The 221043-nt window shown below is 40.4% G+C and overlaps 28 protein-coding genes and 2 long non-coding RNA genes across 41 annotated transcripts; 18 read left to right on the top strand and 12 right to left on the bottom strand.

Annotated features, from left to right (window-relative positions):
• The first annotated feature begins 11244 nt into the window (after nucleotides 1–11244).
• On the top strand, nucleotides 11245–13123 carry mRpL38 (mitochondrial ribosomal protein L38). Its single transcript, XM_064699181.1, has 5 exons — nucleotides 11245–11547; nucleotides 11615–11770; nucleotides 11832–12189; nucleotides 12260–12558; nucleotides 12618–13123. Exons 1-5 carry the CDS (start codon nucleotides 11388–11390, stop codon nucleotides 12902–12904), a joined length of 1260 nt encoding a protein of 419 aa, XP_064555251.1. The 5' UTR covers nucleotides 11245–11387; the 3' UTR covers nucleotides 12905–13123.
• LOC135440135 (inositol polyphosphate-4-phosphatase type I A) lies at nucleotides 12945–22803 on the bottom strand. 2 transcript variants are annotated; one of them, XM_064699161.1, is made up of 9 exons: nucleotides 22329–22801; nucleotides 21727–21920; nucleotides 21269–21427; nucleotides 20916–21200; nucleotides 18900–19451; nucleotides 18290–18839; nucleotides 15748–17002; nucleotides 13679–14412; nucleotides 12945–13598 (listed from the first exon to the last, which is right to left on the bottom strand). In XM_064699161.1, the coding sequence occupies exons 2-9, from the start codon at nucleotides 21842–21844 to the stop codon at nucleotides 13466–13468; spliced, it is 3786 nt and encodes a 1261-aa protein (XP_064555231.1). In that variant the 5' UTR covers nucleotides 21845–21920; nucleotides 22329–22801; the 3' UTR covers nucleotides 12945–13465. The 2 variants fall into 2 exon arrangements, with proteins under 2 accessions (XP_064555231.1, XP_064555238.1); XM_064699168.1 differs by lacking the exons at nucleotides 20916–21200; nucleotides 21269–21427 and having other exon boundaries at nucleotides 22329–22803.
• Nucleotides 22804–23636: 833 nt separating this feature from the next.
• Nucleotides 23637–66880, top strand: Ptpmeg2 (Protein tyrosine phosphatase Meg2). 4 transcript variants are annotated; one of them, XM_064699898.1, is made up of 8 exons: nucleotides 23637–23791; nucleotides 45773–46210; nucleotides 46333–46563; nucleotides 62456–63474; nucleotides 63566–63726; nucleotides 64493–64722; nucleotides 64811–65018; nucleotides 65781–66880. In XM_064699898.1, exons 1-8 carry the CDS (start codon nucleotides 23750–23752, stop codon nucleotides 66005–66007), a joined length of 2556 nt encoding a protein of 851 aa, XP_064555968.1. In that variant the 5' UTR covers nucleotides 23637–23749; the 3' UTR covers nucleotides 66008–66880. The 4 variants fall into 4 exon arrangements, with proteins under 4 accessions (XP_064555968.1, XP_064555967.1, XP_064555969.1 ...); XM_064699897.1 differs by lacking the exon at nucleotides 23637–23791 and adding an exon at nucleotides 34257–34376; XM_064699899.1 differs by lacking the exon at nucleotides 23637–23791 and adding an exon at nucleotides 42876–42929.
• A 6265-nt stretch (nucleotides 66881–73145) lies between these two features.
• Hecw (Hecw ubiquitin protein ligase) lies at nucleotides 73146–89354 on the bottom strand. 2 transcript variants are annotated; one of them, XM_064699895.1, is made up of 5 exons: nucleotides 88648–89354; nucleotides 85757–88584; nucleotides 85285–85451; nucleotides 74427–74615; nucleotides 73146–74358 (listed from the first exon to the last, which is right to left on the bottom strand). In XM_064699895.1, the coding sequence occupies exons 1-5, from the start codon at nucleotides 89081–89083 to the stop codon at nucleotides 73284–73286; spliced, it is 4695 nt and encodes a 1564-aa protein (XP_064555965.1). In that variant the 5' UTR covers nucleotides 89084–89354; the 3' UTR covers nucleotides 73146–73283. The 2 variants fall into 2 exon arrangements, with proteins under 2 accessions (XP_064555965.1, XP_064555966.1); XM_064699896.1 differs by lacking the exons at nucleotides 85285–85451; nucleotides 85757–88584; nucleotides 88648–89354 and adding an exon at nucleotides 80663–80797.
• A 508-nt stretch (nucleotides 89355–89862) lies between these two features.
• Nucleotides 89863–91759, top strand: rpk (ripped pocket). Its single transcript, XM_064699893.1, has one exon. The coding sequence runs from the start codon at nucleotides 89951–89953 to the stop codon at nucleotides 91670–91672; it is 1722 nt and encodes a 573-aa protein (XP_064555963.1). The 5' UTR covers nucleotides 89863–89950; the 3' UTR covers nucleotides 91673–91759.
• Nucleotides 91760–92317: 558 nt separating this feature from the next.
• LOC135440619 (uncharacterized) lies at nucleotides 92318–99805 on the bottom strand. Its single transcript, XM_064699891.1, has 3 exons — nucleotides 99407–99805; nucleotides 93926–94230; nucleotides 92318–93868 (listed from the first exon to the last, which is right to left on the bottom strand). The coding sequence occupies exons 1-3, from the start codon at nucleotides 99484–99486 to the stop codon at nucleotides 93117–93119; spliced, it is 1137 nt and encodes a 378-aa protein (XP_064555961.1). The 5' UTR covers nucleotides 99487–99805; the 3' UTR covers nucleotides 92318–93116.
• A 3559-nt stretch (nucleotides 99806–103364) lies between these two features.
• Nucleotides 103365–104918, top strand: Rpt6 (26S proteasome regulatory subunit Rpt6). Its single transcript, XM_064699890.1, has 3 exons — nucleotides 103365–103515; nucleotides 103575–103719; nucleotides 103773–104918. The coding sequence occupies exons 1-3, from the start codon at nucleotides 103498–103500 to the stop codon at nucleotides 104825–104827; spliced, it is 1218 nt and encodes a 405-aa protein (XP_064555960.1). The 5' UTR covers nucleotides 103365–103497; the 3' UTR covers nucleotides 104828–104918.
• Nucleotides 104841–105718, bottom strand: anox (anorexia). The gene has a single exon (XM_064699892.1). It carries the CDS (start codon nucleotides 105715–105717, stop codon nucleotides 104935–104937), a length of 783 nt encoding a protein of 260 aa, XP_064555962.1. The 5' UTR covers nucleotide 105718; the 3' UTR covers nucleotides 104841–104934.
• A 28-nt stretch (nucleotides 105719–105746) lies between these two features.
• Nucleotides 105747–106375, bottom strand: SLIRP1 (SRA stem-loop interacting RNA binding protein 1). Its single transcript, XM_064699805.1, has 2 exons — nucleotides 106352–106375; nucleotides 105747–106181 (listed from the first exon to the last, which is right to left on the bottom strand). Exons 1-2 carry the CDS (start codon nucleotides 106373–106375, stop codon nucleotides 105855–105857), a joined length of 351 nt encoding a protein of 116 aa, XP_064555875.1. The 3' UTR covers nucleotides 105747–105854.
• Nucleotides 106376–107200: 825 nt separating this feature from the next.
• Nucleotides 107201–110326, bottom strand: Dd (CTD nuclear envelope phosphatase 1-like protein dullard). 2 transcript variants are annotated; one of them, XM_064699834.1, is made up of 4 exons: nucleotides 110104–110326; nucleotides 109280–109537; nucleotides 108510–108692; nucleotides 107201–108439 (listed from the first exon to the last, which is right to left on the bottom strand). In XM_064699834.1, exons 1-4 carry the CDS (start codon nucleotides 110200–110202, stop codon nucleotides 108248–108250), a joined length of 732 nt encoding a protein of 243 aa, XP_064555904.1. In that variant the 5' UTR covers nucleotides 110203–110326; the 3' UTR covers nucleotides 107201–108247. The 2 variants fall into 2 exon arrangements, with proteins under 2 accessions (XP_064555904.1, XP_064555905.1); XM_064699835.1 differs by having other exon boundaries at nucleotides 109280–109528.
• Nucleotides 110327–111677: 1351 nt separating this feature from the next.
• LOC135439937 (basic proline-rich protein) lies at nucleotides 111678–115762 on the top strand. The gene is made up of 5 exons (XM_064698820.1): nucleotides 111678–111753; nucleotides 112189–112749; nucleotides 112813–113248; nucleotides 113762–114885; nucleotides 114954–115762. Exons 2-5 carry the CDS (start codon nucleotides 112231–112233, stop codon nucleotides 115530–115532), a joined length of 2658 nt encoding a protein of 885 aa, XP_064554890.1. The 5' UTR covers nucleotides 111678–111753; nucleotides 112189–112230; the 3' UTR covers nucleotides 115533–115762.
• A 1438-nt stretch (nucleotides 115763–117200) lies between these two features.
• PIG-T (phosphatidylinositol glycan anchor biosynthesis class T) lies at nucleotides 117201–119498 on the bottom strand. The gene is made up of 2 exons (XM_064698832.1): nucleotides 119205–119498; nucleotides 117201–119143 (listed from the first exon to the last, which is right to left on the bottom strand). The coding sequence occupies exons 1-2, from the start codon at nucleotides 119401–119403 to the stop codon at nucleotides 117456–117458; spliced, it is 1887 nt and encodes a 628-aa protein (XP_064554902.1). The 5' UTR covers nucleotides 119404–119498; the 3' UTR covers nucleotides 117201–117455.
• Nucleotides 119499–120328: 830 nt separating this feature from the next.
• Nucleotides 120329–137974, top strand: LOC135440461 (uncharacterized). Of its 4 annotated transcripts, none has more exons than XR_010438303.1 (4): nucleotides 120329–120486; nucleotides 120631–122089; nucleotides 128834–128881; nucleotides 137625–137974. It is a non-coding gene; the product is annotated as an uncharacterized LOC135440461 (long non-coding RNA). The 4 variants fall into 4 exon arrangements; XR_010438302.1 differs by having other exon boundaries at nucleotides 120405–120486; nucleotides 121680–122089; XR_010438305.1 differs by having other exon boundaries at nucleotides 120417–120486; nucleotides 121759–122089.
• LOC135440693 (uncharacterized) lies at nucleotides 135632–136114 on the bottom strand. Its single transcript, XR_010438348.1, has 2 exons — nucleotides 135849–136114; nucleotides 135632–135730 (listed from the first exon to the last, which is right to left on the bottom strand). It is a non-coding gene; the product is annotated as an uncharacterized LOC135440693 (long non-coding RNA).
• A 56-nt stretch (nucleotides 137975–138030) lies between the features above and the next one.
• On the top strand, nucleotides 138031–144266 carry Trf2 (TATA box binding protein-related factor 2). The gene is made up of 4 exons (XM_064699643.1): nucleotides 138031–139471; nucleotides 139540–139792; nucleotides 140322–141613; nucleotides 141687–144266. Exons 1-3 carry the CDS (start codon nucleotides 138407–138409, stop codon nucleotides 141167–141169), a joined length of 2166 nt encoding a protein of 721 aa, XP_064555713.1. The 5' UTR covers nucleotides 138031–138406; the 3' UTR covers nucleotides 141170–141613; nucleotides 141687–144266.
• A 2476-nt stretch (nucleotides 144267–146742) lies between these two features.
• Nucleotides 146743–147538, top strand: LOC135440417 (uncharacterized). Its single transcript, XM_064699562.1, has 2 exons — nucleotides 146743–147306; nucleotides 147369–147538. Exon 1 carries the CDS (start codon nucleotides 146768–146770, stop codon nucleotides 147236–147238), a length of 471 nt encoding a protein of 156 aa, XP_064555632.1. The 5' UTR covers nucleotides 146743–146767; the 3' UTR covers nucleotides 147239–147306; nucleotides 147369–147538.
• A 1427-nt stretch (nucleotides 147539–148965) lies between these two features.
• garnet (adaptor-related protein complex 3, delta 1 subunit-like garnet) lies at nucleotides 148966–158159 on the bottom strand. The gene is made up of 13 exons (XM_064699561.1): nucleotides 157603–158159; nucleotides 156581–156676; nucleotides 155817–155945; nucleotides 155609–155749; nucleotides 155411–155540; nucleotides 155214–155353; nucleotides 153597–153670; nucleotides 152792–152940; nucleotides 151532–152208; nucleotides 150352–150979; nucleotides 150137–150289; nucleotides 149935–150067; nucleotides 148966–149869 (listed from the first exon to the last, which is right to left on the bottom strand). Exons 1-13 carry the CDS (start codon nucleotides 157696–157698, stop codon nucleotides 149200–149202), a joined length of 3216 nt encoding a protein of 1071 aa, XP_064555631.1. The 5' UTR covers nucleotides 157699–158159; the 3' UTR covers nucleotides 148966–149199.
• Nucleotides 158160–158790: 631 nt separating this feature from the next.
• Grip91 (gamma-tubulin complex component 3) lies at nucleotides 158791–165935 on the bottom strand. Its single transcript, XM_064699631.1, has 6 exons — nucleotides 165473–165935; nucleotides 165225–165412; nucleotides 164004–165168; nucleotides 163727–163919; nucleotides 163335–163656; nucleotides 158791–159970 (listed from the first exon to the last, which is right to left on the bottom strand). Exons 1-6 carry the CDS (start codon nucleotides 165582–165584, stop codon nucleotides 159212–159214), a joined length of 2739 nt encoding a protein of 912 aa, XP_064555701.1. The 5' UTR covers nucleotides 165585–165935; the 3' UTR covers nucleotides 158791–159211.
• Nucleotides 160124–161154, top strand: LOC135440456 (probable methylthioribulose-1-phosphate dehydratase). The gene is made up of 4 exons (XM_064699636.1): nucleotides 160124–160316; nucleotides 160375–160642; nucleotides 160693–160895; nucleotides 160955–161154. The coding sequence occupies exons 1-4, from the start codon at nucleotides 160189–160191 to the stop codon at nucleotides 161046–161048; spliced, it is 693 nt and encodes a 230-aa protein (XP_064555706.1). The 5' UTR covers nucleotides 160124–160188; the 3' UTR covers nucleotides 161049–161154.
• LOC135440460 (peroxisomal multifunctional enzyme type 2) lies at nucleotides 161461–162411 on the top strand. Of its 2 annotated transcripts, none has more exons than XM_064699640.1 (3): nucleotides 161461–161580; nucleotides 161672–161832; nucleotides 161982–162411. In XM_064699640.1, the coding sequence occupies exons 2-3, from the start codon at nucleotides 161700–161702 to the stop codon at nucleotides 162194–162196; spliced, it is 348 nt and encodes a 115-aa protein (XP_064555710.1). In that variant the 5' UTR covers nucleotides 161461–161580; nucleotides 161672–161699; the 3' UTR covers nucleotides 162197–162411. The 2 variants fall into 2 exon arrangements, with proteins under 2 accessions (XP_064555710.1, XP_064555712.1); XM_064699642.1 differs by lacking the exon at nucleotides 161461–161580 and adding an exon at nucleotides 161581–161597.
• Nucleotides 165936–166409: 474 nt separating the features above from the next.
• Aladin (aladin) lies at nucleotides 166410–168339 on the top strand. The gene is made up of 4 exons (XM_064699634.1): nucleotides 166410–166871; nucleotides 166940–167230; nucleotides 167287–167660; nucleotides 167920–168339. Exons 1-4 carry the CDS (start codon nucleotides 166468–166470, stop codon nucleotides 168261–168263), a joined length of 1413 nt encoding a protein of 470 aa, XP_064555704.1. The 5' UTR covers nucleotides 166410–166467; the 3' UTR covers nucleotides 168264–168339.
• c11.1 lies at nucleotides 168268–180008 on the bottom strand. Of its 2 annotated transcripts, XM_064699629.1 has the most exons (8): nucleotides 179327–180005; nucleotides 177667–177844; nucleotides 175166–177612; nucleotides 174427–175075; nucleotides 170440–170917; nucleotides 169279–170376; nucleotides 169118–169220; nucleotides 168268–169059 (listed from the first exon to the last, which is right to left on the bottom strand). In XM_064699629.1, exons 1-8 carry the CDS (start codon nucleotides 179415–179417, stop codon nucleotides 168917–168919), a joined length of 5187 nt encoding a protein of 1728 aa, XP_064555699.1. In that variant the 5' UTR covers nucleotides 179418–180005; the 3' UTR covers nucleotides 168268–168916. The 2 variants fall into 2 exon arrangements, with proteins under 2 accessions (XP_064555699.1, XP_064555700.1); XM_064699630.1 differs by lacking the exons at nucleotides 168268–169059; nucleotides 169118–169220; nucleotides 169279–170376; nucleotides 170440–170917 and adding an exon at nucleotides 173235–174363 and having other exon boundaries at nucleotides 179327–180008.
• On the top strand, nucleotides 171502–172324 carry LOC135440458 (uncharacterized). The gene is made up of 2 exons (XM_064699638.1): nucleotides 171502–171656; nucleotides 171733–172324. Exons 1-2 carry the CDS (start codon nucleotides 171615–171617, stop codon nucleotides 172102–172104), a joined length of 414 nt encoding a protein of 137 aa, XP_064555708.1. The 5' UTR covers nucleotides 171502–171614; the 3' UTR covers nucleotides 172105–172324.
• On the top strand, nucleotides 173046–174034 carry LOC135440459 (uncharacterized). The gene is made up of 2 exons (XM_064699639.1): nucleotides 173046–173173; nucleotides 173236–174034. The coding sequence occupies exons 1-2, from the start codon at nucleotides 173132–173134 to the stop codon at nucleotides 173581–173583; spliced, it is 390 nt and encodes a 129-aa protein (XP_064555709.1). The 5' UTR covers nucleotides 173046–173131; the 3' UTR covers nucleotides 173584–174034.
• A 226-nt stretch (nucleotides 180009–180234) lies between the features above and the next one.
• On the top strand, nucleotides 180235–181168 carry LOC135440457 (mitochondrial import inner membrane translocase subunit Tim29). The gene is made up of 2 exons (XM_064699637.1): nucleotides 180235–180384; nucleotides 180449–181168. The coding sequence occupies exon 2, from the start codon at nucleotides 180458–180460 to the stop codon at nucleotides 181031–181033; it is 576 nt and encodes a 191-aa protein (XP_064555707.1). The 5' UTR covers nucleotides 180235–180384; nucleotides 180449–180457; the 3' UTR covers nucleotides 181034–181168.
• LOC135440455 (alanyl-tRNA editing protein Aarsd1-B) lies at nucleotides 181099–182747 on the bottom strand. The gene is made up of 3 exons (XM_064699635.1): nucleotides 182586–182747; nucleotides 181754–182526; nucleotides 181099–181681 (listed from the first exon to the last, which is right to left on the bottom strand). The coding sequence occupies exons 1-3, from the start codon at nucleotides 182622–182624 to the stop codon at nucleotides 181198–181200; spliced, it is 1296 nt and encodes a 431-aa protein (XP_064555705.1). The 5' UTR covers nucleotides 182625–182747; the 3' UTR covers nucleotides 181099–181197.
• A 1225-nt stretch (nucleotides 182748–183972) lies between these two features.
• Nucleotides 183973–189115, top strand: LOC135440453 (sodium-dependent neutral amino acid transporter B(0)AT3). The gene is made up of 6 exons (XM_064699632.1): nucleotides 183973–184574; nucleotides 184636–184943; nucleotides 186323–187280; nucleotides 187334–187537; nucleotides 187612–188033; nucleotides 188707–189115. Exons 1-6 carry the CDS (start codon nucleotides 184485–184487, stop codon nucleotides 188906–188908), a joined length of 2184 nt encoding a protein of 727 aa, XP_064555702.1. The 5' UTR covers nucleotides 183973–184484; the 3' UTR covers nucleotides 188909–189115.
• A 6636-nt stretch (nucleotides 189116–195751) lies between these two features.
• Nucleotides 195752–210855, top strand: LOC135440648 (glutaredoxin domain-containing cysteine-rich protein CG12206). Its single transcript, XM_064699933.1, has 5 exons — nucleotides 195752–196051; nucleotides 197767–199706; nucleotides 210126–210359; nucleotides 210424–210489; nucleotides 210567–210855. The coding sequence occupies exons 2-5, from the start codon at nucleotides 198006–198008 to the stop codon at nucleotides 210738–210740; spliced, it is 2175 nt and encodes a 724-aa protein (XP_064556003.1). The 5' UTR covers nucleotides 195752–196051; nucleotides 197767–198005; the 3' UTR covers nucleotides 210741–210855.
• Nucleotides 210856–215494: 4639 nt separating this feature from the next.
• LOC135440557 (E3 ubiquitin-protein ligase MARCHF5) lies at nucleotides 215495–216598 on the top strand. Its single transcript, XM_064699804.1, has one exon. It carries the CDS (start codon nucleotides 215495–215497, stop codon nucleotides 216596–216598), a length of 1104 nt encoding a protein of 367 aa, XP_064555874.1.
• Nucleotides 216599–218350: 1752 nt separating this feature from the next.
• LOC135440647 (uncharacterized) lies at nucleotides 218351–219337 on the top strand. The gene has a single exon (XM_064699932.1). The coding sequence runs from the start codon at nucleotides 218544–218546 to the stop codon at nucleotides 219135–219137; it is 594 nt and encodes a 197-aa protein (XP_064556002.1). The 5' UTR covers nucleotides 218351–218543; the 3' UTR covers nucleotides 219138–219337.
• Nucleotides 219338–221043: the final 1706 nt, after the last annotated feature.

Below are 221043 nucleotides of genomic sequence, written 5' to 3'. Positions count from 1 at the left end.
AAATTGATCGGCTTCTAGCATCTTTTCGAAACGCTCCATATGTATGTACATACATATGTACATAGTTGTCCACAAAAATGATCGAATAAAACTAAAACGAAGATCCCGAAGATCTGCTCCTTCTTCCGTTAACTGTGCCTTTTCCCATCATTAACACGTAATACATTTGCCCATTAGTTAAAGCTATCACAACTGTGATTAAGACTTGACTGTGTAATCCCATACAACCACTTATGTATTCATCTCTATAAATACTTAATAATGGAAATTGCAATTGGCCCTGGGATCAGTAAGTACTTAATATCGCTGGACTACCTATTAATAAAGTGAACAGGGCTAATTCTCGTTGAACAAATTAATATCAACGATAACAAAGCTTATCTCAAATCTCCAGTAGCTCACTTGGACTCTAATTGCAACGCTATTGGCTCTATCTGTACATATGTACATACATATATACATGTACATAGATCGATTGTATATTTGTGCTCACATACATATCTAAAAATGCAAATGTATATCTTGCACTCAGATAGATTTCGCAAACGCTGCAGTTTTTGATTTGCCACTGCGCAAAAGCAAATGAAATAAAAAAATAGATGTGGGCTTTGAAGACAGATCTTTAAGACGAAGCTGGGTTGGAGCGAAAATGGTTTTAATCGAAAGAAACAAACAAGAAAGCAACAACAACAACGGCTTTAATAAAAGCTTATAATTACAGATAGACAGCAGCCATGCAGGCAGCTAACATACAGAGGCCAGCAAAAACGGTAATTATGCTGCTGCAAATTGGCCATTGGGTCGACGTGGCTTGCCGAAAAAAAAAATGGAAAAAAAACAGCAACATACACTAAGCCCGACCCGACCGCGACGCAGTTTTCACATTGTTGTTGTTATTGTTGCTTTTTTTCTTTGGATGATTGCCGTTATTATTTTATTACACACAACTGCAAATTATTTTGTGCGGTTTTTTTTTTACTCTGCCCAAATACATATGTATGGATGTATGTACATATGTATATGGAAACGATTTTTTATTGTCAAATTAGATTATGAGCTGTTTTTAATGTTTAATGGAGGCGCTGTCGCCGTGTCCCTGCTGGCGTCGACGTCGACGTCAGCGTCAACGTTGGCACTGTCATTGTTCGTGCCTTGCAAAATTTTATAATTAAAATATTGCACACAATGTTTACGAATGTTGTTTTCATTTTTTGTTAACATTTATTATAATTGGCTGGTTTTTTTGTTTTTTATTTATTGTAATTACTTCTACTTCAACAGTAGTATTTCAATTATTTTCCGCAATTAGCACAGGAAAGTAAAAACTCAGCGAACCAAGAGACAGATGGGAAGTGTTGAAAATGGTAGAGAGCAAGCCGACGTCGCAATGCCCTATTCTGTAAAGAATTTACACCCCTGGAGACAATAAAATACAAATGTAGGACAAAAGTTGTGTAACCCATTAAAATTGTATTAATATTTTATAAATTGTACATGTCGACTCTATATTTGCATTGTTTGTTTTTTATTTTTATATAAACATCTATTTATAATGAGCGTAGCAATATTTAAATATAAATAATGTGTAGTTGCTGTAAACTAGTTTTTTGTTTTTCTTGTTAAATTTGTATTTGTTTTAATCAGAATTATAAGTCATGTAAGCCTTAACAACATTTTGAACAACAAACTTTAGTCTCCGAACCCCACACTCCCATATAATTATCCACAATAATTAAAGAAAGAAAACTAATTAGCTAAGCTCGTATTTGTAGTTCTCCAAAATAGGTACAATATGTTTACAATGCCTTAGAATTTTATATAATAAGTATGTAAGAACACATTTCAATTAACGTACAGCATTTATATGGGGTCTCGGAAAAGTTCTTAAATTAAAGAATAATCAATATAGGGTATAGGTACAGCTCACATTTTAGGCAACAGATCTTAAGAATTTGTCTGGTTTAGCGACACAATCATGAGTTATCATTGGAACATTACGAGGTCGAGTGAAACCGAGGTTCAATAGCCGATAACCGATAACCTTCGGCGACGTTAGGCCAAAGTCTCTTACGAATACGGTTTTTTCCAGATCTTACAAGATCACGGCCATGCAAAGATGTTGATTATGATGGGCGGAGATGCTCCTAATCACTTAACTAGCCAATTGGTTGGGCACCAATACAATACAATTGAGTCCCCAACAGCAACCTAAGCGGAGGGGGACGCCTTGAACTACATACAATATATACATATACATATATGTACATGTGTATATATAGTACATAAAGTCGAAATTCGTTCAATTAATGGCATCTGCTTCGAAGATGTGTGTAGAGAAATGCATGGCATACAATTTTATTATATCAACGAAGCACTTGAATCAATTTGTGCCGCTTGTGAAGCCCCCAACCGGACTTCTAAGCAGACTTACAAATTTAGTTATATATATGTATATACATATATGTATATAGATGCATGTATCTGATTTGGTTCGTAGTTCCCCCGACGGGAATATCAATTGGCATTGTATGTTATGGAGATCTTGTGCTGTAACACTAGAAATCGCAAATTGTCTGGCCTAGCTGATGCCAGTATTTACGTTCAACGTTGGGGCTAACGTGTGGGTGTGACTGTGGTGTGTGTGTGTGTGTGTGTGTGTGTGTGTGTGTGTGTGTGTGTGTGTGTGTGGGAGGTGGGGGAATCATTATACACCTTTCAGCATGGGGCCTATAAATATAAGAACGTAAACAACCAATATAATAACAATAAACAATGACAAGCTATAGCAATAACTGAAACAACAACCACATTTGCCTGATAACCACGAAAAGTGTCAGCGGAACCCACATGGAATAGATCACGTTTCTGCATTTCTCATATAGTAGAGCCTGAAGTTTGGGCATATTAGTTTCGGGGCACGTTTGGGGCCGAACCGAACAGCTTTCAACCCAAAACTGAACTTTTCAAACCCTTAAACGGGTTTCTTGGATGACGAATCTAAACCTGAACCGAATCATATATTTAAAAAAAACGAACGCGCTTTTGAAAATAATATTACGAAACTCGTAATTTCAGTACTTAAAAGAACCCATCTTGAAATAGAAATGGTTCGGTTTGGTTTTGGGCTATTGCGTTGGTTGAAAGATCGGTTCATAGTACAACAGTTGGGATTCCGGGCTTAAGCCAAGTTTGGTTCAAGACCAGTTTAACGAGTCGCACCTCAGAGCAAGGCATTGCTTTGAACTTTGATGGTTCAAACGTGTTTCGGGCCTGCAGCCCTGGCTGCGATACTAAAAGCAAACTCGCAAATGGCTTTACCCACGTCGAAAACCTTATTTCACAAATGTGCTGAGCTGGTAATCGGTTAACGTATGTTGGTCGCAGGTCATTTGGTAGGCCATAATGCCGAAGCCAGTTACTTTGACATGCCCGTTAGCATGCATTTATGTAAATATGTATTTGTGTATCGTTCGGCTTGTTGTTTATGCATTATCATTGTTTATAGACGGTCGTTCATTCATTCAGCGAAATTGTTTTGATTTTGTCATTTAACAACTATTTTGTTATTGTCTACAACTACAACTACGACGGCAACTGCAATTGTTATTGCCACTGCAACTGCGATCGAATTGCACCCATTTCAGACGGTTCAAAGAACAACTTCCCAAACGCAACAAGATCACATACGATCATCATTCCGGCTAATTTAGATACGTGTGTTACTATTAGGTAGATGCCGCTGTTGACAAGAATAATTAACCTCCGGATAAATATAGCTGATAAAAGGCTGCATGCTATTCAAGTTACAAAGGTAATTTGAAAGTCAGAACTCCAATTTAATTAAATCACGGTATGCATTCATCAGTCAACAAATGAACAAATGTCAGACACTTCCCCCGACCTGTCAAATATTTGACATGCACATTCATATATGTACATAAAATGCATTGCACATTTGACAGCAACAAATTTCTCAATGCTCTCAACTTAAAGATGAAATAATTCATTTTAAGCTGTAGTAAACTGGCAAGAAGCAGCCAGAAATAGACGAAAGTGTATATATATTGGATATATATATTTTTAACTCATTTGCTGCTTCTTCGTTTTCTAAGCTTTTTTTTTGGTTCATGGCAATAAAATTGTCAAGGCTTAAATAGGGTATTTAATTGTGTGTGTGGACAAGGTGATAAACTCTTAAAACGCATCCTTTTCTACGGAAGAGTGGGCGCTGCTAGATTGGGACACTATCAAAATGTAAAGTACATAAATACCTAAGTTTTCTTCTGTCTCTGCCTTCTTTGCGAGATGTGATTATGAACGCTGAATCGATATTTATCGATGTTGGGCATACATTGTTATTTAATCATGTTGTGCTTATGGAATTTATATTTAAAATATGGTGCCTCTAGCTGTCATTATCTGCAAGATATGCCAAAAACAATTTACTGATAACTTGATCATGGTATACTATACAACAGTATACCATAATTTATATACGACATTTACTGCTAATAGCTTTTACAGTGAACAATATCGGCGGGGGTCGGAGATATACCCATTGAAAATGGGTGCATCGTAAAAAAATATGAATCCGTATTTTATACAACTACTTTGTTGGGCATAGTTACGTCTCATTGACTATTTGAGAATGCAATAGGAGACGGCAATCGTAAATACGTCTGTCTGAGTGCCAATTTCGCCGTAAAAACTGCGCAATTTGTGAGTACACATAGGCAAAGTTCATGAACATGACGCGGCCCGCAGCTCGGAACTGCTCAACCGATGGCCACAGACAATGTGAGCCGGCACGAGATTTGACAGTCCAGGGAACTGGGCGCTTTACAAGCTGATAAGCCCTAATCGTAAGGGAAAACAGCCCGTGCTGGCAATTGGTCAAAAGTCAAGACAATCCCAGTCCGAGTCGAGTTGAGTCGAGTCGAGTCGGATGCAGCCTCGTACAAATACGAGATGGCGTCTATATAGAGACCCCCAATTATTCATAATCACATTCACACACCAAAATCTACAAACATATGTACATATGTATATACATAAGCACAGATATAAACATAAACAGCTCGTGGCACAATCTTGTTTATGATTATAAACAATAAACACATTTATAGCTGGGCCATATAGACAATGCGATCAGGGAATGGTATGCGAATTCTCTGAGTGAGTGTTTCAAAGAATTCACGAACGCTTTTGGCCCAGCGGGAGGTTGGGTAGTTGGGTTGAGACCCTGTCAAGCGAAATGTGTAATTAAAAATGTTGCCGTATATGTTAGATAAGTAAGTGTCAAAATACGTACATTATAATAATAGAACAACTAGCTGAATAGGTAAAGAGTCGAAACTGAAATACACTAGGTGATAGCAAATTCACCGGATAAATTCTGAAAGAATTGCGCGACGAGATGTTTTCAACGAGTAACGAGTGCTCGAAAGTGACGAGTAAACGCTAGCTACGACTAGGATATTATCTGGTTACGTTAAATCCTGAAAGAATTACGCGACGAGAAGTTTTCAACGAGTAACGCGTGCTCGAAAGTGACGAGTAAACGCTAGCTACGACTAGGATATTATCTGGTTACGTTAAATCCTGAAAGAATTACGCAACGAGAAGTTTTCAACGAGTAACGAGTGCTCGAAAGTGACGAGTAAACGCTAGCTACGACTAGGATATTATCTAGTTGGGTTAAATCCTGAAAGAATTACGCGACGAGAAGTTTTCAACGAGTAACGAGTGCTCGAAAGTGACGAGTAAACGCTAGCTACGACTAGGATATTATCTAGTTGGGTTAAATCCTGAAAGAATTACGCGACGAGATGTTTTCAACGAGTAACGACTGCTCGAAAGTGAAGAGTACACGCTAGCTACGACTAGGATATTATCTGGTTACATTAAATCCTGAAAGAATTACGCGACGAGATGTTTTCGACGAGTAACGAATGCTCGAAAGTGACGAGTAAACGCTAGCTACGACTAGGATATTATCTAGTTTGGTTAAATCCTGAAAGAATTACGCGACGAGATGTTTTCAACGAGTAACGACTGCTCGAAAGTGAAGAGTACACGCTAGCTACGACTAGGATATTATCTGGTTACGTTAAATCCTGAAAGAATTACGCGACGAGATGTTTTCGACGAGTAACGAGTGCTCGAAAGTGACGAGTAAACGCTAGCTACGACTAGGATATTATCTGGTTACGTTAAATCCTGAAAGAATTATGCAACGAGAAGTTTTCAACGAGTAACGAGTGCTCGAAAGTGACGAGTAAACGCTAGCTACGACTAGTTTATTATCTAGTTGGGTTAAATCCTGAAAGAATTACGCGACGAGAAGTTTTCAACGAGTAACGAGTGCTCGAAAGTGACGAGTAAACGCTAGCTACGACTAGGATATTATCTAGTTGGGTTAAATCCTGAAAGAATTACGCGACGAGATGTTTTCAACGAGTAACGACTGCTCGAAAGTGAAGAGTACACGCTAGCTACGACTAGGATATTATCTGGTTACGTTAAATCCTGAAAGAATTACGCGACGAGATGTTTTCGACGAGTAACGAGTGTTCGAAAGTGACGAGTAAACGCTAGCTACGACTAGGATATTATCTAGTTGGGTTAAATCCTGAAAGAATTACGCGACGAGATGTTTTCAACGAGTAACGACTGCTCGAAAGTGAAGAGTAAACGCTAGCTACGACTAGGATATTATCTGGTTACGTTAAATCCTGAAAGAATTATGCAACGAGAAGTTTTCAACGAGTAACGAGTGCTCGAAAGTGACGAGTAAACGCTAGCTACGACTAGGATATTATCTAGTTGGGTTAAATCCTGAAAGAATTACGCGACGAGAAGTTTTCAACGAGTAACGAGTGCTCGAAAGTGACGAGTAAACGCTAGCTACGACTAGGATATTATCTAGTTGGGTTAAATCCTGAAAGAATTACGCGACGAGATGTTTTCAACGAGTAACGACTGCTCGAAAGTGAAGAGTACACGCTAGCTACGACTAGGATATTATCTGGTTACGTTAAATCCTGAAAGAATTACGCGACGAGATGTTTTCGACGAGTAACGAGTGCTCGAAAGTGACGAGTAAACGCTAGCTACGACTAGGATATTATCTGGTTACGTTAAATCCTGAAAGAATTATGCAACGAGAAGTTTTCAACGAGTAACGAGTGCTCGAAAGTGACGAGTAAACGCTAGCTACGACTAGTTTATTATCTAGTTGGGTTAAATCCTGAAAGAATTACGCGACGAGAAGTTTTCAACGAGTAACGAGTGCTCGAAAGTGACGAGTAAACGCTAGCTACGACTAGGATATTATCTAGTTGGGTTAAATCCTGAAAGAATTACGCGACGAGATGTTTTCAACGAGTAACGACTGCTCGAAAGTGAAGAGTACACGCTAGCTACGACTAGGATATTATCTGGTTACGTTAAATCCTGAAAGAATTACGCGACGAGATGTTTTCGACGAGTAACGAGTGCTCGAAAGTGACGAGTAAACGCTAGCTACGACTAGGATATTATCTGGTTACGTTAAATCCTGAAAGAATTATGCAACGAGAAGTTTTCAACGAGTAACGAGTGCTCGAAAGTGACGAGTAAACGCTAGCTACGACTAGTTTATTATCTAGTTGGGTTAAATCCTGAAAGAATTACGCGACGAGAAGTTTTCAACGAGTAACGACTGCTCGAAAGTGAAGAGTACACGCTAGCTACGACTAGGATATTATCTGGTTACGTTAAATCCTGAAAGAATTACGCGACGAGATGTTTTCGACGAGTAACGAGTGTTCGAAAGTGACGAGTAAACGCTAGCTACGACTAGGATATTATCTAGTTGGGTTAAATCCTGAAAGAATTACGCGACGAGAAGTTTTCAACGAGTAACGAGTGTTCGAAAGTGACGAGTAAACGCTAGCTACGACTTGGATATTATCTAGTTGGGTTAAATCCTGAAAGAATTATGCAACGAGAAGTTTTCAACGAGTAACGAGTGCTCGAAAGTGACGAGTAAACGCTAGCTACGACTAGTTTATTATCTAGTTGGGTTAAATCCTGAAAGAATTACGCGACGAGAAGTTTTCAACGAGTAACGAGTGCTCGAAAGTGACGAGTACGCGTTAGCTATTACTATGTTATTATCTTAAATGAATCACGAAACGAGAAGTTATCAACGAGTGCTCGAACTTTAATATTGTCTAGTAAATATTCTTAATTCATATAATAGTTACTTTAATACATTTACCGGACCGATATTCAAATATTCTGTTCAATTTGTTGGATATGAAACACGCAACGAACGGAACCCCAAGTAAGGGCTCGAACCGAAAATGTATGTCGGTCTTGCTGCCATGACACATATATATATATATTCGAAAATTCATAAATAACGATCAAAAACGAATTCTTAAAGTAATCTAGAGTTGAGTACACGTTAATTACTGCTATGCTGAGAAAGGATTGTATTTAGAGTACAAATAAATATAGAAAGAGTGCACGTTAGCTGGTATACTTAGCGAGTTCCGAATAAGAGCTAGCAGGTATACTTGACGAGTGACGAGTAGAAACTAGTTGTTATACATAAAGACTGACGAGTAGGAGGTTGATGGCTACTAGCCGAGCTCCGAATGAAAGCTAGTTGGTGTTCAGTTTACCAACAAAGGGACGAGTAGGACCTAGTTGGTAGCTTAGCTACTGGTGACAAGAAGGAGCTATTTGGTTATTAATCAAGTGACGTCTAGTTCCTCAAAAACTATAACTAAGATTGGGTATCCCACATGCATATATGTACATACATATATGCATATGCTTATATAATGCTAGTTGCTAATCTGTATGCATCCATATTGTAATAATTTAGACTATGAGGGGGCAACTGCTGAAAATGTAAATGCATTCGACTCAATTTAATGTAATCGCTGCCAATTGCCCAGCGGTGGCTGAAAGTGAAAGTGCTAAAATCGTGCGTCCGTCGGGTTGTTATTGATAAGGACGGTCAGGGAACTTTCGGGGTGATGGCACTGCCCGGGCAAATTAATTCATGTTATTTGAGCGATAATCGCCACTTGAAATAGCGCTCAATGGGGGTAGAATACTATACGACATAAAAATAACACTCAGATCTTTATCGGATGGTTCCATATAAATGTAAATGTGTATATCTGTGTATATATCTGTGTATATATGTATGTATGTATATCTAGACCACTTGACTAGTGCTATAGTACGATCTATATACGTATGTACATATATACAGGCTGATTGATTGCCCAAATGGGCATATGTTCAAGTGCCCGGACGTGTGCTTATCAATAATCAGCAACTTAATCGACGCTGTGAGGGCGGGAGGTGGGTGAACGGGAAGTTAAAATATGGCTAAAATGCACATATCGCGATTTTCTGGGTAGTATATATAATTTCCAGCGAATTCTTTTTTAAGAACTTGAATTTTGAGCCTGGCAATGAAAACCCAAATGGAATGTCAGCAAGTAAATGTGCTTCACAAGGGATACCTTAAATGATGCCCAGCCCAATCAATAGCTACCTTGCCTCACCCGGTTTATGAATGTTTCAACAACAACAACAACAACAACAGCAGCAGCAGCACATGCCGCAGGAAAGGGCAGACAACTGAAGCTAACCGGCTAGAACTGATTCCGGTTACGGTGCGTGCGCAGTGGAAATTTTTACAAAAACGACACAAATGCTGTGGGGGGTCGAGAAGCTGCCGACTCAGGCGATACGAGGAAAGAAAAGCGAATAACAACAACTACGAATAAGCATCCGCAAGGCAATTGACATTGACTTTGCGTTTTGTAATGGGACTGCAATAGAAACAAACCGAAATGTTGTAATATTATTTAACCGCCTTAACATAACCTCAAACAGCCGTGACAAGAGAGATAGAGAGAGATGCAGAGAGAGGAAGAGCGAGAGCGAGAGCGCGCGACCTGAGGTTGGGAGCGACCTTGTGCTGCGTGTGTGTGGGCGTTTTTGTCGGCGTGGGCAGCTCACAAATGTCAAACTCTCAAAATTAGGTGAAAGGACATTGGGTGGCGCCATGACGTATGTGGCAATGCCGTTTGTGTAATCGCTTCTATTAAGTGAACCAACCCATCCACATGAATGACACATTTATATGTGCCTACATTTGTATTGTTTTTTATTGAATTGCCATAAAGCATCCATATATATTTTAAGAAATTTGCTTTACACTCTTTTTACACTCATCTAGAGTGCGGCACTCCTGACGGACGGGCCTTTGTTCGGCCTGAGCAATGGATTGCCCTTGAGTTTGTCCTTTTCGAGCGCCGACGCAACAACGGCCGCTGCGGCGGCAGCGGCGGCAGCAGCGACAGCGGCAGCACCAACTGTTATACGGCGCGCGTGCAAACTGGTTTGCTGTGCCTGTGTTCGTATAACAACGCCCACTAATATACATATGTATATGAATGGAAAACATCGCGGTGTGCGTGTGTGTAGGAGGCTCGTCGCCGGCACTCATAAACAGTGTTGCGCAATTTTGCCCCGTTAGAAGCGGCTACAACGTTACCAGAGGAATCTCTGACCGTAAAAGTATTTATATACAATCGATTGACACAATTTATTTCTGTATGCCGGTTGACCCACCTATGTAATGCCGTAAATAGCTGTTTATTTTAAGAAGCGCCGACTCTACTTTTCAGATCATTTGATGGGGATGAAATTACGCTGATTGAATTACAAATGTACATAGTGAGTTACAGCTAAACCGGAAATGGCGAAAAATTCCAATTGGAAATATAATATGGGTAAATTCACGGTAATGCACGTTATTGTATATAGTCGTACGTCAGTAATATAAAGTAAACAACAAAGAATGCCAGTTTAATATAGGTGAGAGCCGTCGGTGGTGTGGCAATACGATATAACAAAATCAACAGTGATAGGTTACTTGACATAATGTACATTTTTCGTCTACTTCTATGAAAACCTAAAAGTCTACAAAAATATGGTTTGGTTTAGGTTTGGGCTCGGATTTCAACCCAACTTATGTTCGATTCATGATAAATCAAAAATTATAGTTTCGGGCTAAAACAGTCTCCATTCTAAACCATTTTGCAACCTGTGTATTTATATTTGATAGCGAAACTTTTTGATGATATCGTACAGCGATTTCTTCTTTATTTATAAACATTGCAATTCAAACAAAATTCAAATTAACGAACGCCATTGAAGTCTGACAGAGCTGCCAGATCACACGAAAATGTACAAAACAAAGCATAGACTGCTCAACACTGGTTGCGAGCAGCTATATATCTATCGCTTATCGGCCGCCAACAGCTGAGCAGTTGACGAAAACGCGAGGGGCCGCCTGCTTATAAAACACCATGTCTTTTAGTAATTTATTAATGAAAACCGGCGTAAATGGCGGTTTATGCGGCACACAAACCACAGCGCTGCTGCTACTCAATATGAGCACGCGTCAGGGGCACACGCTGCGCGGCAAGCCGCCCGGTGTGGCACGAACGCTGGAGCAACGGCTGCGAGGTATGTGCAATTGATGTAACCACAGCTCCCACCTACTAACTGACTGTTGGGGCAATTATGCGAATAGATGAAAACGTCAGCGATCCGGAGGTGGTGGCACGCATCAACATTGGGTTTCCGCAGCTGAAGCCATCGCGATCGGCACAGTTAAAAACGCGTCTGGAGCATCTAAAGGCACAGCGTGCCAGCAAGGAGTTGGAGCAGCTGGCGCGCAGCAACAAATGTAAGCAGCTCTTAGGTTTGCTTGATCAATTTTTGACATACTGACCTTGTGGCGTTTACAGTGCTGATCGATTTGGATAAGGTGCAGGAAGCCTATGTGCAGACAACGGGCCAACATGATCTGCGCCTACTGGCCGATCACTATGGCATCTTCGAGCATCTGTTTGGCAGCGCCTACTTTGTACCGCGCGTGCCGCTGAGCATACGCTATGAGCTCAATGCCAACACCTTTAGTCCCGTCTACAATGGCAATGTGCTTAAACCCGCAGAGGTGGTTAAATCGCCTTTGGTCATCTTCAACGGTCAGCTGGATCCCGTAACGGCCAAATCGGCGCAGGGTGACAGCTACTGGACCCTGCTGGCCACAAATCCCGATGCACACTACACCAATCCTGGGGCCGAGTGCCTGCACTGGTTTATGTACGTTTCCAAAAGCGCAGCTTTTCTTGTTCATCACTCTATTTAAATTATATGCACATATTTATAATAGTGGGAACATACCAAATGGCAAGGTCGGCGAGGGCGATGTTCTGGCCGACTATCTGCCGCCCTTTCCACCCAGGGGCGTGGGCTATCAGCGCATGGTCTTTGTGCTGTACAAGCAGCAATCTCGCCTAGATTTGAGCGCACACAAACTGGCTGCAACGGACTACAACAATCTGGAGAAGCGCACCTTTAGCACACTGGACTTTTATCGCCAGCACCAGGATGAGCTGACACCGGCGGGACTGGCCTTCTACCAGACCAACTGGGACGAGTCCCTCACACAGTTCTATCACAATGTTTTGCGTAAGTTGGTCAGGCAATAGCAATTGCATTTGATTTTAACCAGATGTGGTCTTTTGCAGAACTTAAGGAACCGGTGTATGAGTACGACTATCCGAAGCCATATTTAGCGGATCAGAAATTCTTCCCGCTCAGGCAGCCATTCAATCTGTACATGGACAAGCATCGTGATAGCAAGCAGTTAAACAAGGAATACCTCCAGCGCAAGCTGTCCCAAACGCATCCATTCGAGGGTCCAGAGCAGCCGCTACGCTTCCCCAATGCCCATCCCATACGCGATGTGCCATCCTGGCTAAAAACTGAGATACGCAAACGGCGACTGGGCACCGGACGCGTTCAGGATTACTAAACCCAACCAAGTCCACCAAATGCACAGCTGCTCGTTCACATTTGTTAGTCGCATAATTTTTGTTGTTTTTTATTTTATTTTGATTAACAAGTTCATTTCTTTTGCTGGAAGTACATGGAATTGAACGTTGCGCTCCCACAAGTAACATGCCGAGTGAATCGTGTTTATAAATTACATAATAGTTTAAATAAATACGTACATAAATAGAGGAAAGCTAAACCTATATATATATATTTATGTAATATATCTTCTCTATGGAATTGTTTAATGCGTTTAACAAACGCCCCGCTCCAAGGCGAAGGCTTCTCCTTCTACTCGTATTTCCCGCGCTCTATCTCCCTCTCTCTCTCTCTCTCTCTCTATTTGTGTTGCTCTAATTAAATTAGTTTGTTAGTTCTGTTTTTTTGCTTGCATTTTGCAAGAGCTGATTAATTTGTGTTAATTTGTTTGTTTGATTTTTTGGCACAGTTTATATATGTCATATATGTTTCTCATAAGTACTCGGGGTCACCTGCTTTGACTTAGCCTAAAAACAATTTGCAACCGGAAATTCTCTGGGGCCTAGGTCTGGGCTTTGCCATAGGCGCCCACAGGTGGCCTATACATGGCCGGCAGCATAATCACCTGAGGCAGATTGAAGGCATACTTGTGCTTGCCAATATTCTTGTAGACATTATCCATGCGTGTGCCCTCGCTGAAAGACGAAATACGATCGATTAGTTTAGAAAAGGCTGGACCGGAGCAGTTCAATTTGATTTGGATAGAGTATACAACCTGCGCATGGTGCTCAGTGCGAAGGGCACATGTTTAGCCGGCAGCTGGAATTCACGCACCAGGACACGGCATTGTTCCAGGGTGACGGCCATGCCGGTGCGATCCTTGGCACTCTTGCAGGACGTAAAGCGCAGTCCGCCCATCAGACGACAGGCATCCTCGGCTAAATGCAGTATCTTTACGTTTTTGGACACATTGGCGCGCAGCTGTTGCTCCATATAGCCGAGCAGCGATTGCAGCGACTCCCATTCCGATGAGCTGGCATCTGCCGCGCCCGTCGCATTCAGGCCCAGCTTGCGGTAGCGACTGAAGTACTGGCTCAGCCGCACATAATTGTCCAGATTGGAGCGATGCTGTTCCCGTGTCTGGCCCAGCGTCGCCTTCTCATTGATGCCAATATTGAAGAAGACGGGTGTGATTTTAAAGCTAATTGTTGTGGTGGGCAGCACGTGCTCCGGCACGGGCAGCAGCACCTCCAGTGCCTGGCGCGAGCCCGTTATGCGCGGCATGGGCGTCACCTCGCCCTGCGCCGCCGGCACCAGCGTAAAGCTGACCGCCGACAAATCTTCAATGGCTATGCACATGTCGCTCCACATATCCGTCTCGGAGCCGTACAGCGACAGCAGACCCTCAAAGTACGCCAGCGGGCCGAGCTCGCGCAGCAGCGACAAATAGGCGCTATCCAGCTCTCTGCCCCACAGCCGGAGCATCAGGGCGCTGACCAAAGCCGTCAACTGTGCGGGATCAGACCAATGTCCATGTCCATATCAATTAAATACTATTATTAGAGTTTTTATCAGTAAAGCTATAAAGCTATAAACTATCGACCTGACTGGCTCATCGATCTATCGATCCTGACTGAATGTGGCTACTGCGATTTATTTATCGATAACTCCCCCAAGCAGTCAAAAATCGATAAATATTGGCATTTATCGTTGATCTATAACCAATGCGAACTTGAATCAAAAACTAGGTTGATTATGTGCAAAAACAGGTTAACGGACCGCACCTCCAGGTAGGCAGTTTGTTCGAATCCTAAACTGAACTATTGACAATACTTTTATACCTTTGCAGAGGCTATTATAACTTTGTCGTGAAATGTGTAACGCATAGAAGCAGACATCTCCAAACCCATAAATTATATATATATTCTATGCGAAGTAGTCTCTCAGTTTTAAAGCTATCGTCATGAAACTTTGCAGAAGTCCCTCTTTTTGTTCCACGCAGTACATATGTCGAAACCAGTTGGATCGGACCACTATATCATATAGCTGCCATAGGAACGATCGGTCGAAAAGTAAGTTCTTATATGAACAACTTTTTTCTTTATCAAGATATCTTGACCTATCTCAGCATTTTTTAGTTTTACTATGCTCCTCATATATATGAAAAATCCTAACAACATCGGACCACTTTATCATATAGCTGCAATAGGAACGATCGGTCGAAAATAATGTTGTTGTATAGAAAACTTTTTTATTTTTCAAGATATTTTGACCAAACTTGGCATTTAGAGACTTCTCCATTCTCCCTACATGTATGCAAAATCTTATTTAAAGCGGACAACTATATCATATGGCCGCCATAGAAACGATCGGTCGAAAAGTAGGTTCTTATGAAAAACTTTTTTGTTAATCAATATATCTTGACCAAGCTCGGCATTTAGAGATTTCATTATGCTCCCGTCATTTATGCAACATCTTATTTACATCGGACCACTATATCATATAGCTGCCATAGGAACGATCGGTCGAAAATTAAGTTGTATGAAAAACTTATTGTTTTTCAATATATCTTAACCATACTCGGCATTAACTATTTTCCCTGTGCCTATTAGATACGGGCAAAGCACTATGAGCATTATGAAAAGGTTGGGTCTGCAAGGGTATTAAATCTTCGGCGTGCCGAAAATAGCCCTTCTCTCTCGTTTTGGTTTACATTTGTATTCCTAGTCGCTTGCTACAATGTACACAAACAAATGTTATTCCCATCTTGAAATAACACTTGATGATGTTTGTAGCCTTATCTTTTGGCAGGCCTATAGCTGTAGTTAAAGCATAGATTCTTACCGCCTGCGAGAAGCATACATCCCGTCGGTACATGATGCTCGCCTGGAGGCGATTGCAGCGCACATCCTGCTGCAGACGCTGCACGGAGTGCATGAGCCGGGCCGTTTTCAGCAGACGATCCATGGCATGGCGTAGCTTACGCATGCTGGGACGGAGTTCACCCACCCAGTCGGTGGTCAGCGAGAGATCCAGGCCGTCGGTGAATTTGTTGCCCTTCTTGGGTGCCGGTGCCGGCAATGTTGGTGCAGGTGCCAGATCTGGTTTCAGCTGCTGCGACGGCGGAGCCGTGGGCGCGGCTATCACATCGGGCGCCTGCTGGGGCGCCACCGTGAAGCCCTCGCGCTTTAACGGCACTTTGGGATGCCGCAACCGGATGGCAGGACTGTCGCAACGGCCACAAAAGAACTTCAGCTTGCTGACCAGACACATGACGCTTGCCTCAATATTTAGCTGGGTTAGGTCAAGTGGCTCCGGCTCCTCGGTGGGCCGATAGTAGTTCGCCGACGGCGAGGAGCTCATCAGCTTGGTGTCCAGGAAGCCAGCCGGCGGCTGGGATGCCTGCGCCAGTTCATCCAGATCGATTAGCTGCAAAGGCGGCAGCGCTGTCGCCGACTGTGTGGGCACGCCCTGCCAGCTGGGTGGCAGCGATTGATATGTGGCCTCGGCCTGCAGCTCACTGCATTGAGCCTCCTGGGGCACGGCCTGGTGCTGTTCGAGGGTGCGCAGATGCGCATTGTAGCACTTGACCACATGCTGCAGCGTGTCAATGGCATTGATGTCCAGCGAGCTGGAGGGCGACGAGTTGCTAGGATGCCAGCTGTTGGAGCGCATCAGCGGCTGCCCACGTGGCCACAGATCCGGTGGCGCCACCACGGGCGTAGCGAAATCCTCCAGTTCCGGTGATTTTAGCTCTAGTGCACTTAGCTGCTGGGTGATCTTGCGGAACGGCGACATGGGCTCCATGAGCACATTGTCCGGCTCCTCGATAATGCGATGACACTCAATGAAGGTCACCGCCTCCTCCACAATGCTCGGCTCCCAGATGTTGAGCAGCGTTCGTGTTTTGCCCACCATCTCGTTGCACAGCGGCATCATGTCTCGGGCACTGCGTCGGCTCGCCAACTGCAGCAGCTGGGACATCAGCTCGACAATCTCCTTGCGCAGCTGCTTTGTGGCCTGGACAGCATCGTTGGCCGCCTGCACTTTGCACGCATTGCTCTGCTCCAGCTTCCATGCCTTGCTCTCCTGCAGCAGCCTGTCAAAAGCAAAACAGAAGACGCTCTAATTGAAGGATTTCATATCGATTCACAAATTCAAGATCAACAAATTAGGGGCATTTTATTGCCCGGCATTACCAGAGGTTTAGTTTTCCACACAATATTTCACACTTTTCCATGTAGCACTCTTTTTAAAGATGTTTAAGGTTTCAACGATTTCTCACACATTTTCCACCCTTATGGGTGAAATATTTCGAATCCCTGTCTTACTCCCACTATAATTTCTGTTCTTTCAAGATAAGGGACCTTTTATTGCCCGGCAGAGCTTTAGTTTTTCACAAATTTTTGGGTTTTTAAAAAGTCTGATGAGGATTGAACAGGGAGGTTTTAGAAAGATCTATGCCACCTGATCTGGCATTTGAACCGGTTCGGGAGCGGATCTACCATTTATTTATATAAAAATAACAACCCTTTGAGGGAGAACGGGAAATTGTAAATTAAGAAGAGAATTATTTTACGAAATAATCTCTATATATAAAACTGTTTGTCCTGACTGACTGACTGACTGACTGACTGATTGGTGATCAACGCACAGCCCAAACCGTAAGAGCTATGAAGCTGAAATTTTCACTGTAGTTACCTTATGTGATGTAGTGTGGAAAAATCGCGAAAAACGTTTGTATGTAACTTTTTTGTTTACCATCCGATCGGCCTCAAACTTATTTTCAAAGATCTTTGTTCAAATTCATCTGAGGGGTGTTTCACACTTTTAGGAAAATCCATTCCTCCTTGATGGAAATGGAGGTCAAAGATTTGGCGGATGACGTTTCGCGCTCAAATTCATTTAAAAGATATATAAGAAAAATCATTTGAGACGTGTTTCACACTTTTCGCAGAATCCAAACTTTTCCAGGTGGAATGCGACTTAAAGAATTTTTGTGCGAAGTTTTAAGTTGTGTCCGTTTTGCTTCAAACTTATTTTCAAAGCTCTACATAAGAATGTAATAAATACGTGTTTTAGCGATTTGGGAATTTCCACTCGCAACAGTGGTAAATTGGCGGAAAACGTTTGTATGAAAGTTGTTTGTTAACCGTCCGATCAGTTTCAAAATCATTTCAATTTGTTTGAGAACATTGATTTTATAACATACGTGCCACGGGCAAGGCCAGGTTATACCCGCTAGTTGAAAATATACGAGGAGCCAATATTTGAATCTGAACCTGGGTACGAACCGAACCCAAAAGCATGGAAGCTGGTTCGAACTGTGATCCGAGCCATTTTGTTAGCAGATTCTAGCGTTTGAAAAGCGCAAGCGGATACTCACTTGATGAGGCCGCCGCACTTGCGACCCTTTGCATCGTGGCGCGTAAAGGCGCCGACAGTGACAATGTCCAGGACGCCCCGGCGCTGCAGTGCATCATTTTGGGCCCACATACGCTGAACGTGCAGATTGACGGGCAGAAACTCGAGGGCCTCGTCCGTTTTGGCCGCGGAGCGTTTGTAGTGAACGCCGTCGCGCATCAGCTGCTGGATGTTCTGCTTGGCCTGCGAGTAGTCCTTGAGCAGGCGCAGATGCTCCTCAAGCAGATTCATTTGACGCCAGCGCCACTCGCCGCTCAGCTCGCCCATGCCGGAGATCTCCTGCAGCAGCTCCTTTTCGCGCTGTATCCAAATGGAGAGCAGCTGCTGCGGCACCGCGCAGCACAGTCGCGACTCCAGCAGCGTCTCCAGCACACTGATGTCCGCGCCCAGCGACGAGTGCAGACGATACGAGTGCTGGTAGGGATTGACGCAAACGCGCCCCACTCCACACTGCTGTGGCACAAACAGGCGCACGCCCAGCTTCGGTGGCAGCGATTGAGTGCGACGATGTCCTAAAGAAGGGCAAAAGCATAGCGTTAGCTATGATATAAATATATAAGATATAATCGCACCCTTTTGCCTCGTGGTTTTGCTGCTGCTGCTGTTGTTATCCGTGGCCTGCTGAAAGAACTGTGTGCTGGAGCGCGGCGGCGTTGGCTGCGTCAGGCCATTCGTTGTCCTTTCCGGACCGCTAGTCGGGTTCAATTCGTTGGCAGCCTCTGGCGCCCAGGAGGCAAGCGTAATGAAGCCGCATTCACCGCGCGGCGAGCTCAACGGCAAGCGCAGCCGTGTCGCATCCTGTATAACGCCCAGCGCCACCTCGGCATGGCCCAGGGGCAGCGATGTCAGCGAGACGCGCTCCCGCACATCGTGCACACTGAACCGCAGACGTGTGGATGCCTTAAAGCCGGCGCTGCGCAGGAAGCGCATGGTGCACAAAAAATGCGGTGCGCGTTCGCGCTCCAGCAGCTCGGTGCGCGCATGCTGCCGCCAGAGGCAATCCTCGCCAGGCTGCAGCACCGAGCAGATGACACGCGGATTCGGCGGACGTCCGAAGCTGTCCAACGGCAGATTATCACAAGAGATCGCCGTCTCGCAGATGGGCAGCTCAGAGAGCTCCAGATCTGCAACACGAACAGTAACAGAATGGTATGTGTGGAAATTAAAGGGATTTAGTTGTGGGATCTACGACAAATGGAAATTCTATGGTCTACGTAAAATAAGAACAACAAATCAATTGATTACATTTTTATAAACAAAATAAAGTTTATTCTTCGAATAAAATTCATTTCTCTCTCTCTCTCGCTCGCTCTTTCTCTGCCGCAACGAATCTGTCTCTGACTCTACATATCCAAGTACACGTGTATATATATACATATATATATGGATATACTTTATATATACATACTACTTGCTGATAGAGTTTAGAAAAATTTAATTGCAAATTTGTTTTTTTTAAAGCTGAGATGAAAAAATAAAAGAAGAAATTAGCTCAATCGGGCAATTTGACTGTCTAATATCTTGCTTACAATCTATAAATTCATAATAGAGCCATACAAATATGCTCTAATGACACGTGCTTCAAATAACTGTTGAACATTATCAACACTGATTTAATCCAATTAATCAAGCTTAAGGCTTAAAGCTCACCTATCTTCCACCTGTTATCCTAACCTCGCTTTACTATTTATAAGCTCAGTTCTACATTTTTTTTATTTCAATTATTTATAATTTTAGTTCTGTTCACTATTAGCAGGCCTGAATTTTATACTATTCCTCTGTCACTTTAATCGAATGTTAAATATACTCTTTAAACAATATACATAATAAAAAAAAAGTGAGTCCAGCTTTAAATGATTGGGTTCCTATTGAGATCTCATTTAAATTCGTTTCACTTAAATTCGCATCAGCTAAAATAAGAAAAAGCTTTAAGCTTTTTTACGGTTTGGCATGAATGCAATTTTTTGACTTGTACACTATTTCGTTATAACTTTAATCTGAAAGCTTAGGGCTTAACATATTTCCCCTGTGCACTCCTTAACTTCAGTTTGTTTACATTTTTTAAACACATTAATCAAATACTAATTAAAGTGTGATTTGAAACTAATAATAAAGCTTAAAGCCTCACTAGTGGACTATTATTCCTCTTTCCCTTTAAACAGTTATACTACTTTCAGCAAGTGTCATTATAGCATATTTTCTGCAATCTTTGGTTTCGTTCGGTTAATGGCCGCAGATTGTGAATACATAACAGCCTACTAGGAACTAAATATATATATGTATAGCTATTGATGCAAATGTGGGGAAGATGGGGAATAGTATTGGTTAACTACACAAACAGTTTTAGATTTGTGTGTGTGTGTGTGTGTGTTGATTAAGTCGTGTGCAACTGTGCATAGAGTATTGGAAATGAGGTATAAAAATTGGAGAAATTGGATTACAAACTAAATAGTTGAAACATTGACCATGGCTAATTTCTTTGGATTATTCGTGGTTAGTTGACGGGCAGCCAAAAAAGAAACAAAAATATTTCAAACAAACAAACAATTTCCAACATGGCAGTCCAGCTTAGAACTGTATTAGATCACCTTCAAAGGGCGCCTCTGCCGTTGCGCTGGGTGCCGACGCCGGCCAGGAGTCGGGAAACATGGAACTTGGCAACGGCAGACCCTGATCAATGCGATTGCCCATGACTGTGCCGGTGACGGCGGCTGCCGTCCGCTTGGCCGCTGTGGCCGCCGCAATCTGCTCCTCCAAATGTTTGATTTGCAAGTCGATCTGTTGATGGGAACACGCCTCGATGCTGCGCACCCAGTCAAGACGATCCGCTGCACTGTGCGTGACGATGCGTTGCGAGGGGCTGTCCTTAAAGTCTATAATACAAATGTTGTCTGTGATTAGTTGGCCAACTTAAGGGACGTATATGCATGCTGCGCCTTACCTAGATCAAACACGTAGCCCTCCAGCTCGGGCTGTTCATGGTGTATGCGTGGGCGACAGTCCTGCAACACCAGTACACCAGCGACCGAGGATTTTGGGTTCTTGTCCTTCAGATAGAACAGCAAATTGCCACGCAGTTTGCACCAGCATTCCAGTTTAACTGTATTCGGAAGCGCAGGAGCGCAAGAGAGAAATGGCAAAAGTGCATAAGCAAAGAGGTGGAGTGAGTGGAGTGAAGAGCGTGGAATAGCGACTGATCTATGGTGGGAAGTTCCAGTGTGAGTGTAAGTGTGGGAGTGTGTGTATGTGTGTGTGGGTGATAAGCATAAAACAAAAGTAATAAATGGACAAGGAACCCGCAAGTGTAGCCAAAAATAAACATGTAGTATGTGCGTGTGTGTGTGTGTGTGTGTGAGTGTGTGTGTGGGTAATTGTTGATTAAGACGCGCTTGCACTCACCATCGGTGCGCCAGAAAATGCCCTCCTGGCGCTCAGTTATAATCAGCAGACCCTCCTTGTCGAATCTGGTTGATGAATTGGTCGCCAAGCTAGCCAGCTCCGATCTATTAAAGCGCATGCTTAATGCCTAACTGGAAGCGTTCACAATGGGCAACTGGCGACGTTAATTCTGTTGGGCTTGTGTGCGGCGACAGCTGTTGGCAATTGTAATTGAGAAATTATGCGTTTGTTTATATCAAATTGCGGCTATTAAACGTATTTTATGACAATAAGTGTTTATGTTCTCTGGAAAAACTCAAGGCTGACAGCGCAACACACAATTCGCACACACACACGCAATTTGATTTAATTATAAAAATGGCTTGCCTCCAGCCGTGTCCAAAAGCGGGCACCTAATGGGCGGGCGGACACACCTTATAATAACTGTAGTTGCACGTTTAATAATTCAATAAATAATACAACGTCAAAGTGGCAGCGAAAACGGCTAAGACGAAAACGTAGAAGAATAAAGGAAGGGCCAGGGCGAGGGCCAATTCGAGGGCGCGGGCATTGCATGGACTGGCAGGTGCCGCACGTTTATGTTATGTGGAAGATGTACATACCTTCTCTCCGCTCTTCACTTGGCAGCGTTGCTTCTCTGTCGCTCTCTCTATATCTCGCTCCCTCTCTCTCTCTGTCTAGCACACACACTCAAAGTAGCACAGCTGACGTTGACAACAGCATCCCTGGCTAAGCGCCGCTTCAGGACCAACACAAAATTTTCGTATATATAGCACGTTGACCTGAACTTGAACAGCAGCCGTTCACAACAACAACTTTTGGCAATTGCACTGTTTTTGTTGACTGCCCAGCTGGCGACGCTTCGATAGCGTTATCAACTGGCGTATGCATTGACAGCCGCACTCCTGTTATCGTTTTCCTGTCGTAATTGCTTCCGTTTTGAATTTGTACAATATATTCACATAATTGCTTTAGTATTGAAAATTTACAATTTTTGGCTTGGCATTCTTAAATCTTGTATTGATTGTTCTTTGAATTTATTCAGTGCATTGAATAAATTCAATGTTTATGTTATTGCCTCTGTTAAGCCAATGTTATGGCCAGATGTTTGCTTACAGGGCTGGCGATACTAATATTTATTGTAGTTCACGATTAAATAGATCGATAGCAAAACTGTTTCTGTTTTTCGTATTAAAATAATGTGATATGCATTGCTATCTGATATTATCCGTAAATATAAACTGGAATTTTTATATAGCAATAAATATATATTTATTTTTTATTACATTCATGTCGGCTACAAGCAAACAATTTGCGAATTCGCTGCGCAATAATTATTCTCAAGATCAGTTCATATATCAAACTAATTTAAAAATTAACTTAAGTTAAGATATATTATTTCTGAATAAGATCATATTAATAAATTTTTTTTCAAATTTATATGTTAACTTCACAGTGACATTTTAATCTTAACATTATGTTAATTAACGGTTTTATGATTAGAATATTACAAATTGTGCAAGTAATTAATTAAAAATGACAATTTGTAAGCGTGGGACATTTTTGTTGTGTGAAAATATATATGTCATATCATATATGTATCGGTTTCAGCAAAATCGGTAATATATATCAGCGCATAGTGTAATTATTGTATCATTATGTAAAAATGAGGGCTGTAAGAATTGTTTTTTTTTTATATACATATAAATCAGCTTCGAAGGTTGCTATTACTTTATGTCACTCAGTTATTTGTTTTCGGTCTACATATATTTTATAGTTTTTTTACATATTTTTTTATAGAAAATTAGAGGTAAGTCTTCTAAATTTTTCTTAATGTAAACTCTTACAAGATCAGATTGATCGTACTGTTAGATTAATCGATATTACTTGCATCACAGTGGATCAATTTCTGGCTCGCAGCCAACTTAACGCGACTGACGTATGCGTTCGCAGCCAACTTAGCGCGCAAAACAGCTGTTCGTGTGGTGAATACGAATAGCCGATACTGTTTCACATTCGTAAAATGGCGTCGGAGGTAGCGGTTGAACAACAAGACCAAGAATTTGTAAGTGTACAAAAAGAGAATTGTTGAACCAATTGGATAGATACATATATGCTAGTAACAAAATGACACACGCCCTAAAACAGTGCAAAATGATGTGTGTAAATGCAGCAGAGCAACAATAAACGACACGAATTGCGTGCGTGTTCTCAACGGTGCGTGTGTGTGTGTGGGTGTGCGTGCACTCGTGTGTGTGTGAGTGTATCGAGCGTGTATTGCAATGTGTTTCATCAAAATCTGTTGCGGTGTTCGGCTATTGCAAAAAACTGTGTACATTCTTAAATGTGTATGTGTGAAGTATGCTAGCACGTGCTATTTACAAATAAAAATCATAACAGCAGGGCCCACGATGCTAAGCAATACATTCCTTTACAGTCGCCCACTGTGCTATCGGTGTTATCAGACAATAACAACACAACAAAAAAAAAACAAAAACAACTGGCGTGGGGAAGTGGAAGCTAAAGTATGCGTTTGCGTGTGTGTGTGTGTGTTTTTGTGGTTGTATTGCTTTGCTTTGCGTGGTGTAGCAAGTGGTTGCAACAACAAACGCCACACGTTCATGCCGTTGCTCTTGCTCTCTCACTCTGTCACGCCGTGGTAAATCGTTGCTGTTATTATCGCTGTTAATTTCTCGCTCGCGCTGCATTTAGTAGGGAAAGTGATTTCCGTTGGCTGCACTTTTGGTTGTTGTTGCTGCTCTTGCATTTTACACTGCCTGTTAGGTGATGAGCGCTCGCAAAACCAGTTTACAGTTAGTGCAAATCTATAAAGATCTCTGGTCCTCTTGCCTATCTTCCCCTCTTTTGCTCCCTGCACCCCCTCTCTTGCATGCTCAAAATAGACTTCCTCCAGCTGACGCAGAGTTCATTGTTTGCTTAATCGCAGCAGCGACGAGCTGAGGCGCCAGTTATTGTAACTGGAATGGGCAGTGTTGCCGACCTTGCACGAAGCTGCTTGAAATTCCAACGCGCACACGATATTCACACCATAGCCACACACACATGCGCACACGCACACACACACGCAGCCGTACCTGGTCCAGGGCAGACAAACTTTTGTGTATTATTGATGCGCATTTTGTTTATATATTGTTTACTTATTTTCCGAAGGCGCCAATGCGTCCATTTATGTTCGGTTCCATTGAAGTGCCTTCAATTTGATTCCGTTTCGCTGGAATTTTGTTGCTTTTTTAATCTGCCCAATTTCAAAGTAAAATCTACGCAATTTCCCACTTATTTGCGAGTTTGTTTAGAGCGCATTTCATTCATTCATTTATTCCCCAGCGAATTTGTTTATACTCTACCACATGCAGTGCATATGCATGCATACATATATTAAGTTTATCTTCAAATTATATGTTCATTTTCTTCAATGTTGATCTTTTGAAATACGCTTAGCATTTGCACTCGACAGGTTGGATTTATTCTAATATATAGCCCCAATCGAACAATCAGTTGAATCAATCGTTATTTTTCGTTTTGTATTTGCAAATTTATCTAGATCACCATAGTCTAGACACAATAGTATTTTTTTTCTGGTTTATAAAATTTAAATGATAGCATAACATTATAAACAATGGTATTAAATCATTGACATTTTGTCTTAGTTCATTGGCATTTTTTTTTACTCCTTTTTTCACCTATATTCCGAAAAGTCTGAAATACGTTTTAACTACATTTTCCTAGCGATTTTTGAATATAAGTTTGAACTTGATCGGATGATAAGCAAACATGTTACATAAAACGGTTTTCCTCTGATCTCTAGCTTTTTGTTTTTATTTTTAAGAAAATCTGTTTATAATAGTTAAAATGGTTGTATATATATGTATGTGTGTTTAAGAAGCTAAGTTACACATGAATGTAACGCTGATTTAGAGCTAGATGTAATGGAAAAGAGTATCTTTTGAGTCGAGCACTCTTGATTCCTTACTTGTATACCCTTCCATCTCCAGCTATCTTCCAAAATTTACGCACGTCTTTTTTCGGTAGACAAAGTCCGTTGGATCGGTCTAGTAATTAAGTTTTTGAATCAAAAAATGTATATTTTTTATAGTTTTTTTTACCAATGTATGTTACCAATTTAGAATACTCTTTTGTCACTCAGGTCGGAATTTATCAGGGCTACAAGCCCAAAAAATTGTACAGCGACTATTTAGAGTGATGTTTTTTAAAATGCAAGTATCCAGGGCTTAATTCAAGCTTTGGATTCTCTTGAATTCTCAAAAGAGTATTGACAGAATTCGTGCATTTTTCTTTTTTAAATTGGGAATTCCGAACATGAACCGGTTCGGTTCCCGATCCCTTGGAAACCATTTTCTTTTTAAACGAAATTCCTCAGATACTGAAACAAATAACATAATGGGGCTACAAATAATATTTTGCTAAAATATTTCAATATATAGCCGAACGTATTACATCAAGGGGATTGAATAAGATTTCAATAACAATATGGATATGTACTATATGCATATGGATATGCACGCTTGTGTATGTATTTTGTTATTGCACAATTTGTGTATATTTTGTGTGCATAATTGATTTCACTTGAACTGCAATTGCATAGCGTATTGTTGTGTTGCATGTTCGTTAAGGCTCGCTGAATAAATCAAATTGCTCATAAAAAGAGGCAGACGCCAGCCCCTAGTTGAGTGTGTGTGTGTGCGTGTGCCTGTGTGTGTGTGTTGTTATGAAATATTTGTGTCCCATTGCATTTACTGGTTGTTTATCCTTGTGCCCGGACTCTGAACCCCAATGCTGCCACACAATGGGGCAGCTAGAAAAAGTACAATAACCTTTTTGGCACCCAGGGTGAGGGTGTGCGCAGCTAAGGGTCGTGCCGTGGGTGGCTAGGGGGTGGTGGGTAGGGGTGTAATGCACTTTTTATACCCCGCACCCAGAGAAAATAGATATGAGGGATAACAGACTAAACAAGGCAAGGCATATATATTCTTGATCAGGCCGACAAGGTGAACTCCCCTTCCTTTCATGAACTCCCTTCCTTTCATTAATATCGATAACTATCGATTTAAGTTAAAAGTCCTAAAAGCATATCTTAGCGATTCTGGGAACTAGAATATACACAGACTAAAAATATATCACCTTTTGTTGGACTTCGGTACGGGATATAGGATCGACTGCTGATAGCTGGTTACAGGGTATCTATTCGTCTCTTTGAGTAAACTATTTTTTTCAGCCTGATGCTGCGACCACTTTTCATTTCGCTTGCCTTTTGCTGCGGCTTCTGACTGATTGACTGACTGACTGACTGACTGACTGACTGACTGACTGTTTTCCTCATTTGCGTTGATTAAGCCCTCGAGCTGCTTTCAGATAACAACAATAACTTTCATAAAATACATATTTCCATATACTTATATATATATATACATACATATATCTGTACATACATACGGCATGTAAAAACATGAACAGCCTGACTGCCACATACTCTGTTCACAGCGTAACAATAGATAAAAGGCAAAGAGTTTAAAACTGTGAATATACAAATTATAGTTTATAGACTCTACAGACTTGCGGGTATTGACAGTAATGCAAATGTTATTACACCAAGGCTACAATTCAGTCTGAACCTAGTCGGTTCGAGTCGACAATTCCAATTGATGTCTTACTATGAACCGAACCAGTTGCCCAAGAAACAAACGATCCAAACTAGAGTCAAACTAGATTTTTCTTGAGAACTGATTTGGTACAAAACTTTTGAACTAAAATTTTGGAAAACAAGTGAAGTTTTGAACCAAAAACTTGCTACATAGTTGTGTAAAACCAGGTTCGCGAAAAGAAGGGAGCTGGTTCGACTTATGAACCGAGCCAACGTTTATCAACGTTTGTTGATATGCAGCCCTGGTGTTGACTTTACTGAAACTGAAACTGCGGAACAAGTTTCGAGGCGGGCATTGTGCAAAATCCATATACTCTGTTTCACTAAATGAACAGAGTATAAAACAAAATGCGATGTGCAGCAAACACACACATATGTGTGTGTGTGTGTAGTTGAAAATAGGTCAGCACGCTGCGGCCGTCGCTATCACTAGCAAACACACACACACACACAAAAGTCGCAGCTCCAACAATTCAACATGCACACACACACACACACACACACTGTGAAGGCAGCAAAATAGAGCAGCAACCACCCGACCAAAGCCCAGGCCCCTCTCTGCTCATTCCCCTGTTGCTGGGCCTAAAACCCCAAGCCAAAAAACGGAGCCCCATTCCGGGTCTGTCTGGGGGCTAAGACGCTGCGCTCAGCACTCAGCACTCCGCGCCCATCGCCCAGGGCCTAAATGCTTAGTCACTCCACCTAGGCGAAGTATTCAAAAATAAACAAGCCAAATTGAACCAAAATTCAAACAGCGTCAACTACAACGAATACCGCAATACTCTAAAGTCCACATCAAATTGGTTATATAGTTGGTAAACAGGATAAATGACAAATATTTAGGCATCTAGTGTTTCAGGGAGGGGAATTACATAATCATGATTTAATTAAAAACAAAATACAAATTATCCCTTAACTATAATTAAGTATTGCGCATACAATTGAGCATTTCCCACAACCCCAAAGTCAAATAAGTAATATTCTGTATCGTACGCAACTTGAAGAGGAAATTCGTTTAATAGTTTAAGTAAATAGAATTTCAGTCTTATTCGATTCTTATGCAAACAAGATATTATTCGTTTGCTTAAAGAATTTTTCAGGAAACCTATAAAAGGAAAAAATGTACTGAAAGCTTTGTCAACAAAAGTGCATCAATGAAAAATAATCCTGCTCAATAAACCCAATAATTGAGTATAAACTAGAATAAAGTTGAGTTTTTTCATGTCAGAGCTGCAAACCCAACAAAAAAAGTCACTGGTTCGGTGCATGGTTTGAACCAACTCTCTGCCTCTGGGCAGATTCCAGATTCTAGTTTTTGGTTCAAACTTTTGTTTTTCGCGTTTTTTTTTTTAAATTTAAATGAAAAATTTTAATGTTTCTGAAATTTTCCAATATTTTTATATAAACTTAAAAAAAGGGTTTGATTCGGTTGATTTAAAAAAAACCAGTTCGGTTCATAGCAAAAGATAAATTGAAATTCCGAGTTCGAAATATTTCGGCTCAAAATTATAAGAAAATCCAAACTATATAAATTATAAATTATTAGAAAATTCATATATTGCCAATTTGTCAAAACAGTTGACATAACAAATGGACTTTATTTTTGGTGGCAGCGTATCTGTAAATGGAACGCACAAAAAATGGCACAAAACGAACCCTTTTAATATAAAATGTTTTTTCTTCTTCTATCGTCGAACCACACAATGCAAGCCTTCTATAAAGCTGTATAATTATAGAACATTGAGTGCCCGTATATATATATATAAAAATATATCTATATATATATATATATATATATATATATGTATATATATTTATTCATTTGTGGCTATTGCGTTGTAGTTTCCCATCGGAGTCGAAATATTTTCGGTATTTGTGCACATTTTCCTTTTGTGTGTAATATGCTTGGGGTTAAGTTAAATAAACTTTATATATTTCGCATTCAGGAAACTTTCATATATTCCAATTTCAAGTCTAGGACGAGCTAGAAATAGTAGGGCAAGGCACTGAGAAACAGTTTGCTGGGAAAGTATGTATGTGTCTTAAGACTAAGCGTATTTTCTGTTTGATCTAATATATATTCTATATTAAATTTGGGGTAAAGCTAATGCCCTGAATACTTTTTATGTAGCGCAGAAATTGTAATTTTTCCAATGTCTTTTAAGCTGGGCTATTTAGGGTCGTGGTTTTATAAAGTGTATACATAATAATATTTATTATATGGCGAAACTTAATATATGACTCGTTGTTTCGTTTAAGCTTATATAAATTATAACTAGCGCGCATTATACCCGGCCATGCCCGTGGCAAGATATTACATTTTCACCCAGTTTCCGCCCGTGAAAATTCAATTCCGCCCGTACTATCTAGAACTCTACTCCTCAGAAATGGGAGAAACATGTATTCATTAATTTTTTATGTAGGTCAAACAAAGCGGAAAAAACTTTAAACTTCTTTGATCCGCAATTTTCAACCAAGGAAGCTTGGGTTCTGCAAAAAGTGGGAAACACGCCTCAAATGAATTTTCATAGAGATTCCTAGAAATCTTTGAACCTCATTTTCACGAAGAAGGATAGATTTTCCGAAAAACGTGAGCCACCACTCAAATGAATTTGAATAAAGATTTTTGAAAGTGAGGCCGATTGGATGGTAAACATAAAACTACAAAATGTTTTTCACGCCTTTTCCACATTTGCGGGTGGAAATCCCAAAAGCCCCTCGTAGCGTGCACCTCCATCCTCCATAACTACAGTGAGAATTTCAGCTTCCTAGCTTTGTGCGTTGATCACCAATCAGTCAATCAATCAGTCAGTCAGTTAGGACAAACAGTTTTATATATAGAGTTTAAAATAGGTAGGATCGTGTTTTGTTTACTGGAGGTTATGGTAGTTAGCTTCGCAGATTTCTTTTATGCCTAATGCTAAATTTTGGGTAAAGCTTCTTCTACATTTGCAGATGAATTGCGAGCTTTAACCAAAATTTGATTTACCGATGTTTTTTTCTAAACTCATTGTCGCTAGAAACCGTTATCAAATACGCTGCACACAACTGGGTCAATGCACAATCCTGTGTGAGTTTGGTGCAACGACTTGGCGGCTGTTCCATTCCACTCTATTCCATTTTATTTATGCATAATTGAGATAGAGCAAACAAATTTCTAGAAATTATTATTTTGTTGTTTTCGTATTATTCTTTTCCAGCGCTGTTGTTGTTGCTGTTTGCGTATTTATTCCAATCGCAGGTTGTTGAACTCCATATGTGACCGACCGGCCGAGTGGCTCGAGGCCCTCAGACTTCGAGACCCTCGTGGGCTGTTGCTGCTGCTGCTGCGGCTGCTGCTGCTGCGGCTGCGGCTGCTGCTTCCGCAACGCTTTCTTCTTCTAGACGGGCGCTTTATCGCCGTTGCTTTTGCCGCTCTAGCTGTCGTTGCTTTGTATACCCTAGGAGTAGAGTATTTTGGTATTGTCACAAAATGTGTTACGCATTCAAGTTGACATCTGCAATCTGTAAAGTCGAACTAGCCATGCTCTGTCTATGCATATATTTACCTGACTTTTGCTGACTGTCTCAATGTGCATAAATTCTTCATATTGATTCAGGCATTATGTCGAAGTCCCTCGAATCTAATAACTATTTCATATAGCTTTATCGTCATTTTAATCTACAAGACTTCCAGCTTGATTATGCTTTTAACATTATTAAATAATATACTTTTTACCTTTTGCATTTTAAGCTGACCAAACTTTTGCAATTTCTTCAAGCCTTTTAGACTTTAAGTTCTTAAGTCTACTATTTAAATGCATACTGAACATTTGTTGGCCGATTACATATAACTAAGCACTTCGACTTTACAACCTTTGACCCACTTTAACCCCATCTGGAAGGGGCATTTCAAATATGAATAGGCCGTGAACCCACATCATATATGGCAACTTCGGTACAAATTTCAGCTTTCTAGCTTTAATGGCTTGGACTGTAGATTGATCAGCAATCAGTAAGTCAATCAGTCAAGCACTCTTTCAGTCAGCCAATCATTCATTCAATTAAAAAGTCAGCAAATGGATAAGACAAGTAATTGTTTGCCTAAGTATATAGGGTATTTGAACTTCGACACTCGCAAGCTCACTTTTTCTTCTTCTACTTTTTCCTCGATTCGCTCGCTCAATGAGCGCAGTTAAAAGTTCAGCTCATCTGCGTTCTTCTGGCACGCTGTTATTGTTGTTGTTATTTCTAACAGCGGCTTTAACAGCGGCAGCAGCAGCAGCAGCGGTGCCTTTGTCTGACGTTTTATTTCCGCTGCCGCGGCTGCTGCTGATGCTGCTGTCATCTGCCATCTCTTGCCCATTGCGGCGTGCTCAAGTCTTCGTTGCAATATTTTTCAATTGCATTTTGTTTGTGATTACTTTGGGGTCAGTCACTGGGCGACAACAACGTGTGCTGTCCACATCTCATCTTCAGACATATGTACAGCGCTTTCCAAATTGCCGTAGGGCTGGCTTTCAAAAATTGTTGCAAAAATGTTGTTAAAACCAAGTTGAAAGAACTCTAATAGAGCGTTGATAATATCGCCGGACAGGCCTTGCTAGTGGCCATTGTTGTAGTTGTTGTTGTCGCTGAGATTTTTATTCTGTCTTTTTGATTGGTTTGACCGATTTACATTGTGAAAAGAAATGAGTTTTTTTTATTATTATTATTTTTTTCTTTCATTTTCTATCCATCTAACTTCACATAGTACATTCATGCATGCATGTAGAGAAGAGCTTTTATTTTTGTCTTTCGCCCTACATTTGTTACGTTTTTTTGCCATTTCTGATAATTAAAAAGCAGCATTTGCCTTTGCTGCTGCGGCTGCTCTTATTACTATTATTGCCGCTCTGCTTTGCTTTAAAAGCTGGCATCTTGCCCAACGCTTACAAATAACCGTTATTTCCATGCACATACAATGCCATTACCAGAGCTTTTTGTGTGTTCGAATTTAATTAAAACTTCAACTGTTATATGCCAAAGGGGGGTAGTCTTGCGTTCTCGGCAATTTAGCCTTTTCTATGCTGATCCCCTCTCTTTAGTTGCAATTCTCTTAAAACTCATCGTATTTGCATAACAACAAATACCTGCAGGAGGTGAATTCGCAAAAACCCACCAATATACGCGCACAATCGAGAGCTTTGTAATGAGACAAAATCCGCTGAGTACTTCAAACACTTGCATAATACTCTTTGACCAGATCTAGCGCAGCAGCGCGAAGAGCTGGATGCTTTTGGATGCTTTGCTGTTGGTCACGTTTAAGCGCAACGGCATCTTGGTCATAAGATGTCACATCATCGTGTAGTCTCTCCAGTTGCGTAAGCAGAGCGAGCTGTTGAGAAGAGGCTCCACTAATCCCATTCGGATCACTTTCTAAGTGGGTTGTTACGGGGTGGATGCTGCTTGCTACCGTACCCCCGCCCCCGCGCTCTCTGCTGCTGGTGTTGTTTAAACTTGTTTGGGCTTAAGTTCCAGGGCTGCAGCAAAACTATTATTTATCTCAAGAGAGAAAAAAAACATAAATTTGTGGTTTCTTTTTGACGCGGATTTCTGGCTTTACACATATGTAAATATTAATTTCTTAAATATATATATTTTTTAACGCTGGCTTCGTCAACAATAAAAGAAAAAAAAACATTAAAAAGAAAGTTTTTAACTTGATATATGCATGCAGCGGCAGCAGCAGCAGCAGAAGCAGCAGCGGCGGCAGCGACATCGACGCGTGATGCCGCAGCTTTTGTCTAGTGTCAATGTCACGCCCCTCGTCTGCTTAAAGCAGGCGTTTTGTTTAAATAATCGATGTGGCTATAAGAAAGCATAACAATAATAGCAATAATCATGCACAAATGGTAGAAAACAAATCCGAACCAGACCAGACACAGACAACAGCAACAGCAGCAGCTGCCAACGGCGGGTGAAATTTTTCTCCGTTTAGACGGCGAAATTTCTTAACACTTTCATAAGAAGTCATAAAATAAAGCGTCAGACGAATGAGATAGAGGGAAATAAAGAGAGAGAGAGAGAGAGAGAGAGAGAGAGACAGAAAAACAGACATATACATATGTACTGTGTACCTACCGTAAATTAAAGTTAAGCACAAAAGCTGCTCAGCGAGGCGTGTGCTTGACTTTTGACTCGTCAAATGCGCACTTAATTTCGCGCAAATGAGCTTCATTTCGATTCATTTTAAGTTTGTCCACTCTCTGCGCATTTCCTTTGGCAAACGTATGTGCAAGAGAGCAAAAATAATTTAGAATTTCTACAAATAGCAGATGTTAGCTCACAGACATTGTTTATCCTTAGCTTAACATTTGCAAACTTAGCTCTTCCTCGCTCTCTCTCTCTCTCTCTCTTACTCGGACTCTCGCTAGCTGACATTGAACTGTGTCAGTGGCAGCAGCAGCAGGCATAACAAAAGCATGTAATGGGGCGGGCTGCTGCGTCGGCGCACTCACTGGGGCTGGAAGCTCTGCTACTGCTGCTGCGCCGTGCGCTCTGTTTGCGCTGCGCTGCGCTGCTGGCTCTGCCTGCCTGCCCGTTTGTTGTTTGCTGGCGGACAACTTTGCTGCTGCCTGCTGCTGGCCCCATCAGTCGTCGTCGTCGTCGCAGCCGCGTCGCGTTGTTCATCTTGTCTCTTGGTTGTTGCTGAACGCGCGCGAGCGTGTTTTTTCTTTTTTTTTTTTTTGCTATATACTGAAAAACTGAAAATCGTAAATATAAATTAGAATTTATTGTGCATCTACTGTTGATCAATAATGTGCTTATGTTTTATGGCATTGTTATTCGGTTTGGTTTTGTTTTATGTGAAAAGTGCGGTATAAATGAGATCGTGTTTAACAAAATGCATCAGCCGCCGCAAAGCAAGGATACACCAGGAGCAGACTACGATTATGCTTATGCCAAAGAGAGCAGCTGCCATCGGCGCCTGTTCATGTGCATTGCCAAGGTGCTTACCCTTTCTCTCTTGCACTCTTAATTCTAATTCAAATGTTGACTAACAATGGTGTGCATTGTAATTACCAATATGCTAACTCTCTCCACTACTCTCTTAAATTCTGTTTAATCGAAATTTGTGTTGGAATATGCTTAAAACATATTCAACATTCCACTCTTATACCTAAAAGCTCCAATTAAATTTGTGTTCATTACAATTTGCAAGCTGCTTACTCTCTCTTCCAATCTCTTATCTATGTTCAATTTCTGATTAGCATATTCTACTCTTAATAGTTTTGACTAAAGTGCTTACTCTTACTTTCCCTCCTTTGATGATTGCATTTTTGACTAGCTTCATGAGTATAATGCTATCTCCCACTCTAACACTTTAAAAGCTCGTATTTAATATTAATTAATAATCAAAGTCTTATCTCAGTTAACTCTGCTTGGGCATTGCCCATTTTCGGCGATGCCCAGGTTGATTGGCTATTAAACGACTGCGGCTTTTGTGCGTGTCCGCTGTGTCGTCCCTTGTCCTCAGTGCCTATCCCTATCGGTTTAGCAACCCTGCGGTGCTTGTCAGTCTCTTTGACTTTGACTTTAGCTTGTCGTGTGCTTTGCTCGCACCCATCACTTGCAGATGCACTCGCCAGGCGTGTTTTTTGTTGTCGTTGTTTTTGTTGCGCTATTTATAGACGCGCTTCATCAGTTTTTGTTGGCGTTGCCTTTGCGTTTAGCTTTGAGTTTACTCTTTACCTTTCTTTAACTCACCTCAACTGAGCTGTCAGATGCAGAGACCCGACGCCCGACGCCTGACTTTCAGTTTGATTTCCAGTTGGCTCCGCTACCTTTATCTATTCTTCTTTAGAATAATGCTTCAACAGCGTGTGTGTGTGTGTGTATATATTTATATATATGTATATACATATGTATCTGTTAATAGCGCAGTGGCGCCCTGAGAGCTAATAGCTCTAAGCTTGAGAAAGCTGTGTTATATGCTAGGTAGCAAGTTTATTTGTGTTAATACACTGTTCACAAAGTGAAATGAGTATGTTGGTTTAGTATTTTTTTGCTTTTTCCGATTAAATATCATACTTGTACACTATTTAAACGTCGTATTTACATTATCAATAACATTATGCTAAACCCTTGTTAGCGATCTGTTCGATTAAGTATAATACTTATTACACTATTTCAATAGTTTTTCAACGGTTGGTTTACATTATTGTCAATAATATATTATGTTAAGCACATTTTAGCGACCTGTCTGATTAAGAATCATACATTTTACACTACATTATTGTTAATAACAGATTATGTTAACCCTATGCTAGCGATCTTTCCGATTAAGTATAATACTTATTAAACTATTTCCAATTCAACGGTCTGTGAACATTATTGTCGATATGTGTCATACTTTGTACACTACATTGTATAACATTATTGCCAATAACAGATTATGTTAACCCTATGCTAGCGATCTGTCCGATTAAGTATAATACTTATTACACTATTTCAAATTCAACTGTTTATTTCTATTATTGTCAATAACATGTTATGTTAAGCCCATGTTAGCGGTTTGCAGCATATGCAAATTAATGACATAGGCACACACACATGCCGGAACAGTTTTCCAACTCTGTTAATTGCCCTGCACTTCTTAGGCGTAGGCTATGTTAATAAATCTCAGCTTACTTGCACAGTCGGCATATACCGGCTGTTATTTGTATCTAAACAGTAGATAAGTATTAATTTAAGTTCATCGCCTAGATAAATATTTGACAATACGATTTTTTTCGACTGCTGACTAAATACACGTTTAGCTAAGCAAGCTAATAGCTCATTTTTAGCTGTTAGGTTTTTATATTCTTTATTAATTAACTAGTTTTCTATATACACTTACATACTGCGGCATCTGGTCAATATATTTAACCAAATCAACGAGCTGGCGGCTCAGAAACAATATGTAAACAAAAGATGTCGCGATTGAGCGTTGCCACATTTTCCGCGTCGATAAATCTATCGACTGTGGGTAAATGCCAAAGGATCCGATTGCGCGATTCACAAGCAATAAGTTTCGTGTGCCAAACATGCATCCTGGACTTGGAGTACGGCCATCATGAGCGCTTGACTTCCTAACAGAATTTTAGTGGTTCGCTTCAATTGCGATTGCTTGAGCTCGCAGTAAAGTCCTGACCTAAGTCAAACCCTTTTGAGCGCCTCCATTGTTCAAGCTGGGGAAAGCTTAACCATGCCAAAAACTATCTATCCAAGATCTTTCCCTATTGAATTTGTGTTCCTTATCGTGAAAACAAATTTACATAATTGAAACCAGAAAGTTTTGTTTACTACGCGGCTGCCGCAAATTAAATACTCTTGCGATAGGGTAAAAATAATAATTGGAAAGAATCGAGTTTGGTTTAAATCCATTTCGTAATAATCTAGTTTTTTGAAGAGCCTTATAGAGATGGCACATAAAGTGCTTGGATTATTGAAGAGGTCTTTAGTATAAGCTTGAAATATCTTTTAAAGTTGATATAACCTGGTATATACAATATCTAAGCTAAAACATATGTTAGTTATTTTCCATAAAGAGTATGAACTTCGTTGGGTGAATAATATTTAAAAAAGGAAGCAGAACTTGAACTGTTGAAACTCTTGATAATTGACGATTTTTTGAATAGGATCCAAATCAATTTCCGAAAAAAAGGCGAACTTAAACCCGAACCAAATCATATTTTTTGTTAAAATGTGATTTGGCTAAAATAAAAAGAAAAATCTTTGATTTTAAATCATTTTTTCTTTAAAGCCAACATCTCGAGTTAAAAGTGTGCGCTCAAAAAAGCTTTTAGCCTTTTATTTTTGTTGTTTCGGGCAGCGTGTTAAGGAAATATGGCGTTGCCAGACCTATTTAGTTATGAAGTGAAGTTGGCTGCGCTGCTGTCAATCAAAAGACTGACGCTGAATGTGATGTATTCAATTGACTCTTACGACAAGCTGTTTAATTCGCTGTCAGTTGTTTTTCGTTGGCGAGAGTGTATCCCATATTCGTAGATGGCGCGCCGTGAGAGCAGCATGATTTGCACGCAAATTGAATTTATCTCAAATTGCTGTTCATATGCAAATGAGACCGAGACTAAAGGGGCGGAGCGAGCGGGGCTGGTTAACAATTGGCCACGCTAAAGCCCAGTCCCAATGCCCTGGCGAGCTCCAGTTAGTGAATTTCCCCCTTCTTCTGTGCTCATCCAGTTGGGTTTTCAATCTCCACGCGACTGCGCACAAAGCGGAAGCATATTAAATGTGCTTTAAAGAGCATATTTTTATGCGAAAGTGTTGCCCCAGCCCCAAACCTCGACCCCCCTGCCTTCAATGCTGCCCTTGGCTACGCATAATGCGACCGGCGTCCATTTCCGGTTGCTGCTGCCGCTTCTGCTGCAGAATCCAACAGTGGAAAACTGTGGCAAATCGCCGGCAATTCTGGCATACATACACTTCTGGCCATACAAAACAGCGGATGTTTCGGTGTGGGCTTTGAATGCGGCAATCTGCCATTAATATCCTGCATCCTGCATCCTGCATGCTACTCCCTGGCTCGGGGCACAGGCAAGACAAATTGCTCTGAAATCCCGTTGGTGAATTGGCTTGAAAATTGACATAGAGATTGAGAGATTGACGGAGCTGCAAATTGGAGATTGAAATGTTTTGGATGCAGAAACTCAAAAGCGATTCGTACTCGATGTGGAAGAGACTAGTCTGCGAAAAGTCATAAGACTAACATTAAAAATCAACAACCGGCCGGTCAGTCAGTCAGTCAAATTTGATGTATTTAGACACGCTCTGGGTAGATGAAGCTCATGATCAGGCGAGCTCAACTCTGACCCAGCTGACTGCTGATCCATTCAATTGGAACCCTTCTATTATTAACCAAACCGACGACACATGAACGGCGGAGGCTGATGTTGATTCAATCAACGAACATTTGCTTAGTCGCCCATATTCATTCACGATCAAGTACCATGTTCTCCCCTTGATATACCCTGTAAATGGTTAAAAGGGGTATACTGTACTTCTTTTGCAAATGTGTGAACCCAAGTATGTGCGACTGTCTATCGATCGAGAGACCTAAGACCTTAAATTCGGAGCGTAGGTTCTTCTCTTGCTCGCGCAGACTAGGTTTATTGCAAATAATCGATAAGTTACTTTTCAACAAAACCGATAATCATCGATATCGATCAGATTGTTGGGCATTTACGAGCATAACCTAAAAATATCTCTTGGAAATTATACGTAAAGAAAGCTTTGGTACTTTGGCATTTGTGTTTAAGAGGAAGTTCAAATGTGGCTACAGGGTATCCACCTAGTCGTGCACTCCCGGCCAAAACGCTTCTACTTGTTGCAATCACGTTTAGCGGTTTGTTTCCGATCACAGTCACTGATTAGTCACTATTTTCAAAATGAAACGTGTGCTCATTGCTGATCGATGCCGATGCCGATGCGATCGCTGATTAAACACGATCTTTTACATTGATCAACATACATACATATATACATGTATATATATATATGTATGTATGTATGTATGTATGTATGCTTGTGTTTGTGTGTATGCAACCGCTAATTTTGATACCCTCGTCCTATTAAATGTAAACGTAACTGTGCCTGTGCTCGGGGCGCTCGAATCAAAGAACATTATAGACTGGAAACTGTCATGCAACAGTGTCTTCGACTTTAATTTCCAGTTACTCTTTCTTTGTATACCCTGCACCAAACAGCAATCCCTAAAGTGAGGGCATATATATTCTTGATGATAACGTAGAAAACGTAGGAAATACGAGCTAAATTACGACTGTAATTTGAACTGTCGATTAGTATGCACGGATATATTTGATTTTAATTTACGATAACATCTAATATCCGATTTGTATTCCAAAATCGATAAATATTTTTTTCCTGATTATCTTTGCATGATTATATAGACAACATATTTGGAATGTATGCTCTCGTGTACATGCAGAAAAAAATGTTTTTCCCCTCAAATTGTATTTCACCAAAATCTATGAATATTCATTTCCTGAGAGTTCTTTTGAACAGACGAAGAACGTAAATCATAAAAGATAGAGCATGTAGATACTTTACTATGTGGATAGATCCTTCATAAGGTTGATTTGCAACGCCTGATGCTATTCGAAATAGTAATCATTTCTTTTGTTCTGAAAACTTCATACGAAACGAACAAGAAACACCGAAGTTATTTGAAATTTTCCATGAATCAGAGAGAAGATTGAGAGAAGCAAAAAGCGCAAAGTGCAGCTAACATGTTTTGCAATATATACAGAGTACCTGCTAGTCGGCGTCGCTTTCAACTTGTTAATCGTGTATGCTGCCAAGCGGCTTACAGTTTTAAAATGTTTCTCCTTGTTCTTCTTGCTGCTTCTCTCTGCTGCTGCTGCTGTTGATGTTGTTGTTGTTGTTGTTGTTACTTTGCATGCGCAGTTATGAGCGCCAGTGGAAAAGTTGTAAAAACGTTTCACTTGTTGCTCTATTAACTCGCCTCACAGAGCTCTAATGGCCAATAATTTGAGGCACGTTCCGCCTGCTACTCGCCGCAACCGGAAATGCTGTTCTCCTCAAACACACACACGCACACGGGCACACACACACACTTGCTCTTATATTTGAGCAACAATATTTGCTGAACTATTCTAACAAATTTGTTTACTATACGTGCACATATTGTTTAACAATTTGGCCTTTCTGTTTATGTACGTATTGCAACATGGCCAGCAACAATTGCGGGCCAAGAGCTGTTTGCTTGTGCGGCGGCGACTTTTCACTTTTCAGCTTTGTTTGTGTACTGAAGAAGAATAGCAACAATTATAGTCATATTTGTTTAAAAGTAACAAGTCACAAAAAGTTTTTCATAATAAAGTAATTGTAGCTCTTATATGTACACTCCGATATCGGAAAATCCATTTCAAAAGTGGGTAGCTTAAATTGGGTTAGGTTAGGGTATGTTAAGTTTTACAACAATAAAACTAGACTGAGTATCTATATACATTCCAGACATTATAATCTTGGAAACAGACAATCGACTGATATCGATTAATAATCGTTATCTAAATAAGCTTGTTTAATTGCCAAAGTCTTAGCTGGGCTACATGTTCTATATGCTATATGGGACCGGAAATGTCTGCTGCACAACTTTAGGCAAACCCTCTAAAGTGCTTGCGCTACAACGTTGCTAGGCTAAAAGATACCCTGTACCAAATATTCTTGCATATATATTTAAAAAACTTAATTTTATGAGTTTTATTGTTTTTTGTTGAATACTCTTATTTTAGAGTGTATGTTAGCAACCATGATACGTGGGCGTTGTTGCAGCAGTGGGCGTAACCAACTGGAGTTAGTCACATGCTGTTGCCTCGCACAATCTCTAGCAAAAGGTACCCTAAAGTGAAAGTTGCCCCAAAAGTAAAATGTTGACTAAAATTCGACAGTCATTTATTTCACACACACGCACACTCACGCACACGCACACGCGCCCGTATGTATGTGACGTCATTCGATCAGCTGGAATTAGATATTGAAATCGATCTTCATTTCGAAACGTAGATGTTGCCGACCTTAGCCAATGGCAGGCCGCTTCTCGAATCATTTGTGGGAATTCCTATTTATTTGGTTTTTTTTTTGTTTTTTTATTTTTGTTTTATCACAGTTTTATCAGTTGCGGCTTTCGGGCATTCGAACCTAAGTATATGCATCATCGCTTTATCTGCCACACCCACCGCGCTGAGGCTGTGTTGATATTTCGTGGAAACAATGGGCACAGAAAAAAAGGTGACGCACTCGCCAGCCTGTCAGAATTATCGCCTCTTTGAAAGCGGAATTTCTTTACACTGAAAAAAAAAATAAGAAAACATTTTGTTATGCTTGATAGCGCATACACAATTCGACTATATAATATATTCGCAACTCGCTGCAATCTTAGCTATTCCCAAATGTGTTCATTTTGTTTTGTTGCTCGCTCTTTTCTCGAAAAGTTACGTAATGTTTCTTATAAGTCAGCGATTTTATTTAACTGGTGTTTATCATAATACGTGGAAAAACATTTCATCAGCCGGATAGATTGTTTTCTTGTTTTCTCAAGACGTCATGTTCGTGTCTGTGCCATGTTCTCAACGAAACTCGGCGACGTAAGATGCTCACGTACTGTAATTGGACAAAAAAAATCTTTTTTTTCGACTTGACCCCTCACTATGTTAAATGCATTCTCCAATAACTCCGATGTCTATAGTCTGATCTATATGAAATTTGTAGGGTTTAACTATGGCAGCCAAATATGTGCATGCTTCAAATTGGGTGAGTTATCCATGAATTGAGGGAAAGGAAAATAGATATATATATATATGCACATATATAAATGGATAGATATATATTTAAAATCTCAACAGATCGGAGATGACTAGACCAAGTCAGCTCGTCGTCCAGTTCCAGTTTATATATAATTTTGACCACCCTTTCTTTGTTTACATAGAAGTTTCGAGAGTGTGCTCATTAAATATGCCACGAGTGTATATATTTAACTTAATTTCTCACAGTGTATCGCTGCAGCTGTAATCGTTGCTGATGACGGCACATGTGCTCTAACCTCCTGTGCGCGTTGACTGCGATGCCCACGGCGACGGCGACTGCGACTGCAGCAGCAGCAGCAACAGTGACATATGGACAGTCGAAATGCGAAACGGGATGACTCAAATTGTTGGCATGCTAGGGCAGCGACGCCTGCGGCGACGGCAACGTCGAATGTCGCTAACGCTCTTGACCAATCCAAGCGACGCATGCGTTGTTAGCTTTGCTTCTTGGAATTGTACCTGTCCAGCGATTCAAACCCTCAGCCTTTTAACTGTTTGTCTGTCCGTCTGTCTGTTCGTTCCTCTGCTTTTTCGTTTCGTTCTTTTAGGCTGCCCCCCCGCAACACGACACACACCCCTCTCCAGGCCAATGCAATGCAGTTCAATAAAGTTCGTTAACATGGCTCGGCTGGGCAGCAGCAGCAGCAGCAGCAGCAACGTCAGCGGCAGCGGCAGCAGCTAGTCATCAAAGCAGCGGCGTGTCGACGTCAGCAGCGGCAAAGCGCTTGCTATCAGCAGTTGCCTTTGTGTTGTTGTTTCCCTTGTTGCTTTTGTTCTTGTGATTGCTGCTGCTGCTGTTGTTGTTGTTGTTGTTGGTGTTGTTGCTGTTATTGCTTTTGTGGCTCTGCTGTGCGCTTTGTTGTTTAATTTGCTGCTAGATCGCTGCGAAGCGCGCGCGCTGCCTTTTTTCCGTTTCAGTAATGACAGAAACTTTGAAAGCGTCGTGTCGCGAATTTCAGTGTCGCCACAGAAACAAACGGAAAGCCCCAACTGCATACTATACCGATACACTTATCAATATATAGATATATATATATATATATATATAGTATATAAACGTGTGCCCCTTTTTTGTTTTTGTGTCTGCCTCTGTGTGTGTTCCAAAGCAAAGCAACATGGTGCATCTCTATCAGCGTCGACGCAACCGTGAACAGGTGGGTGGCGTCAGCGATTAGGTCACAAAACACTCACACTCGCACTCGCCCCCCTCCCTCCTCCCTTACACCCTCACACCGTCGCTGTAATTCCCGAAGAAGCGAGTTGGCTTGGCCGCCGCCAACGTGTAGTGCATGTCAAGTATCTAATTAGCTATCGCATAAAACGCATAAGAATGAAAACCAACTAAGGACCGAGAACGAGTGCCGCCCGAAATAGAATTAGGAAGTGGAAGTGGAAGTGGAAGTGACGACACACAAGTGGCTCAACGGGGATTGAGGCCAATGAGACAATGAGCTGCATAATACTCGTGCGGAAGACATTATTACATTACGCCGCTTCAGATTCAGCTCTAGTCCACTTGAGCCCCACTTTGATTCTGAGAAATGTTCGCGCATGCAACGGAATAAGAGGCCAATCAACAAATACCCCAAGTGGAATCGGATTTGCATTTAAGCCGTATTCTGCTCAACATATGCCCCTTTCAATTCCAGAAAACTATGGGGTTTTTACGCATATGAGATTTTCAGAAAATCTAATTAGACAGCTGTTCACTACCTTTTTTTTTCTCTGCTGCTGTTGAGCTTTTTTTTATTTTTATATATATTTGTATAGGTATACCTGTGCTCGACTATACTATAAGCTTATCGGTTTGAGTGGTTGTGAAGGGGTTGAGTGAGTGGGGAGGGCAATTCCTGCGATTGATAAGCCCCACAATTGAGCGTGTGTTAAGATTAAGGAAATCAATAAAAGGGGGGGAGGCGGAAAGGCATACGAGTATATGCATGAACATATGAGAAATTCTGACAATATCTGTTATCTTTTACTCGGAAACAGTATATTTCAGATTAATCTACATATTTTGTGTATCTGCGCTACGAAATTGTATCATTTATGAGGAACTGTAAAATGTTTCGGAGTAAATCATATTTGATAACAAATACAACTCTGCTCTCTCATGTGGTCTGAAAGAACTGTTGATAATGAATTTTCATATTAATTATGTATGTATTGCTATCCAGCTTTTACTACAAATAATAATCTATACGATTCGAAAAGTGTTCAAGATAATACGCAAGAACTGGAGCTTTTAAGAAATGTTCAAGGGGAGTTGTATACTTAATAATCTCTTGCAAATAGTTGGAAAAACATACTAAAGGGTGTCTTATGCTGAGCGATAAATACGTAAAGATACATATACCAGAGTAGTTGGCGGACAAAATACCATAAAAATATAAATTTGTATGCACTATATAAGAATATATAAGAAAAGTATGCGTACATTGTTGCTATCGCCAATGTATCTTCCAGGCGATAAGCATTGCTCAGGCATAAAGCTTACCCATCACCCTCAATGCATTCCGAAAGCGAGGCACTTCTTCACACCTGTCTGCATAGCCTGTGTAGAGTATCTTTTGATTGAAAACTTAATGGCAAATGTTCATTGTAAATGGGCTTAAGACTTATTGTAATTAGTTCGATTTGCCACGCAGCTGTTGTGAGCTGGGATCGGCTCTTTTGACCTCTTCGCTCAGTTGAATAGTACCAAGGTTAATGCAACTGGGCTCCATATGCTTATCGTTGCGTCTATTGGAATTGATCAATCTATTAATGACTCGCATGGCAATTATTTTCATTACTAATTGCACACAATGGCGTAATTTCTCAGCCAGTATAATATAATCGTGTGCTCAGCCAATGCTGTTTATTGGGAAAGTAATGTCCCATTAAAAAGACAATACAGATTGTGAGTTTCATGAATTGGACGGGTCTATTAATCATGGCTCAAATGGTTAATACAGCTGTATTGTATATGTAAATGACAATTAAAGGCATTAAATGCGCAAAACGTGAAAAAAATACCCCTAAATTAGCTAATTATAAGAATTCAGAAACGGAGATAATCAAATCAAATTAACAAAAATTAAAAATATTTGTTGAATAAGTTTTCTTAGCTTTCCCCCAAGTTCTCTAAATAGTTTCCAAAAAATATAAATAAATGTGTCAATTAACTAATTGAAAATATTTTGGTTAAGATCTAATGAGCTGCTGCCAAGTGTGGCAGGGCATATGTATACATGATATGTATATATATATATATACTACTTAATAAGTATATATAGTATATATTAGTATATAGATGATATGCTATGAAAACCTTAACATAAAATTAAGGCAGCTTTTCAATGCCATTGATTCGCCGAGAAGTTAATGGAACACACCAAAAATTATCTATGCGATCGAAGTGCTTACGCAGAGAAACCATAAAAGTGGTCGACCAAAAAATATTCTGTACCATTATCCAAAATTATTTAACGGAAAACAATGAACTACATTCAATAGAAACCTATAAATACAAGATCGAATCAAAGTTTAGACATAGACTCTTAACAATATAGGAAACTATTATAAATCTTTAAAAATCTTGAAATACTTATTTATGGCAGAAAATCAAATTAAACTTTAGAATAGTTTTCATAGTAATTCTCATCGTATAAATCGTCATGACTGAAAACTTATAGTCAAAGTTTTGGATAGGATATTATTATAAAAGTGGAATAAGAGAACAGCTCTTTTTTACCTTTAATCCATTTGTATGCATCCAAGCTGCAATTAGATCCGGTTCAAACCTTAAACTTTCATTTATATTTTTTTTTTCATATATAATCTCCCCTTTTGGGCTTGCAGACCGGGTAAACACATTGTTCGTTAAGAACTCCTTTCATATATCAAGTATTTGTCTTTAGTGTATCTTTGATTTGCAATTTGATGTTATTTAGCGAGTGTTTAATCATGGATGAATGCCTAATTGCCAATGTTGTCATTTTATGCTAATTCACAGGCTGTCAAACAATTTATTGATCTCTGCAACAATTTAGGCGCCAACTGCAGCACAGCAGCAGCAACAGCCGCCGCCTCCTCGAATGCCAGCACATCCAATTTCCACGTTCACATCAATACACAACAGCAACAACAGCAACAGCAACAACAACAAACAACAACGACAGCAACAGTCGCTCCAGACACACAAATTTCATCAGCAACAACAACAACAACAACAGCAATATCATCGTCATCGTCATCGTCATTGCCCATTAGGCGTCACATCTCGCACACGACAGCCGTCAAGTTCTTGTACGCCCGTAAGTTTGATATACCACGCGCCGTGTCCCTATATGAACAGCATGAGCAGATACGCCAAAGGGAATACCTATATAACATTGATGCAGGTGTGGAGCCATTGCGCTCCGAGCTGCAAACGGGCAAATTTACAATACTGGTGCGTACCACAAGAACAAACCCAGGCAACAAGCCAAGACCTGGCCAGGCCAGGCCACACCAGGCCAGGCCAGCAACTAACTGAATCTGTGACTGTATCTGTATCTGTATCTTTTGTTTTAGCCGGCGCGCACTTCCAGCGGAGCGGCGATTGCGCTCTTTACGGCCAATCGGCACAGTCCGCTGAGTGCCTCGCATACGACCACATTACAGGGTATCGTCTATCAGCTGGACTGTGCGCTGCAAGACACGGAGACGCAGCGTGCGGGACTTGTTTTTATCTACGATATGAGTGGATCCAAATATTCGAATTTTGATTATGATCTATCGCAAAAGATTCTCACGTTGCTCAAGGTGAGTTCTTCTTACATATTCCATTGCATACTTTTCGGCTGCAATTGAAACTCACGTTAGCAGCAAATATGCCTGAGCTTGGCACACTTTGCCTTTGTCTTATGTGGGTCAGGAGGGCAGGGGCCAGGCTAGGGGTGTGTGTGCGTGTCACACAAATTTAAATACATATACATACATACACATACATGCAAATGTCGTCCCCAAAGGCACATCTATTGTGCATTTAATTTAACGTTGGCATTTTGTGTCTTCAAGCTGAAAATTTGGTTTCATTTCGTTGGTTTTGTAGAATACCCTGGCGGTTGGGCATTACAACTTTGGCGTAAAGTTTGTTTGAGGTGTAGCCACACTAGTTTTACCCTGATCTCATTAAAAAAATAGCTAAAAAGGGTATTGTGTTATTGTACCAAAGTGTGGGACAGACAGAAGGAATAAAGTATATATGTATATTTTTGAGGACAACGAGCTAAATCGAATCTTCAGTTTCTAAGTTCGTGTGTTTATCTCGTAAGCTACAATAGTTCGAATCTTTAGGTGGAAAATATATTTTCTCGCGTTTTTCTCTTTTTATTTTTATTTTTCACATTTTTCTTATATTGTTTTATGTCGATTTGGAGACATGGTTAGTTGGGCACAACTGGAAAATTATAAAAGCTATAAATACACACATTTAAACTATCTTGAATGAATCGGTCAAAAATGTAGTTGTTATAAAAATAGAAATAAATAAAAGCCCAAGTCATATGCACTGCTTTGAAAAGTTATTCCCACAAAAACCCAATTAATTCGGCAACATTGCTTGAGGCCTGCACATGAATTGTGGTTGTTGCATTTGAATCTTCCTAGTGCCATTTTTTTGTGGTAACCCCAGCCCCAGGATAGCATCAAGGTGCTCCTAGTTGCTGCTTCACTGGAAGAGCCAACAAAAGAGCGACTCGGAAATCCTTTTTTAAGCAGCGCTTCAACGGAAGTAGTTGAGCTTAATAATCAGCGTCGCAACAATGCCAGCGCATACAAACATAAACGTACACGCACACACAAAAACACACACAGACATTAGATGAGACGCCCACGCATACACACACACACACAGAGGCAGCGTCGTGGCGGTCAAATCGGTGCCTTTTATACGCCTACGCCAAAAGCTGGGACCCGCGAATAAGACGTCATTTTCTTTTTCAACGCGAATGGCAGGGGGGAGGCTTGGGGTAGCTACTGTGGGTGCCTCAGCAACAACAAAAAGAACAACAACAACAACAGGTAGCTGCTAATGCAGCACGTTTTCCATTTCATTCAGTTTTATTTGCTATTTGCATTCAAGATGGGGCAACTTATATGACAAAGCCAGCAAATGCACACACGCACGCTATGCATGTGCATGCAGTGTGCATGTGTAGGTGTGCACGCGCAGTGCGTTTCAGTGGCACTTCAACATTAAAGAATGCGCGGGATTATGCAGACAATGGACATACACACATGGACAAAAATATATATGCATTAGTGTGCATGTGTATAGCAACGCATAATACAAATGTGGGTGCAAATACATATGTGTTTGTATATACACTAAAGGTGTTACGAACGCCGGCCGGTAGTAGCCGCTGTCTTGGCAGAGATCAAGTCAAAAGATACACAGATATGTACATATAATTACAAAGAAAATAGTTACATGTGCTCATAAATATATGCATACAACTTTTAAATCAAAACGCAAATATAAAAAAAAACGCTCAACAATAAAATAATTTGCGTGGGCACAAAGCAGCGACGGCGGCAGCAGTAGCAGTAGCAGCAGCAGCGCCGGCAGCGCAGCAGCATAATAGCTGAGAGGCTAAACAAATTGAGAGCAGCACGCGCTCTGCTCTCTCATGAGTGCGTGCCTGTGCCTGTGTGCGTGTGTGACAGAGTGGGAGAGAGTGGAAACAAATTGGAATTAAGCAAGGTAAAGCACTGCGAATGAAATGTTTATAGTTGCCGTACTTTTCATTTGTCGCTGCTGCACAGTTTAACAAAAGTGCAAATGATCTGTAAAAAGTTCGAAAATTATAGCCAATAAAGTACATTTATTTACGTACTCTTAAAATGATTTGCCTGTATAATGTACATGATTAGCTTATATATTATTATGTATGACAGAAAAAGTTTTCAACCACTATAAAAAATATGTAATGAGTGTGGCTGAAGTTTACAAATGAATAAATATATTTTTCAATTTAATTAAGCAAAATTAGAAAATTACTGTTTGAATGTGAAACAATATAAAACAATAAATTGCTAGCCACTGTGCAGTGAAGTAGTTTACAGCTTAAGCTCACTCTCACTCAGTCGCACACATACACGCAAGCACACGAGCACATACAACAGGGTTTCACAGGCGTATGCGTAACACTTGCTATCTCACATTACGCATACGCAGCGTATTGTTCCTAAGCATGTGGTCAATGCTAAGTAAAAGCTCTTGTACATACAATAAAATATGGCCATATATTTATATACACATGTATTGATAGGTACGGAAAGATTACATGCATATTGGAAAGCGATCGTAAAGCTTAATGCGTGGCACATTGCAACAGCTGCTACACAGTAAACATACAAACGCACGCACGCACGCATTCAAAGTCACACTGACACATTTTCACTCTCGTTTTTAGCGCGCTCGCTTGCTCTCAGCTGTCGGACAGCTCAGTTTTGCTTGCTCGCACTCGCACTCCCACCTAGCGCTCTCAGTTCTGTCTCTCGAGCAGCTCTCGTAGCGAACGCGCGCCGACGCTTCTGGCTATCTTTTGCTTGATTAACTAATTCAGTTGACGAGTTCTAGTCGAACGTAATAGATTGATTATAAGCAACAGCAAAGCCAAAGAAAGCTACAAAATAAAAGCGTGCGTCGTGCGTTATGCGTTGTGCGTTATGCGTTGTGCGTCTTGTGCTGTGCGTTTTGTCGTGCCGGCTCGTTAACCGTTTCCGTTACGCCCTGCCATTCTCATTCCTCCCACCATTCGCCGTTAACGTCTGTTGGAAGCAGCGCGCGTAGTTCGGAAGCAAAAGTTTTTGTTGTGTTTTGTGTTAAACTTCAATTTCTTAAACACAAACAACATTTTATATATGTATGTATGTAGGTAGCTGCACTGCTCAACTCAACTCAACTTAATTATCTGCTATATAGAATTGATATTGTTATTTTTAGGCTCTCTCTCATACACACACACACACACACACACACACACACACACATACATACATATACATACACATATTCACAGATTGCGAGAGCTGTGTGCGTTCATTCATTGCTCGGTTGGCTTAAATAAGTATATTGCGTCGATATTTTTTGTGTTATTTTTACAACGTGCGCTTTCTGCTTGTTGTGGCTGTTGTTGTTTTTGTTGTAGTTACTGTCTGACATTGACGCAAACGTTAAAATATACATACATGCTTGTTATTTGTACATATTTATATGTGAGTTGAGTTGCTTGTGAACTTAAATGCAAATTCAAAGTCAACACCAGTATTTACCTCAAATTGTTGTACTACTTCTTTTATACACACATATATATGTACATCGAGATGTCTGTTTATGCGCGTATTTCATTCAGTTTAATTGAACCTCAACATTTATTTTGTTGTTTTTTGTTGGCGCTTCCGCATTGAAAGTCAAGACGCCAACCATGTGGGCGTTAGGGTTTGCGTCAAGGCTAAGTAACTGAGCATAATTTACATAAATCAGTGACACACTTGTGCCAAACATGTGGCAACACTGGCATTTGATAGTCTTACGATCATATGTTGTAGTTGTGGCAACCATCAATGCATAGTCGTTGGGGCTGTGAATGCATATATGTGTGTGTGTTTGCAACCCTGGCAATAGCCACCCACAAGCAACCAACCCAGCGGACAGCTGCAAAAATGCAACCGTGCACAATGCAAAAACCAAAAATCAACCCCAGGTGGCAGCAACGCTCTTGCGCTACGCGTGCCAAAAGCAACCCTAACACTAAGCGGTTTATTTTTGACTAGGGTGGCGAGTGCAAACATCAAAGCAGGCCAGTGGGTTGCCGTGCTTTGCGCTCTCTCGCACACACACACACGCACACAGACACACATTCACTCTTTCTCTCTTTCTCTCTCTCTCTCTCCCTCTCTCTTTCACTGCCACTTTCCTTTGCTGTTTCTGTTGTTGTTGTTGGCGGTGGTGGGAGATCGCGCCTGCGTCAAGAACGCAGCGTTGACGCTAGCGTCGTGTGTTTGCCGTTACAACGCTTAACGCTGCCGCCTTCATAGTCGCCAGTCGCCGCAGTAGCAGCGGCAGCAACAACGGCGACAGAGGCACAACCAGACAAATAGACGTTGTTCAGCTCTCCACGGCGACGCGCACCAAACAAAGTTAATCGTTAGACAGCTCATACATTAAATAAAGTATATGTAGCAAAAACAAGAATAAATACTTTTAAAACGCAGTTAATAATCGTTTAGTGAAATCAACAAAGATATATATACATACATATATATATTTAAATAGAAAACAATTTTTTTTAAATATTTTTTTATGACACAGCAAAAAGTGACAACTGTCTAAAACGCCAAGCCAAAGAAAATCGTAAGCAAAAACGAACGAAACGCTTTTGTGTGCGTGCTTGCATGTGTGCGTGTGTGTGTGTATCTACATATGTATGTTAAATGCTGTTAGACGGCGACTGCAAGTGCCACAATTTGTTGTTTGAATATATCCCACAAATCCCATAAGAGCTGCAACATTTGATCAGCGAGAAAAGTATCTACAAGTGCAAAAAGACGCTTACTTCTCCCGCCGCCGACGCCAACCGCCCCCCCCCCCCCGCTCTCTCTCTCCCCGCACGCTGCGTTAACTGTCTAACTGTAATTGTAGCTAAACAGCGTGTCCATTGTGGGTTGTTTTGTTTTGATTTTTTTGCACGTTGTGTTATTTTTTTTTGTTGTTGCAAATTTTGGATGCATCATTTGTGCAAATTGTGTAATCGACAACAACAAACAACATTGAGAAGCGCATTATATAAAAACACAAACAACAAACAAACAGCAGCGAACAGAAATCTCAAAAACTAACAAATAAAATTGCCAATTGAAATTGTAAAAAAAAAAGTCATTGAAAAAAAACTAAAGTTCTCATCGTGTGGTGCAGCCAGCCGCTCGCTGCCCCAAGCTCCCGTGTGCTGTGCATTTAGCATTTAATTGTGTAAATATATTCCAAAAGACAGAAACAACAACAAAGCGCTTAAATATATTTGTATATAAATTATAATACATGCATGCATGCGCATTATTATAACTAAATATATATATTGGTGTAATTGAACAGACAAAACAACGGCCATTCAGGTATCAAAGTAAAACACACAATAAATAATTGACAAGTAATATTGAGATATACTACATATTTTGGCAATTATAAAATTTCAATTTGAGCTTTAAAGCCAAGTTTCTTTGCAGCAGCATAGATTCTTTTTTGTTTTGTTAAACGTCCTATCTTACGCCTAGCCTTACTTCTATTTTGTTATTGACTTGTATTCTTAACTGTTTTTATTGTCAACGTATTTCACTCACATGTATTGTATGTGTCTAAGCTATATACTAATCCTAAACATTCCGACTTGAATATGTATTAATATGTTAAACGATATACTTTTGGTCAACTTATTATAATATAATACTTTCCTTATCAAATTTGGCTGACTTTGTATTTGTAATGTATATGATTTTGCTTAGGACCATTCGCATTAATCCAGTATTTCGTATTTTTATAGCTTCATTAATGCACTATATAGGGATCGTGGGCTGGCAAAATTAACGCCTACTGATTAATCGATTCATACCGATTTACAAATCAAGCTAACGAATTTATCTTAGTCGAAAGAGTCTTGTAAGAGTTATGGCAAAGAATAGCTTGGCGAAGATTAACTATTTTTGTATGTACGATCATAAAGAAAGATAGAAAGAATGGCTGTTTTCGGCACGCCAAATATCAAATATCCCTGTAGAAAGCTTTACTTCAGGCCGATTTTTCTAATCGCAGCCTTATGATCGGGATCGCAAAGTCCGATTGGATCGGGCGTGCAGATATGTTGTTGATATGAGTTGGGTAAAAATACCTCAAGCACGACTAAAGTCGCTTTAAGCCATACTTTTTATGTACTTTGACTGATTCTTCATTTATGTAGCTATAAGATATTGTTTTACTACTATGGTTTTATTAATAGCTGATAAGATTTTACTCAGGCATGGTAATAATGGTAAACACAAAGTTTGATCATTATATTTTGTATGATATAGTGGTCCATTCCATTTTCCGAAATATTTACAACCTGCAACAGTTGAGAGAATATTTTGCAATGAAACAGACAGACAGACACGGCAATTTCGAGTCAGCTTTTGATATTGATCACGAATATATATGCTTTTTATGAGGTCGCAGATGTCTTCTATGTGGCATAATTATAGTAGCACCTGCAAGGTTATTGAAATTTCAAAAACTTATTTATAAAAAAAATATTTTGGCTTTGATTTGTTTGCTGTTTGCTGGAGTAAAGCAAAATGCGGTTCAAAACTAGTTGCAAATAGGCTTTTAGTTGGTTCAAAATAGGGGTTCAACTGCCTCTTAATAGTATTCAAACCTGTTTAAAATTTAAACTATTGCAAAGTTGGTTTTAAACTACCTGCAAATTGGATTTAAATTGGTTCAAAATTGTATATACATTTATTGGCCATTGAAATAGGACTTGAACTAGTTCAAAATAGGATTTCAACCTGTTCAAAATTGGAACTAGTTTAACGAAAAAACTAAGCTGGCTGGGGTTTAAACTGGTTCAAACTTGCGTTTAGCTTTGTGGGCCATTCAAATAGGATTTGAACTGGTTAAAAATGGGCTTTCAACTGGTTCAAAATGGTATTTAGATTTATTGGCCATTCAAATAGGGTTTGCACTGCTTCAACTGCCTCCAAATAGGTTTTCCACCTATTCAAACCTAAACTAGTTCATAGTAGGCTTTAAACTGGCTCCAAATGGGGTTTCAACTGGTTCAAAATTGTGTATGGCCTGATTGGCCATTCAAATATTTTCCTCTAAATAGGGTTTCAAACTGTTTAAAATTGAAACTAGTTCCAAGTTCCAAGATGATTTAAAGCTGTCTCAAAATGGGGTTCAAACTGGTTCAAAATGGTAAATAGTTTTATTGGTCATTCAAATTAGGGTTGAACTAGTTCAAAATGGTATTTCAGCTGCCTCTAAATAGGGTTCCCACCTATTCAAAACATAAACTAGTTCATAGTAGGCTTTAAACTGGCTCCAAATGGGTTTTAAACTGGTTCGAAATGATATATAGATCTATTGGCCATTCAAATAGGGTAAACCCGATTCAAAATGGGGTTTCAACTTTAAACTGGTTCACAATTCCGTCTAGCTCTATTGGCGATTTGATGAATAAGGAATATAAGTAATTTTTATTGAATGCCTATATTTAAATAAACGATTGCATATCAAGCAATTTGCTACAAAGGCAAAGTCCACAAAGTAAGTCCAATAAATTGTAATAGAAATGAGTAAATGTGATGTGAGGTGATGCGCGAACTTGGTTTTTATTTGATGGCATTAGCCATCAATGCGAGAACAAAAGCATCTGCCAGTTGCAGAAGAATGACAAAACCAAATGCCAACAACAGCAACAACAACAACAACAACAATAATAAGAACCTAGAAGAAGCAGACGCCGAAAAAGTCAATGAAATCACAGCTGTTTGAACATTGGCGCGCACATTTTAACGCTTTTGATTTATGTCCACACGTTGAGTTCTGCCTTTCGTTTCGCTTGCCAACTCATTCACTTTACGTGGTATCTCAGCTGAACACACACACACACACATGCACACACACATACATACAAGCACGCACATGAGCTTAAGTAAATGGGCATAGCAACAATAGAATAAAGTCATGGCATAGTCCAGAGTGCTAAACTAGCAAATACCCTCTACATAAATTCAACAACATAATATAATCTCTCTTTTTATGTCTATTAACTATCAAATACCCTGTATATCTATATATACATATATATATATATATATATATATATATATATATATATATATATGTATAGTTTGTCTTTAGGCTCTTATCGTCTGCAAAAATTATAAGTACGTAAAATCTTGTGTACGATAAACTAACAAATATTTACACGTGAAATAAGCATGACTTTTTCACTAGCTTGGCATGCCAAATATCTTCAGGTCACGAAGCTATCCCTTCACTTTTCAGAAATGAAATAATTAATATTTTATCAAATAAGTTTGCTGCTCGATTTAAATTAAATTTACAAAAGGAAAGCTTTAGACATTATTTTTCAGTTATCCCACCAAAAGTTCCCAGCGCTAAAAAAAAAAAGTAAATTGTATAAATAAACAATTGTGTTGAGTGAATTATTAAGAAAACTAATTATTTATGTGTGTGCAATATGAGAATAAGTGGGAATTTCTATAGCTAGCTTTTCGCTATTCTTTTTGTTTTTATTATATGTATTTTGTATATCTTATTGACAATTGGCGTCAATTTATCGATATCCGGCGCGTTGATTAGACAGTACTACCCGCTCTCCCGCTCTCTCTCTCTCTCTTTCGCTTGGCTATCTACTTATCCGTACTATCTGTCATATCGCATCTACTTATCCATCTAGCTGTCTGGTCATCTGACTATTTGGCTGGTTTGGTGCGTGTAGCGTTTGCCTTTTGGAGCCAAACGCCGACGACAACAAATTCGCTTCATGCCCAAAGCCGGCGACAAGCTTAAAACGCATTACCAATTTTGGCCATGGCTAATTTCACATACAACATCCACACATACATACATATTTATTTTTATTTTTATTTTTTTATTATTATTTTTTGTACAGCACGCCCATATGCCTTGCGCCGCCATTTGGCCAGCTCATTGTTTGGTCTTTTGTTTTTGGCCACACACATATTGACAATATGCAAAGCTGGCAGCGCTAACTTAGCAAACAGGGGGGAGAACGAACCACAAACAAACAAAAAAAAAGATAGAAACAAAAAACATCCGAAAAAACCATCTGGCGTATGCTTAATTCCCAGCAAAAGACAAGTCAAGTTGGCAATTACTCTAGCGCCGCCATAACCCGGCTACAGCTTAACATCTATGGAATGCAATGGGGCGCAGAGTTTTCCCTTTGAATACCCTGTGTACATTTAAAATGGATAGCGGGTATATCGATGTATGTAAGAGGCAGCAGAAAGCTTTCGTAGAAACCATAAAGCATATTCAGGTCGAATTGAAATAGCCGAGCTCGCCAAATCATCAATAACTCAAACCTTTTCTTCAAAATCGATTATTATCGATTTTTAGATTAGCTTTTTGAAGCATACTTCAGAGTTTATATCAGCTATCAATACCAAATTTCGTATGAAAGCTCTCGAAGAGCACGCATAGAGCCAGATAAAGTTCGCTTTTGGATGATAATTGCACAAAAGTATAGAAGCCCGATGTTGTATGTATGAAGAGCATGGAAGAGCTTCTAACTAACGAGCTTGGTTAAGATATCTTTAAAAACTATCAGTTTTTTGTGCAAGAACTTAATCTATGACGAATTGTTATTATGACAGCTATATGTTATAGTCGTTAGATCCAGCTAAATCCGATAAACAAACAGAAGTAAAAGAATATATATAGTATATATCGAAGACGTCTTCTCCCATGGGTTGACTATGTGCGTAACAAAATTCGAACACCCTTAGGGTATAGAAATAACCCCTCTCTATGGCAACAATCAACGCTTCGATTGTAACCAAAAACTACTCGCAATTCGATGGAAATAAAATTGTGGCGTTGCCAGAGTTCTTGCTGCAAGGAGTTAAGTTGGCTGCGCAACAGAAACTCAATTTGCTCACGTGGAATTGACGATTATATAAAAGGAGGATTGCATAAAGGCAATATATAAAGAGAAATATTCCTTGCACAGATTCATTTTCATTTCGACGAACCCCAAGGCCTGGTAGTTTTCTGCAAAAACTAATAATTACTTTGATGCACATTTCTCAATTTCAATTTTATTCCATAGAAAGGTATCGAATTCTGATTGCGCAGAAACTTGACATTGAGTTGCATTTATTGAAAAAAATAAAATAAATGAAATGAAATGAACTGAAATGAAATGAAATTATCCATAAGTCAACTCCCCCATCATTCTGTGGAAAAAAAAAAATACGATTTCAAGAAATTGGAATTGTGCGCAAATGAGAATCAGCTTGCCCTGCCACCTAGTTAGGTAATGTTTGCAATGAAAACGTGCTGTCATTATATAAATGATTATTTGATTTGATATTTGATCTGATTGTTTGTCCACTGCGTGCGGGCAAATTATTATAAGTACATTTCCTATAGCCATACAAGCGTGCAAGGCATATTGATAAGAGTCGCAATCCCCCCCTGGACAGTATTTAAATTCTGTCACGAAAGAGAGAACATACATACATATGTACATACATCAACAGGCCAGTCGCTATAGACTTTAATCTCCGGTATGCTGGCAACTGCATCTGCAAAACCTTTTTAATTGTTCTCAAGTAATGCTCTGGGCCATATGCTTTGCAAGGGTATTTAGTCGTCGGCCTGGGCCAATTTGTTTTGGAATTGCCTTAAAGCTGAGCTGAGCTTGTTGCGGCCTGCTTTAATGCAAAGCTACTTAGAGTTAGAGTTGGGCTAAGTCTAGAATAGAGCTGCGGCTGCGGCTGCTTCTTCTTCTGGTTGCTATTGCTGTTGCGCTCGGAGCACAACAATTTGTGGCAACAATAATTATAAACCGAATCGCATGCCGGAGCACGTAATCAGCGTGTTTCGCTGTGAAGTGAATGAGTGCTAACCATGGCCACTTCATCTCGTGTGGCTCTTCTTCCATGCTGCAATCCGCCTTCACCTGCTCCTGCCTGCTGCCCGCTGCCCGCCTCCCGCTACCCGCTACCCTGCTGCCCTGCTGCCCGCCTCGCATGCGCTCCACTCGACGCTTGAAGGCGTCGTGTGGGCGTGCGCTCAAGGGCAGGCTGCGGCTTCACTTGATTTTCCTTTGGACTCAATTGCAGCCGGCTAAATGTTTGTCTGTGTGTGTGTGTGTGTGTGTGTGAGCGCGCGCGCGATTATTATTTTCAGCTTTATTTGAGGCTGCTGCGTGGGTTGGTCTCAATTGCTTGAATGATGATTATGTCAATATTGTTGCTGCTGTTTATTAGGGACAGGTGCGTCATAATGCTGCTTATTACGACAATGCGCATATTTTGTCTCTTGTATCTTATTACGTGCCTCATTTGCCAGCATTTGCGCCCACACACACACACACTCTGGCACACACTCAAAGCGAAAATATTCCAATTTGTGGGAATCATTTGTGGGCCAGTGGCTCGGCTCGGGGGCCTGGTGTGCTGTGCTGTGTGTCGTGTGCTCCCCAAAACAGGCCAATAACTATATTTAATTATTATTATTGCATATTCGTTCGAATTCATATGAAACTGATAGGAAAAAAACCAAGGGAAACGCAGTTAGACCAGCTACTACGCAGAGTTAGCCACTCGGTCAGGCATTTAGGCCCAGTTCGCAGCAGAGGCTGGTGCATGGATATATCAATCCATATATAGTGTGGGCTTAGCTTAATCTAAAGATAGCAAACCATATCATCCACAGCTAATAATAGCAATATAAATGATTCAAATATTTGCCAAATATTTAATATATGAGGACAGGATAAGAAGTCTCTGACTTACAGCTAACAAAATTATGGCATTATTGAGAAAATATTTAGTTATCTTAAAGTGTTGTTAGTTAGTCCATTTACTCTTCTCTTTCTTACGTTATAGGGGTGTGCCTTAGTTACCAGGAGAATCAGGACGTCTTCCTAGTCAACTGGAGGGCTAGTGAACAGGCTGAGATGAAGAATGACTTTGATGTCGATAGTTCCTTTCTTGCTATTTAAGCTCAGGTTCTTCTCTCTCTCTTTTTCCTGTCTCTTGTCGTCATTTGTTGTTGGTAAAGTATGATTCTGGTGGAAAATGGGCGAAAAGTCCTGTCTAAACCTTTTCTTAAGCGCTCAACTAAAAGTCGAACAAAAGATATACCGACTTTCCCGAGTGACAAATGAGTATTCAAGTTTTTACAGGTCTACAATAAAGAAAATACGCGTTTTCCAATCAACCAACAACTCGAATGCCCTTGATGTACAGTTTGTCAACGGAATAAATGTATATGTAGTTAGTATACACAGCTCGATGGGTCACCTTTAAGATATGAAAAAAGCAAAAGGGAAACAAACACGAAACGCAAACTTGGGCAATATTTATAAATGCATAGAAGTAATTAAATCTGGGGCTTATGGTAGAGCACACGCAAGAACAGTAAGAATAATAACAAGGACAACAGCAAACCACACAAATAGAAAAGGAAAATATATTTCCTTTTGTTGTTTCCCTTGATTCAATCCTAGTCCAACAAATTCAGGCATTGCGCGTGTATATTTGATGTGTATTTGTGTTATGCAAATTGGCTTCGATTTTCCGTGGCCCGCCGTGTGGGTCAAGCGGCTGCAACAGTTGTGACATTGAGAGCACTGGGAAACACACACACACACTGGGAAACACACAGAGACCCGTTCCAGTCGAGCGCTTTCCAAGCTGAACTGCTGGAAGGGAACCGTGGAAGCGAAGAAGGAAGCTTCTGGCAGCTGGTTAAATGTGTTGCCTACTTTGCTGCGCCAAAGGCCAAGCTTGAAAACGCCTCGACAGCCGCAACAACTGGGCCACAACTGTGCCACAATTGTGCCACAACTGTTGGCCCACCGTTGAGAGCGACAACAACAAGAACAAGAACAAGAACAAGACTTTCAAATAAATAGAGGCCATAAACATGAATGCCTTCGCTCAGCGCTCGTAAACCGCTAACTGTCTCTGGGAAGTGAAATTCCCAGAAGATTGTAAATGCTTTACTGGAATACGTACATATTTGCGTGGAAACGAAAAACTGGCGCCAATTAGCGTTGCCAACTACAACACCGAATTGCATTTCCATTTCTATTATTTCTCAATAATTTTGCCAGTTGGCAACATTACCAATAATTCGTTAGTAAAAAACTGAAATTGAGATTCTCTCAAATGAACATTAATTAAAATGGAAATATGAACTTGGTTGAAAACAAAAAAATGCGAATCCTTAATGAAGCCGCAACTGGACGCCGAAACGCGTTGGAGTTTCATTTTCATAATGGCTGTTTTATTATTAGAATGCGCAAAATGCGTGGCCTGATTAACTGGCTAAAAAAGAATAGAAACGGAAAATATCTGATGTTCCACGAAAAATGCAGTTTAATTGTGGTTTAATTTTATACTCTTGTCGTGTGCGTCGTGGGCGTCGTTGTGGCAATTGCTTTTTATAAAGGCTCGCTGTAGATACACTTGTTGTAGGCGTTGCTCTTGTGATTGTGGCTGTTGCTATTGCAGCTGACCTTAATCTCCGTGCTTACCTATGTAGGTAACCACAAGCAAATATGTACATACATATGTATGTATGCATGCACATTGAGAAGCGCCGAGAGGGGCTGAGATTGGCCAATAAACTAGGTATAAATGGCGTTGACACGGATACAAACACAAACGAGAAGTGTGCCGGCGCAAGCTGGAAATGGCCGGGCCAAGTGGGCGCCGCATTTTTGGGTGGTTGTCGTCGTCGTGGTCGCGGTCGTTTTTTTTTTTATTTTCTTTTCGCCACTGAGAAATGCCAGCAATAAAACTTTTTCACATCTGCAACTGGGTGAAGGTTGTGTCGCAGCAGCAATAATTTAATTTGATTCGCCTAGATTGTTGTTGTTGTTGTTGTTGTTGTTGTTAATATTACACTTAATTTAACACGCAGACACACACACAGCAGCAGCAAAGTCGCGCGACTGCGGCATGCACCCACGCACAATGTTGCATGAGTCAAGTCACATTTCATTTTCCGCCTGCTTTCACATTGCACTTACAAGTTTTTCCAATTGATCTATTCCGGAGACTATTTTTAAAGTAAAGAAAAGGGTGTAGCTGCCATGTCGAGATTATCGACTATCGCGCAATATCGATAAATAGCGATTACAGAAAGAAGGTCGAAATATAACTTAGCTTAATACAAACAGATTGAGAATATTTAGAATGAAAGCATGAAACCCGAAAAAGATTCTTGGAATTTGAATGAACAATGTTTAACATTTAATACTTGGTTAGGAGTTTTCTGTACGACTTAGTGTGCTTTTTTCTTATATTTTTAAATACTCGAAAGGTAAAATCTTTGTAGGCCATGGATTTTGAATTGCTGCGCAGAAAGTTAAAATCAATATTTATTCCTTGACAAGCTCCATTGCTGTTCACACGTGTTTTGTGTTCATTTGTATAAGAAATACTTAAATAATAAAAATTCAATTTCTTTTAACACTGTGTTTCCGTTCGTGCCGTTAAGTGATTTGTGCGAAGGCGTAAAGTTTATCCAAGTAACTCGAATAAAAGACCAAAGAAACTTGAAACCAATCTAGTAATAATTATTATAAGAAAATCAAACGGTTCACTCGCTTATCTGATCGTAAGAAACTAAGTTCAAGCATTTTATTTGACACAAAGTTGCCGCGTTGATGCTTTGTGAGTCCTGGTGAACAAATCTGTTTTTATAAAAGAAATCATTTTTTGAATAACAATCAACAGTTACTTTCTATTGGCCAATTCGAGGAATTTTATAAAGAAATGTTTAAAATCATAAAAGCATAAAACTTTTAATCTAATTAACTATTTAACTTCATCTAAAGTAATTTAATTCCACTTGCAACAGTGGAAAATTGGTGGAAATCTTTTTTATGCATGTTTTCTTTCTATATAAAACCTTTAATCTAATTAACTATTTAACTTCATCTAAAGTAATTTAATTCCACTTGCAACAGTGGAAAATTGGTGGAAATCTTTTTTATGCATGTTTTCTTTCTCCATTCATCTCTATAAGAATCCATTTGATAGGCGAATTAGATTTTTCGGAAAATCCACCCTCCTTTCGGTGGTGAAAGGTTGTTTGCCCAAAGTTTCAAGTTTTATGCGATCAGCCTACAATTTATTTGCGAAGCTCTACACAAAAATTGATTGAAATATTGATTGAATACATGTTTCATTAATTTGGAACACTCTTAACGCTCAGGTCTGGCAATTCGTGGGAAACTTGAGCAAGCAACTATTCTGTTTTTTCATCCGATTGACTTCATTAAATATTTAACAAAATGTGAGTCTGAATGTGATGAATGTGAATGTGACCGATTGTGCGAAATTGGCTGCTCGCTGGGTGGAAATGCCTGTTTCAAGGTTATATGGGAAGCATTTTAATATGCCCACCAACGGCAAATGGAGCAAAACTTTTGGGCCCAGCAAAGCCGGCTAATACCTGCCAGTCAAATATAGATATACATATATAGATACATATGTAGATACATATATATTTAGATACAGATACATACATACACATATATGTGTACATACTCTGGCATATGCAATATTTATGCGGGCCTATGTGGGACGCTGTCGACTAGCTGACCTTAGCGTGTGTCGCAAGTGTCGCAGCTACAAATACCTCATTATAACCACACGCACACACACACACACACCGAGCCACCCACACACACACGCACACACACACACGCGCGCGCGCGCGTACTAATGTCAATTATAATATGTTTATATATATTAATAAGCTGTAATTTGTTGGCTAATTAAGATTCAATAATCGTTTCGTCTAAACAGAGAAAATATTTTTAGTAATTAATTTTTCGTTTTGGTTTCTCTCCACTTTGTTTCTGGCTGGGATTAGGGCGGTTATCCGGCACGGCTAAAGAAGGTGCTGATTGTGACGGCGCCGCTGTGGTTCAAGGCGCCCTTCAAGATACTCCGCCTGTTTGTGCGCGAGAAGCTGCGCGAGCGGGTGTTCACCGTATCGGTGCCGCAGCTGAGCCTGCACGTGCCGCGCAAGGCGCTGCCAGTGCATCTTGGCGGCACGCTGGAAATAGATCACGCCACATGGTTGCTACATTGCCGCAAATCGATGACGAATCGTGAAGACGAACTGCTTGCCAATATTGTGGGTGTGGGTGTGGGTGTGGGTGTCGGTGTAGCCTTGGGTGCACCTCTCGCACCCTCAACAACAGCAACTGGAACGGCATCAGCTGTGACTGCAACCACGACAGTGTCGCCGCTGAGCAACGGCAGCGCTGCAACAGCGGCAACAATTATCAGCGCCGTGCACCAGTTGGCCGAGAACAACACAACGGTGGTGACAGTCAGCGGCGAGCAGAGAACGCAGCTCGGTGCCGCCAGCGACGAGTCGGAGCCCAACGAGAACATCACAATAAACGGACTGAGTCCGAGTCACAGGACAGCCGCCTCAGCCGCCGCAGCCGCTGGCAACACGGGCAACGCGCTGCTCAAGCTCAACACGACCGGCATACAGCAGCAGCAGCTGCAGCAACAGAGCAACGGTGCTGCTGCCGTCGCTGACATTGCCCCAGTGTCAACAGCACCAACGGCGGCCGCGACTGCGGCAGCTGCTGCTGGCAGCGCTGTCAACGGCAGCGCCGCTGGTTTGGCCAGCAACGGTAGCGGCAACGGAAGCGCCGGCGGTGGCGGTGGCGGTGGCGAATTCTGGTCGGAAAATCCGCCGAGCAGCGCCTCATCTGGTTTCAGTGACGACGACAGTCTGGCCGGCCAGGAGGGTGATCCCAAAACGATTGAGCAAATCGTTCAAATGGTGCGCGAGCGCTGCCGCCATGGTCTAATCAAAGAGTATGCGGATATACGGAATCGGGCGCCCGAGGGCACCTTCCTGCATGCGCGGTAAGTCACCCAATCGAATCCAATCGAATCCAATCCAATCGAATCCAATCCAATCTAATCTAATCCAATCCAATATCATTTGCATTTGCAGCATGCGCAACAATTTGACCAAAAATCGTTACACAGACGTCCTCTGCTATGATCACAGTCGTGTGGTGCTCGCCCGCGAGGATGACGACGAGCTCTCCGACTATATAAATGCGAATTTCGTCGATGGCTATAAACAGAAGAACGCCTATATTTCAACTCAAGGTGAGAGGTCACCAAACGAATCGATGTGCTTCCTATGGCTTCTCAGTCGGACACAACACACACACACACACAAACACACACGCACCTAGATAGAGAGAGGGTCAACTATTACTATGCTTAATACTCTAGAACTAAGAGGGCATATTGGCTATGTTTATGGTTATAAACGTAGGCAGCAGGCAGAGACCGGCATCTCTAATCCCATAAAGTGTATAACTATTCTGCGGCTTGTTAACTTTAAATTTGATTATATAGCTTCTACTATAACTTACAAGAGAACGAGCTAATCACATTTTTCTTTCGATACCTTCTATTTTAATAATATCGATAAATATCGATTTTGAGAAGAGGTTAGATTCTCGTGTAGTCTACACAGATTAAGAGTATTTCACGTTTGGAGCACATCCCATATTTTACCCTAAAACTGAATGCTAGACTGTTGTGCTTTGGCATATACAACACACATTTATATGCCGTATTTAAGCCCTGAAAATCTTATAACGCTTGAACTATAAACATCGAACTTATTTCAGTACGTATTTCCCATAATGTGAGTTTGTGATTTAGTATGTGCATAGGAGAGAGTTAGAATTTTTGTAATCGCAGCTTGGTTCTGTGGTGAGGGTATCTCCTTGTCGGGCACTCCCGACTAGTGTACTCTCACTTGGTGCCCTTCGACTAAGACCACATTTGAACACTAGCCCGACAGAGAGAGAGAGAGAGAGAGAGAGAGGTAACTAATTTGTGGCCTTACTTTGCCTTGCAGGTCCATTACCAAAGACATCCCAGGACTTTTGGCGCATGATCTGGGAACAACATTGCTTAGTTGTAGTTATGACAACGCGCGTCATGGAGCGCGGACGTGTTAAGTGCGGCCAATACTGGGAGCCGACTGAAGAAAGTTCCTTGGAGTTTGGGAATTACCATGTGCGAACAATTAGCGTCGAGTGCAATGAGGATTACACCGTTGCATCCCTTGAATTGAGAAACCTAAAGGTCAGTCGGCGTTTCCCTCTCTCGCGTCGCGTCTCTATTCTATCGTCTCATCCATCAATCGAACTCTCTCTCTCTCTCTCTCATACAGACTGACGAAATTCGCAATGTGTCACATTGGCAGTTCACCAGCTGGCCGGATTACGGCGTGCCCAGCTCTGCAATGGCCATGCTCAACTTTTTGCAGAAGGTTCGCGACAAGCAGGCAGAGCTGGTTCGCGCCCTCGGCGATACCTGGGCTGGTCATCCACGCGGCCCGCCCATTGTGGTGCACTGCAGCGCTGGCATTGGACGCACGGGTTAGTATTATACTTATTATATAAGAACCATGATATCTATATGCATTAACTGGCTGACTAGCTGATGGACGATCAATCTGTAAGCTGTAACGTTCACCGTAGGAGCCCTATGCGACTAAGGGGGAAAATCCGCTGGCAACTGTGGAAAATTTGTGGAAAACTGCTGTATGACACTTTTTCGTTAAGCATCCGATCGGATTTTAAGACTCACAGTTAAAGACCTTTTAGAAACTGAATTTCAAATGTATTTCATGCTTTTTGCAATATCCACCATTCGTGTGGAAAATGGGCGATGTAAATGCACGCTAAAGCGGAAGAATCCGCACGCAACTGTGGAAAATTAGTGGAAAACGGTGGCATGGAACTTTTTCTTTTACCATCCCATCGGCTTTTAAAGATCCCGTTTAAAGATCTTTTAGAAAGTGCAATTGCAAAGGTATTTCACACTTTTTGCCATATTCACCCTTCCCTGTGGAATATGGGTAGCAAAGGTTGTGTGGGCGAAAGATAAATTCTTGGCGCCAAGCTCATAGATCTACAATATAATTTATTGATGTATTGATTGCAACTAGCACTCCGATCGACTTCAAACTCACTTCGAAATATGTTTGTGAAGGGTTGAACGCGTAGATTGAAATTTTACTTGGGTGGAAAATGGGTGAAAAGGGCAATGTTAGTAAATCATTTATATATCGTAATATCAACATTATCGATTACTTACTCCCATGTTTTGCTTTGTTCCTTGTTTCTTTTTTTAACCAGGCACCTTCATCACGCTGGACATCTGCATATCGCGTCTGGAGGATGTCGGCACCGCGGACATACGCGGCACCGTTGAGAAGATACGGTCGCAGCGCGCCTACTCTATACAAATGCCGGATCAATATGTTTTCTGCCATTTGGCGCTCATCGAGTATGCGATCTCGCGCGGCATGCTCCAAACGGTCGACTTGGCGGGCTTCGATGAGCGGGAACAGGACTCCGAGTAGGCATTGACACACAATTAAATCGCGGCCACGCAGCAGCCACAAGGAATACATATTGTATACAGATTACTTATATTATGGTCACTTTTTTTTATAACTATTATTATTATTATTATTATTATTATTTTTATTTTTATATAATATTATTATTATGAATTGAAATTGTAATTTTGTATTAGCTGCTTCATTCAGACCTATAGGCAAACGATTTATGTTTATTTAAATAATAATAATTATGCCTTTTTTGTAAACATACCATTTATATATATATAAAATATATATATATATATATAAATTATGTATATGAAAGAGAAAGAGGATAGAGCAAGCGAGAGCGAATGATACAAGTTCGATGTAAGCGAATGGTAATTGTAAAGTTGACTATTTTTTTTTTTTTGTGTATGTTTCTGATTATTATTATATTATTCTAATTTAATATTTATGTGAAAATTAATGTATAGCTGCAAACTGTGCAAAGTAGTTGCTTGACTAATTCCCTAGGTGTATGTGCATGTGTATGTGCACACATGCACCCGGCGGATAAATGCCCAAGCAGAAAAATTGTACATGCGTGTGTGCTTGTGTGTAAGTGCGTGTGTGTGTGTGCGCGTGTGTGTGTGATTCCAATTGGAAGAACCCTTTCTACTTATATATACGGTTAGCATAATTGCGAACGGGATGTGCATATATGATACAAATATCCGCACACACGAACATCCACACACACACATACAGACGCATGCACACACACATACGAACATACCTACATAGTATGTATATGTATATGTATTTGTATTTATACCAATTTTTATGTAATGTACGTAATTAATATTTAAAATGCATTATTTTCTACGCGAATCATTTCATGATTAGAAATGGTGCCTTTTTTTTGAGAAACGCAAACATAATGTATACCCCGCCCCCTTTCCACATCAAAATCCCCACACCGCCCCCGCCCCCGCCCCCTCCCCATCATCATCACCTTTAGCTTCCCCTAATTAACAAGAATTGTAATTGTAATGTACATTTATTTAAATTAAATTAAAGTTGAAAACAAAAACTTAAACAAAATACAAAAACTAGATAAAAATAAAAGATCAGCATTATGCGAAATTGCAAAACAATACCTAAACGAAACGAGGAAAAAATCAAATAAATAATAACAACATGCTAAAAACACAAATGTTTATTTAACAGACCGACAAAAGTTAACTACAAGAAAGAAACAAAAAACAAGAAAAACACAAAGTTCATATGACGCTTAGAGAGAAACGTGGCACAGTACAACGAAACGAAACGCAAGGCCAGGCCTCCCAAGCGTATAACAGTATAACAAATAGAATTGTACCGTACCCCAAACCGAAACTGAAACAGAAACAGAAACCGAAACCGAAACAGAACAGTAAATGGAACAGCTCAGCACAGAGCAGCCCTCACCTCCATAAAGAAAACCAACCAAAAAGAGAAAACAAGTTGATACCGTCCGGCGCAACGGAGGTAACACGGGAGGAGATCCAGAGTCAATAAATAATTAAAGTATTAAAGTATTTAATTATTTAATTATTTATTAGGAAAAACAGAAGCAGGCAACATCATAGCAAATGGTTCGCACCGAAGCGATCGAGATGAGTTTTCATGTGCAATTCCATTAATTTTTTGCTGATTTTTACACTTTTTTTATACATATATAATATATATATACACACACATTTGAGTAATAGAAAAAAAATAAATAATGTTTATGCAAATCGCTGCAAAATTCCTACAATCAACTACAAGCAAAAAACAAACAAAAACAGATATATATATATATATATATATATATGTCTATATAGCTTGCATACATATATATATTAATGATATAGGCATACATTTTTAAGCATTGTTTAACTGTTGTTGCATACATAACGATAAATAGCCCGAAGCAAAGTGCAAACTAGTTTGAAACCCCCAGCAGCTGCATTTTCCACTCCCCCGCAACCGAATGTGGGCCGCCATACTGTAAGAAGTTGACCCCACCAGGCCCTATCTAGAAGAAGAAAAGTCCTCCTCAGTCGCTCGTTGAAAGAGAGAAACAACATGTAAAATGTACGAAAATACCGAAGATGACAAAAGAATCGAAAATTATAGAAATAGAAAGAAGAAGAAAAAAACACAAAAAACCGTCTTACTAGCTGTTGAATGTTATAACATATAATGTTTGTATTTTTTTTGTATTTTTTTTTTTTTTGTATTTATTTTTAGTTTTCTTTTGCTCTATTTATTAGCATTTTTCAATGTAGAACAAAATTAATTGTAAATGTAGTGGAATTTTAATAAAAAAACAAAAAAAAAACATTTTACTAAGTAAATGATATAACATACATATATGTATGTTAAAAGAAGAGTCGCTCTGCATATGGAAATATACATATATATACATACATATACATATATACAGATGACATGCCTTCTTCTTTTTATGATTTTCATGTGCTAGGCAAAAAAAAAAAAAAAAGTAAAAGTAAAAGAAAAAACATAAAAACTACAACTAAAATCAACATATTTTGTATTACCTTTTTAAATACTATAAAAAAAAGAAACAATGAAGAAAAACGCATATGAAAAATATTAAATAAAACAGGATTATTTGCTTGTTGTGTGAGGCAAGAAACGCTAAAAAAAAATATTTAAAAAACATTAACTGGCAGCTTTCTATACAACTAAAGGTGTATTTAAAACAAATAATAAAAGTAATTATAATAATAAAAAGCATAAACATTTTGGCCAAGGCAACTTTGTGCATATATAAAGTATATAAAAGTATTATAAATATAAGTATGTATGAAATAGCTATATGCATATGGCGATTGCCTTTCTATCCTGACTTTACAGTGGGCGTGGCTCTCGAGTATGCATATACACAGCCACATACAAAGGCACACAAACACACACACACACACACACACAATATTTTTGGTGCGAATTTAGTAGAAGGACAAATTTAAGAGCAAAACAATACATAAATACTTTGTTGGCCACAAGCTCACACACACAGAATCACGCACACACACATATACACACACATGCACACATACACACACATATACATTTGTATATCATTAGAATTGTAAAAGCTGTGATCAACTTACTGAAAAGAGGAAAAGGTAACATAAAACATACTCCCGCTTACATATATACACACCCACACACACACACATACATACACACACACACACACACACACACACTAGTCTCACCCAGATTAAAAATAATAAAAATCATACACATATAACCAATTTAACGGATACCATACTGAATGACACTCAAAATAGCTTAACGAACATCACGAGAAGAAAACAACTTTCAATTCTTTCAAAGGCCTTTTCGGAATGGGATAACAAATGGAAATGTATTGCAACTCTATTCCAAAATTCAAAATAATGCTCTATTTTTGTAATGCTTGAAATGGCTATAAAGTCGAAGGAACCCCCAAAATGCCACAACATGCACACATACATACATATGTATATGTTATATGTATATGTACATAACCGTCAATGTCAATACTTATATATACATATATATGTTTTTTTTTGTAGTCTCATATTTGTGGCTGAAGAAGAGAATTTATAAATGCATCTGTGGATGGATATATATATATATATATATATATATTACATGCATGTAACTTATAAATGACAAATTGATTTAGCAAAATTTCTTCGTGTGTAATATGTACAATTAGTTAGAGTTACACACATACACATAAACAGACTCACACACACACACAAGCGCAAACTGTGAGGCATCTTTCCATTGAAAGCATTAGCACTCACACTCACACACACACACACATAACAGAGAACAGAGATCGATATCCAGCCCACCCAAATATGCGCACCTTAACCTAACCTAAAAAAGAAGAAGAAAAAAGTAAAAATGAAAGTAAACTACACAACCAAGAACATGATGTGTTATATGTCTATGATTAGGATTTATAATTAACACAATACTCTCTTCTGCTACTTATCCTAAACTTACCCAAATACATTTACATTTAAATAATACTAATTTCAACTAGCACTTCCATGGCCCAGCTCAAAACTCTGTACATACATACATACATACATACATAGGAGGACCTAAGTCCGAGTCGATATACTTAAATGCTAATCCGAAACAAGGAAATCTATGCCTAAAGAACGATCGCATAATAAATAATATTTAAGTGCATATGTTATCATTTCATTACAAACCAAATAAAACAACAAAATATAAAAATAAAACAAAAAAATGAAAACCAAAACCAAAACCAAAAGAAACTAAATTGGTATATTTAAAGCGAATTTCATTTGCTGAACGAAAAAAACAAACAAAAAAATAAATGAAAAAGAATGTGTAACAAAATATATAGAAAACAAAAGAAAATACATGTTGTTTAATTAAAAACAGTCTAAATTCGGAAAGGTATATCATCCCAAAATCGGATTAATGCACCAAATATTGATTAAAAGAACTTTGACAAAAGCTCGTTTTAGTGAAATCCGATGCTGGAAAGATATTCCTTCATTGATTCAAATTAAATCTTTCGATTTCAGAACCCAACCAAAAAATTGTGATGTAGCCCGTTGCCGTTTTCCCAACTTTATCCTGTTTGGTCAAAATTTGGAATTTATTAATCTTGATCGATAGTTCTGATTCCAGAAAGGTCAATATTTTTTTCAGCATCCCTTTTACATAAAGTTCAGCAGCTGCTGCTGCGTAAAAGCCGACATAACAGCGCCCCTTTTACAGACAGTGCAGCTGCAGCTGTTAATTAACAGCCCTCTCCACGGAATCTTGCAAGTCAGCAGCGTCCGAACATTTTTTGCCCCTGCGCGTATGCAATGAAAATTTGCATTAGCAGATTTCCTGTCTACGTACTTGCCATTTTGATTATATATTTTATTTATTTATTTCTTTTAAAATTAATTTCATGTTTAGTATTCTTATTTATTTGTTGCGTTATTGCGACTTAATTGAATTAAATAATTGATTTGGAAACTTGAAATGGATTTATCCTGGGTATATTAACTCCGATATTGGATTTTACTTCCGCACAATACATTTTTCCTGAGGAATTATGTCGCTTTCGTTAGGCGAATTTATGACGTTTGTAGAACGGCGGAGATGTGTCGTGCGAAATGATTTCGTTACCGCGTTAGAGATCTACAGAATTGATTTGAATTCTGCAAAAATTGTGATGTCGCCACATTGGAAAATTTGGTCAACATTAAAAATTTGCATTTGTGAATGCCAGTCGATAGTCTTCGTTGATTATGAAAATGACCTTATATACCCGAGATATTCCAATTAAAATAATGCTTTAAGCCTTTAAATGTGTATAGCTCGGCTAAATAAACTCGGATTATGGAAAGATATACTTTCTGGACTTTTAAAGCTCCATAGAGTAGATTGGCTTTATTTGGAATTATTCAGAGCCAACCAAATTTTCAAAGGAAATCAAAATAATCAGAGTTCTCAATTAAGGGATCAAAAATTCAAAGACAGCATTTGGCTTTTCAAGTAAAAGGCTCACATTTATTAATTCGTTAATTATAGTTAATTTATTCAATAAATACACGCACATAATAATACAATAAAACGTTCTCATTTATCAATATACTCGTAGATAGTTCAAAAAAGCGTTTTTCTATCTTCCTCTAACTCACTTTCCATCGTTTCCTCTGTCTCTCTTTTTCCACTTTGTTAATCTTGCGCTTAACTAATGCCAAAATACATGTAAACAAATCACCATTTATTAGTTGTTTTTTTTTGTTTTGTTTTTTTGTCAATTTTATTTGTTATCTTTTCAATGCTAATATTAAAAATTTGTATCCATTTTCATTGAATGTTTGCTAATAAATTTCGTTATTTTTGATTTGTAGTTAATATTAATTTGTATGCGCCGAAAAAACCAATAAAGCCAAAGCAACGCATTGGACCAATTTGTATTAGGGGTTAACCAGATCATATGATATACATATATATATATATATATATATATATATATATATATACATATATATATATACTTCTATGCATTCGGTATTTGTGGTATATGGCCAATATGTGTGCCCAGAATATGGACACACATATGCAAATGCATGCACATATATATGTATGTATATATATATAGTCGTACAATCGGTTTTTCTATAATTTTTGTAAATTTAAAAACAGTTCACTTAATTGTTACGAATTCAGTATAAGTTTTAGTTCGAAATATTATAACTAACATACGTATTTTTAATCTTTCAATTCCTAAATGGAACGCATAGCTAATAACGCACACATCTAAAGAGATTTTTTTAAGACTAAGAAATTACAAGCTATTTAAGTATTGGCGTAGAATTTATCATAGGTTTTTTATCACCTTGAATTAAAGTTTTCTGTTTTTAATCAGTTTTGTTCATAGTTTTTTTTTTGATTATTTTTTTTTTGGTTTTTGTTTTTTGGAATGCTAAGAAAAACGATTCAAAGTTTCGCTATGCTTTAACGACGAGCTTTAAGTTGTAAGTTTAAGTTGCAAAGTTCCTTTAGGCAGCTTTAAGTAAACAAGTTCAACGGAACGAACTTTAGTTCAATAGTTCCAAGTCCAAGAGTTGTGGTTCCTAAGCACTAGAGACTGCAGTTTGTCATTGGTTCAGAGGTGTATGTATGTGTATGTGTATGTGTTTATGTTGTGTGTGTGTGTGTGTGTGTGTGTGTGTAGGTGTATATCTTACGACTAATGACTGCAATGTGCGGCGCATTTGGGCGCTGGCAAAAAGTTGTTGAGGTAACGGTAACAGTAACGGTAACGGCAAAATCAAAGCGGCAATTCAAAGTTCAAATTTGCAAGCAACGCGATTTGCCAGCATATAATATATAAGAATAATAATTAATATACATATATATATACACGTATGTATATATGTATATGTGTTATATACTATGATTTGCTGTGGGGTAAAAAACAGTCTGTTGAGCTAATCGATTTGCTGGCAACAACAATATGCCAGCCCGAAGCCACTAATACATACAATAAATACGATGAAAAAAAGCAATATTAATAATAATAATAATAATAATAAGCAATGCGCTGGCATGAGAAAAAAAAAAAAGAAAAAAGAGAAGGAAGAAGCAAACACCATCAAATATCACGCATCAGCTGCAAAATGCAAATCCAAAGCCGAATTCGAATCCGAATCCGCAGCCATATCCACATCCACATGGCAATTAGTGTCTGGTGGCATTTTGTTGTATTTGGCTGTATTTACTCGATGCCAAAGGTGTTCGTTTCCTCGACGGCCAGCAGCAGCTTCTCGTAGAGCAGCTCGGGCGTGGGATAGGGCGGCAGATCCAAGCGATTGAAGCAGGTGTGCGCGCGGGGCAGCGCATTCGGCTTGCCCCATTTCTCGATGCAGAAGCGTCGCGGACCGGTGGAGCCGCGCAGCGCCGAGAAGCCCTCGTATGGTATGCTGGATGTGCCCGTGACGAACTGCAGCAGGCGCAGGCGCTGCTCATTGCTAAAGCGCTCGATCACCTGCCAGAACCAGATGATCACCTGATGGTTGTCGTGGTAGCCCGAACGGTATTCGGTGTTTAGGCGCCAATCGTTGGTATCGATCTCGGCGGTGCCGGCTATAACCAGCTCCAGTTCGCGTGCATCAAAGACTGAGACCAGACGCGAGTCAACCACTTCGTAGAAGCCGCGCACCAGCGACTCCGTTTGCTCCTGCACGCCGCGCTCCAATCGCCATTTGATCATGCGCTCCAGATACTCCTTCTTGTTCTTCTCATTCACAATGAGATTCTTGCCGCCCGGCTTCAGTTCGCGCTCGACAACGCGCCCCAGCAGCTCCTCGGTGACACAGAAGGTAAGTCCCAGATCGATGCCAGTGCCTATATCGTTGTCGCGTATCCACTGCAGCGACTGATGGAACTCGTTGTCCAGCGACTCGAGATCGCTTAGGGCGACCGGCAGACGCAAAAGCGCCTTGTAGAAGGGACGCGTGAAGAACGCATCCAGCAGATATTGATGGACCAGAGCAAGGCCCAGCACACGCCCGCTAAACCGGAACCAGTCGTGGCAGTTGTCCACAAATGCCGACAACGGCGACACCTGCACGGTGTACGTGTCGTTGGCGGAGTACTCGAACAAACCGTAGTAGGGATTGAACAGTTCGCGGGACAGCAGGAAGAAGAATTCGCGCGAGGGCCCGCCATAGTCCAGGCCCTCCTCAGTGTCCCACAGCACGGCCAGACGGCCACGCTGCAGATCCTTCTTGTTGGCGGACATAATCCGACGGAATGCGTCCTCCAGCAGATGGCTGCGTCGGATGTGCAATCTGCAAGCCAACAAAGCGACAGCACTTAATAAGAGTTTCTCCAAGCCAACCATTTGGCATCTACTTACTTCAGCTTGTGTGGTCCTTGGCCGTAACCTTTGGACTCCAGCTTGCGGTAAAAGCTGCGCAGCTTGGCTTCAAAGTCGCGGCGGAATGGCGGCGGCGCCCGTTGCGGCATCCGTGAGCTGAGTACCGGCGAGCCCTGTGGACTGCGCTCTTCAATTGGAACATAGCTCATGATCTCCTGCTCGAAGAGGCTGCGAGAGAGCGAGAGAGAGAGAGAGAGAGCGTTAGTTAGCGAGAGAGATAGAGAGAGTAGGAGAAAGGTCACGTTGAGCGCTGGCATTGAATGCACATGTCATGCAACATGGAGCTTAACTTATCATTTCTGACCCTGCTCGAGCCGGGGTCAGAGCCAGGCGTTAACTAATGGACAAATTTTTCACTGGCCGTTGCTCAATGACCGCAATTGATTAGCTTTCCGTTTTCCCACTAACTAAGCTGACAACTTACTAATGAGACCTATTAACAGCTACATCATCTGTTAAAAGTGCGAATCGGGTGCAGCCGACTGCCCAATACCCTGTCTCAGTCCAGTAACAACTTATATTTATTGAGCTTAATCTCTTTTGATTTATCGATGATCGATTCCAATAATTAGATGATGATTAGGCGACCATTCCTAATATTTTATCGAACAGCTTAAGAATTGATCATTTTAGATTTATTTCCGTTTTCTACTTTAGATCGTTTTTGTATATATATATTATATCGATATTTTTTAGTCATCGTCATCAGTTAATGGAATATTCACCAACAATAAAGGCAATAATATTAATAGAATTAATGTTTCAAGTATAATTTCAGTTTTTCAAATATTTATATTAAATGGTTATCGATTGTTTTTCAGCTCCAAGACAGATTAGTAACAATAAATCCTTTTTATCTAATAAAATATCGAACTGTACTCAACCAAAGTCGCAGCTCAAATACGTTGATAACGTTGACAATACGAAATATATTGCTTACATATAAAACTGAAATGTGGCTAAAAGTCAGTTATTTTCAAAAGGCAAAGTACTGTACGGCAAAAGGGTTGCCACCTTTTCAATTTTCGTTTTGAATACAAGCAGGGTTGCCACTTAACAAACATACGATTTATTCGAGTAGGGCTAAGGGCAGGGAAAGTAAGAGGCGAGTGTATTATTAAGCATTAATTTGTTTTAATTTAATTAATATATATTAGGAGCAAATCTTTGAAATACGTTATTAAATTATAAAGGAAAAAGCCTAAAATTTTTTAACAAATATATAAAATATATATTTATATATATGTATATATATATAATATAATATAATATCATACAAATATAATATATGTAGATATATATTGATATATCGGGATGAACATGAGCACTCGCTGTGGCCAATGCTAGCCTTTTCGTAGGGTAAATTTCATTCGATCGTTCGATTGTGTAGTGCAAGCAAAAATAAATTGCGACCAGCATTAAGCTGGGCCTTGATTTTCCATTTGAAAAACAGCAAAACAAATGATCGAAAAACAAACAAAAAATAGGGAAATGAAAAAAAAAAAAAAACGCAGCCGGAAGAGTTTTATGTGACCGCAGCGGACCTTGATAAGAGAACTGGGCGCGGGACTTTTCCCAATGGGTTTCGCTGTTCGGCCAGAAATCATGGGCTCCAATAATATCTGGCACTACGAGTATATTCTAATTGCCGATTCATAATTTGAGTTGCGTTTTTTTTTTTTTTTCGTCTGTGTTATTTCGCGCTTACTTTTTGACCTTCAACTTGAATTTGAAAATTGGTCAATTAATAATACAAATTATGGCGATCGGTCAAGAGGAGGGCGGGGCAAGTGGGCAAGGGGGCAAGAGCGGAGGTGCGAGTCGTTGGGGCAGCTGCTGGTGCGGAGGGGGCGTGTCCGTGCAACTAGTGACAACAGTTTGGGTGCAATTAACGCCTCTTTTGCGCGGCACGGAAATGACTAATTTCCAAATCCGAAAACAAAATTCGTACAGTATAGAAACGAACTAAAATAATGTTAATTCGAAATGGTAACTGATCGGCAATATAATTTGAGCCGTGTCAAATTACTTTCAAAATTGACTGAAGTTAACAACTTATTAACGGAGAAAAAAAAAAAAAAACAGCACAGGAAATTGCAATTAACTTAAATTAAAAGCGGCAAAAACGCGAGCACGCGCCCTCTCGCGACTTAAAACGCGACCGCGTTTTTTGCCATAACCAATGCGGGCTCTCGTCGCCCACAGTGGGGGCGTGTGGTGCGTGTGGTGCTGCTGCTCTTGGTGGTGGTGGTGGTGGTGGTGTCATCTTCAGTGTTTCTCTTCAAGTGCACTGCGAACTGATGACAAACGTGGGTCAGCAACAATTTTGGGTGTGGTCAATTTTAATTGAATTAGCTTTACGATCTTCCGTTCTTGGAACATGCACAAATATGGAATTTGAAATGAAACGAACGAAAAAACATGGCACGCAATACAAGTGAGGACATGCATAAACCTATTTCCAACTGGCAAAACTTTTAAAAACAATGGTGACTAAACACATAAAAGCTCTTTATAGATATATGTATGTACGAGATATACCCAAGAACATATATCAGCTGATTAATTCTTTAATTTTGACTAATTATTTTATTTCCATTTAATTTGCAATAGAATTTAAAAGTCCAAATTAGTTGTGGTACTTATTATTTTGACCATGACTGTGGGTACACACACACACACACACACACACATATCATATATACACTTTTATCAGAAAGGGCTATTGAACCACTTTGCAAGAACTAACTCATGTATGCACGGCTTATCGGAAAGTAACAAGCCGGATGCATAAATATGAATGTAATAAAAAGAAGCAAATAGAAAACTTCACAATGAGATTTACAAGTGAGTAGAATGCAATCATGAGTACCCATATCTTATATTTATCAACTAAATAAAGCTAGTTGAGTCTCTTTGCTATGCTATATTTCTGCCGAAAGATAAACGATAAAAGCTTAGTATTTAAATTTCAATTTAAATTCTTAAACTCAATTACATAATCTATGCATGTATCTATAACTATTTAATATCTGTTTCAAAAAATCCACAACTGTGAGCGGAAAATGGGTGAAAAACTGAGAACTAAGGAAAAAGAGCTGCTGAATATTGGCTGTGATTTTGTAGTTAATGCCTATTAGATCATATATATATATATTATAAGACAAACACACAGCTATTATTCTTCAGCGATTCTATGTTTCTATCAATATTGTGAGCAACAACATGCTGTGGCCTCAACTCATGCAAAATAGTAGCTGGCTCTAATTGCAGCTCTAGTAACAAGACGTCACCGGAAAACTGCAAATGCATACAAACACCTACATACATATATACACGATATATGTTATTCAAAGATATTCCCAGGCTCAACTTCAAAAAACAAAAAACAACACAAAACGAAATTCCAGAAATATGCATAGTAGATGTACGTACGTACGTACGTACGTATGTGCAGTATGCAAAATATGTTCGTACATCATGAAAATATGAGACGCCTTATGCTGGTCTCTTCAATGCTGAGCATTTCCGCATCAGCAATTGCAACAGCAGCAACAATGACAATGACAACAACAACAGCAGGAACAACAGCAGGAACAACAACTGGGAAGAACTTACTTGGCCCACATGGTATTATAGGTATAGCTGAACTTGGAAAAGAGTCCCATTTGATTGGCGCAACCCTTGGCTGGTTGCAGGGCCCCGCTGGATTCTCAATTGGCGTACTTGAAGAATTTAATTAAATTTTCAATTTAACGAAAACACAAAGTTTTTAGCAGCCACAATTCAAATGTGGACGATCCGAAAACCAAAAAAAAAAACAACCAACTGATATTTGTGGCTTCAGGTCTGCGCAGGTTCTCGAGCTGCGTAGGCGCTGCAGTGAAACCCGTGCAGTTAGAGCGGGCGAGAGAGAGAGCCAGAGAGAGAGAGCGAGAGAGCGAGAGGGCATGAGAGCAGGGCCCGATAGCATTGATAAGGCATATGGCTAGATAAAACCATTGTGGGGGTATTACGAATTTAATAACAAACCGATGTCGCAAGTATGCCAACATCGAGTGTGGGAAGGGGCAGTCGCTATTGCTCTGCTGACGGGGGGAGGGGAGTGGGAGGGGTATGGGTACGGGTATGGGTAATCCGGTGGCAGTTGCAACAGTTGTTCGATTGTCACCAATTTACAATGTGGACAGCCCCAATTCGACGAGTGCCTCGATAAGCGCTCAACATGTTTCATATTGTTTCTGAACTCAATTGATTTCGATTGTTGTGTAATACGAGCGAAAAACACTTCAGCTGGCCTCTCGCCGGATCCTTGAGCCTGTCGTTAGTACTGCTGGGTCATCGGAGCCAAGATCATAAAACGAGAAAAACAACGAGCTCTGCTGCGATACACAACTGAACAATGTTTTTATACCCTGTGCTCCTTGGCAAATGGCCATAAAAATGGGTATATAAGAGTTCAGACTTAAGGCTTGACACATATATCTTCTGTTTTTCGATATCTGCCCCATCTCCATAATATCGAAATTTATCGAGTTTTTAACAAGGTTTCTTTTTAGCATAGCTCGGAGAATATAAGAGCTATGGAACCCGAATTTGGTAATTAGGTTCTCGTATAGAATACACTGATCAAAAGTATGTATACTTTCCCCTGTTCTACCCAATTGTGCTCATATTGGGGTACAATATTGAAAATCGAATGAAAGATACGATCTGCAGAGAACGAAGCTATGCCAAAATGAATCTTTTATGGTGTGGGTTAGAAGAGGGAACAAAAGGAAGCTAGAGTATTTATAGGGTATATTCAAGTCAGCCACTCGCGACAAGCATTAGATTTACAAAAGATGATAACGACGATAATGCCGGCGATTTGTTTGCGTAGCATTCCAGATTCAACCAGAAACCCTGGGACACTTGATAGATAGTTCAGGTTAGCGTCTTCTCTGGGTGGCGGTGGCGGTGGCAATGCTGCAACAGAATCGTGAGAACTGCATCATGTGGTAAGGAACTGCGAAAGCCGAGCTTCCTCTGCACTCTGCAGCGCTATGAATGGCGCAATGTTTGGGGCATGTGCAAATTGCTTTGTACGCTTTATTTGTGGCCATTCAATGGCAAATGATTCACGTGGCGTTGATTATTCGCCGTTGTATATAGTAAACAAATGGAATGCAAGCGTGTAATATGAGAACTCAGGATGTTGACGTACTTGTCCGTACCGCTTGAATATTATAGACGGATAGACGGATACACGGATAGATGGAGTGGGTTAATCTTTTCGGTTAAACAACTTTGCAAGAATTCTTCAGATATTAATCTATTCAAATGCTTTACAGAACGCTTTCAAATTCCTTCAGCACTTCCGCAAGTTTTGAGCCAAATATTAAAAAATTCCATCTCTTTCAAATTGTTTCGAAATGGTCGCAAGTCCGAAGACAAAAATTGACAAAGCTTTGTTCCGAATATCACTTTCAAATTCCTTAAAAAACTTTTGCTAGCTTTCAGCCAAACTTTAAACAGACTTTAAAGCTTGGCTTAAAAAGGGAAGGGGTAAGATGAGTAATGAATTCTAATACGACGTTTACAAATATTCGGTCAAGGTTAAAGCTAAAAATCTTAAAAATGAAAGCCAATCTTTTGAAAGCCTCCTATTCTTAACAGATTGCCTGCATTTCGGACAGCTATCAGATTTTAAAAGAGTAAGAGATATATGGAATTAACTAAGACAGAGAAGCATTCACGTCCTTTGTCTCCGGGAATAACTTATATTATTAAAGATTATTTTAAATTATTTAAAGATCATACTTGAGATAAACATAAAAATTGTATTAAACATTGAACTGATTTATGCAATTAATTTATGTGTACTATACTTTGTTGACTTCATAAAAACTTACGATAAATTGAAAGCATAATTTGAAAGATGTTTAAAAAAAGTAGACATATTTGTAAGAAACATTTTGGACTGTTTATGCCAAGTGTTGTGAAGCACTTTTAGAAAATGCATTAATTATGAATCTCTACTCCACACTTGTATGTATGTATTTCACAAATGCAAGTAATTCCCACAAATTTAGTCATGATCCAAGCGCACTCCGATTATATTTGTTGACACATAACCGGCTGCTGACCAAGCGAGCGTAGCTAAGATGGGGCTAAGGGTTGCGGGCAGCAGAAAGAACTTGGGATTTGGGATTTGGGCTAGGTTAGTTACTTACACGGCCCACACGATGTAGGCGGCCTTGGATAGAAAGCCCATGTTGTAGCACGCCCAGAGCCTTGACCAATGGATGGTTGAACATGCCGTTGAATGCTTGAAATTCTTTCAGAACTGTTCGCGGCACAGATTAAATGTAACAGAAAAAAAAAAACTAAAAACAAGCTAACAGTTTTAATTTAATATTAAGTAGTTCGGTTTTTTCTTGTTTTCGTATATTTATTTATTTATGATTTATTTTTTTTTTTCGTTTGTTGTTATTTTGACACTGCGGCGACTTGCACGCGCTGACAGTTAAAATGCTTCTGTTTTTGTTTTTGGTGTCAGTTTTTTCAGTTTAAAGAGGCGCGCGAAATCGAACGAGAACAAAAACAACAACTACAACTACAATAACGGAGTCAGAGTCGGAATCAGTGTCGGAGTTGGAGTTGGAGTCGGAATCGGAGTCGGAGTTAGTTTTTATTAGAGGCCGAGGCGCGAACCCGGCGCATTTATAATGTCGAATAGCAAACGCAGAATGGACGCGTTTTGTCTAGCGCCCAGCCGATAAATATGGAATTGGAAATGGAATTAAGCGAGCGCACAAAATAAACAACAACTACAACAACAACAACAACAACAACAAAAACAAAGCAAAGAAAATTATTTAATTGTAGTTCTTTTTTTGTTTGTGTGTGCCGAAGTGCAGCCGAAGCGCAGACGAACCATTGCCGAACTTTAAGTTCTGCTGCGCCGACGGCAGCTGCTACGGCTACTGCTTCAAGAACCAATAGACGCTGACGACGCCGACGCTGACGACGCCGACGCTGACCGCGACGGCGGTGTCAGCTGTGCAGCTGCTGCGCAGCTCCGGCTTAAGGGGGGCTGCGGCTGACTCATGGGTGGTGCACTTTTTGATTACGATTGCGCCGATTGCCGGAGGGCCGAAGCATGTGTGCAACGATGACGACTGTGGCGTTGGTCATGGTTAAAGCTGTGGCTCATCACCCGATCGCCGGCTGCTATTTTTGTATTTGGGGGAGGAGGGGTCTCTCCGACTGGGTCTGGGTCTAGGAGTGGGGGCTTGTAGTTTGACCTAAAGGCGCGTCATGCATTTAGCACGCCCGACTGTGCCAGCCCAAGCCCAAGCCCAGGCGCAGGCCCAAGCCCAATGAACTGTAAACCATGCGAGACGACAGCAACCAACGGGCAAGATTCTCCTTCAATGGGTCAAATAACAAACACAAATAGACCCTCAACAATAACTGAAAAGCTGAAAGCTTGTCAACGCTTCAGTTGTGACAAATACGCTGCCCCAATGATCATCAACATCATCATCATCAGCATCGGCATCATCATCATCGACATCATCATCAGCAGCAGTAGTAGCAGCAGCACCGTTGCCAATAATGACGATGACGTAGTTGCCACACCCCCCAACCCCGAGTCGGAACGCTGCAGCTGGAGCCGGCGCTGAAACCCTGCCTAGCCAATAAATTATGGTTTATTGGCAACGCTCATTTGCTGCCGGCCGCAGCCCCAAAAAAAAAAATTAACTGAAATTGAGTTAAACAGCGTCTCGTCGCGTCTCTTCTTCAAGGGATTAGCACGAAAAAAAAGTGGAGTGCCAAGCGCAAGGCTAACTAGTATTTTTAAATTCTCTCTGAAAGGGGCGCGGCTAAAACTAAATCTTACACATAATTTATGAAAAACAGCAATATGATGATAAGCTGTTCGCACAGGGTGACTCATGTGTCAGATCTGTACAATTACTGAGTGGGAGTGAGAGGGAGAGAGGTATTGTGATTGAGGCCAGATGTTAAAGCTTTAGTGTACATTCAAGTGTTGTAAATTTACCGATATAATTTGACATTAATTTGTAGAAAAGTCTTCTTCTTTTTTGAAGAGCACGTCCTTTAGCTAATAGACAATTTTAACTTGGGCTTTGCGAGGACGTATTGTTACTAATTAAAGTATAAATGGCGACACATATTCTTGTCTCCCTTTCCCCAAAACACTTTTCTCTTCTTCGTGTTTTGAGTTGGAAAATAATAATAAGTAGAGCGATTTAAAAGTTATACGCAATATCTAAGAAAACTTGCGTACTATTTTTTGCCATAAAAAAGTTTGCGATATATCACAGATGTATGTATGATTTTTTAAAATATACATTATATTTAAAGTAAGCAAGTATTTGGGGTTTACGCAAATAATATAGATAGTATTTTCGGGTTAGTATATTGGGTAGATTTATACATTTATCATACGAAATAAGTAAGTAGGTAAAAGGGAAAAACTTTAATGCAGAGAACTATCTTTCAAGCACTCTCTCTATCTCTTTCTCTCTCAGTCTCCCTCCCTCTCTCTCTCATCCCATCGTTTACTTTCTCTTCTTCTTTCAGTCTCTCTTTCTTTCCAACTCTCACTATCTCTTACTTTTACTCGTTATAGTTTATAGCTATATTTTTGTGAACTTGTATTTACATATGTTCGTGTGTATTTTTGTGTATTAAGTCAATTCATTATACAGGGTATCTCCTAGTTGAGCACTCTTTAAAACTGCATATATATATATTCTCCATCAGTATCAACGCCCACTCTATTTATTTATTTTGTTCTTTAAGGTATCTAAACTAAACTTGGCATTTACGATTTCTACTATACTCCACATATAAGAACCAGACCTTATCAGTAACGAACAAATATATACAAAATATCTCTAAAAAAACAATGGAAAGAAATTAGGGGCTTCACAAATTTCCTGATATCTGTAAAACCGCAAGCTATATATGACTTTCTGTTGTTTATTTTATAGTAAATCTTCAGACAAACTCAAATTTCCTAAATTGTAAAGCGATAACAGACTGAAAGAAGTAAAAAGTATGCAACATTTAAATGGAACACCCTGTTAAGGGGCCTTCCCCACTTTGATCAAGACTCAAACAATTTAGTTGGAGAAAAATATTGTTAGATTCGACCCACATTTGGCAAGATGAGCCGAATATATAGAGAATAGTTGAACGTGGGATGCAATATCATCTTATCAACATGCCCATGTTTGTGTGCACTTCCACCAGGTAGGTGGAGTGTCCACTCCCACGGCAATGCCAGCTTGGATTTGTTCGCCCGCTTTTTGGGCAATGAAGTGCAATGAAGCGCGATAATTTGTCTAATTGAATGCAATTAAATCGAACAATTTCAATTAGTTGGGGCTGAGCTGTTTGGAGCTGTCTTAGATAATGCCAGCTAATCTGTGGCTTAATCTGTTAACAACTTGTCAGATTAAGGTCAGAAAATGCATGTGAATATCTCATGTTTCCTCAATAGTTGTGGTTGAGTCAACATTTTGAAGAAACATTCGCAATTAGACAATAAATATCAGCCAGCTAAGTAGCTAATGGCTCAGGAGTTGGTGCTGTAGGAGGTTTGGGCAATTTGTAGCTTTACAAATATTTTGTTAACCTCGCAAAAAGTTATTGCTGTTGTTGTAGTTGTTGTTGTTGTTGTTATTAAAAGTGTTTTGGAAAATAAGTGAACAACCTTCGCAGCGATTTTCAAATGCAATTAACACACACGCAGTCGACAGAAACGTCGCCGAGCGCACTGAAGCAGGACGACCACCGACCACCACCACAAACACCACCAAAAGAACCACCGACCACCGACCACGACCATCGGCCAGCAACGACCACCGATCGATCCATCGATCCACCGCTGACGAAGACGCAGCAATGCAATGCAATTTGTGCCAAAGCCTTTGCCAAGTGCATCTGATGACTATGACTGTGACTGTGACTGTGACTGTGACTGTGACTTCGACTGGCAGTGGTCGGCACCAGGGCTACAGACGCAACAAGACAAATTGCTCTAGTCGGGTGTGCCCAACTCGTAGATACCCTGAACGCCGAGACGAATTACCTTTGAAGACATTCCAGCTCCCACCCATACATGAATGAATTCTCAGTTTACGCTAAAGCTCATTCTTCCCTTAATCATTCTCCGCACACTATACACTATACGTTCATGATAATCTCGGGGCTTATTGTCCGATCGGAATGGGCATAAAAATGGCATTCAGATTTTAATGGGAACGGGGGGCCTAGAAAAGGAATATGTGTATACTATACAAGTACATACATACGATATTTGGTGTAAATAGCTGTCAATGTTTTTAAGTTTTCTCAAAATCGGTAATATTGGTAATGTGTGAAGATATCGACAATAAAAAATAAGTTTCAAGTCTGTAGCCTTCGTAGTTTCCGAGATAGACGCCTGCACACAGACGAACGGAAGGATGGATAGACTAAGCACCTTGTCCGGTTTAAGAATATAAACATTATGGGATCAAAAATGCTACCCATAATGTTCGGACTATAAGCACCGACGCTCTTCAGGAATACATCCCCGTAAACAGCGCAGCAAGCGGCAAAGGACTTGCTTGGCCAAAAACCTATTTCTTCTTTTGGCCAGAACACTAGATTTCGAATATACATATAAAGGGTATCCAGACGATTATCCCCACAATTTCATCTCGATCTGATGGAGCTCAAGTAACCCTCAACACCAATACGGTTTTGGCTCTTTGCCAACTTCAAGCCTGGTCATCATCCGATCCTTGCCGAATATATTATGTTAAGCACTTACCTAAGCACTATAGTCAATTGTAGATCATGGCCCAGACGCTCCAAGGCGGGCACGCCCTCAACTCTCAGAATGTTAATCTTTTCGCGCAGCGATCGGGACACTGTGTGCTGGCCCTGCCGTTCACGTAGAATCTCCAATATGTTGGGTTGTCGCAGAAATGCAATAACCTGCCATGAAAACCAGGAAAATAAATGGGTTACAATTAAGTCTGACAAGTAAAAGATTAACAGAGAATCGAAATTCGTTAGTTCTAAGTAAAGACAAGGTTATTTTTTGCTTGGGAGAGAATATTAATCCATTGAGATGGGGGAACAGCCGAAACCCGAGCCAAGGCTTATGAAATTTTGGATGCATAATTCCACACAATTCCACATACTTGTTGACTTAGGGTAGATATATGTATGTATATGTATATGTAAACATGTGTGTATCTGTAGGGATAATCAGTTTTGACTATGTTTCGCGTACTCACCTTTTCATTGTAAGCTATCGGCACATCCTCTGGGCCAGATGCAGTGGCCCCGCTGGTGCTGGGTCCGCCGACGGCGCCGCTGAGGCTCAGCGCGCAGGCAATGGCCGCCGCCGTAGTGCAGTTATGTGTGGATGCAGCGGCGGCGGCGGCGTTGGCGGCTGCTTGATTGAGACTGCCCCGGCATGGTCGGGGTGGTGGCAGCGGCGGGACGCCTGAGACCGTTGCGCCGGAACTGGAGCTGCTGGAGTTGATGTGGCCGCTGGTGGCCGAAAGGCAATTGCCATCAACCAGATCCGGATGCGGCTGGTGCAAATATTGGTGGTGGTGGTGCTGCTGGCGATGACGAACAACGCGTGGACATTCGACCGGCAGGCGAGGATCCATGAAGGACGTCTTGCGATGCTGGTGGTCGATGAAGAACTGCTTGCCCGACTGATCCACTTTGGTCTCCCAACAGGAGGGCAGCTCGCGGCTCAGCTGGGCAAATGTGTTGACAAGCGCCACCAGATCCTTGTTGTACTGATAGCGCTGGAAGCACTGCGGATCGCGACGAATCCGCATAACCATATGCTTAAGTGCCGCGTTGCGATTGTAAATGGCCAGCGCCGCCTCATTGGTGTGGAGCAGAGAGTAAAAGTCGGGACGGCAAAGCATCAGCACCGCCGGATGTATGGCCAGATTTGGCGAGGCGGGCGGCACAGCTGCCCCAGCCCCAGCTCCAGCGCCAGCCCCAGACCCAGACCCAACAGCGCCAGCGGCAACAGTAGTGGATGACGCCGTTGTGGTTGTCTGACCACCGCCACGAGGAAGACCATACAGCTGATTGTGACCATGGGTATGGCCATGGGTATGGCCAGTGGACGGGTCGGCAGCGTGCAGCGACAGGCGATTCTCGTTGGTGATGGTGCGCCGTATGGACTGATAGCGTCTGTCCAGCTGCTGGCGATGATGCTGCTCGCGACCGCCGGGACCCGTGCTGGGACCGGGACGCTGCCACGAAGTGGTCCGGGTTGTGTGATCAATATAGAATATACGCCCATGACTGTCCATGCGTGCCTCCCATGCGGGCGGCAAAGGCGGCTCCGTGCCATTGAAACTTCCGGCACCGCTACCGCTTTCCATGATGCCAGCGCCCGCGTCAGAGCTTGCGGCAGCTGCAGCCGCTGCTGCCGCTGCCGCCGCTGCTGCTGCTGCACTGCGTTCCGGAATGGAGGGCAGACGAGTGCTGCTTATGTGCAACATATCATTGTTGTCATCCGCATCCGCATCCGCATCTGCATCCGCTGACTGCGCACCGGCGCCGGCTGGCGAGCCAGGCGGCGTCTGCAGTTGGTTGTAATCCAATTGACTAGAGTTCGGCTCGACTGTGCCGGCAGTGCTGGAGTTGGCAGTGACGGCCTGCAGACGCGCATGCCGGCGCGCATGATGTGTGGGCGTGGGCGGACAGATGAGTCCGCCAGCAGCTGCAGCTCCTCCGCCGCCGCCCACTCGTTTCAACAGTCGCTGCTGTGGTCGCTGTGCATGAAAAGTGGGCGCACCGATTGGCGGCGGCGCCATGGGCAGCGGTAAAATTGTCTCCAGGCCACCGACGCCGCGTCCACGCGTGGGCGAGTGTTGCTCGGGACTGAGGCTGAGATCCAGCGGAGAGACGCTGCGCGTGGAACAGCCCGAGGGCGGACTGCGCTGACGCTTGGGCGACAGCAGCAGCCGTGGCGAATTGCTGCTGCTGGCCAGATGATAAGGCTCATCCGTGGCCGTTCCAGTGCCGGCGGCCTTGCCATTGGACAGGGCACGTGTCAAGGGTCGATGCTGTCGCAAATAGGGAAAGTGATGGCCCCCAAGGCCATTGGAGGCGGCAACAGCAGCACTGCAGCTGGCGCCAGAGCTGGTGCTGGCCATGCTGTTGTGCTGCTCCTGGAGGGGAAACGTGGGAAACTCATACGATAAATGGGCGGGCACCTTCTGGGTGCTGATCGTATTGATGTAGCTGTCGGGTCCAATCTTTTTCTGGATGAGCGGCTTAAAGCGCATGGGCGGTGGACTGGCCTCCGGCTGGCCGAGCAGGCGCAGCGGCGAGCTGTTATTACTGCTGGCACCGCTGTAGCTTGGCCCATCCTCCGGGTACATGCGCTCATCCGTATCGAGTATATCAAATTTGAAGACATCACCCTGCAGCTTTAGCTCGCGTCCTCCAATGGCGCGTGGCGGCCACGACCGCTCTAGCGGACGATGCTGTGGAGGCTGTCGCAAATGCTTTTGTCGACTCTGCGCACCGCCGCTTAAATAGGCACTGGCCTGCAGAGCCGCTGCAGCGCCCAGCAGACTCTCGACGGCAGCCGCCTCTTCGTCCACATCGTCATCCTCCTCCTGTTGGTGCTGCTCCTCATCCTGTTGCTCCTGGAGTTCGGAAACGCTCAGCGTGTCTACCATTTCAGCGGGTACCGTTTCAAAGCATTCGCGCGCCACCCACAAATTAAAGCTATCGCCATTGGATGCCGTCGTCGTCGTCGTGACTGCAGCACTTGGTTTGCTTTTCTTCTTGGAGCCACCGTTTTGTGGCGACAGCGACCAGGACTTGCGACGGGCACCGCCACCAACACTACAGCTGCCATCGCTGCCAATGCTGCCGTTGCACGAGCTACTGGGCGATAGAGTCGCTGCCGATGCCGATGCCAATGCCGCGCTGCCGGGCATCTCGCAGGACTTGGTCGTAAGCAGTGCCTGATGCTGATTTCGTGGTCGTGACGAATCGCTGGCAGAAGCTGAGGCTGGCGCGGCTCCCAGCTGGCTATTTTCGTTGTTTGTCTCATATTGCAAGTCTCTTGGAGCTGATAGAAGATTGCTCAAATTAGTGGATCCAATAAAATGAGAAAAGCGAGTGAGTCACTTACTGTGGTTGCGCATCACAATATCGTTGTTGTCATCCAGTTCTGGCTGCTGCACCTGCCCAATATCCGGCTGCTGCTCTGTGTGACCGCTATTGCTCTCATCTTGCTCGGCATCTGCATCGCTAACATTCACTCTGACGTCACTAGCCAATGTCAACGCACTTTGGAATGCCGTTTCGAGCTCATCGCTTTCATTGCCATTGCGCGCCTCGAAGTAAGCATCCTTGGCATCATCATCATCCCCATCGTCATCATCATCAACATCCTCACCATCGTCATCGTCATCGTTGTCACCATCATCATCATCATCGTCATCATCATTATCCGCTTCCTCGTCATTCTTATGCGTTGTTGTCACTTGGCTGTCTTGCTCAGCATCCGCTGCGCTCTCAACAACAGTTACGATGCCCGCTGCGGTAACGTGCGCTGGAGGTTCCATGCTGCTGCTCCAGCGTTACCCCACCCCAACTGCTGCTGCTGCTGCTCTACTTTTTTATAGATTTCTTGTTTCGCATAATATTGGCTGCTACTGTCACTGGCTGCGCTTCTGCCTGCTGATGGTGCTGGCGCTGGTGCTGCTGCTGCGTCGTTCTGTTCTTGCTATCGATAATTTTGAATGTTACCAAACAGCTGTTTATTGGACCTTCATCTTTAACCACCACTGTACGCAGTGTACAACAACATTGCCCTATTTGTAACAACACTGTAATAGACAAATGAAAACAAAACGTAAACAAAAGTATGACCAGCAGCAAACAAGTGTGCCCAGCATGTTTTGGTATTTTAGCTGCATGTGCCAACGCTATAATATACTAAATAATTCCGAAGGGATTTTTTGAATTTTTGCCGCTGGCACATAAGGAAACCGAATGCAGCACGAAATATATTGAATGGAAACCGCTACTAATATCTTATGTTGATTTAACGAGATCGTAAAATGGATATGAACAGCTCTGAGCGTTAGTTAAAAAAGGATGTTGAAGAGGTCTTCTTAGTTATATATTAAGGCAATACTGAAGTTAAGAAATAAATTCCCAATCAGCGCGCCAAGCTTTTACTTGATTCAAAATAATTAAATATTATAATATATTCAATTATGAAACAATAAATCAATGTATAAGCTATTAATACACTACATATTCATATTTCTAGGTCATGTTCGTGACACGATCAGCATATGTACTTGTTACAAAGCCAAAATTACGGTAAAAAAAAAAAACAAACATTTGATCATCGTTTAGTGCTAAATTGCGTGAATTTGCCTACCTGTACAAAAGCTAATGATTCCTGTAGTCTTGTTTAAACCATGTTTGTGCGCGCCAAGAGGTACGAAATGGATGGCAGTATGTCTGTGCCCGATTCAGACATGGAGAGCAACAACGACGGCATCGATCTGACATCGAAAAAAACGCGCCAGCCGGCGGTCGGAAAAACCCTATGCAAATGCTTCGTAAATACGTACCATGAATACTGCCAGAACTCCTCCATACACGGGGTGCAGTATCTGGGCGAGGAGAAGCGGCCGATTAAGGAGCGCGTCTTTTGGCTTTCTGTGTTTGTGGTGTCCATTTACTGCTGCGCCACGCTGATCAACAGCGCCTACACCAAGTGGAATGAGACTCCGGTGATTGTTAGCTTTGCGGAAAGATCAACGCCCGTATGGAATATACCCTTTCCGGCGGTCACCATATGCTCGGAAACAAAGCGTGTGGTAAAAGCGAAAAGCAACAATTCCTTTGCGAATCTCTACAACCAGTTCTCGCATGATATGCGAGCGACGCGCATTTTCAAGCCACAAAATATTACCTCCATTGAAATGGAGGAGTTCCGCACGCTGCTCCATGTCTGCAATACGCACATCATCGATCGTGATATGCCCCTAATACCTGGAGAGGATCTAGACTATTTTGCGGTGCTGGAGCGCATGCTGCCGCCCTTCGAACGGTATTTCTTCTATTGCCGCTGGCTAAGTCGGTTCAACGAGTGCGACAAATACTTTCGCATAACGCTGACAGAGGAGGGCATCTGTTATACGTTCAATGGAATGCGGCCGACCGATATTTATCGTGAGGACACGTATCAGTATAATCACAGCGAAGTGGAAAATGTCACACAATCGACCTGGAGCCTGGAGACGGGCTATGATCCGGCCAGCGATGTTGAAACATATCCAGCTCGGGTGCTCAGCGCCGGTGCCCGTTCGGGTATATTTATGACGCTGCAAAGTTTCAAGCAAGAAGTCGACTACGCCTGCCGTGGACCTGTGCAGGGTTTCAAGGTGCTGCTCCATGCACCGGACGATGTGCCGCAGGTGTCCAAGCAGTTTGTGCGCATACCCATGGGCAGGGAGGTGCTTATTGCCGTTAAACCCAGTATGATAACCACATCCGTCGGCATCGCTGAATATCATCCACAGCGGCGACAGTGCTTCCTTAGCCACGAGCGATCGTTGCGCTTCTTCAAGGTATACTCCGAGTCCAATTGCCAGCTGGAGTGCCTGGCCAACTTTACGCTGACCAAATGTGGCTGTGTCAAGTTCTCGATGCCACGCAGCCTCGATATGCCGGTCTGCGGAGAGGATAAAATCTATTGCTATAATCTGGCCGAGCGCGAACTGCTTGTGCGCGAATTTCATCGCGTTCGCAGCCTTAATGTTGTCGGCGAGGCGCCGAGGGGCGTGGAAACTGCATGCAATTGCATGCCCGCTTGCACATCGCTGGTATACAACACGGAAATCTCACAGGCCAACTTTGATTTGGAGGAAATGCTGGCCGCCGAAGGCGACACGGAGTTTATGCGCGACTATCCCGGCTCTCAGATGTCCAGGCTCTCAATTTACTTTAAGCAGAGCCAGTTTATCACCTCAAAACGATCCGAGATGTATGGCGTGACTGATTTTTTGGCCAACTGCGGCGGTATCTTTGGTCTTTTTATGGGCTTCTCAATACTTAGCATGGTGGAGTTGTTGTACCATTTTACTTTGCGTTTCGGAGTCAATCTGAAACATTTGTTCAAGATGGATTTATAGATCTCGGTAGGCAAGGTCAAATTTTGTGCTGTTCATCCGCAACTCGCATGTTGCGCATGCAAAACAGATCAAAATTCCTATAATAAGTATATGAATTGTTTTTTTTTTTTAATGTTATTTGTTAAAACATTTTTTATATACAACATATTTTTAGAATTATTTTTGTGAAATTTCAATCCAATACGCAAAAAACCTGTATAAAGCAAAACGAAATTTTTAAAATATTTACAAAACGTGTCTTTGAATGGATTGCCACTGAGTCCAAAACAAGCAAGGCGCAATGACTCCCCATAAAAGATATAATATGAGCTAAAAGCATTAGAAGAAGAAAAGAGCCTAAATCCGATTTGGTTTTTTAAACCTGATATGTTTATGCAGTGTCATGTCTGGCAACATTTTTTTTTTGCAGCCCATGTACCGTTTTAATTTGGCAATCAGTTGTGTTAATCTTGCCACCTGGAAAAAGTTTCAAGAGTTGCCACACTTTAACAGAAATTTGTCAGTCAGCCCTGGTTATATTTCAAATTCATGCCATATTAAATAATCAATTTAGTTTGATTTGAAATGCTGCATTAAATCAGTTTTGATTCGTGTAATATATTCAGAAACTAATGAATATCCTTTATTAGAATAAAGACAGGCTGCTAACGGTCACAAAAAATTTTTAAATAAATCGATTTTATTTCGCGATAATCAGTAAATAGCATTAATCGCTAAAGAGCAATTCTTTTATGCACAATTTCGTCAAATTTCTTTGAAGCGATTTTCCTTTTGTTTATGTTTAAATATGGTTTATAGCACCGCATCAAATTTATAGAGGAGTAAGTATGTATGTTTGCCCGATTTTCCTTTGTTTTGTTTTGTTTTGTTTGTGTTTCTTTTTTTAACGCCGTGGGTACAGATTAAGTAGCTCAACATTTGCATGAGTATCCGTATAAATTTATATGAATATTGATATACTATTTACATTTTTGCATACTTCTAATAGAAATCATAAACGAAACTCAAATCAATTTTAATTTGCGTCTTTAGTAACTTAACCGCTGCTCCAAAACACAATTATGATAATAAAAAAAAATAGAGAATAAGACTATAATTTAAAATAAAAATACAATGTATACAAGCACAACAAACTGAACAGAACTTAAAGTGGATGTCATAAAGCGAACATTACAAACCTATATAAAATGGTATATATGCAGATCATCAATATATAGTAGGAGTTACAATACATACATTTTCTGTGTATAAAGCCGCAAATTATAAACTCTCTGCATCGCGTTTTCATATGGCATGCAAAAACCTATTGCCAGAATCAAAAGTTCTGATACCCAATTTGTTTTATAAGCATCTGTGCAGCTGTAATTTCTACACGCGTATGCATATATATGTTATGTATATATATTTAAGATATTAGTTGGTAATATGCTGCCGTTACAATAGTTTACTTAAAGTCATCCGTTTCGAGTATCTCAAAGTCGCTCTCATCGGATGAGTCAAGGGAGGTCACTTGGCGTCGCTGATATTTGGCCAGCGCCGCCGCATTATCGGTGCTGTCCACCTGGTTGGCGCCCCATTTAACCAGATTGGTCATGAGACTGGGCAGGAGTGCCTGCGCTTGCGTTTTAACAGCCAGCGCCATTAGAGAGCTGTTGCTGGCAGCGGGATCGCTGGGCGCTTCAGTAAGCTGTCGCAGCGTGTTGGGGCCGCCAGCATCGACGCTGGTGTGGTCGGGAAATTGCAGGCCCTTGGATAGGCTTTCCTCTGATGATGATGAGGTGGTGGACAACGAGGAGTCGCGCTTAAAGTGCCCTCTACGAAAGTCCATTGTCTTGTCCGCAGTTGACTGTTCGCCCTCGGCTGGCCGGCTCTGCTCGTATTGTTGTTGTGGAGCAGCGTTTGATTCCGCACTTTGCTTGGGCTGCGACAGAGGTACCAACTCATCGTCCTCGTCTGTTGAATGCTCATCGATTTCGGGTATGGAATCGGGTATAAGCAGCTCGGAGGGTATATCGTCGCTGCACTCATCATCATCCCCATCGCCAACGCCATCGGCGTCGGTGGGTGAGCTGATGGTGGCCACATCGCTGGCGCGTTCCAACACAAATAGATTCGATTCGTTTACATCCGGCATAAACTCATCATCTAGCTCGGCTTCGGCATTGTTATAGTTGATCTTCTCCGACCATTTAAAATCTGCAATGCACAACATTTTAGTTACAAAAGCAATAAAATAAATTGTAATCCCTTTACCTTTGTGTTCGATTTGCAGCAGCTTGAAATTGTATTTGGTGGATACGAGTGCAGAGAGTACCAATAGGGTCAGCACCAGAGTGGAGCCCGATATCAGATGGCCCAACACGGCAAGAGTGGCCAGGCTGCCGCTGCTTACCAAACAGAACATGCTGGGTGAATTGCGACGCCAATCCTCGATGCGATGCAACCAAGACTCGAGCTTTTCGCGCAGCTGCGGTGTGAGAACAACACGAAAACTGCACCGTGTCCAATACAGCCAGTAACTGAATAGGCCCAGGAACAGCACACCCAAAGGACGTACACTGTAAAAAAAAAATACAAAATATGGAGAGGATCGTTGCGAAATCAGGAAGCAATTAGCGCACAGTGCAACAAACTCAAGCTAAATGAACTGTTGCTGGCGACGGGCCCAGCATTAATGCGACTTGCTAACTTGCCTTAAGTCATCTCATCAATTACCAAAAGTCCGCATAGCTAACTCTAAACCATATACATTTTAGTTAGCTGGTCGAAAAACATGTTCTAACAGGAAGCACTCACAGCTGCTGATGCCTATAGCATCATCATCTTTTCGTATAATCTTTCACAGACTATCAAACCGGGTTTTGCATTTGGTTTCGTTTACGTGTAGCGAACTCAGCTGATCCATGTTTGTTTCTGTGCTTCTTCTTCATCTTCTTCTTGTTGTTCTGTGTAGTTCCCTTAGCTGGAAATATGACTGACTGATCTACGTGTTATGCAAAGACCCTCTCTCTCTCTCTCCCTCTCTCTCACACTCGCTCTCCGCGGAAACAATCAACAAAAACTGGCTTGAATTATTATAAGTCAATCGGAATTCAAGTTTTTGCTTAATTAATATTTGTATTTAACTTGTTGAAGATTTAAACGGATTTATTAATAAGACTTTGCAACAAATGTTGCCTTTTTCCTGCATTAAGGCTGCAAACTTACTTTTTTGAAGAATATAATTTTGTCTGAAATTTGCAACCCATAGAGTTGTGATGCATTTGCATTCCCATAAAGTATATATATTCATGATTACAATCAATCCATGTCCCTCCGTCCCTCCGTCCGTCTCTCTAATCTGATCTTTCAGTCTTAAAGCTATTGGTATACAACTTTGCATAGATTCTTTTTTTCTGTAAGCCGGAGCTAACCGGTTCGGGCCACAATATCATATAGATGGCGTAGGAACGATCGATCAAAATTTAATTTCTTGTATGAAAAACTTATCGGTTATCTTCTTATGTTTCAGCCAAATCTTTCAAAGATCGCATTACTACTATATTGTATAACTTTTCGGGAAGAATTGCGCGACAAATGAGTTTTTGTTTGGCCAAATTGTCTGTTTTCCCAGATATTTTTACCAAACTCCGCAATAACGAGCTTCACTATTCCCCTCACATATCTACAAAGCGGTAAGCTATTTCATAAACGTTGAGTTCAACAAAATCGTTTAAGATTTGAAAGGTCACATACCTAAAGTCACCCTGAAAAACGGCCACAAAACCGGAAACTGTTTGTCCTGACTGATTAGTTGCACGAAGATACCCGCTAGTGCCAAATATACTTTGATATTGTTAATTAAAGTTAAAATTAAGTTTATTTTAAAATATCGATAGCTCCCGCTCTTTTAGTGGAATTAATTGTCAATCGATAAATATATATATATGTCGATATAGATCACATGAATTATATGAATAAGATTCACAAAATTTGCTAATAGCATTGTAAAATGGCATAAAAAATGCAAGTTGAACTCACTTTTGAACAACGTTTTTTTCCAAAATTAAAGAACCTCTAATCTTACCTAAATACGGAAACGTGCGGTTATTGGGCATACCCTGTAGCAAGTTAGCACGCAAGGGGTATTTATTGTATAAACATGTACACAAATATGTTTATAACAATAGCATCTTAAATTGAAAGACAGATAAATAAATGAGCTACGTAAGCAGAATACGTGGCAATAAATCTCTAAATCGTCCAATTATACCTATGTACGTCAAATTATACCATATGTACGCGTTTACATATACATACATATATACATATATATATATACATATAGATTAGATTGTTAAATGTGGGACAAACAGCGAAAGTAGTCATTTTCTCAATGTGCGTTCTATCTAAAATGGCAATAACAAAAGGCGTAGTCGCACGACTTAGTCACTTCCATATTTCAAAGCTTACATATTCTAGAGGCTATTTACGATAATAGGTATATGCTTTTTTATATGTATGTGTGCAGCACACGTTACTTGATATACCCTAGCAGAGGGTATTCAAATGTTGTCATAGGAGTCCGATTCGGTCTTTCTGTCTCTGTCAAGTCGAACAACAAAACCATTTGGCTCCTATAGGAACAATCGATCGGCAAAGAAGAGTTAGCACAAGAACCCTTCTAAAGCAAATGTCTGCAAGGGTATTTAATCGTTGGCGTGCCAGAAATAGCCGCATTTCTTTATCAAAAACAAAACTGTCTATCATTATCTCATTGTTTGCCTTGCACAGCTATTTTTTGTTTACTTCCCGCTCGATTCTGCTTACAAAGTTGTTGCCAGAGGGCAAGTGGCAATCGGACGAAACAGCTGACATTGCCAAATCGAATACTCTTCCCATTGGGCAGCACCCTTGTGTGCTGAAAGATGTCCCATGCTATTCTAGTCCCCTTGTAAACTCGATTTATTGATTTCTAAATATATATAAAATAAATCCTTTTATCTGCGCCTGCAATAAGAGGACTTACATTCCAAATTCCAGGCGTAGGAATTGGTATAGATTCTACATTTCGGTAGATCTATACTATGTATCTATATATAGTATATATATGGCTATATAGACGTGCACTGTGCATTTGTGGGTATCTCTGGGCAGCCAGTGAAAGCCACCTTTGTATATGAACTTTGCTAATCAATTTTGATTGCATTGAACTAATGCACTTTTACTTGAAACGTCCCGCCGGATCGGATCAGTTTATTAATGGGCTGATTTTTGATCGATCGGAAGTAAAGCTTTCGTGTCAACAAGTTTTTATATTGTTCAAGGTATTATTATTTGCCTAGCTCAACAAATTTGTGTAAATTGTTGTGTTCATTTTTGAGCAGAGTTATAAGCATTGAAATACTATATATTTAAGCTCCCGGTAAGAGAAATGCTTGACCTCTTATATACGAACAAATTTTCTTATATGTATATTATGTTTGAGAGTTAATGTGCTTTTTGTCAACGGGGGGAATACTATACCATATAGCCCCCATTGAAATATTCCACCAAAAAAGGTATTTGTTATTTAAAGGAACATGTGACTAAGTCGAATAGATCTGTTTTCGCCTAATTTTATTCAGACATGCTAGCCCTAACACCACGCATCAGCACTACCTATAAATATATATAATTAGTAAGAGATTATTCTTATTATTATTATGATTAATTTAGTCATTCGACACTTTTTATAGGCAAAAATAGACATATAACAAGTGAGAATTTGGTGTCTGGTACAACCTGAAAAATCAACCAGTCGGCAGAGTCAAAAATATTTTTAGAACCATCCTCAAAGGAGCTCATCGGTCGTCTTCGTTCCAATTTTGGTCACACTAGCTCTAAAACTGTGACAGATATAGCTTCTTTTTTTTCTTCCGATTTTGTCATGGACGGACAAAGCCGATCGCTGTGTGTAAAGCAAATATCACTTGGCGTTTATTTATAGCTGCTATCGATTATTCTCTGCGGGCAAAGCTATCGAGATTGTGATTGACATCTGTGTCGGATAACGGTATTTGTTTTCGAATTAGTTGCTGTTGTTATTGTTATTGGCATTTGTTGGCGTCCGTTGCCTGTCAAACAACCTTTAGCTACAAAAAAAAAACTGCAACTGTTGCTGTTTTTTCACTGATAATCGGATGATAAACAATGTAATACAACAAATTAATACAACAAGTGCAATTCTCGCACTCATTCTACTCGTTAGACACAATTTTATACATACATGTACAAACGTGTGCATGACTAGGTCCATACATATGTATGTACGAATGTACTATATATATAACATATATATACATATATATGTATATACGTGTGAATATGTATTAACTGGCAAGCTCTGCCTGAGGCTGCGTGCGGAATCATTTCTGCTGCATTTTTCTTTGGTTAATTGCGCCACACAAAGACACAGACGCACACACAGTAAGGCATGTGTGTGTGTAATATATAGATATGCACACGTACGTATGTACATGTGTACATACATAAAAAGCCAGCGCAAAAACAACGTAGCTGACCGTCAACCACATACTAATACAGTTGCATTTACGCGCCATGGTGAAGAAAGGCAGGGCAAGCGGTAGGGTGGGGGTTGTGGGGCCAGCCGGGCCAGCAGCCAGCCAAACCGAAGGTGTAAGCACGTACATATATGTACATATGCAGGCGTATATACATATACATACATATATCTATGCCCAAAATAAAACATTACAACTTTCAAATACAAAGAAGTTATTTAAGAAATGTCGACGTTTAGATACCCTAACAGATATATGTATAAATTCATGATGTTTTTCAATCAATCATATATATATGTACATATATATTATATACTAGAAAAATATTGATTATTTTTTATCAAATATTTTCAATTTTAATTTCGTTGAATAATAAGATTTAGATATGTATAAGAGCTTAATAATTGATTGCCTGTTCCAATTCTCAGCTAACGGTCGATTGTTCTATACTAGATACACACATATGTGCCTTTAATTTGTATTTGTTCGACCACGCCCATATCTAGTTAAAAATGTCGTGACAAAATGAAAATACTCTGTGTAAGGGTATAAGCACTGGCCACGCGACATTTAGCCAGTCTCTCTCTCTCCCTCCCTCTCTATTTCCCTCGTTCTCTCTTTCTCGCTCTTCCTGTCATGCTTTCGCTTTAAAATGCTGCGTCGTTGTCGCCGGCTATAGAATTTATTTTAGTTTCGCTTCCTTTTGGAATGAGAATGCGCGAGGCATGTGAATGCAAATGCTTTTGGTTTGTGACCTAAATTGAAAGGCGTGAGTGCACTTAAAAGTTTAAATAATTAACTGAATGCGTGCGGTAGCTTGCAATATGTACATACTAGCAATTATTTATTGGCTTAACCCGGGCGACGTGCTTTGCTCAAAATTATAACTGTCAGGTTTGCACTCATTTCTTCCCAAAACCGATGAAAAGGGCCTTCATTAGTTGCCGATTCAAAAAATTTAAAATAGCTAAAAGGATCTCAATTAGCTCTAAACAGGGTTGCAAGTACCCGTTATTGGGATAAATCAGTTTCAATACCAATTTTTTCCGGGCTATGACATCTGAAATCAGCTTAATTTAGCTAGAAAATAGCTGAACTGGCAACACTGTATGAGTTTAGCCCTTGGTGTACGCTCTAGCAAGCATTCACTGTATAACGTAAGGTGGCTACAGGTGTACGCGTTAGTACTTACCAGGACATTAACATCACCATGCCGAGCGCTATGGCAGCGCCTTGCAGCGTTACCCGCGATGGTCGTGGAATTTGAAACATATTTTTGTAACGTTTTTATATATATATATATATATTATATATAAATATTGTTAATATCGCAGCCTGCTGCAATTTGTGTTTTTTATTTATTTTTTTTGTTTATACTGATGCAGCTGATAGTGATACGGTTTTATTTTTATTTTAAACTGAATTGCCGTTAGGTTAGGTTAGTTTCAATCGATTTTTATCGATCAGCTGTTCGCGCATGGGTGCCGTTACAAACTGCGCACCTGCACTTTACCACTGAATGCGCAACGAGAATATGTCAATATGGCAACGGGGCACTGAGCCAACTTGTTTTTCCGGCCGCTGCCGCTGCTGCTGCGTAGAAATGAAATATTGCTGCATGAAAACAAACAACAAAAATATGGCAATTTACCAAAAATAAATGCAAACGAAATGTCCAAAAAGGAAAAACAATTTTGTTGTTGTTCACATTATTATTATAATTATTATAATACTCTGACAGAGCGTTTTATAAATTTTTCATAAAATGTGTCTGTACATTTCTACTTCAAGAGTATTTAATCTTCGGCAGTCCGAAAATAATTAATTGCGCCTTCTTGTTGTTATTGTTGTTGTACGTTGGATTTGGGACAAAAAGCGATGTTTATAATATAGGGCACTGGCAGATGCTTTCAATGTTCGTCAGCGACTCAGCGCCATGGACAGAAACGCTACAGTTGGTGTCAACCGACTGCGCAATACTCTGTTAGCAATGTCGTGCCAGCTAATGCAAATTTGTTTTATTTTTGACATAAACTTTCAAGGAGATTAACAAATATAAAGAAAACGAACGGTGCAGTTAGTGACTAAGACTAAAACTCTCAAACTATTACAAAATACAGGAATTTGCCTTTTGCTGGCACGATAATTTTTTTTTAATCTAAAGTGGGAAATTCACAATATACTCTTGTTCTCTTTGAAAACAGGGTATAAAAACAAGAACAAAGAAACTAAAACTGCGTTGCGGCTGCCAGTCAATACGTATGTATGTATGTATGTACATACATACGTTCCTTGCAGAAATCCTCAAAATAATTGCACTTAAAAATTTCGCACTGTTCACTTTACAGTTAGCGCGTTTGAGCGCAGCTCTCTTTGAGTGGGACTGCGTTGGCGGTTTGGCATTGAGAATGAGCGCACGCGTTGGCAATCAACAACAAATAGTGTGAGAATTGTGAGTGAAGTTGTGATAACAAAAACAAAATCTACTAACAGAAAAGCGTAAAAAGAAGGCGAAAACAAAAACGGCAAAGTTGTTTGGCCTTCGATGTCTTCAATTGCGTCGCAGAATATATGTACATATATACATACATATCAATGTATGTATATATATTTGTACATATATACATATATATATATATATAAATGTATATGTATATTTGTGCGTACATATATGTATGTGGTGTGCCATTCTTTTACTCTAAATTGTTCTTGTACGTACAATAATTATATATATATACATAATTAAGCAACGCAAATAAAGCAAACGGCCAGTCAAGTGACTTGACACTCGTGTGTGTCCCTCTCTTTTCGCTAGTCCCTTCACCCAAAGGAAAAGATTGCAAAATAAACTAAAAAGAATAGAAAATTACACGCTGAAACACGCCTCCCGTTGGAAGAAACTAAAACGCAGTTACTGTAACACAGCTTAATACTCCCAACCCACACAAAGGGCAGCTGCTCTGGATAACAACACCCACACACATACTTAGATACATAAGCATGCACAAGGCTATATATTTTACGCGCACATGTGATATTTGTATTTTAAAGAATTGTGATTTCTTAACTCAGAAATATACATGTATGTTTGTATGGCTGTAGTTATTGAATTATTTAATTTTGTAATTCGCACACACACAAATTCAAAGTCGCCTGGAGCAGCCAGCGCGCAACAGTACAAACAAAACAGCGAATGATGTTAGACGCGTCATGAGCGGGGGCGGTTGAGAATGAGTCTTAGAGGGGGCTATTATTTCGTCCTTCTGCAAGACAGTTTATTGTTTGGCACCCACGAGAAAAAAAAACAATTTACTTTTGATTTATTAATTGGGCTTGCGCGTCACTGTTTCCTGCCTGCTTGCTCCGTTTTTAACGGCACTGTAAACAAAAACAAAAAAATTGGTAATAACAACGAATCAGCTACGAAACGCGCAACACGATATCAAATGCTATGTTACGCCAATGTAAACCTGCGGTTCCACCGACTATTAATCGACATTTCGATAATAACTAAAACTACCATTGATATCGATTTCCTATAATCTCCCTGGACGACGACGTCAAATTAGCGGCGGTGACTTAGCGTCGATTTTTGGTACTTGGTATCGGAGACGGAATCACTCACTTTTAAATGCATTTATTTATGTTTTCCAGCACAAAGCCAATTAAATTTTAATGCAGAATTGCAAAAAATGAAATTGTTTACTGTCTACATTAATTTGTTTTTGAATTTCAGCTTATAATATGGGTAAACCAAAGGGTTAAAATATTAGGTTTTGACCACTCTTTAAGTATCTTAACTTTGGAATAATGGCCCCGAAAACCTCATAATCTCACTCTTGAAAAAATTTTAAAAATAGTTTAGCACGTTTTTAAGATATTTGTACAACAGCGCAGCAACCTCTTTGCTAGCCCAATTCAAAATGACCGTACAAAATTAGCCTTGCACTTGAACCCTAATGTCTTTTCTCAGGCATAATGACCATCAGTGCACGCTATACCAATTTGAAGATACATGTTTAAGTAAGTCATGCGCGTTAATTCTAAGCAAACCGATCAACCAGTTTCTAAGAAAAATAATTAAATGTAAGCACACCTCATGTTGTTCATTCAAAAGGCCTATCGAACTACAAGCCGGGAACTGAACTACTGCTTGAAATCAGTGTTGAACAGTTTTATACAGAATTGAGCGGGAACAAATTATTTCAAATTATTTGTGTATTTGAAAGAAATTAAGACCAAAATAATTGGGACTTTACAATAAAACATTATCTTTGCTAGTATATAATGCTGTTAAAAAAGGCAACAGTGCATTTAAGTATTTATAGACAGTATTATAACAAAATGGTGGCAATTTTTTAACAACATGTATCTGCCAATTATTTTAAAGTCTTCAAATCTTTCATTAATACAAATAATTTGAATTAATTGGTTCCCGCTCAGTTCTGTATGAAATTGTTCAACACTGATTCCAAGCAGTGGTTCAGTTGCAGCTGGAGCTAGTAGTTCGACAAGCCTTTTGAATGAACAACATAATTTATAATTAATTGTTTTTCTAAAAAATTGGCTGGTCAATTTGTTTGACTTAGTGCGCTTCCTAAAACATATATCTTCAAATTGGTATAGCGTCCACTGAGGGTCATTATCCCTGAGAAAAGATATTAGGGTTCAAGTGAAAGGCTAACTTTTAACGGTCATTTTGTATGGGACTAGCAACGAGGTTGCTTCACTGTTGTACAAATATCTTGAAAGGGTACTGAACGATTTTTATAAATTTTTAAAGTTTGGTTTGGTGAAACTATTTGATTTAATCGTGATTCTGGGGTTTTCGGGCCATTATCCTTAAATTAAGATATTTAAAGAATGGTGGAAACCAAATTTTTCAACCCCTTGGTTTATCCATATTATAAGCTGAAATTCAAAATCGATAGAATGTAGACAGTAAATAATTTAATTTTTTGCAATTCTGCACTTAAATGTATTTGGTTTTGTACTTAAAAATATAAATAAATGCATTTAAAAGTGAATGATTCCGTCTCCGATACCAAGTACCAAAAATCGACGCTAAGACACCGCCGCTAACTTGACGTTATATCGACCAATCGATATAATATTAACATCCCTGCATCCTCGCAAAATATATCAAATAGTAGACTTGCCGAGTCATAATCAAAGAAGTTAACTTAGGAGGCGTTCGACTGAGATCTAACACGATTTGTAAAATTATTATCCAAGCAGCAGTCGTTTATTAAGAAGAAAATCGATTGAAAAAGGAAGAGCAATATGACACTCACAAATCGGGTAATTGAGCATAACCAAGTTCGCTAAAAACAAGCAATAAAAAAAAAAGTAAATTTCAGGTGGATACGGAGGCAGCCTACCAAAAAGGCGAGGGCTTCCGCTCATATTACATACAAAAAATTGAGGAACTGCAGCTAATTGTTGCCGAGAAGAGTCAAAATCTTCGCCGCTTGCAGGCACAGCGTAACGAACTCAATGCCAAAGGTAAGAAACGTCACAAAGGAAAATCCCACATAATGTTTTATTTATTACAATAGTGCGTATGCTACGCGAGGAGCTGCAGCTGTTGCAGGAACAAGGTAGCTATGTCGGTGAGGTAGTAAAGCCGATGGACAAGAAGAAGGTGCTTGTTAAGGTGCATCCAGAGGGCAAATTTGTTGTTGACTTAGACAAGAACATTGATATTAACGATGTGACACCCAATTGCCGTGTTGCGCTGCGCAACGAAAGCTATACACTGCACAAGATATTGCCAAACAAAGTGGATCCTCTAGTTTCGCTGATGATGGTCGAGAAGGTTCCAGATTCCACATACGAAATGGTGGGAGGCTTAGATAAACAAATCAAGGAAATCAAAGAAGTTATCGAGCTGCCCGTTAAGCATCCAGAATTGTTTGACGCCTTGGGCATTGCGCAGCCAAAAGGTGTACTGCTCTATGGCCCACCCGGTACTGGTAAAACACTGCTGGCTCGTGCTGTGGCCCATCATACCGAATGTACATTCATACGTGTCTCTGGATCAGAGCTGGTCCAGAAATTCATTGGCGAGGGTTCACGCATGGTGCGCGAACTGTTTGTGATGGCGCGTGAGCATGCGCCATCAATTATATTCATGGATGAGATCGACTCGATTGGCTCGTCGCGTATTGAATCCGGCTCTGGCGGCGACTCTGAGGTGCAGCGCACCATGCTGGAGCTGCTCAATCAGCTGGATGGCTTTGAGGCCACCAAGAACATCAAAGTCATCATGGCCACGAATCGTATTGATATACTCGATCCTGCATTGCTTCGTCCAGGTCGCATTGATCGCAAGATTGAATTCCCGCCACCGAATGAGGAGGCACGTTTGGACATTCTGAAAATTCACTCGCGCAAAATGAATCTAACGCGCGGCATTAATCTGCGCAAGATTGCCGAACTGATGCCGGGTGCATCTGGTGCCGAGGTCAAAGGCGTATGCACCGAGGCTGGCATGTATGCCCTGCGCGAGCGTCGTGTGCATGTTACCCAGGAGGATTTCGAAATGGCAGTAGCCAAGGTTATGCAGAAGGACTCTGAGAAGAACATGTCCATTAAGAAGCTTTGGAAGTAAAAACCTCGTAAAGTTACACTGAACCACTTTGATTATAATTTAATTTCACACAATATAATTTTAAATATAGTAAAACAGAATGTTTTTACAATTTTTGCATATTTTTTTTAATTATCTGCAGTGGTCTTGCGCAACTGCAGCTCCGCTTGCAGCATGGCACAAATCTGCTCATCATCGGCCACATCAATGCACGTCTGACCATCGGCGTCGCGCAGATCCAGATCCGCATTCAACGATAACAAATAGCGCAATGCCTCCACATGGCCACAGCTGGCGGCATAATGCAATGGTGTCTGTTGCTCAGCATCGCGCTGGTCCACATTGGCGCCGCACTTGACCAGATACTCAATGATCCCAATGGCATTGCGGTCGGTTGCCCAGTGTAACAATGCCATTCCCTGATCATCCAATTGCACCAGATCAGCGGGAGTCAGTTGCTCACGCAAACGCTGCAAATTGTTCTCCTTGACGTGATCGAATAACGTTTTCTGGTGCTCCGGCCTGTTGGTCTCCTCAATGGGCACTGATTCAATCGAGTGCACCACCCAACCGCTCAGCTTGCCGCTGCCGCCGCTCGACATGTCGTCCAGCCAATTGGGGTCCAGTTTGTGCACCTTCTCAACGTACGCACGCTGGGCATCTGCGCAGCTCATGTCGCCCAGCTCGTGCCACGCATTCCATTTGCTGCGCGCTTTCATCTGCAGAACCGAGGGGCGTGGCGTGCCACAGACTCCCTCCGATGCCTGTTTGTATAGTGCGTACAACTCGAGCAAATCTCTGGCATGATAGACGTTCGCTTTGCGCATCACGTGCGCCGTTGCCATTGAAAACAGCTTTTCGATCTCCTGCTGCTCCTCATCATCGCCGATTTCCAAGTCACTATCAAACATACTTAACTAAATGCAACTGCAAGAACTAATTAACTAATCTAAAAACTGTTTTACTCTCGTTTTCAGTGAATATATGTATGTGTGTGTATATGTCTCTGTGTGGATGTGTGTATTTGGTTTGACAATTTGTATTGCATTTATGACTTATGTATGTTCAAATAATTGCCCTCCAATATGTGCTTCTGTTCGTTTTCAATCTTTTCGAGTGCTTGCAAACTGTTGAAGCTCACAAAGCCGTAGCCCTTGGAGCAGCCTGTTTTCTTGTCAAATATGACGTTGGCGTTAACTACGCGCCCGAATTCTTTGAAATAGCCTCGCAACTCTTGATGACCCACCGTCCAAGGAAGATTGCCCACAAAAATGCGGTGAACTGATTTTCCAACTTTTGCCACTGCGGTTGCCATGTGTACGAACAATTTTTCGATGCTCTCTCTGTTTCGTCTCGCTCTTTCTCTCTTTCTCGTCTGTAAATGTCAAACGTTTCTGCTAAAATAGTTAAAAATTTTAATTCAAAATTCCGTCTCACCTGCTTGGCACAAACGTTGCGTAAATTTATGTTTGTATGTATGTATGTGTGCAAGTGTGTAAAATATTAGCGAACGCACTTGTCGGTGTTGTTCACTGTAAAATTAACCTCAAAATTGACATAGAAAAACATTCCCACTTTAAAGTTGCATTTGGCGATTAATTATCGATTTAATCTCGATTATTTTCCGCTCCACATTTATAGCCAAAAACAAAAACAATAGTAAAGTTCAAAGATTAAAGGGATTTTTGAAGCAACATAAAAATAATATCATTTACAATGATTTATTAATATGTGCATTTGACGGCAAATAAGCTATATATATTGAATTAGGTATATAAGGTCCTATCAAACCCAAAAATCGAGCAATATTCTACGCGCGATTTAAAAGTAAAACAATTTATGATTTGTATTTCTGCTTTGTCATTTTGTTTTATGTTCCCTTTTCTTTTTATTTTATATGCGTTTTTATATTTTTTTTTGTTTAACAAATTTGTTTAAAGATACAAACTACTTATAGTTAACAACATCGCATACATATTTAATAAATAAACAATCATTTCTCGCACACTTACAATACAATGCGATATAAAACAAATTTCAATTGGCGCAAGCTAGGGATGTTGTTTTGCCGATCAATAAATATCTATGGAAGCGATTTGTTTATTTCTTTTTTAATATTAGTCAGCCAATTAGTATTGTACTGCGAACAGTTTACTTTGATGTTCAAGATAAAATTTGCTACGATTTGTCAGTTAACTTGCATCAATATTATCATTAATTATATCATAATTACATGTTGCAATGTATACTATGTGATTTGGCGAACCCTTTTCTCCTATCATTTTTTATTTAAATAGTATCGGTGTTTTAAAGAATCTATTGAACCAAGGCGTGTATTTTTGCGGCTCAACGGCTCAACCGTTGCATTTTTCTGTCATGCCCTAAAAATACATGTTTCTTGATTTGTTTATACTTTAATAGTTATCATTGTCTTATTTAAATTTAAATACAAATGTAGTACGCCTTCAATGCCTTGGCCTGCATGCAGGCATATCTTAAGAGTTAACATAATCCTTCTCTTTAATAACATATATATATATATACCTAACTCATTTAAATTTAATTTCGTTTCGTTTCATTATTGTTTTTCTTTTTTGACAAGTTAGCAAATCAAAAACTATAGAGGTTTAATGTTATTCGCCTGATTTGTACAAAACCTATACAAAAGTTGTTTATTTATTATATGTATATATATATATATATGTAAGTATGTATGTTTATATGTATATAATATGCATTTCGCTCTGATTTCCAGGTCAATTGCATTCAAACTAATTGTAAAAGTATACAGTAAGTTTTGTAAATATAGAAAACAATTTTTTATATATAATAAGTTTTATAATATAATTACAACAAACTATGTCTAACATAAATATATGTAATTTTTATATATTATACATATAAAGTGTTTGTGTTGTGGTTGCTTAGCTTAGATTGATATATGCGTATGCATATATATATATATATATATAAATATACATATATATATACACATATATCCAGATTGATATTTTATTTGCTTGCTTTTCTAGTTTAGTTGTAACTTTTCTTTTAACATACTGTGTGTTAGAGACTGGCCTCTTTTGTAACGTACAAATAACGCAAAAATTTGTTTAATTTTCTAGCACACGTACACGTATGAAAACAATTAAACAATAATAATGATCAAAAAAAAAAAAGGAAAGGTTATTTTAAATTAAAAACTTTGCCATAATTCTGAAGTGAAGTAGAAATATTCCTCTATTACAATCATGTCTCGTCTATTATTTAGTATAATCGTACTGAAAAAAATTCGTTATGTGTCACAGCACCACCATTCATGTTGTTTTTGTTGTTGTTGTTATTATTTAAGTTGTTGTAAAACGTTAATTGTAGTTGTTATTTTTAACTTTCGAACGCATTTGTTTAGTGCATAAGCTACGCTTGGTGGCGGCACACCCGCTACCAAAGGCGATGCAGGTGAAGATTTCGTGATAATACCGAACGCACATCGTTAGTGAATCGCAACGCGTCCAGCATGGGAAGCAGGGATAACAGCGCCGTATCCATTGGATCGGAGAACCAACTCTTAATGGGTATTGCATTGTTTGGAAAACAACGGTATGCCCCTGGTGAATTGTCAATTATAAATATCTGCAAGAGTCGAATGTGGCAATCATATTAGACGATATCTCTTTACCAAATAGACAATTTGATAGCTAACCCTATTCAAATCACTGCATATGGCTGACAAATCTTTGGTATAGGAGCCATAGTCGGGCGTGCAGTGTTGTCTGTAGTAGCGACGCCGCAGTATATTGCGGCCATTGTCCAGTTTGTCGGCCACAGCAGCCCCGTAGATTTCCATGCTGGCCGTAAAAACAACCAGATCATACCACTGCGATACCTATAATTATATAAATGTACATATAACAGTTACCGAACGGGTTTTACTAGTTTATCATCTCATCTGTAATTTTTTTCTAAATAACCTAGAATTTTGAAGTGTTTTCTTGTCAGGCAACTCTTTCAATATCCCAACATCGTAGACAAGGAAATATTACTATATCATCATATTGTTTTACACCTATAACATTGCAATTTGTAAAATGATGTTCAAAATAATATACCGCATTGAAAATGATTTCTCATAAATCAAATTTGATTGTTATATAAGTTTATAGCATTCTATAGTTATGTTAAAGAACTAGCTTGTATATTGCGACGATATGTGGTTAAGACTGTGGTTCGTGTGTATGTTTATTTCTGGCGCAACGTTTAAGAATGACGCACAAAGAGGACTTAAGAAACCTGACTATCGGGTAAACAACATATGCAGATATGTCATCATGTATGTTGACTGATGTACGGTGATGATGGTGGTCATATGTATGGAGCAACGTTTAAGAATGACGCATAGAAACACATCTGAGCTTTCACACTGATGTCGACTGTTGTTATTGTTGTTGTTGTTGTAACCGGCAAAAGACTCACCACTTCCAAAAAGTAATCAACATGCGGCCGCTTGTGTACAAAGAACCTCACTGGATGCCTGTCGATAGTCACTTTAACGGTGAAATCGTGCGGCGTGCCCGGCTTTACCGTATTCCTGGGCATAGCATTGTGATGTGAGTGTATCAGCGTCTCGTCCAGATCCAGCACCAATGTTTTTCGCTGCACCAGGCTGAGGCGATGGCGGGATACCGGTGACAGCGGGAATTGTTCATATTTAACCGGCTGATACTGGATAAACTAAGAGAGTTAATTTATACATTCAAATGTTGTATATTCACAATTCTTTTTGCACAGCTGATAAAAAGGAATACAATGTGATTAGTTATAAGGACAAGTAACAATACGAAAAGTGTGAATATGGGAGCTTTCGAAATTCGAGTACTAAAGGCATGTGAATCCCCTACTGCAGTGTCATGCTGTCAAAGCACAATTTATAAATAAAGAGAGATGCGGCAAAAGAGAAAGAGAGCAGTAATCGAGATAAGACGCTGAAACTGCATTTAATGCTAATGCATCGCTGAGCGATAGAGCAAATGTCAGTGTGATAAAGGCAAATAGTCAAGAACGGATGAGCAGCAGGGGTCTAGGGGCAGGGGGTGTGATAGAAAGGGGTATAGCATTGGTATTGCTTATCGCAGCCTTGACCAGTGGGTGGCGTTTGTTATTTAATCGGTGCTTCTGTGTGAAAACACAAGACCACAAAAACGTTAAGCTCTAATTTGGGTAATGTTTGGTGCGTGTGTGCTATAAACAGATCATTTTGTTATAATTATATTATTATCTATATTTGATGAAGTACTTACAGATCGCACTTGTCGATTGAACATGAAACAAATGCATGTCCAAACCTTCGATAGCAGCAGAAGCAGCGCATGGAATTTCATTTGCACCAACGAAATCATTGGTAAGAAGTTGTCTTCTTACCGCAATTACAAATAGGGTTTTGTTCAGTTGCAGTCGCGTCGTCGTTGTCGTTGTCAACGTACTGCTCCACTATTGTTGTAGGTTAGCTCAACGTTAGTTAGCATAAATTAAAAAAAAAAAAAAACCAAAAAAATAAAGCAAAAGCTTCCTACAGTCACGCAAAACCAAAAACAACGCGCCGGCTGTCGAGCTACCAAGTTGTTATTGCTCTTGTGCTTTTGATAACGCGCTCAAATTGTTTGTTTGTATTTGTGTTTCGTGTTGTACTTTGCTGTATCGTTATCGGTATCGATATCACAATTATTGCTTTTTTGGATACCTTTCATACACACATACACATATACACAAAACAGGCGAGAGGCGCGCAGGGAATAAAATCGATATTTAACACAAGCGTTCTGCCGGGGCCTGCAAAAGGATATGATCTATCCTGCTTTTGTTTATGTTTGTACGCATGTACATGCACATGTGTGCATAGGTGTGCACGCCTTTGATTGGGTTTATTTTACTATTTACACCTTTGATTGCCCTAAATGTTTCATCACTTCTCTCATTTTCACTGTTGTATTGTTACCGCTGGGCCTTTTGCTATTGCTGTCACAAATTCTGTTATTTTTCGTCGATTTTGATTGTCGCCGTTTCTGGCGGTGCTGCAATGTTTAGAATTGCGTTTGCGCTTATTTATTTATCCAGTCTCTCTGCCAAGGGAAAATCAAAAGATTGCAAGAAAAAACCTTTACTTTCGATCTTTATATTTATAAAATAGTGTCGCGCGGCAAAAAAATATTGCACTTTGATATTGAGTAATCTGGTTCTTGCTTTTTGTTTAATGAATCGCACACTCTGACATGCTTACACACAGACACACACTTCTTTAATCAATTTGGCCAAAAGCCAGTCCAAAAAATAAATTGTGAAAAATAAAAGAGATTGTCGCCGTGAGCGTGGTATTGTTATCGTTGGTATATCGATATGCGCTATATTGTCTTACATTTTTTATGCCGGTTAGCATTTGTATCGGCGAATAATTTGCTATGCTAAACTAAGAGCAAATATTTCCAGCTATATATAAATATATTTTGCACAAGAATTTAGAGAAAATATTAAACTATGTAAATAGTATTATTTTTTTTCAACATAATATACATTCAATTACCTTATATTATAGCGGCCGTAGGTTTAGAGAACGCCATGTTGACTTACGACCAAGCATCATGCAAGACAATGAAAAATATCTATTATTTAATTGTTTCGCAATGTAATATTGGTATTCTATGAATAAACATTTTTGGCATTTGTATAAATATGAACTAGCTTAATGCCATTATGTGCCTGGTTTTAGAACCGTGAAGGGTAGTAGGACTTTTAACCACGCGGCATCATGCACGGTCTGAGCGTGTAAGCAAAATTAAATGCATCGATAACTGTTAATCGCCCGACCGCTGTAATCGTTTAAAGCGTCGTTGACGTTCTTTACAATTCGCAAAAGTGGAAAGAAAAAGAAAAATTATGTAGACTTTTTGGCAAAAGTATATCATTGTAAAAGTTTTGCAAAACTAAGTTTTAGGCCAAATAGTTCGAAGACGTTCCTATTGCGCGTGGCACGCAAAACGATTAAGTAGTTTACAATTTCCATTAAATATATATATATGAATATATATATATATATATAAATATATGTATATATATATGCATATATATGTGTATATTTATATATATGTATATATATGTGCATGTGTGTGTATGTGTTTTAATGCGGCGACTGCGAATGTGAAAAAAGCCGCACTCTGCAAACCCGAGGCGTAGACTTTTTTGTTGTTGTTGTTGTTGTTGTTGCTTAAGACAAGTCCGCATACTCCACATCAGCGCTTGTGTGTGCGAGCGGGGAGTGGTAGCGGGGGCATTAAATTGAATTTTCTTTCACGAACCGTTTTATAATAACCGCTAAAATTGTGGAAAAACAGGAGAAAACTCCCAAGCGGAAGAAGAAGGCTGCAGCCAGTAAAATGTCTGCAGTTTATTCGCCGCAACCGCCGCCGCAGCAGCAGCAGCCACCGACGCAGCATCCGCCGGGCACCGTGCAGTTGCCGCCGCCGCAGGCGCCGCCACAGCAACAGCAGCAACAAACACAACAGCAGCAGCAGCAACAACAACAACAACAGCCGCCTGGCAGTGGACAAGGGCCGCCAGGTGGCGTTGGAGTTGGACCAATGGGACCCATGGGTCCGATGCAGCAGCGCGTTGGCCCCGGGCCAGTTGGTAATCCCGTCGGCGGTGTCGGCGTCATGATGGGCACACCACCCAATCCGAATGCACAACGTGGCGGCGTTCCCACGCAGCAGGTGAACTCGGCACAAATACAAAAAATGCTGGACGAGAATTGCGGACTCATCCAAGCTATACAGGACTTTCAAAACATGGGCAAATCACAGGAGTGCATGAGCTACCACGTGGCGTTGCATCGTAATCTGGTCTACTTGGCACAACTTGCCGATCCCCAAATGAATATTGCCCAAATTCTGCCAGTAAGTGCAACACGTATAATTATAATTTAAGTTTATACGTAAAATTTTTCTTTGGTTTCACAGCCGCCGCAGCTATTGCAAACGCAGGCAATGCAGCAGGGCAACCAACCACCGGCGCCACATGGCATGACAGGCGTGGGTGTGCCGCCGCCTGGACAGCAACAGCAGGTTCAGGGTCAACAGGGCGCACCGGGGCCGCCCCCGCCGGGCAGTGTCATTCAGTCACAGATGATGCAACATGCCGGAGATGGTGGCGTTGGACCCGTACAAATGCCTCCCTATCCTGGCCAGCAGCAACAGCCTTCACATCCGGGCATGCCGCCCAACGCTCAACAGCAATCTCAGCAACAACAACAGCAGCAGCAGCAGCAACAACAAGCCGGCCAAGTGCAGCAGGCGCCGCAAGTTAGCCAGGCTGGTCCCCAGCCGCAGGCCGCCTATCGCAACGTACAGGCCGGCGCTGGCCAAGGGCCTCAGGTTGTGTCCAATGCAGCACCCAGTAAGTGTAAAGTAGCGTGCAAGCAAAAAAAAAAAAATATATATATATGTATATATCAGGGTACGCCTGGCGTACCGCTTTCTGTTTTCCATGCAAGATTGTGAATTCTTGAATGACATAACTTTTGCTCCAGTTAGCCTTCATTGCATTTTTCTAAACTTATAGTTACTATAAATGTTTTCCTATTTCATATATTAAGTAATGCTTTAAATAATTAAGTATGCCATTTGGCTCAGTGCAATGCTGGAATGAAACAGTAAACCAATTAAATATAGAGTCCAGGATATAATTGTTAAAGACGCATAGAAACAACAGGCATGAATTTAAATATTTTATTGAAGTTTAGCTTGTTAACTTGCAAGTCAGTCGAAATGGAAACTTCCACTGAATATTTTTGACTCTGTCACGCTAAATATTAACGAACCTAGGCAAAGACTGGAAAACGGAAAACTCGTGAAATGACAGCAACTCTCAACCATTTAGACAACTTTTTAATATGCTCCTCTTTTGCAGATCAGCAGCAGCAGCAGCGGCCAAACAACGGACCGCTGCCGCCCGGGCAGAGTCAGGCGCCGCCACCGCAACAGCAGCAACAACAGCAGCAGCCGCCCAACCAGCAACAGCAGCCGCAACAGGGTCCGGGGCTGGTGCCTCCACCGCAGGCACAGTACCGGGTCAGCTATCAACAACAACAACAGCAGCAGCAACAGCACGGACACTATCCGGGCTATCCGCCGCAGTCGCAGCCACAGTACCAGCCTCAGAATGCGTATCCGTATGGACCGCCCGGTCAAAGCTATGGGCCACCACCGCCGCCACCAAATGCTCAGGCTGCCTACCATCATGCTGGCATGCCGCCCACATCGACTGCAGCGGGTGCACAAGGAGTGGTGCATGCCTATCAGCCCAATCCAAATGCTGGCGGCGTGTCTGCCGGAGGTCAGCAGCAGCAAGCGCCGCCGCCGGGTGCATATCCACCACCACCACCCAGCCAGCAGGTGACACCAGGGCAGCAACCCCCACCGCCACCAACGCAAATGTACGGGCCACCGCCAACAGCTGGCGGACAGTCGGGACCGCCGCCGCCTGGTCCTCCACAGAATGTGCTGCCCAATCAATATGGGCCGCCACCACCGCAAAATGCTGGTGCTGTGGCACCCGGACCGCCACCAATGGGCTATGCAGGCTATCCGCCGAATCAGTACGGACAGGGGGGCACGCCCGGTGGACCGCCCGGCAACTATGGACCGCCGCCCACTAGCCAATCACAGTCCCCGTACCAGGCGTACCAGCAGGCAACCGGCGCGCCACCCGGCAGTTATCCGGGTCAACCTGTGCCCGGTCCACCAAATGCCCAGCAGCAGGTCAGCGTTGCGGGCACAAATGCTGGACCGCCGCCACCGCCGGCTAGCTACAGCACAGCACCCAGCCAGACACCGCCGCCGCCACAGCAACAGCAGTCGGCGTCCAATCAGCAACAGCAGCAAGCAGGCAATCCGAATGGACCCAATACGCCGCAATCGACGCCACCACCACCCACATCTGTGGCAGGTGTGCCACCAAATCAGCAGGCGCCAGGCGCGAGCGGTGCCCAGCAGCAACCGCAATATGCTCCACAACAGCAGCAGCAACAACAGGTACGTAAACCAAAAAAGGAAACGATGAAACGCAGCTAATTTTTCTATCTGCCTTTTACTTTTTAAAGCCACTGCAGCAACAACAACAACAGCAACAAGGACAGCCTGGCCAGCAGCTAAATGCCGCTGTGTCTGGTGTATCGCCACTGCCCACACAGCAGCAACCGACCTATTCGACGCCACCCACTAGTGTGGCTGGCTATGGAACACCACAGCAACAACAGCAACAACAACAACAACAGCAGCAGCAGCAACAACAACAACAGCAGCCACAAGGCGGTCCACCGCCGCAACAGGGCGGTCCACCGCCCGGCGGACCACCAAACTCAAATGCGCCACCACAACCGAATGGGGCAACACCACCAATGGCACCCAATCAATATCAGCCAGCGCCTGGCTCACAGCCATACGGAGCACCACCACCACCGCCGCAGGGCTATGGACCGCCGCCGCCAGGGAGCGCATATCCAGGACACGGTTACCATCAGCCGCCGCAGGCAGGTGGCTATGCGCAGTATCCGCCGTCACAGGGCTATCAGGGCTACAGGCCAGCCCCGGGCGGTGCACAGATGCCACCACCGGGCGCACCACAAGGACCGCCGCCGGCAGGCGCATATGGCTACTATGGTAGTCAGCCGCCACAGTGAGCATTCGATGTCAACGATTTGCGCAGGCTGGATAAAAAGGATGACAAGAGCAGAACACGCGCCACGTAATGTTCCTTCTTGCTCTATCGCTACCTCTTTCCCTATCTCTCTTTCTCTCTCACTGTCATGCGCTATCCATCAGTTATTTCCCTATTAACAGTACTTGTCTCCTGCTTTTGCGATAGATGCGCAGGAATTCGAAAGCATAAAACAAAATACTTCTTAACATATAGCATTACTTTGTATTTGTAGCGACTGTAATTGAGCCAAGCGTCGAGACGCGTCCATTAGGCATATAACTCTACCATACGCGTACATACATACATTTAATTTATACGATTTTCAACTACCTACATTTATACAATTTAATTAATGTTCTCGATTTTAATGTGTGTGCTGTTTGCCCTTCTTTTTTTTTAATTAATATCTATTTTTTTTGTGTGTGTGTACTAACGTTTTTGTCCTTATCCAATTGTAAAATGTAGCGCACAACATGCACTAAGTAGTTTTTTTTTAATACAATTTTACAATATAAACCATTTATATTCGACAAATGGCAGAAGCAGAAGTATGAAAATAACCAAGATTTAAGTAGTATTTAATGATCAAATATTCCATTAACGACACAACACAACAAAACACAACACTCAAGCAACTTTTTAACACAGACAACACGCAGCTAAGCTTTTTGTGTGTGTGAGTGAGTGCGGCTGCTGTTGCCGCTGCTGTCTTGCTCAAACGCATAGTGAGTGGCGCGCGCACTTTATTCTAGCTGTAATTGTAAGCCGAAAGGGTTTACCGATGATCGATATACGATATATGTATGTATCGTCATCGATAGCATTTACATAATATTGAAACTGTATTTAAGAAACGGCAAATGTTTTTGCTAACAAAACAACACAACAGATACAATTATTATTTAAAAATACTTACGTATAAATGAAGAACAAAACAAAAGCAAAATGCATTCAATAAAAGCAACAAGCTGTCTAATTTTGCATTTTCTGTATGTTTGGGTATGTTTCACGTTTCCTAAATATGATTATTAATGATGTTTTTTATACGCTGATTTTTTTCCATTACATTGGGAATATAGTGCATTGCGAAACGATATCTATAAAAGCAGGTGTTTCTTGGAATCACTTAATTTTTTTGTACAAAATCTTTTCAAACTTTTCATAGAGCGCAGTTTTGTGCAATGTGTCTGTTCGTCTTTCAAATTTGTGTATTATATCGAGTATATTCACGTCAGAATAAGTGTTAAAAAATGAAATATAAACTCGTCTGTTGGAGGTACAATATTTGAGCCACGCCCACCAAGCGGTGGACAAACCGAGAAAATAGATGTCTTCTACAGTTATGCAGTTAAATGCAACATTCTTATGTTTGTTTTTTATATACTATTCCAATATGGTTAGTTCTGGGATAAATACTCCTTGGGTAATGTCATAATCATAGCATCAAAGAGGAGACTAGTTTGTCACCAAGTAGGAAAGACAGTCAACTTGATCAAGAATTGCTAAGTAATATTTACAATGAGTTGGAATATGGCTTTTTTATAAAAATCATTGTATACCGAATTATTTTACCATCTAAAGTAGCATGAAGAGAGCACTATTTTCACAGTTTGAATATCTTATTAAATGATTGAGAACAAATATATAATAAATGGACATGAACATGGAGCGTTTTATTCGTGTAACGGATAATCAGGACATGCCAAAGTTCTTTAAATAGCATATGTATCAAAATGACTGGCGTACTTTGGAATATGTTTGAAACAGCTGCCTAAATAGGTGCTGCTTACGAGTATCTCTTGTCCACTTTCCCTATCTCCCCTGCTTCTATCAATCGTGTGTATCTCTCTCTCCCTCTCCCTCCCTCTATCTCTCTCTCGCTCTCAAACGCTTGCCGGGTTTATCACATGGGCACCTGCTTATCACAAGATTGATTACTTTCCGCCTGATCTGGCTGCTGCTTGACCTCCTCCTCCCCCGCTGGTGTCCGTTTCAGCGGCTGATCGCCAACAGCATCTGGCGAACGCTTGCCAGCACGATTAGTCAGCTTATGGAAGAGCTTACGCAGCAGATTGCGCGGTATGGTCGTTTGGCGCTCCACAATGATCAACTTGGTGGCGACACTGTGTATGGGCCCAAAGGCCAGCGCCACCACGGTGCACGCCAAACAGATGACATTGTACGGCATGCTGAAGTCGGGCGTGGGCAGCGACACAATCAGTGCCTCGGTGCGTAATGTCAGTATATATGAGGCACGCGAGGCATTGAATGAGTCCTTGAAGAGATGCCCCTCCAGCGGCAGGGCCGTATAGTTGCGTCCAATGGGCAGCTGGCTACTAATGACGGCAGCGCCAATATAATGACCATGATTGGCATCCGGCGGATATTCAAGCCATTTAAGCAGCAGATAGTCCACTTCAATGGTAATCAGGGCGCTGCTCTGTGCAGGCAGCACAAAACCAATTTCCAGGTGTGTGGGCAACTCGCGCTGCTTGCCAGGCGCATAATGCAACAGTTTGAACTTCAACCTCTTATCCCTGTACTCGTGAAGATGCTGCGGCTTGCTGCGTAGACGCAACGTGTGCAGATAGGCATGCACATACCAGGGCACCAGCTCCATGAGCACAACAGGAAGGGGCTCGTAATGGGTGTTGGTCACCTCAGTGGCAATGCGTCCGCGCTTCTGGCCATTGCCCATTAGATAGCGATGCGCATAGAGCGGTGGCGGCAACGTTTGCTCCCTGTTGCTGTTTCCCTTAGCTCCCACCCAGGCAATGTTGAAGAGTCGCGCACCAGGACCTGCAAACTGTTGTTGCATATCATAGACGCCATATAGAACGGAATAGCCACCGACTGTGCTCGTCAGCTCGTGTTGTGGTGGTGGCACCAATTGAAAGCGTTCACCCTGCTCGTTGCGCTGCACATAAATATTGCTACTGGTGGCCAGCTCGCAGTAACCGTTTAGGCCCATACCGAACAGACGGCGCAGAGAGAAGTCAGTGCTGCTCTGCTCCAGCAGTTTTAAATCGTAGACCAGATTAGCCGTTTGTGTCAGCTCCACAATGCAATTGTTTGGGTCGTTGCTGTCGCACAATGTACGCACTTTAACGCCCAGGGAATGGTATTTAGTATTATGGACATAGCCCGAGTTGAGCAAAGTAGCCAGGCCCGAGGCACTACCGCAGGGCAGCAACTTTTTCCATGGTGTCAAGTTCTCAGTACAGACAATTTCTCGCGGCAGCGTCGCGTAGCGCACGAACTGCTGGCTCTGATTGCCCAGATGCATAAACTGTGGACGGAATAAATGCTTTGGTGCTATGCTATTGGCATTATCGACGAAATTGAGCGAGGCACAGAGTACGCCGGAGAAGACATTGGCCAATCGCATCCATTGTTTGTCGACATCCTCGCTAGTCAGATTTGGTGAACTAAACCAGGCCCAAAGCTCGGCGCCACCGGTTGCCTCAACAATGGGATAGCCCCAAGTCTCGTATCGCCATAGTCCCTGGGTCAGGCCTATGTGCAGCTCTTTCACATCGTACGTTTGCAGTATTTCGGCAATGACGCGCGGCGTCAGCTGTGTGTGATAAACTAATAGGCGGCAATTGTTGAATGGCTGTTCATGGGCGTGGCAATTAGCTTAGTTACTTACGATTGTTGCGAGTGCCATAGTGCCAACGTGTGGTGAATTGAAAGTATGTGTTTACATGGTCGCCGGCAAGTGGCCGCACCACCAGTTCCTCATGAAATTGCTCATCGGTATGGTATTGGGATTGGTGGATCTGAGCCAGAGCCGGTGGCGCGAGCGGCGTGAACAGCAGCAGCAAAAAGAATGCCAATGCAGTGGTCATTTAGATGCAGCAGCAGTAAATGCTCATTAATACTACTATGTAATTATTATGATACAAATTAAAAAGGGAAGTTGATATGTTATCGATATATCAACAATTCTTGCCTTGGTATTTAATTGTGATTTCATATTAGTTATCGGATGATTAATTCTTATTAATACAGTATATTATAAATATCAGCATCTCTTCTAATACACCACATCGATAATTAAATGGAATTTAGGACTTGACTGATATCGATATTTATTGACAATAAATTTTTACGAAACGTTGAATTTCGTTTATTTGAAATATTAACGTTAAAAAAATTATTTTGCCAAAAGTCTCATTTACAGCTTATGAAAACCGTAAATCTTTTTGAATTTCTTATGATTTGTAAATGAATGTCACAATTTTAGGCAGAATATCGATATTTTGATAGATTTTAGCAGCTGCACGGTTGGATTGGATAATGTGGGCACACTGTCGATATTAACCTATTATGATATGTGTGTGTCGGAGAAGCATTTGTAAACATACCAAAGGAGTAATAAAAACACATTAAGAGCTGTTCAAAGTTATGCTTGTTTATTAATATGTTACACTAAATGATTTTGATCCCACTCTTGCATGCAGCTAAGAATCTTATTATTTAAGTTGCGGGTATTTATTTTAGTTTGGAGCACGTGGTGTGTCTTAGCTGTGAAATATATGTATTATACATGTATAATTTTGACAACAGTAAGTGCATAAAATGTTTTCCAACTCGTTTAAATTTCCAGGTATAGTCCGACCAAGTTTAAAGATGTGTAATTAAACTTCGGAACCAGCTATTTTAAAATTTTATTTCGGTTCTTGCTGAGAATATTAAAATTATGTAATATTAGCAGAGTTCGGACATGATTATTTGTAATTGAAATTCAGCTCGATTATTGCGCGTATATGCTTTGGTCACACCGAACTGTAGCAGTGTGACCGCTCATAACATTTATCGTGTGCTACGTTCGGGCACACTGTTCACCCAGTGCTGTCAGTTGTTAGAGAGCCGAGCGACTGTGAAGACGTACGTGTGTGCTCATACAGTGCTCTCAGAATTTATTTTTGGTAATTTTTTTGCTTCTGGTTTAAATTAATAAGTATTTTAAACAAAATCACGATAATAAAATAAATTAACGCCGCAATAATTATTAATTAATAAACAATTTGTTTAACGTACAATGTTAAAGAAACAATTTATGCAAATTTCAGGCAGTTTTTTCCCCTACTGGCAGAGCAGCAAGCAAAAATAAAAGAAACAATAAAAAAAAAAAAAAAACAAAATGCAATTACACATTGCCGCGCGCACACTGCAGCAGCCACACAAACAACAATAAAATGATTGTTTTGTTGTTAAATGCAACATTAAATGTATGAAACGTAATGAATTAAAAACAAAAACCTATTTTGAAGCGACACATTTATTTGTGTACATTGTACATACATAGGCATTTACATATACGTATATATAAATATATATATTTTAATGTACATATATGGGAGCAATTTATAAACATTTGAATATTAACGTCGAAAATTCACTTTTTTCGCCTTAATAATTGACACGAATATGAACAAATATTTATATCTACCAAAGAGAAAAAGCGTTAGCGCTTTTGTTCAATTGAAAAAGAAATTGAAATTCGCGGAAGACGACACGACGACGGTGAAGAAAGATTTTTACTCGCGTCGCGGTATACTTCAACTGTTTTTGAACTTTTATTGCGTTGCTGCTGAGCAAGAGCGCCAACTACAAAAATCGCTGCGCAGCGGCCAACAAAAACAAGTCGCTGCCACCGAAAGTAAAATACAATGGAACAAAAATGTGTGTACGAGTGTAGTGTTGAGAGAGAGAGAGAGAGAACGAGAGAAGGCAAGCGAGTGGGACTTGAGCATGCGCGATATGTGCTCAAATGTTGCCCTTGTCTACCTCTGCGAATGTATGCGTCTCTGTATTTGTGTATGTGTGTGTACGTCTGTGTCGCGTTATTTTCGCCTTCGCCGTGCTACGCGCTGCTTAGTGTGCGCGTATTCCGTTTATCCGCGCCGCCGTAAACTCACACACTGATTTTGCCACTAGCCGTTGTTGTGTTCTCAGCGAGTCGCCGCTGTAGCTGATGCTTTGTGGCTGTCGTCCGTTGCTTGCCCCCAGTTTGCTTGCTGTTTTGCCAGAAGCCAAAGTATTTTAACTAGCACACTACTGTTAATTAACTACTGAGGCAGTCATTTCAATGCATATTCTATTAATTATATCAATTTAGCGAGCGCAAAAAGTTCTAGCAAAACAACAGTATATAGACACACACATTGCTTATATACATACAAAATATTTACGTACAGAGTTAGTCACCGTTTTTTGTAACAACAAATACATCAAAACATAAAGCGAATGTATGTAAGAATCGATGTCTACAAACAGACATAAACAAAAAGAAAAGTGTACAAATACAAAAGCAAGCTGAAGTAACGGAAAGTTCGTAAACGACATTCTTTGCTCGCTAATGTGGTCGGCATTGTCGGCCCAGAAATCACAGCGGAGCAAGCGAGAAGGCAAAACAACGGCAACAAAGCTGCTCGCTGAGCAGCCGTAGCCGCGAGCTTTTAAGAGCAGCGCTCAATCCAGAGAGTAGCAAGCACATTTCAAACGACGCCACCTACTCAAAGAAAAAAGGTGATTTTTTTTTGTTCAATTTGTATTATTTCCTTTTCTTTTTGATTTTCGTTTTAGTTTTCGCATAGTTTTAACTCCTCTGTAGGCTAACAAATTTGTAAATTAGCTCGTAAGTTTAGCAATTGAAAAGTCAGCAGCACCAACAACAGCATCCACAAAGTGCTTTGACAAAGAAAATAACCATAAGAAAAATAGTACATTTAAAATTACAATACGATAAACAACAATTTGTAGCTAAAAAATACACATTTCTACGTAACGAAAAACCATCAACACTCAAATGATACAAAAACTACCAGTAACAAAAAATATATATAAAGAATGAAAAACTTAAGTTAAATAAACGTAATTTTCATTGCCTTTAACAACCGAAAAAAAAAAAACAATTACACTTTTTCTTCGCTCTCTCTCTCTCTCTCTATATATACATATATATATATATATATATATATATATATATATATATATATATATATTTATATATGTGTGTATATATATACATCCTCGCTAGCAGCTAGTCGCCGTCGCTGGCTCTTTATTTCATAACTAGTTTGTAGCTGACAATCATCACGTGTAGATCTATATGTAAATAGATTTCGGCCAATTATGTATGTCTGGTCGCAGCATTGTGTTTTAGCTGCAAATATAAATGCAATAAATGTGGCTCAGTCCACAAATAACATTCAGGCCAAAGTAAAATGCACAAAATCGAAATGCGCCATTACGCGTCCCATTTTGAAATGTGAGAGTTTCATTTTACGCTCATTTGTCGCTTTGTAGCGCGTGCACAGCACTCTCGTTCATTCGCAAAATATAAACGAGCGCTCTCACTGCCAGCGTTGCCACACGTGCGCCGCCCTGTTTGTCTTTGCTCTGAACACACATTCAAAAACGCATGTGCATGTGTGTGAATTTGTCATTTCCTGTCAGTCTGTCCCTAAACAGGCGACAAATTTATTACCCTTGGGACATTCAAACGGCAAATTTACAGCAGTGAGTTTTATTTAACTACACAAGTGATTGCGTTTGCTGTGGTGAGAATGAGAGAGTGATGGTCAGATTCTTCTTGGATCTGCATGTGTGTGGTTTTAATTTCATTGGGTCGGAAGAGGGACATGTTCTTTTCCTTTAGGTTCTGTCAAGGGCATTCAACCTACATTTGTGTGGAGCGTTTGCATAAATTTCATCCTTGCGTTCGCTAGATGACGTCAGATCGACAGTTCGCCTGCCTGCCCGCCCGCCTATCTGCCTGCTGTCCGCCCAAGAGCACATTGGATATTTTTAAAAGAGCCCCAGCTACAGTGTGTTCAGCATTTGTATCTGCCTACGTATGCGTGTGTCTTGCTGTTGCCATCGCCGCATTCGCATTCCTCAAATAATTTCGTATTTTATAATGGGGGGAAAAATAGCCAAACGCTATATACAGCAAAGCACATCGCATTGTCGCGCGCTCGCGCACATACATGCACACAAACACACGCGCATACCCACAGAGGCAATGGCAAACAGACGCTCGTACGACAATGCTCTGCTCTTGCTCTGCCACCACCCGTCACCTTGTTGACCCAGCTTATTTTTCGCTGGGCCCTCTGCCGCGTTTTCGAGCTAAACGCTCGGGCCCGCGCTGGCGGCAGACTGAACGTTTTCATACATTCGAAATTTCAACGAACTTCGGTTTGTGGCCGTCAACCACCGCTGCCGCTGTCGTCGTCGGCGTTCATTGTGAATTCGCCGCAACTCTCTTTTGTAGCTTTGTAGCGCGCGGAGTGTAGCGACACCATCAAACACCACAGAGGCTAACAAGTTTTCGCCGCAATTTACTCATTTCACTGTTTCCTCTCCTATGAATTATTCGTTGCTTTTCTTTTTGCTCATTACAAAAGAAGTCAGCTGAATCTTTTGTTCCTGTTCTGTTTTGAATTTGTTTATGTTCATTAAATTCAATTATAATTAAAAACGTATATTTTACCAACTCATACTTTTTACTCGACGTGAAAATTACAACTTTATCGTACATACATACATATACATGTATTTGTATATACATATACATGTATTTGTATATACATATACATGTATTTGTATATACATATATGTACATATGTTTGTATATATATATATATATATATATATATATATATATATATATATATATATATATATAAATATATATATATATATAAACATATATGTATGTATGTACATCCACGCTCAATTTTACTCACATCTACATCTGTGTATGAGTTTGCGTTTGCTTCCGTTATCCATACATGCACACGTATGTGTGAACATACATACGTACATGCTGATGCATGTGTGTCAATTTTCATAGTGATGTAATAGTTTTTTAGGTGCGGCTGCGACTTCTTTTTCAGTTTATTTTTTGCTATTCTTTGTTATATTATTCATACTTTGCCAAACGAGGTCAATATACATATGTACGTATGTATGTATGTATGTATGTATGTACGTACATAGAAGTAGAATACAAAATTGAATCGTACGATACACATACAAGCTAAACAAATCCCAATGCCGACTATGGACCGTTGCTTTTCTAGACTGCACATCTCTTTCCAACATTAACCACTTGTCATCGTTGCAGCAATAGATCATCCTTTTGGTTGCCCCTTCTTTTGTGCCATGCTTTTTTTGAATGTATGTATGTATGTATGTATGTACATACATATATATCACGGTACACGTGTATGTGTAACTTCCGCTTGACAAATTTGCATAAATAAAATATTGTGATGCCCGCATTAATGTGCGTGCGTGTAAATGTGCTTTTGATAGTCACACTTATCGCTACTTTTTAGTATGTCATAGCAATATTCATGCACAAACATCTGTATGTATGTACATGTAATCGTTAGTTCCGTTTTTTTCTTGCTTGATCATCCAAAACATGTCTCTGCATGTATGTATGTACATATAAGGGTGTGTATGTGTTTTCTAAATTTGTCCCATTAAAATATATTTTAAAATTGACCTCCATGAAATAAATGGCATATGTAGTTCATGTCATGCAAATATTGCATCCGACGGTGCTTCGTGGTGTCTTCGAGTGTGCTGCATTTGTACATAATATGTACATTCATTCAAATGTATGTACATATGTATTTTCACTGATTTAAAACGTTAAAATAGAGCATGTAAAGCGACGTCACAGTTACACTCACACAAACACATACACTGACAATCATGGGCATGAAGCGCGCGTGAGTGCGGAAACATCGATCGATGGCGTCGTCGTCGTCGTTGTGCTTGTGAGAGGCGTTCAGCTATGTACCTGTCATCGAGAGTAAGAACGCAAATACAACGTAACAGAGAAGATAGCGGTGCTCATGACTGTTCCTCTACCCGCATATTCAATTGATTTTTAAGTTTATTAGCCAGCGTCGTCATTACATGTGTTTACAAAATGGAATTTGCCCTCCTTTTTGGTAAATGATCGCAAGAGGAACTGATTGTGTCAGTGAGTGTGCGAGTGAGAGGGTGAAAAGAGCTGTGCGCGCCTTATCGCTTGCAAATGGCTCGTAATTGATTTTGTATATATACATATGTATACACATTTGTACGTACACACGGTTTGTTTTCCTAAGCTTGTTTGTATGTAGGTTGTGAAAATATCCAATTTCTGACTTATGCTTATGAAATTTTAATATATTGTATGCATGCGTGTGTGCGTGTGACCGTCGTAAGGGGCTGCTCGGTAATCATTGCCGCATTTGTCATCTTCATCGTTACCCTCCCTTCCATAAACGTTATAATCGCCTGATACAACTGATCGATCATCAGATTGCAATGCTTATCGATTAGTTGGGTTGGCGTTAAATATCTGCAAACTGTTAATCTGGTACAACCTTCTTGTCTTGTCGCTTGTCTCATTATTTTGACACAGTTCTCAAGCAGAATTGGGCACCTAAATTGTATGTACGACTAAAGATACGAGTCTGGTGGGTTCGGGCGGCTTTGTGACGACCAGCAACGCAATTAAAATTAGCCAGTGCAGTCCAGTTTATATACATATGGTATATGTAAATGGCTCTACATAAATTAACATATATGTATGTATATGTATACATACATATGTATGTAAGTACATAAGCCTGATTTACACACGCTTGATTATTTGGTTACTGACCATCAAAAACGAACGGTTAATGTGCGAAAGGCAAAGTGAGAAAGAGAGAGAGATAAAGAAAGGCAGAAATAACGAGAGAGGACAGATTTAGGCAAGCAGGGACAAGTCAAAAACGAATGTCAATGTTAAAAATGTTCGCAGTCAACATCAGTAGTCTGCTCCGTTGGACGCATGCGTCTACAGCTTACTGTGGAGTGGGCAACTACGTAATCTTTACCCATGTATATTGCGAATTTGTGCTCATGTGTGTGTGTGAATAGAAGATGGCATACGAAAAGAAATTTACTACTCAACAAGCGGAATATACAAATTCATTGATTTCGACTTTTACTTTCTGTTAAGCTCGTCTTCGTTTTGTGCTGCTTCTGCCCCCATTGTTGCGCTTTCTTTGTTGGGCTTAGTTGTCTGTCGTTTATGTCTATGTAAGTGTGTGTGTATGTTTGAATATGTGTATTCGAATGTTTGCTGTTAACGCGCTCTCTATTGTCCAAGGGTCCAGCTTCATTTTAGCAGAATATGTGTTTGCACACATTACAGTATTTTTCTCAATGTTATTGTTTACTGCTTCTATCACGGAAGTGTGTCATGCCCATTGAGTCAATGAATGGTATGTAAATGCAGTGGTTCTATGTACATATGTATGTAAATACAAATCGAGGCAAAGGCGATCGAAATTGGCACGCCCATGGCTGTGCGCGCACAGTGTGTACACACTGCTGACTTGCAAGCACATGTGATATTCTTATTGGAATTATTCAAATAAACGTATGTATGCTTACCCAAACGATTGCATGCAAATGTGTGTGTATTTGTGTATTAACAAACATATTTATGTTAGTTTAATTGATTTTCGTTTCGATCACGTTGTAAAGTAATACAAATATATTTTTCGGCTCTCGAGGCGTTAATACCCTTCTACTTATATTAATATAAGCAATCATGCATACAAAAGTATGTTGGTACATAAATACTTGCATACATATGTATGTATGTATGTAGCTGTTGATGTGGTGTTAATAAAATTGTGTTTTACCATCTAACGGTAACTGCGGCCAAGGTCAGTCTGATGAGCAGCGTTTAACATTTTTTTTGTCTGTCTTTCTCTGTTCTGTGCTGTCTGCACTCGCCGTAAATGTGCGTGTGTGTGTGTTATTGGCCTGCCAGACATCGTCTCCATTGGCAAGCTTTTGAGCACATTTCCACTTGAACTCTGCTGCTGTGCCTGTATATTGATTTCATTATCCTGCCAAAAATACAAATTTCAGCAAAGCCATGTTGTCTGGCGGCCTCGGTTAACAGTTAATCATAACAAACCGACAGCTGTGCGAGCTGTTGTTGTTGCTTTTTGGGAACCCAAAAATGTCAACGACTTGGAGTTTGTTGTCGTTCCCTATCCCATTGCCTACAGCTTCTCTTTTTGTGTGGTTCATTGACATCTTTGAACTGAATTAAGGGGATGTCGACATTTGGGGTTGCGTTTGGTCTTTGCCTTTTGCCTTTGCTTAGGGATAACAATTATTTTTTCCTTCTTCTTTTTTATGGGATCCATTTAAGTATGGCGCATGTCAGCAAACATTTTTCAACTCTGCCACACACACATACATCCACACACATGCATATACATATGCATTTACATTAGTTTAGTGGAAAGTGTACAATCCTTGCATTGTCGTTGTTGTTGCAACAATATCAACAGCAACTTATTTGTTGAACATATGCAAATGAAAACAGAAACATTCCTTAATACATCCGGTCTATGTAGGTTCCCTTATTGTTTATGTTAACCCGATAACTGTTTTTTCGATAAGACCCTGCGCTCCCAACCCCCTAAAAGCAAACTCTTTAGCTTTTACAAACTCTGCGCTCTCACTTTGAGCCATCGCGTCGCCCATTCTGCTTCTCTCATCATATTTCTAACATGGCATTTTTTATCGGTGTATATGGTTGTATGTACACATGTGTGTTTATCTGCTTATGTATGTATGTATGTGTATAAACAGTGGATCGTGTTCGCTCAAGTCGTCAAAAAGCTGAAATCCAAAAGAGCATCACAAATATTTAAATTCTGTTTGTATGTATACATATATGTATGTATGTATACATATATGTATGTATGTATACATATATGTATGTATGTATACATATATGTATGTATGTATACATATATGTATGTATGTATACATATATGTATGTATGTATACATATATGTTTGTATGTATACATATATGTATGTATGTATACATATATGCGTGTATGTATACATATATGTATGTATGTATACATATATGCGTGTATGTATACATATGTGTATGTATGTATAAATATATATATATACATACATATACATAGATTTTTATTCTTATGTATTGTCATTTCACTTGCAAACAAATATTCTTAACAAGTAAATGTTTTCATCAAAAGCTTATTATCCAAGTTATAGAACATATAGAAAATCTTCGGGTATTCAAAGTTGCTGCATTGTCTGAATTGATTAATTCGACGTACCTAACCTGTGTCAACACTACACATACACATTACAGATAAAAACTATTTGATATCGTTATCTAATTTTGTTATTTCTTTTGCGTGTTTTTCAGGCTCCTTGGTCAAGATTTCAAACAAAACTAATTAAGGACTATTAAGAGGTGAGTGACTGCAATCGCATATCGATAACTAGTTTCGATAACGAAACAGTCGTCGAGTCGTGGGCGAGTACAGAGAGATCGTTCGTGGGTGTCTTGCGTCTCCGATTCGGACACTGAGTAACCAAATATGTAACTGTCGATGACGCACTGAAGCGATTGTATTATCCAAATAGCCGGCAACAAGACGCCGGTCTCACTCTCTTAGACTCTCGCTCATCTATGCACCAGGCATACACGTATGCACATACATATAAATATGTATATGCACTTTGTTTAAATTAAACCGGTTCTGTCTGTAAATCCGCTAAAAAAAACGTTTGTTTCTCTCTTATTTTTGTTGCTTCTGTTAGCAAGTGCAGCTTTTGTCGTGCTGCAGATGCAGATGCTGTCATATTGTTGTTTAAAAAATTTTTTATTTTATCATCAACCCTGTTTGGTTATTTACTATGCTAAAATCAGCTGTTTTTATTTTAGAGCATTTGAAATATCAATAATTTTTGCTGATTAGAACGTTTGGGCTCGACAGGTGTTTCTAATTTTTGTAAAGCCTTATTTCTCCATTAAAAAAATGGTTTAGACTTATCCAAAATAAGAGTTTCAGACAGAATGCATCTAATGCATTACAAATACTATGTCAATATTCTCGATAGGACTTTTAACATTTTACAAACTAAACCTGAATAAAATTTACATAAAGGCTGCACACATACATGTGTACATATATCGATATATGTTATTTTACATATGTATGTACATTTACATAAGCGCATGGCAACTGTTAGCTGACAGCCATTGCTGCAGTGCTTTTGGACAGCTGCAGCTGATTGCTCTGGGGGCGAGGAGCGCTGTCGACTGTCCACTTCACCCGCAAATACAGTTGACGTCACACACATGCACATGCGCACGCACCCACTAACACACATACATATCTGTACACATTTTGAGCTAGGCTGAGCGCTGGGTTCTGCAATTATATAAATCATACCATATTTATATATATATATATATATATATATATATATATATAAATTTGATTATGTCAATTTTGAGACCTAGCTCTGAATTGGAAATGGCGACAAACTCTTGGCGCTTTTGAGTGTCTGGCGTTACAGCACGATGCGTCAACTGCATTTAATCAATAAAACATATATGTACGTACTTTTGCATATATATGTATGTGTGTGTGTATGTATGTATAATATATTGCCCCCTTTTTGCTGATTTTCTGATGGTTGTTGCTGCTGTTATGAATACGGTCAGCTGGTTAGTCAAATACAAACATATATACACATACAAATTGGGTCATGCTTCTGGACTTAACAGCTGCTGTTCGGCGTTAACATACTACTGTAAACGCCCTACATTCAGGCCACTGTTACGCTGCGTCTTATGTAAACTCATACATTTATGTATATACATAAATACATACATACATATTTATTGCAAGCTCTACGCAGTCACCTGTTGTGTGAGTATTTTGTATATTGTTGTTGCCAAGCGCCCGCTACTCCATGAACAGGTTTGTTTACACATGACTGCCAAACAGAGTTCACGTACACACACACAACCTAACAACGAGCATAAGTACGCACCTCACCCTGAGCTTTTTGTTTCAATTCCTATGCATTCTTATTGCAGTTATACAAGCGTTTATACAATTGTTTGATATATTAGTGGTGGGGGGAAATGAGTATTTATGACGCACTTAAATCGTAACTGTTGTAGATTTTGCAACTGATGATGAAATGGTATGATTCATTCCGTTAGAGAACAGGCAGTGGCCTAAAAGATTGAAGCGTGGAAACCTGTACGCCGTCTTGGCGACTTACATTTGTCAACAGCAAAAACAAACTTATTTAGCGATTTTTGCCATTTGCCGTGCAAAGAACAACGTGCGGCGGCTCACGCGTCATTCTCTTTGGCTGACGCTGCGCTTGGCGATCGCGCTTAATCATGTAGTTAACTTCTTGCATATACATACACACATACATATGTTGTATATGTATATATATATATATATGTATATGAATGTGTACGATATAATTTCCGGCCAACGATAATTGTGATGTCATTATATAGTAATCGCAAGCTTTCCCACAATTTAAACACTAATCTAATGAGCGCATACATATTAACATATGTATGTATATATTTACATACATGATATATGTATGTGTGCATTGAAATTGAGTCTCGCTTTCGAGCAGCATATTTGAGCTTTAAAACAGCACTGATAAAAAGCAACAAGAGCGTCAATATAACAGTAACAGCATAGATACTATGTGCTCTTTGCGTGCGTGAGCGTGGGCAGCAAAGGCAAAATCTGAAGAGCGTGAATATTATTAGTGTGCTTTGAACGAATCGGCTGGTAGGACGAAAAACGTGCGGTGGCTGGGACGATCTACATATACATACATACACATACTAAAGTACGTTCTGGATGTACTTTTTTTTCGTCCTTTCAAAGACAATTTTTAAATTCATTCTGTCAAGTTTGGTATCATTATAAATCAAAAATTAAAAAAAAAAACAGAAAGTTGGCACGCCGAAGACTTAATACCTTTGTAGACATTTCCCTTTTGCTGCTATGTGAGAATAGTGCAGCTCGAAAATTCTAAAATATCTTTGAAAACAGAATATTTTGTCATAGGAGATTCCACTATTCCATCGATCTTTCCTATAGCAGCTTTATTATATAGTAGTCCGATGCTGATAAGATTTTTCATACATGTAGGGGCATAGTAAAACTTATAAATGCCAAGTTTTGGAAGATATCTTTTTAAACAAACAAGTATTCCATACAAGTACTTAATTTTCAACCGATCTTTCCTATGGCAGCTATAAGACATAGTAGTCCGTTGTTGATAGCAGTTTGAATATACATACATATATGAGAAGCATACTGAAATCAATAAATGCCAAGTTTCGAGACTAAATTATAATACCCTAAAAATGATCAAATTTAACTTTTAGGTCATTGATAGCAACCAACTGAACACAGTTTTTGGTTGCCTGATTCATGGGCTATTAAAAGCGAGTAAAGAAAACAAAGGACAATGAGAAAAAACCGTGGTAGAGAGAGGGAGAAAAGAAAAGAGAACGAAATATTAAACTGCGCACTCGGCGGGGCGAGATCATCATCGTCCACAGCAGCAACAAAGAGAGTAACAACAGCACGTTTTTTCATTTGAAGTGGAGAGGGGCTCTTGCTGCCCATGTCTCGAAAAGGTTGCTATTGTAGTTTTAGTTTTGTTATACCCCGTACCCATTGAAAATGGGTATGAACGCGTCAAGTGAATATAGGAATTAAATTTGGTATAACGCTTTTTAGGTATCGTGTGCAGATCAATTTTATTTCAAATCATTGTTGACAATGATCGATAAATATCGATACATATAAATATATTCACTACTTGTGGAATGTCAGTATTCGATACCCAGCGTAAGAATCCTTTTTATATAACTCCTATGGTTTCCAAATTTGAGAAGTACGCATTTACGTCAGCTTTAAGCTGCGTACAGGGCATCGCCTAGTCGGAGACTATAAGCGAACTCTTGTTTATATTGTCGTTTTTGTTGTTGATAACACTTAAGTTTCTAGAAATATGGAACGGAAGCCTACATGCACATGCATATGTACACAAACACATGCATACTCCTATATATATGTACGTTCTATAATAAAAGTAAAACAACGCTTTTACTATGTGCTTAAAAACAAAAACTATAAATACAATAATTGGTTTTGCGTGCGGACGTTCTTTGCAAAAAACAGTTGTGGTGCGTACTCACTACCGCAAACTACTACGGTGCATGCGCCATCAAACATTCGAGTATGTCGGCAGGCGTTACTCATTTACTCATTTGGCAGTGTTTGCTGCATTTGCTGCTATCTATGGCTTGTTCTTTTATGACAATGTTCGCCAAAGCTTTTTGCTATTGGCCTGATTTCATTATGCCCAACATATCTTATATTAACATACTTCACATTCTGTGTTTCCATTAGCAAGAGTCCATTGTCGGTTGCTTAAATATAAAGCTGATCAGATTGTCGACTAATCGATTCTTTCCGGCATATGTATGCTCGTCATTCATTTTAGTATTCAAAACTCTGATATAAGTTCAATTTTTAATTGTATTTCAAAATAATCGCTGAAAATGATAGCTTGTATTTTTGTATGTATGCATTTGACAGTCTGTTATTGTTACTGTTAGTTGTATTACACATTCTATGTAAGGTAAATGTTAAATAGAAGACGATCGTTTATCAAAATTGAAATTACGGGTGAGGTGTCTGTTTATAGAATTTTTAATTTGTCATCCTCACAAAGATGCTCCATTAAATTCATTAAAAATTCGTAAGTCCCATCATGCCAATATTCAAATTTCAAGAGTATTTTCTCAACTAGGAGGTAGGAGGTAGGATTGGCCTAATTATTGCTAAGTATAGGCAGTGGTAATATAATAGAGTAGGAAAAAGAACTAGTTCAGTGTGCGATGGGAATCAGTCATGCCTACAAACAGGGTCGGGTCTGCGGTTATTTGCCCGAGAATACGTCAGCAACATTATCCGCATCAAGTTGATCCGATCAGATTTAAAAAATCTATTATACATAATGAAATAAATAAAGACATGTGGAGCGATTTATAAAAAAATGCATTCATTTATTTATTTTAAGGCTCATTTTTAAATACCTACGTTAAAATCCATTTAAACGTAATTCACCGATTGCAGAAAATCAATTTTGCCGAGTGGAAAATGGGGAGGCTTTAGGTATAGCATGAAGTGGGTGACCCGGGCAAAGCCGGGTGAAACCCGCTAGTAATGTACATATGTATGTGCACCAACATACATACATACATATATATGTTGTTTACGTATCGTCAATCTGTATTAAATGGAAGTCTAAAGTCTCTTGGGCTCCCACCCCGAGCTTTATGCAGAAATCGATTGATTTTGTGCTATTTGCTATTTGGCAACAACAAGCGACAATTTCTGAGTTTACTTCTGTATGAGTGTGTGCTTCGCCACATGTGCATGCATGTGTGTATGTGTGCATGTGTATATGCATATGTATGTCTTTTTGTTGCCATTGCTAGAAAACAGTTGTCATTTGGCCTTGAACCTGAATTTCGAAGTTCAGCAACGTTTTTTTTTCTTTTTACGTACGCGATTTGTTTTGCCTTTTGAAGTATGTGCACACACACATGTATACACAAATTTATAAGTGTACATACATATGTACATATGTCAGTGCATAATTGTTGTGTTGGGTTGTGGTGCGTTGACTGGCATTTTTCATTTGGCGCATTTATTATTAATATTGCCAATGTATGTAAGTATGTATGTATGTGTGTATGTATGTGTGTATGTGTGTATGTATGTATGTGTGTATGTATGTGTGTATGTATTGTTGCTTATGCACTCTTTGGGTTAACCGTATAGCTTTGTTGCTAAAGTTTTAGATCGTTGCAATGAAATTAAAGGTTAAAAGGTTGTGGGTAGCAAATGTTCTGAGCACAGGTGTATGTTTATATGTATGTATATATATACATACAAATATTTACGTATGTATATTATGTTTTTTTGTTCTGAGATTTTAATCATAATGGAAACATAAACGCGGAAGTAATCAGTAAGAGAACTTATTATTTTGTGTGTATATTTGAGGTATTCAAATATGAATGTATAATCACATAAACATACCTTAATCCTAATCTCTGGGATAGCAATGAAATGAGAGCGTCCGAAGATGGCGTTCAGATCTCGCTCTCTCACTGACAAGCGTTCCATTTAGAAGAATTTACATATGTACAATTTAGGTGAGGTGTGCCATTGTCGATCGCACGGACTTTACCGTATTTACTTGTTCGCGTTCTAGGTTAATGAACTGGCGCACGTTATATGTACATACATATGTGTGCACATACATACATATGTATGTACAGAAGTATCTAGGGGTCGTTCCCGTACGCTTTCGTTTTTACGCCTTTTGTGTATTTTAAATTTTATTTAACTTTTGCTGTTTTAAGCGTCCAATTAATTTAAAAAAAAACAAAGGGTATCTGCGGCACGCTGAAATTAATATACCCTTGCAACTAAATACTTTATTTTCATCAGATTTTTCCCTTAGTTTATAGACTTGTTTCATACAAACAGACAGAATGGGAAAATGTAAACTTTCTGGGATCGGAGAAGCCTCCTCCTTGTTTTGCGTTGCATATTTTGTGACAAAATTATAATCCCTTATACAAGGGTATCAAAGCAACAAAGCCACAATTAGCTTCCTTTTTGACATTTAAAATATAATTTAATTTTCCGATTTTTGTTTTATAAAAAAGAAAAAACGTAATTGGTGAGCATTGTACAAATATATTGCAATACAAAAAGGTCGTTCCTATATATCTTTCTAACATTATTCGTATATTCAAATACCATTTACAGGGTATCAAAGCTAAATGGAAAATTGCCAAAATGGCTGTCGTGTACATACATACCTGCCACTAATGCTGCAGTGTTGTGAAATAATTGAAATTTCGATTTCGATAGAATGCAGCTTACCTATGAATTTGAATACATACATTCATACGCATTCATCTGTATGTTAGTGTAGGCAAACTGCGCAGATGCCTTCTTCGTCTGTGCATACATACATACATACATATGTACTTCAAATTGTTTTGCTGGGCAAATAAATCTTTTCACATTTCTGCTGTTTTGTATTGAAATTCAAGCAATGAGCACACACATTTGTCATTTGATTTGCATTTTATTGTGCATTTGTTTCTTTTAAGTTTTATTGCTTCCTATTTTCGTTTCGCGTGTCTGCCTCCACGATAGCGTATACCCTGTAGTTAATTAAAAAGGGTTTATCAATTTAAGAAAAAGAATATACTTATTATCCCAATCTATTGGCGCTTGAGTCGAATAACATTGAATTATATATGTATATATATATGTATATACCTTTATGTATTAATGTACATCCACTGGTTGATTTCTTTACACATTTTTGCACATCTCTGAATGAAATTTACTTTGTGTATTCTCCATAAGAATGTATGAACACTTATATTTTGTGTTCGGTGTAGGGTATCAGCAAACTGAACATTCTCGACAAGTAGATTTTTGCTTATTTTATCTGCTGCTGCCGTCGAAAATAGTCGGACAAAAGCGGCTACAGCAACAGAATGCGACGCAGGCGCGCACGCACGCACGCACAGCGCATCATACATGTACATATTTCTATTATGGCTTCCTATGCCAATTGAGTAACTATGTAATAAAAAAATAAAATATGCTATTCAATTAAATGGATCTTTCAATTTCAATATAAATAAGAACTCTTGCAAATTAAAGTCAGACTCAGCTGATGTGCCCATATACATATGTATATAATATATTGGGTCACATATGTATACACACCACGCACGCACGCATGCATATACAACATAACAGCAGAGCAGATATGTATGTATGTATGTGGTTGCTGGTGGTTGTTACTTTCACTCGTTACTCTTCTATAGCAAGTGCGTGGCCCTTAGCGTACTCACTGCTGCACAGCTGATTGTGAGTCATGGTTGTGGGAGGAGAGAGACATGATTCAATAATAATAACAATTTAATAGCACTCGCGTGTGAAGCAAGCGTTTGTCTTATTTTTTGAATTATGCACATTCAGACATACTGCTACTTGTTGTCACATTTTTTAATGCAACCAACAAGAACAGAGCGAACTAGCGCAAATTTACAATTAAAGCTGCCGCTGTTCCCGCAACTCAACGGACATTTGCATTTTACAATTTGCGCTAATTTACAATAACAATTTTTGATTTGCACTTGCTGCCGTTGCTCGCCTGGCCGACCACCCGCCCGGCCGCTCTAAAAATAGCACAGCAGCAGTTGCAGCTTCACGTTCACTGTCGTTGTTACTCATTTGCCGTATTCTGTCGCCGTGCGCTTGCATGTGTATGCGTAGGTGTGCTTGTGTGCGTTAGCAAGTGCATTTGATTTTGGATGCTAAATGACAAACTGCAGCGCGGCGGCAGTAGTCGCAGTTTCGTAGCTGCAGTTGCGTCAACGTTGTGCTCAATTGACATCGCGCCAGATTTTGATGCCGTGTGTGCCACTTTTCGCATGTCGCCCTTGACCCAAAAGTTGCACCGGCAAACAACAAATCGACGCCTCGCCTAACAGTTGCCATACACACACACATACATGAATTTTACATCGGCCCGACCAGGCCACCCCAGGCAGCGTAACTGGGTTAAGGTTGAATTTGCTGTCGCCGCTGTTGCTGCTTTGCGATCCTATGAGCTGTTAACAAACAGACGACTGTTAGCAACAGCTGTTAGGCCTGCTCAGCTGTTGAGAGTTGTTCCGTTTTGTTGTGGGTGGGCGTATATCGGATATATGCACGTATATACATACATACATTTAGGCACTTCGAATATATATATGTATATATGTATACGAATATATTATACGCATATCGATAGCCATATGCGATGTGTGTCATCGATTTCATTGATGTTTAGTTTTATATGCACCATCTGCAGGCCGAGCCGCGTCGACGTCAGCGTGAGCTACCTGTTGTTGTGTTTGCAGTATTTGGCAAGGTGAGGGTTGACATCTTTCGTACTCTGTCTGAGCTAGGCAAGTGTTGAATAAAAAGATTCAAAATGGGCTGATTTTCGTGCCATAAATTGATATTCATATACGATTGTTTGCTTTCTCGTTGCAGACTGTTAACAAGGAACAACAAAACCCCAAGCTAAATTCATAAAAAAAAGGAGAAAGAACGGAAGACTAGCAATAATAATAATTATAATAATAACAACAGCCACAAATCAAAACCTAATTTAAATCTTAAAAGCAAAGTATTTGTTTTTTTGTCATCATTCAAACAGCGAACACAACAAAAATCACTTTAGCCTTATATACAACAACAAAACACTAGTATATTACCATAAGAAATTGCAAGCACGATAAAAGGAAGAAACCTGGCTACGCTCTAAGTAGGCTAAAACAAGCTAATAACACAAGCAGCGACAGCGACAGCTACAAAGTTACAAAGATCCGGCAACAGAACAAGAAAAAGAACTATCGCCTACTCTCTCTCTCTCTCTCTGACAGCAAGGAGAAGGCAACAGGAAGCAGAAAATCAACAATCTTGCAGTACGGCAACTCTGGCAACAGCTGCAGCGAAACAACAACTACTAAAAAAAAAGCAAGCGGCAACAAGCGCGACATTTGTTAGTCTTGAGCGCCGTCAACGCTGCCGCCGCAGCCGCAGCCGCTGCCAGACGAAAGCAGCAGCAGCAGCAGCGCAGCAGTGGGCAGCGATGAACACCCAGCCGGAATAGCAGCAGTCACGTTAGCAAGTGTTTTAGAACCCGCTATAACCGTACCTCTGCTGCGATACACGGCAAGAGAGAGGGACAGAGAGATAATAGTGCAAAGTAAACTGTAATAAAATCATTTTCAAAACCTAAGCAAGTGCAGGAGGTGGGGGGTAGCGGCCTAATGCAAAACAATATGGTAAGCATACCAGCGGCCAATATGAACGGCGGCCTCAAGGCAGCTAACGGCAGCGGCACCGTCGTTGGCGTTGGCGTCGGCGTTGCCGGCACAGTGTTGACAAATGCGCAGCGTGTCTATTTGACGCCCGCCTCCAGTTACCATCTAGCCGCACGCCAAACATCTGTGAGCGGCGCTACAGCCGCAGGCGTTGGCGTTGTGTCCACCGCCAAAGCGGGCAATAACAACAACAGCATCGGCATTGTCAGCAATACAAATGCGGCAGCATCCACCAGCACAGCTGGCACCGTGCGCTACTTTTCGCAATTTAGCAAACTGCAGCCGGTGCAGCAGCTGAACACCAGTGTTGGGCAACGGAAGCTGCTCAATGGCGATACCATGGTGCTGGTTAATGGCAGCAAGCCGCTGATCTTTGCCACCCCAACCAACAACAACAAGTTGATAGCAGCGGCAGCAGCAGCAGCAGCAACAACAACACCAACAACAGCAACAACAGCAGCAGCAGCAGCAGCAGCAGCAACAACAACCGCAGCAGCAACAACCACCGCAGCAGCAACAACCGCAACAACAACAACAGTTCCTAATGGCAACAGGGTGTTAATCAACAAGCAGCAACTACAACAAAAACAAGAACAACAACAACAACAAGAACAGCAGCAACAACTACAGCAACAACTACAGCAACAGCCAGCGACTGTGATCGATGAGCTGCAGCACGAGGAGCTGCAGATCGGCAACGAAATTGGGGACATAATTGAGATCAAGCAGGAGGTGGAGGAGGCACTGGCCCTGCTATCGTCAGCCCCAAACTCAATCAAATCCGCCGACCAGGATGCTGAGCCCGAGCTGGACATTGTGATTAACAATGTGGTCTGCTCATTCAGCGTTCGCTGTCATCTCAAGCTGCGCGAGATCGCGCTCAATGGCTCCAATGTGGAGTATAGGCGAGAGAACGGCATGGTAACGATGAAGTTGCGTCGTCCCTATACGACCGCCTCGATTTGGTCATCGGGCAGGATCACGTGCACGGGCGCCACCTCCGAGTTACAGGTAAGCCCCAACCAAATAGCATTTCTCTTCTGACACTCACACTGTGGACGTTGATCGATTGATTGCAGGCCAAGATCGCCGCCCGTCGCTACGCGCGCTGCCTGAGCAAGCTGGGTTTTCCGACGCACTTCCAGAACTTTCGCATCGTCAATGTGCTGGGCACCTGTAGCATGCCCTGGGCAATTAAAATAGTCAATTTCTCGGAGCGCCATCGCGACAATGCCAGCTATGAGCCCGAACTGCATCCGGGTGTTACGTACAAGATGCGCGAGCCAAAGGCCACGCTCAAGATCTTCTCCACGGGCAGCATAACGGTAACAGGTGAGCGACCAAGCGAGGATTGCATCTGTTTGGAATGCTTCAAAAAAGTTATATGTATCTGAAATGCCCTTTGCGTTTGCTCTCATGCTCATCTGAGAGAGCATTTCACATTGCCTGCTTTGCTTTGTTATCACATTCGTAACCGTTTGTATATTGGCAGAGGGAAAGAGAGAGAGATGCATATACATCTATTCTCATCTCGATCTTGTGTATTATGCTTCGATTGCCGAATAAATCTGTATTTGAATCCCTTTTCTATGCTGAACGCAGTTGATTTGTCGCAGGGGATCTAAGATAATCATTGGAATAATCTGTCGAAAAACATGTTTGATTATTTGTTGTTTTTTTTTTTTTTTTGAAACTCAACTAGGTTTTTAGCTTCGCATTTGATGCTTCTTTTCGTAAACGTTTTGTTTTGCCTGAAACTGAAAACCTAAAATATACACTCTTCCAAGCGATTGCTCGCATATAGAGTTTCGTTTTTTGATAGCAATCGCAATATAAATTATTTGTTGTGTCCTGTCCACAGCCGCCAGCGTCAATGACGTGGAATCCGCCATACAGCACATTTATCCCTTGGTGCATGAGTTCCGTAAGCAGCGTTCCGCAGAGGAGCTGCAGCATCTGCGACAAAAGCAGCGCGCCCAGGCCGGGGAAGATCTCAACGAGCTGGACGATCAACTGGCGCTGGAGGGGAAGAGCGCTGTCAAGGATGATATGTTCTTAAACACCACCTCCGCACATACAAATGCCAGCCGGCCGCAAGGAGCTGGCGCCAACAGCCTGCCCTCTGCATCCCTCTACACAGCGAACCGCATTGAGCAGTATAAAAGCTACCAGGAAATGCAGGAGCAGACGCAATTGGAGCGCCGTCACGTCAGCTATGTTAGCGACGCCGCCAAAGGCAGCAGCAACAGCAGCACCGGCGACAATATTTGTGCCAATGCCCGACGCCGCGCCACCGAATGCTGGGCGACAAAGCTGCAAAACAAACGGCCGCGCTACAATGATCCTGTCTCCACGGCGACAGTCACTGCCGGCACCATCGCACGCACTGCCACCACCGCCGTCGCCGTCGCCGGCGCCAATTACAATGCCAACTTTAGCGCCATCGGCGTCGCTGCTACTGCGACTGCGACTACGATTGCGACTGCAGCTAATGCGGTCAACAAGCTGCGCAACAACAAACCGCTCATTCCCGATGTGGGGCTCAAGCAGAGCAGCTCCAGAGCGCGCAATGCAGCTGCTGTTTCTGCCACAATAGGAAGCGCAGCTTACGATGGCGTCTACACAAAACGTGAGACATTCTCCCCAACGGATTTCCAAGTGGACGATCTGATCGAGGAGGATGGGGATGACTTGGACATGCACTTTTAAGAGCACCCAGCCAGCAGTGCAGCATCGATGATCCAAGCGGAGCAAGCTAATTGAATTTGTTGAAACAGAAGTTGCCTATGCCAAATTTATCAAGAGTTTTACAAATGAAAGACACAAAGAAAAATGCAACATGCTCAACACACATACACAAACAGACATATAAGCATGCTATGCATTTTTCTTATGTGCTCTTTTAATGCATTTAACATAAGCTTAACATAATGGAAACAGAACACAGCAAGCAAACACACACATACACATACAAATACATACCCACACCCACAGCCACACATACATGCATACATGCATACATGCGCATTACAAGCGGAAAGGGCAACTGCAGCAGCATCAACATCAACATCAACAGAGGACGGCGAATTCAAAATCCAAATCAAATATTTTCTAAAATAACAACAAAACAAGAGCCAAATATTTATATTTAAGGTGAGTTTCAACTAGTGGCCTTGTCCATTATTAGTATAATCATTTCGTTAACCATCTTTTATTCCTTTTGCAGATTATGTTTAGACAGAGCAATGTACGTATGTAGTTTAAAGTACAGCAAACTACGGACACCGCGATTCAATTGATCAGCTTTTACGAAATGGTATAAATTTGATTTACCATAGGCATATTCACATATAGACTAAATGCAACAAATATCAGCAATTATGTGCGCTACACATACACATACGTATAAATAAATATATCATTTTCATATACGTATTAAAACCCTCAATAACTGCAGTTACAACAACCTGCAACAGCGACCCGAACTCAAAGGAACAAGTGGAAACTGAAACTTAATAAACTATTGCACACAAACACACACACAGACACACATATATATAAATCGACCATCATAATCGATTTCTTTGATACCAATTTGTATCGTTAATGCATATGTAACTGCGTATGTGAGGAACCACCGCCTAATAAATACTGTTACTACATTAAAACAAAAACTAAAACAAAAACACTATGGAATACATTTAGTTCTATGTTTCATTTACATTTAGTTCAATTCAAATTAAACAGAACTCTTAGAATTTGCTGCACAACCGCTGTTACATTTACCATATTAAGCAAATGTAATGCGGCTCTGACGTCACAATTCAACAGCCGCCATTGCGCATAGCGAATCCCAACAAAAATAAACTTTTAATTAGCACATTTTATTAGTATTTTTTTAAACCTGTTTATTTTTGACATTTGGATTTTTAATTTAATGATAACAGCAATTAATTTAAATATATAGAAGGTTCGAGTTCTAGACCAACAGCAGTCGGTGGAACTTTAATGTAGTGCATTATTATTACTGTAGGGGATTAATCTTAAATTTTTTGTTTTTAAACTATTTTAAGTGCTTTAAAAATTCAGATCTAAGAAATTATATTTACATACTACACTTATATCTGGTCACTTGTAAACCAATAACAAAAATACGCAAAATATGCTAAAACAAATTACATTTAATTCATTAAATTTATACTTTATACATTGCATATGGAAAGGGCAGAAATACATATTATAATTTGCCAATTATCCGCATTCAGTAAGATATTAAAATCTTACGTGTCAACATTTTTTTTTTTTCATAATTTTTAAGATTTAAAACTTGTTCCTGTGTTGTTAAATGAAGAAAAACAAAGTGAAAACAAAAAATGTAGTTCATAAATTATATGTATGTATTTAACATGCGTATTCACGCATTCACACACTTCATACACTCATACATACTTGCATTCAAAATTAGTAACGACAGCAAAATCATAAGCAATAAATATTGTTCTCTAAACTTTTACAAAAGAAACAAACTTACGTGTAAAGTAAACAGCAAGATAGCATTAAACAAGGAGAGAAGATGGGCATAAGCGTCTTATATGTAATTACATACATACATGCATATGCATATGCATATTGTATGCACTATGTAAAGTTGATAATCAACAACAAGAAAGGCATTAATATGAAAAGAAAGTGGATTGGAATACCATCGCTAATTCTTTGCCGCATTAAATACTCACGCACACAAGCATGCGCTAGAGAGAGAAATGAGAGTAAGAGCGAATGAGTGGGAGTAGAAGTAGAAAATGAGGGCAGCTGCACATGCATGGGCTCGTGCATAAGTACGTGCAAACATGCATATGAATTGGTTGGTGTGTATTTTCTCTTTGGCTCATTAGCGTCCCACAGATCACGGAACCCCTCTCAAACTTAATCAAATAGCAAATTGTACAATCATTAAACAAAAAGTAAATCGTAACACATCGCTTCCATGCCATACAATTTTTGTTAACATTTGTGGCAGAACATACACAAATTAAAGCAAGCCCAAATTGTTCAATAAACATAATTTGTACATACGTAATTATTTGATAATATGTACATTTAAAAAAAAAAACAAAAAACACACTGACATGCAAATGTGAATATTTATTGTAATATTATTAACAATACACAGCAACACAATGTACATGCGTTACGTATTATTTATTGTGCGCAGCAAACGTTGCAGAAGCATCACTAACATAATGACACCACTGTGAGCACATACATGTATGTGTGTGTGCATTATATATACAAAGTGATGTAGCTGTTTCTTTTATTATTCTCTTTTCGTACACTCGTGCTTAGTGCATTGCCTAGATTGAAAAAAAAAAAACAGTTATTTCAAGTACATATGGGTATTCTAAATTTCTGAATTATGAAATTTAGTTTGAATTTTGTTTCCTTTCACTATGCCACCACCACTGACGTCCTTGAAAATCAGAAATTCGTTCATATCGTTAAATTATGCATAATCAAAAACCAATCATTAGCAGAAACAAATAATAAAATAATTACACATATACTACATACATATGTATATCAACTTGGCGATATTATCTAGAGTTTTACTACATGTTCATTTAAATGTATTGATTTTGTTAGTGTAAAATTTCATGTACATACATCAATGAATGCCTAAATTAATACAAATACTTATACACACACATATATACATACATATATATTTTGAAAAAAAAAACAAAAACAAAAAACAAAAAGAAATTGCCTTTAGGGAACAAATAAAAGTGTGAAACCAAGAAGCAAACCAAAATGTATTTTTGTGTGAATGCTAACCAGAGAAGAGGAAGAGAAGCATATAAAAATCTAAGCTTAAGCCATTGCTTACTAAAATTTGAATACTAAACGTAAGCCAAAACACGCAATCTAAGTAAATGTAAAAAACTATATAAATAACAATTAACATTTACGTAGTCTGTAACTGTTAATAATAGAATGACAAACACAGCAAGAAAAACTACGAAAGAGGAAAATAATTGAAAATAGATAAGTTGAGATTTTTCTTAAAGTGAAGTTCACTTCTAACTGCCTTCAAAAAATTAATAAAAATTTAAATAAAAAAAAAAAAGAGAAGAAATACAAAATGACACAAGCTTCAATTTTAAAATGCCAGCAAAAAAAAATGAAATTTTAACAAAAGAATATAAACAATTATAGTCACATATTATTCTCAATAAATTGGCAATTGATTTGGAAAATAGTTGAGATATTATTTATTTAACAACAAAAACAACAAAAACAACAAAAAGCAACAAGCAAACGCCTAAATAAGTGTATTTGGTTTCATAAACTTTAAATGCAAAAAACCTAAATATTTATATAGTATACACATATATTTTTTATTATTACGTATTTAAAACAAGTAATTTTTAAAGCGTAAAATGAAAGTTTACACACACACACACACTCTCTCTCTCACACACACAGCACACACACAAGTGAAAAATCAAATAGCATAATTATGTTTTTGTTTTGCCGTAAAGACTGCATTATACCAACAATTAATTATATATACATATATATATATATGTGTGTATATATATATATATAAATATATATATATATATTCATACATTAAAAAAGTATGGAAAACAGAGCTACAAAATTTGTAAAAAAAAAAAAAATAAAAATAAAAATAAAATTAGGCGTTACTTTAAAAATTAAAAACTAAAAATAAAACCTAAAAAAAAAACTTATTTATTAGCACTTAAGCTGTACAATTATAGAAATGCAAATACCAAGAGGAAAGTTAAGTGTTTTAATTAAAGCTAAATGCAAAACAAAACAAAAACTAAAGAAAAATAAGAAAAAAAATACTAAAAAAAAAAAAGAAGTTTAACAAAGTCAACTTAAAAGGCCTGCAATAATTACGAAAAGCAAGATGAATATACCTTACTAAAATGCGCTACCGAAGTGAGCCATTGGAAAACTAAGAAATAACAAATAAAATATATAAAAGAAATACGAGAATACAATAAGTTAAAAACCATAAATCGATTATGATTGCAGTTGGATATGAAAGATGAGGATGAGGATGAGGATGATGATTAGAGTAGAATGAAAAGTTATTTATTCAAGAATTAAGTGTAATTTCTGGTATACAAAACCCTCCTCCCAAAAATAAAAGTAATATTGAAGAAAACGAAACAAACAAACAACAATTAGACTAAGCGAATGAGTTGCTAGCGATAAAAACAAAATAAACTATTAATTATACATGCATATACGTATATGATAAGTATGTATATGTGTATACATTTATTATACACCAATTTGTTTAGTTAGTCTACCGCCACTTGCATTATTATATTCAAAGGATATATGTATGTACAAACATATATCTGAAGAGAGAAAGGTTCAATTGTGCTGCAACCACATAAATATTTAAATCAAAACAGCAACACTTAATTATTTGATTAACGCATATACAAGACATATACACACATACATATACACACATACATATAAACTAACAACAACATGAAATAGAATGAAGAGGGGCAAACTCATTTAAACATCTAGTGTAAAGTTAGCATCTAGTTTCAAGAATGACTTTAACAGCAAACAAATACAAAGTGAACATTTTGAAGAGAACACACAAATATAAACAAGAAGACAAAATATTTAAGTACAGTAATCGTACCGTTAAAATACAGTACAGCTGCCTTGGTTGCAGTCAACTCAAAATAAATACAACAAAACAACCAAATGAATCAAATTGTTTCAATTCAAAACATTTTACACTATAGACTTACAATTCGTTTTTGGCCTGCCCTATTTCGGAAACTCAAAACAATTCTGACATTTATGTCGGTTCGAAAAGAAGAAAGCATAGTCTACAAAAGCGGGCAGAGCATGACAGCTTTATTTTTATTCAGTTCACAGAGGAATATATGTATGTATGTATGTCGCCGGCAATAGTAGAGCTTCGTTTGTGTAGAGCTTCTCACGTGTCACGTGTAGACTTTTATCTCTCTCTTTGCTGGTTGTAGGCGGACGCTTTGCCTTCCTTGTAAAAGCTGCACAGTAGGACTTGCATTTTACAGCACTAGTTTTCAAATGTGAAATCGTCAGTGCTGTGAAGCGCACGTCTAGCAAACCGTTGGAGGAACTCATTGTTGAACAGAAGCTCATGAATCTAGTACACATATTATTTTACTTCCGAACGAATCCAAATTTTAAAGAGTAATTCTGACGACCGGTGCGAAAAGGCAACAATTGAGAAGGAAAACAAATAAAATAAAAAGTATGTCGGACACAATTGCAAAGGTCATTTACGGTACTCTTCTGCTGGCGTTAATTATTCATACGCCGAAGGTATCCATACTGATTACGTTGGACGCGAATCGGTCTCATCAGTTCCATGCTGCCATCAAGGGCTTCCGGAAGAGCATTCTGCTTGCGGCACTGTTCACCATGCTGGCAGTGCTGCCCATTCAAGAATTCAATGGCATTATCAAGCCTGGCAAGAAGTTGTTTGTGCTCCTCGTGATGCCCTGGGTATCCACCTGTTGCCTGATGTTCGTGACCAACTCGTTACTATTGTTAAAGATCACGGAACGGACCCTGGTCTTGAGCTCTTGGCACTGCTTCGCCAAGGCCCTGATGGTCTACTGCATTCTGTTCGGATTCGCCACCGAGCAGATAATGCACTGGTATTCCATTTATCATCTCCATGATTGCAATCACTCCATCGAGGAGAAATATCCACCCGTCTAAGCTGGAAGGATGTGAATGGAGTTGCAACGTTCTCAGCTGCATCCTCAGACTCTTCTATGCAAAATTGAGTAGGCATGCATATATATATATATATATACGATTACTACGATCCTTATTAAAATCACCACAGCTATAGCTACACAAACATTTGATTTAAGCTAGGGCAATAATTCAATTGATCCAAGCATGACCAAACCGATAAAAATATTGTTTGTGGTTCGTTTCACGGCTCCTGCAATTGGTTCGCTTCAAAGATGAATTATTAATATATAATAAAGAACATTATTTTATCAACATGAAGTCTTCCAGAGTCTTACACTTTCTCATTTCTTGCATTTCTCTTCAGCTGTCCCTTTGCAGAGCCTGGATACTCATCGGCCTCCTGCTAGCTTTGGCCTGGCCGATCTTCTCTAAACAGGAGTGCTTGGCTAGTGGACAACTTAAAAGTACCGTTGAAAAGTTCTTAATTTTGATTTGTTAGCCGATATCAAAAGAAATACGGGATATGCCGTTCCATTGAATCCCTGCGCCCCGCCTTATCAATAACAATCTTTTTAAATATATATTTTTTAAGACAGTTGTCGGAGTCTGACGTTTGTGAAACTTGATCTTTCTAATTTCGGATCGGGGTTTACAAAAACATTTTAAATTTTGCATTTATATATACTCATTCTCTTCAAGTTTTCAGCATTGGGATATTAAAAACTCTCGGCAAAACTCTTTCATAAGCAATAAAACATCCTGTTGAAAATTACAAACAAATATTTTCTTTTTGATTGTTATATTTATTGTGTGTGTGTGTGTGTGTGTGTGTGTTGTGAATATATATAATCAATTTTCCATTTGCTTGCTGCAACCGAAAATTTTGTTTTTCTGCCAACTGCACCACGCAAAAAAAAAACAAAACACAAGAGCTGTCTTCGGGGCACCGAAGATTCTATACCCTTGCAGACATACTCGTTGGACCCAAATCGAAATGAAGTTGTAAACGGTTTGCAATTTGGAAACCATCAATCGGATTCGGATCAAGTCATATTTGCAATTGTTGGATTTTTGGCAAGGTATTTCCAAAAGGAAAATATGTGTTAAGCCGAAAAAATGTTCAGCAACTTATTGATAAAGTAATTCAATCTGGCAAGTAAATAAGTTAGAGCTGCTTGCTGTAGCCAAGAAGATCTGCAAGAAGATTATTTTTAAAGAAATCGCCTTTAAACTGAGAACCGGCTTGCCTAGAAAACGGACAGATATCATATTGTTTCAGCTCGATAGAGATGTCTCCAAGATAATAATACCTTTGCAAGGGTATATATGTATCATATATTGTTAGCAGATTTTTATAGATATTGAGTTCTTGAGTTAAACAACTTCTTGAATAATTGGACGCAACATTTGCACATTGGTTATATCTAGGTATTACATGTTCTCCAATATTTTGCGTGTTTTTAATACTATATATACATTATGCACTCTATGTATTCAACGTTTATATATTTATATATGGTATGAACCTATATACATTCTACAGCATGTATATTTCACTTAATCCTGTTCAACTAGCATTATTTAAAATATTATAATTGTATTTTGATCAAATTGTATATATGGGAATCGACTGCCTGGTCCTGGCTACAAATTCATTTAAAAAATAGAAAATCATCTCTTCTTATATTTTCTTGTTTTTGTTCATAATTTTCTTCATGCTTGTTTCGAACCGCAACGGCAAATGCGGTTAATAAAATTACATTAGTTTTTTTTTTTTTTTCTTGTTGCTCCATAAGTATTAACTAGTACTTGTTTTAGATTTGTTCAATTTGTTTTTATATCGCAGCGATAATTTAGACGTAGGATTAGGAGTAGGCATTATTCAAACTTAATGGCAAAGTTCTTAACTATGCATATTGCATGGAAATTGTGAATGGATCCATTGATGAAGATGCGTGTTCTATTCCATTATTTAGTACCTAGAAAATCTCTTTGCTGGGCGTCGAAATGCCCATAGGCTGTTCGTAATCCGAGGCGGCCGACTCCTGCGTCCGTTTCTCCTTGTGCTGTGACTTGTCTTTCTTATGCTTCTTCTTATGCCCCTTGGTGACGGCCGGCTCGGCTTGCGGCTCTGCCGGCTGTGTGCCGGCCAGGTCAAACCCCACATCGATAATGTTCGTGGAGCTTGTTGATGTTGTGATTGTAGGTGCGTCATCATTTGGCTTTTTGCTTGATTTGTGCGCCCTCTTTTCACTCTTTTCACTCCTCTCGCTCTTCTCGCGCTTCTTCTTTTTCTGCTGACCATGGACAGCTTCGGGTAGGACAGTGTTGTTGTTGTTGTTATTGTTATTGTTGTTGGTGGTGGTGGTGCTGCTGCTGCCGCCGCCGCCGCCGCCGTTGTCTGTTGCTGTCCGGCAGGGACTGCTCCCCGTATCGATCAAATCGGGCTCTGGATGAACCTTGCGCGTTTTATGCTCGCGTGTCTTGTCCTTTGATTTCTTAACCTTTTTACCAGCCACTTCACCTGTGCCTGTGCCCGTGCCCGTGCCCGCGCCGGTTGAACTGGACGTGGCTTGGGTTGGCGCCTTGAGATTTTCTTTGCCAGCTGACGCAGCCTTAGATGACTTCGTTGGCGCTTCAAAATCAGCCCTGATTGTTATTGTAAAAGAGTTAAGGTTAATATTGCAACTATTAAGCTCAGAAAAAAAACATACATGTCTAGTTCAATGTCAAGTGCACGGTGTGGATCGTTTGGATCGTATTTGCCGTCCTTATCCTCGCTGTCGGACAGCGTAACGCCCTCGGGCATGTCCAGCGTTGTGTTCACAATATGTAGAGGCTTCGAATCTGAGGGGTCAACTAATCATATTAATTTCTGTTCTGGCTTTTGGACTCTGCTGTTTCGCTGGAACTTACCCGCATCCGATTCGGAGCTGCTGTTGTAGGCTAGTTTGTTTTTTGATTTTTTGCTCTTCTTGCTCTTTTTATGCTTTTTCTTGCCATCTTTGCTACTGTGCGCCGCAGCCGCCGCCTGCTGCTCCTTCAGATACTTATCCGAACGTTTCGTAACTGCAATAATTGATTAGTCAATCAGCCAGGCATCGAGAGTGTATTATAAAGGGTTTACTTACTGCCCACACGCAGCGCGGCCACGCCCTCAATGTCCAGTGGGAGCTCAGTTACGGGTATGTCATCAATATTGTCATACTGATCCGCATTGGAGTTATTGCTGCTGTTGCCGATGGCAGCAGACGAAGAGTTTGGCGCTGACTTCAGATAGTGCGGATTATTTGACTGTTCGATGAGACGCGCCATGCGCTGACGCTCCAGCTGTTCCGGTGTCAGCTCGAGGCTCTTGCGTCGCTTCACGTCTGAATGGCCGACACCGGTGCCATCGTGAGCTGAACTGACAAATAACTCATCCTTATCGTGCTCCGAAGAGGAGCTACTGGCGTCCTCCGGAGGCGGCGCATTGATCCACTCATCCAAATCAAGCCCATCCGGCAGCGGCACCTTGCGCTGTGCCTTGGGCGCCACGGGTATCAGGTCGCCGGCAAAGAGCAATGCCATCTCCTGGACAATCTCAATTGCCATGCTCGGTATTGATCCCGTTGTCGCCTCCTCATCATCCCCCACAGCCGCAGTTAGTTGCTTGCGCAGCATTTCGATAAGCATGCAGGCGGAGTTGGCACGCTCCTGCACCTCAATGTCGTTGGAGCCATTGAAGTGCTGCAGCTTTTCCAGCACATGATCGCACAGCTGTAAGTCCAGACAAAGGTGAAATGCATTTTGTTAATATTGACCAATTAGAGTATGCGGTTAATATATTTTTTAAATCAACTTTGAACTTGAAGAACCTAAGCTCTATACAAAATTCATCATCTAAACAACTTTTACAAACCTATTTAATTTATAACTATATTATTATTGATGTCTTTGGGATTTGCTGGCGAAAACATGAAGCATGAAAAGGGCAATAAAATTATCAAATGAAAATGTTATGATCATTGTAGATCTTCAATTAAATTTAAACAAATTACTATGAATAAAAAATATTGAGTTTAAGTTTTAAGAAATCTAAAAAAATTAAAATTAAAATTAAATCAGATACTGATGAATCTATCCCTGCGGCTCGAATATCGGTAAAGTTATCTGCCGAGATTGGCTTAGGAAAAAAGCGTAGTTTGAAAAAAGTCGGCTAATATCAAATTATTAAGTTATTAACACTTTCGATCTACTAGAACTGTAAAAATTCGTTCAGAAATAGAGTTTTTGGGTTGGAGTGAGTCTATTGAGGGTCGGATTACTTACGCGCACAATGCCGGGCATATCCTGTAGTTCGAGACAGGAAGTGGCCAGGCGTGCAAAGAGCTTGATCACATTCTGCACGTAGACGCCCTGGATGTGGCCAGGTAGTTGTCGGGGTCGCAGTAATATGTTGAGGGTCTTCTCGGCATCCGCCAGTTCAGCTGAAAATTCACCTACAATCCAGGCGGCCGCATAGAGCACCTCGTACATGGAGTTGCTTTGCGTCGATATGGCGAACGTGTCCAGCAGATTGGTCATCTCGATGACAGCGAATTGACGCACCACGGGCACACGTATGGCCACGTCCAGCAGCTGTTCGGCAATCAGGCGGCCGTGCTTGGAGCCGGCCTCCAGTTGGATTAGCTCGACGAGCACGGTCATGTACCACTCGAAATTGGTGACATACAGGTAGGAACTTTGGGCACATATCTCGATCACTTTGTAGAGCAGCTCATCGCGATACGCTGAGCCTTCGGCGCGCTCCATGTGGCCGAGCAAGCGTTTCACAATCTCCATGAGATTCTTTTTGGATACCATGCCATATAGCAGATCCAAGGCGCGTAATCGTATCGACTCGTCCTTGTCGTCCAGGCACGCCAATATCAAATCCTTGTGCGTCTGCACACTCTTCGGATGTGTTTTCAGTATCTTTGACATGGCCAGCAGGCCCAAGTATTTGACTTTAAATAAACAAAAGGCAGCAAATGTGAGATAGAAGTAACCTTTCCTGACAAAACTCAGCTATTACGAACTTCACTATTCAAAATATTATCAACATCGAACCACAATATCATATAAATGCCATAATTTACGATCGATCGTTTAAAAACTAAGTTCTTATATAAAAATGTTTATTGCTCTAAAAGATTTCTTTGCAAAACTTGCTTCGAGTTCTAGAAGGGCATTTAATATTTAATATTTTTTTGAGAATATATTTGGAGCAATATAACTTAATACATCGATAAGATAATAAGTTTAAGATTAAGAATCTACAAACTAATTAGTTTCCGGAAAAAAGGTTTGAAATTTAAATAAATATTAAATATAGTATAAAACTGATGTGTTCTTGTTTAATTGGTGTTCAAAACTAGCGGAAAATAGGTTGAACTAAATAATGAACCACGGCTAAAACTGATGAGATAGTAGAATAGTATATTAAAAATGAAACAACTGTTTTTTTTTTAGGAATTGACAGACCTGCTTTCTAGATGCCGATTTATGCTCAAATGGTTTTAAATTGATTTGATATGCAATTGTACTTACGATTCTGGTCGGAGTCCACGATTAGGATGCGCAGCTTCTGTACGCACAGCTGTATGGAGGCACTGTGGTTGGGCATGCCGCTGCTGATGCTGATGAGCACCGCGATGACCGTGTTGATGCACTCGTAGAGGAGGCTCATTGCCGATGTGCTGTTTGGGTTGGACGGTTGGACACGGGTTGGCGGGTTAGGGCGGCGGTATATCAAAGAGTTCAGTTCGATTAAAGCGGCCCAAAAGAAGCGTAAAACAAAAAACAACAACAACAACGGCAACAGCAACGGCAACGGCAACAGCAACAATAGCAACAGCAAAAAAAAAAAATTAAAAGAATAATAATATATACAAATTCTACTTGAATAATAAAAATTTATATAGATCTATGTATAAATGTATATATACAACAGCTAACAATTAAAGAGTAGCATAAATATGCAAATAATAAGAAAACAAAACAACAAAAAAACTGTAAAGATTTCAATTTTGGTGCTCGAAGAGAAGCATTCAACGTAAGAGAGTAAGCGCAAGAGAGCTGAAGGGAGGAGAGCGCAAATGTAACTGAACATATATAAGAGACTTAATAAGCGTTTTATTTGGCTTATGTTTTGTTTCGTTTTCGTTTTTGTTTTTTTTTTTGTTTTTTTTTTTTTATATATAATGTTTATCTGTACATCAGCTTTCGATCATCGAACAGCTGAGAGCGCAGTTTTGCAGTTTTTTGTTTTCGTCTTTTGGCAGAATTTCCACAGTTTTTGGGTAATTTTTGTTTTTGTTTATTGTTTTTTTTTTTTTAAATGATAAAAACTTGCCTATGAATTAGATTTGTGAGTGGCTCTATTAATTTCTTTCCTAGCCGGGGTTCTAAGGGAGTTAAAGCGCCAAACTGCAAATATGCAAAGAGAAAAAGAAACAAGCAACAAATTATACCATACACAATACATACAACCGTTTTTAAAATTATTTCTTTCCTTTTTGAAGACATACATAACACTTATTTAAACAAAGAGTCAAATAATATAGAAATAGAAAATAACAGATGAACGCAATTTTGAATTAAAATTTAATTGAACTTTACGCTGTTACTGTAGCGTACATACATATGTACATACATACATCTATGTACATACATAAATATATATATACTACATACATAGATATATACATGTACGGCATGTAGCTAGACTAGAGTTGGCTTCTTCGACTTTCAGGGACATCTCTTAGCTCGGAATTTTCGAATTCGAACGGGCAAAGTAAAACGAATAACAAATACATACGTACGTATATGTTTGTATACAAATTTAAAAAAAATAGCGTAAAATAACCATATTTATGTACTCGTATGCATACGGTGAGGGCTTGTGAGTGCGTGTTCCTTCTGTGTTTTAGTCATACATATACATATATGTGTTTCCGCTTAAAAAAAATGAAGAAAGGTCTGGCCAACAGATACATCTGATTTATATATGAGCCAAAGAGGAGTATAACATTTAATTTAACTTTTTAAATACCACTTTCAACATATTCAACGCCAAAAATTAAACTTTAAAGCTTAATTGTTTTTTTTTTTATATTTATTTAACTATCTCTAAAATGGTTGGGATAATGTTCTTTTTACATGATTTCAAACACTTTTAATTGGTTATGTTAACAGTTGAGTAGCATTTCGAAAACAACCTTCTTTTAGCAGGATAGCAGCAGGATAAACACATACATATGTATATGTGAGTGCACATGAACAAAATATCAAATGTTCGATAACAACATTTACAGTTGATATAGAATTTTGAAGTGTATTTCTTGCATTTAAATACAACAAATTGTCCAAATTAATGGGCTCAAATCGTGTACAAATTGTATTGTGAGTGTGAATATATGTGAATATATGTAAACGGTGAAAAATCTAACGAAAATTAACGTAAAGAACAACTTTCAGTTGCACAAATAAGAAAAAACAAGAATTACAACTCAATCGTTCAAGAGAAATGCTTAAAGAAATTAAAACAAAAGCGCGTGCTGTTTATTTTATTTTTTTTTTTTTTAAATAAAAAATAAATAATTTTCTTAATATGGCTGCTTGCTTCAATAAATAAAAGCGCGCCGATAAAAACCTGGAAATAATTTCAATTAGGGGCTGAGTCAATTTGCGTCCCAGCGCCGGTTCAATAGTTGTGAGGCTCGCGAACTGTTTTTTGTTTTTTTGTATAATTTTTTTTTTTTTTTAATATTCGTTTTTGGTTGGGCAGGTAAGGGAAGTGGAGGAGTAGGAGTTGTGTTAATTAACTTGATAGACAAATATTCAGTTCGTATTCATATTATTGTACAGCAAAAAAAGGTTTTTATTTTTTGAACACAATAAATTTATAAAGGAAAAAAAAAGAAAACCAAAAAGGAAACTCATTAAGTAACACGGCACTGCAAAGACTCACCAGTTTTATTATTTTAATTAGCATCCAATTATTTGTCGACGTGGTCATCAGTTTGAAAAACACAGGCGCCAAAGGTAGATAGTTTTTTGGATTCTTGCGCGCCAGCTCACAAATGACATTAACAGCAGCCGATTGTACACCTAAGAATTCAATTATTATTAACTAATATTCGACCTATGTATTTGTCAACGGCACACCTGGATCCGGATCCTCGAGCTTCTCTTTCAGTTTGGGAAATGCAGGTCGCAATGCTTCAGGATAGCGCAAGAATACCTTGTACATCATCAGCACAGCCTTCATGCGCAGGTATGGTTTTGTCGAGCTCATCTGTGCGAGGTAACGAGGAAATACAGTAAAATCGGTCAGCTTGAACATACAAATATAGCGGCACGCACCAGTGTCATAATATCATTGGCCAGATCCCGCGATAAATCTGGCGATATAAAACAACTAAGACCGCTCAGCGCCACGCCGGCATCGTATTGATTCTGTGAGTTGAGGTCCTTGCGTATCATATTCGTGGTTAGCATGAGTAGCTGCAATTCGATCGAATTCAATTTGATTAGATCGATTTAATACGTTTTCGAATTAACGGGTGCTTACCTCGCTGTCCGGATGAAAGCATTGACTGGCGGCCAGGTAACCGATTCGCTTGCATGTAAAGCGCGAGGAACTCATCACCTCAATTATATTGAAGCCTGCCCACGAGATGTCATATCCGAGCATTTGTATCTATTAATAAAAGCAAATCAATACAATACCTAAATCACAAAACCTCCCAACACATTGATTTTCAGTCAATTATATTAATTTCCTGCCAAGCTTAGGAAAAAGAAGCCTATTTATCATTCAAAACTGCTATCGTTTGCTGATCATAATTAGCATTGACTTTGCCATTTGAATTTAGATAATATTCCTAAAGAACTCAATAAAGTCACCAACCATATGGTAGCTACCTTCGAGAGAAGGGAAGCTGTCCTGTGGTATTCCTCGATGTTCGTCAAGCCTTTGATCACATCTGGCGCAAGGGCAAAAAGAGCTAATTCTGAATTGTCCAGAGAGAGGGACTGGATTTGATGTATCAGCTTTTTTCATTGGCTGGAATTGCTGTGCGAACATTTTCAAAAAGTGAAATCTTATATGTAGAAATAATTAAACGTATACCAAGAAACTAATACGGTTACATTTAAGTGATTTATGGATACAACCACATTAGGTGGTTATCTTAACTTCTATTTCGAACTTTAGCTCCCAATGAATCCCATTAAGGGGGTTTTTCTATGTTTACGCTCAAAAGCTCTCTTCAATCTCTCACAGTTGTTGCCGTTGGCTGGAGCTGCCTCCGCGTGGATCGAGGGTGGACTTACATAGGTCAGCTTGGCCACTGCATTGCACTTGACGCTGATATTGTCCTGACGCAGCTCCTGTTTGATTTCCTCAATGCACTGCGATATGTATTTGGCCTGTGGAGTATATAAGAAAAAAAGGTCAATTACAAAAACCAAATAGCTCTTAAATTGGCATGTGCAGGTCTTTGTGTATATATGTGTGTGTGTGCATGGAGATTGCAAAAAAAATTCAAAGCATGTCCAATCACGCTGAGGCCACTCTGCATGACCCATGTGATAGACGAGTCGAAGCAAAAGTTATAAATTAACATCATATATAAAAAAAAAAATACCAGAGTCAAATGATTCAGTTGGGTCATCACAGTTCGTGTCTGTGGTCAAGTACGGGGAGGGGGCTGTCTGTTGCTATCAGTTGACATTCATACAGTTTCAGTTGGTATGCAGATTGCGCATAACGCAGCGTTTGTTGCTAGATCAACAGAAAAGTTCAAATTGGTGGGGCTGTGGAGATTCTGAATAATGAGCTTGATAATCAGCAAAAGGAGGCGGGTCTGGGCAGCTTATATATGTATACAAGCCAATCCCCACGACAGCCAGATATTCAATTTTTTGTATATATTTTATAAAATGTTAGCGTCACCAGCTGCAGATCTCCTGTGAGGTCATGAGAGCAAATGCTTTTGATTTGATAAGGAAACGCAAGCTTAAAGGTAATAAGAAAGTTCGGCTTTGCACAGCCAGCGCGTTTTCATTCGCTGTTGCGGGTCTGTGGGTGTGCGTGTGCTTGTGCTTGTATCTGTGTGTGAGGTGGCACATCAGGGAAATGAGCTGAAAGACATTAATAGAGAGACAAAGAGAGCGAGACGCTACAAACTGCCGCTAATTGAGTCAAGCTTTTGAGCCTTGCGGGGCTAGCAGATGCTGACAGCACACACACACACGCCCACGCCAATGCAAATGAAGTTTGACAGCTAATTAACAAGTTCTTTTGGCCGACAGGAACAACAACAACAAAATATATTTGGCGATGTAGCACTTGCCTCATTATCCTTGTTATTTCGTATGCCGCGCACAAGGTCTGTCAAGTTTTTATCAAACATGCGCTCGAAATTTCCCTTCACTTTTTTTAACGCCATTTCGTCGACGTCGACGTCGCAGTTGATGCGTGCGCTGCTTTTGTTGCTCTCGTTGTTTTTGTTGTTCCTATTGTTTTCGCCTCCAGAGCAGCAATATGGTTGCTTGAAATTTTAATATAACAACTCGACAGCCACAGCAGCAACAACAAAAAGAAAATAATTTAAATATGTATTGGTAATGCCAGCGCCGGCAGCGTCAGATTTTCTCTTTTCGTTTGTTCTTTTGCTTTGCACTTGCAAAAATCACTGCCAACGCGAATAGCACTCCAAACTGCGAATCCAAACTGTTGACGCCTTTCGCTTTGATAAGCTGCTGAACTTGTATGCGCTTAACCGATTTCAGCTTTTAATTGTTGCCGATAAGCGATGTGGCTTAGCTTGGATTCCAGTGTTATTTTTTGCAATTGATTTTTTTTGTCGCTCTTTTACAAGTTTGTTGTGCTATTTGTTTATCGCCCGACAAAAAAATATTGCAGCCGATATTGCATAAACCATCGATAAGAATATTCCGATTTCTACATTATATCGATAGACTATTTCAACTTAATAACGTGCAAAACATCGGGCATATTTGGACTGGTTAGACAAAACTTTTCTTCCCACCAAGCTAAAAGCACATTTCAAAATTTTTACCAGTTGAAAAAGGAAGGCATATTTCATTTAAAATAGATAACCATTTATTTAGAACTTGTGGAGTTGCTTTTAATATATTAACATGTAAAATCGTTTCTATCATTATTCGAATTATAAATGAAAACATTTTATTTGACATTTCACTAAAATTGCTTTAAAACGATTTTAAAATTTTACATAGTTAATTAACAAATTGTTATAGCATTAACAATTTATATGATATATATAACAGACAAATGCAAGTCTTTAATATGATTGATTAATTGATTTGATGAAGGAGTTCGTTTGATGTGTAGAATAAACGTGCTGAAATGGCCGCAGAATGTTATAATTTAATACAAGAGAATTTCGAATTTTCTAATACTTTGGCACGGCTAACAACGCAATGTGCTGTGTTCGAGTGTATTTTCTTTCATTTGATAACAACGCTTTCTGCTACAATCATTTCTTTTTGTGGCGAAAAAAAAAAACGTTTCGTTTTAACTGTGCATGTTCTTTGCTTCTTACTTCTGGTTCGGAGAGGTGTGAGTAGAATAGAATACTTTCCTGGGGATATTTTGGCAATTATGATACATTTAAAAACGCTTGTCTTGTAACAACAATATGCAGGTAGCTCGCGTGCGGTAATGGCCTTTTAAGCTAAATACTTTTGTTTATCTTTCCTAATGATGACGAAATAAAAGCACGATGCAATTTACATGACATCGCAACAATTTGCAGCCCTGTATTTTAAAAGTGGGCGTCGAGCCAAATCAACTCGATCAGAACTGTTGTCTTTTACTCGGCTATTGTTGTTGTCGTCGTTGTTGTCATTGTTGTTGGCACTGGGATAAAGCGCTTCCTGATTGTGAGTATCACAATCTTCCGCCTGAGTTAACCGTTAGTCCCAGGACAGTAATTGAGTGTGACCATGGTTTGCAAACTGTGATGGTGTTTGCGGATGCATGCTGTAGCGACCTCCCATGTGGCTTTTGGAGGTGCCAAACACATTGCTCAAACGCCAATGCTCGAAGGTTAACGGTTTGCTGAGATTTGTATCCCGCTTTTTATAATATTCATTGAAGTCCAGACGGGTGCCAAACAGTTGAAGATTGGGATCGTCGCTGGAGTTAAGCGCCAGCAGAAAGCCACCTACTGCTTTCCCATAGGACACGGCAAATCCTTCAAGCGTCCGACAGGAGGTTATAAGCTTCTGCTCGAATATCTTGCGCTCCTGATCGCGTTCCATTTTTTGTACAGTGGTCAGACCATAACGTCCGGCCTGTTCGGAATCGGCGATTGTTTTAGCCATTTGCTGACGTGCTTCCAATTCAGCGAAGCAGTCTTGATAAAAGTTGGCCTGCCAATTTTCCAGCGAAATGATATTCTCATAAACCACCTCAAGATGGCTTTCCATGTTCGTTGACGTGTTCACAAAGCATCCAATGCTGATCGCGTGCAAAAACTTGGAGTGCGCGTCGAGAATGTCATCCAAAGCCTTGGCCTGCTGCATGCGTTTCTGCAGTTCCACCCAGTTGCACTCGATCACTTCGAAGAGTACATAGTACTGCATTTGATGAACAAAGTGCATGATTTCCGACGTGAACAGATGCAATCGGTAGGTGGCTTTGGCAATCTCACTGCCCATCGAACGCAATGCCTGAAAATATATAAATATACCCATTAACCATTAACCATACATAGAAAAACAGTAAAACACGGATTTAAACTATACGGCGGCTATCGATATATTTATATATATCGATAATATTAACAGCGTGCAGAGTGAGTGTGAAACTAACAATCGCACTTATCATTGTTTACATACGTGACTGCGTGACCGAGCATTTGCTGTCTTATCAGTCGCACAACTCCATAATGGCATTGTCAATTTTTAAGGATTTACCTGGGGAGCATCCGCGCAACTTGATACCGTCGCTATGTAGGCAATTCTATCACCTGGGCTGGGTAACCGGGACTGGTGGCGGCATGAGCATTAAATACAAGCAAGTGCATCACGAATGTTGTCCCCATGAAAATAACCCTGAATGACTTTTGAAACAGCAATGAAATCTATATCGCGCCTTCGGGGGTACAAAAGGAGCGTATGCAACCGGAAGACCTGTTTGTGCAAGACATAGATGGCAAGGATTTGCAATTACCACCAGAGATCAAGGGCCTGAGCAAGAGTCAGTGCACCCCGCTCTTTATGCTGGCATACAGACATCGTAATGCCGGCGCAGTCATTCACACGCATTCCCAGCATGCCGTAATGGCAACATTGCTTTGGCCGGGAAAAACGTTTCGTTGCACACATCTGGAAATGATAAAGGTACGAGTCCTATGCAGAAGGCAGTAATATGCTAATTTGATCTATCGTAGGGCGTCTATGATGAATCTGATAAGCGCTATCTGCGGTACGACGAGCAGTTGGTTGTGCCCATCATTGAGAACACGCCCTTCGAACGGGACCTGGCCGACAGCATGTATGCGGCCATGATGGAATATCCCGGATGTTCAGCTGTTCTCGTACGTCGCCACGGCGTCTATGTTTGGGGTCAAACATGGGAAAAGGCTAAGACTATGTAAGTAACTACCTATATGTAATTATTAAGGAAATGTGCGATTGTCTGAATGCTTACAGGTCGGAGTGCTATGACTACCTGTTCTCCATAGCCGTCCAGATGAAGCAGGCCGGACTGGACCCAGAAAAGTTTGAGAACGCATTGCAGGCATAAGCATTAAGCTAAATTTAATATTGACATGTACATAATATATATAATGTGTACCTAATGAAGTACATGCTGATAAAAATAAATGTGTTTATACATTTGTACCAACAAATTGCTGATGTATTTAAACATATACATCCGTACGTAGTCATATTTTCTATATTGAAAAGAAATGGTAGGGCTAGCAGGGCGTAATCCATAATCTAAAACTAATCGTTATACCCATTGAGAATTTATGATCTTCAAATCGTTGGCGCACTTTGTACAGCACACAGTGCGAGTACGAGCGCCAACAGCTGCTCATGTTAGTTAACAGACCGGTAACGAGCGAGAGAGAGAGAGAGAGAGTGCAAACTCCAACAGACTATCGATTTTTTTTTATTGGTCAGTATTTGTTTTGTGTGTGTGCGTGTGTGTCAAAAAATGAACGAGAGCTCAGCAGTCGAGTGTCAGAGCAAAGCGGAATTAGAGAAAAAAAGCACATAAATATCAACGATTGCCGCTGCTTGCTCATTATTTGACGTTTCGCATTTTAGGTGTAAGCATTTGACGCGGGTTAATCATATATTGCACAATTTTTAATGAAACACTAATTTGTTTCTTTTTTTTTTGGTTTCATTAAATCGCAGTTCCAACAATTCAACAGAAACAATTAAAATGTCGCTGCAATCGGACGCCGTTTTCCAGAAAATTATCGAAGGCTTGAAGGATAATGCCGCCAAGGCCAAGGCCATTAACGGCGTGTTCCTCTATAAAATCACCAAGGATGGCAAAGTAGCCAAGGAATGGAGTAAGTAAATGTGCGAACTTCTAATTACACACGCGACGCAAACGATAATTAACCGTGTAAAGTTCAAAGTGCAGTTAACAGTCGCGTACTTCGGCACCAGCTGCTGTTTAGATAATAACGCCGACCTAATTGATTAAATTAATTAACAGCCCTCGACTGCAAGAGCGCCAAGGCGTATGAGGGACCCGCCCAGGGCGTCAAGGTGGACACCACATTAACGGTTGCCGATGAGGACATGGTCGACATCGCCTTGGGCAAGCTGAATCCCCAGGCTGCCTTCATGAAGGGCAAATTGAAGATTGCCGGCAACATCATGCTGACGCAGAAGCTGGCACCTCTGCTCAAGACGGACGCCAAGTTGTAAACAGACATTTTGGTGATTTCACAATCTAACGCACACCGACGTACATACATATATCCCACATATGTATGCCCAGTTTGTATCGCATTTTTTGTTGTTTTACTTTGCATCATCGTAATTGCGATATTTTCGCCGTGTTTGCACAATGTGTATGTGTGATTTTTTTTGTATGTTAATACTATGTGTAATTAGAAAATAATACATAAGCCTAGAAGGAATTTATGCTCGATTTATTATTGCATTCAATCTAATTATATACCAAGAACAAAGTACCTGGCGAGTACGTGTACTTTAAACCTGCGCCCTGATACCCTGATACCCAGATATCGATAGCCTAGCCCCTTATCATGGTTCGGCAATAGCAAATGTGCAACGGGAAGTCGACTATTGTTAAGCGTTTGTTTCAGTACCATGGATTAGATTACGTGCCAAGGTATGCGCTAATCTTATCCATTAAAGAAAAACAGAATTCTCCATTTCCTATAGAGGGGCCAGTTGGAATTTGGCAACTGGGATATCTTGCCCGTCTGACACTATCAAAACTTTGCGTCCAATACAATGAATAGTTTCTTACTTTGTATAGCCTGTACCCGTTGAAAATGGATAAACATTTTAGAAGTAGACGTCCTTCCCATAAAGTATATAACGCTCATTTAAACGAAGATGGTCATAACTCAAAACGCACAATTTCGCAATAAAATAAATAAAACGCGTTTAATGATTCCAGTGAGTAGCAGCTTGAAGCAAAAATAACAAATAATTAAATAATGCATCATTACATCAAAAGTCGCGTTTTTGTTTATGACAGTCTTTAAGTAAATGAGCGATATAATCTGTCCCCATAAACTATGAACTAGAGACTTTGGAGCGTAGCTCCTTCATTTACAGTAAATGACCAAGTTTGATTTAAAAAATAGTCGATGACTCGCCTGTTTCCATAAAATCTATTAGAATCGATTTTTATATCGGGCTTGTTGGGTGTCCGGAGCTCGCAAGAGCAAGAAATATCGAATTTGGTTAGTAGGTTCGCGTGGAATATTTTTGGTCTCTTCATTCACCCCCGGCTGTTGGTTTCTATAACCAGCTATTCGGTATGCAGCGCATACATATAAGTAGAGATTTTAAATATTTATTAACTCACCTTGGCGTTGCCCATTTGTACCTTCCAAATTTTTGTGGACAATACGAATTCCATGTGCTTGATGCGCCAGAGTGGCTTGAATAGCGCCTTGTATGTGGGCATTGCGGGTTCCAGCATGGTGGCCAACGGTCCACGGACCGTGTATTGCAATGAGATGACATCCCAGCCGCAGTCACCGGCATATGGCGTCTTAACCACCACATCCAAATGATTAAGTATATCTGGATCATCATACTGGGCATTGGTGCAGCGCAGGGCGGCATCAAGCATTGCGGATAGATCGTGTGAGTAAATGTCGGTGCCAATTTTCTCCAGCTCATCCCTGCGGAAGCCACAAAACAAGCAAACAAACTGAAAAGCAGGTCATATTTTGAATTTGTTCTTGAACGCACTTCATGTTCTCGATGAAAATGCTGACAAAGTCGCCTTGGCCAAGCAATAGATAGCGACGCATCCCTTGCAGATGATCCAACAGCTTGTGTGGTCCAACCATAATGTCCAGCACATGCTTAGAAGTTTGCGAATAGCAAGTCTCAATGGCCGCATGCCAGGTTGTGTCTGGCACGTACGAAAAGATGTGGGAAACTGAAAAAAGTGAATGGTTAGAGAAAAATTGTTCCAATGCTGCCATATAATGAATAATGAATATTTTTATCGATGTCGGCTTACCATGATTGTCAATAACGTACTTAAGCTCCTTACGGCCCTTTACAGCTTCCTCCATTTTGCATATTTCACGCAAGAAGTTAATGCTTTTGCCGGTTTTAAGTATCTTGTCGGCCAGTTCAAGTGTGATAAATTTGGGTAGCATGCTGTGCCGCAACCGAAACTTATCGTGCCAGAGTCGATCAGCGCCGACCTCGTCAAGCGATTCAACAAAGAATTCCCCGTGGCTATCCTCGATGCCACCCTCGAGCATCCATTTTGAGATCATGCGTACCAATGGTCCACAGCTCACGGTCAACAGGTCATTGGCCAGTTTATTGATCATGGGATCACCATTGTTTAGAAATTTATATAGCACGGAGGCCAGGTCACCGCCCTTCTTTAGCTGGCAGGCATCTGCGATTTTTGTTAGCCATTGCATGCGCCGCAGTGGCTCCATGTACCAGCAAAGCAGCTTCATTAGCGTCAGCTGCTCGCGTTGTCTGTCCAACCAGCTCTGATCGCGATCGACGAAGTCTCGCATCTGCGTCTGACGAAATGCGTTGAGCTGATCCTGCAAGAGTGCCACCTGCCCATGAAATTCGCTCATCTCCAGTTTCAGCTTCGCCATGAATGCCTGGCCCATACTGCCCATGGCATTGTAGCCGGTCATTGTATTCGAAAATTTGGACACCCGATCATGATAATAACCTAGCTCGGACAGCCGCAATAGCATACCACACTGCACTGGTGAGATGGTCTTCATGGTAAGCGGATCAAGCTTGAAGCGCCCCGTAATAACATCCTTCTTAAGATACTTTCCCTGTACGCCCATAAAGGAATATATTGCGTTCTGCACAACATCATGATCGGTATTGACGTTATTTTGCTTTGTTGTATCCAGGATGTAGTTGGGCAAAGGTAGGTTGCCTAGACCCACGCTCGTCTGTGTCGGATCGTAGCTGCAGGGCTTTACTGACATCCCATTTTTATTGCCATTTAAGCCTATTCCATTAGATTGGAGGATGCTGCTGCACGAGCTCCTGTTCGTGTTGTCCACTTTAATTGACGATCTGGAACGTCGACTAGGTTGCTGCCCAATTTCGTTCAAGGGGACGTACTGTGCATCAGTTTCCAGGCTAAACAATATAAGATTCGATAGAAGGTCCCGCATACGCTGATCTTCAATCTGCAACAGCATGAGTAAGAGTATTTGGTGCGTCATCCAATTACAGTCACACTCACCTCACAGGAGGCAACAACGTAATGCTCGTGGAAGACCGATCCAGGCTTATCTTCCTCACCCCACATCGGGTTCGACTCCAATATAGTCATAATCTTGTCTAAGCAATCATCCTCGGTCAGTGGCGGTGGACTATCAAATATATCGGGGCACTTGTTAATATACTGCACGGCAAGCGGCACCATTCGATCTGGAAAGTAAAAAATAACATATAAGAAAACACAGCAAGTGCAAGAACTGCGTATTTTACCTAATAATTCCTGCGAGTCCTTGGGGTGTACGCCCTCCCTGAGTTTCGATATAAGGCTTTTAAATTCATACCCAATATTTTTGCTACCTGTGTTGTTATTCGAGTTAGACATTTTGTTGTTGTTGTTTTGCTAAAGTACTTCGTTTGCCAATTTATAGTATATATAAAATCGTTCGCCAAATTTATGGGAGGCGCGCGCGTTTGTGTTTGTGCCAAAATTGGCGGCGAGGTGAAAAACAACAACTGCTGGACGAATGAGCGGATAACACAGCTGCACAGACTTCACTTGTGCTTTCCTATCGAATGTCTCAATTCACATGCTAAAAATGGCAACTCAAAAACAAAACTAAAACGGTAAAGCGCCTAACTGGATACTATTTGTTAATAATAATAAAGGCAAAGAGCTCGTTTGAATTTGTTTGCTGCCAAACAATTAAGAAAAAACGAGGGATGCTAGCAGGTTCTGAACTGAACTGTATGCAGTGGTTCCCAAAATGTTGATTCAATTCTATTGTAAAATCATTCGAATCTTTGCTTTACAGAAAGTTAGGTGGCTGTCAATTTTGGTTCATAATCAGAAAAACCGACGGGAGTCGAACGCATGCTAAAGGAGCCTACTTGGATTTAAACTTTAACTTGAATAATACAAGTTACAGTGACTGCTACTCATAAATATTTAAAAAGAAGTATTAGTATTTAAACGATATTTAATATGCGGTCGTGATTTACGTACGATTAATCGAAACACGCCATCGCTTAAGAATGAAATTTAAAATGTTTGCTCTGCTTTTACAAACTATCATCGGCATAATATTCTTGCCACTACTGTATTTATTATATAGAAGATTCATTTTAATTTCATTATTAATAACTGTTAATTTCGATGAAGGTTTTTGATAGGTTGGCAGAGCTGCGACTTATTTGCCATATTCGTGACAAGTAACTAGTACATAAATGTCGCACAGCTCTAAGCTCAACAAGCACAATAAATTTAAATGGCATCTTTAAGCAACCTAAAGCAAATACCTCCATTGTCCTCACCAACGGGCGTGGGGCATCGCCACAACTATATACCAGAGTTGGAGCAATATCCAACAATTAATCTAAAGAACGAGCTGCTCAATCCATCAGCTCACCGCTTTTCAGTGGGCCACAGCTTCATACCGGTCGAGAGCGAAAGCGTGCCGAAGCGCATTTCGCGCACATTCTTCGATGGCGGCTTTTGGGAGTCGCTCGCGGAGGCGCGTAGCGAAAAAACGCGCGAACAAGCGCCTCTTATAAGCAAAACAGCCGATTATATTGCGTATGTGCTGGACCTCTATAGCAGATTTAAATTAAAGGTATTTCCTCACACACAGCAGCTGAGCGCTGAGCGCATTGCCCAATATGCTGAGACCAGGTGCGATCTCTGTTCTCTATATAGTATATATACATGATACTATAAGACTTATTCTTATATATTTGCAGAGATTGGGTAAACAGCTCTGTTCGCTACATCGCTTGGCACGTGCATCTCTTCAAACTGGCCATTGCCGGCGTGGACGACGTGGTGCGTGTTTACAATAAAATTACAGATAATAATGCCGGCATGGGCCCCGTGCTAAAAAGCCCAACACAAACCCAAATAACATGCATGGCCTGGCGGCCGTTGTGTGCCTTTGAGCTTGTGGTTGGCTGCCGTCAGGGCTTGTGTTTTTGGATAATTGACAACAACCTGCATCTGGGTCGCACCATCAATCCCAGTCACACATTGAAACAGTGCGTAAATCTCCAGCTGATGCGTGCCATCACTCAGCTTTTATTTGTATTTTCAGTCCGGACAATCTACCCATCAGCTCGCTGCAGTGGAACAAGGACGGCACCTTGCTGGCCACCGCTTCCATTGGTGATCGCGCCATACTCATTTGGCATCCTGACAGTAAAAAGTTAAAGCCGCTGAAACGTCTGGGTCCACCAGGTTCTCTGCTCAGCTGGTCACCGTGCAATGAGTGGATCTTTGCGGCAACTGTGGATCGCGTTTTTCGCGTGTGGAAATGTCACGATCGCTGGACCTCAGATCGCTGGGTATGCGACGGCGGCAACGTTCAAGCCGCCTGCTGGTCACCCTACGGTCGCTTTCTGCTATTTGCGAGCACTGCTGAGCCAATATTATATCGTCTTCAATTCGTTCAGCTGCTTCTCCAGTCATGTAAGTGCTCGGTCCAGACTTAATCAATTAACCAATGCGGGCACTGCTGGTATAGTGCGTGTCTGCTAAGTTAATGCAAGCACACGCCTCGCAGCTTGCCCAAGAGCAAACCCAAAACTAGTTAGGTTGGCATGCAACAGGTAGGCGACTGCTCAAGCATCCAGATCGTCTGTATAATGCTGCCTACATGCTTTGTAGTATTCAAAGCTCGTAGTATCGTTAATGTTTCATAAACTGATTCCCATTTGCCTTGCTACAGCGAAATCCGATGATAAGGAAGTGCTGCCTGTTGCCGATCTAAATGCGTGCACCTTGGATAGCAGCAAGCACACGCTCATTGGAGGCACTGTCCAGCAGTTGGTATGGGATCCGCAGGGCAAATATCTGGTGATCACCTTCAAGTCAACCAATTCCATAGCCATTTTCCGCACATACATACAGAAGTACGATTTGCAAATATCGGGCGGTTACTATTTAAATGGCCAAACGACGGCCGAGTATCCCAGCTTCGTTTGCTTTCAGCCATTGAACAAGGACAACGATCGCTCGGTACTGACCATTGGCTGGTCAACTGGTCGCATTCAGTTCTATGCTTTAGATTAAACGATTCTATGTGAATAGGATTTATTTATTTTTATGTATTTGGTTTTTATAAGCGTTAATAAAGGTACACAATTAACATGTTGGAATTAAAATAACAGCTCGCTGACAGAGGAGCATTTGATCTTGTGCTAAGAGTTAGACTTAGATGCTAAATGTTTTTGTTACTGAAAAGTACAAATAATTGACACAAAGCTGAAGCTGAAGCTCGTGCGCTAATTAAGATCTATTGAGAAACAAGTCTAAGGTATTGTCTTCGGCTATGTTATGGTCGTGCACAAGACCAAATGTGTCGCGTTTTCAAATGTACTGGGATAACAATCATAACTTATATAAATATATATATTATATACAAGAAATATGCCAAACAGAAATATAACGATTTCCATATATGTAATATACGCATATATATATGCTTACACATACATATACGAATAACAAAACAAACATTCAAATGATTATCAAACATAATAAGGATACATAAAGGTTAGACGTCCATGCTAAGCGCATGTAGGATCACACTTGGAGAAATACTAAATTTAATGTGTATTATAAAATACGACTGCTGGTGTGGATGTGTTTGTTTATACTTAGTACAGATCAGAGTTGCGTTTATATTGGTCCCAGTGCCTGAAGACGCATTAGATGTCCCCATTCTAAATGTCTCCATAGAAATAGCCCAGCGCCTGGGCAGCACGCACGCGCACCGTCACCTGCTCATCCTTGAGCAGCACTGCAATCTTGCTAGCCACAGACTCGGTTTGTGCATTCCGCTCGCTAAGGAAATTGTGCAGTATGCCTACGGGTAAATATATTTATAGACTTCGTCCACTGTCAACATTGGGATGGACACCTACCGATTACAATGGCCGCACTGCCGCGCACTTCCGGCCACTGGCTACGCAGCTTGGGCATGCACGAGTCTATAAAGTCCTGGATGTGTTCGGTCAGTTCCAGTGCCTGTTAGTAGTTGAAAGGTGAATGGTTTAGAGTATCGCAAATATCTTCTCATACATACGATCACTTTGACAAAATCTACGACAAAGTTGCTGTAGTGAAGTGGACGTTGCTGATCCGCGTCGCTAACGAGCTGCTGCTGGGCAATCTCATTGACGCGCACGGCGCGCAGCAAGCGGCAGACACGTCGAAGGGTGCCTTTGCAAGCGGAGGCAATGGCCGGCTCGCTCTCGCTCAGGTGGAGCAGCAGCGGAAATAGATTGGCAAAGAGCTGCTCGCGTAGTGCCTCCATCGATGAGGTTGGCGAACTGCTGCCGTCATCATGTTTTGATTCGCACAAATCCCCAAATAGTATAATTGCCGCCTCGCGCATTTCCATCGAATAGCTGCCAAAGAAGGGACGTATGCGTATGGCCAGCGATACATGAAAGGGCTCGACTCGATCACTGGGCAACGCCTGTAAAATGCGAGAGAGTCCGCGCATGCTCTCCAGCGGTATATTGATGAGACATTCACCAACAGTATCGTCGACGCCCTTGAGCAGAGCTTGTATTGCCATCTCCGAATAGCGCGGTGACTCGTGCTCGCCCAGCTGGCCCACATAGCCCATGCCCTGCAGACTGAGGCCACGCACAACCGCATTGGGATCGCTTAGAGCGGCACCCAGATGTAGCATTAGGCAGCTGGCCAGTTCGCCGCACGGCTTGAGCGGCACAAGGCGTGAGTATAGCCCAACGGCTGCAACGCGCTGGCCATCATGGGGCGAGGCAACATATTTGCTCAGAGCATTTACCAGCTGGCGCATGCCAGGGCTGGTTAGCTGAAGCTGATTGGCCAGGCCAATGGCCATCGGGGTCAATAGCTCAATGTAACTGTGCCAGTCCGTGCTGGCAGCCAGTTGGGTATTAACCGTCAGCACGGTGGCAATTTGCTCCATCTCCAAATTGTTGAGGAATGCCTGAAACGTTTCGAGTGCTATTTGGCAGGGATTCAGTTTGATTAGCTCTTTGTTGGGCACAAATCCAAACTTGCTAGACGACTTATTCGGCTGGCTGGGACTTGCCGGCGGTGCTGCAGGCATGGGTGCGGCCAGATTCGTATAGCTGGACAGTGAAGTCAACAGCATGCTGAACATCTCTGCAAATCTCGCCTTCAATTGCTGCAATCAAATCCACAACCAATTAATGCACAAATCCCGGAATCTCGCCCACTGGCTACTCACATCATGTATGTCCTTGCAGGGCAGCATCTCGTGCAGCGCACAAAATATGGCAAACGGCTGAACGCTGGCCAATCTTTGACGATCGCTCGGCATGCCACTGGCATCCTGCGGCTCGTGCAGGCAGGCGCCGCTGAGCAGCTGCAAAAAGTTGTCCAGCATGAGGCCGGTGAGCTCCGCATCATTGCAGACCAGATGCCAATACTCAACAAGATGCTCATCGTACGGCAGGGGCTGTTGCAGCATCTCCGCGCAGACGAGCTTCGGATGGTGCTTGGTCAAAGCCACCAGGGCCTTAAGTACGCCAGACTTTGCACGCGGCACGTCGCACAGTTGCAGCGCCACGAGACTGTCCTTGACCAGATCGGGTATGGCATGGAACAGCTCTGAGCCCTTCTGCTGTATGAAGAACTTCAGAACAACACTCGCGCCAATGGTGGAGCTCTGTTCCGGATCGCGCAGAGACTGCAACAAAGTTTTGCTAAAAAAAAAAAGAATAACATTTAAATATGGGTACCCAAACTATATACTTTAATGATGCAAGAAAGTATAGATATATATGTACATCTATATCAAAGATTTTACATAAAACATTGCCAAACAACGCAGCCCTGAACGCGAGGCGTATGTGTTTGAGCGTCGGACTTACAAGCGAGAAGTTGCCGGTTCGAATCCACTTTTAATAACGTATATTTGTATATTAGGCAAAAATAATAAAATAAAAATAGACAACAAAAAATGAAAATTATGCGATTATGCAATTAGAACAAAATGCCTCGATGTTTGGCTTGAGTAGCTTTATATCTGTCTAAAATTGGCTCGTTTTTTGGGCCGGGAACCACGACTTATTATTTTTTAGAATAAGATATAGTAGTCAAATAAATTATAGGGTAGCACAACATAACGATTAGCTATTAAGTTTGCTCGAAAGTATCTTTAAAAACAATAAATGTTGAAAACAATTAGATAAGCATACCAACTATTTCTATAGAATCCAGGTCAATCAAATTAAGAGCTCGAAAAAGGGTAATGAATTAAAAAAAAACACTAAGTAAAGTTGACTTTGTCTTAGGACTTTGAATAATATTTCCTTATTCTGATCAAGTCGGTCCCGGAACTAGCTGTCATCCTGAGACGAGATTTTATCTCATAGTCGTAACATCAAAGACTATTACGAAATGAGTGGAATATTCAACATTTTCGGCACTTTCTGTCAACTGGTAAGATTATAATGTTAAAATAGGAATGGCCAAGGATCCAGAAGAAGAGGACCATAACAAACTATATATTCTTTAGGCTGCCTCAGCTGCAAATACAATCTTATTCGGGCCCTTGGACGATGAGGCATCTGCTGAAGAGGATGAAAGCCAGGAAGCGTCCACCGATGATGCGGATGAGATGTCCGACGAGCCGATCAATATCAGCTCGAGTCTTAATAAGGAAAGGGAAGTTCACTGCGTCTGTGAGGAAGTTAATGGCCGTTTACATAAGCTCTACGATCTGCCGGATTACGTTTTTGATCCTCAAGACGATATGCACCAGGCTATGCGTCGCGAAGAAGCTCGTCAAAAAGCGCAAGCTGGCGACTCCCAGCCCCTAAGCCTGACGCGAAGCATCCGGCGCACGGTAGATCAACACTTGCAGTTTGTTTCTGAAGATCGGTTATAAATAGTTCATTTTCATTATTCCTTCACATATTCCAAAATTCACTATTCGATTGATGTTAATGGTTTGTTTTTTTCCAAATTTTTATTTTGATACCTGACATGAGATTGTAAGAGACACAACCAGAAGATTTCATTAGCTCGAAAGAGATAGCATTATAAGCATTTATATAAAACGTATAAATATATCGGTCAGCAGCCTTTCGTTCTGACACTAAATATGGGATTTACGTTGTTTATTACCAAGTCTAAAAATCGATTTGAAACCCACAATTTGGCCTGTTGGCTCATGTAGAGCATATTTTACTTTTTGTATAGCTTTCTTAAATATCTCGATTGCCCGATCGTTAATATGGCAGCTGTAAGATGCAATTCTTGCGAACAATGTTGACTATGCAAATCTGATGCATATATTACTTCCAGCGAAAGAAGCATCCTATATTAATTTCAACAGGGATTGGTTTGCAGATACCCAGGCGAATGGGTAGATGTGCGATGCCATATCGACTAAGCTTGTCATCCTGAGATCCTTAAATATGCTTTACTTTTATTTGTCAATTAAGAATACTCTTGCCAGTCGGGTTGCCCGTTCTCAGTGTAAATACAGGTTGAGTCGGTCGGAAGAGTCTTTCCGAATATTGCCTATTGTAACTATAAATAGGTGAATTACAAATTGTAACCCGGGGAAATATCGATTTTTTTATCTTTTGCCACAGATTTGTCTTGATCCCTAGAGGAGTTCATTAAGAGTCTACCAAAAATTGTTATAGGCGTGGCGTGGCAAGAGAATTTGCAGGCCGAAATTCCCTGGGACATTGCACAAATATACTCCTTTGTCATTTGAGAACAGAATGATTAACTAAAGACAACGTCTAGTGCGCTCCGTGTTATGACTTTCAATAATATACCCTAATTTTGATCGAGTACGTCCCGAGCTAGCTGCCATCGGGCACAACATCCTAGCACACCTGAAAAAATAGTCCTCAGTCGAGATTTGATTTCATAGCAGTAACATCAAACACTAGTATAAAATGAGCGGAATATTTAACATTTTTGGCACTGTTTATCAATTGGTAAGAATTCTTAAATGAAGAGTAAAATAAAATTAAAATAGAATATGTCAAGGATCCTTTAGGCTGCCTCTGCTGCGAACACAATCTTCTTCAAGCGCTTAAGCGATGAGGCATCAGTGCAATATGACCAAACCCAGGAACTGAACACTGACAATGCGGATGAGGAGATGCCGGATGAACAAATTGAATTGCCTACCTATAAGCCGGTGAGGGAGTTGCGCCGCAGCGCACGCCTGAGGGAGAAGAAGCGGGAAATTCATTGCGTCTGTGCCGAAGTTGATGGCCAATTTCACAAGCTCTACGAACTACCCTACTACGTCGTGAGTCCTTCGGCCGATATGAAGCAGGCCAAGCGTCGGGAAGCAGCTCGTCAAAAGATGAGGAATAGGAGCCCAGGCCCAGAAGCTTGACTCAAAGTAAACGGCGTACGAAAGAGAGAGACACACACGCGCATACGACCTTTTTTTTTTAGATAAGTTATTAGCAGTTAATTAATTTAATTTATTGTTATTATTCAAAATTCTCTATTCGAGTTAATCCTTGATTCAAAATTCTGCTTTGATACTTATGTAAGAGTTTTCAAGAAACAAATCAAATTGCGGGGAGATGAGCAATTCTAGTGTTTATTTTCAATATTTGACAGTCTTCTCTGCAAAGGGAAACTACAAGAGCTAGAGTTAGAGCATTAAAAGTGCTATAGAACGAAAATAGGAGAATCCATAAACTGGAATGAGTTATTTGTGTCGTAAGGCTAAGCTAGAACCTGGCTTTTGTTTGGTATTATAATCCCAAATAACATACATGTCTCCACAAATTTGAATACTTTCTATGTTTTGAAATAAAAAATCAATTTCCAACCAATTGTTTCTATAGGAGTATTTTAACAAACTCGTTTTAGTGTGAGCTAAATAGTAGAATAAACTTCCAGAGACTCGACTATTTCTCTATTCAACCATGATTTCATGGTAATATTATAAAACCTTTTGCATGGGTATAAAAAAGTACAATTTTTGGATTTGTAACATTAAGAACTCATGAATTTGAAATCATAAACGGGTAATAAATAAATAAACGATAGAACACGCGATTTAAAATGTTGATGTCGTCATTTTGGTGTAATGAAGTGTGTGTAACATTTCTTACTGTTATGAGAAAGTTGACTATGGTTCAATGAAATGGTGAGGCTAAAGCTGATAAATAATGAGCGAAAAATTGATCATCAATTATGTGACAAGATATTAAATCATACTAACCAGAACTGCAGATACTGAAAACTGGAAATGCGTTGCGCTATAATCTTAGCAATATCGCCAGCCAGATTATAGATCTGCTTGGGCTCATCCGTGATGATGTGCTCCTTGATGGATTCAATCTCCTTTAGCCACTCGGCGCTGCTGTCAATACTCGCTATGGTCAGAGTCTCATAGATGCAGGCAATTTCCAGCGTCTTTTGCAGTATGTCCACTGACACCTGGCGCACAGTGCCATTGGAGTCGATGCAACGGGGCACAATTTTGCCCAGCATTTGGCCTGTCTGGTTGAACTTGGAGGGCGCCTCACAGCCGCCAATTTTCATGGACTTAATGTATACCTCGAGTGTGTTATTCAGCACATGGCTGGCGCAGATGCGCACCTCCGAGTTCTTATCCCGCATCCAGCACTCCAGTATGCCAATGATCAGATCCAGCGTTGATGGTGACGGATCCAGTTCAACAATGGCGCGCACCAGTGCATTAAGCTGTGGCAGCGATTCGTTCAGATGCTTGGCGAGAAAGCTGTTGTGCTCATCCTCCTCCTGCGAATCAAATTTCATTTTCAACTGCCTGGCGCAGCCAAAAAAGTTTTTGCAAGCTATTTCAAAGATGATACTGCCGTCCACGCACTCGGAGCTATCGCTACCGCCTGCCAAAAATACACGAGTTCAGTTACAAAGACATAACAAAGTTAATAATGGAGTAAATACTTTACTCGATTAAGTCTGTGCTCACTCACCGATGCGTATGAAATCTGTGCCCAGCTTCAAAATGGTGGGCAGCAACGGCAAGTCGTGGAAGGGCGATTCAATAGGTATACTGAAGACAGTTTCCATGATTTGCTTGCGATGTTTGAGCGGAGCTGGCAGTTGTTCTTTGGTGACAATTAGCTGATTACAAATGCTAAGCAGCGTTTGTAGTATGGCCGACATAATGGTCTGATCCTTGTGGCCGGCCAGTTGTATCATTAAGAAGTTGAGCATGGTATCATCTAGATGCTGCAGCGATTGCAACGGATCTGCCTCGTCCATGATGCGGCCAAAGGCTTTCACCACCAGCAGATTGCTCTTGTAGTTCTCTAGCTCCTTGTGCGTGTCCTTAATAAAGTGCAGATTGCTAAAGAAACCCGTTGAATGTTTGCGACCGCCCATTTGCGCCAGTTCCGACAGCTTCTTGATCACATGGGCCAAGTGTTGTCGAGCTATATAGCCGAGTGCCCGAGCGCATGGCTCGATGCGTCGCTCGTATTCCGCATGCTTAATGTGCTTATCAAGACGCTCCTGTCGCGCCGTTGTCACAATCAGATCTATCTTGGTATGGATGCAGGCGACATCCGTTACCTGACAGAGTGTCAGCGCTACAGACTGCAGCAGCATGCCCCGCTCGGCGCTCAGATCCGGCAGCTGCCACTCTGAGTGAGGCAATTGCATTGGATACAAATACATTTGGTCGCCTAACTTGATGGCCAAGCGCTGCGGAAACTGCTCATCGCGTGTGCCCAAAAACTCGTTGGTCTCCAGCAGAAAGTCTTGCAGCTGCTGCAGATATGCCTGCGGCTTGTTGATGTGCAGCAGCATGTCGGAGATACGGCGGTTCCAGAGCTCCTCCAGAGCTGGATTTAGCTGCGGATGATAGTACTTAAGAAAGCTGAGTATGTTGGATGCACGTTTAATGCACAGCTGATTGCCCAGCAGTGCCAAGCAGCGTGCATAGATGCTTTCGGCGCTGGGCACAATCACTTTGCCGCGCTTAACCACCGCACCGCGATCCTCAGCAGCTCCCGCCGCTGTTTCGCCACCTGCTACCGCTGGCGACGATTGTTGGTCCTCATCGTCCGCTATGTCGTACTCAATGTGCGGCGATTTGGCAAACAAGCTGGCTAAGCACTTGGCCAGATTGCCGCAAATGTCTGTGTAGTCCAATAGCAGAAAATAGTTGAGCAACTCGCGTTTGAGCAGCTCGTCAAGTGTACCCACCGTGGAGGCGAGCATGAAGAGCGTATTCTCGCAACTAAGCACCAGGGTGGCATGCTCCTCCAGTGTGCCATGCTCCTGGCTAATTTTGCTGTACTTGCAGCTGTGACGCACCACAAACCATACAAACTCCTTGTCCCGGATGAGCGATTTCTGTGCGAGGGCCACAATGGTCTTGAGCAGCGTTAGTTTCATCTTGACGCTGCGCTCGGCGAGTATCAGCTGCTTGAGGCACTCGATGAGCGCCTGGAGGCGGCTTTCAATGTGCACCGCACAGCTGTTCAGTAGGTGCGTCAATATAAGCAGCGATTTGATGCGCTCCCGTTCGCTGTTGTTTCGCAGATGGATGAGCAGCGTGTCCATGATCTTGGCTGCGTAGTTGCCTGCCAGCAGATGGAAGCAGCGCAGCACCTCGTAGTGGCCCTTGACCGTCTGTGGCTTTTCGTAGTCCGGATATACGCAGACTAAATCGAAGAGGTGCGTTATCAGCCCGTCGACTACTCCATCCAGCACCTGGGCGTGCATCAAGAGATTCGTTTTCAGCACTGAACACAAAAATTGTGTGACTGCATTGCGATCGACGCTTCGCCGATAGAGCGTTAGAATTTGCGGCACTAGCCGCGGCGCTTGATCCAATATCCGATCGCTTGGCAACAATGGGTACATGCTGGACAGTGCCTGCAGTATCTCCATGCATACTTTGGGCTCACGCGAATGCAGCCACTGATTGAAGAGCACGTCGTAGGCAACGCTGATTTCCGTGGCGCAATTGGCGGCCGCCTTAGTTTCGCCTGTGGGCGTGTTGGTGCCGTGTTCCATAAGCGCCTCACTAAAGCGTCCGATTGCATAGGCATATGCCAGCTTGACGTGATCCTGCTTAATGCCACCCAAATGTGGCAAACAACGCGCCAATATTGTCTTGATGTGCGGCACCAGACCAGCTGTATTGGCCATGGCCAGCTGGCCGAGGCACTGCATCAGCATAAAATGCGGCACGGTGTTCGAGGGGCCACTGTGCGCTTGCAGTGCCTCAACCACCAGGTTGCAGTCATCGCCTCGACCAATGCACACGAGTATATGCAATGAGGGATTCTGTATTAACGGCACATGCTGATCCACGCTGCGTGTTAGTTCCTCTAAGGCCAGGGCAATCAGTTTTTCATTAGCCGCCGTTGGCAACGGGGTGTCCGCGGCAACCACCCGATGAATGCAACTGAAACATCATAAATTTAATAAACAGAATAGGAAAATGTCGGGAGGCACTTACTCCAATATCATGGACACAGTTTGTTCGCTAAGCTTAGCGTTTTTGGCGCGATAATCAGTCAGTATGAGCGTGGCTCGCAATGGATGCGTCTCCAGAATCTTCACTATCGCCTGCTGCATGGCCTGACGCACTTGCTCATCTTTATCAGTCAGACCATCAAATATGTTGGACATCACGCCTGTGGAATGCACAAACACAATGAGTTAACGGGGGCGTTTCTCAATAGGTTTGCAGCTTGACTTCACATCGAATGCGGTTCAGATTAGCCAAAAAGGGCGACTAACAGATCAGTTACATTACTTTAATAACAAATATTTATGATCAACCAACTGAGTCGTTCTACCCACTATATTTTATCTTGTTATAAAAACTGGTACTTCATAAGCATAGATTGTATTTCTTTTTGCTGATGAACACTCTACGACGACATATGACAAACTTGGTAGTGACAAGTTTAGTTCTTTAACAAGCTGTATGAGGCAGTGGCAAACTAGAGACTGGAAATCTGAAGTATATATGCTTCTATACCATACGAAGAACAATTTTCATCGCCTCCCATTCTCATAATATCGATTATAATAATTTTGAGACATTGCTTTTAATGCATATCTCGAAGATATGGGATGCATCAAATCTAATATGTAAGTTATCGTTTAGTGCAGATTAACAATATTTTTATTTATAAATATCTCCACGATTTGGAATTAACTTGTGTGTCAATGTATAGAAAGAAGTTAGAGTGTTTGTAATGGTAACTTGGCACTGGATATCTTTAGTCGGACACTTCCGACTGGAGTACCATTTTTTTTTTCAATGCTTCAATATTGTGGCATTTATCTAAAATCTATTTAAGCAATGAAAAATAAGAATACTTATTAAAATGATTTTAAATATAATAGGATGTGGCTTGGGTACACAATTTATAGGAATAATAACGAAATATATATGGCTGTAGAACAATGGATTATTGTATAGCTAAAATATCCCCCTTTTTTATAACAAAGAAAATAACAAATATGAACATTATTTCGCTAGTTCCATAGATAATTGCTATCAGCTGACTTAAATTAATATCACATAATTTTCTTTGATGTATTAAAAAAAAAAAAAGAACAATTTTAATGAAGTGGCGGCAAGTGCGACTCGTGCTTCTAATCTAATTCTATGTCGGGTAGGTAGGAGGTCGCATCAATAGCAACATTAACATTGAGAGCTGAGTGGGTTGCCTTTCATAAGGCTCAAGCTCAATGTCGGGTCGCAATTGTAAATGGGCCACGAGTTGAGGCTCATAAAAATAGCTCAATCAACAGGTCACACATACGCACACTATATACACACAAGTGTGTGTGCGAATCCTTTTCAGGATACCAAAGCAGTTAATGCGTAGATATATTTATAGACTGGCCTGCTTTGTTCGCAGGAGCGATTGTTGGCGCCCTGTGGCCCTTTCTTAAAGGCCGCTTTGTTCTCGAGTGCTGCCCAGTGCAAAAAAAAAAAAAAGAACCCAACCCAAAGTGGCCGTTAGTAAAATATACGCATAAATATTTTCATGTGAAAATTAACATATGAGCATATCGGCTGGTGTGTCATGCATATTTAACTCATATACATATATGTATGTACATAGCTTATTGAAATGAATATAACAATTGGCATTTACCTTCCAGAACTGTGGGCTTATCGGCGTTGGGTGTTGCAGCTGTCGCTGCAGCTGATGGAGCGCCCCCTGGACTACGCTGGCGTTGGTCCATCTTTTTAGTGGAATTGCGAGTTCTCTTCCACTTCTCCAGTTTGACTGAGATGATTTTCTGATTGGTTTGGTTCTTCGAATTGAATTTCACAATGCGCAGCCCCAGCCTCTGCGTCCGCAGTGAGCAACAAGTTTGTTTTTTTCCAATGGTCAACTTTTATTTGCAATTTAAGGCTTCTCTTGCGTTTTCACTGTGGCTCGACACAGTTGCTGGCTAGTTGCCACAACAACAACAAACAAACGCCTCCGATTGCACTGTAATTACCCCGTCGCCGAGACTATGAAATGCGAGTCTCGCTCAGCGCAAATGACGTTTTTGATAAATAAAATTTGTGGTCGGTGGTCGTCGTCCAACCGCGCAGCGAAGCGCAGGCGAGGAGTGTATATGCGTTTGTGTGTGTGTCTGGAAAGTTAATGTGTGACGTTGGCATGAATCAGACGGTGGGCGCTACGTCTACACGCGCGATTGATTTCGACACAATGGTAATCAAAACTCTGAAAATAGCATTTGTTTAGCGTTTTTTATGCAATTTTTTTGCTACGCGCGGGCAGCACCGTCCTCAAAACAACACTGTAATTGTTATTGATATCGAGACATCGATGTGTGCCAAGAATAATACAATTCATAAGATCATGACACGATGAGTTTCGCTATCGTTTCGCTAAAATTCAATTAAGTACCATCCTTAGGAATTTTTAACGGAAAATCATTCACTCAAATGTGCAGCAAATATTTAATTAACTGTTTGTTTAAGTCACCGTAGGAAAAGAATGTCCAAATGAGTTATTGAATAAAAAAGGTAGTCTTTAACGTATTAGTTTATTATTCATATTAAGAAAATTCGCCTTGTCGTGACGGGCTGCAACTGATAAGGTATATCGATAGTTTTCAATAGCGTAATCTTACAACATGTCAAACTATCACAACGTAACAATATAATTTCGATAGTTAATATAAGACTCGGAACGTATGTAAAATATTTTGGATTTTTTATTTTTGTTGCATCAACTGAATTAAATTATCTTTTGCAGCGCTGCATAATGCGTTTGCTTAAAGTGGGCAACCGCATGGCCGCTCTGCGTGTGCGTTTGGAGGAGAAATTCACATTGCCAGAGCGTTTTAAAGGAACTGTGGTGGAGAAGTGGGCCAACTACTGGAAAGGATTGTTGCGTGACTACTCAGAAGTGGCCGTTGGCGTCATAAAAGAGTCGTATGCTAAGCCTAAGAAATCGCTGGCATACGGAACGGGCATAATCGCCCTGTACCAGGCGGCCAAGAATAATCCAGATCACCTTGCCTTTATGACGCTATTGCGTAAACAAACAAACAGCATGATAACGCTGCCACCGGCACAACAGAACCCCGAATCAGCCGAATATCTGATTATGCTGGAGCGTGCCATCAATCAGAAGAAGCTGCGCCTCCTCTCCCTGGGTTTCTTCACGCTGATGTGGGTGGATATGTATGACGAGGATGACTGCACATATCCGGCCATTTGTGAGTACACAACAGTAGGCCTTCTGAATTTCCACGAACGCATCATCGATGTGGGCTTCTGGAACCAATTCTGGCGTCTCAAGTGGAAGATGCGAAATTACGATATCAACTATCTGTGATAGTGTTTGAATAGGCTCACCACAGTGCTTCATCTAGTGATCGCGAAATCAACTTGTCTGTTACCTCTGCTTAGTTATGTTTAATATCATAAATTGTACATCATTTAAAGAAAAAAACTAACCAAATAGTACAAATCAGTATTAGTAACGCGATATTTCCTGTTTCACGAGGCGCTCGCGGGATCTGCAGTTGGTTTTTTTGGCTTAAAGTGCGCCTCTAACAGAGCATTGCATTCTTGTAGTCCGGAAAGATTCGTTATCTTGCCCTGAAAATTGTTCTCCTTGCCATTGCCTTTGCCCTCAAGTAGCTCAAGAAACTTCGGACCAAGCTGTTCCACCAGCGTCGGTTCACCGCGCAGGACCATATGCCCTTTGGCGCTACTGCCGCTCGACACGCTCTCGGACACGGTCAAAAAATAGAAAATTTCCTCTGGGGCATTCCGCAAAAATGTGTTAATGAAGTCAACTTCGATGCCGTCACGCCGATGAAGGGTAAAGTATTTGGGACGCATAGCTTTGGGCAGATTCTCCAGGCGTTCGGCTTCCGCGTTGGCGAAATCTTTTAACAGCTGTTGAAACGATTTGCGTGTGGATTTCACATTTTGATGCAGCTTTTGCACCAGCTCCAGATGCTGCTGTGCGCCGCCCCTAGAAGATTTCGATTGGATAACATTTTAATATTCGTGGTGATAAGGGAAAGGGGCTATCAGGCTATCTTACTTAAGCGCCGCTGTGAGCTGCTGCTCGCGTTTGAAGATCTCGCCCAGCTTTCGCAGGACGCGTTCTCCCACCACAAAATACACCAGAACATTTGACTTGACCTTCTCGGCGTATAACAGCTTGATGCACTGTAGTTGGGACAAATTGGTCACGTGTGTGCCGCAGCACATGTTGGACTCAATGCCCTCGATGCGGACAACACGTGCCAGTCCCTCATGGTCCTTGGGCAGGCCTCGCGGTGCTCGTGCATCTTGAAACTCTTGCGCCACCTCCGGGTCCACGAGCAGCACACTGACAGCGCGACCCTCGCGAATAAGATCATTGGCTTGCCGCTCTATAAGATCAAGAGACTCGCGGCTAATAAGATGTGGTGTGCTCAGCTGTATATATGAGACGCTGGCACCTAGAGACCAGGACGTTGTGTCGTACTTGAACTCGCGATCAAACAGTGCTGTTATCAGATGCTGTCCGGAATGTTGCTGCATGTGGTCCAGACGTCGCGTCCAATCCAATTGTTGCTGCACCTCGGAACCCTCCTCAAAGCAGTTAGGGGACTCGACAAAGTGGATGGCTGTGCTGCCCTTGCGCAAGACACTGCGCACCGGTTGCCCATTGATCGTGCCATAGTCGCAGGGTTGACCGCCGCCCTCGGGAAAAAGAATGGTGTTCTCACAGACCACGTTAAAGCCGCGCAGCTGACGCGCTTCTGCGCTATTGTCCTCGCCGCTCCACTCCAAGGTAGCATAATCGCACGAGACGACAGTCGTCCGGAACTGCGAGAAAGTCATGGATTAAGCGATGTTGGCTTCCTTTTAAGGCGAGTGTATCTTGCCTGCTTAAGGAAGCTGTCTTCCTGACATTTGAAGACCATGTTGTCAGCAGCTGTTTCTTTGGGTTAATTATGAAATCTTTTGGCAAGTGTTGTCAATTACAGGGCCCGAAACCGGCAACAACAAAAACAGAAGTATTCGGTAAATATCGTAACGTGTTGGACTGCGTTTGCGTTACGTTACGTTGTTTTGCTTTACGATGATTCGATATTTTTTGTGTTTACATTAACTGCGCTTACGTTTCTGGTTCACGTCTTTAAATTTGCGTTGACGCTATTAATTTAACTGCCATTAACATCAGCACTCTGCGTTTGATTTCAGATGTAACGGTCGTAGCAGTTTTTGAATTTGTTGATTCACGTAACCGTCATACAAATATAAAAGCATATGCCCAACAGCTGTCTATGAAAGTGGTGGTTTTGGCCTAATTTGTTGCTGCTCATTTCTTTGTTTTGGCCTTTTCTGTTTACACAAACCATTTCATTCAGAACTCCAGCTACCCCCCACTGTTGTCATCTCGCTCTAACTGACGCCCACTACCACCAGCTATCCTGGTTGTTGACTGCGCGCGCGCTTAATATAGCAGCAGCATGCTGCGTGTGCGACCTCTGGTATTCATCCTGTCCGCTCAACAGTTTCTTGTCATCGTCCTGCAGTTTCAGCAGTACGGCGCGTCATTACGAGCCGCTACTGGGTCTTACGTTGATAAGCTTGTAATCGCATATATACATACGCATACATATATTTGGATATATATGTGCATTATCAGCTTATGTATGTATATAAAGGGCTCTTAATACTGTTTAATGCCTAGACACTCACCTGCGTAGCAGCACGTGCAGCCAAGCACGCCTTCTGTAAAGTGTCCTTTACCCTACGCTCGTTTCGTTATCGTCGTAGTCGTTTTTATCGTCTGCAGCAGGAGTGTTTCGTTATATAAGGGCCAACAAATTTGCGTGGGCTTTCTATATGTAAAAGTGTCAGCCGAAAAGTAGGCAACATAGGTTTTTTTTATTAACCTCACTAACTCAATCGCTAACGACGGTACGAAAAATTAATTAAGAATTTAATTTCAAATAAACTAAATGGTTAAGCTAAAATTGTGGAATGCTGTGTATGCACGCGTTTTTTTATAAAAAATGTATAAAAAATCGTTAAAATATATGTATGTATGTGTACAGCATTGGACAACTGACTAGCACACACGGTATCAAAGGGTATCAAAGGGTTTTCAAGGCGAAATTTACTTTTGTTTGTGGCAGTGAAAACCATTATCCTAGGTACTTTATCAGCATGTTTAACTGAAATTCTATCGTATTAAGTATCAGTTGCTCTGGGTGTTTGTGTGTAAGTGTGTGTGTTAAGTTGCGTATGTGGGTCGTTGTAGTAAAGTTCATTTGATTGATTTATTATGGACGGGTGCTCCCGCTTTGTCAATGACTGTCAGTATGTGTCCTGAACGGGAGCTTTCACTCGTATGTGGGCATGTTTGTGTATTTATACACTGATTGATTGTTATTGCTGCATGATACTTTTATATTCGTTTTGGTTATTTTACGTTCTTGCTCATTTGCCTGAAATTACATTTTGTTTAGCCGTCACCCTCAAGCCCAAAGGAAAGTAAAACCAACTCCAATTAAGATGGCGCCTAGTGATAATTTTACTTAGCGCACAAAAGTATGCAATGCGAATGTCACGATTAAGCCGTTAGTTCCATGAGCAGCACAGCAAGCAGCCCACGCACATGCACAGAATTTGCCGATTATCTACTCGCAAAAGCGCACATTTTTTATGTACAAAGTACTTGTTTGCTAAGTAAATAACAGTAATAACGACTTAAACAAATAAAAGAAACAACCACAACTACAACAAAACTCTTAACGTTTAACGCATAATCGACAATGGCCAACACAGCGCAACTGTTGCGCCGCCAGAGCTCGCGCGACATTGTGCTTAAGAGCCAAAAAAGTATCGATCAGTTGGAGTTGCGGGTGAGTGAATCCCAAGCCTTATACCAGGTGAACACTGGGCTTATTATATTTGATGTTCAAGGAGCTGCGTGGCCGCCTGGTGTCCAAGGAGCATGGCGTCAGTCATCATCATCACACATCACTGCACCACCATCATCAGCCCATGTATGGTGCCACAAATCAGGGCTTCATGTCCGATGCCTTTGACGAGTCATCGGAACTGGAACAGGAGCCGCCATTTGGCTCCGATGCCAGCACCAGCAAAATTAAGGTCGAGTTGGCCACTGCTGTGGATCAACAGGAACAGCAGGATATCGTTGAGGGCGAGAAGGAGGGTGACGAGCGCGAGAGCTGGGACAGCAAAATTATGTTTCTGCTGGCCACCATAGGGTGAGTAAAGATGTACCCGATATACATACTATATATATAAATAACAGCTTATTTTGAAACTATGGATACAGTAATTACTGTTTAAAGAGTAAAAGTTTATAATCCATATACGTTTTTGAGTTGTAATATTAGACAGATCGAAGAAAGAACAAAGTATGACAAAGTATTTATCTGTAAAATGAAAACTATTTTTCATGCGTCTCTCTTATTGATTAATAATTATGCTATTTTATTTTTTTATTTGATTATTTTAAATTATTTTAATATTAAATTTTAAGAGTAAACAAGTAAGAGGTTCTAGTCGGGAGCTCCAGAATAAGGGATACCCTGAACCCTCCTATTCCAACACCAAATACAGCTCGCGCTACGCGCTTGTTTGCTTTAGTAGTAATAAAGATAATTAAAAAAAAAAAGTTCCCTTGGCAGGGATCGAACTCGTAACTGACCGCATTACTTGCTGCCGACTCTACTCAACAGCCACACCAATAATTATGTCTTTGTGAGAACAAAACGAATTAAAATAGCAGCACAGAAAACAATACAATCGCAATTGCAATGCTGTTGATACAATTCAAAGCAGACGCGCATGAATGTGTGTGTGTACATGTTTTTAGAAATTCTGCTGCTTCTAACAACACGTACGCAACCTAAACATATACATAACTTTTGTGTTTCTTATCTTCTTATTTGAGTATTCTCAAAAAGTCTATTGGCGATAGCTATAAAATGAAGGACACTTGAATTATATGTACTATTCTAGAAGTTTGGTGACTCTAGCTCTTATTATTTACCAAAATTGCTCAAAAAACAGGATTTCGATATCGATTTTTATCGATTACCTGAAAACGGGGCAAGTTATCGAATATCGGAAACAAACTCGATCTGCGCGGGCACTAGGAGGACTTACAGCTAAAATTTCAAGTCTCTAGCTCTTATAGGTTCTGAGATCATTGCGTTCATACATACGGACAGACAGACGGACATGGCTAGATCGACCCGGCTGTTGATGCTGATCAAGAATATACATATATACTTTATGGGGTCGGAGAAGCATCCTTCTGCCTGTTACATATATTTTCACAAATACATAATACCCTTTTTACCCATTTTTAATGGGTTCAGGGTATAAAAATGGTTCAAGATTCGGTTCAAGCAAATGTGGAGTGCCGGGTTCCAAAACGGATTGGTGCTTTAGTTTAAACTCGAATTTCGATAAAATATCTGTAAGAAATAAAAACAACATCATATTCTGCCAACCAAAGACTCTCCCACAATTCTCGCAGATTCCTGTTTTAATTAAGTAATAATACGTTTGTCTAGAAATCTTAGCTTGAACTGTTCTTGAACTCGGGATATTTTTCTTTCTGCTTGCCACACAGCTATGCAGTCGGCCTGGGCAATGTGTGGCGCTTTCCATATCTGGCGCAGAAGAATGGCGGCGGCGCCTTTTTGGTGCCCTACTTCATAATGTTGTGCATCCAGGGCATACCGATCTTCTATCTGGAGCTGGCCATTGGACAGCGACTGCGCAAGGGAGCAATCGGCGTATGGAGCCAGGTGTCGCCGTATCTCGGAGGCATTGGCATCTCCTCGGCGGTGGTCAGTTTCATTGTGGCACTGTACTACAACACGATCATTGCCTGGTGCTTGATCTACCTGCTGCACAGCTTTGAGTCGCCATTGCCTTGGGCTGATTGCCCGACGCGCCTCTACAAGAACTATACGTACGACCATGAGCCGGAGTGTGTGGCATCGTCGCCGACTCAATTCTATTGGTACCGCACCACGTTGCAGTGCTCGGAGGGCGTGGACATGCCGGAGAACTTCAATTATCACATGGCCATTGCACTGATTGTATCCTGGTTTCTGGTCTACATATGCATGGTGCAGGGCATCACATCGTCTGGAAAAATCGTCTATATGACGGCCATATTTCCCTATGTGGTGCTTATCATATTCTTCTTTCGTGGCATCACCCTGAAGGGCGCCGCCGATGGGGTTGCCCATTTGTTTACACCGCGCTGGGACACGCTGCTCGATCCGGTGGTCTGGCTGGAGGCTGGCACACAGATATTTTTCTCGCTGGGCCTCGCATTCGGCGGCTTGATAGCCTTCAGCTCCTACAATCCAGCCAACAACAATTGCTATCGCGATGCAATACTCGTTTCGCTTACCAATTGTGGCACCTCCATGTTCGCCGGCGTCGTGGTCTTTTCGGTGATTGGCTTTAAGGCCACAGCGACCTTTGACCGCTGTACGGAGGACCGAGCCGCTTTGGTTGCCCAGAATCGAACACACAATTTACCCATCTGCGATCTGCAGCAAGAGCTGGCTAATGTAAGTGTGTGTCGTTTGGACTTTTCTAATCTCAAAGTTTTTACCATTTGCAGAGCGCCTCGGGTACTGGACTGGCCTTTATCATATTTACGGAAGCGATTAATCAGTTTCCCGGCGCCCAGCTCTGGGCTGTGCTCTTCTTCCTCATGCTCTTTACGCTGGGCATCGATTCGCAGTTTGGCACGCTGGAGGGCGTGGTCACATCGCTGGTGGACATGAAGCTGTTCCCCAATCTGCCCAAGGAGTGGATCGTTGGCGTATGTCGCACCACTCACAGACTGCAGACTGCAGCTGCCGCATTAGCTAATCCCTTGATATATTTTTATTGCAGGCACTGTGCCTCTCCTGCTGCCTGATTTCCATGTGCTTTGCCAACGGCGCCGGCAGCTACATCTTTCAGCTAATGGACAGCTTTGCCGGAAACTTTCCGCTGCTGATTATTGCGCTCTTCGAGTGTCTATCGATTAGCTACATCTATGGGGTGAGGCGTTTTTCGGATGACATTGAGATGATGACCGGCTCGAGGCCAGGCTTCTATTGGATGTTCTGCTGGAAGTATTTGTCGCCCTGCGCCATGGTTACAATACTGTTGGCCTCCTTCTACCAGCTGCTGACCGAGGGCAGCAGCTACCCGGCTTGGATCGCGGCTCAGGGCGCCACCGAGAATATGGAGTGGCCACATTGGTGCATTGTCATCGCCTTCATCCTGATACTCTCATCCATACTGTGGATACCACTCGTGGCTATATTACGGTAAGTTCAAAACTGTTACAGCTCACATAAAGCAATTACTCTGATATGTATTATGCAGATACGAATACGTATCGCGTGGGGGATAGCTTTACGATAACGAGAATAATTTTAATGGTCAATATGACCATCAACTCTGAATTGTATTTTCTTTTTTTTTGTGAATGCGGTGATATCGTCAAATTCTCCCCTAGGAAGTCAAAAAAGCGTTATCAATCTGAGTATATAAACTATGACTGACCGATGGGGTTTAGTTCAAATTTTCTGTTTAATACCTAAACAGCTTCTAACTCACTTTAGGAGATCTTTGTGAGCATTTATTTGATGCGTTTTACGAACTTTTCACAAAATCCTTCCCACCTGGAAATGAACGAAAGTTAATTGCTCCGCTTTAAGCTTCACAACACGAGACTAAAATGAGCAAAAAAAAAACGTTGATTTCAACAAACTCATTTTCAAATATCTTCGCTGAGACTTGGAGGCCAAAATAGTGCGGACAGATTTAATTGTTCCCCGGGCGGAAATTGGGTAAAGAGTAGAGGTTAAATATTTGAACCAATAGTGAACCGGGCAAGTTCGATCAATATCTGCTTGTATTATAAGTATATTAGTATTTTAACCGTTTCATACCCTGTACAAAGTTCGCTAATTTGGTGTCGTTTTTAACAAACAACAGTCTGTGCGGCATCAAGGTAGTAGAGGATTCGGATCCTGCCTGGTTCCCCGAGGCAGAACTGAGGGAGGTGCACGGCATCGTGCCCCATGAGCCCACCGAGCTGGAGCGCAGCATCTTCTGCTTCAATATGGACGGCACGGAGGGTATGTGCTGTCCCAAATACGGGCTGCCCGAAAAGTCGCTCGAAGAGGAGGAGGAGTAGACGCAGCAGCTGCTGCAATTGCTGACAATAACAAAACTAAACAATTATGTGTAAATACGGACAATAACTAAGCCAAAAACTCGCTCACCGATGGAAGGCAGCGTCAATACCGACAACTATGTATCTCCCATCTATGTATCTATACGTTCCCAAAGACTGCACGAAAGACAACAACAATAACAGGAACTCCAACATCCACACACAAAAAAAAAACAACGGTGAACTCAGCGCCTTGTGCGCGGTTTCAGTAACAAACAAAAAAAAAATACGAAAAATACAAAAAAAAAAATAAATAAATAAATAACAAATACTAATAAAAAACACAATGACTAAAATCTATAAAATATTTCCGCATAACTTCATAAATATGTTCAATGTTCTACGATAATTATGCATGTGTATAAGGCAGCTCGCATAGCAAAAATGCTAGTAACAATAATATGAAATCATCTTCGGAAATGAATTTTTTTGAATATTGTTAAAAGTGGGACACATTATGGTACTCACATACAAATACAATACTCGGATTGTTTTGGCATAACCCACATCCACATACATATGTACATACATATATGTACACATTTCCGATTTCGTATGGCTCGCCATATTCGAAGTTGAATCTTTAATTTCCACATAAAAAAAAGAAACGGAAAAACTGAAATGCAAAGTGAAATTGACACCCAGTTGAACAAAAATATATTGCTGACTATATACATATATATATATATCAAATATATGAAACTATTTATTAACATATATTTATAAAGTAATCGTATCTGAAGCGTTTAAAGACGTTTAAAGTTATTAAAGCGTTTCGATAAATTGTTCTTAAGTCCTCTATTTGTTTTTGTGTTTGCCTTCAGCCTATATATGTATACGTAAAATATATATGTTTATTGATAAAGCAATGATGAAACCGTACCATATCTTTTTAGTTATACATCATCTATATTAAAAAAAAATAAAAATATGATATAACAGGGCGCCAGCGACAAATGGATATGTATATATATGCCCATATCATTCTCTGTTGTGAGTCGCTTAGCTTTTTGTGTTGTTGCTGAATCACTAAATAAGACGCCTTGGCTAGAAAAATACCCTGTTTTCATAGTTAGATGCAACTCAATATACATATATATATTACTTAGTTCCTATGTTTATTTAATATAAGAAGGTTACTGAAATTCTTTTTCAAGTGGGGACAGTATGAAAACTGAAATAAATTTGATCTGTGTTTGGATTATAGGAACATTTTCTAGCTCTTAACATACATACGAACATATCTATTATAATATTATATACATATATGCATACGTTTATTTTTTGGTCCATATAAGGATCTAGAATATAAAGAAATCTAAATGTGTTTATTTTCTTTTAATTTTGCTACTTTCAATGTTATTCTTAAAAATGGTTAAAATAAGCAAATCTTTTTGATTTCTCCGAACGAAACTCTTGCGATACAACCAATGTACTTATTTCTGATCTGAACGTCTTAGCCAAAAACATAAACTACTCATTGTAATAAGAGGTATAGCGAAACGTGATAAGAGCCAGCTGCATATGTATTTATATGTGCCATATATCTTTGGGCTCTGATCGTATCGTGTTTTAACAGCTATATATACATATATATAGTATACATCTACATATTTTAAATGCCTAACTAAACGAAACCGTTCATCTAGCCGAAATCGAATTGTGTATGACAAAAGAGAACTCGCTCTATCTTGGCTATAAATATAAGATATACTAAAGGAATTATAAATATTATAGAAGATATCACGCCAATGAAGGAATCTACTTACATATGTACCTATATATGTACGTATTTATGTGTGTTAAATGTGCAATGCAACTAATAATTTATTTAACATAGTTGTACTATACATATATTTACATAAATACATATACATGCAGCCATGTATAGTTGATATTATTATATAGTATATACATACTTGCATATTGAACTGTATTAAGTGTTATCGATGTTGACAATAATTATGAAAGAATGTTTTAATGCCATATACAATTATACCAATATACCTAGTCATTCCACCCGCCCCCCAAAAGACCCAGCCCACAATTTGCTTAAAACGACCCACTAACATATATGAAACTAGCAAAAAATTTATTAATAAATATATATTGATTGAAAAAAAAAAATAGCCCTGGAATTTCCATTGATGTATTGTTTACTATTAATTCTAATAAATATTGCATTTTGTTCTATTATAAAAAAAATATTCTAAAGAAATTCAAAGATTATTATGTAATTTACGATATATATACATATATATATATATATATATATATGTACATTGTGTATAAGAGGACACTTCAATATCATTACGAATATGTTAAAAGTTGGCCAATGATGAACAATAACAACAATTTACCTAATGACAATAAAGCAATTGTGCAAAAAGCCACATTTAAATAAACTTCTAATTATATTATTTTATTAATTGGCAGCTTTAATATATATATACTTTAAAGTATGGAAAATGTGCTTCTGATATGGACATAGTTATTCGCATGGACAGATTACTTTTATGATCTTCATTGTTAAAATAGGGACAATAATAATATTATATATAAAAATAAAATATCATTGCTGTTATTTTTATCATTATTATTATGAGTTAAGGTTATATATAGTTAAAAACTATATCCTTCAGCTCACAAAATATTCGATCCATAAACTTTGTGTGGGATTGGAACCCGAATTCTTGTTTATTTGTTCACTTGGGCGACCCATCTATCGAGCATTAAATCCAAAGAATAATGCTCTTTACTCTGAAACTTTTTTTTATTTTTTACACTGTCAGCTGAAAGGTTTCTATTGAGGTAAGGGGTATATTGTTATTGTTTCCCGACAGGTAGATACAACATACATCGATAGGTATTTTCGGTTTTCGATAGGTATTTGGATTTTCGGCACCTTACAGGTTGGTACTCAGACTGAATGAGAGTATGTATAGTTTTCAGAGTCCTTCATCTAATAATCAAGAGGGGGCCGGGCTGCCGACCTTAACAAACAGTCTAAAGTTCTTACGTACAGAGTTGTGCCCATATGCGTATTTTTATACTTTTGTAGAGGGTTTTATAATTTTATCTTTAAATGTGTAACGCATAGAATGAGACATCTTAGACCCCATAAATGTATGTATATTTTCTATATATTTTCGATACAGCCATGTCATTATAATGTATTTCTTGTATGGAAAACTTTTCTGTTAATCAAGATATTTATTTATTTATTTTTATCCTCACCAAACCCGTCATTGTTATATAACATATGTATAAGCCCAATCTTATCAAGATCGCTTTTCTATATTATATAGTATTTTAGGAAGAATCTGTTAAAAACTGAGTTTTGTATAACAACTTGATCTGTTTTCCAAAATATTTTGATTAAACTTAGCATTTACGAGCTTCACAAATCTTACACATTTGCAAAACCATGAGGCAAACGTCTACAAGGGTATTAAATCGTCGGCGTGTCGAAGACAACCTTATTTTCTCGGTTTCTTAACATATAAGAAGTAATGATAATGATAATTACTTTTCACTATTATAGAAAAAGTAATGTTAATGAAAATCACGTTTGATTATGATGATGTGAGGTGTAAAAGAATATATATATATTTAATTTTCGAGCTTCTGTATTTTGGCTTGGCTGGATCGACTCAGACATTTCATAATGTTGGAGATGCTTCCTTTGGCCGGCTACATACATTTGCATAAGACATAAGACAATTATGCGGTTTTCACCCATTTTCAATGGGCTCAGGCTATAAAAAGAGACTTTTTCTTGAGTACTGCGCAGTCAGTTGGACCTGACCCTCTTACTTGCGTCCTTCTTCCTAGCACCCATTAAAAAGTGAATAAAATGGAAGTCTTGCATTTCGCGCGTTAATGCGAATAATTTACTCCGCGGAAATGGAATTTCACTCGGGCGGAAAATGGGTGGGTATCTAGAGCTAGGCACAGGGTTCTTTTACTGGGGCGCCAAGCGGTGGCAAGTCTTAGTCTGTTGAAGCTTTGTTGCGAGCTGAGAGCTTTTATGCCTTGCCAGATAGATAACTGGTACTCTTAAATGAGTTGGTGGGCACATTGCCAGCCACAGCTGCAACTCATGCCACGCATTCCTAACGGTAAGCACAACTGTGGTTCTAACTTGTCCAGTCACAAGCTCTGCCCCTTTGCCGGCTGGCAGCTGCCTTTGCCCGCTGACACCCCTGGGCTTGCCGCAGCGAAGCGCAACAGGCGGAAACGGTTGCCAAGTGATCAGCCTGGTGGGCGGGGGGTAGACAGGCTGCTGGGTAACCAGGTAGCCAGCCGGGTAGTCAATAGGCTGGCAGCAATGCTTAGTCCGTCAGCGTCTTGGACGCAGCTTGCGCATCAAATTAGCGGAAAATTACAGCTTGCTGTGGGCTTTTCTGTTGTTGTTGTTGCAGTTGCTGCTGCTGTTGGTGTTGGTGTTGCTCTTGGCTTTGGTGTTGCCGTTTCGCTAACTCTGTTCATGTGCATTTGAACATTTTTGTGGCTTCGTTGATTGCACACACAAATTTGAAAAGCTTTGCATAGATGTTAATGGAAATCCAGCCAGGCGAGCACAATTAAAAGCAAAATTCAAAATGCAACAATATCATGCTGCTGCTGCTGCTGCTGCTTTTGTTGCTGTTGTTGTTGCTGTTGGTGTTTATGTTTTTGTTGTAGCTGCGACACCTGCACACAAATTGTTGGCATAGTTTTTGTGGCAGCGCCAATAATAACAGCAACAACAACAACCGACAACGCCAATCGATCGATAACAGACATGTTAAATGGTAAGTCAGCAGCAGCAGCGACGCTTGCATCGACTGCAACGACGACGGCGACGGCGACGGCGACGGAGACTGCAACGTCACGACGACAACTAGTCAACCTTAGACGGACGAGCCTAGACAAACCTAAGACGCCAACAACAGTAATAACAGCAACAACAATGCACAAATACATATGTTGAATAGAAAAGATAAATATGTACAGACGAAGAGAGTAAGAGAGGGAGAGAACGAGAGAGAGGGAGAGAAAGACAACCAAGCCATTGAGCCATGCCCAGGTGTAACCCATACATACATGTGTATTTGTATGCAATACATACATACATATGAGGCAGGCGAAATAAATGAAATAGCTAAGACGAATGCTGCAAAAGTCGACGTTTACAAGCGACCGACAGTGGTATGCACAGTGGCTTAAGATAACGCGCATCTGTTAACAGGTTCTGTTCAGTGATAGCAGGTTTGGCACATGTTACTGCTATTCGGAATGTCCACGAAATTCTACATGAGTTGGAGTATATTTTGATAGACTTTTAATGCGTAAACGATAAGGAAAATCTAAAAGCTACAGATTATTATTTTTAATCTCCCAGCTTGGAAATTTCAGCAATTATTATATGACTTATTTTTATTAAGAATAACAATAGCACCGATTTGGTGAAGCCTATCAAACAAAGTAGTTATTTATTTTACTTATTTTTTATTTATTATTTTTTCATTTCTTTTTTTGATTTCAGATGTATTTTAATATTTTTTTTCTAAATCTTAAAGAAGTTAAAAATATAAGGTATTAAGTAATAATTGTGTAACAATTATAAAAGATTGGGAAATTCGTTTATTCTTAGTCAAAAAAGTTTCTGATACATACATATTTATTATAGTTTTCAATTGGCTCACAAAAATATGATTAGATGCCGCTAATCTGACGCAAATTTTTCATAGTTACTCAAAGGTCATATTAAAAGATTCTTCTTTATAAATTAACATTTAAATAAGCCAAAATAATTTTAATTTAAAATTTAGAGTTTTGTGACAAGATGGCAAAAAGGTGCAAAATTACTCTCTTCTAGAATAATATGCATCTGATTCTAAGCTGTTTGCGATATTGGCGACACTGTGCGACTTGGGGCAACTGCGGCAGCCGCACACAATTAACTTTGGCAACAAACGAGTACTACAACAATAACAGCGGCAGCAGCAGCAGCAGCAACGCCAGCGGTAACAACAGGTGGGTTGCGGGGTGTTGGCGGCATGGGGGTGTGTACGATGGCTGAGGCGCTGCCAGCGTTGGCGTTGGCGTCGGCGTCGACGTTGACAGCGGCTGCGCCTGCGCACGTAAACAAATTCTCGGATCACATTGTTTTTGCCACTGCTGCCGCTAGCAGCGCCGTCGCAGCGCAACGTTTATGACTGCGATTGCTGACTTTTTGTTGTTGTTCTTGCTGTTATTTTTGTTGTTTTAAGTTATTTCGTTGGCGACGGCGACGTTGCTGCTGCTGCTGCTTTTTAACTGCTTTGCGGGTTTTTTTTTTGTTTTCTTGAAAGCAAAAATTTAAAAAATAAAAGCAACAGCAGCGGACGCGGCAGCGACAGAGGCACGTAGAAAAAAAACACACACACAACAAACAGCAGCAACAACAAAAACAACAACAACAAATCCCTGGCAAAACACGCCAACCCAGCGCGACTTTGTTGCTGCGGTTTTCAGTTGCCAGCGCGATTTTGAATGAGTTGTACGCGCCGCGTTCGCTTTAAGGCGCCCAAAACCGAAACCGAAAACCAAAAACCATAACTCGAAACTTTTTAGATTCGTGCGTCCGTGCGTGCGTGCGTGCCTGTGTGCGTGTGCGCCTTCGACTGTGTGTGCGCGCGTGTGTGTGTGTGTGTGCGAGCTGCGCCCACCCGCCCTTACAATAACTTCCCCTACAAGCTGCACATTTTGTTGTATTTTTTTGTTTTTGTTGGCTCAGTTCGGTTTGTTATTTTCGTGTTGTTGTTGTGCATGTGCCTCCAAATGAAATTTGTGTGCAACAAGCGGCGAATGCAGGCTAGCAGTAACAGCAGCAACAGCAGCGACAGCAGCAACAACAACTGTAACATTTAGAGGTTAGGCGCCTTGTCCGCCCGCTTCAAATATTTTCGGACTGGGTATCCCACAACTGGTCAGCGCCAGGTTCAAGTGTAACCAGTTACCAGTTTCCAGAAACACAACAACAGCAACAAAAACAACAACAGCAACAAAAACAACAACAGCATCAGCTTTGGACGGAGCCCAAGCTTCAAAAGCCGCGGCCCAACATCCACCTCAAATGTATGTAAATCTTGTTCTTAAAAGCGTTTTTTTGCATTGTTGCTCTTTGTTTTCGACTCTAAAAGTATCGATGATGTGCGACCCATAAAAACTGGTGTATTCGCTTTGCACAGCATTTGGAAACAATGAATTTCGTTTTTACTGGGCGCTGTAAAGGCTGTTTGTTCTTTATTTTAGCTTTCTGGGTTATATCATAGGAATTCCAATGAACACTGCACAGGTGTGACAAAAACTGCGGAAGCTCAATCAATCAATCAATCAATCTCAATACATTAGGGATCGCAGCGAGTCTGTAAGACGAGGACCCAAACTCAAAGCTCAGACTGGGCTAAAGATGTTTTTTTATGCTTTGGATCAGGGGTTCTCATACTTATTTTGAGATTCAATTATTGTCTAGTGCCCCTCATAAGCTTTAGCTTCATCATATCTTGAAAATCGCAGTCGGAATTATAACTTCAATAACTTATGTATAAATATAGCTTTCTATTAATGAGTCCCTTTGTGGCCCTTCATGTTATTTTGGGATGTTTACAAGACAGGTTGATAGCGTGTTCATAGACTAACAGAAAAATAATAAATAGTAGGAAATATTAATAACAATAATGAAAAAAATAATTACGAAATACACCTTAAAATTCGTTTCAAGACAAAAAGTAATGTCAAATATCGTAAAATAAAACTATTAACATAACAATTTTACTGCGAATCTAATTTCTTTTGTTTCATTACAAAAATACTCTACTTTTCTCTGTTGATGTCGCTTCTGTTTGAGCTGCGCCTATAATCAAAATTATAGTGCAGGCAAAGTCGTACATACTCGTAATCTTTATACATCTTATACCCTGTAATCATTGAAAATAGATTAACAAATGTTTAATTGTTGTGCATCTAACAGGCGAATCCATAAAGTAAATATAATTAAATATATATTCGGCCAGCAGCAATAGACGAATCGATCTAGCCATGCTAGAGAGCTAGAGACTTTAAATCGTAGGTGAATCGTAACGTTGTCTCGAAATCGATAAGTATCGATTTTCAGCTTGTTTTTGGCATTTTTCGGCAATTTTGAGAGCTACGCTATTAAATTTGGTATATAGGATTTTGATTGCTATTCAAGGGAATTAAACTTTAATTTGGATAGTTTTTCTCGGCAGAGCCAAAATAGAAAAAGATGAAAATGGGCTTACAAAAGAATGCAATTTGTAAAGTGGGGCGCTGAGGAAAAAAGAAACTGGGTACAGAGTATCTCCAAGTCGAGACTCGCATGCCGAGCACTCTTACTTGTTTTTCTTGTGGTCTGTTCTTTTTTTTTTATATATTTGTTCTGACAGCCTTAAATGCGGTTTTGTGTGTTTCATTATAATGATGATTATTGTTATATCTCATTTTTTATTGTCGTCTTGTTGTTGTTGTTGTTGTTGCTTTGTGGCGTTTTCTGCTTTGGCAAAGCTTTTAACATTTATTATGCAGCCGGTCGTCCCCAGCGTCTGCGTCTGCGTCTGAGTCTTTCCAACGAACCGGGCACATCTTCGGCTTAAATGTCAAGCTCATGCTGGGAGCCACCATTCACCCAGTCAACCAGTTGGCCAGTTGGCCAAGTCTTGTAGGTGCTGCTCTCTCTTTCTCGCTCGTTCGCTCGCTCGCTCTTTCTCTCCTTCTCTCTTTCGTTGGCGCTCTCTTTTGCTAATGACATTCTGTTTGCTCTTTTCTTGCAGGTACAATCTGCATGCGGCCAACTAACTGTAAAACGCGCCGTGCAACGGTCAGCAGCAAATAGCACAACAGCATCAGCAGCAACAACCTGTAACGACAGCAGCAGCAACAGCAGCAACAGCAACAACAGCAACAACAGCAACAGCAGCGACAACAGCAACACACTTGAGAATTGCATAAAATTGAAATTAGATATTGGCGGCGCATCAAATTACCAAATGCTGTTGCTGTTGCCAGAACTATGGCAGCGACAAAAATCATGGCAACAACAATAACAACAGCAGAAGCAGCAGCAGCAGCGATTGGCAGCATGCACCATCAGCAACAGCAGCAACAGCAGCAGCAGCAGCAGCAAAGGCCGTTGCGCGGTATTTCAATAATAATTGAATCTGAGCAGCCAGCTAAGCCGGCAGGCAACAACATTGAAGGCGACGAAATGTCGCTCAAGTCGCAGACCATGTTGTTGGCATTTGGCGACAACAGCAGCAGCAAGAGCAGCAGCAGCAACAGCAGTGGCAGCAGCAATAACGATCAAGACAACAATTTGCAGACGCCTCAGGTTGACCATGCAACCCATGTTGTTTTGGAAACTAGTTGCAACACGGTGGGAGCAACAGCAGCTGCAGCAACAAACGAGCCAGCAACTAAATTATATCCACAGCTGCTGCTGCGCATTGGCCAGGCCGAGGCCGAGGTTAACTCTGTGCCTGATGCTGTTGCTGTTGCAGCCCCGCCAGCAGCAGCAGCAGCAGCATCAACTATTATCAGCTGCAATGTTGCCGATGACGTTAGAAACGTGTTACGAGCTGCAGCCACAGCTGAGCTTCAAGCTATTGAAATTGAAGAGAGCGCTCTCCACGGCAACGGCAACGGCGACGGCGACGCTAGTCAGTTAACGTTAGGTGCAGTGACCGAAACAGTTGGCGTCTGTGCGCCACAGCACACGGTCAAGATACAGATAGCCAACGGTCAGAGCTCGTATTCAAGTCAAAGCCAGCCCAGGCTCGGCAAACAGATAAGCGTGGTAAAACTGAACGACAGCCAAAGCGACAGCGACATGGTATTACATTTAAAGCAACAGCAGCAACAGCAGCAACAGCAGCAGCAGCAGCAACTGCTACAATTGCAACTGCAGCAGCAACAGCATTCACAAACTGAGGCACAGCCACCCACAGCGCCCTATCAGCTATGCTATTTGGTGTCCAGTGGCCAGTATTCGCCCTGCGAGACTCTGGACAGCGGCACTGGCAGCGATCTGGAGAGCATCAAATCGCCCAGCAGTGACAGCAATGCCATCAACAGCAACAGCAACAGCAAGAACAACAGCAACAGCAACATTGGCGGCAGCAACATGAGCGGAAGTGGCGTGCCCAAGCTGGAGCTGCATCTGAAGACGACTCGCATCCGAGTTAATACCCCGAGCGGGCAATCCGGTACGCACTCGCGCGCCTACAGCTTGACGGACAGCGAGGAGTGTGACGAGAGCAGCTCCTCGCTCAGCTGCGACTCGCTGCACTCCAATGAGGCGGCGCCGATACTTAAATTGGGCGCCCTCTTGCCCAGTTCGCTGCTGCGCGATATACGCGACAGGGAGACGGGCAGGGAGGGGCAGATGGAACAGTCTCTGACGGCGACCAAAATCGATGGACGTCCTCTGCAATATGAGGCAGATCAATATTACAATTTTCATGTGAACGAGCATGCAAATTATCGCAGTTTCGGTCCGGAGAGCTGCAGTCGCATGTCGCCGGAATACGAGGCGTACAGTTTGCCAGGCGAAGCCGAGGAGCACGATGAGGACGCTTTTGCCGGCTATAAGGACGTGCGCCGCGCCTCACAAACATCCACAATACGCTCCTCCAAGGGCACCGTCCGCGGCGTCAAGAATCGTGTGCGCAATGGAGTAGCCACCTTCTTGCAGTTGCAGCAGCCGAATGTCAAGGTGAGTACGAGCTCAGTACGAGCTGATTACTTTTTGTTTTTAAGTGCGAGTACTCAAAAGTACTCGTTAATCATTCAATGAGTGCTTAAACTCAAACATTGAGTGCAACAATACTACGCAAGTTCAACAATCACGTTTCGAGCAGCTTATTGAGAGATCATCGATTTTCTGGCTCGTTTAAGTCGAATGACAGATTTAGTGATCTGTATATTCCCCTTAAGTTTCGGTTGCTTTTTTCATACTTTTGCAATTCTGCTCATTCTATTATATGTTCAGTCAATTTATTCACTTAATATCTTCTGTTGTTTAGGAACTTAGTTGACTATTTTAATTGTACTTTAGGATTACCTGTATCCCAAACTAAGATAAGAAATTCAATCTGAAGATGAAGTTTTGTTCAGTCAAGAGGAAATCACAAATTTGTATTAATATTACATTGATTTGCATGTTTCTTGAGATATTTCTATCAATTTCTGAAATTCAATCTCAAAGGAACTTGGAAATTGGTGATTCGGTTCACGGTTCGTTCCAATGTCTCTTCTTCAGGTTCCAACCTTGCTTCACATTCCAAATTTCAAAAATATCAATTCAATTTATTGTATTTACATATTTTTGTAAACTAAAATTTGTTTATGTGTCAGATTTAAAGTAAACATCGAAAGAAACAAATATTTGCTTGTTTTCAAGAAACAAGAATGGAATAAAATATGGTTTGATTCGGTTGATTGAACCGGTTCGGTTAATACCTGGCTTGAAGACTTAATGTGCTTACATATAAAATCGATTATTATCGATTATACGCTGTGGGGAGCTTGACTCGTTTTTCTGCTTTTTTTTCTAAACACTTCAAGGCAACCTGTTTTTAAAAAAAAGACGACACAATCTTATTGATTGTCGAGTTCGATTATTCCACGTAGTATTTCCAAATGCATCAAGCAATTTTATCGCCAGATTTTAGATCGGCAAATACTTGCTTTTAACTATAGAGTATAACAACATTCCAGAGCTCTGAAACTAGGGATCCTTTAGTGTTATATCTGTACTCTAAATGTAGCATACTTTTGAGAACTCTCTGGCAATTTTACAGAATTGAGAATTGAGTGCTCATAGAGTCACTTTGAATCGTGAGTTAGCAATGAATGAGTGCATTCACATGCGGCTATGGATATTCAAAATATTCAAAATCCAAAAAGAAAAAAGAAGAGTGGGTATTTTTTTGTCTTTGCTTCATGAGATTCATTGAGAAAGTTGGCTTTTGTGTGTTTAACTTTTGTCTGCGGCTGTCAGTGAGTTGCGTGGGTGTCTGTTTGGGTCGCTGACTTCCCCCCACACACGCACACACACACACACACACACGCACACTCACACACACACATTATGCAATGCATATGTATTAGTGAGTGTCTGCTGCTTGAAATCTTCAGTCTGCAGTCTTCAATTAACAGTCTACACCCCCAGATTGAGTCACGTTTTGGGCTATGTGAAAGCCAGGCTTGTCCAGATGTTGTTGTTGTTTCTGTTTCTGTTTTGTTTTTGTTGATTGTTTGTTGTTGTTCTTGTTTCCAAAACTGATTCATAGCAACAGCAACAACAACTACAACAAGAGCTCGCTGAAAGTTTGACCAACTAATAAATCATTCGTCGAGACTTAAATCAAAAAATTAACACTTTGCTGTCTATTTACAGAACGTGTTGTTGTCGTTGTCGTTGTTTTCGTTGTTGTTGTTGCTTTAATTTACCGTTAAGTGGCTTAATATGCTGCCCCGCCACAGAAAGCCTTTCGGGGCAACTCCAATATGGCATCGAATCAGAATTTCCATAAACAAGCACAAGACACAGCTCCAAAAGTTGGGAAAGTTTTTGGTGTCGCCCGCTTTTGGGTCTGGCGGAAGTAGACGCTTGCAATACTAGATGGCTCGAGTTGTAGATAAAACGACGCGATAAATGCCAGCTTAAATGGGCCCCAAGGCCTGACTAAGTGCAGTTGCTAGTAGTTACTTTTGATTTCTATTTGGCTTTCTTTCGCGAAAGTTCTCAATCAATCAGGGTCAGCTCTGGCCCTGGCACGCTTCAATCGACTGACTGACCCATTTTTTTGGCCTGAAAGCCGATTGAGCAACAGCCAGAGCATTCAACAATAAGCAGCCCCAATTGCAGTGTTATTGAAATTGCATTATTTACGCATTGCTCGCAAACTGTCGAGTCATCGACAAAATAGACACACAGATACATATGTATCTTGATGACTTTGTATCTTTCGGCTTGTATCTGTATCTGTAACGATGATTCGCTTATTTTGCCAATGCTGTTAGCGCTTATTGTTGCTTTTTTTTGTTGGCGAAATCAATTAAATACACATGTGGTACAGGGTGTCGTTATTCGGTTTATCTACTCATAATTCGTAAATTACCTGCGAGCTTAATATACATATATGAAAATTGTTACCTAAATTAAACTGTGCTAGTTATCAATGTGGGCGTGGCGCACAGTCATTATGCGAGCTTTCATTTTTATATGATTTCGTCAATGAGCTAAGCCAAAATTCGACTAAATGGCCGAGACACGCACAACAACATACTTAAACGAAAAACAAAAAAAAAAAACAGAAGAAAATCCTAAACATAAACGTAAATTATCTAAATTATATTTTAATGGCCGCTCGACTCGTTTTCGCAGTTGTCTTGTCCATCGAAAGACAAAAGCCCCCAAACTCGACGGGTTTTTGTAACCTCTACGACCACCCCCCCCCCCCCCCCACTCCCCTCCCCCTTTGACTCCGTCGAACAAAAAAAATGTTTGACTTTTTGTAGATGCGCATAATTAGCGCGTTAGCCGCTCTTTATTATTATAATACATATTTGTTTGCTTTTGGCATTTGGCTTTTGGTTTCTTGAAAATTATGCAATCGATTGTTTCAACAATCCCCCTCGGTCTTCGGTCTACACAGTTTCCAATAATTATAATATTGATTTGCTCTTCAAGGCCAACAACGCCAATTCGACGTTATTATTTATGTGCAGGTGCCATAAGTGTTTCACAGATAAACGTCCATTCAAAAATGTTTAGTATTCGCTTTTTTTAACATAAGCTTAATGGATAGCTTATAAGACATATGTATGCATGTGTGTGTGTATATATCTGAATTATGACTAGTTTTGTACAACCAGCAAAAGTTCCTTATTATATTGGAAACAACATTTTGAAAGATTTGCCTGCCAAGTCGCGATTTTATTTGCTGTTAAATAAATATTTATTGCAAACTAAATCATCAAATATATATAAATAAATGTATATTTACTAGTTTAAATCTTTGCATTTTGGCATTTCAAACTTAATTTGGACTTTACAGACATGAAAAATAACGAATTTTATATTTCAAACTACGGTTTTTTCAATAAGGCAATTCTTATTAAAGTGGAACATTTCAAGAGCGAAAAAAAACTTGAATGGAGTTGTTTCTGTCATGCTTTAATCCCAATTAATCCCCAAATAAAAACAGAACGGGCTTGCATTAAAATAAGCCTCAAGTTAAAACCCTCGATACTTAAATGACATTTGTGTCCAATTTGAAAATAATCTGACATAGTATTAAATTAGGCCTAATTTGCTCTTCATATAAAAAGGGCTTGACTTTCAATCTAGCTTTTATTTATATTGACGCAAGTTCATATCAACTTGCATATAAACGTAATTGATTCTTGCATCAAGTACTACCATACTTCCCAAGAAAAAATACAATAAATATTTAAAGCTGCTTTCGTAGAAAAAAAAAACATTAAGCCTAGTTTAAAATATGTTTGGATTTGTCCGTTAAATAGTAGATTTATATTTAACAGGTGGATAGAATTGCAATGTGGCTTGTAAATAAACAGTAAGCGATTGATATACAAATATGAATTTCATTATTTTGTTTACCCATTCTGGCAACTTGTTGAATCGATCGACAAGAGTATTGGAAAATCAAAGACTATTAAATTGTTGATAAGTGAAATCTTCTTGTCAACTTTCTTGAAGCTTAACTGAAAGCTTAAATGAAAGAATACGCCTAACATAGGCAATTTTTAGGCCATGCTTATAACGCCTCCATCATTATAGAGCTTTCTCGCGTTTTCACAAAAAAAATCCCAGATATCTTATGACCTCAACTAAATAATAATAATATTGAGAAAGCTTTTGTCTTGATTGCCCGTCGAAATGCACTCGCAGCTGTCTTTTTGTCCCTCTGTCTCTCCTGTCTCTTGAGTCGGGGCCAATCGCTCTGCCAAATTGCGAAGTGAACTCATCATTTTAATGCCATCAATTAAAAACAAAAAAAAAAAACAAATAAAAAAAATATACGTAATTTGATCATTTTTAGCAAATGTCGCTAAACTGAAAAAACTGAAATTAACTAAAACCAAATGCAAATGATGCCGGGCCGCACGCAAAGAAATAAAAAGCAAACAGAGCTCGTTAAGAAACAATTTGGTATTTGAGAAAAAATATATGCAAATAAATAAGAGACCAACAAAAAAAATATATGAAAAAACAATGCATATTTCTATTCGACGGGGGTGGGGCTTGGAAAAAATACCAAACGCAAAACAAACTTTGAATTCGAACGAAAGTGAAAACGAAAACGAAAACGAATTTTACGTGACCAGGCGCAGATTTATGGCGCTGAGAGATTTTTACAGCCACAATCCACAAGCCGAGGCGCCTCCACATTGTTTCACAAAATACAAATTGTTGCCATACAATTGAACAGCAACAACAACAACAACGACGACAACAACAACAGCAACAACAACAAGGGCGACAAGAGCAAGAGCAACCGTTGGGCATGGGGCGTTAGCTGCATTTCAATTTCGATTTGCATTCAGGGCCAAAAGAAAGTAGCAAATGGGCTTATTAAAATATCCAATTATTGCCAAATTGATGCTCGCTTTTGGCCGCCGTAACGAAAGTGAAATGTTTCACTTAACATGTGTGTGCGTGTGTGTGTGTGTGTGTGTGTGTGTCGACGTGTGTGAATTTTATTGCTAAGCCAGCTCGCACCTGCAGCTCAGCCAAAAACTAAAACTGAAATTCAATACCTCCACCCCTCCCCTCCCCCGCTCTCCACAAGCCGCACTCCATCATCTGAAACGCGAACTGAAATTGAAACCGAAGCTTGTTACCACACCGAGGGCCATGAGAACCGTCAACAAGCCGAGGCCGAATGTTGATGATGCGGTGCTGCCCTTTAATGCGCTTTAATATAAAGGGTATAGCACCTGCGTGGTCACGTTTTCAAAATTCAAAACCATTCAACGCTAAACCAGTTTTGAACCGAACCGCAATCCATTTTTTCGTTTACCCTCAGCCGAACCTCAACCCGGATTAGTTGGGTTAAAAACAGCTGGACCTAACGATCTTTTTTAACTTTCTTTTTAAAGTTTAAAATTATGAATGCAAGACTTGAATGTTGTAAAGATATTGTTGCTTATTTCGACAAGTACAAATATGTAAATATGTATATTAAACGGAAAATGGTTCACAAACCGAACCGAACCGAACCGAACGTTAGAACATTGTGTTGGTTTGCAGCCTTGAATCGAACTATTGTGCTCCATTTAATTTATGCTTGAAACTTAGCTAACTTTTCTTTTCTTTTATTATTTCTTATTTGGTATTTGTTCATTTGAGATTGATTGCGTTAGTTTGCGGCAACTGTCCATTGAATGACACATTCAGTTCCTGAATGCGGCACCTTTGTTGCTTAATATCATAGCTCTGTCTATGGAATCTGGTTACAACTCAAAAGACTGCACATTTAAATAGTAAATTTATCTCTCTTTATTGTTTTATCTTAAAGTATACGAAATGTCTTTATTTGATAAAAGAAAAATGAGTCAGTTTTCGGGACTTTTTATTTCATATTAAAGATGCGCACTGAATTTGATCTCAGTTAATAAAATTGTCATCCACCAAACATGATTAGATAAATGCAGTGCTTGAGCTATTCATTATTATTTGAGTATCACATAAAAGTATTTGTTTTCAGATTAAGGTTTGGCTTAGGGCTCGGCTCATGGTAAAGAATAAAACGAAATTCCGGGTTCAACTCGGTTCAAAATTGGTTTGCCTGATAATCTGTAACCTCTAGTTCATGCTAGAATTAATGATAACAATCATTTAAAGCGTAAAACATATGTTTTTCTTTTAGTTTGACCGAATTCTGCATTTGATGGGAACCTACTACTCATGCGCTGGCATTAATGGAGTGGAATCGATAAAAGTTATCGATCCCAATTAATCAAATGCCAGCTGGAAGCTAGCTAGATATTTTGGGTATTTTTTACACATCAGGTGGGGTTGTCCACCGAAATGTGAAAACTTGTTTATAATATTGTTTTACGCGATTTGCTTATTTCGAATTCTTTTGACGGCTTTTTTTTGTATTTATTTTGTTTTTGTTTTTGTTTATTGTTGAGTATTTCAGCGTTTGGTGCTGTTGCCGCCGCTTGGCTTTCCCTTCTGCCGGGTACGGGCCGCCATTCCCAGGTGCCCAATTGATCGGAATCGACGCACTTGGGCACGCCCCGGGTGAGACGCATTCGCTTACATAATGTCCAGCCCCATGTGACGTATTAATTGAACTTTATGGAACTACGCGTCGAGTCGTGTGAACGTTGCAGATGCAGTTGCCGCTGCCGTTTATCGTTGCCGTTGCCGTTGCCGTTGTTGCTGCGTACCATTAAAGTCGACTCCTTTTGCTCACATAATCGAATGCTGTTGGGTCTGAGATACTGGGCTGGTTGCTATGCTATGTTTCTCGACGCATATCTCGACGCGATTGGCAATCCTCCAATCGACGCTTGTCGATCGCAAGTGACCTGCTTTCTCTTTTTACCCACTAGCCTTACCTGTTGCCGCTAAAACATAAAATAAATTGTAATGTTGCTGTTGGCAGTGGCTGTGGCTGTGGCTGAGGCTGTGGCTGTGGCTTTGGCATATTCGGATGTGGCCTGTCGACGATTCTGCAAAAGCATGTGTTAATTGTGGATGCTGGACAGTGACAGCTCGGACAGTGGATCACAGTTCAAATGCGCTCGCTCAAATGCTCAAACTGGGGTTGAAGGGGAACTCCTACTCGGCGCTCACTAAAAGCTAAACGAGTTTTCAGTTAAAAACATTTTCGCCGCTGGCGTCTTTTGTCACTTAACATGGCTTTGAACTTTGTTGTTAGAGCCATCCACATCCACATCCACATCACAAATGACGCTTAATGGCAATTATTAATGTACCAGTTTTACATTTTTTTTTATACTCGTGTTGCTCAGCATAACGTTAAATATGCCATATTACTTGTAAATAACAAGCCTTTGCTACAGCATCAGCCCCTTGGCTTATGAGTCAATGAGCTGTCCGGCTAGTTGGATAAAGATACCAAAAGTAGGAATGGGTGCACAGCATTATAATGAAACATACACCTTTATCGTTTTATACCCGTTTATACCCAGAGTCCGCCTCTGTCAATGTTTCCATAGCGGAAACTACAAACTTGGATAACTTGAAGATTATAAGAGCTGAGTACGTTCTCGTTTAATATACACAGGTAAACACAGATTAACACAGACTGCATGTGTTATTGTATATATCTTAGGTATGCGTAAAGATGTGTAAAGAAAGTTTCGATTACATGCTTTTTTTACTTTGAATTTATGACTTAACTTTGGCTACTCAGGTTGCAGGTTGATATCTTTACAATTATTCAATTTGTCATTGGTGATACCAAATTTAAAATTTATATAAAAACACAAAAACATATTTAGTATCGTTGTACTTATTAAAGTTCAATTTTTACTCGTTTGACTGGCGAATCTACGATTTACACCTCAATCCACTTGTTCAACGACAAGGGATTTGAAACCGGCAAAATATTGCGATTTGCGTTTGATAAATTGAGTAAAGCTAATTAAAATGTTAATTTCGTGAGCGTGTCTTAAAGACCAGGCAAAGTTATGAGGTTCAAATGGATCCAAAAAGTTAAACTTTTTAAATCGAATATACTAGGGAATATACTAGGAATAATAAATAAATAAAATGACATTAAACCTTTAATTTAGAAACTTTTTGTATTCTAAATATTATATTGCTAAAAACAGTCATTTAAGCCAAAAAAGTATTTTATTGTATTGACCATGCTGAGATCATTTTAAGGTCTGCTCAATAGCCAGACAATAGTTATAAAACCTGTGTAAAATACAGAGCCGGCTGAATGGGTTGATGTCAATTATTTTATATGACTGCAAGACATTGTATTACTCAATACAAGACACAGGCATGATATGTGTAGTCCATGCATGCTGTGCACACTGTGTAAGAAAAGTCTATTACATTTTATGATGTCATTTATTACGGGCATAACTCATAAGCTTTTGACAGCTCCTGTCACTGCCAGCTCGTCCCGTTGCGTTGCAGAGTTCAACGATATCTATCGGATGATCGATAGCGATAGGCGGCCTGATCTGGTTAATTAGACTGCCAACTTGGCCAGCTAACGGTATACAGGCAGCGCACTGCTGCCAATTAATTTGGCGCGAAAACAAGTTGCAATTGCAACTCGTACACACACAGGCGCACACCTAAATGGAAATGGAAATGGGCAGGAAAATGTGTGGTTAGTGCATTGTTTGCAGTTTTCACTTAGCGCATTTTTCAAATTTGCAGCGCTTGTAAATGTCGTTAAGTCATTTTAATGCCATTTACACAAATTGGTTATGCGTAATTTCCAATTGGTTTTTCATTTTATTTTGATTGCCGTATTTATCTCTGTGCAGGCAGTCGCAGTTACGTTCGCATTCGCTTTGGCCTAGCCTCGTTGCCTTTGCTTTTGTTTTCCGCCCAATTGAATAATCGAGAGCATAAATAATTTACAAGTTGGATTATGAGCTACAGATCTACGTCGGGCTGTACATTTTTAACTGTCTTAATTAGTTCATAATTTACGTTGTTTTATTTTTAACCTTCTCACCAATTAGGCAATTAACGCCAAGCTGCAAATTGCTTAAGCTCGAATTGGGGCTGCTAAATGTGCTGCGCATATGAATGAGAAGCGCAAAGAAAGGCGCAACTGTATGCAGTTGCATGTTATAGCTACCTTGAGAGAGAGAGAGAGAGAGAGAGTGCAAGAGCAGTAGGAGCCAAAAACACTTTTATTTTCTACATCACGTATCCACATCTTATCTTATCTTAACTTAGAACTATACTTTAGGCAGTTTCCACTCTTTAAAATATCTGACAACAATTAAAATGGGCAAAAAAATATAATCTCACTAATGCATAAAAATCGTACAGTTTATTAGATGTGTTTAATTGTCCGTTTCTTTGTAGAGCTATTAACAATCAGAATATTGGCTGGAACACTATTTTCAAGCAAATCGATAAGGTGGCATAACTTCTTCATGGCATTGATTTATACAGATCCGGGAATTCGAAATATTCTGAGCGTCACATATTTAGCTTTTTTTTTGTGCTTAGGTCTTTTTAGCACCTCAACTTGGGTTTAACTCGAAAGAATTTCAAGGTTCAAGCCACTAAACCCAATCGTGGCTAGCTAAATGTGAACTGTAATACCTTAGATAAAGGCAATCTTTGTTGTTGGACCCTCATAAACAGCAAGAAAAATATCGAAAAATATTGTAAACTTAAATTAAGTAATTCTGTTCTCGAAAGTACACTAAGACCATGTTTATTTTTTTTTTGGGTATGAAATGCTTATATATAAAAAACCTAAATGCATTTAACTCGTGTTTGATCTTAAGTTTAATTTATCTTTTTATAAATACATTCAGTATCGAATCAAGTCTTAGCTGATCCTAAACTCAGAACAAAGAAATCTCAATTGAAGACTGCCAGAACTTAGTACTAAATGATACGCACTTGCACCCCAAAATAAAACCAATATAGTCTTAAATTGAGCCCAAACTGTTTTTAAAACAATCCAAGTTTAATCTGCAAACTTGATTCAGCAACTTTTAACTTTATTCGCATCAAAAACTTCAGAATGTTTTAATTATCGATTGAACCGTGAACAGGTTTGTCTTCGGACCGTCGTCTTACTCGTTGTATGTGAACATACTTTCAGCGCCTGCTGTTTTGCTCCACTGTGCATTGGTTTTGTTATTGACATTTTTCAAGCCCGAGCATAACAAACAATATTGAGTTGACTTTGAGTTTTTACAAATATTTCTCTTGTTCAAATTGCTATCCCAATTAGCAGATAGTTTTGTATCTGTATCTAATAATTATATGCTGCATACATACACATATCGAAATCTGTGTCGGCTTTTGTTTTTGTTGAAGGCCGCCTTGCGAGACCGTAGTATGCCTTTATATTCTTGTATGGAAACGAGTCATACTAAAGTATTTATTCCGATTTATCACCTGAACTAGAACTACATGGAGAAGGATCTGGGCAAGGTAGTACTGTACACAACCAGCATGGGCATCATACGGGATACCTATGCCAAGTGCGCGAATGTCAAGCAGATATTGCGTACACTGCTCGTCAAGTTTGAGGAACGGGATGTATTCATGAGCATCGAGTATCAGCAGGAGATGCGGGATCGCATGCACCATGGCACGATACGGGTGCCGCAGCTATTCGTTGAGGGCCAGCACATTGGTGTAAGTATCTGACAGATACTCTTTGATTAAAGATACAAGTCGAACTGATATTGCATTTCTGCAGGATGCCGACACGGTGGAGCGTCTGAACGAGAGCGGCGAACTGCGCCAACTATTGCGACCTTATAAGGTGAGCCAAGACTGGTTTAGCTTCAATTTGTCATCTGTTATCTGTAATCTAAAACCGATTCCTTGATCTCTATTTAGTCGCTGGCCTCGGCGTACACCTGCCAGACCTGCGGAGGCTATCGATTGCTGCCCTGCCCCTCGTGCAATGGCTCCAAGAAGTCCGTCCATCGAAACCACTTTACCGCCGAATTCGTGGCCCTCAAGTGCATGAACTGCGATGAGGTTGGCCTGGTCAAGTGCCCGACCTGCTAGAGTCCCCCTCCTCCCCATTTGCCCTCAACTGGCCGCCGAAGCTGATTAAATTTTATTTATTCACTCGCGTACCATTTTATTTCGTTTCTAGTAATAATGCGTATTTACCCAAGAAGTGTGTGCTTTTTTTTTACATATTTTTTTTTTTTTTTTTTGATATATGTATATGTATGTATTTTGTATATCTACTTATGCTACGAAGTGCAAATGTTGTCGTTTGTTATTAACAGTTGTGATATTTGAGTCAGTTGGCTGCAAGTCTCGCATTTGGGACTTGGCAACAGCTCCTGAGCTGGCGATGTCCATGGGATAGTTGTGCGAAGAACTGCAGAATATATATACATATATGTATATATGTATTTATATACATAGTTTCTTATGTAAATCAAAGACAAATATAAAAAAATAAAAATTACTTAAGAAGGCAAGCGCCTCTATATGGTGTTCACCAAATAATTATTGTGCTGATGGATATTAACAATTAAGGACACATTAGAAAACAAAAGCTGGTATTTCAAGGGTTAATTAGAGAAATCTGCGAAACACTCCTCAGAAACCTTTGAAAACGAGTAAAAAGCTGATCTAATTATTACTATAGATGTGGGTACTACAGCTCTAGCTGCATTCATGTAGCGGGGATTCGAACCGGCGACCTCTTCGCTTGCATGTCTGGGTCACATGGACAGTTCATGGGCAGAACTACGTAGCAGGAATTTCGTTTTCGTGTTTCTTTTTATCCGTCAAAGAAGCTACTATTACAGAACAGCACAATAAGGTTTAATATACTTTGGGCAGTTCCAGGACTAAAAGTATAAACAGCACTACGGAAAATAATTAAATTTTTTGCTTATTTTTTGATAGGGTGTTCTGTTATAATTTTTATGTTTTATTCCAATTGTTGATTATATCAATGTAGCTTTACACGCATTTAATCGGAAGACAATGTTGGTAGGTAAATCTTTCTGTTTCTTACTACTGCAAGCCAGGCGCCAGTAATAACACAACAAGCTCCTTTTTATTTTCCGTGCTAAGATGATGGTGATGGTGATGGCAGCGAAGTTTAGCCTGAAGCGTGCTTATTGCTTAAGTCCCCCGCTCTGGAAACTCTCTAGGTCCACTTAAGAGCTCTAGTGCTTGTGTACTATGTTACGATATGTGACTTGCTTAGTGAAATCCACTAGTTAGCTTTGATTGCAGTTGATGGTGCGCTTGCGCAAGCGGAAATAATTTGAAAAAGTTTATTGCATACTTTGGGGCTGAGCAAAAATATGTAATACGACGGAGCAGTGTAAAAGATCATGCCTTGCTAACACCTTTTAATTAAATAGCTAAGTTAAGTCAAAGTTCAAGTTCAAGAAAAGCATCAAAAACTCCGCGGTCAAATGGTTTTTCGTCTGACCAACAGGCGAGAGGTCGCCGGCTCTATTTCACTGGTAATTATAAATTTTTATATTTGTTCATTTAAGTTCTTATAGCAATAATAATATAAATAATAATAAATAGAGAAAGCGTCTAATTGGAAAATTAAAGGGATTTAGCAAAATAATAATTAACATTTTTCTTTTGTTATGTTAATGTTTTCTAAAATGCTGGCAAGTAAACTCTTGATCGAGTAGCCGAACAGAGCTACCGGGAAAATATATTGTAAATTAAGAAATTGCTTGTTATACCCTTGCAGAGGGTATTATAATTTTGTCGTGAAATGTGTAACGCATAGAAGGAGACATCTCCGACCCCATAAAGTATATATATTCTTGATCAGTATCAACAGCCGAGTTGATATAGCCATGTCCGTCTGTCCGTCTGTCTGTTTCTATGCGAACTAGTCTCTCAGTTTTAAAGCTATCTTTATGAAACTTTGCAGAATTCCCTCTTTTTGTTGCACGCAGTTCATATGTCAAAACCAGCTGGATCGGACCACTATATCATATAGCTGCCATAGGAACGATCGGTCGAAAAGTAGGTTCTTGTATGAAAAACATTTTTGTTTATAAAGTTATCTTGACTAAACTTGGTATTTATTAGTTTTACTAAGCTCCCCATATATATTCTATTAAGATCGGGCAACTATATCATATAGCTGCCATAGGAACGATCGGTCGAAAATTAAGTTTTTGTATGGAAAATTTGTATGTTTTTCAAGATATCTTGACCAAACTCGGTATTTATTAGTTTTACTAAGCTCCCCATATACATGCAAAATTCTATTCAGATCGGGCAACTATATCATATAGCTGCCATAGGAACGATCGGTCGAAAATTAAGTTTTTGTATGGAACATTTTTATGTTTTTTTTTTATATCTTGACCAAACTCGGTATTTATTAGTTTTACTACGCTTCCCATATATATGCAAAATCCTATTAAGATCGGACAACTATATCATATAGCTGCCATAGGAAAGATCGGTCGAAAATTAAGTTTTTGTATGGAAAATTTTTATGTGTTTCAAGATATCTTGACCAAACTCGGTATTTATTAGTTTTACTACGCTCCCCATATATATGCAAAATCCTATTAAGATCGGACAACTATATCATATAGCTGCCATAGGAACGATCGGCCGAAAATTATGCTGTTGTATGGAATTTTTTTTGTTTTTCAAGATATCTTGACCAAACTCGGCATTTATTAGTTTTACTATGCTCCCTCCACTTTTGCAAAATCTTATTCACATCGGGCTACTATATCATATAGCTGCCATAGGAACGATCGGTCGAAAATTAAGTTGTTGTACGGAAACCTGTTTTGTTTTTCATGATATCTTAACCATACTCGGCATTAACTATTTTCCCTGTGCTTCTTAGATACGGGCATTTTGCTTAGATACGCATTTTGAAAAGGTTGGGTCTGCAAGGGTATTAAATCTTCGGTGTGCCGAAGATAGCACTTCTTTCTCGTTTTTTATTGCATTTGTGTACAGCCTGTCGGGTCTGTTTGAATCTAACACATGGCTGCTATTAGAATAAATCTGTTATGTCCGAAGTTGACGCGATTTACAAAAACAATTTCGGTGCCAATTCCTATTGGAAATAGTTAATTTGACCCGCGCAAAGTCGGGTAATTTCTTCTTGTCTTTCATATATATGTTTCATCCAGCGAGCACCTTGTATAAAAATGTGTTGCATACCTTCGGGCTGATATTTAAATTGGACAGTCTGTATGCGTAGACGCCTATGGATACCGAGTAGTTGGTGTATTTAAGAAACAACATATCTTAAGGAAAATGTAACTGCACATATTGTAGAAGAAACAAATACTATTAAGGAACAATGCAGCTTAAAATTTGCTAATAGAAATATGTATTTTGATCATGGATTCAACTCTAAGGTTCGGATTGCTGTCTTAGGTTCCCTCTTGAACATAGATTTAGTTTCGAAGCAAAACATTTCATTTTATTAAAATTGCATATTCACTTTATCGAATCTAGTTTATTCTTAATTTTCTGAATACTCAAAATGTGGCTAGCGCTATTTTTTTATACCCTTGCAGAGGGTATTATAATTTTGTCGTGAAATGTGTAACATAAGAAGCAGACATCTCCGACCCCATAAAGTATATACATATATCCATGATCAGTATCAACAGCCGAGTCGATATAACCATGTCCGTCTGTCCGGCTGTCCGTCAGTCCGTCTGTCTGTTTCTATGCGATCTTGTCTCTCAGTTTTAAAGCTATCTTTATGAAACTTTGCAGAACTGCCTCTTTCTGTTGCACGCAGTACATATGTCAAAACCAGCTGGATCAGATTGTTTATCAAGATATATTGAACAAACTCGTCATTTATTTGTTTTACTATGCTCCTTATTTTTATGCAAAATCCTATCAACATCGGACAACTATATCATATAGCTGTCATAGGAACGATCGGTCGAAAATTAAGTTGTTGTATGGAAAACTTTTTTGTTTTTCAAGATATCTTAACCATACTCGGCATTAACTATTTTCCGTGTGCTTCTTAGATACGGGCAAAGCACTATGAGCATTATGAAAAGGTTGGGTCTGCAAGGGTATTAAATCTTCGGCTTGCCGAAGATAGCCCTTCTTTCTCGTTTTTTTTTTAAATATCGCTCGCGCCTGATTTAGTTTTGGCTGGTTTTTGGGCAACTTAAACGGCTTAAAGGTTGTTTCATTGTCAAATAAATCTAAAAATTCCGGTTGCAAAGTGGTTCCGTTAAAATCCATTTGATGCATTCATTTTCATACGTATATTTTAAGTTCAAGAAGCGTTCCAGTCGCGCATATCGAAATTCCTTAAGAGTGTCTCGAGCTTAGCGACAGTTTAAGAAGACAACGCTGTGAACTGGGCATTTAATAATAATAACCTCTTGCTCGAGCCGAAGCTAAGGGAAAGGCGTAGGGTTACCGTTGTGCCGTAAAAAATGTATCTTATCCGTTTGCTGAATTGAGAAAACTTCGAATCGTGTGATTTATTAGGATTTTCAAATGCTTTAAAATATGCTATGAAAATTGTGTAAATTGATAGTAAATCGCAGTTGTTCTTGGATTTCTTGGGATTAGTTAGAGATTATGCTGGGTCAACAGCTGCTTGATTTGTGTACCCTAGGGTGTAGGGTGTAGGGAGTAGGGAGTAGGGAGTATGGCGTGAGTATTATTTAATTTTAGAGCGGCTGCTGAAAAACATCGCACGCCTTGCCGAAAATTTTAATCTCTCTATTTTTCTAACTCTTAAATATTTATATTTTATTCTGCCTGGTAATCGCAATCGTTTCGGGGCTGATTGGTTAATTGACATGTCTGGTCAAGGGCTTGTTCCAGAGCTTGGCGGGGAGCCGGAGTCATTGGCGCGAGAGTCGGAGCGCACCTGCTGGATATGCTTTGCGACTGAGGCGGAAAACCGTCTGGCCACCTGGTTGCACCCGTGCCAGTGCCGCGGCAGCACCAAGTGGGTGCATGAGAGCTGCCTTTATCGCTGGATCGACGAGAAGCAGAACGGAAACTCGCGAACGAAAGTCTCCTGCATGCAGTGCCGCGTGGAGTACATCATAATCTTTCCCAAGGTCAGCCGTATGGCTATGATCCTGGAGCGCTTTCAGGATCTAATCCGTCAGTGCAGTCCGTTTGTTGCTGCGAGCGCATTCCTCGGCTCCGTCTATTGGACAGCCGTCACATATGGCGGCATCACGGTCATACAAGTGTTTGGCCAGCAGCGCGGCATGGAGCTGATGGAGAAGGGTGATCCGTTTTTCCTGCTGATCGGGCTGCCGTTCATACCAGTCGCTCTAATCCTCACCCGTCTCATCCGATGGGAGGACGCAGTTCTACGCCTCTGGCACAATCGTCACAGCATTGTACGCAAATTGCCGCTCGTTAACTGGTTGTTGAATGCCCGAACGAATGCGGCGATCCGTGTTGGGGATCCGGCTCCGCCGCCAGTTCCCGATGAGCCCGTCGACTTTGCCCGCATCTTTTGCGGCGCCATCCTATTGCCCAGCATTGCGACAGTGATGGGCAATGTCATATACAGGAACATGTCAGCGCCGCTGTATCGCACGCTGCTCGGCGGCCTCACATTCATCGGATTGAAGGGCATTCTCAAGATCTATTTGCGACAGAAACAATATCTGAACAAGACACGCCGTCACATTGTCGACTACACTGAGGAGAATGTGCGCACCTATATGCCAGCCGAGCAGTCCAGATCTCAGGCAGATGTGCGACAATATGCCGGTTCCGACGACAACGAATCTGAACCTGATGAGGAGAATGTGGATGATGAGGTTCTGAATGAGGATGCAACCACAACATCGGAGATAGATGATTCCGATTCCGATGATGTTAGAGATCATGTTGTTATAAGCGTGCCAGACCGTCCATACACATTGTTTCTTAGCTAAATTGAAGCATGGTTCTAACCAGACCAGGCAGCGGAATGCCTCCAATCACAAAACTTAGTGTTCATGCATGGAAATTCCAAAGGGATATCACAATCTAAATTCTTTTGTGTTTTAATTACATAGTTTTGCTGCACTTATCCTAAACCACAAAAAGTTCAAAGTTCCTCTCTCTCCCTCTAACACACACCTTTCCTCTCGCTCTCTTTTAACAACCATCAATCATTGGAACCGCACACAGAAGAACAAGTCTTTGATCCTAAAAGGCGATAGAGGTTTTCAACCTATTAAACTCTTTAGGATTTGTAGCTTTATTTTAGATTTGAGGTCCGCTCTAATATTGAAATTTCAATTCACAAGCAAGAGAATTACACTAAAAGTATTACACAACAGTAAAAAAGGAAAGTTCAATCCGATTGCGATCCGTCATAAACCCATATTCCAGGGAATTGAGCTTTGGAATGGGTAAGCTATGTACCTTGTAGATCGTAGATTTTAGATGCCGTCATGCAGTCAATTTAAAGATTCAACTTCTGAGGGAAGGAAATGTCGTCTACAGATTTCTTTGTTTTCCTGGGTCTATAAATTGCGATCCTAGTTGTCTCCAGCTTCAACCAACGAACCAGCTTTGAAACTGAGGACGCGTTTACGTTTATGTATAGCAAAATGAGTCATCTAATCGTGATTCATTCTTTTTAACATATATTTATACATACCATACGTGTTTCCTTTTTTTTGGTATTTTAAAATATAGTTCTTAGATGAAATTTGGAAAAATGTGAAATCAATGTATTGATATTGGCGTTAGAAAACTACATTTTTCAAGGCCCACTTAAATATTCAAAACTAGCACATTTGGAATTAAAAATCAATCTGAAAATTTAAAGCAAACTAAAATATCTTAGGCGGAAGGTTACGTCTATAACACTGTCTAAACTGAGCAGATGCTCAGCAATTGCATAGCTGCCTTTAAATGCAAATGGGAATTAATGTGTAGCATACTTTTAGGAGCACACGAAAATTGATGATAAACTATAGAACGGATGAATTAATAAGATGAGATATAAAAAGAGCTGGATTAATAGAAGCTATCTCTAGCCTTTGTTATCGTAATAAAATTGATAATAATTGAAAACAAATATTATATTCATATTATTCCTTAAAAAAGCTTCAGAAATAACACAAAAATGTCGATGTTTATTATATTTAAAAAACAATTAAAATCAAATTAAAAACTTAATAATTTTAAACTTGATTTCTTATGATAATATTTTTTTAAAAATAATAATATAATCAATTTATTCAATTTTAAATAATCAAGCTTAGCATCACAGTCCAACTGGTATTTATTTAATTTTGATATTCTAAAAAAACATTGTTATATACAAATATTTAATTATTGATAAAGATAAAATATGTGAATTGAGTTTGGATGATTTTCAATATTTTGTTTTTTTGGTCTGGCCATCAGATGTTGGCTTGGAGGGGATCTTGGGGGAAGGGGAATTGATTTTTGATGATGGCAAAATGCAATTCGCACTTTCGCCCAAAAATAGCTTAAATGCGGCATTAATAATATTTAATGGTATCCTATAGAAAGCAATGCACGCATTTCATATTAGTTTAATAAAGAAAAACAAATACTTAGCTTCAGCTTGATATTTTTATTTGCTCAACTTTTAAGATGTCAAGGTGCCTTGGATAATTAAGTCGTAGTAGCCGTCGAGATGTCAGAACTGGGATTATATCATTATCACAGAGCAAGTCTAACAATTCGGTCGACATATTGAGAGAAAAGTACATAAAATTAAATATTTGTGAATTTTCTCTTAAATTTTATTAAAATTCACTTTGTGAGGCCTTTCGTTATACAAAATTTATAAATTTATCAATTCGTTGCGCTTTTTGGCTTTACCAAGCTTTATTCAATTAACAAGTTAACGCAAAAATGTCGGACAATTCGGCGGTCTCCGGAATACTGAATGCGGTGCTGTGCGGCGTTACCGGATATGGCTTCTATGCAATGCCTCCACAGAATCATCCGTATGCTTTCTCGGCCTGTTTGATTGGCTTCTGCCATGGACTGCTGGGGCTGATCGAGTGCATCTCTGGCAGCGAGCAAGTGAAGTCGGCCAGGGAGACGACCAATTCGATTCTGGAAATAGTTCCCTTGCCTCTTGTCAACATTGATATATTCTTTGGTGGCGAGAGCAACAACATTGCCCTGGGTCACGGCCTGTTCATTGTACCAATGGCCATCTCTGTGCTGGTCGGCCTAATCAAGGGTGAAGGTGGCGAGGGCGACGAGGCGGTCGAGACACTCAAGCTTTTGACCATTCTGGGTAACATAACATCTCTCTGCTATCTTGCCATCAATGAGGGTAGCTATTACATGGGCGGCATGGCCTTCCTGGCTTTCATGGCCAAATATGGTTCTGAATTCCTGGAAACTCAGCTCGAGGGCTCTGGTGATCCGATCAAGTATATCAGCTGGTCCGGATTCTACTTGCTTACCAGCTTTGCCATTGCTGGCAAGCAGTAATCAACCCGAATTGATCGAGAAACGCATCACATGAAATACACAAAAACTTTAAAAAAATACGATTAGACCCAATTGAAAAGTTGAAATGAAATTAGGATGCTTATGGACTTGCACATTACCCGGAATAGCGAAGTGATAATATGATTAATATGCGACTGCCATTTGAATTAAGTTATTAAATAATTTGAAGCGAATCTTAACTGCGACGTCTTTTACGTTCGGAGGGGTGCCTTAAGGCCCGGTGTTCAGACTGTGTTCAGCTGCACATCAGACGAATTTTATAGGGTTTGCCGTTCCCTGCCGTTTTTTATTCCACCGTGTTATATATTCTCCTCAACCCTAAACCTAATGGAGCTCACCTCAGTCGCACCTCCAGGGGAACAAACTAAACACCAAGGAAAACTAAGGAAGGAAAACAAAATAACCACCAGCAGGCACTTACGTCGTGATGGCCTTCAATATAGACGTTCCCATCCTCAGCCAAGCTGATGCAAGTGCGAGCTAGAAATAAAAATTATATAAAATAGTTTCTGGGAATGTGGTTAGACTGAATGAGAGATCGATTCTTAATCATTTTGTGAAGACTCAATATTACCATTAACATGCTTGTGTCGCTGTATTCAGAAAACAAGGTTGCGAACCTTGCCCTGGAGTTACAAGAGGTCTTGAGTGTTATGCATGAATGCATGAATCATGCTGACCTGAAACTGTTCCTTGTTTTTTATGTGTGAATAAGAAGATTCTCTTCCAGGGAATTTCGTTCCAAGTTAAGCTTAGCACTGATTAGATCATATCTAAATGGTTATAGCTGGTTGAAGATTGAAACGGAATTTTTTGCCAGCTAATGGTATTCCTTTCCGCAGGTTATTGACAACTTTGGCTAGTTAGGCTAGAGTGTGTGCTGCAGAATGGAATATGGGAGCAATAAATAGGGCTTAGGACATTGTTCATGGTATTTGATATTATTTATTTGTCTTCCATTGTTGTCTAGCATTTGCAGCAGTTTCATGCGGTAAAAACTCTAAAGACCTGAAGAGCACTTGGGGGCATCAATTTGCGCGAACTCACTCTGAATGGGTGTGAGTGCGTACGGCGGGTGTTTTGCCCTGCGCTAGCTCGTTTTTCAAGTGTATTCAAATACCCATAATCATCTTTTTGGGCAATGTAATAAATCTAATTTCCCACAATGGGCCGGATCGATGGACTGGAAGGGTTCAATAAACGAACCCAATATACTGTTCGGAGTCTGGAGTGGTCGCTACAATTGAGTGGCACTTGGTGTGTAGTGACCCGGATGTACGAGTACTGCCATGTAAGTACATAACTTTTAATGTATGAGTGTGTACGCGTGTGTGTGGCTCCGTATCGATGTATATATGGAGCACATAAAACAATGTACTCGCATGTAATGCCTATGTCTGGACTTTATCGTGGGCCAGTTAAATCAATGTCAAAAGGCAATTGGTTGACTGCAGATGACTTCATCGCACCATGCTCGGGCCTCTAAGCCTTTTAGCGCATGCGAGGCTTATGGGCTTAGGTGCCACTAACTATGGAACTGGAACTGGAGCTGTGCTGTAGCTCCAGTAGCTCGGGCCAAGACAAAGACGGCCAATTACTTATGATAACAGACATTTTTGTAACAACCAGTTCTTGATTTTACGTTTCGTCAGCCGCCAATCAAAAGTGTACAGAAAACGTTCGGCCAAAAAAGTCGAGTCTACCCCAACAAAACGCTGGCATGTACCAGCTTCAGCTACCAGCTGCACCACCACCGCGCCCACCGCCGCCAGCTCCACTTGGACGGACTTCCACTTGGACTCCACTTCCACTTCCATTCGCCGCAACATAAGTCATAAAATCAACAATAAACAAGCTCAAGACGCAGCTAAATGACTTTACAACG

The sequence above is a fragment of the Drosophila montana genome, unplaced genomic scaffold (assembly GCF_035044405.1).
Source record: "Drosophila montana isolate Dmon_TW-CO22-7 unplaced genomic scaffold, ASM3504440v1 contig_1624_1, whole genome shotgun sequence".
NCBI classification, from domain to species: Eukaryota; Metazoa; Arthropoda; class Insecta; order Diptera; family Drosophilidae; genus Drosophila; species Drosophila montana.
This window is presented reverse-complemented; position numbering and strand designations above follow the sequence as displayed.

Bases quoted from the DNA above. Each gene is read 5' to 3' on its own strand.
- mRpL38 (XM_064699181.1), top strand. From the start codon at position 11,388: ATGTCTTTTAGTAATTTATTAATGAAAACCGGCGTAAATGGCGGTTTA. The intron at 12,190-12,259 runs GTACGTTTCCAA...TATTTATAATAG, and splicing joins GAGTGCCTGCACTGGTTTAT to TGGGAACATACCAAATGGCA. The intron at 12,559-12,617 runs GTAAGTTGGTCA...GGTCTTTTGCAG, and splicing joins GTTCTATCACAATGTTTTGC to AACTTAAGGAACCGGTGTAT.
- LOC135440135 (XM_064699161.1), bottom strand. From the start codon at position 21,844: ATGCGCTTTAATAGATCGGAGCTGGCTAGCTTGGCGACCAATTCATCA. The intron at 21,201-21,268 runs GTAAGGCGCAGC...TTTGTATTATAG, and splicing joins GGGCTACGTGTTTGATCTAG to ACTTTAAGGACAGCCCCTCG. The intron at 17,003-18,289 runs GTGAGTATCCGC...TGCTTTTGACAG, and splicing joins AAGTGCGGCGGCCTCATCAA to GCTGCTGCAGGAGAGCAAGG.
- Ptpmeg2 (XM_064699897.1), top strand. From the start codon at position 34,272: ATGCATCAGCCGCCGCAAAGCAAGGATACACCAGGAGCAGACTACGAT. The intron at 63,727-64,492 runs GTGAGAGGTCAC...TTTGCCTTGCAG, and splicing joins CGCCTATATTTCAACTCAAG to GTCCATTACCAAAGACATCC. The intron at 64,723-64,810 runs GTCAGTCGGCGT...TCTCTCATACAG, and splicing joins TTGAATTGAGAAACCTAAAG to ACTGACGAAATTCGCAATGT.
- Hecw (XM_064699895.1), bottom strand. From the start codon at position 89,083: ATGGAACCTCCAGCGCACGTTACCGCAGCGGGCATCGTAACTGTTGTT. The intron at 88,585-88,647 runs GTAAGTGACTCA...ATCTTCTATCAG, and splicing joins TATTGTGATGCGCAACCACA to CTCCAAGAGACTTGCAATAT. The intron at 85,452-85,756 runs GTGAGTACGCGA...TTTTCATGGCAG, and splicing joins CGATAGCTTACAATGAAAAG to GTTATTGCATTTCTGCGACA.
- rpk (XM_064699893.1), top strand. From the start codon at position 89,951: ATGTTTGTGCGCGCCAAGAGGTACGAAATGGATGGCAGTATGTCTGTG.
- LOC135440619 (XM_064699891.1), bottom strand. From the start codon at position 99,486: ATGTTTCAAATTCCACGACCATCGCGGGTAACGCTGCAAGGCGCTGCC. The intron at 94,231-99,406 runs GTAAGTACTAAC...TTTTTTTTACAG, and splicing joins ATGGTGATGTTAATGTCCTG to TGTACGTCCTTTGGGTGTGC. The intron at 93,869-93,925 runs GTAAAGGGATTA...TGTGCATTGCAG, and splicing joins GCTGCAAATCGAACACAAAG to ATTTTAAATGGTCGGAGAAG.
- Rpt6 (XM_064699890.1), top strand. The intron at 103,720-103,772 runs GTAAGAAACGTC...TTATTACAATAG, and splicing joins TAACGAACTCAATGCCAAAG to TGCGTATGCTACGCGAGGAG.
- anox (XM_064699892.1), bottom strand. From the start codon at position 105,717: ATGTTTGATAGTGACTTGGAAATCGGCGATGATGAGGAGCAGCAGGAG.
- SLIRP1 (XM_064699805.1), bottom strand. From the start codon at position 106,375: ATGTTTTTCTATGTCAATTTTGAG. The intron at 106,182-106,351 runs GTTAATTTTACA...TGACATTTACAG, and splicing joins TTTTCTATGTCAATTTTGAG to ACGAGAAAGAGAGAAAGAGC.
- Dd (XM_064699834.1), bottom strand. From the start codon at position 110,202: ATGATTTCGTTGGTGCAAATGAAATTCCATGCGCTGCTTCTGCTGCTA. The intron at 108,693-109,279 runs GTGAGTCTTTTG...ATATAATTATAG, and splicing joins TTGATTACTTTTTGGAAGTG to GTATCGCAGTGGTATGATCT. The intron at 108,440-108,509 runs GTTAGCTATCAA...CGACTCTTGCAG, and splicing joins TATGCAGTGATTTGAATAGG to ATATTTATAATTGACAATTC.
- LOC135439937 (XM_064698820.1), top strand. From the start codon at position 112,231: ATGTCTGCAGTTTATTCGCCGCAACCGCCGCCGCAGCAGCAGCAGCCA. The intron at 113,249-113,761 runs GTAAGTGTAAAG...CCTCTTTTGCAG, and splicing joins TGTGTCCAATGCAGCACCCA to ATCAGCAGCAGCAGCAGCGG. The intron at 114,886-114,953 runs GTACGTAAACCA...TACTTTTTAAAG, and splicing joins AACAGCAGCAGCAACAACAG to CCACTGCAGCAACAACAACA.
- PIG-T (XM_064698832.1), bottom strand. From the start codon at position 119,403: ATGACCACTGCATTGGCATTCTTTTTGCTGCTGCTGTTCACGCCGCTC. The intron at 119,144-119,204 runs GTAAGTAACTAA...GCCGCCTATTAG, and splicing joins CTATGGCACTCGCAACAATC to TTTATCACACACAGCTGACG.
- Trf2 (XM_064699643.1), top strand. From the start codon at position 138,407: ATGCAAAACAATATGGTAAGCATACCAGCGGCCAATATGAACGGCGGC. The intron at 139,472-139,539 runs GTAAGCCCCAAC...GATTGATTGCAG, and splicing joins GCGCCACCTCCGAGTTACAG to GCCAAGATCGCCGCCCGTCG. The intron at 139,793-140,321 runs GTGAGCGACCAA...TCCTGTCCACAG, and splicing joins GGGCAGCATAACGGTAACAG to CCGCCAGCGTCAATGACGTG.
- LOC135440417 (XM_064699562.1), top strand. From the start codon at position 146,768: ATGTCGGACACAATTGCAAAGGTCATTTACGGTACTCTTCTGCTGGCG.
- garnet (XM_064699561.1), bottom strand. From the start codon at position 157,698: ATGGCGTTAAAAAAAGTGAAGGGAAATTTCGAGCGCATGTTTGATAAA. The intron at 155,750-155,816 runs GTAAGCACCCGT...ATCGAATTGCAG, and splicing joins GCTTTCATCCGGACAGCGAG to CTACTCATGCTAACCACGAA. The intron at 149,870-149,934 runs GTATGTTTTTTT...AATAACAATCAG, and splicing joins CTTGACATTGAACTAGACAT to GGCTGATTTTGAAGCGCCAA.
- LOC135440456 (XM_064699636.1), top strand. From the start codon at position 160,189: ATGGCATTGTCAATTTTTAAGGATTTACCTGGGGAGCATCCGCGCAAC. The intron at 160,317-160,374 runs GCAAGTGCATCA...CTTTTGAAACAG, and splicing joins GGCATGAGCATTAAATACAA to CAATGAAATCTATATCGCGC. The intron at 160,643-160,692 runs GTACGAGTCCTA...GATCTATCGTAG, and splicing joins CACATCTGGAAATGATAAAG to GGCGTCTATGATGAATCTGA.
- LOC135440460 (XM_064699640.1), top strand. From the start codon at position 161,700: ATGTCGCTGCAATCGGACGCCGTTTTCCAGAAAATTATCGAAGGCTTG. The intron at 161,833-161,981 runs GTAAGTAAATGT...ATTAATTAACAG, and splicing joins CAAAGTAGCCAAGGAATGGA to CCCTCGACTGCAAGAGCGCC.
- Grip91 (XM_064699631.1), bottom strand. From the start codon at position 165,584: ATGTCTAACTCGAATAACAACACAGGTAGCAAAAATATTGGGTATGAA. The intron at 165,413-165,472 runs GTAAAATACGCA...TTTACTTTCCAG, and splicing joins GGACTCGCAGGAATTATTAG to ATCGAATGGTGCCGCTTGCC. The intron at 163,657-163,726 runs GTGCGTTCAAGA...TGGCTTCCGCAG, and splicing joins ATTTTCATCGAGAACATGAA to GGATGAGCTGGAGAAAATTG.
- Aladin (XM_064699634.1), top strand. From the start codon at position 166,468: ATGGCATCTTTAAGCAACCTAAAGCAAATACCTCCATTGTCCTCACCA. The intron at 167,231-167,286 runs GTGCGTAAATCT...TTGTATTTTCAG, and splicing joins CCCAGTCACACATTGAAACA to TCCGGACAATCTACCCATCA. The intron at 167,661-167,919 runs GTAAGTGCTCGG...GCCTTGCTACAG, and splicing joins TCAGCTGCTTCTCCAGTCAT to CGAAATCCGATGATAAGGAA.
- LOC135440458 (XM_064699638.1), top strand. From the start codon at position 171,615: ATGAGTGGAATATTCAACATTTTCGGCACTTTCTGTCAACTG. The intron at 171,657-171,732 runs GTAAGATTATAA...TATATTCTTTAG, and splicing joins TCGGCACTTTCTGTCAACTG to GCTGCCTCAGCTGCAAATAC.
- LOC135440459 (XM_064699639.1), top strand. From the start codon at position 173,132: ATGAGCGGAATATTTAACATTTTTGGCACTGTTTATCAATTG. The intron at 173,174-173,235 runs GTAAGAATTCTT...AGGATCCTTTAG, and splicing joins TTGGCACTGTTTATCAATTG to GCTGCCTCTGCTGCGAACAC.
- c11.1 (XM_064699629.1), bottom strand. From the start codon at position 179,417: ATGGACCAACGCCAGCGTAGTCCAGGGGGCGCTCCATCAGCTGCAGCG. The intron at 177,845-179,326 runs GTAAATGCCAAT...TGCATTCCACAG, and splicing joins TAAGCCCACAGTTCTGGAAG to GCGTGATGTCCAACATATTT. The intron at 175,076-175,165 runs GTGAGTGAGCAC...TATTTTTGGCAG, and splicing joins CACAGATTTCATACGCATCG to GCGGTAGCGATAGCTCCGAG.
- LOC135440457 (XM_064699637.1), top strand. From the start codon at position 180,458: ATGCGTTTGCTTAAAGTGGGCAACCGCATGGCCGCTCTGCGTGTGCGT.
- LOC135440455 (XM_064699635.1), bottom strand. From the start codon at position 182,624: ATGGTCTTCAAATGTCAGGAAGACAGCTTCCTTAAGCAG. The intron at 182,527-182,585 runs GCAAGATACACT...ACTTTCTCGCAG, and splicing joins AAGACAGCTTCCTTAAGCAG to TTCCGGACGACTGTCGTCTC. The intron at 181,682-181,753 runs GTAAGATAGCCT...GAAATCTTCTAG, and splicing joins CAGCTCACAGCGGCGCTTAA to GGGCGGCGCACAGCAGCATC.
- LOC135440453 (XM_064699632.1), top strand. From the start codon at position 184,485: ATGGCCAACACAGCGCAACTGTTGCGCCGCCAGAGCTCGCGCGACATT. The intron at 184,575-184,635 runs GTGAGTGAATCC...TTGATGTTCAAG, and splicing joins TCGATCAGTTGGAGTTGCGG to GAGCTGCGTGGCCGCCTGGT. The intron at 188,034-188,706 runs GTAAGTTCAAAA...AACAAACAACAG, and splicing joins CCACTCGTGGCTATATTACG to TCTGTGCGGCATCAAGGTAG.
- LOC135440648 (XM_064699933.1), top strand. From the start codon at position 198,006: ATGGCAGCGACAAAAATCATGGCAACAACAATAACAACAGCAGAAGCA. The intron at 199,707-210,125 runs GTGAGTACGAGC...CACCTGAACTAG, and splicing joins TGCAGCAGCCGAATGTCAAG to AACTACATGGAGAAGGATCT. The intron at 210,360-210,423 runs GTAAGTATCTGA...GCATTTCTGCAG, and splicing joins TTGAGGGCCAGCACATTGGT to GATGCCGACACGGTGGAGCG.
- LOC135440557 (XM_064699804.1), top strand. From the start codon at position 215,495: ATGTCTGGTCAAGGGCTTGTTCCAGAGCTTGGCGGGGAGCCGGAGTCA.
- LOC135440647 (XM_064699932.1), top strand. From the start codon at position 218,544: ATGTCGGACAATTCGGCGGTCTCCGGAATACTGAATGCGGTGCTGTGC.